Source organism: Labrus mixtus, chromosome 19 (genome assembly GCF_963584025.1).
Source record: "Labrus mixtus chromosome 19, fLabMix1.1, whole genome shotgun sequence".
Taxonomy (NCBI): Eukaryota; Metazoa; Chordata; class Actinopteri; order Labriformes; family Labridae; genus Labrus; species Labrus mixtus.
Window position 1 is genome coordinate 21,683,985 of NC_083630.1, and position 264,571 is coordinate 21,948,555.

Consider the following 264,571-nt stretch of genomic DNA (forward strand, 5'->3'; position numbering starts at 1 on the left):
ATCACAGCCACTATATTGGTTTATTATTGATTTACACCCCTCTTCAATCCACACTTGTATCTGTTGCAAAGAAATGCCTATTGGTTGGGGTAAAGTAGCAACAATGGATATGTATACAGAAAACAGCTCCTGCAGCTCAAAGCAGTTTTGAAACACTCAAGGTTTCTGCACAAACTTAATTATTTAAGTGTTTGTGAGGTAGGGCTCACACAGAAAAGCAGAAAACACAGAAAAGCAGTTATCGCGCTTTGCAGAGGTGGTGAACTGTGTTTTCATTAATTGGTGGCAGCGAAGATTTCAGTGGAGGAGTCTGAAATCTCTGGGGCAGCCGTGATGATACCCAAGAGAGTGTTTATGGTGGAAAAAAAACAAGATGAAACGGAGATGGAAAAATAGATGATTAGGAAACAAAATAACAACAAATCGTGATGAAAAAAAGACAAAAGACAAGACAAGGACAAAGAAAACGTGATCAAAACAACATCAGATGCAGCAAAGATGAATTAACACACTCGGCTGCAGAAGCCTCCCTTGAAGATTTTCTTTGCTGCACAGGATTTAGAGAACTATGCAGACTCTTGTTACACTGAACTGAGGTAACATAAATCTTGAAGTGCAAATCTTAAGACTTCCCGGTGACCTTCTTGGACTATGAAGGTCAAAGAGATATCAAAATCCAGCAGTATTAAGATGGAATCATGCAGATCAAAATCTGCAGCACTCTCGCCTCAAGACTGGATCATCCAGAGTAGTGGAAAGATCTGTTTTCATTCACTTCGCTGCACAGATTCCAGCAATTCACATGCTGAGGATACCCAAAAAAAAATCCTAAGAGGTCGTTAAACAAGACAATACTAAATGAATAGAAATGTTTATTATGAACAAAAAGGACAAATTCCTTAAGATAAGATACACGATAGTTCGAATATCAGCCTCAAGTTTCTATTTAGTTTTAATGAATTTAAAAGAGATATTTACAAAATGTTAAATTACCCAAGTGTGGTGGAAAAATAGACACATGCATAACACATGTTCATAACACATACAGCTCAAATGTTGAGGGCTTAATTACTATCATCAAAGTGTCTGAAAGACAACTTCAGCATGATTCATCATTAGGCCATAGTCATACTGTCATACTTGACAAGGCAGACTTAAGCAGCAAAATGTTACAGGCCTGAATTGGCATCACTTACTTTCTTTCCATTTATGTTTCATAATATATTTCATTATTGCTTGTAGAGGAAATATAGATGTGGCTTGTTCTGGTTTTGCAAAGTTCATACCAGTTTTGGATATAGGGGCAAAGGAAAGGGAACAAATTAAAACACAAGATCCTAAATATGTGGATTGTCTTTTAGTTCTGAACTCAAATTTGATCACATAAGAGTCTGTGAGATCTCGCGTCTGTGAGATCTCGTGTCTGTGAGATCTCGCGTCTGTGAGATCTCGCGTCTGTGAGATCTCGCGCCCTGGGGATCTTGACTCAAAAAATGGCGGGTGCTGGTTCTCTCAGCCCGGCTGAATTCATCTTGTAGTGTGCGTTCCGAGGAGCTCTTTCATGCACGGGGGAGAACCATGCAAACTCCACATTAGAAGTGCCCCTGCAATGATTCAAACCAGGGATCATAAACTGAATACGGTGACAGTGCTAACCCCTGCACCATCATGCAACACTGCACTAAAACAATCCTTGAGAGTTTAAAAAAAAAAAATGAATTGAGGTAGAAATTTTTAATTAAGTGCACTACTGGGAAAAAAAAAGGTTCTATTTTCAAGCCAGATACATCAAACAAGAGCAGAAGTAGGCCACAGAACTTTTATAACTGAACATTTACATAATGAAAATTAGAGCTATGGCGAAGAAATGAAAACGGTGACAACTACCAAACAGAGACATTTAAATGCATATGATCTCCTGTTGCTTGATCTTCCTACCTGCCTTTTTCCCCAGTGATACACACATGAGCTTAAGCCACACGCAGTCCTACAAGCTTCTATTTATACCCGACTGGGCTCTATAAACACACACTGTAAGCTCGGACCGAGGAAGTGTGTGTGTGTGTGTTTCACCCCAGAGTTGACTAGAGGTTTGCCAAGGTGCCATTTCACAGAATGCAGTGATAATCACAGCCTTCATTACACTGTATTATATGTTTGAGACATTATTTGGGTTGCCTTTCAATGGAAAGTCGCCCTATTCAATATTGTACGAGGGCCTCAGTGGATGCAGCGTGTAATTAGCAAATTGCTTGCTTTTTACGACAAGCATTCGTTACTCTAAAAGGTTAGCCTGATTATACCTGTTGTCTTTCATTTCATTACAGCCCGTGTATAAAGCTTTCTAAATAGACGTTTCTCTGATTTGACTCAATCAGTGTCTGTCACCTTTTTTCTTTCCCCCAGCAGCCTCACCTGCATGTCAGCCGCGCATTAAATCTACTCGAGGTGTTGTTACTTTACGACATTTTGTGTCTGACAACGTAGCAGCTCATCAACGCTAGAATCACCTTGACATACCACAGGTGAATTATTTCCAACATGTTTAAAATATTTGCAATATAAGTTCAGCTATGTTGTGCAGAAGCTTGCAGTTAATTTGGATTTTGGAAAATCTTTACTGTCCCCGAGGGGCAATTTGGTTTGCAACAGAGGTCCATACAGTCAATACATCATAAAAAACAGCACAATGACATAAATACATACATATAAAACATAACTATCATGATATCACCATGATGGACGTGAGTGAGTTAAGGGACAAAAGACCAACAGTCCATAGTAAAAGTGTCCAGGCAACAATGCCTACAGCTTATTTAAAAACCCAGCAGCTGATGGAACAAACGACCTCAGGTATCTGTTTGATTTCGACCTCCTTACATAAGTGAACCTCCGCCCTGTCGGCAGAAGTCTAAACTCTGCATGCAGCATGCAGGGGGTGCTTAGGGTCTTCCAAGACGGCCCTTTGCCTTTCGAGTGGCTCTTACTTAAAAAAACATGGCCAAGATCATTCAAGTCAACTCCAACTATCTTTCGACAAAGTTTAACAATTTTTCCCAGTCAGTTTTTGTTAACGATGCTGAGGTTACTGAGGTTGTGTATTGATTTGAGCAGGACATTTTTTTGCGAAGTTAACCACTGACACAGGGAAAAAAAACTAACTTTTTTTTTGTTTTGTCTGTGTAAGAACTCTCAGAAGAGTACAGTATATCTTCAAGGTGTTTTTTTTTTTTTTTGAGTATAGAGAGGGATGCTTCTGAAAGCTAAAGTTTACTAAATTGTTCTACTACAGAGTGAGCACACAAACTGGAGAAGAGTGTGGATTTAGGGTTCCCTGACAAGCAGTAGGACTAGTCCTCACTGATTTACATAAAATACTGAATGAGAAATATTTTTTTATGAAGCTCTAGCATAAGTAAGGAAGACTATGACCTTCACAGTCAAAGTCTATTTCACATTCATCCCTCTACCACATGCTCACACGCATTGTTAACTGTCATTGCCTGGGGGGCTGTCATTTGGTAATCAGCTGTCTGGTCAGGTGGTCTCACCTAACCAACTCTGCTCATCTGTATTTATATAGCACCTTAAAAATGCAGCCTAAAGGGCGTCACAAAAGAACGCAGAAAAGAACAGAAATTGAAAGAAAGAAATTCAAATGAGAATGAAGGTGATAAAAAATAATGTAATTAAACGGATGAAATAATTAAAGGAAGAGTCAGAAGCTTTTTCCTAAAAAATAAAATATAGACTTTTACCAAAGTAATGCTGAACTCATTGCTGTCTAATGCGCCTCCATACACCTTTTTTTTAAATAAGACTCTTTCTTTGCCTTTAGTTCCTTCAGTTGACATTTCTTCTTCAGTTGGCATTTCTTGCGCCCCTCCACCTCCCCGTCACCGCCCGTCAGAATCTTTAGCCATCCGTTCTTCACCCATCCCGTCTCATCAAGTCTCATGTCTGGACTCCATGGATGATTTATTCTATTGCCCCTCAGAACAGACCCCCATAGGGTCCACATGTGACAAAGACCTTTAGTCAAGACACATTTACATGATATCTATTTGAATATGTCTTTATTTGCTTGGCTCTCCTTATTAAATTACCCTAATGAAGTGAAATGTAATTAACAAAATACCTCCCAAAGAGTCCTGAAGCCGCCTTTTATTATTGCTCTTAAGTAGTAAACTCCAGGGTCCTCCTCAAAGAGAAACTGATTTTATGCTTCAGTGCATCTTTTGCTGTTATAAACATTGACTCCTTATAATATTAGTGTTTGCCAAAAAATGGTAGTATTGATGAGATGGGGAACTGATTAATTTATGAATCACAGAAGACACAAGACAACAAGTTACTTTAAGAACATTTGACAAACATAGAAGAAGACATCGAGAGGCACAGTGGTGAGCTAATAACGAACGAAGCTGCGCACAGCGTAAGGGTTGGTCCAGCTTTTAAAGAGTGTGTTGGCAGGTGCTGTCTTCTGATTGGTTAGTTGCTCCTGTGCTCCTGTGCATCGATCAAGCTTCACGGGCAGCAGCGGCACAGGTGGACGAAGTCAGGCCTGGAGGTTGCACTCATCAACACACACAAATACGGAGGTCAGTCACACAAGCATGCAAGCAAGGATTGAAAGAACTTAGCTTTTTGTCCTCGTAAAGACAGACTTTACACCACATGTCATGTAGCACTTTCAAAAACAATCTTAACAAAGAGGGGCTAATCATTTGGTGTATGATCCTATTATAACTTATTGAGACAAATTAAGCAAGTAATACAAGTCATGCATTTTTCATTTCCTTCCATTAATATTAAAAATAAAGCACTGGCCATTAACATTTCATTTAGTAAATCTTAATTTATATTTGTTTTCTGTCAAATATTTAACCGATGTTCATGGTTTATGTAATTACATTACTTCACATCGTGTTATTTTATTAAGTTTTTCTTTTCAAAATACTTTTCCACTGTGGTTACAGACCAGCATGTTGCTTTCTGTTGTCATGTCCTACTGTTTGTTTGGTTTTCCTAAGAATCCACGGGATGTAAATGCTGCAAATGTCTGATTGATTGTTTGATATGTCAGCATTACACTAAACCTAATTTATTCAGACAGTTTTTATTGAAATAACGGATCAGAAGGATTCCGCAGCCTCAGACATGGCAAGCACTCCGTGAGAGCTGTCTACTGTTAATCAGTAATTTGTTCAATTTCACAGATCTGTGGTCAGATCTTTTCCAGGAATCAGGGTCTTCCGCGCTGAATCATTTACTGTAGCGGCGGTGCATGGAGGGAAAGCTGCAGGCGGGGATGCTCTGAGAAATCCAATACTCCTGAAGCTCTCACTCTCCAAATTGGGTGCCACGGTAACAAGGTGAGCCCAGACACAGATAATAAAACAAACTGGTTTTCACAGCGGTTAAAGCTGTTTGCCCTTGGTTCATTTTGCAAGCATGAGCAAGTGCTGCCTACTGGATATCAACATCCACCTTTTAAAGCCATTCAACATTGTATTTGGGCTTTTTTGGGGGCTTCACTTTTTATTAAATGTGTTTAGAAACTCATAAATATAATGAGCTTTAGAAGGTGATGATAGCAGATAAAAACTCACTTCATGATATCTTAGTAAAAGGTGTCAGCTTTGTAATAGCACTCGTTTAAATCTCACCAGGCAGCTCCACCTGCCTCGTATTGACTTTAAAAATAGCACTCACTAACACACTCTCCTGGGATCATCCCTGCGTAGGAAATGGTCTGTGTCTGTGGCTGTTAGGAAAGCACACAAGCAGCCGATGGGATGAGTAAGAGGAACGAGTTCAAGCGCTCGTGTACTTTACATGTTAAGCCTAAAAAAGAACACAGAGCATATGGCCCTTAACTGATTCAGCGGCGAACATAGAACTAATGAACTGGCATAAACAGCCGTGTTTGAAGGCCTTTTTGGGGATTTCCTGTCTACATTTCCTGCCTTGGAGAAATACAAAGCAAGTAATAGAGTTGTAAAGTATCCGTCTTTATATTTTGCTTTATATTTCGCCCTCGAAAAACCTGGTTATTCTGTAGCAAATGGATAAAGAACTGCAAGAACAGAATCGTACAGAGTCACTATTATGAATTAATGGATGTGCAATCAGATTAATAATAACCATTTGTGTGTTTGTTTATGTGTTTATAAGGTTCATATAGAGTTTTATACCACATACATCGTATTATCTCGCACTGTCGCCAGTTAGTTTGTTTAATTACCGCGGGAATTCCTTTGTCTCGGCACTCCAGCTGACTGCTGTGCTCTCCGTGGTGCAGACGGAGAACACAGCCGGTGGGTGTTGACGGACGAGGGTGCACGTAGCCGAAACGGACCGGAGCGGACACACAATGCACACGTATCTGGTGGAAGTTCGTTGTTAGGCTTCCCCCAACTTAAGTGCATCGTGATTGGATATTAACTTGAGGGGAGGAGTCTCCTCATATCAGCACATGGACTCACATCACACACAGACTTAGAGAGAAACACTTTGCATGGAAGCAATAAGCATAAGCACGTACTGAACCATGGAGGCCTCTTAACAGCAGTCATTGAACTTCCATAACTGTGAATTTCTGCTTCAAACCAACACAAGAATCTCTTCTGCTGGGGACTCTACTGACCTAAGGTATCTTTGCATTTTTAAGAGTATGTTAAAAGTGTGTTTTCATTTGCAGAAGCAGCATGACGTCAATATTGTGGCTCTTCTAGAGGATCACTACCATGCAGGCCCAAAATGTGCAGTTGTTCAGTGGGATAATTTGGCTTCATCTTTGTACAATGGGTTGTTGTTTTTTTTTGGTGTGTTGGCCAACTTCATATGCAATCTTCATGTACAGGTTGTGGTATGGACCAATCTGCTGTGTTTGAAGTTAGGAGTAAGAATGTGGTTATTTGTATTTAAAGAGGCACACATGACTTAAAAAATCCATCAATTCCAGAAGGTGTTATCACATTCACCTGCAGAAGAAAAGGTTGCAATCATTTCAGTTAATGTTGTGTGTCATTGCTATATTAAAACACGAGAGAACGAGTTGCGGGCTGCAGTGTGGTACAGACTGCATGCTGAGTTACTGTGGCGTTTAATGTTTAATGTGTCTGTTTCCACTCCTGCAGTTTATCGCCTGGAGCTTTAACATCCAGGACCTTCTAATCTGCAGCTGTAACATCCAGGACCTTCTAAACTGCAGCGAGTCATCGAGGATTGATGTGAAGCTCAAAATTAGAATGCATGGGACTTGCTTTACTTCTCTGCGCCCCTCAAATTCCATAATTTAGCTTTTTATTTTACTCTTTCATGTTGATTCTTTCCTGATGTAAATCAATTTGTCTTGCCTGTGGTTTTAAAAGGTCTAGTCTTGCAATACTCATATCTATATTTTCCCAAGACAAGATCTAAGAGAGGAGGGTTGAGGTGCTCAGTTTTGGTCTGGGGTTTCATGTCTTTGTTGATTTTCTCCATAGTCCTTTTGCAATTCTTGCCAAGTGGAAAAGAAATGCAAAAGAGGGAATTTATTGTATTTTCTTGTCTTGTTAGTGATCACAGCGTGACAGGAGAACAGCGGCAAGTTGGAGGGGGAAAAAAGAGAACACTACATGAAAGAAGATTTTTGAATTTTTCACACATGCTTCTGAAATTTGATTCCTGGATTTAAAAAGTTACTTTGCAGCTTAATTTCAATGTAATACCTTCAAAGGGAAAAAAGAACAATGTGTTTTATTCACTGGCTGACTTTTTCACCCTGCTCTATTCAAACCTGTCTCCAGTGTGATGCCAGGGCCAAGGTTGTATTTGGTTCTTTAGTATAGCCAAGAAGATGAGCTGTACTTGTACCAAGATGTCATCAATGTATGCATGACATCAACAAAGACTACGTTTGACACCAAGATAATACCACTATGACACTATGCACCAATCTTGGTTGATATACTAACAATTCTTGGACTCAATTTTAACACAAATTCAGTCTTTCAAGCTTCCCAATGATATAAGATGTTGCAGGATATTAAGATGCATTAGATTCACAATACAGAGCAGTACCTATTAAACTGGCAACACTGTGTAAATTGCCTATACAAATCAATTTTAACGTCTTAATTATTACTTAACACTTAATAAACATGTTCTTTGAGTGTGATAATCACTGCTGTGTTTTCTTACATGCCACTGTCTCAAGGTTATAATAATTAAAAGGGTTAGTTGGCACATATGTATTCACACTAAGATCAGCACATTCCTGCAAAGCAAACCTGTCAGCTTAGCGAGCGCGTGCGGCAGCTGCGGTGACAGTTTTATTTCCATATGCATAAACACGCTCAGGAAATACACTTAGATGCAGAATAACACAAAAGTGACTGGTATTAATTAAAACACACATATGCATGAGCACTATAATCCCTAACAGCAGCAGTGTGCAATACAGTGGTTCATTGCAAGCTAAAGGCATACTTCCATGGCAAACTGAGAAGGGATAACAGAGAAGTGAGTTTTTGGTGATGCCGTGGATTCATTTGTTTCAGTCGAAGCACATTGTTTTGTGTTCTGCAACAATAGAGGAGTTTATTCAAAAAGCACTCTGACAACTGGTCTTTGTTGAATCATGACAGCTATAGTTGCCTCTGACTCAGAAATTGGATGCTGTAAACACCTGGGTTCACAACAAAATAATGTTCCCTTAATTTGAATGCCATTTAAATGCAAAATGATGTTTCAATACATTGGAAATTAACTTACCTCCTGTGGCGAATAAACCACTTTTTGATGGGAAAATGAAGGAAGTGGACTTTACTGTTTGTAATAATTTCCCTCACATGTTCTTCCTTCCAGCTCATCGAATACAACAGCTTGTTCCGTGGCCTCAAGCTTCAATTAATGACTCTCTAGGTATCCCAAGGTGATGGTTAGAGCTGGTCTAATGCGCAGAGCCAAGCCCTCCCTTTTTTACAATAAAGATAAGAAAAATAATTATTTTGGTGAAACTTAATGTAGCAACAGAACCCAATAGTTACAACAACAAATAATGCACAATATGCCCAAATGAGCTTTTTTTGTCTACTCAAGCAGAGTAGCATCTTCTTCCATTCACTTCTGTAGTGTAAATGAGTGACAGGTGTCATGGCACGCCCCCTTGATTTGCTGATTGGGCTAAATTCACTCAGCACACAGACCAATGACAGAACGTGTAGCTTTATAGTCTGTAGAGATGCTAGGAACCTGACTGAGCATCTCTGAACTGTAAAATCAATCAATCCTCTCTGGATCCTTGCTTGTGTTGTACTTAGTCTCTGATGTACGTCACCTTGGATTACAGCGTCTGCTAAATGAATTGTAGAAATCAATCTTTTATACTAGACATTAAGTAAAATAGTAGATTTTATCTTTGGTTACATTTTGAGAAATCATGATGCTGAATCTGTAAACAATGTATGTTAACTTGTAACTTTCAGTCTTGTAAATGTAGTATTACTGCGCTACCAAATAGCAACACGAGGTGGTGCCTCCTCTTTGCATTGGTTTTGTGATACAGAAGTGCTGGTTATATTCAGAGAACTATCTTACATGCTCCAACCAAGAAATTACTCTAATCAGAGACTAGTTGGTGGTTGGTTGGTAACACCAGCCACATCTCAAACTTACATGCATTATGTTTCTTAAAAGGAAGTTAAATACTTAAAAGAAGTATTTGTATCACACAAGAACCAACCACATTATCTTTAATGAAAGTCCTTGAAAGTGACCCATTCATCACCCTTTTACCTCTAACCTGAAAGGACTTCTGCACTCTTTATACACTATATTATCCAACTTCAACACCACATCAAATCAAAAAGCTAGAAAACAGCATTACGAAGTGACGCTAAAGGGGGACCTTCAGCATCAGATGTTGAGGCATTGTGCCACTAAACAAGTTCCTTTAAAAGAAAAACAGACCAACTCTATTCATGTTGCAGTACTGGCAGTAAAAGCTGGAAATGGAACTGAACAATCGAAATGGACAGTGCTGCTCTCGAGGCCACAGTGACTTGAACCTGGTCCAACATAAACAGTTTAAATGGAATCACTTCTTTTTCCTTTGGCGTGTGTTAATGGTTGCTCTCCCCTGAGCTGAGGGTAGAGTATTGTAGTTGTCTATGTTTATGCAAAGGATGGAAGCCCCTTCACTCCTACACCCACCACTTCTGCAACTTTTCTCTGATGTCTTTGTTTGGTCTGTCAATGCTGCCTTGTGCCACTAGTCAGGATGAGTCATAAGTGGTAAGAAAAATGATTAAATTGTTCGTTTAAGGATCTGCCATTCTGTGACAGGGAGGACACGGTGTTCAGTTATCACAACAACCTGCTGAATTTGTTCAGTACAATTCCTTTTTTTACCAAAATAAACGTTTTCCCTTAAAATGAAGTTGAAACCTCCATGATGCGGTGATACACACAGACATACACACATACAGAAGGTACTAAGTGCAGAGCCCCTGCTCCTTTGCATTGGCTCAGCATAGATATCTGGATGCCTCTTAGGCGATTCGCTGAGAGGTTTTCAGGGCATGTCCAACTGGAGGTAGACCCAAGGGTTATAACCGGAGCAGGTTGGACATATTACACATCTCATCTGCCCCAGGAATGCCTCAAACCCCCAAGGAGGACAAGTAAAAACGTCCCTGGAGGGAAGGGACGTCTTGAATAACTTGCTAAGTGCTTCGCCCTTATACTGGATAAATGGTAGAAAATGGTTGGATGGAAAGATGGATGTTTTATTTATTCCAGAGCGCAATGAGCTGTCATGTAATTGCCTCCATTCTCTGAACAAGTTAATTCAACACCAATCTTGGAACTGTTTGGCTATAGTCTGATAACAATATAGCTCCTGGTAGAAAATGGCAAAGTTTGTGGGTCTTCCACTGTAACCAATGGTTAACGATAACCATTGACTACAGTGGAACCAGTTCATCCGGTAGATTATCTCCCAACCATATGGACTCACTTTTACTGGAGCTCAGCAACGAGGTATCACTGCTGGATGTGATAGAGAGGGGACTCATCACTTCAATTCCATTGGTAGAGGGTCTGCATTTTATGTCACTGACGGCTCTGGCTTTCATCCAGACCTTCCATTATGTCGTCACCAGACCATGGCAAGAATGGTCTGAGCCACTTGAATCAATGACTGGGGAAATAGGGCCTTTTTCGATTCCATACTGAAGCTTCAGTGTGGTTTGTAATTCTTGCAACGTGATTGCCTTTCCCTGGCGTTTGGGATGTTAAGCCAATTCCGGAAACACTCTCTTATAAAGCACTTATTTGTTGATTTGTCAGAAGGAACCTAATCAACTGTGTTGTAATTTTGCACTTCTAGAAAGGTTGTGGAGTGCATATGAGACAGAAGTCCACATATGCTATTGAAATAGTATATCAAATGGTGGGTAATATGAACAATCGGTTTTAGGTCAATGTATGAAGGTTTGATTTTCTAAATATCTTACAAAGACTTAGACTTTGTTGCCAGCACCAAACACAACGTATGAAGAGAGAGCATGATTACCTAAGGTTACACTGTGACTGTGGTTCTCTGAGTGAAGATATTTTCTCCCCAGTCAGCCACATATTCTATAAAATCTGGAGAGACTCTCAGAATGAAAAAGGAAAAAAAGGTTGGAGAACTACTGGTTTGTGAAAATATGGCCTTGGTTTATAAATACCAACACTTTATTTTGAGTTATTTTATAAGTAGAAATACGAGCAACTGACGTTTCCATTTGTGGGCCCATTCAAACCACTCACCTGCTGCCTTAACATTTTTTATTCAGCAGTGGTTGAGCATAAATCATAAATAGATCTATTTTAATGGGAGCCCAATAAGAAAACACAAAAAAGGGATTTTGTCCAAGTGCTGTTTATTTAAGAAAACTGTGTTTATTACATGACTGAACTGCAGTATTTAGCCCTAAATTCTTTTTTTTTTTTTTACAACTCTAGTACAAGTCTATTCACAGGACCCACCTAACAGAAACTTACATTTTCATGTGGGTCATGATAATAATTACAAAAATCCTTGTGTGTCTCAAAAAATAAAAAATACAGATTGATGACTGAGAGATAAATAGATAAATACACAAAAATTGAATCCAACTCAATCAGCCAATAAATAAATAAAACAATAAATAACATTCAAAACATCTTTGGCCAAACTCGGGCCACTTCATTGTCCCCACAGAGTTGACATTGGTCTTGGTAGATACCTAATCCAGTCGGCGCACGGTTTGTCGACTGAACTAGCTAAACTATGGGTTCTAAGAAACAACACTGGAGATGTGGCATGAAATAGCAAGTGAAATAACAATTATATTGAGGCACTTTTAAGGATGTTCTAGGAAATGACAACATTTCCGTGTTTATGTGTATTCCCCAAGAGGAAACAAAATGTAAGACAAGAAACAACATTCAATTGAGAGGTCATTGAATGGCTGTTTTGCTCATCTAATCATGTCACCAAATGTTCCCTCTTTTTTTTTTTTTTTTTTTTACAATTTTGGGACCGAGCATGGTAAAAAGTACCACAGAAAATAGAAATAGAAAACAGCGAGCTGGAAAAACATGAGAACAGATAACATTGGAGGAAAACGATGGTAAAACATTGTGTGTCGCCGAGCAAAAGAACATTGTTACATATTTGCCTGTAGAGTCTGTGAATAACATCAATGTGTGTTCTCCGTTGTGGTTGAGTCCGACTGAGTTTCTGATTGCTCACTGAATATCCCCGCAAGTGTCTTAAAGCGGGGCCCCCAGTCATTGAGGTAATCGTAGTCCTCCTCGTGGTCTACCGCGAGGGACTCGATGGAGCTGAGCGACTCGGCCACAGAGCCGTTGCCCTCGTAGGCGTACGTGGCCAGAGAGTCGTAGGGCGGGGCCGAGTTGTCAATGTCGTGCTCCTGCAGACGCTGGTTGATAAAATCTCGAATGTCGGCGCTGTCCTGAGAGACGGGCGGCCTGGGACCGTGCTTCAACTCAGGCTTGACGTCCCTGCGGAACAGGTTCTCTTTGACGACCTTGGGATTGCGAAGCGTTCCCATGTCAAACGCGTGCGTGTCCTCCTCACCGCCTCCTTCGTCGTCGTAGTGGATCACGTTGTCTCGGATGTCTTCTTTGGATGACATGAGGGTTTCTTTTTTCTTCTGCCGTCTCAAGCCCACATAGAGGACCACGATAACTGGGGGGACAAATGGAGAGATGTCATGTTGGACGACTAGTGACTAACCCACATTACTCTGCCTTCAACACATTTCCTGTGAGACAAAAAACGAGATTATATAACTGTACCCTAGTGTGCCATGCTTTCTAAAACTTGTACTTTAAAAGAAGTGCAGGTACATCATTTGAAAATTGACTGTATTTGTTTGATCATTTTTGAATTCCAACGTGGGTAAGAGTAACTCTTTCTTTGGACATTCGTTCTGCTTTACCTCTTTTGTGCTAACATTTTACAAGCAACATTCTGTTAAGTTTTTAACTGAGATGACTTCGAGTTAAATCCTCCTGAGGTATTGGGGAAAGATCAGACTATGAGAAAAGAGGCTTTTGGAGTAAATTGGCTATTTTGGGAACATAGTGTCATAGTTTAAAGACAAACAGAATAAGAATACCTCTCACCTGTTAGTTATAATGATTCGCAGAACAATTACACTTAATTGCCAGTTCATTAGGCACACAGACTGATTCATTTTAACATGTCAGAATATTAATCAACAGAATAAGCATTAGCCTTGGATTAAATGTTGGCCACTGCTGTTAGAACCTCCTTTGCTTTGAAGTACATAGAAAGTGATCCCATTGAAACCATGGCTGAAAGAAGCCCAGACACCTAAAACACTTTTTTTCCCATCAAAATATGGAGGAATTTCAAGTGCAACCTAACAGTCTAGACATAATCTGACCTGCAAATCAATTTCTACTTGCAGCTGAATAGGTTTAGTGCGTCACAGCAAATAATGTATTCTGGCAGCATTACATACGTTTGAAAGATGGCAGAAGAACCGTAAACACTGTTGGGTATAATTGTTCCACTGAGAATATACCCAAAGCCATTCTTTGCTGCTTGCTGCAACCCTTCAGAGTTCACTTGAGGTTTTCGGCACATTTTAGACACCGGAGTCCCACAGTGCGATTCACTCTACACATAATGTTACAATAAATTTCCTTTCCTCTCTTTCTCCTGTCAGAGCAATCCCTCTCCCTGTGCATCCCCCTCTCGCTGTCTCCTCAGTGAAAATTGCAGTAAAATATGTGTTTTCCCTCTGTTGCATATGGAAGGAAGAGCGATGACCAGGATGAAACTGAAATCAGTCACGTGAAGGAGTTCAATAAATACATTCAGGCTGAAAAAAAATAAAATGCCTTAAGTAGGTCTCTTCCTTTCATCCGTGCTTTATCTCACTCCCTCACTGCTTCCCCTCACTCTATGGTGATGTTATCCGCCTGTGTATAGTGTGCCAGCTCCCCCTAGTGGTTCCAGCATAGACTTCAACAACAGTAAGTTATTCAAAGGCACACTGGTTGAACATAGTTGTCACTGGGTGCAGCCATTCCACATCACTTTTCTTTTTGGAAGAAACAGCGATTGCGGATGAAAGCCTCAGTGCCGGTCTTTTTAATTTCTCTCGTCATTCCTCCTTACAGGACATCTGGGTCATCCTGACAAATCCTGCACAAGAGCTAAGTGGCTTCTATGGAAATGTTCTCAGTGTGAGTTCTGATTTTCTCCGCCACAGTATGACAGTTCGGCGCCAGCCGCAGCCTCGGGGGTGAGTCGACTCGCAGCTTTGAAGACATTCTCCTCAGATGAAGTGAACACACCGGCACGAGCTCGACAGCACGCCGCTACAATCACACCGCGTGCTTTTTATGTTCCCTCTCTTATAAAACAATGAAACTGCAGCTGATGTTTCACATGAATACATTCATGAAGGTAATGGAAAAAGGTGGAGTTATGATGAGGAATTTAACCGTGTCTTTTTTTTTCTAGGACTATATATTGAAATGTAAATACAGCTCAGTACAAAGGTCACAGCTAGCCTTGACTTCCACTATCACACAGGAACTTCTTTTACAACCAGCCATCCCATATTCATAACTCAGAAAATGACGCCATAAACCTACATTTACTTCCTCCCCGCTATGTAGATGAGTTTGGACATTAATAGCAGGGAATTAAGGAGGAGTTTTACAGCCGTGACCTTGGGTGAAGTGCAAAAGCTGTAGCCTGGGAAGCAGCCACAGAGCGGCAAGATTGGATTTAGTTTATAGAGCTAAGCGTACCTCCCTCCAATCTTTAACGTCTCATTGAATGTCCAAAGTCATATGCGTTACATAATTAACTGCCGACACTGCTGGACAGATGCCAGACCAGGTCTGACCATCAGCTCAGCATGTTAGGAGTCAGATATGGTAAAAAAAAAAAAAAAAGAAAAAGGCTAAAAATGGATATAGATCTGGCTGTTAACATTCTCATTTACACATTTACAGATTTTAAAATGATCGCCTGACAATGATCTGATTGAAGTCAGTTGATTAGAATAAAAAAAAAAACAGCACTGTGGGTGATAGTAAGGAAAAATGAACCTGTCCTGTTATATTAACCCTATGATGTGTCTGTCCCATCTCTGCGCTGCATTATCATAAACCTGCATATCTCATCTGATGACTGAGTCAATCACAAGATGTGGATATGTAGTTTACTCATTACACGATGCGATCTGACTTCAAAACTGTCACTAGAAGAAGATAATGAACATCTATGCCAGCTAAAAAAAGAGTCTCCTCCTGTATCAACTTGGCAGGCTGTTCATTGTTGTCTATTCTCTTGCAGTAATGGTCAGCTAAACATACTGTTTCCGGCTCAGGTTGGTGGTGAGGCAACATTTGGCTAGAATTATGCAAAGTGCAAATGTAGTTGGCTAAATGGTCTAGTCTCTGCGCCCATAATGCTCCATGTGCATCGCAGTGAGCTGGGTGGCTCGGGTAGTTTTTATGCTGGGTGGACGGGACGGATGGAGGTGATGGCGTAGGTGACCTGGGTCCTGGTCCAGGCCATCACTGATGCCAACCAAAAATTCTAAATCAAGGATTTGGGTTTTGTTGCAAAAGGCTGCTGGTTGCTTTCTTTTCATTTCAATGTGATACCTTTTTACTATTTCAAAACTTTTTTTAAAAATAACAATGATTAACCACAGCCTCTACTGGGATTTAACATTTCTCTGTCCTTATTTGAAGTGTTAAAGATCAGGGGCTGTAGCATCAATGCAATACATAAACGACCCCCCATTTCTTCAATGATTATGAATGACACTGGTGCTGAAACTGAAGAATGTTCACAAGGCAGAAGACAACAAGTCTCACCTAACAGGATGATGATACATAGAAGGATGGCGATCAGAGCTCCTGTGCTGAGGCCCACGGGGAGAAAGATGGCCTCGGCGCTGCACGTTAGCAGGGAGCCGTCAGATTCACATCCACACACACGGATGGTCAGCGTGCCCGTGCTGCTTTTGGGTGGGTAGCCATTGTCGTCAATCACCACGGGGAGGAGGTAGATCTCCTGCAAGCGCCGCCGAAAACCGCCGCGCTTTGTCACGATCCCGGCTGTGTTGTCTAAAAAGAGGGGAGGAAAACCAAGCAATCAGCCATCAAAAAAAACAAACAATATCAAAGAGGAAGCTTCAAAGCAGCGTTTTTTTTGAAGCGGCATGTGGTCTTACTTTTAAAAGAATCTTTTAAATCTGAATTAAAAGACCTGAAGTAGAGCAGAGAGTGCTTATCCCTTGATCTCTACAGGTTTGATGGTGTTCTGACCAAAGTGAAAAGAAAGTATTCTAGTAAGTATAACCTCACATCAATCAGAAACTCTGTGAACTTCAGAACACGTGTGGAGGTCCAAGAATCAGAAGATAGATACAACTTTTCAACGTCTGATAACTCTTTACGTTTGATATCCAATCCTCCCCGCGTGTGACGAGAATCTGCAATGTATCAAAGTTGTGTTATCAAAGCGTTCGCCCGCTTACACCGCGTACTTACCACACCCAGTACATCATTCCCCCTAAAACACCACAAAGGATCCTCTGTCTCCCTGCACTGAGAGAACTGTTGGGATCTGTTGTTAGTTTGTTATCTCTTTGTGCAGGCAGCGTCACTCAGGAGAAAAAAAACACAGCAGCTTAGCAACGGGAGATAATGGATCAAAAAAATACAAAAAAGGGAACAAGTTTGGGGGGTTAGCCGGAGGTGCGATGATGGAGAGAGAAATAGAAGACGACAATGTATAGGAGAGAGAGAGAGAGAGAGAGAGAGAGAGCGAGAGAGAGCGAGAGAGAGAGAGCATGTCAGATTGGACCTGCCCGCTTCTGTCTGTTTCAGCTAGACCGTCTGACCCCCTGTCGAGCCGGGTTTGTTCCATTGACGAGGCCTGGCACTTTTTCTTGACAGGAGGTCAGGCGTTTTAGCACACCTTGCATGTTGTGCACAACTGCGATTTTGTATGTGCTCCCTCTCTCTCTCTTGCCCAACCTGTCCGCAGTGCCCATGGTGTTTGTATTTTCTGTCCCCAGCTATCAGATCTGCACTCTGTATATACGGAGAGTGTGCTTGCAGAGGCCTCTGGCAAGACGGTGTGTCCAAGAAGGAAAAAAAAAAACCCGATCAGAGGTTTCTGACCTGGGCTTGTCAAGGATGGTGAATGCATTCGTTTTCCCCCCAGTTCCTCATCCCTGCCATGTCCCACTTCTCATTACCCGTCTTTCTGGTGAGACTTCAAAGGGTTTCGGCCACAGCCCGCTGCAGAGTGTCATATATACGCCTGATCACAAGACACATCTGACTGCATGTGTTAGGGCTATTTTTAGTCCTGAGACGTGCCTGTCTTATGAGATTTGAGCTACAAACTTTTCAAGTGGCTGATAATTTGTCTTAAAGTGACAGCAGCTGAAATTATCCGTTTCAGTCAGGGGCCTACATGAGGCGTTTTACTGATGCCAGTTGAAGATATATAAGGAGGTTTGTGAGCTATAAATCTTGCAGAGCTACTCAATCAATGTCCCAGACTGACATAATTAACGTGGAAGTGAGAATAGATCTCCTTATTAGATTGTATTTCTCTGTCAAAATGATGCGACTGTTACGTTACACAATTTCACCCGAGGATCAATACAGAACTTCTGATTCTCAATTTTCTCCCAGTTTCAACAGCTATCATTCACATACTTAACGTACATAATAACACAAATTGGTGCCATCTTATTTCATGAAAACTCATTAATTCACCATCTGCTCCTTTACGGAGAAACTGCAATTGATTGCAAGCACCATATCCGTATCATCCATAATGCTTAATGGTACTCATTTGTCAGGTTTTAAAGAACTGCATTTTGTCGCTGTGAAGGATCTTGTCTCCGTTGTTAAGAAGCTTCAGCTGCAAGGATTATGATAGTGTGTCTAGGCCAAAGCAGCTCAGAGTATGTAATGAAAAAGAACGAGATATACCCAGTGTGTTTATCTGCCATGTCAACAAACAGAGGTGAACACTTACTTCCAAAGTCTCGGATGGTGAAATTCTTGTTTTTTACATCTTCCTTTGGTAATTTGAAGGAGAACTGTTGTCCTGCACTCGGTAGATCCTGGTCCTTTGCGCTGAAAGTTTGAATCACCTGTTCAGAAAAAAAAAAGAATAGAAAAACTGTATTCACTGATTATAAAAAGAGCGGCGGTTTGAGTGCATTTACTTATATTTGCTGGGGCACCAACAGTTATGATGCACGCCCCATGTACAGAGGCTATAATCCTCGTCGCAGCAGCTGCAAGTTTGGAAACGGAAATCTGCCATGTAGAGCGCACCTGGATCTTAAAGTCTTTATATGTGATTTTTCACACTTAAATGTAGAAATCAAGTATATCCTCTGAAAATAACTCTGTGAGTCATAACTGTCTACAATGGGTGTAACACCCGAGTCCCACTGTCTGTGATGTTTTCAGAGTTTTCAGAGTCCTATCTTCACTTTGTTTACATCGCCAGGACGGCTGGCTGACTCCTCCCCTCGTGTATAAAAGTTGTTTAATTGAGGGACTAGAGAAAAGAAGAATAACATACTGTACTCACTGCTTAACTGTGTTTCTAGATCACGCTCATTTCAGGTAAATTTACATGCAGTGTGAAGATACGAGCATAATAAAGATTGCTAGCATTAGCATGCTAACACAACAATGCAGCGCGAGTTGTTTTGGTTTCATGCTGGTGCTCAAGGGTGACATCTGCTGGATGAAAAAAATTGCATATAAAGCCTTTAAAGGGAATGGGATGTGACACTCTTATTGGTTTTATTAATGTTACACCCAAAACACACCTTCGTATAATAAAGGGGACTTCATCCAACCTCTTTGCGCTCCAAGCCTGGCTCTGCAGGTTGATAGTACGGTGGCCGGTAGGGGTCAAACGATCAGCAACTACGCTGCTCCGGTGAGAGGAGTCTTGTTGCTCCGGTGGTGTTTAATTAAAATCACCTCTCCGTCTCCCTCCCGCACCTGTGAGCGACCTGAGCGGGGATTCAACGAGAGCAGCCCCGGTACGCTCGGAGACGAGCAGTGCATTTGCTTTTGAATGTGCAGCGTTTCTATATATGCTGCGCTTTTTTCTAAATGTATGTCGTTTCGTCAGTTGCTGATCGTTTGACCCCTACCGGCCACCGTATGATAGCCTTGAAATACCAAAAATGTTTTGAGTGAGCTGCATGTGTGAAAACAAACAGTCAAAGTTTTCACCCAGACACTGTGATCATTGATACCGCGAATGAGCAAGTCAGAGAGATTTCTGTGCAGGCGTAAAAAGAAAAAAAGAAAAACAGCTTTACTGACAGAGACCTGTGTGAGGATTTCTACAACTTGAAAGTTTTGTTGGAGTAGTTGTTTCCGTAAGATATTTTTTTCAATTTTAATGGAAAATCAAACTCTCCACCTCAAACCCAAGGTCAATTCTTTCTGGCGGAAAAAAAAATAGTTGAATTATAAAACATTGAACAGAAAGTGTCAACTTGTCCTGAACTTGACTGCATGTCGGAGCTGTCAGTGCTGAAACAAGGCAGTGAATTGTTCTCTGGGTACTTTCGGATACAGCTGCTGAGCTCTTGATTGATAACTCGTGGAAAATTCCAGATCACCTCAACACAGAGTGTGATGGATTTAGTTCATTTAAAGACTGCTGGAGCTTTTCCAAGGGTCATGAACCAAAACCATTTTTTATTTTTTTTTACTGCACTTATATGATAGTAAATCTTGTAAGAGCCCAGGGGATAATCCAACTGTCCTTCCAAAAATTATACAAAAAAGATAATTTGATGAATCCAACAATCTTCTCGCACTTCCTGCAGAACTTTAATAAGAAAATGTGTAAGAGTCTACAAAAACAACCCATCACCAACCAACTGTTTTACTCATCTGTCCTTCCACCCTGCCTCTCACAGATTGCTGATTCAGCGTCTTTTGTACAACAGGACCAAAAGTGAAAAAGCCTCCTCTGTACCAGACGACTGACGTCTTTTTTTCTTTCCACTATTCCCCAAACCGTCTCAGAGCTTTGTCTGAAAGCGGCTGCCCTGCCAGCCCAGCTGCACAGCCTGTCTGCTCCTGGCTTTGACCCGACCTCAGACCCGAAGCCTCGGCACCAGATCCCCCACATGCAGGAGCCGCTAACTAGCCCTGCTGCTCTGTTATATCACCCTGATTATGTCGCTGTCCCTCTTCCTCCTGAATAGAATTCCCTGCAGGGGAGTAAAGCTGACACTAGGTGTGATGAGGGCTCTGTTGTGCTCCCCACAGCAGCTGTACACTTCACACAATTAATATTGATATCAAGCATCCAAACTGGCATAGTGATGAGTAAATCTAGCAACAAAACACATACACTTGCCTCCTTTATTTTCTGCGTCTGAAATAGTAATTTATTTTGATTTGTAAGCTGAGCAGTCAGTCTGGAAGTTTTTTTTCAAAGTAATGAGACATTTAAAGGCACAGCGGGGTCGTTCTTTTCCATCACTGTGCCTACAGGGAGACGTTGCGGTCAGTGTGGTGGCTTTGGCTATGGTGCGCCTAAAGGGACAAAATAGCATGTGATCATTGCGATTTAAAAAAAAAAAGAATGTGTTCATTTCAGACCTTAGTGAATTTGTAGCAGCTGCAGAGATTATCATTTCACAGTGTATACAACGGAACTCAGTTTTTAAATACACATTTAATGTTTTTTTTTTTTTTACATTCCTATCATTAAGTGAAGCCTCATTGTGATGTAAAGTATTGAGGGTTCGATGTGTGGTGGATGGATCGCTCTACTTAAGAAGAACAGCAGGATAGAGGCAGATAACTTCCTCAGTAGCACTTTACTGTCAGCCGCATTGATTCTGCTTCCCTACAACACTTCCTTGTTACCCCTCAGTTAGCCAATCAGAGGCTGGGATGATTAAACTCAAGGCAAATGTTAAGACAACCACAGAGGTGGATTTAATATGCTTAGGTCACAGTTACTAGATGCTACTGAAAATACTAAAACATCTAAATGTAGAAATATGAATCGGTGGCACACTGGAAATAACCTCACTGTATTTTGCGTTTCGCTTGTAGCTTCCTCCGGTTCTCCCAGCACAATCTACATCATACGCAGGCATGTTAAATAAGAATGGGCACATGAATCATCACAATATTAGTCCGGGTCACAGCCTCAAATGAAAACTATAACATGCAAACATAACATATTCATCCACATAGTCCAAAGTTTATCAAAAAGTACATAGTGTATCAAAGATTGCAATCATGAATACAAAGCATAAACGCATTATCTTTATTTACAAGAGAATCAAGAAAAGTACAGATTCATGTAAATTTGAATATTGTGATCAAGGTCTTTTCCACTACTGCTAATTTAATATAATGAGCTGAATGCAAAAAATATAGAGGAAGTCAATACTGTAGCTGTCCCTCTCCAACTAAACGTGAAGGTTCCGCCTTCCTGTTTGACCATTCATATTTAACACACCTGTGTATGCACGGTGATTGTGTTTAGCGAACCGGAGGAAGATACAGGCAAAACGCAAAACACAGGGAAGTTATTTTCAGTGTGCCACGGATTATTGATTTATTTTTTATGGATTTTTTCCTGCAACCGTGCCCACCTGAGAACGTATAGGCTGTGCACATACCCTGTTGGTTATTTAGATATCAACTGTGTAAACTCAAATATGTCAAAAGTACACTGTATAAATGTTGTGAACTTATTTTAACTTAAATACATGAATTAAAAGAATAAATGAACTAAAATACAAATTTACTTTAACGCTTACAATAATATTATCTGTCTAATGGTTTCCTTTTCCAGGAAAACTGTTTCTCTATGAGACTTTCCATCTTCAGCTTTAGAGCACAAATATCACTATTTGCCATTTAAAAGCAATTCAGTTGATTTTCTTCGTACAACAGTAATAATTATAATCAGCCGTGTACAAAAATAAAAAGCTTCCTTTATGTGCTCAGAAGTGTTTGCCACCTATTCTCTATCATAAGTCTGGTCATGGTGACTGCAGCTGCTCATTACAGGAGCTATTGTATATGTTAAATGGCTTTAAGTGTACACTGCGTTTTGCACTCAGCTGCATTGTGCATTTAGCTAGATAAGAGTGTTTGCTAAATGCTGTACGTATAAATGTAATAATGCAAGCGTGACCAACTGATAAAGTGGGATAGGATGTGAGTGTGGCATTAGAAAAAGCAAAGGGGGGAAACATTAAAGAGTAAGAACACATTATGGCCCTTTCGTTATTAAGTTTATTTAATACACAGAGCTCTACTCTGGTGAATATTCTTGTTTTATGAGTCTTTTGTGGTTGCCTTTTCTCATTTCACACTTGACCAGTTGACCAAGTCAGGACTCCGATTGCAGTAAATATTAAAATAAGGAAATATTTGACTATATTACTTTGCCACAACCCGGATCATTCTTATTTGCAAATCTCAGTTTGAGGTTTGAGTTTACACAAAAATAGTCTGCAGCATCTCTCGCTCGGCTTCATCCTGTTTACAAATTAATTCCATGGGAAGTTGTGCTGCAGGGTGAGACACTCCAAAAAAAACAAGTGGTTTGTATGTTTTTTTTCCAGCAGTGCGAGTGCAGATAATCACAAAGAGAGACGCGTGATGGATTTTACACGAGAGGATCTGCAATTCTTTATCGTCCACCAGCTGTGTGCAACACCTGCTGGAATCACGCTGTGGAAACCCTGTAGGAGAGTGCAGATTCTGAACTCTGGGGGCTAAGTGAGAAGAGGGGGAGAGAGAGAGAGAGGGAGGGAATGGAAGGGGGAACAGGATGGAAGTGAGAGAGAGAGTACAGAAAAGGAGGGGAAGAGAATAGGGCGAGAGGAGTGAAGGTGATGACCTTCAAATTAAGCTGATGATCTGAATATATGACTATAGACGTCAAGTCTTGTGAAAGCAATGTACTTAAAGTTTAACTTACTGTCTCTAGGTGTTTCTAATTATGTTGGAAGCTGGAATAGCATGCTATAGACACTTTTATAGATGCATTTTAGGGCTTTTAGTGCCTTTATTGTATAGATAGGACAGTGGATAGAGTTGGAGTTGTTTGTTTTTTGTCTCATTAGGTTTTATTTAGGAAAGATCTGAACTGCGCAGAGTGCAGGGTAGATGTGAATTGAAAGATTGCTTAATCATTAAAACTCCTTCAAACGATTTTTTTTTAGAAATACAAATACTCATTCTTGTATATAAATACAATTCCTTAATGTTTCCAAATAAGCCTGCACGTCGTGAAAAATGTGAGTTGTGTGATATCATTGGGCAGTAATGCAATAATGACATCGATTGGGTTAAAAAAAAAAAAAGTGAAAGAGTGCATAACAGCAATAACTCAAAGTGTCTTTTTGTGTTGGCTGCTCTTTAAGTTTTCATGAGTTTGCAGCATGTCTCTCCTCATTAAAAGGAAAAACCTAACTACTAAATTGGCACCGGCTTATCTGAGAGTAGTTGATAGCTAGCTTAAGATTTATCTGACTGCATCAAAATGCTGTGAAGGCATCATCATTATACCAAGAGCTCCATCGGACTCTTAAAATGTACTCATACTGATTCAGAAAGCTTTGCCAGTCCGTGTAAAATATTTGTTACTATTTATTGCCATAAAAATTCCAGCTATTCCAAATTGTATTGAGAACCCCCACATTGCAAAATTAGGATTGCATTTAATTGTGGTCAACAGACTTCTTCCAAGTGGTATCTTGTTGGCCTTGTTTTAAGAAGATGATAGAGGAAAGCTTTCAGTCCTCTTAAAGTTACTCTCCCTCTTGGTATTTTTTTTCTTATGATTTCAGCATCAAACCTCTCGTCTCGGTTTTGAAGGCCAAAGACATGTGCAAAAACCTCATCCGACCTTCATATGTTAGGAAGACAGTGATGCCTTCAAATGCAGGGCACAGCCGTTGTTTTGATTGCAACAGGGCCTGAGGAACGGCAAAACATCCTCAATGTGATGAGGAGTCTGCAGCAATTTGATAGACTGCCAAAGAAGCTGTTCCCGCCGCACGCTAACTGCATATAGATGCTGGTTAATGGGCTAATTTACAGGCACAGGTGGTTTACAATGCGCACAGGCAAATTCTCCACTGCATCTCAAATACATCATCTGAAATGTACTCGAGGATGCTGATATGCAAAGTATCGCTGCGCTTTATGATTGCTTCTCCTGCCGGATCGAACTCTATGACACAATCAGTTGAAGATTTAGATTCATTTTTCTGCACTGGAGGGTTCTCTGCAAATCCCCTTGAAATGAAAAAGGTTTGATTCAAGTGACCTTGAGTGAAACACAGGAAACAAATCTTCTGTTAGATATCAATTTGAAGGCTAAATGTGTGTTTTCACTACTCGCAAGATGGTGCTCCAAAAAAAGCAGGAAAGCACCTCTAAATTTTATCTCCGCACGACACAAAATTGGCTTTTATTTTCTGCCTGAAGGTATAAGCAGTGACTCTGAATACACACCTTTCAGATTCAATTCACCACCTTTAGATAGTATTCAATTACCAGCTTAAGGACGCTTAAGCTCCATGGGAGGAAAACAACACTGCAATCAACAGTTGTCAACTCGGATATACATCACACATCTTAACCATGAGCAAAGGAGGCAGTAAAGAAAGTAAACGTGAACCCTACCTGTCCCACTTTGGCATTTTCACACACAAAGGTCTCATACGGGCTGGCAAGTTCAGGTGGGAACTCGTTGATGTCGAGCACGTGGACAGTGACGGCCACACGGCTGGTCAGAACTGGACTATCTGAAGAAGAAAACACAACAAAGAGGTGTTGAAACTATGGAACAAATGTGCACTCAGTACTGGAAAGTGTTGATTAAATACAGAGACAATTACAAAAAGAGATGTTGGTTTTTTTTTTACAGCACTGACATCATGTGGATTTCTTAAGTACTGCCATCACATGATGAGCCAAAGCATAAAGGGTTGCTGCAGTAGCATAGCCAAGTGCTTAAAAGAGGCAGCCCAGGTGTCCAGTCAGAGTGTCCTTCAGCAGATGCTTAAGCGCCTAACCGCTCGCCCACTGTCGGTCAGGCTGCTTAAATGCGTCTGCTTGGAAAATCATTGATGTGTCTGGAACACGTTGACGCATAAATTGAACTTGGACACTGCTGTTTTATGGTGCTTTTGATTGATGATGAAAAGGAGAATAACATTACAAAAAGACAGGAAATGTGTCCCAAGTGCAGCCTGCAAATAAGGTAAGCCACACAATATGGCTCTGCAGAGAGGATATTTTCATTTTTTTGCTAACGGTTCTGTTAGCCATGTGATGTGCAACCCATATTAATTATAATGTGAAAGTCGCCTTGAGAGGGTCTACCGTAAATCTGGCCGTTGTTTGTTACATGTTTTCTCACTGCAGAGGCACAACTGGGGAAATGTTCTTTTTGGTGTGAAAGCCAAAGTAAGGTAAACTTCATGGATTTGATTTGGGAATAGGCTTCACTCTGCCAGTGGAGGTATGTGTGTGTGTGTGTAGGTGGGTGGTTTAGGGGGATGCGGGGGGTAGTGGGGAGATCTGTAGAGTAGTCTAAAGGGGATTGGAGAAGCAGCCACAGCTCGGTTAGTAACCTGTCTCTGACCTTGATGGAAAAAGCAATCTCCCCACTGAGGTAAAAATGACACCGGCCATGGGATTTTCTGCTTTGCACCGACTGAACTACTAACATTGATGCTCACCCAGCGAAAATACTGATCTTTTCTGGCACAGAGGGGCCGAGTTCATTGGCCTTTTTAAAAAGTTACTTCAAATCCTCTAAAAGAATGAAAATTTGTCCTGAAAGTCCCAGGCTTCTGAATGCAAGGGGGTTTATCGTTTCTGGCTCAAATCATCCAGAAAACTAATCTTCATAACTGCTGACTGCCTCTCGGTATGTCATCAGTGATATATCTTACAGCCCACTAGATGGAGCAATGGTATAATGGTTCTTTTCAAATCTGACTAGTGTCAGCATTTCAGCCCCATAACAAATGCTCTATTTATTTTATTGAAACAGAATCCTGTCTTGCCACAGAATGCTTGGCTGGTTGGCCATAAAGTCGCCTGCTTTATAGTGCTTTTCTACTAGATATTACTTTTTTAATTAAGCCCATTTTAATAAAAATAAAAAAACTCCATCTTTGAAAGCAATCAACCACAAAACTATAAAATGTGCTCCAGAACAGGACAGACAGACAACAATCTGTTAAAAGTGCCACTGTAGACGGAATAAGTAAGCAAACCAACAACACCAAACTCCACACAAGTGTGAAACTTGACTCAGCCGCTGTAAAAAAGATAAGAAGTGTGCTATCCTATTGCCTTCTGCCAAGGTTATTATTGCATTTAATAGATCTTCCCCTCTCTTTGACTTCTAAAAATTGCCACTGGGCTTAAATGCCAAAAAGCAAACCGTTAATCTAGCCCTGGCTCTTATTTAGCACGCCTTCTGCTGTGTGCTGTGTCCCAGGGGAGCCGCAGACACTGCTCTCATTTTGCTGCATGACTGCAGTGTCTCGCAATGACCGGACAAATCTCTTGAGGCTTCGTCAAGTGAAAAGTCTCCAACTCAAGGTGTGGGAATGCAAATCATTTCCGAAGAAAAGGGTTCCTCTTTATTCGAGTGAAAATGTCATCCGACAACTTGTATTGTTGGATATTTCCCTTCACTGAAATCGAGAATAAAAGGTGTGGGTGGATGAATGTTTGAAAGCATTAGCTGCAAGGACACACAGATGCAGTTAGCGGGTCAAATACGGAGGTCTGCAATAATTTTCTGTTGATGTAAAAATCGCTGTGCGCGTCCAAGTGAAGGTGAAGATTGTTGAAAAGTCAGGGAGTTTTATTTCTGTATATGACCTCTCCTCATACATTGAATTACTTCTATCGGCACTGAAGGTCTCTGGCTACAGTACTTACTGACGCTCTTCATGGTTTAAAAGCCGAATAACAGACAGAAACCATCCCGACAATGATAATAGAATGCATCACAGAGGAGCCATAACAGCTTTCCAGTACCCAGAACACCAAGTTCTGCCAAATATCACTCAAGGTCAGGAACAGATTTGAACTCACAAGTTGGGACGCACACTCCGGGGTGCTGGGTTTATCTCTATCCCTGCTGCAGCAGCCCAGCCATTATTTTTTTAACACTAGCTTTGGATGGGAATTTGTCTCTTTTCTCTGGTGGTTAAAGTAGTCTCCAGAGAAATACCAGTCCCAGCGAGGGCAGAGGGCTGGATCAGAGTCGGACTTGGGGGAAAGAAAAGAGAAAAAAAATAGCCAACTAAGGTGGGCAAGGGCACGATGCCGCTTGATTCCTTCTTCATATACATGATAGACTGAACGTCTAACACTTGAAAAACTCTGACATCCTCCTCCGACAACCTCCTCCCACAACCATATACCCTTTTCACTCTTCTTCATCCTGCAGTTCCTCAGCACAAAAGAGCCACACAAAGAACCACTCACACATATTGAGAGCAGAATTAGCATGTCAGTGCCATGACCTTGAGGGGAAGTGAGTAATATCAGTTTCCAAGGCGACAATGATTCAAGTTTTAACAGCCCATATTTCACAGTCTGTCCTAATGAATATACAGCGTGGGTAATTTTGATTGAGCACCCGCCTGCCTCTGGGATAATGACTTTGACGGTTCTTAGCAGATTTGATGACTTGATGACGATGGATTTGCTTATTTATCCGGAAATTTGCCCCACTTCCCTTCATAAAAAACATAATTAGCTTGAAGACATGTCTTAAAGCAACAGCTCGGCTCCTCTCAACATGCTCAGATGCGGCTGCATCTGCTCGTTGTAAAAAAACTCTGGAGGGTTCACGGTTTTTTATTGGTGTAAGTAAAAGTTGACTCCAGCAGGGAGTGCTCCCCTTCCAATGCCAATGTCATCAAACGTGTAAAAAAATAAATAAAATGAGAGACACTTAAAAATGAAAACAGAAGTGAGGTATGCCGGAGGAGACAATGTCCTAAAGATACATTCCTCCGGGGGAGCCATCATGGTTTATAGTCAACAATAAACCTTTCCAGCAAAAATGGGATTGAGTATTGACTTGAGTTAGAGCGTGTTAAATCCTTCACACAGATTATGGCGGGGGAAGGACAGCGCCACCTGCGTGGATGAGCATCGATCTTGTCGTCATACTCACTAAGTTTGGTCGCCACGATGGAGATATTATGCTGGGCGATGCTTTCCCTGTCAAGGAGTTCGTTGGTGGAAATCGTCCCCTCCACTGGATCAATGTCAAAGTAGCTGTCCAAGTCACTCTTCCAGTCGATGGAATACCTGAAAGAAAATGTTTGTTTAATGGCACTCATTTCCAACATAAACTAGAGAATTAAAGCACACTGATTCCCCCTCCGGTCTCATGTATATGAGTTAGGTGTAATATAATGTTGGCGCAGCCTTCATTACTCATTCTGAATGGTCATTTCCAGTAAATGTGCTGAGGATCGCACATACATTCCAATCCAGTAATGGGGCACGTGTACTTCGGCCATGCTGAGCAGACGGTTTTTCTTGGGAACATAAATGAATTTTAGGCACTGCTGAGACCGTATCAATCTCTCGCGGCCGGCGAACTACAAGAGGCATAAAATGTTGGTTGGGTGTCTGAGAACAGAGGGTGCGGCGTCCTCTCTGAGAAATGCATCTTTGGTCTCGGCCAGTCCGCTCTGAATGCAAACTACCAAACACAAAAGAGATCTGAAAGTGAACCGCATGCCGCTGACAGCGCCATTCATCATGCCATGCTTTTTGATCTTTAAAGGCTATTTTTCATTAATAATTTTGCGTTGAGTTCCCGCTGGAGAAAATATGTTGTCTGTCTTTTTTTTTTTGCTCCTTCACAAGGAGGTCAGGGGTTGGGGGGGGGTCTCAGTGCCTTGCTCACAAGCACTTCCAAAGGACAGATGCTTGATTTCTCCTGGGTTTGAGACACATGAAGGACAACCTCTCATGGCCACAGTGCTGCCATGTTTTTTTTCTTTGTATTTCATCCTAATAAGGATATTTGCCAGTCATATTTATCATTTCTTGTATAATACCATAGAGCCTCAAACTGGATTTGACTCACTCAGTCGTAGCATACGTTCAAACCGCTGAATCTTTTAATGTAATTAGAATGACAACAAAACAAATTGAGTAGAATCCTCTTCTGTTTTGCAAGCTTTGCTTCCATCAAATTTTCTCTTTCAATTTTGATTTGTCTACGTCCTGCCTTTAACACTGTGATGCACGCAGCCTTGAAGAGAACATGAACGTGTCAGAAAAGTTTAGTGTGAGTCTCTTTGATAAATATTACAGCAAAAAAACTCCCATCAAGAGTTCAAAAGATCAATGGTTTGCAATTTTCCCTCAGGGCAATATGCTTTTTTTTGGGGGGGGGGGGGGGGGGGTTAGTATCGTAGTCAAGCTGCTACTCAAGCATATGTTTCACTGTCAGTGTGGCCTCATGATAGAATATTACAGATAAAATCAAAGGGCGTGAATGTTTTGAAACGTACTCGAGCATGACAACGAACCCACCCAAAGACTAACGATTAATGGGAGAAACGTTGCATTTCAGCGAGATAGGGAACATCAGAAAAGTTTCCCTTTCTTTTTCCAATTGGATCAATCAGAACTTATCTGAAAGGACAATAGGAGCTCATCAACAGCTGTGAAAAAATGAATCACAGATCTAAAGAGTATCCTTAAGCTCAACTCGGTACTGAGAGGTGTAGATATGAAAATTAATTACAGCGTTATCTTTTCACTTTGAACCATGAGTTTAATTCAGTCCAGAGGAAATCACTTACAATATGCAAGGTAAAGTAAAAGTAGAAGCACATGTGTTTATAATCCATGGTCATGGATCTTTAGACTCTATAGTTTTGCTGCAGTAAACATTTCAAAGTTAATAACCAAACTGGCTCTTCAGTGAATCATGATCTGTGGAATAACCATTTAAGACTGGGGCCATAGGTTGAGTCGTGAAAACTCATTCAAACTTCGGGAAGCTCTTTAGAATCGACCAACAATGCAGTATTCATGATGCCCTTCTGTGTTTCCTGCAGCTACAGATAACTCAGCACTATACTGCTAAATAGCAGAATCAGTTAAGTCTGGAGTCTAAAAGCATAATTTCCTATGCATGATGGGTCACCGGGTCTATTGTTTTTGAAGTGAAGAGTGCAGGGCCGTCCTCTGAAGGCACACAAATGAACAATGTCAGCTGTGGTATTGATGAATATTTAAAGTGCCGGAGACAAAGTGGAGATCCACAGAATAGAGGACATTCGCTTTTTTTTCTTTTTGTTTTGTTTTCTTGAACAAATCTCAGCTTCTTCCATTGTTTTGCTGTCTTGTGGAATAAAATATTCATAATAAAACAACATCAGTCCATGCAACAGGTATTTTTACCATTCCTGGAGGTACGTCTTCAAAGTGCCATTACTCCTAACGCAAAGTGGACGAGCAAAAATAACATCTGGGATAGATCGTGACTAAATGGATCTAATGCATTTTTCAAGAATGAATGCACTTCTTTTGTCTTTGTCAATAGCGGTCTATTGTTATCTACCACTCCTGTTTCATGATACAATATAGGATAGAGTGTGTGTGTGTGTGTGTGTGTGTGTGTGTGTGTGTGTGTGTGTGTGTGTGTGTGTGTGTGTGTGTGTGTGAGGTAGTGTGTTCAGCGAGATTGAGAAATAAAAGGAATGACTCGCCCCGAGTATATATCAGAAGTTGAGTCAAGCAGTTCAGACTATAAAACAGAAAAGTGATGTTTGAATGTCCAACGTGGTAATAACAGAGGACAGACCACTGGTCTACAGTGCAGCGCCTCGTAAGATGATTTAGAATCTCACTTTATGGACATTTTGATATGCTATGAATCGAGTTTTATTTGATGAGTCCGGTAGAAATCAATTCAATAGAGATGAAAGCACAGTGGATTCATTTCATGTATGCATGGATAGAAGTTTCTTTTAATCATTCTGTGAAGCTACACTGCTGTTAAAGTTTTTATAAGCTGTTCTCTTCAATTAAGTTTGAATAAAAACAATGTTTTCAATATTTTATGGCCATTTTTTTAAAGTGCCAGAAACCTCCTCTGTTTCTCTAATCTAACCCCAAAATTGATGAATAGTGCAGTCTTGGCATAAACACACACACACACACACAAAAGAAAGCTGTAGAGCTATTTCAGGATGTGGGCAAAAAAAAAAAAAAAAGGACATGGGGTGTAACTTTAGTCCACTTTAATTACAGCCGCAAATGCTGCACAAAAGAATTGTGACAGAAACATAATACATCCATTTTGCCGTCCTCTCAATTACATCCCCTGCTAAGCCAAACAGCACCAACAGGCAGGGTGTGTACTGCTCCGGAGTTCATCTAATAAGGACTTATGTCAGATTATAACATTACAATGAAGTAAGTTCATTTAGTTATCCTAATTATCCTGTGTAAAAACAAAAACTCTGCATAAGTACGTCATTAATAACAGCTTTAAATAACTGTTTCATCGAAAAAATACCCTTGAGCACTCTGACCACATATTCCCTATTTACTAGTTATTTATAAGTATGAGAAATAGTTTGATATTTGCTCTTAATAAAGTCAATGAAAAGCACTTCTTTATTCATTATTATGCATGACTACATACTAAAACTAACTAACAGTAACTCACACTTTACCTTTAACGGTACAATATGTAGATTTTATTAGAATTTGACATTAAAATATATAAAATAATATTGATTTATTTTAGATTAGGACCAGCTCAGTGACTTTTGTCTGTTCTTTTGGACACTGCTTTGCTCTGAAGACACTGCTGTGTTATTTCTGACTTGAACTGTGCTGCTATAGCTTTCTTGGGAGTGGGACGAGTGTGGGTCACATATCATGGTGTGTCAAGGTTCCCCTTGAGAGGGACACAACAACTGTTGTTTTTGTTTTTTTCTGATTGAGTGTTTGAACAGAGCTGTTCTTCTCTACGGTGAGTTACAGAAAAATCCTATTGAGCCTCATTCACCAATTTCTTCTTAAGAATTTTTTCTTAAGTTGTTCATAAGAAGAATTCTCCGTCAGATTCACCAACGTGTTCTTAAATGACTGAATTGTTCGCAGCTTTTTTCTTATCTCCTTGAGTTTGTAAGATGAAAGCACGTTGTTTCTAATTAGCGTAGGTAACCGCCCACTAATGCCCATATAAGGACATGAGAGAAGTGCCCTGCAGACACACAGACACACATGCTGGTAGCAAAAAAAATAAATGTATACATTTTAAAATTAAATATTGTAATGTAACCCTATAGTAATGTACGGCTGTAGTTTTAAACTAAATGCAATAACCAATCATTTTGCCCGAGTCGTGTGTGTGCTCTTGAGTGTTCATAATTTCTGTTCTTACATAAGAACAAATCCCACATTGGAATATATTGGTGAATCCCAGAATCTAATTTTAAAGTTCATAAGTCAGATCAAAAAACAAATTTGTTCTTAAGAATGGTTGGTGAATGAGGCCCAATGTCTTTTCAATACATTTAAGTTGGTATATATTGGCTAACAATCAACATCATCAAAACTGAACATACTGTAAGCTTCATTATAAATACCAGTCGCTTGGGCAGGAATTGAATTAATTGATGATGTAAGTTCAGTCATTGTCAAACTAAAAGTAAGATATCATATGCTATCTAATAACGAGGGTTCAGATATCTCTCTCGTTTCCAGGGCGCAGATAGCAGCTTAAGATATGCAAATCCAGAGCCACTAATAACGTTATAATATTGTCTCCTCCGCATAACGACGCCAACACGTCCAGGCCCCGCCAAGAGATGACGCCAGCAGGATTTTACATGACAATGTCAAATGTTCTACATAGATTGATTAGTCCTCAAACTGATGAGCAAAACTGACAATACTCTCCAGATTAAAGCCACGATGACATTGATGAATGTAGACTGCAGACATTGATGAATGGATTAGGGTTCTAAAACCTTCAATCAGCGGCTGCGCTATCACAGTACTTCTCCCTTCAGCTCTTTTATCCGTGCAGGATATTTGGTTCAATAGAAAATCCTCTCAAGATGAAGATGGGGGGGGGGGTTCAGATCCAGGCCTACTTCTTTTACTATCAGTATTTATTTCAGGGTAAAGCAGTCATTTTGGATGATATCAAGAGGAGTGTTAAGTTGAAAGAAAAACAATGTTAGAAAAATCAACTGAAATCATAAAAACTGTTTGATTACAAATGATTGTAAAAGGGATGAAATGAAAATGAGGACTCGACTCTAAATAAACCAAAGACATTTCAGTACAACACCAAAGTGTAAGACAATGTACTGAAACATACTTGTAAAGTGTATGAATTCCAGACACAGGAGTTTAACTTTACCTGACCGGACTGCTGCTGGCATCTAAATCCTGGGCCGTCACCGCTCCAATGATGGTGCCCGCGGGTGTGTCCTCGTACACATCCATCACATAGGAGGGCTTATTGAACACCGGGGGCTCATCCACATCCAAAACATTAATCTTCACCGTGGCCGTGTCTTTGAAGGCCCCAAAGCTTTGGAATCGTGGATCCAGGTGAGCATTGGAGGCATCTACCTTGAAGGTGTACGCCTTCTTGGTTTCAAAGTCCAATGGCTGAAGGGGGGGAGAAAAAAAAAACAGGAAGAAAGAAAAAGATATAGTTACTACTTATTGCTAGGGTTCATTTTCAAGTCATGGTTTAGAACACGTCAGCACGACCTGCTGCAATTTACTGTCTCTGTACAGTGTCGATCCTGTGCCAGCTGAGAGCACTTGAAGGATGAAATAACTGTGCATGAGCAACGGCGTTGACGACAAGTTTGCCCTCAGTTCACTTTTGTTATTCTAACATTTTCAAGGATGAGTAACTGCTATTAGTTGTCATCATCAGCCTCAACAAATGTCAGTATTTGTGTGATATGAAATGCTTGTGCTGTCGTTCATCAGAAACACATTCAAATGGCATTGTTTGGTACTGCTTGGAAGGCAGAACTAAAGGAGTAAATACACTACCTTCAACATGATATCACATGTGATATTTGTTGTGAAAATAGCAGCTCAAATTGCAGTCAATATCACAGTGGTACTTCTTACTTAAGAGACATAGAGTAGGTCCTGGCCGGGTTAATACTGCCTCCCCTGAGTGTGAGGAAGTCAAGCTGCAGTCACTTGGATCAGCAGAAATACGGCCCGTTACAGGAGTTCTCCCATCAACAGCTCAGGGGTTCATATGTTCTACCTCCTCGAGCCCCTGACACATCGGCTCAGGGTCAATTAGTGAAAAAGGCGAGAGGAGGAATCTGCATCCTCGCTGTGTCTGAAGCTGAGGTGTAAACATCCGACAGCAGTGACACCCATGCTCGTACTTCTGCCTGTCTCCTGCCCTCTCATGTGTGACGGGCCGTGCTTGGCGAGCTTGCAGTTGTTCACGCTCTGCTGGCCCTGCAGTCACATGAGAGACATTCCTTTCAGTGTATTTCAAATTGACTAACATGTTAGCACTATGGCAGGAATGCTATCTTCCTGCCCCAGGACTTGGGCTTCTCTGGCGCGCTGTTGCAGAGAGCCACCAAGTGAAAACAGCTGGTAATAGCGCTGCATAATGTGCTTATGTAAAGCGACAGTGAATATGAGGGGGCGGTGAACTGTTGGAAATAGAAAGTGATTTATTTTTTTGTGATACAACAGAAATACGACCAGTCATCTGTCCAAAATTAAATGCCCATGAATTAGCGGTTTCTATAATCAGAGTCCAACCACCAGAAATGACCGGGGGCCGTGTGATCGTGATTTCACAGCGATGGCAGATGCTTCCCAAGCCCGCCGCCTCGCCTCCATCTCCATGGTTTCACAGTCTTGCAGCTACAGCAGGTGTCCGTAAAAAGATAAAAAAGAGAGAGAGAGCGCTATGTGAAGGCGAGCCAATCTGAAAGCAATCATTGACCATCAACCACCATGATTGGTTTGATTACAGTGCGCCAGATGCAACTGGCTGGGCACAGCTATAAGATCCTTCAACAGGAAATACACTCTGTCCCTTTCAATCTCTTTCAAGAAGTGACAACACCGAGAGCAGTTCAGGCTCCCGAAAGAAACAGCGGCAAATACAAAAAAAAATTAGAAAAAAATTCACTGCAGGTGTCATTCAAATGCTGATATCTACAATCACTCTAAAAGACACTCCGCCGAGATGCACTTATAAGTTGGCAAAAAATTTACAGCAGTCATTATTTCGGTTTACTGAGCTTCCTGCTGGTTTCCACGAATTACTTGGAATCAGCCGCAAAAGGAAATGCGAGTTTGAGACTCAGATTAAATGCAGGGAAATAAAAAATGTAATCAAAACATTCCCATTATGTGGCGTTCATGTAAACAAAACCAGTATGAGAAAAGTGAAGCCAATTGCTTGCAAAAAAACGGAAGACCTTATAAGAGGCCAATTTGTACACCATATAGTGCCTGAACCATAACGTGTAGACAAGCATGCATTCATCAGCTGAAATCTGTGCACAGGTGGAGGAGGAAGAAGGAAGGTGTTGCTGGAGAGGTGGACAGCAGGAGGTGTACACCAGGCCTCATTAGCCAGAGTCTCACTGGGGACGAGCAGAAGCGCTGCTTTCCATCTCGACATGCTGCGTCACCACAATTAGGATAGAGGCCCAAACTCGCACCCTTTATAACTGTCTAATTTTCATGTAATCCTCAGTCAGCCTGAGACAGGGACTTTTGGAGTGTGATGGGGATATGCTCTCTTCACACACAGGCTTTAAACGTCTGACATAAATCAGGATGCGCAGCTGGTATCCTGGAGTTCAATTTGACAAATTACTTAGCGCAGATAATTTCTAAATTTAAAACAGTCAAGTGTGAGGAATTTTTACTTTGATGCAGTTTGATTCAGCAATGTTAGAAAAAGGCTGGTTTAATGACACTTCAAGATTTAGGGGCTATTCATGAAGCGAACTTGTTTTCTAGCCTTGTCCCTCTGGCTCAAGAAGAAGTTAAGACATTCAAAAGCTCTGCCAAAGACTCCGAAAGTTTGAGTGTTATTGCTCTAAATTACTATGTTTTTGGACCAGCCTTGTTTCCTTGGAGCCCCCCCATACTTGTATCTTAGAAAGCTGAGCCCCCCCTAAAGACCATCACAAGGAAAAAGCTCAACATTGCTATCTGCATCTATTTTAATTGTTTTCATGGATAACCACCAAGAGAAAAAGCCCAAACACACTTGTTCTTACAAAAATACATTAGTATTAACAATCCAGATGGTGTGCTATCATGAATTTAATCCACAGTGCTAATCCAATTGCGACACCCTCAGAAAAGACAAAGTCTTGTCCCCCCTGAGATCTTTGACATCACCCTAGTGGGGCTTGGACCCCAGGTTTGGAACCAAAGTTTAAGACAGATACAACTAGTTCAATCAGGAAAGACTTAAGTAAGAGTGAACAATTATTAATTTAACACCTTTAGGAAGGATACATGTGCAATGTCTTTGGCAGTAAGACTCCACTGTGATGCCTTCATGTACTCAAAGGGGTAGTGAGACTTACAGCAGGATAGGGTACCCCCCCTTGATGGAGTCTAAACTCTGGTAGTGGTGGTGATGGAGTTATGCAGGATGTGTTGAAGAGTGGACTTCGGAGGAGCTCCTCATGAATACCATTGAGATGGAATGGAGGGGACTGCAGTGTGCTGTACATTTCATGTGATTTTCTTGATTATTTATTGCAATATGTAACTCATTACACTTCATTTGGTCAATTTGACTAAGCTATTCTTATTGTGGTGTTCTAGTTGTATCTAATCAAGGTTAAGTTATAAAAAAAGATGCAAGGAACAAAGAAGAAACATGGCTGATTTTCTCAACAGATGGCTGAGTGAGAAGTCTTTTTGACACCCATGGAACGATGCATGCACAGCCATATGATTAACGGTTATGTAAATCTTACAGATTAATTAACACATTCCTATGGGTCCAACACTACGTTAAGAGCTTCACAGCCTCTTAAATGTGTGCGAGACACACGATGGTCCAAGTATTTTCTGGGGTATCTGTTGTTAAACAGGAATAAAATGGGGCCAGGAGGGGGTAATGAGAAACTCTGAGTTAATGAGAAGACGTGCTAATGTGTCGACGCCTGACTTGGGGAGAATCAAATCAGATCAGGAGGCCATAGGGGAAATTTCCTGGAAAGGGAAAAAAAAAAGAAAAGTCCATTCATTCTCTGACTGCATGTTTCATTTTAGTTTTTTTTTTCCTGCTTCCTAGCAGATGACCTACTTATGAGCCCCGAACTAGTACTGTATGAGTAAGTGTTACCCATATCCACACGTATATTATGCTTTAACAAGTTGCATGCACCTATGCATGTTCAATTACACGTTTGAAGTGTCTCATTATCGCTCCAGTTGTTATGCACCTTTTTATGGCTTCCCGTGGACACAACAAGGAAGTGTATCAGCGGAGGAATTTGTAAGGAGGACAGACCGAGTTCCTCTCATGTCAGTGCTGCTGCTCTTCAACATCACAACAGAACACACTTGAAATTCTAGACATGGTGCTGCGCCCTTTGATATGTAAATGTGCACCTTCATTGCACTGGCAGTGATACTGAATGAAGGAACTTTTTTTTTTTTTTTCTCCTCAATTGAACGCGTTATGTTCCAAGGGAATTTGTTTAATTTAGAACGGGGGACTAATCAAGGCATCACAGTCCCTCGGGTATACTTTTATACTTCACACGCGTTGAAAAGTCCTTACATCATCAGATTCACATGTGTAAATGCTGAACAATGGGTGTGCTTGTTGATGATTGATGGTGAGATATAATAAGAACAACCCCAAGAAGAGGAAATCTGTCTTTCACTTGATACTTTCTGGTCCCTCCCCCACAGCTTCTTCCCTGCATGGTATAAAGTGTTAGTCGCAGCTGTATTTTTTTTTTCCCAGTAGCTGGTTATTTTTGGGGACGGGAGATGCCGGATGATATGCATATTGAACAGGTTCTCAGTTTGTTTGAGTGTTCAGTTCGGTGTTACAATACAAGAGTTCAATACTACTTCTCAAATCTCAGCTACACTCAACCACTAATATGTGAGATGGTTTTTCCTGCTAACAGATGAGAGTGAATCTAGCCTTTCCCCTTTGAAGAATTCATTATCTCAGCACTGCAAGCCATTAGCAGACTCCACGCCTTTGTTTGCGCTGAACACAAGTGTTACCTGAAGAGACTGGAGATTAAAAAGGGTGAAAAATACTGTAAATGTTTAATCTGCAATAAGCAGAACAGCCTCAAAGCCATTTAGCCACAGTGTTTTGTGTTTACAATAATACTTATGAAGCATTAAATAATTTCACATGATTCATCCTCTGAGCGTAAAGGCAGGAAATATGTGTTTTTTTACTGTAATTAAGGAGGCCTTTTTTAAGGTATCTGTTTTTCTTTCCAAAACAGGGATGTTACTTAAAGCTCATGTGAGGAACCTTAAATTTGCATAGATTGTGGCGCCCCTTGTGGACAAAGCAGAGGTCTTATCTCTACAATTCTACAATTCACTTATCAGATGCTTTTATCCAAAGGGCGGTACATCAGAGAGTAGACACACGCAAGGATCTAGAAAGGAAGAAACAAAGTCAGTAAGTGCACACAGACAGCTTTAAGTCTGATGGGACACACAGGCGCCGACAGGCAAAGCACAACATCAACAGCTGTTCTTGAGAGGCCTAATCAGCATCAAAACCAACCTTAATATCATCATTGTTATTATCAAACAAAACCATCATTGCCATCATCAATATCATGAAGTGTGTAGGTGTTCATGAAAGAGCTGGGTCTTTAGCTTTTTCTTAAAGGTGCAAAGGGACTCTGCAGATCGAATGGAGTTTGGAAGTTTGTTCCACCACTGGAGGCTGACAGAGGAGAAAAGTATAGTTAGAGACTCATGGGCCTGATGTGAAGGTTGGATCAGGCGCCTTTCATTGGCTGAGTGTAGTGTGTAGAGCAGTGTGCTGTCATTTCCCTTGTCTGACACCTACCCATCGGCAATGGTTGTAGGCATAAAAAAAAGCTATTTAGAAATACTCAGTCTTGTTGCTGATGGTCTTTTTTTCTTTTGTAGGTCATATAGAGGCAGCAGTATTCATTTCCAATGCTTTCATAACTATGTAAAAACTCCTAACAGCAGCTTTAAACTTTAACACATTCAAGGGGCATTATTGAACATTTTCATTATTCATCATTGTGCGTCACCTTCTGAAAATCACAAGCCAGTCATGGGTGCTAGATAGCCTAGCAGTTATGCTGTGAGCCCCATGTATGGAGGCTATTAAGTCCAGTGGTCATGGGTTGGATTACGACCTTGGTCCTTTGCTGCATGTCATCCTCCACTCTCTCCTCCAAACATTTCCTGTCTCTGTTTAAATGTCCTTTCCATCAAAGGCAAAAAAAAAGTCTGAAAAACAACAGAACAACTTTTAAAAAAATATAGCCACTCTAAATGGATGAACACAAAACAGACAATGGGGGAAAAGTCAATGTCTGAGAAAAGGTATTTGTGCAATGCCCTGTCAAAACCTGCAGAAAACATTCACGCAAAACTCGACTAACTAGTTGAAAGAGGCCTAGAGATCATTTCACCTCCCAAATGTGACGAGAGTTTCAGTAAGTTTTGCACAGAAACAGCCTGAAGTAACAACTCTTTACATATTTTGTATACATATTCCTCCTCCTAGTACTCTTTACACATGTATGCAAGCTTCTACTTCAGTAAAAATGTAGGTGTGCTTTTGCCACACCTGTCTGAGATCAAATCAAAGCTACCCAAAATGCCTAAAATATCACACTATTGCTAATTATAGTGAGCAATCATGTCACTCTAAATAACATTTTTTATCCAATGCCAGGAGGTTTCATTCAAGTGAGGTGACACCTCTTGATCCTGCATGACAAGGGCCTGTCAACAGAAAGATTTGCCCGTTGAAGAAGTAGTATAATGCCCAGCAAGCTTAGCTCTTTATATCTGGGATGCAAAAAAAATCCACTGAGATTCTGAGATTAACAAGTATGACTCAGTGGTTTGAGTCTTGCCTGATATCTCTGTTGTGAATAAGAGAATTTGTTATAAGGTCACTGGGCCTCATTGACTGACAGTTTAGTAAGATTCGCCCATGCAGGAGAATGCTAAAGACCTCAAGCCAGCATTGTGCCATAAGCGGACAACTGGCCACAGAACACAATGAGCTTATCATCAGTCGAGAAAGGCTGACATGCCCCAGAGAGCCATTTGATGTCCCTCTGAATACCGGGGGTCCTAACACTGTAGAGAGGGGATGCTCACTTTATTGTGCTGCCATCAGTCACAACGGTTTGTGTCCTTGGCTGCCTCGGAGCATCTCCATCCTCCCCCCCCTCCCTGTGCTCACAACAGTGGAGTGCCATCTGAGAGCCAGCAGCCCTGTTCACACTGCAGTGGAGTGGAGTGACTGTGAAAGGCGCATGATGCCGCTCTTAATAGGACGGAGTTAGCCGTGGGATGAGCCCCGAGACACTAGTTTAATCTATTACACCCACGCCTCCCCAGGCCACCAGAGAGAAGGCACTTCATCGACTTCAAGCACCACCTCAGCTGCCTCTTTGTCACGCCACGTCTTTTTTTTTTCTTTAAAACCCTTTGCACTCTTTCCCTCACGAGAAACACATGCTAAACCAGACAAACACAAAGCATGCGCGCACACACACACACACGCATACACTGCTCCCTGCTTGGTGAGATGTTGTTACTCTGCTTTGGACACATGGATCTCCTGTTGTTCTGAGGTAATGTCTCCGTTGTTCCTCCTTCTTTTGACTCCTTTCACACCGAAGGCTGAAAATAACTCATTTCACCTCCTACTGGAACATTCAGCACTATAATCAATAGATTAGCTTCAACCCCTGTCTGATAGGGAGCCTCAGTTGGTATCAAGCTGCTCTTGGATATCAATGCCTTCGGTTTAAAGCTATGCTATAGTGCTTTTAATGCCCAATGCTAATATACAGTAGCAATTACAAATATGTCTCCAACTGTTTTTGTTGTTTAAACATGCATGGATGCTTCCTCATGAAAGCTGTCAACTATATAACTACCTGGTGTTGAGTAATTCATTCTGATTGGTCAAGGAGAAATAGGTCAAGAAATCTGCATTCTACAGTTATTAGAATAAACGTTACAGTTATTTCTGTCTAGCAGACCACTTGTGTAAAGATCAGACCACGATACAAACGCAGTTTTGACAACAACGGACACAGACTAACTCTGTTTTATTAATCCACATTAACAATTCCTGTAAATTGAATTCAGCCCATTCACTGTGCCAAAGAGAAATTAGAATAGCAAAGAAAAAAGCAAAAAAGTGCAAAGACACAAAAAGGCTTGGATGACAGAAAAGTTAACAACCAATGAAAACCAGTATGGGCTCACTGAAACAAAACAACCTGCTTTCCATCAAACCCTTCATATGCACAATTATACTTTAAATAATCAACTAATTATTCTCAATTTGGACATCAGAATCCCCAAAGTGATACCTTGACATATACTGTATATGACCACCCATATTCTGACTGAAGTATGACCCGCTTTACCTCTGAGCCCCAGCCTCCACCTGCACGGGTCAGAAGATTATAATCAGATGCTGTTGTTATGTTCACCGTCTTCCACTTCACTACCACATGAACTGTTAAGTATTATAGGAATATTGGCAGCAAAGAAGAGATATTTTATTAAGGCTGACAGTGTATCTTTGCTATGGATGTAACTGCAATCGTAGAACTTGATAATATTAATTTAGTTGAAGAAATACTTTATTATAATCAATGAAATAAATCTTAATTTAAATGTTATAATTTCTGTAGGAGGTAATTGTGTAAAAATCAGGTTGACCTTGGGTTTTCTTTAACAACCTGTTCCCTGTTTATTATCCTGCATTCAAACCATAGCTTACTGTGTTACTCTAATAGTCAACAAACATTCATAAGCGTTTTCTGGCCCTCAGTCCAGTTAGCAGTTTGTTCATTACTTTTGTCATCCGACCAATTGTGATTCTTTATACTGCCTGGTAGTATCTCATTAGGACTGAAAGGCAGTAACAGCTTCAATTCTGTGAAATGATTTACTGTTCAAACAGGCCAGTAATGACATTTGTGATAGAGAAATTAGACTGCAGTCAGTGTCTGGCTTTAGTCAAATTAAGTCCTAAATTGATGGCAGGAAGGATGAAAAAGGCTTCTTGCCTCAATACCGCCAGTAGCTCTGACTTTAGTCTAAATGAGGCCACATCTTCGGTAAGGCAATCCAGACAATTAGAGACATTTTCTGTGTATGCAGATATTTATGCACTCTATTGGTGACAAGCTCGTTTTCTTAAATGTCATGGAACACATAACATTCATCGCTTAAATGCGTTGCTCTATGGAAGAGGGAAAAAATGTCACGTAATGCAAGCTGGATGAATCATTGAAGCCTTTTCTTAGAGTGTTACTTGATTAGAACCCCAAACAAATTGGTTTGTAGTGGTAAATCAATTTCAAACTTGCAATTTATCTCAAAACATCCAGCTGCTTTGAAATCAATAACAGATTTCATAAATTTGCTGTCTCTGCTTATTGCTAAGCTCTTTGAAACCAGTTTCTTTCCGTCGCTGTCCATGGTGCTGAACCATCTCAGTGTATTATCTGACTGTTAGTAACCAATTTCTCGTCCACTCGTTTCCCTGTCTCTATATTTCAAAATGAGGGAAACCGCAATGTCCTTTCGAGAATGAAATGGAATAGAATAAAAATAAAGGACAGTCAATAATTTACTTCATAGTGATAAATGAAGACGGTTTCTGAAAATGATTTTTAGTCATCACTGGCAGGCATCATGTTGGGCTCTTGTTATTTTTGCATTCTGGGGCCAATTTTTTTGCACTGCAAGTACATTGAAAAGTGGGACACCTTATTTTTTCTTCATTCTGAGGGAAATATGTGGAGCATAAAAATCGACTCTCTAAATTTAGGCAAAAAAAAAGGGTTGAAATGATTGAGGTGTACTTTATGCAAAGGGGGTAAGATTTAGGAAAACAGGTACCTGCCAACATCATTACAACTCAACAACGAGCAATCACCTCGCAAGTGATCACTTCTAAAACTGTAGCACCACAGAATCTGGTAAATAGGCTGCATTTAGGGCATTTTTCATCCTCAGTTGGACAAAGAGCATTACAACATGCCTCCCAATTCCTCAGGGCTGGCCATTCGGAGCAATCTGGGTTCAGTGGGGGTTTTTTGCTCAAGGACGGGACAAAAAGGAGAAGGCAGGATCTATCCACCACCCGTGCGAATAATTTGCTCTTGTTCCAGATCAAAGGCTTCCCCGCCACCATGAGCAAAGCAAAAAATGTAGAAACCATGCAGATCACCCAGGTAGACTAGAGCTTCATTAGCAGAACACCAAATGAAAATCACCTAATTCACATAGAACATGGAAACAACTGTGTGGCTCTCACTGAGTTAAAAAGTGCACACATATTTTTTCTTTATTTTGTGGTTTGAATATTTTCACAAACATAATGTCCCAACCTTTTTTGAAATAGGATTGTGATAGAAATGTGTAGTAGTAGGATTAGAGCACTGATATAATGAGCTAGATTTGACTAAGATAAAATATATCAAATGGTATTAAGACTATGACACATTTTATAATCTTGTATGTATACTATTTTACTTTTCAGACATATGGAGAACAATTTTAATGTCTAAAAGTAGATTTAAATAACAACATAATACAGTACCAGTGGTTTAGTTGTATTCACAGCAGTCTGCAGTAAACAAGTCACCTGGTCTCGTCTACACGGTTTTTTACTCGACACCCTCTGACACTCTGGGGCAGAGGATTTAGAGTCGGAGCCAGAAGTCTCCAGGAGGTGCTCTTTATTCAATGCACTGTGGCTGCAGGAGGCGTTCAGTTTGCACTGTGAGTAGATAGTCCTGTATTAAAAAAAAGGATTCTCTGAATGTGTGCCAGCAAATATTATGCCACACATGCTGTCATTAAACAACGCCGCTCCTCTAGGCTTAGAACAGCAGATTTCAATTACGCATATCTCCCATCTCTTCGTCTCCCAGGAGGAGGTAAATAAAACACGCAAATGGACAAACGACATTTTAATCTGTCTAAAAATATGTGATTTTACAGAGACAAACCTAGGTTATAATGCTAGCTCTCCATATGTGTGGGAGTTTTACCGCTCTCTGGGTACTGTCAGGTATGGCAGTGTTTGAATGCAGATGTGTCCGTCCACATGCTTTTTCATGTACAGTATGTCGCTCTGTGTGCACACATTTGTCTGCGCAATTCCCTGGGAAGTCAGTGGTGGATTTATCTATTGTCTCCCATAATCCTATGTTTTGCAGATGGGATGTGCAAACCCCCTCGGTGCCTCTGTGCCTCTTTTTTTTCCTCTTCCCCCTGTATCGGCAGTCTGGGAAACAGATGATCATCCTTTGAACCCATTACTCAGCCTGATCCTCTTATCATAACCAACCTTCCCGAGTCTCTAATTTGGGGTCTGCCAAACTCTGCTCTGTGCACAATGTGGCTTTCGTTTCTGTCCTGCTGTGGGTTTTTTCAGCGTTAGTGCGAGGGAGGGAAGTCAAAGGAGAAGGAGAAAAGGAAGGGAGATGAGGAAGAGGGAGAGAGAGGGATTGTCTGCACGCATTTGCACACCTGTCTCTGGGGATATACCACCAATCGGAAATAAGACAAGTCTGTGGGCGGGTCAGTATTCTGGGAACACAGTGAACAACTCATAAAGCCTTCATCTCCAGCTACCTACTCCCTACACCTTTCCAAAACACAGTCTCTCCCTCCCCTTTCTCTCCCTGGCTCTGTCACTGTCCTTCTAATATCACAACCCCACACGGGTAGAAGCACATGTTGTTTTCGTGAATTATCCTGTGAATTATCCTGTGGGCGGGCTTGGCCAGTTAAAGGCGCTCAGGATGTCCCTCATCAACACTGCCATTGTGTGGTAGTCGACCACTGTAGGGAATTCATCACACTGCTTCACTGTGGCATGGCAGCAAATCAAACACCGCAAGTAAAACAATGGCAGACAAGAAGCATCCTCACCGTCCATCGAGGGTATACACGATGTAAACAAACAACCATCTTCATTTACATCATAATTGCCTCCTGTCTCGTTCTGCTTTTTCATTACTGTCAATGAGAAGGTCGCTATACAATGATCTATAGCAGCGATGACTGTGTGTGTAAATGTTCATACAGAAAGTACAGAGCAAACTGAGGGAGCTCTTACACTGAGCACAGAATCAATTACTCACTCAGCTGCATATTTTTTTGGGGGGATCAAAGGATCGCACACCTTTGTGCAGATTGTGCGCCGGGGGAAGTGCTAAAAATGTACTAGCTAAAGACTACCTCAGTCTGATGCAGCAGAAAGAAGAAAAAAAACAAATGCTAGATTTGCATTCTAGCCCCAAAGAACATTTTAGACACTTACATCAGAAATGCCCTGAAAGCCAGAGAACAGAGTGAAAAAGGGCTCCACATTAATTTTGCAATAAGATGAAATGTGTGATGGATCCTTGAAATGAAACAATGCGGTGGCAAAATTAGATGTTTTACTGTTCCTTGAAGGTGTTTTGGGTAAGGGGAATTTTGCACGGAAAAGACAGGATCTAAATATAATCCCTGTTTTTAATCGTCTAGATGAATTTATGTTTAAAGCTTCTAAGTTTCAGAGAGTTACTTATTTTTTACTACTTTTTTAAAGTTTGAGATTTATCGGTAAGAGAAATTGATGCTGTTTGTGACTAACACTGAAAATGACTTCTTTTGTATGAAATTAGTGTGATATCACTATTCTTTCTGCCTCAGAATGATGCCTTATCTGACAGTGTCATTTACAATTGTTTGTCACTATATTGACATTTTTTAATAAAAAGAGATGGGGGAAAAAAATGAATGTGATAGGACGTAAAATGCTGATAAAGCCTTATAAAGCATACTGAGTTGTTTCTAAAGTTGTAGCTCGTTTGTTCCCCTTTCTTTAAAAATCGATAAGCAAAGTGTTTTTACATGTTTAGAAATGATGACTCATATCTCAGGTGCCAATATTTACCTAAACAAACAGGGAACTACTTTGAGGAAATAAGACGAGAACTCCTTCAGGAAATGGAAACTGTTTCATCCTTGCAAAAACTTTACACAATTTCCTTTTTTATGAGATGTTATGCAAACCAAGCATTGCTCTGCATTACTCCCCCCCCCCCCCCCCCCCCAACAGCACTGACAACAAATGACATTTAAACTCACCACAGGGATTGAGTGCATCCTGCCAAAGGGAATTACAGCAGAGAGTATGAAGGAATCAATGTGTGAGCGAGTGTCGGAAAATAGCAGTTTGACAACGTATACGTGTGTGCATGTTCGCCCATGTGTGTGTGTGTAACAGTAAATTGCATGTTTGTGGGTGTGGGCGAGACTAACTTCAACACATTCATATAATACACTCCTTAACTGCTACATTCAGAGACTCTGAGCCAAAACATTTGCCAGCTGTTCAAGTGATACTGACATTATGTATTTTAATAGCATGCTGGCAGAAGTGTTGAATCGTGAGCAGTTCTGTGATTCGGTGTTGCCTCTTAACTGGCAGCTAGAAGTAACAGTTTGTAAACTGTTACAATCTGCACATTGCACAGTCCTGTTTGCTAACCTGGCCAGTTTGCAACGCTTGATGCTGCAGCATAGCAGTCGAGATTAGAGAAGCAAACAAACCAACATCTGTGAGCCCAGATTCCTCCAACAGAGCTGTTACAATCTGATTGATATGCCTAAATGTTGGCAATGATTCAGTCTAATGATGATTTTATTACAGCCTCTAAAAACTGAAAGCCACCACAGCCTTCTAACGCTGAAATTTACGGTCTTGTAAGCATGATAGTAAGTGTCGATTAGTTTCAATCAAAATCAAATTGTTGTCATTGAAGTTTATGTAAACTTTCATCACATTAGTTTTGAATTGAGTGTGGCTAAGCCTGGATATTTATAATATAATTAATTCTATGACTGTGTCATAAAAAAGTCACACTGCAGCTTTCGGGCTGTTTACACCCACAGCAAGTGTCACCCAGGGCCAGATTATAAAATGCAGTGGGTGTGTTTCAACTGTTGCTGTCTTTCTCCAGCTGCTGAAGTTTAGTAGGAGTCCCTGATGTTGTTTTTTATTATAAGGTGTTCTGCATTCGGGTGGGGTATAGTTCAGTCCAAATAAAGAAGAGGCTAATGCTGCAGAGCTATGCATTCATAGCTTTGGAAAAAAAAATAGGGGCATATGTCCAACATTGCATGACAATGCTTACTGCTAACAATATCAAGGACAGCATAGCTTTTCTTTACTCACCATGTAGTTAATATAAGGAGTTATATTCATATGGAGAGGGTCCTGATTCAGATTTTCTTTTTTTTTTTACTTCATTAAAAGGAAGAACGTGCGACATTTAACACGTAAATATAGCATAAATCAGGTATATCTTGTGTAAATTCGCCCGCTGTGGGCCGCTCCGTCACTCTGGCTTCTCTCCATTAATGCATGTCCATAGGATCCTGTTTCTGCATGTGTGTGTTCATGACTTACAGAGTGTAAAAACTGAAATTTCAATAAAAGTAAATCTTAATCTTAATCTTAATCTTAAATGTCTCTCTGAGTCATGACTGTCTACAATGAGTGGGAAGCACGAGTCCCGCCAGCTGTACAGTTGTAGGAGGCGTGTTTACATCATGTTTACATCATGTTTACATCATGTTTACATGGACCGGATGGCCTTGCGTATAAGACTGTTTTAGTCAAAAACTAGAGAAAAGAAGAATAACATAGTCTACTCACTGCTTATTTGGATGTCAATTTAAGTGTGTTTAGATCTCGGTCATTGTGTGTCAATATATGTGCAATGTGAAACTATGAGCTAACCAAAGTGTGCAAACATTAGCATGCTAACACAACAATGCAGGCCACAGGCAATCATCTCGAGCAAAAGACAATTTTGCGATATATGGCGCTTGATTATGGTGCGTGCTAATTGATTACTCCTTCGTGCGAACGCGAGTGGAGAGGGGTTGGAGGTGTGTCGCTGCAGGAGAGCGGAGGCTTCAGAATAGCGGAGGTGTCGCCAAAACAGCAGCTTGTTTTGGTGTCATGCTGCTGCCCAAGTGCGACATCTAGCCGCACATTCATCACTTAAATGAAGATCCTGAATCAGTTAATACGAATTCAGGACAAACTATTACATACCATAAGGTTAGATGATAGTAAAAGCATGTGTATGTTTTAGAAAAGGCCTCTGCAAACTTAATGAAGCTAACTGATCCTCTATAAGTCTCTGCTTTGGCTACACCCATAATACCATATTAGCCACCCACTGTCACAGAGCAGAATGCTTTTAATGTCCAAAGAGAAATAATATCATGCTCTCGCTCTCTACAGTCAAGCCTGTGGGTATAAAGATTATTTCTATTTAGCGTCTTCTGACATGATGGATCTGCAAGTCTTTAACCAGGCATACCCTTAGGAGGGCGTCACAACAGAGCCGAGAATGGAGGGAGGACTTTTAATGGGGACACTTTGAGTTTCGAAAACAAACCGACGTGAATGCATCATCAAAGTTGACATTAAGATTGATGGAAGGCTTCACTGTCTTTTGTTCGAAGCTATTGTGAAGCTCTTAGTCTGAAATTGGCAAGGGTTATTAATGGAATCATGTTGAGAGACCTACAATGTGGTTTATTAGAAATAAAACTCCTATCATTTATTAATCCACTCCCAGGGTCCGAAGGACATAAGGTCATGATATTGCTTTAAATATGTATGAACTAAATCTTGGAGAAGAATCTTTTAAATTTCTTTTTATATAGGCTAAAGTTAATAATTGATTGCATAATATGTCCCATTATAGCCTCTCCTTTTTTTTTTTTGCGGCTTAGCACTCGTTGCACTGGCTGGATCAGTCTATTTCTCTCTCTCTCTCTAATTTAAGTCTGCAGCTCTAATGTCCTTTTTTTCTTTCACCTCTGGCCATCATGGGTCTCCCTTGAAAATGAGATGATAGATCTCAAAGGGGTTTATCCCCGGAGTAATACATTTCTTTCATATCACTCCAGCATTTGTGCCACTCGCTATTTGCAGGAGTGATATCACGGCCCCTACAAATGCTATATGTGGTGAAAGTCGCTGTTAAATTGAGATACTTTTGCTGTGTGGTTCAAAGAAAGTCCAACCGGAGATCACAACCGTTTTGCTGTGGGTCACTATACACTGGATATATTAGTGCATTTAGGCAAAAAAAAAAAAAAAAAGAACATATGGCATATTAAATGAGCCCTGACATGCTGAGTGAATTCTTTATATAGCACAGGCGCTCCGGGAGAGCTCTGATTTTGCTCTGAGCTGTGCTTTAAGGCATGGACAGCAAGTAAGGCGACAAACTGTAACGAAGCACATCATCACACAACTGAAAGATCGCAGGTTCAGCCCTAACAAGTGTCGTGATGGAACAGCAAAATGCAACAAAATGAGGTACTACTTGCATCCTGATCATTTATGTTATTTAATTTCTAATCTATTTCTTTCAATATCAACTTCTCTTTTTAAATTTCCACTGTCCTTTATTGTTAGTGTTTATTTTTGTAACTTCAATGTGAAACACACTGCAAGGGTAATGTTCAGCAGAGCTTTTTAAAAAAAGGAGTTATACAACTGGAAAAGCAGCATTGGGAGGTGGAAATATTACATCCAGAGATGCCTACCTGAGGGGAGAAGAGGTGCTGAGGGTGCTGCACCATCCCCTCACCCAGGTGCAGCTCCAACAACTGCAGGTGTCTGAGGTAGGCTATTTATATACATATATATGATCAGGATGCTCTCCCCTCTGCTGCTCTCAGTATATCTTCTCTGATGATAGCACTGTTTTCATTAAAAATGGATTCTAGTTGATTTATGTTAAACTATTTACATATTTTGAATGCATGGCGTGCAAACCTTGCTCTTATTAGTAAGATATGAACAGCTGCTAGAAATGTTGACATTAACTGATGGCCAACCAATTTTGTCCACAAGCCACCTGAGCTTCCCACCCTGAGCATGATGTCAGAGGAAAATGGCCATTGTGTAAATTCATAATTCAAAGAATATGGTAACATTTTGTAGTAACATCAGAGATTGCATACCCTTTTGAGAATGATGATCCCCTCCTGGTTGTGTTCATTGGTGGTGATATCAAACATGGCGCCTCCATCGCCTGGCACAATGGTGTACTCTACTTCTGCATTTTTCCCAATGTCCAAGTCATGGGCTTTGATTCTACCAACAGCAGAGCCCACTGAAGAAGACTCAGGGACTCTTAGATGAAAGAAACCTGTCGACAAACACAAATCAAAACTGGACTTAGATCATTTTATTATTACCTCCTGACATCGGGAGATGATGAGTGAATTCAACACACTTTTAGAATCAAAGGTCAGTGTTTTACATCCTTACGTTGATTTTAATTCAAACAGCTTCCTATTAAATCCCTTTATTTGCTTAAATACTTACTTTACATACTTCTTTGTATGTACATTTGATTGCTGTGATCTATTTGACACTCAAAGTCTTTGAACTTAAACTTCAGTCCAGAAACATGAGAGAGATGATGTGCCAGAGAGGACGGAATGTATGAGTGTGGATAGTGCCACTTCAGAAAGACAACTCTTGGAACTACAAAGGTGCATAGGATGCTTCATGGAAGGAAGTACATTTCTTTTTTTCCTTGGTGGAGGACATCAATGGACGAACTGAACCAAAACTTATGTTATTGGAATATGTTGCATTAAATTCTGTTTTTTTTTATCAAAACTTGGCTCTGCACCATGCTACACCCTGAGATACTGCTACTGCTGTGATGTATACGTCATTGCACTCCTTCTATTTTGTTATTCCCAAACTTCTTTTGTAGATCTTAGCTATTTCCCTCAGTGTTGATCCGAGGATTGAGTGAAACAAGGGATATGGAAGAATTTGGTGACGTTCATTTCAATAAATAATCAAAGACATGCATGGGCACAGATTCATTTCTAAAGTCTTTTTGTTGATCATGTCCTTTCAAGGACAGAACGAGAACTTTTCTCACTGGGTCCAACTCCGAAAAAAGAAAGCTTTTTCTTTTTCTATGACTTGTGTCCAGTGTACTCTAATGTTTTACAACCAATAACAAAGAGTCCTTTGGAGATGCTTCCGACACTGTTTTAGTCTAAAATGTCCTGGCTTGTGTTACGTTTTGTATGAGCAGAAAGAGGATCTTTGAAAGCTACAGTAGAGGTAAACTCCTGATCACTTACTGATTGGGTTTTTATTGGTCAGAACATGCACTTCAATGATTTGTTACGTCCCTATTGTGTGACCTTTATCCAGGTGGGGACAATACATACTGTACCCCAGCCAGTGCTTGCAACAGTTAACTTAAAATAAACAAGTAATTACAAACCCTGCTGACCTTTTCGTCTATGCTAGACGCTGCTGTGCAGTTCATTTATGCATTTTATAATGCCATTACTTCCTACGTGAGCAATAAGAAAGCTATAGTTGAAGATATTTCCATGTAAATGGCTTTATAGGCCCTATTCTTACAGACAAGAAAGTGAGGTGTGCAATTGTACATTGGAATGCAAATGCACAGGGTATGATAAGCATTTCCAGGTCTTGTATGGACAGAGATTTCTCTTCTGTTCGAAAATACTGTTGCCTGAGTTGCAGGTCAAGAGATGATAACTAATGCTTGTTATATTGCACTGTCAGTGGGTTAACAAGCTTCGAGGATTATCCCACAAAGCCATGTGCAGGTATAGGAACTGCTATTAGTGATGCATGTTGCAACCACATCTGGTCCCATCACAGAGGCTCATTCGAGGGATTTATGGTTTACTAATACTTAATCCATAATGACTGAAGGATGTGGGGGGATTTCTGGAAAAGACAGATGTGTGGTTGATCCATGCAGCAATGTAATAGGTAACTGAATCATCTATTCCATTTTACCTGTGACCCCTTTTACACATGAGAAGGACAGGAAGACACAGGCAGGGATTTGGGACGGGACATAGAAGCAGCCATACTAGGTCTAAACCTGTGTGCTGTGACAGCATTATGGAAATATCATCTTTTCCTCGCAGCCAAAGGAGCTTGACCGGATGACTGCCCGTATTTACATTCAGAGGAGACCTCTCGATGTCGCCACAAAATACCTGAAGAGGCTGCGGCAATGCAGGACATCATTTTTTAGCTTTCCTGTCATACACTCGCTGTGGTGGAACAGTATACAATCTGCACTCAGTTTAATAATAAAGTGTAAAAGAAGCTTCCGCAGATCAATGTGTTTAAAGCATTAGCTTATTTTTTTTTCCAACTTGGCCTTTTTTTACATGACCTGCTGAACGGCACAATCAAATTAATCTGGTTTAGCAGCTTATAGGAAATACCAGATAAAAAATGCAGTGGTAAATACACTGACTCAATCCCCCCATGCAGCACAATGATGCTCAACCAGGATCTAAATATAGACGGATGCCCCATGAGCGAAATAACACCAATCCTGGTTTATTTGCCGAGAGTAGAAGCTGGAGATGCAATCATGCTAAATAAACTGGCCTTTGCTAAGACTGCACATAATGACAAATAAGGAAAAGCAATTACAAAGAGCAAGGCATGATGAATACCCTCTGCCCTCTTGTAATTTCCACAGGGTTGATTTGTTATTATCACATATGTAACCTGTGTATATTTACCTGCATTATTATTGTTTAACAGGCATGCCAGTCAATGTTAAAGAGCCATTAAATCTAACGTATTATCCTTAAAGGGCACTTACTTTTGGAGAACCTGGGTGGATTATCGTTGACGTCGCTGAGGGTGATGTTGATGGTGGTGGTTCCTGCCAGGCCCCCCAGCTGGCCCCCCATGTCCTTGGCCTGGATTAGTACCTGGTACTGTTCCTTCACCTCTCTGTCCATATTGGGCAAGGCTGTCTTTATAACACCTGGTGTGCAGGAAGATTGATGAGAAATAGAGACGATAAAGAGAGTTGAGGAACGGGGGGGAAGGAGAAACGACTGTGAGATATAAAAGAAGACACAGGGGAAAAGTGGTAAACATCAAATCCCTTGAAATATCTTCCATGTCAAATACACAATTTACTCCAAAATGCACAATTTATTCCCACCTAAAGGAGCTCCCGCCCGAGCAAGACGCTGCTCGTGTTGCTCCGACCGAGGCTGAAATAGAGGTCATTTTACAAACTGGAGACACTTGACATTCAATAGGGAACTCGGGTGAAGCCATATAATGATTCACTTGAGGATCAGAGGCCCTGAGATCAGAGAGCGTTTGTACTGCAGATTAATAGCTAGGTCAGTGGGAGGTTGGCAGGCTAAAAGGATGCAGGAGGCACATAGGTAGGTCTTCACTTTTCTCACTCCTCTTATTCCAATTTTTACGGTGGCCGTGTGAGGATTGATCCACAAACATCATCTTTGATTTCAGATTCACACATGTCAGGGGTCTATTTCTTTTGAAAGTCCTCTCAACTCGCAGAGGAAGGATGTCCGTCTCTGAGAGAGATAATGTTTGTGACACGCATGCCTATGTTGATGTTGCCACCCACCCCACCCCCCCCCACCCCTCACATCTCCCTCCCAGTGTTTGTTCCCATCGTTAATGTGCGTTTAGAGATAGACGCAGCACCCAACAGGGCAAACATTTACTTCAACAGTTGGATTTTTTTTCCCCCCCACCAGCAGAAAGCAGTTTGAAAATAAACTCACAGTGTGTCCTCTGTAAAGATCTGGGTTGAGCGGAATAATCAGCTACATATTCTGCCGTATCTGTCTGTGTGATATGTATGAACCTATTTTCATACGCTTTGAACTGTCCCAGATGGTGAGCCAACAGCAGCCCACTACCGGCAAGCGCTGGTGGTATGAAGGTGTTTCAGATTTAGAGCAGCCGTCTGCCTTGCTCTACCTTGCTGACAATCTGCAACCCTTTCTACTGCCATTTTCCTCCTCTGACATCAGCCGCCTACACCAGAGAAATAGCAAACAATGCTGAACAAAAATGAAATAAGAATTGTAAACATCAAATGCTAATGTGTTGTTTGTCTTTTTTGTGGTTTCAGATTATGCTTTGCACTATCCTGGCTTGTTGTCTAAATGCACACAACCCTGACTACATAGTGTCAGTGCACTAACGATCTAAGGATCCTGGTTTGTTTACTAATAGTGAGGCTGTCAGTTTGTGAGTTCACCTGTCATTATGATGTGTTGCAAACAGTGAAGGCATTCCTTCACCCCAGCCACTCGGCAGCTACCATATTTTACCCACTATACTTAAAAAAAAAACTGTATCTTTGAATATTTTTATACTATTAGTACCCACATTAGGACCATTGTGCAAATTCCAGCATGATAAAATCAATGAGTTTGATGACATAATGAATAATATGTACGGTCCTCATTCAATAAATTCAATAAATGAGTAAATAAAACATGTGTTCATTAATGTATATGTACTGTTTTCAATGTATAAACTTGTATTAAGCTCTTCTACCCCCCTCATAATACACAATATGGCTACATACTTCTGTCATTACAACTGCCACTATAAAGTAAGCCTTGCAATCTTGCGCAATGTCTCATGTCACTTCTTTGTCTTTACTGTCTTCTCCTCGTTGGCCTCAGTTTTAATAAAAGTAACTTTGATCAGAGTTTAATTGTGTATTTGTGTCCTGTTTTTCAACTTTTGATGTTACTGGTGCTACAACAAACCCATTTTTAGTCTTGTAGATATTAGTCTTTCCTTAAATTGTGTATTTAATGTTCATATTTAATGTTGTACTTTTTTTTTTACATAGGGAGCACAGTTCACCAAAGTCAAAGTCCTTGTGTGTGTGGGCATACATGACCAATAAAGCTGATTCTGACTTCCCTCCAGAGATCAATCAATCAATCAATCAATCAATCAATCAATCAATCAATCAATCAATCAATCAATCAATCAATCAATCAATCAATCATTCAGGGCTGCTTGTCATAAATACAGTGTCAAGGACATAAACCATTTCATATCTGTCAAATGAATCATTTTTTGGACAGCATGAGTCTTTTTTGTGGGCCAAAGATTTGTGAAGTGAACCGTGGATCAATCCTGAAGCAACTTTTATTCTCATGAGTGACTGTACACGTTGTGCACAATCTGTTAGGCTTAATAGTGCATGAAGTATATGACGGAGTGTCTCTGAACTCTAGAGGACACTCGATCACATCATCATCATCATAGTTTGGACTTCAGACTGTTCTGCTATTGTAGTGCTTCACCAATTTAAAAAAAAAAAAAAGGTTTTTATGTGATTTATGCATATACTGGTGACTTGGCGATTATCACTGACAGAGTGAGGATTTATTTTTTCCCCCCACCAGAGATAGAAAATAATGCAGCAGACGCAGGGATAAATAAGACCAGAGGATGGAAATAGCTAAGCTTATCTGTAAGACTAAACAATCAGATAACCTTATTTCATTGCCTCTCTGTAAATCAAAGACACAGAAACATATTTTTGGATATTTTGTAAAGCTGTGTATGAACTTTACATTCACTCATATGTAAAGTAAGTCGGTAAGACAAAGTACTCTACCTGTTTTGGGGTCAACAGAGAAGTATGGCTGGCCATGGAGGATGCTGTACACCACTCTAGCACTGTTTCCGTAGGTGGGGTCGTCTGCATCTGTGGCTGTGACTTGCGTCACGTACGTCCCTGTGGAAAAGAGTGGGAAGACTTATTGACTTTGACTTCATCTCTCTCCACATGAGACTGAAATCCAAACTCTTTGAAGTCCATCCGTTTACTGAAAGATCTCACCTGACACTAATGAATGGTGAATCACAAATGAGAAAGGCTGCAGATAATGCCGACCAGTCAGAGCACCTGATGGAGCGCAGTGAGGAGGAGTGTGTAGGAGAATGGATGTCGTTCAATTTTCCTGTTGCGTGTTTTGATTTGCACATTTGTTGCATTACGAAGTGGCCATTATTTAAAAAAAAAAAAAAAAAAAAAAACTTAAGCTCTTGTGCAGCAATTCATTAAACAATGCCACCATTAAGAAAAACAAAGGGGCTGTAGCAAGAACAGAATTAGGATGGCAGTCTTCCAACCTCCTGCAGTAAGAGGGACAGGATAATTACTTGTTTGGCTCATCCTCCTTAACTAGTTGGCATTGAAATCACCATTTCATTAACATCGGCCTTATTTGCCATGTATTTGAATAAAAAGATTCAATCCAAAGTTTTTAAGCTATCAGCAAAAAACGCCTTATCAGCCTGACTACTTTATAACTCCAAGACACACGCCTGCCATGGCGTTCCTCTTAACAGATGGGAAAGACTTCTTGCAGACAGTTTGACGTGACTTCCTTCACAGACAGGCAGCTCGGTGCACATGCTGCAAGTTCGTGTATCAATCACATACCTACATCTGGCTACAGATGTGGAAACCTACCAAGTGCAGATTCTTTATAAGAGTTCTAATGAAGAGTTTTTAGGTATCTTTGCTTAACTTAAAAAGCACATACATATAGCAGAAATCAAATATATCCTCTGTAAACGTTTCTCTGAGAAGAATAACATAGCCTAGGCCTACTCACTGCTTATTTATATTTAACGTTAAGCATTTTTAGATCATTATCATTCTGTGTCAATTTACATGCAATGTGAAACAAGAGCTAACTAAAGTGTGTTAACATTAGCCTGCTAACAAAACAACGTATAGGCCACAGGAAATTGCAGCTTGATCCAAGGACATTTTTTTTCTGCTGCTTACACTTATTGGTGTTTAATAATGATTTAAGTTCCATTTGCTAACTCCTTCGTGAAAACGCGAGGGTAAGGGGGTTGGAGGTGTGTCACTGTAGGAGAGCGGAGGCTTCAGTATGACAAAGGTATCGTCAAACAGCAGTTTGTTTTGGGTTCATGCCGCTGCTCAACGGCGACATCTACTGGATCACAAAGTTGCACATTCAAGTATTTATGTTCTCACAACATTTCACTTCCTCCCCTAAATGTTAAGACTACATATCTGTACTTTCAGGTCCTTCATTTTCGGGCATGTATTTCCAAATGTGACACGAGGTTTATTCAGCTTTGCTCAGAAACACCCAGAAGAAATGTCCTTCAGATACCTACTATCTACTTTATTTTGTTAGTACATCTAAAAGCCTTTATTTCACTTCTCTACTTCAGAAAAGAAGTTGAAAAGTACTTCCATTTTATAAGAGTCTCTTTTACACAATGATCTGTTCTTCTTATTGAGTTAAAAAATGGAAGTACATTTGACATCCTGCCTACCTAGCTTAAAAAACAGTCTAAAAAACAGCAGCAAGACTTACTTTGAACGGACACTGACCAGACAGGGACAACAATTCCATGGTCATTTCAAATTCTGCTAAGCTCCTGGTAAAGAACTCGCTGTATATTAAACAGGCTTTGCAGTCAAAGCAGATGGCAACAATGGCATTAAAACATTAGGTGAGACAGATTAGTGTCTCAATCCTCCGTAACAAAGCCACACATGGCTGATTAGAGATGCCAGAGAAGGACAGCATCGTGTCTGACACAAATATACCGCAGATGAGATAAAACGTTAACAGCCTTTGCAGTTCAGCTTAAGGAGAGGAGGGCCGCGGCTCCGCCAGCTCAGAGGCAGTGAAAGTTTAAAAGCCCTTAAGCATGGCTGACACCTACGTGTTTCCAGGCGACAGAGGAAGCAGCCCTTACTCCAGGTGTGAGACAATACACACCAGGAATACATTTTGTTCATGCAATTATGGAAATGCAGGTGTGTGATTAAGACCTGGGTGGAAGGAATGTCTTCAAAGGTCATTGCTGGTAAACACGTGAGAAGCATGCAGACGGTTTTCATTTCTCAAGTCACAACATATTCCTTCATACAATATTCAACCTACTGGTGTAAGGCAACAGAATGTTAGAAAACCAATTAACAGAGATATATGTAGTCAGATATAAAGGACAAGACAACAGAATCAGTGCAATCTGAAGAATAGTCCAATTGGAAAAGCACTTCTGTGGATTTACATGTTAAAGATTTACACTTGTCTCTAAATGATAAAGGGATAAGCTAATTGCTAACAACTCCAACATAGTCTCCATATTAGTGCCATGAGTGATTTTATAATGTTTAGCCTAAGATTAGCCTTCATTACCAACCATCATTGCATATTTATGTACAGCACTTCTTCCTTTGAGTTTGTGTTTTGCCTTGCTAACAGGAAAAACACCCACAGGGGGATTCTAACCAAAGACAAGAGGGATGTAACAGTTAATGAACCCATTGATCACACCAGTCTGCTGCTGTAAATATTGATAAAAACGTTAGTGTGTTTGATGTTAAGACAATGGTTGCAGCAGTATAAACATCTTTCGGATACATAAGGTTAATGAATACATTTTTCTATGGTTTGACCTGAATTTACATAAAGGGATGATTATTTCTAAACAAACAGGAGTTCATTCTTTATGGTAACTTGGAATGTTCATTTGGTCTATTACAAGTGCACGTGTTAGGGGTTTACTTGATTTTCAGTACTGTGGCATTTCCTTTTCCATCACACTAAAGCGATGAAAAATGTTTGCAGTCGAAAGTAGGGCTGGTGGAGATATCCGGTGAATTTACACCAAACCATTTTGCAATTCTGTTTGGCACAGTCCACAGACTCAGCTTTGTGCCTCCATTGTATCTGTATAACCAACTTGAATTATGGAGTTTTTAAGATGTGGATATTTGATAGGTACTGCACATTAATGGGAAGTGTAGGATGAGTTTTGAGAGTATGAATGATACAAGAGGGGTCATCCTTTTTTAATTATTTTTTTCACAAGTTAAACATGCTATTTGCATATGGTGAAGTGTGGCTTTGAAGGGGTTAATAATTATGGCAGGTAAAACTGATAAACATCAAATTTGTATTCTCAAATTAATTTTTGGGATGTGTAGCATAAAGTACAATAACAATAGTAGGTTAGTATTTTAGTCTGGAGGTTGTCTCTTGAGAATTAATGTTAAATTTATTGAATATTAAAATAATGACGTTGCATTGATCCTCAGAGTCAGATATATCATCTTTGAACTACTTCATTCATCCTGTGTGTGTGTGTGTGTGTGTGTGTGTGTGTGTGTGTGTGTGTGTGTGTTGTTTAACTAAACCTCTGTGCTCTGCTTTTGTTGTTACATTAATTGGGCTTTAGGTAAACTTCAAAGTTCCTATGACTCTACATCAGTCGGTTAACAGAGAAGATTATGATTTAGAGTGTCAACTGGAGTTGGGCTGTGTTGTCCCTACTTTCTACCTACACTCCAGTGAGTGCTGATTCTGGACTTTCCAGGGCTTCATTGCCATTCAGATCAAGAAGAACCACTCTTCCAAGGAGTTACAAAGCTGTGAAGTGTACTCAGGGCACACCAAGAATAGCTGGTTTTCTAAAATGTCAAAACCTCTTTTGGGGGAACAGCAAGTCCCTCTGGGTGTACCTGTGATGCTCCTGAAACTTTTGTTTTCTGTAGTTCAAGCCAGGTAAACATAGCTTTCAGTGCAAAGACTTACTGTCAATTAAGGGAAGGGGTAACTTTTCTACCTTTTAGAGGATAGTCTCTTTAGATTGACACTTACCCACTGGGGACATCTCAGGGACACTGGCTGTGTATGGTCCCTCCAGGAACTTTGGCTCATTGTCGTTGATGTCTTGAACCTTGATTACGAATTCAGATTCTGGTTCTAGGGGCCTGTTGCTGTTAAGGTCCACAGCCTGGGCGCGCAGGGTGTAGTAAGGCTTCTCCTCCCTGTCAAGACTCCTTAAGGCATGGATGTCCCCCGTTGTTTGGTCAATTGTGAAAATGGAGCCGGCCCCGTCCCCCGAGAGAGTGTACTTCACCACGCTGTCCCCTTTATCGAGGTCAGTGTGCAGCTGAAAGACAAAAGAGGGGGGAAAAGACAGGTTGAGTGCAAACATTGGCACAGATAATGATTCATTGGAAGCACTGGGGAAGAGCTGTCAAAGAACACCATTTCACAAAGACAGTCGAGGAAACTGACGGCACATCAAAGAGCAGATTCATGTCTTCGCAGAGATCTGCAAAACACTAAGTCATGAGAAAAAATAAAATGATAGTACTTTCGGAGCGTTTCACAGATTAATGAGGCTAAATCTCTCATAAATAATGGATTCTCTCTGTGCAATTACATTGCAGGGGAAAACTCTTCAACATCACAGAGTTATTTCTATTCAAGCATGACTCAAAAAAAATCTTCTCTTATGTGAGTTAGATGAGACTGTGCAAACTGGAGGTGAATATTTGTTTTCTACAAGAGCAGTTTTGAATGCTTTCACTCAGATAGTGAAGGTCTGTGACCAGATGACACAGTGCACATTTGCAAAACATCACTACTCCATCCAGGAGAAGATACATCTGTTCTAATAAAGATCCACTTCAGCAGCCGGTCTCTTTGTACAAGACACACACTCTGGGCTGGTGGCAAAAAGCTTATTGACATAGTTATGTTCCCATCCCTTGGGAGACCAGTCATACAATACAAACCCTTTTAAATATTTAACGGCCGTAGCCATGCAAGGATATAGATTTTCCTTTTCTTATCAATGACATGGAATATCCACCAACATGGAAGAACAGATACTCAACCAGTGAAGCAGAGAAATACAGTTTATCCATTTTTGTCTGACAGAAAAGTCCCATAACTTGGACTGAGATAATTCTAATGCTACAGTTAATGATATGCTTCGGGCCTTTTTCTAGTACTTTTGCAACAGAATGGACAATGGACATTTTGGGGGTTTCTTTTGGACTGGAACTCTTTCTGTTAAACTCTCATAGTATAAGGCTATAAAATAAGTCTAGCCAGCATTACTTTTCCTGTAACCGCTGTCAGATTTTTCCACCCAGTATTATGAATAATGTCCATAATGAGTGACGTAAGATTCATAAATGATGTCCAACGTCAACGTTCAGTGCCAATGCAGAAAATGTGGTGCTTTGAAAGTGGTTCAAAACCTGTTTTCGTTGACGTACCGTCTGTACCCCTGAACTGCAGACTATTTACTTTTGCAGAAAATAAAAGAGTCTTTTGAAAGATTTTAAAGTCCTATGCCTTTCCCTAACAACAACCTTGTTACTAAATAACACAGGTTATTGGCTGATTTCTCCCAGCTAGTGGTGAGGGTCATTGAGTTTCATCCCTTTAAAACATAGTCTTTCCTGACAGTTATATAAACGCAGGCTTTTTCCTATCTCAATCACATTTATGTTCTTAGTTCACACACATTTTTCACAATCCTGACCGGGTTTGTTGTTATGGAAGTTGACATGTTCTATGTTTACAATGAAAATAGCAATATTAAGTAGTTTATTGACCTAACAATAAATTGTTATTGAACCTCACCCACCTGAAATTATATTTACATTTTTATTAACCGTGGCATTTCAGATAAATATTGAAAAGTTTCCATTGCTGAACCACATTAATTGAACCACAGCCAATGTTTTTTTTAAACACTATTGGTGAATATGAAGGTGTCTGTTACATAGTTTTCAGTGAACAAACATGGTGGCAGCAGCAGCAGTGGAGAGGGAATAAGAACTGCAGCTATACACTTCAAGAAACCCAACTCAGGCAGACATGCACCAAACAAACGACACTAGCCACATAAAGAGTTATTAAAGATTCAGTGCAAACTGCCAGTTTCTCACAAGCCGTTCAACATATGGAATGACATTTCTCACCCGGGCTGCATTATTCATTGCAAATTAAGCACAATTATTTTTAGTGCATCACACTTTTTGGGTGGCGTAAATGATCCATTGCATTTTTTTTACAACAAAAAATGTGAAATGCAAATTAGGAAGCGTTGTCATATAATAGTGTGAGCAATACATTACTATCATTTTTTAAACCTGCACAAGATAAGGTTGAAGTGGAGGTATACATAAAGCTTACTTTGGGGGAAATAATCACATTTGGTGAATGAGATATTTATAATTTGCCTCTATTATCCCTCTACAATTTCCCTTTTTAGTAGGTTTAATCTTAGAGCTACACGTTTCCATATTCACAAGAATCAGTTTTAGGAAGTACCCCATTAAATGCCCACTGTTAGTAGCCTAACGTGCAAACTATAGCACCTGAATGTTATCTTCATACATTTTTTTACAGTACTGTAAGGTTAAAATGGTCAGTCTTGTATTATGTCCCCAGGCTTTTAACCTCATTTTCAAGTCTCTTGCCAAACAGAACCACCTTGCTGCTTGAGGACAAAACGAGGTGTTGAGAGAGGATATTACCTTCCTTCTTTTAAAACTGAAACATGAAATTGCAACCAAGTTGTGTCGGACAACTTTTTTTTAAACCTTTACTCAGCATTTCCAACTAACAAACAGGCATTGAAACTGTTGGAGGTTACACAAATTGCTAAAAGAAGAATATTTAGCCTATATAACAAAATAAAATATAACCAAAAAGAAACAATAGCTTACAGTTATTTATAGCAACTTAAATAAATCTGCACATAAATAAATAAATAATTATCTTGCACATTTACATTTAATCTTTCATATTTAAGACTAGTAATGCTAAGTTAAATCCTGGTTGTATATATTCCCATTCTTAGTTTTGATATTTTTAGTGCTTATTTACTTTGTATTTAATATTATATTGTGTTTAAATTAGCTAATATTGTGTTTTTTGCTCATATTGTGTGTTTGGACAACCTGCTGCTGTAACGCCACAATTTCCCAGTTTGGGATCAATAAAGTAATTATATTCTATTTTATAAAACAATGTACATAAAATACATACAATTTTAAATGAAAACAATATAATTTGTGTGTTTAATAAATGTAAATCCCAAGTTATTCAGACAGTCATTCTTGCCTTATGACTTATTTTTTCCAACTGTTTTAAAGACTGAAATCGTTTTCAAATCATTTTTAAATGCTAAAAAATAAAAACAAATATACATTTTGGAATAAAAAAATTAACTTTACGTAAAAAAAAAAAAAAATAGATTACACAACAATTAAATGTCCTTCTTCCGCATAAACACGCCAAACTTTATGATTTAATACTCATGTTGTGTCGGACAATTTGAAAGGTCCCTATCACTTCCTGAGTAAGGAGACGTCTGAGAGGAAGCCTTGATATGAGACACAGGTACTCAGCTTGACTATGACGAAGACAACTGCCAATACACGGTTACAAAGTAACGTAAACGTATGTTTTGAGTCTTCTCAGTCGGCACTTTAAGGTGGAAGAAATTAGAAAAGCTAATTGAGTTTTTACCTGCGTAGGAGAGTCTCCACCCACACACGTTGCCAGGTGTTAGCATGAGAACAGGTGGATACAAAAAGTTAATAACGAAGCCTGGAAACAAATAAAGAGTCCTGGACGACGTTGGAAGTACCTGTAAATAATGTTGCCTATATACTAGCTTACTGTGAAGTCAAGGCCTTTCTTCGAGAAGAGTTTTCTGAACAAATAAAAAAAAAAAGGAGATGACGCAGTTGGAGCTTCAGTCGCCTTGGATACGCAGGTAGCTTAAGGTTACAATGTCAAGCTGCCCACAGGGACAGGTCAGACTAATTTGGGATGAATAACCTTACCTGTGGTGTTGCTACAACCAAGATACAAGGAACAAAAAGCCTTGTTCCTTTTAAAGGACTAAAGCTGACATCTGCAGGTGTGTCTGAAGTCAACCTGGAAAAATGAAATCATGAGGATTAGGGACAGAGATGGAGCTAGCCATGGCTTTCTTACCTGAGGAGTGACTTCAAAAGGTAGGATATGGCTCTGTTTAGTTCGGTTTGGTGTTGCTCGGAGACAGCCTTAGCTTGTCCTGTTTTTTATTTTGTGCTTAAGAAAAAATTCTCTAAAAAAAAAAGTAACATTTTATAAATAGGATATGCCTTATGCTGTATAATTTTGGTGTTCATTGGTGCATTAAGGGCAGGACAGGAGTGCAGACTATATTGACTGCAGTATTATTTTTTGTAGATTATATGGTCCACATAGAGTTATATGTTACCAAATTATCATACCATAATTTCAGTTCTTACAGAAGATTTTGGGGTATTGGATTTTTTACTTTGCATAAAAGCTAGTTGGGTTAAAAACAAATTGGCAACTTTGTATTCCTGGTTCTCAACTGGTGGGTAGGGACCCAAAAGTGGGTTGCAGAGTTGTTTTCAGTGGGTCGCATATGTGTGCCTGGAAAAAAAAAAGTTTGAATAAGTCTGTGAAGGGGTCCTTTTTTTTTGCTGTTATTGGACAGGATAGCTGAAGAGAGAGAGAGGAAATATGGATAGGACATACTGGAGGGGTATGACACGCAGCAAAGGTCAGAGGTCAGATTCAAACCCATGGCTGCTGTGATGAGGACTATATAGCCTCCTACATGGGGCGCGTTTCATAACTGTTGGCTATCTGGCGCCGGTTCCAAATATTCTCTCAAAATGTCCAATTGTCTGATGTGATTTCTTTGTAAATAATATTTTGCATATCATGCTGTGAGCATCGAAGAGGCCGTGTTGTGAAAGCACAGACACTCTGTATGTCTGAAACTTTATGTTTGAAAGAAGTATTTTGATGCACACAGATGTCATTACGGACTGGGTGGCGGATTTGACACACTTCTGCAGAGGCCAAGACTTCAGAAGGTAGGATACAACTCTATTTTCTGCTGTTTTGATTTGCTTGAAGGCAGCCTTGCCTTGTACTGTTTTTACTCAGTGCTGCTGGGTGAAAAGACTGTGCCATTCATGAGTCTGACAGTGGCAGCTATAGTGTGTTTGTAGGTGAATGTAGCTGGATTGTATGGTCTAATTCTTCAGTATTTCTTTTTCACTTTGAGTTCTATTCCATTCTATCATCCTTGTGGTTGCTGGATGCTCTTTGTTTCCGGTGTGACGGATGCTGTGCTGTGACTCTGTGGAGCTTTTGTGTTTCAGTTGAAACTTTTTTTTGGTGTGTAACACAAAAATGTGATCTTATGTTTTGGGATTATGTTTTGCAAACAGAAATATTCGGATAGTATAAAACTTTATACATAAAGCAAATATTGTGATGCACACGGATGGCGTTATGACGTGGAAGGAAGGTTTGACACACATCTGAGATGCCAAACTTCAAATTGCAGGATACACCTCGGTGTTATTCTATTTCAGGTTTGCTTGAAGGCAGCCTCGCTTTTCCTGTTTTTTTTATTTTGTGCTGCTTGGTGAAAACCGTGCCATTCATGATTCTGCTGTCAGCTCTTATGTTGTTGTCTGTTTGGAAGTAAAGATAGGTTTGGGTTTACTCTAATTCTTGACCATATTTTGACTTTCAATGCAAATTCTCTTACATTTTCTTTTCTTATTATGGTTGTGCATTCGGTTGCTGGCTGCAGAGTCATTCTGGTTTTGTTTGCTGTTCTGCTACTCGTTTGAATCCATGCGCTTTTGTGTGTTTGCTGGGCTCAAATCTTGTATCAAAATGTATGAGGGTATGCTAAGATTTTTTATTTTTTTTCACAACACAAAACATCTGCTATAGCATTCTGTGATCCCTTGAAGAGATCATGTTTTGCAAACACAAACACTTGGTATATGTCTGAAACTGTATACTTTTATACCGATTTGAAGCAGCTGTGAGATGCCAAACCTTTATTTTGTTCTCCTTTGGTTTGCTTGAAGGCAGCCTTACGTTGTACTGTTTTTACTCAGTGCTGCTGGGTGAAAAGACTGTGCCATGCATGAGTCTGATGTTGGCTGCTATAATAGTAGTGTGCTTTAGGTGAATGTAACTCGCTTTGTCTAATTCTTGACTTTCTATTCTATTCTATTCTGTTTTCTTTGTTGTGCTCCTCGCTTGCTGCCCGCTGAATTAACCAGATGTTGTGGCTGCTGTGCTACTCTGTTCTCCTTGAACTCTTGTGTCTGTTTGCTTGTCTCACTTCTCATTTCAGAATGTATGATTGCATGATATGACTTCTTTTTTTTATATATACTGAACAAAACAGCTGTTGAAGCATGATGTGACTGTTGAAGGGATCATGTTTTGCAAACACATTCATTTTGTATGTATGACACTGTGTATTTGAAAATGTATTTTGACGCACGCAGATGGACTGGATGGCGGATTTGACACACTTCTGAGAGGCCTGACTTCAAAAGGTAGGATGTTATTCAATCTTTTTCTTTTCCGTGCCATTATGTTTGTGCTGGTCAGGTCGCTGTGCCCACGAGTTGCCTTTTATGTATGTGTGCAAGGAAGCAAGCATGTGTCTCATGTTATGTTCCTTTCTGCTGTAGGGCTGCTGGTGAAGGTTGCTTTTTGTGTATCATTTGTCTCTTGCTATCGGCATTTATTTGTAACAAATTGTGGAATTTCTTTTGGTTGTAATATATCAAAGTGAGTCATGGCATGCATTTTACACTTTTATTATTAATTATCACAAAGCCAGGGGCTGGTTTGGTTATTTTGTTCTTTTTTAGTGCTGCTCTGGTTTGGGCTGCTCTGCCAAGTTGTACCAGCAGCTTCTTCCCCGTGTGGATGTGAGTCATACTTTTTGTGTAACTGCAGCAGTGTTGTTGGCATTGTGAGCTTTCCTTGTGTGTGTTTGGTTATCTGGTTTTGCTGGAAAATGGTTATTGATTACACAGTCTCCGGTAATATAAACTGGGCAAAGAGTCCCCCTTTTAATTAAAGTACCCCCATCAGAAAACTGTGAAGTACTTATTTGAGCCGTAATCATTGTGGCTATCAATCATTTTCTGATTGTGTGAAATAGCATCTTAATGTAGGCGTGTCTTCAGGTGAAGCTGCAGCAACTGCTGAACAGACCACTAGATTTTCACTTGTTTAATTTATTTTAGCTCCTAACAACAAATTAGTTTTATATTTAAAGACTTTAACTTGTAAAACGTAGATATACAGCGCTAATTATTGTTTTTTGTAGCCATGGATGAAACAAACAAACCAGTGCTGCACTATCAGTTAAGCCAAATGTATTTCTTGCGGGCCTTTTGGCTGTCAGCAGTGTGGTTTGTGTTTTGAGTGTTGTTGCCCTCAGGTGCTCCCCAGCAACTTGTGCTTCCAGGTTTGCCAGTCTTTTAATAAAACACTGTGCATTGCAGCACCCCATGTTTTAGACAGATAGTGAAAAGAGGGATTCTGCAACAAGAGGAGTTTTTTTTTTGTTTTGTTTGAGTGTTCATTTATAATCCATCTTGTTTGCTGTTGTCTCTAAATCCTGTAATCTTTTGCAATCCATTCTAAAAATCTGCAGCATCACTTTGTAACAGATTTTTCTCAAGAGTTTAAAGTGTATCAGGCGTATTCAAACCGTTTAAAGGCATGATGAAAGTTGTTCGTCTCTTTGTTGTGGCACATCAGAGTGACTGTTATAACGCTGGCATCATAACAGGGTACACAATCTATTACTAGAACCCACACTGACACACACACACACACACACACACACACTGCTTCAGTGATGCACACAGCGATAAAATAACAACCACCTGACTGTGAAGTCTATACCTTGTAGAGCTGAATCAACATATTTGTGACACTCATTGTCAGCTGCTGTGCTGTTTCAGTTGCAGGGCATCTGTTTAGGATTGCATAATGTTGTTCAGTTAGTTATAAAAGCTGATGATAGTTTCCATCATTAGTCATGTTATTGCTGTGAATGGGTCCTGTCTCACTGACACATTGATATCAGAAAGGACACAGTGAAACCATTAAGGACGTTTCCCAAGCATGCACATTACTTTTTGTCAACTCTTTGTCGGCTCCAGTACTTCATGTGCACATCGCATTCAATCACACTGTCAATCTGTCTGCTAGCTCCTTACAAGATTCCTACAATGCCATTTTCTAATAAGGGCAGTATTATGAGGGTATGAGTCCACATTCACTACTGCTTTTTCTTATTATTCTCGTGTGCGACTTGATTGTATGCGCTGTAGTCATGGTGACTTGCATGATGCGCTAGCTGCTGAAATGTAGCATTGAATGGATGTAGCTGCAGGCTAAAGTAGAGGTCTAATCATCAAATAGTTTTAAGTGCATGTACAAGCTTCCTCTGCAGCAATACACTCATTTCAACGAGTCATGCCCTACTGAATTTATTTACAAATTTTCGCCATTTTCTTTCTTACTCGATAAGCCAATTTCAGCATAGTTTATTGCATATTCATAAGAAGTGACTGTTTTACAAGCATTTCCTTAAAGATGATCTAATTTACTTGAACTAATCATAAAATAGATCATCGTGGCTTGATCTTTTGTTCGTTGTTGAGCAACAGAAATCCATGATTCTCACTGCATTCAGTCATGCACTGAATCATTATGATTCATGCATTAGTTAAGCATTGTTGCATTTGTATCCTTATATGTGTGCTACACTCCTAAAAGGCCTTTGAATGGAGAACGTGACACTCTGTACTATGGGAAAACAATTTTGATGAACTGGCTGGTGAGTGGAACAGCCTGTTCAGTCCTGCTCGGTTTCTTTTGTCAAAAGGATCTGAATGGGGAATTAGCATTCTCTGTAATGTGGGCAGACTCATACATTTGTGTCCTACTGAATACATTATGACTTTGTATTTGTGATTAATAGGGTGTTTACAGTTGGTCGTCCTTTGACAGGAGAAATAAATAAATAAACTTGGACCGTATTTTTCACATTTGCAGTTCATTCAATACGAGCGGTACCCAAGAGACAAACCTGCGAAATTGATTCACAACTGCACAATTAAAGATGAGAAAGAAATGCAAATATGAAAAGAATAGGAACGTTGCCTCATTAATTAGAAGTGAAAATGGATTGAAATTAATTAAAAATTCCATTACTCTAACAATGATAATCAATTGTGTGAAAAAAATAAAAAAGGGCTTGCTTTTATCGACAAAACAACCATCAGGGCTCGGTATAGAGAAGAGGCAGAATCCTAGGTGCAACCTGTTTAACAGTGTCAAAAAGAAAATAAGCGATTTACTAATGAGATGAAAAATGGTCCATTCCTTTCTTGTAACAGTTGTTTTCAATTTACACCACACAAACCAATACACCGGATTGTATGCATGCAGAATTCAAATGAACAAGTAACTGATTATGTAAATCCAAACACAGCAAACATACATTTGGTTACCATGATGCATCGTGCACAATTGACTGAGATGGAGCCGGCTCTGGGAGACAGCATGATGATATGCGCCCATATTACAGTGAGAATGTCTAAACACTCCATTTTTCATGACTGAAGCATAATTAGCAAGATGCTCTGCTTGGGGTAGCAGCTAAAAGACCCAGGTAGTGCAAGGAACTGATATAAGATCCCTGCTACAATGCCAGCTCTTACCATCTGTTTGAGTAATCATGTTTGCATTCAGTCTTTTCCCGCTCTCCCAAATGATTGCTCTATGTTCACAACTTCTCAAGGCGCCAGAAATGACTGTTGAACATTTCACATTAACATTTTCAGACAGGTAGAATGCTTATGTTGCAGTAATCATGAAACACTTCAGTCTTTCGTTGTCGAATGCGTTCAATGTTGATGACTTTTTAGGCATGTGAAAAAAAAAAAAAGAAACTCTGAAGGTTGACTTTAAATTTCCACACTTGTCCCTCTAACGCCATCTTTCCCATGTCTGGAACAATTCAGGCGATGCAGATGGCTAGCAAGTGCATCAGCAGTGCTGTCAAAACGAATATCTGCAAGCCCATTACTCATCGCCTATCAGTGCAAAAAATGCTGCTCAACTACTGGGGCAAAATGTGGAAAATCTGTCCTGTACGTTGACTGGTCACATACAGAGGATATGAATTGAGCTTCACATGGAAATTCTTGGCTCTGAGGGAGGATGTGCGTCTCCTGTTACTGTCGGGATACAGAGCACATGGTTCCTCATTGGCCATGCAGTAAACCCGCATATTGATTAATTTGAGTGATTTCAGAGGAGAATGTAACCAACCTCTGTAGAAAATGCTGTAATTGGATTTCTACGACCAGGATTATGTGGAGCTCCTCTCAGGGATGCATATGGAAGCAGCGACTCTTTGCTGATAGTGAGCCAACATTGTTCCTTGTTTGGCCCGGCAACAAACCACAAGCACGTACATTTTACAAGTCAGTAAACATTCTGAAAAGGGGAAACTTGTTCGTCTCGTGTTTAAATACAATTAAGTGAATCACTGGATAATATGATTCAAGGTCTGGTTGAAAATTAACATCTCCACCATAGGCTTGCTGCAGTAGTCTATGCTATTGCTGTAACATAGTGGTGAAGAAAACACAAATTCCTGCTTTTGTTGCTACACTATTTAAAGCTTCCACTGACTTCTTATGAATGTGTTGTCCATTGAGATAAGTGGGAGCACAGGGTAGCAGGAGGTAGAGGAAGGAAAGTTGACTCGGAGCCATGTGAAGAGGCTGTTAGCAAACAAGAGGTCGGAGAATCTAGTGTTTGAGGTCACAGTAAGGGCTCTACAGACATTGTCAGTCAAAAAGTCTCTTTCCTTGTAAAGGGTCAACTATCAGTTTAATTTGTGGAAATGTTCACTTACTGTGAGAGCCACATTGCTCTGTATATCATCTGACATAGTGTTCTCCATTCAGAAATCACTGAAACAAAAAGGATAGAATGCTCTTCTTTCAATAGTGTTTTCTTTAATGAATCAGCGGAGTATTGACATGCCATCTGCCTATGTTAAGGATTTAGTCCTCTGGGTTCAACATTAGCCTCCATCATAGCGTTCATTAAAGCAGCTCGGTGCTGTAGTTATTCAAAAAAGATCAACCACATCTTTAATTGGCTTCTACATTCTTCGGCTCATAGAATAAACACACTCTTGTTCCTTTACCCACCCCCCCCCCCATCCCCCGTCAAAACTGAGTTACCCCCTGTGGGTCACATGCCCCCTTCTTTGGGAATTAAGTCTCCTTCTTATCTAACCTACAAACATGAACACACATCTCACATCTTTTCTTGAACCATAGCTTGTTAATAGAGCAATGTTTCCAATTTGCATTATATTCATGTCCCGTTACTGGTGCCTTGAGACCATTTATTGTAGATTTATTATTCTATAAGAAGAAATGGATTGTGATCCATATAACACAGCGGGTAATGCTTTATTCAAGGCCAGGGAACACATCTCCCATATGGATCCATTCTACATGCTGATAATTAGTGCCAATAATTCTTTGTAGACTGGTGCTTTGTATGCATCCACAACGTAGAGCCGTCTTGACTTTATTTCTATGCTGCTCTTCATTTTTTCATACCTGCATCTACCCTTCAATCCAACAACCATGCTCTCCCATGAAACCCAGCAGCGTTATGATGGCAACATATCACAGCATGTTGTTGTGTTGTAGGTGGCTCAAAGGCTTTGCATTGTCAGGCCAGTGCCATGCACCATATCTACTGCTCCTGCTTTGCTAGTGGGTTTGCAGGTAGTCATACTGGTGAGTTGTTGAAGGGAAAAAAAAACAAAAAACACTGTGTCAAACGCTGCAAGCTTATTATAGCTGATCGATATTGGCTTGCGAACCATTTCTTTGCTGCTGACAGCCCAGAGCTCGCTATCTGGGGTTGTGTCACGCCTCAGTCAGGTAATAGGGACGGAGGGAAAAAATGCACACATATACACAGGAGACTATATACTGGAAGATATGCAACAACAGGAAATGTGTAGGGGTATGTGTGTGTGAGAGAGAGAGAGAGAGAGAAAAGGCGGGGGACAGCAAAATGGGATAGATTGACAGATATAGTCTTGGGTGTGTGACAACAGACAGACGCCGTTGAGTTGTATTCACCTCTGAAACTGTATTGGCACTATTCAGTACCTCTTACATCTCACCTTCAGCTGTAAACAGACATTTATCTGAAAATAGACCGCCGCATTTACTCTTTATAGATGAATCAAGTTTGAAACCGCGGTTGATTTAATTTAACCGACGTGAACAATATGGGAAAGTAAGCGTATTCAGAAAGCTGCTGCTTCTTCACACACCACTAAAAATATATCTGCTTTGTGTTCACGTGTGGTTTTCTTTTTGCATATGATTTAACATGCTGTAAGAATGATTTTTGACATATCACATTAATGTACATGATTGTTATTGATCTTAGAGCCTGGGGTTAAGGCTTGATTCCCTTTTCTCATATCACACTTGATTAAGCAATATATTGATATTGCTACAACATACAGATTGCAATTTTCTCCCCAGAAACCGCAGCAGTATTGGCCATCAATGTCAAGGAGCAAATGAAAAATGTTGACCACGGTCATAAGTGATAAAGATTGGGACATTAGCACACCGTTTGGAAATATGATCCATGCAATCGAGGAGAAAAGTCCATTACCCATGATGACAAAATATATGAAACATATTACTTCGGCAGAACAGATGAATGGCATCATTAGCATTTTATTTCAGCTGTTCCTCTTCGGGATTTGTCGCAACATTCATCATCAACATACATTACAATTGTAAATGCCCTCAACCTCTTAATATGTTCTAACGAGCAGCTGAATCACCAGCAGCCCTCATGCATTACCTCCAAGAGGGCAATCATTTCCAATTTGACATTTGACAGTGAATTACGTCGGCAACACTTTTCCAAATGAACTTAGGGATAGGGCCATCTAGGAACAAGAATCATTTTTAAACATTTCCTTAACTTAAAACCTAAATACTCATTTTGTTATGGGTGTCATGACGTTGGTGCTTCATGAATAAATCAAAATAGATTAAATTAAAATTTTCATCATCATGAAAGATCTAAGATTTTCTCCAAATTGCACACAGAGAACACAAAAGTACAGACAGAAAGTCCAAGATGGACTGAAACATCTGCAGCAATTCCCTTTGTCTGTTCACCCAACTGTGCTCTAACAAGAACAACCTAAACATGCTTCCTATCAGAGAAGAAGATACAGTTTAGCAAGGTGCAGCTCAACATCTGTGAACTCTTTCTCTCCAGTTTTGTGCACATCCAAAGGGGGGAAAACCCCTTCAACGACAACCCAGCATACCTTACAGGAAGCCTTCTGCTTCCATTTTGGAAAACCATGGTCATATTTGATAAAGAAACATTAGAAACCAGTTAAAAAATATATATTCCTGCGTCCCTAACGCTCCCAGAGACAGAATAGTCTATGCATGCACATACTGCATTTTACATCAAGGGAACACACTGTTGACTTTTTGGTTTGTTTAAAACACATAAAACTGACCATGAATTGGCAAGTTACCATGTGTTTTCAGAAACTGCTGTGTTTCAAATTCTTTGATTTTGCTCTAAACCCTATTAGGAGTGCACATAAAACCTGAAAGGTATCCATACCTTAAGTGTCTAAATTGGAAAATGATAAATTTTATACAACCTTACTGGGGCTGTTACACTTCACGGCTTTCCAAATATTGTTTTACTTGCTGTAACAGACATTGAGCTACCAAATCAATCCCGTGAAAGGTTTAACAGGATCAAAGCTATATGCTATCACATCTGTATTGTAAATCTGATGCACATGTAACTCTAATGATCAGTCCTTAATGTTTAAGAAAGTGTTTTGAGAAATTGATTTGAATTGTGGATTTTGAGAGATGTGTTAAAAAACATAATATCTCTAAGTATGATTCCTTTTATTAAATAATTGCATGAACACTCAAGTTCAGGGTCGATTGATTGCTGATAGGTACCTGAGTGCTAGGGTCCCCGTCTCAGTGATTGCACTATTGTTGCGTCAAACAATCGGTTATTGTATTAGACATGCTTTATGGATGTCATGGACCGATCAACCAGATTATTGTGTGCCACTTTCCTTTGGCCTTGTATGTGTAGGAGCTTTGCTAAGCGACAGGTCACTGAATAGATCTCCGGCATAGAACAGCGTGAAGCAATCAAGTTATCAAGCCGGTGATTTTGGAGTCGATGGTAATTAAGTGCCTGCTTGCAATAAATCCCGCTTCAGTATTATACAACGGTGGCTATCATCATCACGGCGTATAAATAGGTTTGCTGCTTTTATACGACCCCTTCAGGTTTTCAGGCGTTTTACAGCTAAATTTCCAAGCATTTAAACCGAACCATATTTAACGACGTGGAACGCGCTATCCACTAGCAAGGCTGGTAAATTTCATATTGTCAGATGATGGAATCTCTCTTTGTAGGGGCCTGGTGCGTACGTCTTGTTGGAAAGGTTTTTATGTCCTTCTTATGGGTCCTCATTGAAAGATTAAATTGCTGGGCTTCACATCAGTAATAAATCTCAGCCAGGTGTGGGGTGGGACCAGGAGGAAGAGCCATCAATAAAAAGAGGGATGGTCATTTCTTGTCAGGCAGGAAGCGGGGGGAATAAACAAGTTGTAGGAGAAAACAGGGCTGCCCTTTCCAGAGAAAGTGGTTTATTGACTTGTATTTAAATGAGCAACCTTTTGTCTGCGAGTGTGAGAAAAGGGGCATTCAAGCATGCCACTGCATGCCATCACATGCTCTGTATTGCATTAAAAGGTCCTGAGAGACCTTTTTTACCTTTCATTTTCACAGGCCCTAAGTGTGACGCTACCTAAATTGATTGGATATATCATTAACCTTCAGTGCATGCGCTGTTATGCTCATAATGTTTGCTTTCTGAACTTAATGGCTGCAGTCTTGGTAGGTGTTTTTGTTTTATTAGGACTTCTTCCCTCAATGCATTTTCCTCACATGTGTAATTGTTTTCTATTCTCTTTTAGACAGTCTCACACATTTCCTAGCTGTCATGTACCCATGACTTATACAAAAAGAAAACACACTTGGGTCTGGTGACGCTCTCTGTAGGAGGTAACAGCGGAGTCTTTCTGACGTGCAGAGATGTATCTTTAGATGCATCAAGAATATTGACAACAGGTCATCTTTAATTGAGTCCACCCCTACTGATGGAATTGCAGAGGATATAACTATGTTCAAGTGTTCTGTGCATTCTCTTCTAGATTCTTTGCTATGTGTCCAATACCTCTACCTCACTTCTCAAACTGACTTTTTTTCTTACTTTTATAAAAGGGATAAAGAGATTGCTTTTGCCCCCCATCCCAGAGGCAAGCACCAAAGAAAATAACCATCAGAAATGATAGCAATTCAGAATAGACACCATTTATATCTACTCTCAAAATCTAATCAAACAGCTGTTGAAGAAGTATGACCTATTCTTAAATACCACATCTTCAAGATTCAGTAGTCAACCCAGCTATCAACCACAATCAGCGTTTTTATACGCACAGCTGAGACCGCTGCATTTCTTTAACGTCCAGTCAACCATTGTTGTTGTAGTCCACCTACTTGCACATGGCTATTGACTGGAAGTGTTATGTGATTGTGCGAAATGTCTTCATTTTCAGAGGAGCTGCCTATTACCAGTTCAGATGATGACGGAGATGGTGACATTTTCAAAAGTTTACACTCTTGACACCTGTTTTCAATACCTTGCATTTTCGAGTAAACAAAAAAGCTGTTGTCCTGAAACAAAAAGCCAAAAAGCAACAAAAGGCTGAAATGGTGCTGTGTAAATAGGGCCTGAAATGCTTTACTGCTTATTTATGGATATATCATTAACCTTCAGTGCATGTGCTGTGTAGTTGCAGGTTTTTGCACAGCAATTCTAAGCAGAAGATTCAGCAGATATGATAAAGTCAATGTAAAAGGACATATCTTTTAAAAACAAAAATGAAAAATGTACGAGTTTATTGGCTCCACGAAGCAATTAAAAAGGAAATATAGGCTATAATGAACCTGAATAAGTTAAAATAATGTCATGCCTTCTCAAAATGATTAGTACCTTCATAAGAATGTATGAATTAACAATAGCTGCAAATATATCTATCATAAGAAGTTATGCAAAAAGAGGACTTACAGTCTCTCTTAGGCCCCTTCGTGCAATGAAAACCACAATTCGAGGCTTGTACATGCATTGTGCTCAGGATATGATCTGTATAAATTATAATTATATGAGGCATCCTATCTTCTTTTTTTTTGCTGTGCTGTAAAGTTCATCCATCCAATGTAAGTGATGGAAAGCCTGAGACATGTTTTTTGTTTGATTATACCTCTACTGCTAGAAAACCAGTCATTATATTTCTCATCCTTCAAAACGACAAGCAGTTTCTTTTTTAGTGGATTCTGAATTGCCACATTACAATTATTGGAGCGAAAATATGTCAAACAGCGATTCATGACCATTACACACAAATGGAGAATGTCATGATGCTCAACAGAAAACGCTGCAGAAATAGCTGCTGAACTCAGCGGAGAGTCTAATAGAGAGTGAGAGGAAGCAGCCTCGCTTGATATACAGCCACACCACTAATGGCAGATTTTTTCTGCAGATAATCAGTGCTCAGCACTGGAAAGGCCTCGGCATTATCTAATTGTGAGTGCAAGGGGTTGTTACATCAACCCCCTTAAGCCCTTTGGGCTTTAATTGCTAATCTGCAATAATGCTGTTGTTGTCTAAGGAAGATTTTCTGAAGTTTTTCAACATGAGAGCTTGTATTAAATATGAAATGTCGGCTTCCAAAGTGATTTCTATTCAATATGTTGTTGTTGTTTCTTTGTTTCTCAAGTGACAGAATAATTATGCATCTCTTTTTAAAACTGTGGAGGAAGACAGTAAACAAAAAATAATGGTGTGTTATTCATCCCTGTTTATTTTGTGTATGGCAATGGGACTTCCAAAGGCCTGATTCTCACTCTGAACAGTTTGATACATTACTTTTGCTATCACTTCTCTTTCAAAAGTACATTTTAGTCATCTACGGGCAAGTGCAATTCTCCCACGGAGAATTCTAAGTGGAGAGATTTAAGACATTTCAACTCAACACCCAAAAAGGAAATTCACACTTTTCTGAAAAAAAAAAAAAAAAAAAAGGAGAAGTTCAGTTTCTCTTTAGCAAGGACCTCAGAGCAGCTGCTTACATATTAATGCTGACAGTAGGGACCAGTCGTAGTGCTAAAGACTCTGCTGAGCCTGGCCATGACCCTGTTCTCACCTCAGGGAGCAAAGTGGATAAAAAGTAAGTAGTGTAGTTGCATCTGCTGGTTGTGACTGCAGGGTTTCTCACATGTTTGTTTATCTACCACCTTAGCTTGTCTCACCAAGAAACCGTTAGCAAGGATACATCCTGGTATGAATATTAAGATGTAGTGCTGTGTGTTTGTGTGTGTATGTGTGTAAAATCAATATGAATATATTTCTGGATTGTTTTCTTCTTGTTGTTTTTCATAGTTAGACACTGTTTTATCCTCAAATTAGGTCGCATATATTAAATGATACAAAAGGCGCAATATAAATTCTTCTAACATCTTCTCTTTGCAGTCATACAATACCACCAAAACAAGTGGAAATGCAGACATGGCATATTTTTCTACTTGTGTCATAGCACAAAACAAATGTTGCTTTGCTTGCAGTCATTAATTTGAAGTGGAGCAGAGAGCATGCAAACAATCACAAGTTATTTTAAGTCTTAGCTCTACAATCCCCCTCCAATGATACTAATTAAATGGGCCTCATATGATTGCTAAATGACAAGGACAGTTATGACTAAAAATAGAAAGAGACGTTTGTCAGCTCTTTGAAAAGAGCACAAGTTTTTTGTTTTAAAACTAATGAAATAGACATAAAAGAAGCCGGCTGTGCATTTGTACAGGTTCCATTCGCCTTACTCTGCCAAAAAGCTGTGTCTGGGGTTAGATGTTGAGTTAGGTAACTGATTTTTGATGTCTTAGATTATTTTAGGTCCTTCAATGAAATAAAAAAATGGAAAGTAACCACAAAAAAAAGTTAGAAAATGTCAGAGACAAGATGATATGTTAAATGTTGCCCAAACTTGGGAAATGTTTAGTCTATTGCTTAAGATTTAAAGATACAGAAAAAGTAACAATGAAATGCCTAGAAAAAAAAACATTCCGATGTATTGATTCTAATTAAGAGCTGGGCTGATTTATCAGTCCGATATAGTTACAAATAATGGCTTAACAAAGATTTGTAATTGCTCTATATATCAGCAGTTTTTTTTTACTTACAGTGAAAAATACCCCCCTAGGTTCAAGCTAATTAAGGAAATGAAAAACTATCAAAGTGACTGACCAACAGGGTGCACTCACAAGATGATTTTTCAATCTCACAATCATCAATATTAGTTCTTGACTCAAACATCTAGTTCCAAGTTCCTTTATAAGAATAAAAAATAAACCGCTATTAAAGTAACCACTTATTTTTTGATGCCTTTTTTTTCTCTGGGTCAGAAAAGTGAGGTAGTTTTGAAGTATGTGAAGTATGTGAAGTAGTGTCTTGTTGGATTGAACTGCACTGAAATTTGTCTTGGATATTTTGTCTACCGTGCACAACATATTATGATTTATTAAGAGGTTGGATTGCGCTGAGATTACCAAAAAATGACGTGTTGTGGTGGGCACAAGGATAAAGTGTTTTGATGCGATTCACTTCAGGACTTTCTACACACAGTGGTTTAATAGTGAAAAAGTGTCACAGTACCTGCTCCATGACTTCAGTTTGCATGAGGTGTGCTTTGTTTTTATTGAATTTCTGAGTAGTTGTGTGCGAGTGCTGAGTGCTTTGTGTGATTTTGTTTTCCCCTTCTCCCTTCCACTCTGTCCTCTTCCCTTTGCTCACCTGCATTGGGTCTGCAATCAACACACTTGCCCGCAATCAACTTCACCTACAAGAACCCTGCACCAACACTCAGTGTCTGCCGGATTGTTGTGCCAATCATTGTTTGTTTAGTCACATGTCCAGCTCCCGTTTAGCCCTGTTAACTACCATTAAGACTTAAGACTTCTTCTGCCAAATTCCACCTCACTGCCAACAAAGCCTGCCAGCCAGCCAGACACCTTCAGCTCACTGCCTCAACCCCAGCCCTGGACACCTCACCCCTGCAAGTTCTAAATAAAGTTATTTTTGACACCTTACCTGTTGGTCTGCATTTGGATTCAGCTGCATTTGTGACAAATAGATTAGAATCAGGTAGCAAAGGCTTATTATTTATGTAGTATGGTGATTCATCATATCATTGTGCCTGAATTCTTCCTTAAGTTAAAAAAAAAAAAGAAGACTGAGACTCACGCAATCATGTCTAGAACATTTTAATGAAAAATAAACAATTGGGCAAATCAATGTAATTCTGTTCCCCTTGTCACAAGTACCCGTCTGCTTTTCAGGTGGACGCCACCATTTAGTGGGGGAACTAGTTGATTTGTAACTCAAGCGCTATGATTCTTCACTCCATCATAACTGGTTGCCCCCCCTCCTCCCTTCCAGGATTGGTCTTGCATTCTTTATGCTGTCAAAACTTAACAAAATTACTGCATCTTGTTAGAAATGTGAGTTATGTGAATTTTAATCGCCAGCACTAATTAGTAGGGATTTAACTGTGGCAATTATAGTTGGCAGTGATGCATTAAATACAACACTGTTTAAATATAATACATTTTGTCATCAAAGTCAGGATTTGGATACAAAACTGGTATGGATTTTTTTCTTTTGAAGGCGCTCATGATGTTTAGAGAATAACATTCTTAATAATACTGTCTTCCTTTGTTAGCGAATTTGCACTGGGAATAAAAAAGAAAGAGATACCAACTTGAGAGCTTGACAAAACAGTTTGGACCCAGAGACTTCAGGGTTGAAACAATGCTCACAAGATCTCGAATGTACTGGTAATGAGGGCTGACTTTTTGCAAAAGTTTGGCAAAATGTTCTCCGTCATACATTTACATCTGTTAAATTGATGCAACATTTAGTTCTCTGAGCTGTTTTAATAGAAATGTACAACAGCTTCAAAATAAAAAGTCAACTCATCACAACTCAAATAGCATTTCCAAAAATGAAACCAATGTCAATGGAGGGGTGGAGGTAAATCAGTCATGTTGGTCAGATTTTGAACATCAGTTTGTTTGAAGCCTGCTGTGCCCGCTATTCTCTTGTGTTGCTCTGTTTAAAATAATGCAGACACAATACAATTCAATGATATGACTGACAGAATCTAAATCCACACAGGAGCTTACCGATTGATCATTTAAATCGTCAATGTTTGGCAGAAGCCCTAAGGATGAGAGGATTGTATTTGTATTATAAAAATACATTAAATTGAATAGAATAATGTCTCTGTGAATATAAATGTACAGAGCCAAGGAACTCTGGAGGCTTAAATGTGCTCATTCATAATTAAAGCCTTCTACAATGGAACCCAAGCTGCAATAGTCTTGGCTGAGGGACCTATGCATGACCTTTTAACATAAAAAGACAGTGCCTCCAATATAAGCAGATCAATTATACCTTTAAATATAAAGTATATCTTAATCTCTCAATGTTTTACATTTGGAGAGGTGGGGTAGAAAACAAAAAATGGAACTCAATGAACTCTGCTAGCAATGAAAAGTTGTATTTAGCTACTTTTAAATGGTTGTTGCATCGACAAGTTTCTCAAATGCTACCGCAAAAGTGTTAGATGATAAACACCAGAACAGACCATGAGAAGAAGCATTACTGCTTTTATATCATGTTTGTGTTGCTTAGTGATTTTTTAATTATATCTGGATCCGCAGATAATACAACTTTTTACTAACTTTAGTTTGACTGAAACATGCAAACCAATCAAACCTGCTGAAAACTCCCAATCTTCATTGGTGCTAAATGAATAGAAGGGTACAGTAAAGAGCTGGGTGATGAAAAAACATTTAAGTTACCATTTTGGCTTAGAATAATTTTGAAAGAAAAAGCTGTTGGGCTGTGTTTTTCTTCTCTTACGAATATTGGGAAATCCTTTCCTTGATAGTGGTACATTTTTTTGCACTGCATTCAGGCAGATGGTTAAAAACACCCTCTGGACAGCAAACAAATGGAATGGTAGGATAGCAAAATGATTCACTACTGGAGGACCTGACGGCCTGTGTTTTTCTCCTTGTGTGCTGAAGCTAGATAATATGCAATTCGTAATTTATGTCACAGCAGCGGGGCAAAAAGTTAAAGTAGGTTAACTTTGGATGGTAATGTGGTCTACCATTTCCGCTGCTGGTATTCTCGGCTGGCCTCACCTAATTTTACCTTCCTGCTCTCTCGTTCACTAATATTACTTTGGGTTTTGCCGACTAACGTCTGAAACCTCTAAGCCATGCTGTGCCATGTTTAATTGAGCTCCAGCCAAGACGGCGTGTGAAATAATCATGATTTTAATATGGACCGGGCTTGAGCTCATGATTTTTGTCATTATTGAGCAGCCCTGGCACCTCTGCCGCTCAAGTCACGGAAAGACAAAAATCCTTGCAACTAAGAAGTGATATTAGTAATCATTTTGAAAATGACTTCCTCAATTGCTCCAAACCAGACTCCTGCCACTGTCAGGGAAAGAGGCAGTGACTTGAGGCACTATAGCTCTGAGACTCTGCAGGTCAATGAATGGAAATCATGTTTACACTCTAGGGTGAATAAATTACCACAATTAGACGTTGATGTATTAAAGGACAAGCGGTTCATTAGAGTTCATTTATGTGCCTTGAAAATAAAACTATCCTTAACAGGCCTCTGTGATACATAAGACATGTCACTCACATCCTGCCCGCCCAGTCTCCATTATCCATTTAACTTTCCTCCTGTTAGAGCTACCATCCTTTTGAGATTGTCCTGACAAAGGTCCGCGGATCTCATCTCCAAATGCTTTTCATACGGCAAAGAATCAGTCAATTATTTTGAAGCGGAGCAGCCGCCCAGGATTAAGTGACTTAGGAGTGCAGCAGGCAGCCGCCTCCCTCCCCCTGCTTTTAGCCTCTGAGACTTCCACAAACAGCACGGCTTGTCAGGGCTGATTGCGGCGGCACTGGGGCAGATAAGTCAGTCTTACTATTATCCTATGTGAGCTAGGAGTGCCAAATTACAAGTTTAGCCTTAAAACCCCACAGAGTTTACTTACGAATGTCTTAAGCCACAGCAGAGAATACAAAATCCGGCACTAAAAAGGCAGATGGACAAGGTTTGAGAGAGGACAAAAAAGAAGCGTGTCTGATGGGATGTGTGCATATGTCTCAGTCTGGACTCAGTACAGGCCATGGGTTTTTTTTTTTTTCCTCTGCTGCCTTTCATCGTTGTCAGCATCTTTTCCGGCTCATAACCGTGATGCTTTGACAGCTTTACAAGGGCTGTAATTTAAATTTATCTCTACCATGCCATCGATTCTCCCACCACTTCAATGTCATGTGTGTCTGGCTGCTCTAACATAGAAATGGTGGCACAGCTCAATTAGCATGTATGGATTTTCTTTCCATGCCTGAGACCATTTGTATCTTAAAGCGCTAACAGGCAGGGACACTTTTACAACAAGGGCATTATGAGATAAAGGCTTAAATCCAGGGGCAAAATGCTGCAAGTGCAATCAAATCAGTTGATTAAAAGATTGGAAATATATTTGAGCAGTTTTATCCAATTACAAAAAAAAGTTCCAAACAGAATTTCCCATCAGAAAGTAGCAGAACAAAACTCTAAACTTACTCCATATTAGTGTTCTTACTGTTCCCTTTCTCATCTTTTATCTCCCTCATGTTCTACCGCTCCCTCCATTTACCACCAATTCAATTTCTCCCGAGCTCCTTACTACGTGATTTATGTCCTCTCTCGCACCATAAAAATATCAGAGAAAAATGAGCCTTTTTACCTTGCCCACATACTGTGGGTCTGACCCCATGTACTCCTCCAGCACGAAGAACTGGTTCCACACCCAGCCCCTTTTGACCCGCTGAAATCCAGCCGCCCCATTCCTCATCGGGCCCACCAAGCTCCTGGCGTGCTCCCTGCCCGTCCTGCTCCGTCCCAGGGGCGTTGAAGGTGCACGAAAAGAAGAGACTGAGCCTTCGTCCACGAGAATCCAAAGGAACAGCAGCAGGCAGTTCCTTGTTAGCATTGGCGATCTGTGAGGTTCAGGTCCCCAAGTTAAAGTCCAGTGACGGGAGCTGAGCCACGCTGAAACTTGCTTGTGAAGGTGGTTTATGGGAAAAGGGGGCCGTCCCAACAAAAGCAGTTTTCCTGGGCCTGTCAGGATCCCACTCAGAGATGTTTGGAGGTCATCACCTACAGGAAGACAAAACAAAATGCAAAGTTCAAAAAGTTTGCTCTTTACTGGATACCTTAAATCATTTAGCAAAGTTATTGGTCTCACTGTATACTTAGTCAAAGTTTAAGACAGGTATGTGGTATTTGTACATCACAGACGGTGGGACTCAGGTGTTACACCCATTGTAGACAGTCATGACTCACAGAGTCATTTTCAGAGGATAAACTTGATTTCTATTATAGTTAAGTGTGAAAAATCGCATATAAAGACTTTAAATTACCAAAAGGTTTGAAAACTCTCAATAAATTGCCTCAGCTTGCGACCAATCTTTAAGGACTGCACCTCATTCTTTCAGAACAAATGGTCCTCGTCAATGTACTTTTCAAAGTGGACTGGCCTTCTCAGATTGTTATTAAGATTGTCTGTCAACGGGGCACTGGTAGTCCTGCGGTTGGTACCACCCAATGTACGGAGGCTGTAGTCATACAGGTTTGTGGCCCAAGTCGGAGCCCTAGCTCCATTCCATCAAGTCATTCCCCACTCTCTCTCCCTGATTTCCTACTCTATCACTGTCCTGACAATCTTACAATAAGACAAGCATTCTTTCTGTTAAAGCCACCAGACTCACATTGAACGGCACAGTCATTTTACATAGCAACATTTTAGTTACTGTCTATTGCTGCCTTAGCTGTTTAGTTTGAACACTTTAAACACAAAATCATAAAATAGTAAAGTTCAACTGGTCGAGGCAGAAGTAGACTGGACATCCCTGTGTTCTCTGTGGTTTAGTTATGGTTTTTGTCAATGAAGTCTGGTAGGATTGGAGAGAGCGTTTGACGTCTCTGGTTTCAAGAAATCATCCTACCTCGAGAGATTTCTCATTAAAGGTAATTTCCGTTACCTTGATAGACAGTCTGAGCCTCTGAGTGGTGAAAATAAGTACTTGTTGATGTACTTTGATCAGCAGATTTTCCTCTAAAGCTTACATTGCAGCCACAACAAAGCAGTTTTGAAGCAGCCAGCTGAAGCCATTTACTGAAACAAATCCAAACCTTTTTATACCCATATGTCATTTATCTGCCAAAATATATACCCAAAAAAATCACCCATGTTTAATTCCCTTTTCACAATTTTGTTTTTTATAACTTGGTGACCCATTCTTTACCCCCACCCAAATCCTTGCTTTAGTTTTTAACAGCCCAGCGACAAATCACACTGGCATTCTCAAACATATAATTAAATCTCTTAATTACTTGCCTGGTGATGTATTACTTCAAAAGTAGACATTTCTCTTGGATGTATGCTCTAATTAGCTAGATTACTTGTCTCCATAGTGAACGCTGGGACTTTATTTTCGCTGTCAATTATAGGCCACCGCACACTGTGCCACAGACCTGTCAGCATTACTGCAGCTCCTTGATTGCCCATAGAGGTTGAAAGTCATGTATTATTTAATGACAGTCTAATGAGAGGGTGCTGATGAGCTTTTTATGTTCGCTTCAAAACCCTAGTGTTAGACATTTTCATAAAAACCTCTCAGAAAGCTGCTGGAAGACTGTGCAGTTGTTGCGTCAGCTGCAGGTTACCATGTGGAGATATAACATGATGTGCTGGCAGTTCATATATCAATTTGACATGCCTGCTGTATGAAATGTGAGTGCAAAGCAGCACGCTCACAATCATTTCTTTAAGATACTTTGCTCCGTCTCAGACATCATCCCGGTGAGCAGCACAACAGATTTGACAACCGGCGGCCACAGGAGATTGTTCCGCCTGCCGCAGCCTGTCATTTGACAGACGTGCATTCTATGAGAGAGGCAACTCATACAGAAGATTACTAATATATAATCCCGCTAGCAGACATGCAATTGAATATTTAATCTTTCCTACAATATGTTTTTTTATGTCTTTACATATCAGTAAGAGTACGAATGAGCTGTGAGCATGGGAATGATGTAGCATGTCATTGTCATGTTTGATAACATGTGTAATTTGAGGTAAAAAAAAATAATATTTTCAAGGCCAGTTTCCAACACATCTTTGACACTATAAAACACATAAGTAAGAAATATATGTTTACTTTTTAAAACTAAGTCAAATATCCTTCCTAAGTGGTTTTCCCCCCAACAAATTATTCAGACCAGACGCCATGCATCAACAGAATGGAAGCCATGTATATTTTTTCTGAAGGCATTTCAATCAAATATGACGTCATACATGTTTGATCATTTCAAATAATGCATGTCAATGTCTCCCAGAGAATTACACTGTACCTGGGAGGTGGAGTCTGTGGGGGTGGGGGTCTGCATTTGAACAGTGTGTGTGGAGGCTGAACAGCTGCAGAAAAATCTTCAAACAAAGGCAGAAGAAGCTTCAGTTTTAACATGTGATGTCACGCCTCAGTCAGTGCATGTGTAGGAGGTATGTATCAGCTTCTATCTCTATCTCTCTCTCTCTCTCTCTGCGCAGACATGATTAACAGATTTTTTTTAAAAGTCACCAATTATTATACTTTGGCAGCTGTGAATATACCTGCGCGGAGTATTGTGTGGGAAACACTCTTTGATGTCAGGTTGTAAAATTTGGTAATTGCTGCATTTTGTTTCACTCCGCAATTTTGTAATTATGATATAATTTATCAAATGGCGATACAATAGGAATCGTTTGAAATGCTTGTTAAATATTCCGCCTCAGCTTCCTGTGGTTTGGGCCGTAGTACTAGACGGCCTCCAATACTACTGAAAGTGATAAACAATTAAATCACATAATGTCATGTAAAACACCATTTGTTTGCTCAATATTTGTAGTCTTTAAAGGAGTGATTAATGCTGCTTATACATAGAGCTTGAGCAGCCAAAACAACATGTGGGTACAGAATGATTTGTCATTAATAGTATGTGTAATTGCTTCACTAAACGCGCAAAAAATGCCAAACAGCTTTACATTACCTGGGTAATAAGAGTCCAAGTCCCTCAGTAAGAGAACTCTTTATGTTGTGACCTATCTCAGCATAGACTGGAACAGGAAGTTTAAAATCCATAAAATGAACTATTTTGTTCTGTATCAGTTGTGCCAGTTGGTTTATGTTTGGACAAATACCCCCTTTTATAATTAATAGGACTTTAAATGCGATTGTGTAATTTACCAGTCATCCATTACTCAGCCCAAAGCATACAAGAACAATAAATAACACAGAACCAACCTAATTTGTTAAGCCTCATTCATTATTGAGCAAACAGCTATTTCACTGGTTCTGTTCACACCTTGTTTGCAGTCCTGACTGCCATATCAACACACAGGCATTCAGCCCTGGCCTTGTTTGGAGACACTTAATTGTGCCGAAAAACAAGAGACGGGAACCACAAATGGTTGGATTGACGAATGGAGCTAATGGTTTCCACACCTGGTTTATTGTTCCTCTCTTCCCATCCTAATGCACTTATAAGCTGTACAGTAATGGAAGACAGCGTGCCTCTAATTTCATAAGCGGAGCCCTCATTGACATCATTGTCTTTGATTAATTATACAGACTTGGAACACCGGCTTCAGAGAGAGATTACTCCAACAAGGTTATGCCGTGCACCCAGATCCATTTATTCTCTCTGTCACCGCAGTATCTTAAAAGTCAGAACTGATCTGCAAAGTTCTCCGTGCAAAATTGGCAGGAACTGTCTTGACACGGGTCAGACATGCTTCTCCCGCGGGTCACTCCTCATTTAGCGTTGACATAATAGAAAATGACTGTTCCCATAATTCCTGCAAAATCACGCCTCTGCCACTGTACGGCCCTGGGAGGGCTTGATGCATATTTTATGAGATAAGTTCATTAGCATGTGTCGGGCTTCGGTTGCGAGCCTTGACCCGTGTGTCTACTTCAGATAACACGACGCAGTGGGCTGACAGCATTCTCACACATCACCTTCAATAATCAAAGAGCATATGGCTAGCCGATCTGCCGCTGCAGATTACCACCCACAAGAGACTCCCACAGAAAGTTATTACTCGTCAAGGCTGCCATAAACATGACAAGCAAATAAGAAGGCATTAACTCCTGGAATAGAGGGGAGAAATTAGTCATCCAGATCAAGTTCTTGTTTTGCATACACTTCATTTCTTGCTATATATGTGTGCAGAGATATGCTCTGTTTTTCCACTTATTTAACTACAGTGTCTGCAGCATTGCATACTGACTGTCACTCGGAGACATGAAGAACTAACAGTTGGTTTGATAAGGTTAGAAACCTGCTTACATTTATACAAGAATAAATAAACCATCAAGGACTTATCAAGAAGGCTTTTGAAATGTAAAAAAAAAAAGATGTGTCTCACATTCCAAGCAGAACCATATAAATAGATTCCCTGAAGATAGAAGTTTAAGTACCTGTATTTTGATTCAATCAATTCAGTCTGTCAAAATCAATTGTAAGGCTTTGTTTGACATCGAAGTCAACAAAACCAGTTCACTATGAAAAAGGAAATGCATCAGTGTAGGAAAACTACAAAAATATGATGTACTTTAAATTTCTGAATATAAACCAGACCAGCATATGAGAAGCCGTCTGTTTGCGAGGGTCTTCCATAGGAAAAAAAGAAAACTGTCTTCCTACAACATGCAGTTCCTGTGCAGCTGTGTAGCTCTTCATCTGTTTTCTCCATGTGGAGTTTGCACTCCTGCTACCTACAGCTACAGTAGTCAAGCTCTCAGCCTATGCTGAAGTACGGGCCTGCAGCACGACCAGTATGCCTAGAGTCACGCTGCCCATCTCTGCTGGTCTTTTTTTAAAATTGAGTAGTCTCTTATATCAAACCAGCACTTCACAAGTTTACTAAACAGTATACCACTGCTTTCTTTAGATACATGATTATGACCTGATGAAGGAGAAAAGCTGTTCAACAGAGGCGCCTTCAGCCTGGTCTGCACCATTATCCCAGTAAGAGGCCACTTGAAAAAAACACAATTATTGGGAGCCAGTTTTCAATCGTGTCAGGAAGCGTGCAGAATGTGATGGTGGCAGCCGCACTGCGGTCATGCCATTGCAAGTGTCTGCGTTTTATACTGGTTAATTGGTCACAACAGTTTATAGGACGAAGCCAACTATTTTAGACAAAAGTGAGGTATGGACTGTATGTAAACTGGTGCTCCGGTGTCATTAGAATGTGATAAGCAAGACGAGATTCAAAGGCAATATAGTGAGATTTTGTGACTTTGTTTGCAGTTAAATTTGCCAAATATGTTTGTCTAATTTATCTGAACAGGATGGATCTTTTGTGGTTTCTTCCTTGAGTTATACAGATGAATTAAAATGAATATAGACACACTTTTGCAGGGAAAATATTTTGAATGTGAGTGTGGCTGTCATAAATATTAGATGTGTAAGGCCAGCAATTTCTTCCAATTAAAATAAAGTAAAACAACAGACTGTCAAAATACCAGAGAGCTCTTGTTTTTTTATGTGTCTCTGCACCAGTAGAATATAATAGAATAGAATACTAGCAGTGATCACTGAACCCACGTCCCTGACTGATGAGTAAAGAGATGTGCACTCAGGCTCAGAAGATGAAGAAAAACAGTGTTAGTCATTCAGGGAAATCACTGTGAAGGCATTGTTTTTTTGTGTGTGTTTTTTGCACCGCTAAGGCCAAAGAAGAGTGTAATATCATTGAAAGCCTTCAGGGGAAGTGTGGGAGGAGAGGTGTGTAGGTGGAAGCAATGTAATGAAAATGGGAGTAGCAACACAGCTGGCCAGTCAAGCTAAATTATCAAAAAAACACCTCATGTAGGTTATAGCACGACCAAATGAACAGTGAATAAAACGGCCCTGTGAGTTACTCAGATACATTTACAACTAAAAAAAACCAAAATGCTTTATTCACATCTAGGTGGTAAAAAAAAAAAAAATTTTTAGACGCAAGGCATCACATTAAATATGTTGCTGTGTGAGGAAGAGATAGACGCTGTGATTTGCAGAGATCTTTAATTTTTATTTTATGTGTTATTTATTTGAAGGCAACTTGCATGCGAGTCTTGTCCACAAAGCAGTTAGGAGAACAAACCTCGGTCCCCTGAACAATGGGAACATTAATGTGATCTGATGAGTCGTCTTCCCCACTTTCTCTTACATCCCACGCACATTATGTCTGGAGAAAGCCAAGGGATGCCTTCCACTCACATTAAGTCTGGGCAGTTGTTAAACTTGGTGGCAGATATGAAATGCTGTCGGCAATCATAACACAATTATGATGAGTTATTTGTCAGAGAAGAAAGTCACCCCCCAGTGTTCCAGTGATACTCTTTCTCAGCAATAACTTATAATAATCATGTTCTTATTCATGGTTTATTCTAGGGCCAGACCGATATGGAATTTTTGGGGCCAATACCGATACCGATATTAGGAAGAGAAAAAATCAGATACCGACAAATTGGCCGATTTCCCTCTTTAATCTATGTCCGTTCTTTAGAGACAGGTGGATAAAGGTATACATTTATTGCATTGATCACTCAAATGCAGTTTTCAAACACTTGAAAATGGTGTAACCAAGACAAGATGGGCACTTCATTGGAAAGTAACTGAGCATGTGCAGTACGTGCATCACCGCTTCACACTCTGGAGAGTGATAATGCTTGTTGTAATCTGAAAAGCACACTGGTGAAAGAGAACTGCTAGTGTAATAAAATGAAACTCACATCAAATGATATTTGACTGTCGCATATAATAATTTTATCGCATATCTGCGATAAAATTATCCAATACTGATAGTCACTTGATATGCTAAGATCGGCTGATATTATCGGCCATATTATTGTTATATGGTAATAACAAATTTAAGTAATTTGTCTTGAGAGCGATAAATATCCTCAATCTTACAACGTGATTAATTAGATCTGAACCAATACAAAGCCTTAACTAAGAGACATTTCTGTTATTGTCCAACCTTGATAATACTAACAGCTTGAATGTATATAAGGCCTTTCAAGGGACCCAAGGACGCTCTTCGGCAGAACAGAACAAGCAACACAAACAAAAGACATCAGAATGAATCAATAAGTAAATAAGTATAAATAGGATAGCAGTGTTTGCTGTGATAACAGGATTTAATCAAGTACATAAGCTGAGTTGAACAGAGTTCTTATCTGGGTTAACACATTGCACAGGTTTCGACCACCAGTGAAGCACTTTGAATTTGCAACCCTGCAGAAACACTACTTCATCCTTTAAAATAAGATGATAACCTTATTGAATGTAGCACTTAGACTTTTTTGGACCCCAGATTTTGTCCTGCTGAAGAACTTTTCTTTATGAGTTCATTAGAACAATAGGACCGTAAGACAAAACACACTCTTTTAATGGTGACAAATGGCAACCAACGTGGCTGCCAAGGCCATTGCTGTGATGAATGTGCCTTGATGCTTACTTTTCCAAAGTGCTCTGTCTGCAGAACAAAGAGTGAAAAGAGGTTTTGCAGAGGGTTTTCGACATGTTGAGTGGGCTGCCTTGGAAATGTAGTTTTACATGCTGCAAGTACGTAATATTAGAGAATCCTGGAAATGTAACCCACAAGAAAAGTATTTGGTTAAAGGAGTATAGACATGATATGGATCTTAATTTATTTAAAATAGATTACTAAACATTAAAAATGTGCTTTAGTGATTAAGGTTACATCATCTTCATCACATGAAATCCAAAATACAGTTATTTAAGTTCCTATTTCTTGCACTGTTTATAATCTTACCGCATAAAAATAGCTCAGAACAAAAGCCACAAGCTAGCAGCAGGTATGGACATCAGTGTTTTCTGTATTTTGGCTTTCTTACAGTTTGCACTAGTGGCTTGATTATAATACTAACAACAAGTAATTCCCATTTAAAAAAAAAAAAAAAAAAAAAAAAAAAAAAAAAGATCTGTCATATAAGACTATGCTATTTAAGGAGAATTTAAAGAAAGGCATTCAGGCTGATCTCGGCATGAGGATCAGCATAGACTAAATGAAAAAAGCAATCAAACTTCTTTCTTTCATGATTTAGCTCTACTTTCAGTAACTATAGCCTGGCTCTACAGTAGATCATTTTGCTGAATGCCAGTGAAACCTAATGTACATAGATATGGTTACATTTGTGTGAATGCATTATATATTTAAGCCTTGCACACAACTCTTGATAAACTCTAGAAGTTTTTGGGATGAGCTGCATGTGTGAACACAAACAGCCTGATTTATTTTTTTTACTGGGACTTCTTCCGGAGTTTCTCCTGCCAGCCCCCTTGTACATTTTACTCGCATAAAGTCCGAGTGAAGTGATGTGAGTGAATCAGGAGTGAGAGGGCGTGGTGACGTTCAATCCCTAATGATCATTAATGGGGGGATTACACATAATTTTTGTAACACCATCAAACCTAAGATAATTGTTATACACTCAGCGATGCTAATCAAGACGGTTTAGGAGTAGCATTCAAAATGAACTATATTTTATAAACTTTGTTTTTGAAACTACTATTTATATCAAGAAGCTTTTGAAATGTAACGTCTCCCAAGACTGCATGGCTTTAGCATTAGTCGATGCATCAGGTCCATTTGAATTAACATTTAGGCAGATATAACTCTATTTAAATATAAGTTGCAGTATCTATTTTTGTGTCTACTTTGGTCCAAGTAGAATCTGCTGCATGCCCAATATTAAAGCTCTCGGATCTGTTTTGGGCAGTCCCTAGTTTAAGGAATGTTCCACATGTTTATATTGGAAACATGGTGACAAGTGACTGTCAGAAAGCGGAGTGTGGCAATAAAAGCAAACGAGACAAGGTCAGGTTTGTCACAGCCAGAAGCACAACAGATGTCAACATGTATTTTTGTTAGACGACATGTCTGTCACCCTGTCACTCCTTCATTTTCACTTTGACACCTATAATATTTTTGCTTGAAAGGGCAAAAAAGAAAGAAATACCTGGTTAGGTAACACACCCAGTTTTTACCCCCAAATGTTTTAAATTTAACGTTTATTCAGGAGGAGTAATCATCCTGTGCCACTCCAGATCTGACAGGTTCTTTTTCCATTTCAAAACAACACACTGTAAAGAATCAAATCATGAAATATTTTCCCCTTTAAATGTTCTACATCCTGATAACCTGGTGCTCAGCTATCTTTTATCAAGTCTTGACATCTGGAGCTTTGACACACACAAATAGAGAGTCGGGAGAAACGCCTGATCTTATTCTGGAGCAGTGAAAGACAGGCAGCTACAGAGATGAAATGAAGCAGCTCTGCCGCCCCAAGGCAGCTGTAGAGCACCAGTGGTGCACAGGCAAACTGCTGTCATCCAGGCAGACAGTTCACAAGCATGGAGGCTACAGCTAGTTCTTGACCCCATGACTTGTGCTGCTTGAAAAACAGTTTTGAGGGGGGCTCTCCTCTCTGTGCGGGACTGTCACTTCCTCGCAGCCAAATACATAATTATTGTGTCTATGTGTGTAAGTCTGAGCTAAATAGGCTTCCAAAAATATGCCCGAGGTTGCTGCCATGCATGTTAAGTGGGAGTGAAACACAACTTGTGTGTATGAGCAGTGCTGACAGCTGCATTGATTAAGAAGAGGCGTATCAGTGTAATCAACATAACACTTGTGTCTGATGGACAACTGGAAAACAACTCTGAAATGTGTCTGCTGTAAATGTAGTGTTAGAGGAGCCTGCCAAAGCACCTGATGGACAATGACGTGTTGTTTGAGGAATAAAACACTTCACTTTAGTCATAAACGTTAAAGTTATTTTTGATATCTTTTAGTACTTATTTACTTTGTAGTTAATATTATATTGTGTTTAGATTGCTAACATTGTGTTTTTTACTCACATTGTGTGTTGGATAACCTGCTGCTGTAACGCCACAATTTCCCAGTTTGGGATCAATAAAGTAATTCTATTCTATTCTATAAACAGTCTGTGATCATGAAAATCTTCCAGAGGTTTCAGAACATCAAGTTATGGTTATGAACACCGCATGCCACACCTAACCCTTCACATCCATGCATGCATTGATGGCAGTGGTTAACTAATCCCATTTATACACATTCATACGCAGCCAACGAAGCAGCGGGAGCAACTTGGGGTTAAGTGTCTTGCCCAAGGACACATCGACATGTGGCTGCAGGAGCTGGGGATCGAACCCCCGATCTTCCTGTTGAGAGACGACCGACTCTACCAACTGAGCCACGGCTGCCCCAAGTACAGGGTTATCTTAGAGCTTTTCTCTATCTTTGCCCATTTGTGCATCCATCCATCCAACAGGGTAAAAGGACCGCCTCAAAGACAACACAGCAGACAGACTTTGGGACACAATGGTGCTGCTGGACTCCAATATGACATATCTTATTCATATCTTTTATAAACGACACGTGTTATCCATAGTTAGTGCCTCGTTGACCTGACTGAACCCTCTTCAGCTCCAGCTCTTAGCCTGTCATGAGCGTTAGGCTGAGACAGGATTTCCAGCATGGCGCCCCCCTGCTGTGACAGATGGCTGACGTCACTCAGGCTTCGTCCATTAATATTTACAGTCTATGGTCTTACTGCTTCTCTGAACACGCAGAAGGGGCAGCAATTTGGCCTTTCTAGTGAGACTCGATTGTCAAACAGTAATACGAAAATGAATATGTTTTCCATAATGAAATGTTATTGTAACCCTACTTCTGTATGGAGACAATATTTATTCTTATAAATAAAAATGAGTCTTCCACTGTTATTACTTTTGCAGCTTCATATCCTCAAATTATCTCCAGGTTTGCAAACTGTTGGATTGTTGGTTTGTCGAAAGAAAACACACAGAAGGCTGTAAAGAGGCAAACATCTGTGTTGCAAACTGCTTTTAATACCCCCACTTAAGATGCATATTTCAAATTTGCCAAGTGTTATGCTTCAAATGCCATTTATATCCAAGTGATCCCACATTTCATATTCAAAAAATGCTAAAAAAAACAATAATTATTTTAACTTCATGCCTTTTTTAGAAAGCTATTTGCAATAATAGTGGGGCATTAGTTTGCAATTAAATAGGAATATTAGCAATTAAAAAGGTTTCACAGTGAAAACCCGTCCAATCCAATCGTGACCCTGACTTTTAAGGTCAAACCAAATTTGTGATTTTACACAAGCATGACACCCAAATCTTTTCAGAGTAATATGAAGCTAAAAATGACTAACAGCCTGTTCTGTTAGTTCTTTCTGTTGTTGCCTGAAAGGGGAATGAAAAGAGAAAATCCTTCCTGGAATGATGTAGTAACCCTGAATTACCTCCTCCTACAATATTTTCCATCCTTCAAGAAACAGGCAAACATTATAAAGTGACAGAAAATAGTTTCATCTAATTTACTTTTATCCATTTAAGGCACCTTCATATCACCGAGTGTGTGCACTCCCCGAGACTCTGTACCACCTTGAATTTAGTCCAGTGATGATGAAAAATAAATTAGATGCATGTCCTACTGAACGAAAGGTTGCCGCTTCGGAGAAACTGAACTTTTCCCCCCTGAAGATATGGCAGGTTTAACAGTAGAGACAAAACTGGCCTGAGGCAATAAAGAGGCACCACACTGACTCAGCTCTCCCCAGCGTGAGCACGTCTCGATCCCCTGCCAACAAAGTCTATGATGCAACAGATATGGCTCCAATGAAAGGTTATGATTAAAAAAGAAATGTGGAGGGGGGGAAAAAAGAAAACTTCAGATGGGCTCCAAGGATTTAAATTATGGATTTTTTTTCCTTCTATCTCTTAGAAGCAATGGATAATAGGTGACATATTGCACACACACACACACAAATGCACACACATAAAAAAGACACATTACCAAGAAGGTGGAACAGCCCAAAACTGATGCTGGGTTCCTGCTGTTTTGAGTCAGAGCTGCCGCTGTTCTCTGATCTGAACCAAATGATTGTACATTAAAATAAGAAAAGGTGGAAGAAGGTGGAACTGTCAGCACTCAGCTTGACAACGAGCCCACAAGTTAAATTGACAGTAGGGGGAATCTCGCTTCACCTGCTACTGAAGGGGTGTGCGCAGTGCAAACTCAGAAAGCGCTTCGCTCCCCCCTGCTGCTTCAGCCTGAACTATAAGAAAAGGCAAACTCCGAGGCTGAAATTTGAACCCTGTTGTTGTGTTACAGCGTGTGTCATTAAATCCAGCCAAAGGCGATGCCAAGTATTGACAGAGGAGGTTTGAGAAGGCCAGTTAGATTATAACAAGACAGACAGCATCGGGCCAGTGGTCAAGCACCTGTTCAGTTTTAGCTCAAGGGGAAAGCAAACACTACCAAAACACATGTAGTGAAACTATATGTTTATGTAATAATGATTAAAAAAAAAACATTTACCTTCTTTATACTGGGTGTCCATCAATTAGTAGTGCTACATTGTGTATTACAGACCCTCATGCAAAAAACAATATTATTTATAAAAACATAAGACTAAACAGAAAAAAATAAAAGCTGATTGGTTCCGAGTGCAAGACATTACAACAACAACTCCAACAAACTTAAGAAAAGCCACAAGGAAAACTCAGCAAGATGAACGTCACAAAGAAACAGGAACGTATACAATGCAACGTAAGATGTAATGAACTGACACAGAAGGGAAGAAACACAGCGACTAAATACAAACTGGGGGAATCTGCCACAAGTGAAGACATTCAGGGTAGAGCGCATAATCCCGAAGGTGGGAAAACACACAAAGACAGGAAGCTAAACTAGACATGAAACATGGGGGCAAGAACTACAAAATAAAACCGGAAGCACTAAAGACTAAACTTTGAAATATAACAATATAAATACACACAAGAGTGGAAACACGGAGGGAGAAACTCAAGGATACTAAAACATAATGAAACAGGAAATAATAATGTTAAAACACTGAAATGAACAAAATACAAAACTAACAAAAAGAGAGTGATTCATATTAAACTATGGACATACTTACAACAGTGTGAGACATTTAGGTGAAAACATTTCTAATTTATGTTTGATTTAAGTCCCAACTGCAAAATGTAACACCTTTTTTCCTCTCAGGGCTACTTCAGGTTATAAATGGCTATTTCATAGTTCAGGTAGCATGTCCAGAGTGGGGAAAGAAATCATGAAAATTCTTTGAAATGGTCTTGTTCAAACTTTATTTTTCTCAAGCCACAAAAATGGTGCCCTAGTTTCTTTTTTGCCGTTTTGAGAATGTTTGTACATGGCTGGTCTTGTGAGCATGCCAGACAGTCAGATAACATAATCATTCTGTGTTCCTCTGAACCCAAGTGTCGCAGACACTAGAAAGATTGCCAATGCTGTCGGTGTAACCACAAATCTCCTTCTATCATCATGTGTCCTTTAATGGTTCTGAAGTTCACTAGACATTGCAGTTGATAGGGGACTGAGGCCACTTTAAAAAGCCTCCCTAATGCAATATAAATCTAGCCCCTCTGATTGCATAATTTAATGCATCAATTGTCCCCCAACTCTATACAACATTAAACTTAATCATGGGTTAAACCTCTTAAAGAAGAGATAAAATGAGTAGCAGGAGCATCGTTAAGGTGTCGCCTTTGGGCTGGTAACTGTCCTTTAGCTTGTTTTCCCCTTGAATAATCAGTATTTCACCTCAATCATGGGACAGGCTCAATGGAGTTTTATAGTATGGAACTCATCGTCTTTCCTGCAAATTTGGCAGAAAAGAAAAAAAAAAGAGCAATCAGCGAAGTTATTATTTTCTTGAGTAGTTTTCATAACAATCACTTGTGCCTGTTCACGACTGCATTATTTTTTTTACAACCATTATTTAGGAGACAACTCGTGCCTTGGTTGTGTATCATGGACACATGAGTGTGTCATTGCTATTCAATGTAGGTGTCATCCTGACGCTATACAACATGCGCTTGAATCTGAGGTCTTAAAATTGACATTTTTAGCAGTTTCAGGATTTTAAATGTACAGATATGCAGCTTGGTAATTCTGTGGATGATAATAGTTTGTTAGAACTGTAGGTTTTGTTTAAATTTGGTTGGTTGGTATATTTTTCAATTATGAACCTAATCATTTTTTGCAGCCTCAGAATTGTTTTTCTGAGTTTAAAAATCACAAGACGTAGTCTTTGTTTTCACCAGATTTCAACACCAGTTAGATTTTGATGGTTTTCTATCCATTCAGTAGAGTTCAGAGATTTTCAGCACGAGTGCTCTGGTGCATTGGTGCTATTCTGGCAACACATGGTGGCCCACCAATTTAGTATCATGCCATGTTGTCCCTTACTTGAAGATTCTCTCATTTGCAAGTGTCAGAAGACAAAAAAAAACATATTCAATCCAAAAGCACAAGAAGAGCAATCAGCGATTCAGCAGCTGTTTCTCAATTCTCTCAGCTGGTCGATGTAACGCACCTTAAAGCCTTGTATCGAGCAAACTAAGTTGTGATTCAATATTCTGGAGCTGATCCAGAGCAGTTAATTAGTGTTTATCAGTCTTTTATCAGATTATACAAAAGAGAATTTTCACTATTTCTAGGTTCTTATCACAGCCTCGGTGGGTGTGGCGAATCTTTAGGTGCTTTGTCTTGTGTGACCTTCATTAGTCATTTACAGAGCAGAAAACAAGTTGATGTGCTCAGTTTAAACCTCTTTAATCAAAGTTGAACAGCTTTTGCCCATTACAGCTGTTGTCTTCCACTAATTACCCTGATCTAATAAGTGCATTTACTTGCTGTGACAGATATATATCCCAAACTGTTATGACTGTCATTACCCGGTCGCAAGCCTTTTTTCTCTCTTTTTCTTTCAGCCAACGCAGTTCCCGTTTTTTTGTTTAATTAGACGTTGCTAAATGTTAAACAGATAAAGCTTGGGCGAGCAAGTCAGTCTGCGTTCAGATTTACACCCGGCACAGCAGATGGTAATAAATTAGATATGAGAGAGGAAGAACAAAAGGGAGACAAAAAGAGGTAGAGAGGGAGAGAATGAAAAGCGGCCAAAACCCGTCCTGAGTTCCTGTTAAAAGGTAGCTGAAAAAAGAATCTGCCATGTTCGCTTTAGTGTCCCTTTTGGAGATGCCAGTCTCTATTCTAATCCTCTATAGTGGAAAATATTCTCCCTTTTCTCTCCAACTGTTTTTCTTCATGCATTGTAATCACACACTTAAAAGCATTTATGTTATGCATTGCTTCTTAAATCTCCACTATAGTCGTTATTCAGATTAAAAGGTTTTTACCCAGTAACAGCCTTGATATCGAACACAGCCTGATGTTGATATAGTGGACAAATAACTCTCCTGAGGTTGTTGAAGGGGAACAAAAAAATTGAAAGCGAGATCTGTAAATTGAACTGCTCTACTGTGCAGTGGTGTATTGACTAAACTTTGAATAGTTAGCACGGAAAATTGTTGTTTACTGAAGCTTAACCCTGTAAACCCTTTACAGAAATGGCATCAATTGCCTACACTGTTATTTGTGTTCATTGTCATGTCATTTCTTGATTATTTTCCAATGTTTTATATCCCAGAAATCTTTACATCCTATGAGAGTCACCATAAAAAAGCCAATTTCAATTTCCTATGTGTTTCAAGGTCTCACCTGACTTTTTTTTTTAGATTGTGTCAGGTTCAGATTTGTGTGTGTGTGTGCATGGCATAGAATTGGCAGCTTGTGTGCAAATCTGAAGTTGCCACATAATCTGATATATTTGAGAGGACCAGCTGGTCACTGTTCATGGCCGAATAGAGTTAAAAAAAAATGCTGATTCAACTCACCAGCCGGACAATCAGTGCACCTCTAATCATCATTCAAGAAGGTTGTAAAATTGTGTCATATATTTGAATTGGGGAAAAAAAAAAAAACAGGTTTCTTCATTCAAACTTGCTTAATTTTCCACAGAAAACATATTCATCAGTGCACATAGCTGATCTTCCACTAAGAGATCACAGTCACCACCTGTTGTTTTAGCACTTTGTATATACAGCTTGAAAACCAATGATTATGTCAACAACACATGTGTAACATGATGACAAAAAGGAAGTAACCCTGGCATTCTTTGCTAAAGAGACTGAATGCTATTTTTTGTGTGGATCAAATTAATTAGGGTTATGCTAATTATGATCTCTTGCTGCTAGGTTTTGAGCACCAGTGCATTGACGAAATGGATGCAAGTCTGAGCCTTTTGCAACAAAAAGTATTGAGGCTTTGGCTGTTTCTATTTAATATCAATCCAAACAGGATTATGCTAACAACAATATCCTGTAGCCGCCTGGAGGCTACTCCTTTCAGTGATTAAATGAAGCTAACACCTTCACCTCAGTCTGCAAAACTGAATGTTAACATCACCAACAGCTCAAGGTTTGCTACTTTACAAGAGCTCCATTGAGGCACAGGTCTGTCTTATTTCCCATGCAAAGAAAAGAAAGAACTCTTCATACTTGTTTATTGCATCTCCACAGACAATAATGCAGGTAGTGTGGGGTAACAGCCGGCTTGTTGCCATGCTGTGTTGCAATAGGAAGATCTCTTTCAGCTTGAAAGGTAAGCACAGAATTAAAAAAAGTGCACAATAAACCTTCTCCAAGTTGTTTTTCAATTGTGTTCCTTTCCTTTTGTTTTTATTTTCCCCACCATGGTAATGACTACAGTCGACGGGGGAATTCTCTCCCGATGAACGCCTTTATTATTTGATTGTTTGAGACAGCTCTTAAAAGTGTGCATGCGTAGGCTTGGTGATGCTTAATTAAGTAGCCCTGATGCTGTGGAGCCGTCACTTTAGTGATGGGAGGACGGGGGAGAAGTGAAAACAAATTAAGCCCTTTTGGTATGCACTATTGACAAACAATGTGGCGCTCATGAATATGAAAATGAGCAATTGATGTGGCTTTTGTTGAAAGCCTGAGTGAAATACAGACAATTAACCATTCTCCATATTAGTGTGCGATTTGGTACACGTATGGTGATCTTCTGTCTTATGTGGAAGTTTACATGTGAAGTTAAAGTAAGTACTCATAGTTCCAGATGTATAGAAACACAATGTTATAGAAATGACACTATAAATGAATTCTTAAGCTTTTCCTTAAATATCGCACACTTTAAATGATGTCATCTTCAGTTTGGACATATCCAGCCTGAAGTCCGTTGTTTTTTTTTTTGTGGACTACAGCCTCGAGTTCGGCATGTTGACCTTTGCCATCTTGTTGTTTGCTGGCTAGAAGTGACCACATTTGGAAGACAGGATGAAGCTTTTAGAAAGGAAAAAAAAAAAAAGTCATCAATGTTGTATCGGCTGTATGCCAGGAAAATTCATTAGCTAGCTCATTGGATAGTTAACAACAGTGTTTCCTACTGAATGAGACTCTAATTGTGGTGGTTGCTGACCGGAATTTTTTATTTATTGGACTAAAAAGCCAAGACAGCTTGTGAGATGTAATGAAGCAGCTTCTCGGATACACACAGCTCAGATGGAAGAATAAGCAGCTGGTAAACAAAACAAAACCGGTACGAAAACAAGCATTCCTTTTGTCACAACTTCATTGCAGTCCTGACACTGATGAATAAGTGGCCCCTGCTAAAGAAAGAAAATGTTTAAGATAAAACTGAACAAGCCAGGTGTAGTGGGCACACACACATTACCTGCTAAAAATTACAGATGTGTCTGTATTGAAAATTCAAGTGTATTACAAACTTTTCTGATATCTCACAGCCGTCTTTACTTGACAGAACCCTGGAAGTACATTCATGTAGTTCAATCAGAACTTCAAAGTTAAGAGGTGGTTTGCTCTTAGCCAGATTGTCTGAGTTCCATCTTACCATGTAAAGGTGGGATTTGGATGTTTAAGGAAACCAAATTGAACGTAATTAAAAGGTTCAATAATATTTTTTTCAAATTAACGCCCACATTATTATTTTTTTTTTCAAGTTAGCGCTGATAATTAATGAAAAATGGAGCACACCCCTTGAATGGTGTTTAATTACAACTAACCAAAAAGCAATCCGTGTTCTTCATTTGCATTAAACACCCCCCCCCCCCCCCCCAAGACACCAACACCACAAACATGTTACGAGGTCAAATTCAGTGGCGTGTAGTCCCTTAAAATTATAACTTAACATTCTAACACTAATTCAATGGGGGAGTTACATTAAAAAATCGATATACAGTGTCCATGAATGAGCTTTAAAGACTAAAACCATTTTTTTGTACCAGGTTAAAGACACTTTCAACTATATTTAACTGTTACGTTACACATTTTATCATGGCACACTGAGGGGATTGACTTGCTTATGGAGCAAAAGCCTCAAGTCGCCTGTTGAGGTTCTGCAGTTTCACTATTGGCTTTATTTTCGCCCTGATATTTTCTGCTTGTTCATCACCAGACAGCAACCTCCGGTGTTGAACAATGAGGCCAGTGCAGGTGCAGAGTGGGGTTACTCAAGTGTCCACTCTTGCAGCAAGCCAAACAATCCCCATTAGTTCTCGTGATAAAATGCCCATTTTTTACAGCAGGTTGCCCATCGGTCAACACAGAGTGGCACTGACGAGCTATTCAGCTGAAGATGTTATGCACCCAGTGACAGTGACTTTACAGTATTCCGAGTGAGTGTTTGTACACGTTTACTCATTATCATAATATGTGAAGTTTTCCACATCACAGCCAAAGATAATCTTATATTGTTAAGGTTTGATGGATTGGACTTCATGACACGTCTTTTCATACACATTCATCGGGAGTGTTTAACTTTTCAGTTTTTTATTCAAAATACAACATTAGTCTCTTTTTCAGAGCAAGATTCATCGCCATGGTTTTTCTATTACCACAGTAATCTAAATGCAAATTTTATCTGTCCCTTTTTCCACCAAGATGATGCTCTTGGCACATCATGTGCACTAGAATTGAGATGTGCTTTCCCCCTTCTGTTTCTTTACCTCTCCTACCTAATCGTGAATGAAGACTGCTTATCATGTTGACATACTGTAAGAAGGAAAGTAAGGTCTTAATCGGACAAAAAAAATAAAGAATTCATTCTCACACTTTTTTCCACATTGGGTGGAGATAGCTGTATGAAACTAAAAAGCTTTCTAAGGAGAATAACTTTAAAGAAGCCCACAGGGATGGCTGAAAAGGGGAATATTTTACTAAAATATATCATCTCATTACGTGGAGCACTCAGTGGCTGAGTAATGCATGATAGCGGTTCTCTTCAATGATCCAGATGTTAATTTTGAATCTAAGAAAATCGCAGTTTTTACATATATTACTTTTAAATAAAATGTTCAAATGTAATCCTTGAGGACATGCTGCATTTACCATCTGGACTTAATGGAAGCCTGGCAGAGTTTTTCCTCACTGAACGTGTTAGCTCAGTTTCTTTTATTGTGGTGGAAATGAGAAAATGCACGCTGTCTACACACAGTGTGATGCCACAGCTATCCTGGATGCACTGATATGAATTGGTGGCAGTGAAAGGCTTCATCATTCCTGCCTTCCGTCGTGCCCCTGCCATCAATTTTCCCAGCCTGTGTACCGTCCTGAGTGACACCTGGTGAGTTGCTTGCTCCTCTCTGGGCTCTCCCACAGCACTGTAAATACATCCACGGTGTGTCTGTAGAACGTGACTGACCTCGTCTAACTTTAAACCAACGTGTGGGTGGTCCGATAGCAATATTCTTTGTCTGCGCGTTGACACTTTGGCACCGCCACTCAATTTTACTCTATCATTGTGGGCAGGGACGCCTGCTGTGGCCTTTTTTTTATCATTTCTAATTCATTAGATGAGGGAAGGCTGTGAAAGATCATTAATTTCTTCACTTCCCCCTATAGCTGGGCAACATTTATCTGCAGTGTAATGTATCTACCACTAAATCTGTAAGTAACCTTGCTGACATAGAAATAGTGCACAATCCGTCCAATAGGCGCCAGCAATTAAACGTTAATATATGGAAAATTACAAAATGCCAAGTATAAGTAAAAGTCTGACAAAAGGAAGCTGTTACTGGACGAAAAAAAACATAGGATGAATATAAGATTTTTCCTTTATGGGCAACCAAATCCCTGGAACTTTAGTTTCCTCTTGTTTGCTACAGATTGAAAAGGTTTAGGGTGTCTAAACGAGACAGCAGATTGTATCCCTTTTACAATCTTTCTTTTTAACAAGGCGGCTTTCAGACATGATTTTTCAAATGGATTTCAACCATCTCTTCCAAAAACTCCCACAGTGCATAGTTGTTGAAAGATTATCAATGTTTTGTGTGTGTTGTCTGCCAGTGGGAAGCCACTTTTGCTCGTCATTGCACACTCAATTCGGTTTGCTCTCCAAAGAAAGTAATTGGACTATTTTATTCACAGTGTTAGATGATTTATACTGTCAAGCAAAGTTACACCATATAAATGCGAAACCAAAACAGACATTTTTATAATCCAGACAAGAGCGTTTAAATTGGACAGCGTTCAAAACAAGTTGACATTTCGCTTAAAAGCAAAGAGTCAAAGAGCTGAGTAATATCAGCATGGTGGGTGCTATCAGTGCTTGTAGACAGACCTGATAAGAGACTGATGAGGACTGCAAGAAGGCACTCTCAATAGAGGCTAATTTTAAATTTTTCAGTGTTTGCTCACAAACTGAGATGTCGTGTTTGTTGTTGGAGCGTAAAGGTGGATTTAATGTTTTAATAACCGTTTTGGCATTTTGCAAATCAGAACAGCTCGAGAATAATTCAGATATTGAGGAAACAAGAAAATTGATCTCATGTTTAAAAAATGAACACAACCTCATACCACTGCATCACGTGTGGTTGGCATTTAATTTGATAGAATTGAATGTCAACACCACAGAAACAATGTCAATACAAATTACACATATGAGAAGAAAAACACTCATCCATAACAAGGGATGAAAAGCTCCACATCGTCGCCAGAGTCCTATAAACCAATCAATCAATCATTATTTGTATAGCGCCAATATATAACAAGTGTTATCTTGAGACACTTTTCAAAAGAGCATATGGGATAATGCTATGACACATCGATCAGCCCTTAGCTACCACAAAAATCAAACTTTAATTCCCCTTTGTACGTCATCTGACTTTAGATATACTTTTTTAGTGTTGCTTGAAAAAGTAGCTTTTGCAATGCAATTCATGTGTTGGAAATTTCTGCTGACTAACAACAAAACTGTACTTTTTTCTCAATGAATTAAGTTATGTAAATAATAGTTTTTATCTATGTAACAACTGTTGAGAGACTGGTTCAGACATGAAATAATTTGTCCTTGAAGCATCCATTTATCGAGAAATACTTACTCCTTACACTCATAACACAAGAGAAACACTTGTAGTAACTAATTTTATTTCTTACAGTGGGTCTAGTTCACTGTTATAGTTTGAACCGTTCTTGGTAGCACGTTGATTTTGAACACAAACAGTGAATCCCAAACATACGTTTTCAACCTTTGAACCGCATAAAAAAAAAAAATACCTCGTTGACTTTCCTCTGGCATTCATTTCAGTTTCCCACACATACTTATAACACTTCACTGTGTTAAGAAGTCATGGTCATTTCACGAACTGAATATTACCAATAAGAACTACGAGTATAAAAAAAACAGGCATTTTAGAGACCCGAGAATGTGATGATGTAGGAGTGCGGAAAAGTGACCCAAGGGCAGGTTCTGAAATTAAAAATGTACCTGCCACTGAGCCAGGTCACTGAACATTTTCATATAGCAATTTTCTTTTGTCTGGGATTTCTTAAATATATGTTGAGGGATTTACAGTTGCAAAGAACTAAACCAGTGGTTTTTGACAGCATAAATATGGTCAATGTCATATAATTAGTTCCTAAGTTTAACAATTTCTATAAAAATAACAGATGTATTCATGTGAAAAAAAAACCTCTGTCATGGTGGCAGGTGACCTTAAATTGCGTGCCTGCCACCGCCAACATTTACCACCATAATACAGGTGGCAGGGGCTAATTTCTTTCCCCGCCTGAGGGTATGTGGGTTATGTTCTAGCAGGTTACCTCAGTCTAAATTGAATTCACTTGAAAACACAATTACTAATGATGGGACTCCATTGCACCACATGAATGATATAACACGCTTAGAGGTGAACTGGCAATTACCTTTTAGCTGAACCCTAATGAACTCATGATTTGTCAGAAAGGCAGAAAGATACAGGCTGAATTGAGTCTTGTGTAAGTTGTGCATTAATGTAACTATGCAATTCTTAATTATAAAAAGTAGTTTTATGGCATTGGTGTTCTGTTGCAGCATGGATTAGCTAGTTTTGTCTTTCACTGTCCATGGTGCTGATTTGTCATTCTAGTAGAATAGGCATACCAGATAGAAATATACAGACGTAAAATACACTGACATTTTTTGAACATGCTATAACTGCTGTCAAATGTCCACTTTGGTTTTTCTCATTAGTTAAGCATAGACACAAATAGTAATACAGTTTGAACAAGATTAAGTCATTTTAAATATTTAAACAACATGAAGTTTTGCAGACATTTGAATAATTTTCTCTAATCTATATTGGCATACCCATGTTGATGATTCTTTACCGGGCAAAATGAGGTTTGTATAAACATTTTTTCATCAGCCTTGACGATAATTATGTGTGAGAGCTCCGTCTGCCGCAGTCCAATGAGCATTTAGAATAAATAATGAGACATTTTTTAACTCGGAAAAGGTCTGCTTAATAATTAAACGCCTCAAATGGATTCAGTCGTAGTCTACATCAAATGGATCAACATCAAAAGGAGGATAAGGAGATCACAATTATTCCACCAAAGAACTTCCCAGCCGTTCTTAATTACGCTCCGCTGAACCTGCTGAGAGTCACAGGTAGAAAACACCTCTCTTTTTCAAACATCCCTCATCAATCATTTGTTCTTTCTGTAAAATCTATGTAAGTGGAAAAACTAGAAAAATAGTTACGTAGTCAAACACAGGACCGCATGCAGTGTAAACACCTCATAATGAGTGTTATTCAGTGTGTAATGAAAGTAGTTTTCTGACCAAAGGACCACAAAATTACACATGCAGAAACAACAAAAGGTAAACTGTGATACGCTCTGATTACGTTTGAGTCTATCCATATGTTGACAAATCCACACACCACAGGTATTGTCATTGTTGGACAACATCTGTTGCAGCAAATAATGACAGGGATGCTGAATGACTGCAGGGAGTCCTCTACTATCCTGGCACAGTGAGGAACACATTAACATTTAGATTTATTACACAGGACCCTTAATCAGCGTGAAGGCAGGTTCGGTGTGTCTTTTAATTACGCTGTGGGCCAGAGGACTAAACATTCGCTGGGTGTTGTATTGATCAAATGTTCAATATTTGATTGCAGAACAAACTGAGAGACCTGACACTGACCTCATATCCCAATACAAAGGTTTGCCAAGATGGATTACTGTTCTTAAAGATGAGAATGGATCGAACGGGTATACGAGCTGTTGTTGTTGCATTCCTTTCCTGTTGATCTATCATGTTGGAACTTAGATTACAAACGAGTAGTTGAAGCCATTGTATCTACTGTTCAACTTTAATGACTTTTGTAATGGGCTAGTGAAGACAGTGATTGGTGTTTGTGTCGATAAGGGATATGTGTGATTAGCCGACTAAAAGATTAACGTTGTCAGCCCCGATACTTGGCACCGTAATTACTAGTTTGTTGAACTAATTATTGATATTTTTATTAATTGAAGGCTGCAGTGTCGGTCGGCTGTAGTTCCAGTTAATGGCCATTGCCATACTGCCATAATGCTCTACTACCCAGATGTAAACCAGCACAGTGAACAGATGACATCTAGTACTGCGGAGAGCGGTATGGCAATATTTGGATCTAGAAAATGCAGATAAAGTTTAACGAAGGCTGTTCTAGGTTAAATTCATTGACAGGAGCAATGCTCAACCTGCAGAGGCATGTGGACTTTAACCTGCCAAAGGTTGGTGGTGCTAGCACTGCTAATGTTAGCAAAACTCAGAACCAGTCTGACATTGATTATTCATAGAGGCTATGATGCCGTGTTTAGCGGGGTTCAATAAATTGGACGACATTTTGACTGTTTTGAGTGTTTTATTTTAGACTAGTTGACTAGTCTGAAAGTCAGAATTACAATTTAATTTGACAGGGAAATTAGTTGTTAGGAACATCCCTAGTGTTAATGCACTTTTTTAATGACGTAAAAAATGTCCTTTTTAAACCCTTTTGGTTTAGTGTAGAAGGGAAATGATTACTATCATATAGGCCAACAATAAATCCTACAGTCACGACTCTCAGGTACTCCTGGCTCTGTTTTAGCAGGTTAGAAAACAAAAACTCTATCTGAAAACGTGTCTTTGGGTCAATGTTGAGCACTCCTAAATAGTAAAAACGACACAATAGTGCATCACAATGCTAACTCAAATTGGACAGTTCAATACATATATTTACAGTGTCTGCTGTTAGCAGGGTTTTTTTAATTAAAAAATAATTTTTAAGCTTTGCATAAAATCTTTCTGGTTATATTAGCACTCCTGTTGCTCTGTCTACATGCTGCTAGGCAAGAATGCAATGGCTAAATCTGAGCAAATGACATGCTGAGAAAATTGCTTTTATACAGAGAGGGCACATATAGCTGGTGTACATAAGACAGCACAGGAATGCATTATGGGCAGTAATGAACACTTGATGAAACTTTGCCAGTAATAAAGAAAATTATAGTGTGCACAGGTTGAGTAGGTAGTCTGTAAAGAGCTTCAGGCAGGTAGGATTAGACTCTTATTGAATATAAGGTGGATGGTGAGCGATAAAGGGCCAATACCAGCCGGAAACACGTGGCTCTCCTGGTGCTGCTCGAATTAAGGGATTGAGAAATAAGATGCATTTTTTCCGCCTTAAATGTGGATAGATTTTAGTTACTGTGTTGTTCTGTGGTTTTTAAAACTCCTTAGAAAGCTCATCGATATTTTCCTCGACTGTGTCAGAGCAAGCAAATTTGCGTCTGCGAGAATTCAAATGAAATCCAGTGAAGTGACCCGCGTGCCACAGTGTTAATAATTCCACAAGTGTCAACAGGTTCTTTGTACCAATTTGCACTTGTTCTCTCACAACCTCCACCCTTCATACAGAGTGCAGCTCTTATTTGAAATCCCAGTCAAAGGTAACTAATCTATTTAAGGGCAGTTTACGTTGAGAAGAATAAGTCCCCCTTGCATGGGTTAGATCAGGGCTAAGATCAGAGCGGAGACTTGAAAGGGCTCCACATATGAAAATTGCCAGGAGCCTGATTTGTTGTTTTCACTTTCTTAAGTGCGGAAACCATTGTGCATCCGCTCTCTTTGCTTTGTTGTTTTTTTTTTTTTTCTTTCAGCTGTCTGCTCCTGTTAATCAGCCTCACTTTACCTCCCTATTCAGGATGCATTTTTTTTATGCCTTTTGTTGTCTTATTTTGCTGTCAAATTATCAGTAAGGCGGTCTCCTTATTTATCTTACTGGGGGAGTCTACCAAGGACAACACAATAAATTGTTTCAATAGAACAGAAAACGTGTCTGCCAGCAGATTCTCCCACACCACACACATCGTTGTTGATATTGATTCACATCAGTTTGTTTGGGTCAGCTGGGCATCTGTTTTTCTGTGAACCTATGGACTCCGTGTTGTGTAACAATCTCATATTTATCCCTCTAAATGTCTTTAAATGCCAAAACAGATGGAGCTGCTTGCAGTAAGCGGCATGAAACACAGCTGGGTCCCCCACTTGGGCTGATAAATGTAGACAGAAAAATATATTTAATGAGAAGTCATGTGTTTTTCTGTTTGTTTGTTTTAGTTACAACAGTTGATGACGACAGAAAGTGCCCTAAAAAATGCCTCTTTTTTTAAGTTTCTATTATAATGTTTAGAATACTCATTAGTTGTTACTACAACAACCACAGACACATTCAGCTGCAAGACAAGTAAACACAGTGACCGTTTAAACTGTAACATTGAGAAAAGGTACTGCTACACACACACACACACACACACACACACACACACACCCCTGCGCGCACATATGTACCAACGATTTGAAACAATATTTCATATATATTTCCATCTGAGGGAAGTCAACATTCTGGATATCTCAATTATTCTCATTACCACATGTTTTGAAACAATCCACTTTGATATTTTAGTGATTGATTGTATTAAAAAGTACCAAACCTTTCAAAAAACATCATATTTTCATCAATCCAATATTTTGATCCAACAGCTGCAAGTTAAAGACAGAGCACCGTCTCAACCTGTGTGCAGGAGTTGTCCAGCATTTTTGGTAATTCAAAACAAGAATTTTCCCCGTGTTGGGTGCCAAGGACATAATTTTGTTGCTTTGGTATCACAACAGACATCAATATCAAAATCACTATCAATATCACTAGATTTCTACTAGAATAGTTTTGAATTTTAAAAACAAGATATTGTGACAACCCTTTTTTTTTAACATCCACTTTTTGTTGTTTACAGCTGTGAGTCACGTCTCATCTGGATGCAGAAAACCCCTACACGGCCAAAATATATTTCATTTATAAAAATGGAAAAATAAGTGCCAAAAGTGGAAGCATGAACAAGAATATCATATCAGGAATAGAGCCGGGCGAATTTCTCCTTTATTGCCTTTATGTCCTTGAAATGAAACCTACCGACAAAGCACACTGGACCTAATTTCATTAAACGGTAGATTTTGCCAAGTCAGTGAACCTCAAATGATGCCGCTGAACTCTCTGGTCTCCGGTGTCTGTCGAAAAAGAGATGGGGAGGGGGGGAGAGGTAGGAGTGGGAGTGAATCAACCTCAGACAGGTTAGCATGCTGTGGCCTCCAGTCAACCTCCACTCCACCTCCACTTGCTCTATTTTAACCTTGCATTTAATGGCTCCTCCATTTTCTCCTACGTTCTGACCATTTTTCTGCTCAACTATGCCACAAAAGAAACTCAGAAAGAGGGAGGACAAAAGCCTTTTTTTTTTTTCTCACGATGTTCCGGATTATTAGGCACACAGTCACATTGAGCTGAGCCTCATTATCAGTGCAAAGATAAACTCGAAATGCATTACGGGTTTGGGATCACTCATGTATAGCTATGATCATCAAGTTGGTTATGCTAATGGCGTCAGTGTTTTCCATGTGTGCGTGGGTTATGGCCTAACGGTCATGTTTGTAAAGATGTGCATCTGTGAACATATCTTTGCGTGTTTGTATTCATCTTTGAGAAAATGAGTATCTCAGGGTGCAGAGTTTTAATGCGAGACGACTGATAAACAAAGCGGTACACTTTTCCTCATCAACATTGCAAGTGTTAGAAACTCAGCGGTCCGATCTTACATTACATCTCAAACTAATGGGCTATTATGCACATTGCACACACTGGAACTTAAGTGCAATAATGATCTAATTAATTAATGCAGATCAAAGGAATGAAGGCAGAATAGTGTGTGTTGAATTTAGCCTGAGGCAGCCCTCGGTGACCACAGCATGTGATAAAACCGATACGCCTCGTGGAATCTAATCTTCCTCCCTTTTAGCAATCGGCACCGCGAGCTATTGATGTTTGCAGCATTGCACTTTGCTGCTGGCTGATATTACTCTAAGATAAGTGCCAGCCCCCCCCCCCCCCCCAAAAAAAAGGTCTACCTTAACCTGTGATACCTTTTTGTGCAAATAGGAGGGGACTCTGTGACTTTGAGGAGGATGTTCTTTGGGATTGTAGCTTTGAAAGCGGTTGTGATCTCATTTTATTTTCCCACTACCCACTGCCTGTTGTCATCTGGCTCTGATTACTGAAAACAGTACAAGGCACAAAGCTGACAGAGAGCATTAGAACAAAAAGGGATCATGCTCTTTCAATTAAAAGGGATGTTTTTTTTTACTCTTAGTACAATGGAGTAACGTTCCCATAAATCTGATACTTGTGTGCAATTTAAATCAGCTTTAGAAGTAAATAACCTGAAAACAGCTCTCTATATTTATTGTCCTATAACCTATTTCTTTGAGAGTTCCCCTCCTTGAACACAGTTTGACTCCCCCCTCTCTTGGGTTCATTTTTTTCTTCTTCTAGCTGTCAAGCCTTCCATCTCAAATCACAGATAATCTAATGGACTCTCAACTGAGCCTCACTATTAAAGTGGAGTGCACCGACCTCAGAGGCATTCAGAAATCTGCTTAAGCACTAGTGTTTTTCAGCACTTAATTAAAGTGACACGAGTAGTGGTCCCAGAGCGTTTAATCAAAGCATGAAGGTATGACAGTCTCCTTATTTCACCCGAGTACACTACTCCTTATCCTGTCCTCCACGTCACAGTTTTGGGTGCAGGAGCATATTGCAAGATGTGACTTTCAGTTTGGACAGGCAGCAGTAGGGCTGTACGAAAAGTTAAAAATAAAATAATAATTAGGTATTTATTTCTGTATTGATTAATATCAATACTTTTTATCTTTATATAATTATTGTAAAAATAATGTAATTTCAGGAGCAATCTGATTTGAATGAGGTCTGATGGAACCACATGACTCAGTACTTAATTATCATTTTATGCATTTACACAATAAAAATTTGTTTCCATGAGGTGCTGCTCGTCAACAGGATAGGCAGGCGACTGCTTGGGTCCCAAGGCCAGTAGTTGGCCCCTGAGGGCTCACAAACTTAAACCAAAGCAGTGGCCCAAAACTTTGCAATGACAGTAGAAAGAACCCCCCTAAGGGGCCCCCCGACTGACAGCACTCACTCTCGTTGCCCTGCTAATCGTCGCATGCATTATTGCCATGACAACCAAAGTTTGTCGATGAAAGTCAGCGAAGAAAAATGAAGTGGAATTTAGCTGTCTAGAGGAGGGGAAAAGAAACTGAGGAGTAAGCATCGGCTGGCAGACATAATGGTGATGAACACTGGTTGGAAAAAAAAATGAATAAAGCATTTTGACATTAACTACGCGTAGAAACGATGCAGACCCTAAGCCCTGGGATTGGTCTGCTGGGTAGCATCGTATTTCCTGCATTTACAACATTCTTCGTCCTCTGTCTCAACTGATTCAGCGGCTCTACGTTCCATCTCCTCCAATGTCTCAATAATCAACTGCTTCTGCTTCTGCTTCCAACAGAATAAACTCGGATTCAGTCGCCATGGCATCTGTACATAAACTAGCAGAGAATGTGGAGGAACTGGTAACTGGCAATATTACTGGCAGAGCTATGCAGACAATGCACAAGAATGTTGTGCTCAAGATGGCGTTACCTAAATAGAAAACACACAATAAGATAAGTGGATGGAGTCAAAATAAGTTCTTACCACGAGAAAGGGTTTGCTTCGAGATCTACTTTTTGCGGTGTGGGGTAAAATGTACTTGGAATTATTATTGACTAATATTTCAGTTCTCTGAAGGCCACTTTTTCACAGAGGGCCCATCAGCATTTGTAATCAAGCATCACAGTTCGACATTATGAGCCTCAAGCAGTGCTGCTATAATCAGTCAGCAAGGTAATATTAAAAGGTGGGCTCTCTCTCAGCCTCTCAAGTGACATAACTGCCTTAATCAAACAGTTATCACGCAGGAGGCCAGAGGGAGGGAGAATAATGAGAAAGCAATATCCTAGATTAAGAATTAGTCTTTTCTGTGATGGCTCTGTCTCACTGGGTCAATGGTGCAGAGTGGTACGGCATGCAAAAGTGGGGTAAGGACGATTTCAGGAGGGTGCACTGTGGTTTCATGACTCAGTGACGGGTGCAAAATGGAACCTATTTGTCCTGTGCGCCAAGTAGAAAATAAAGAGTACAGGAGTTAATGCATGCCTGAGTAAAAAAAGCAGCTGCTTCCTTTCTTTCTTGCTCGTCAGTCTGAGCCACTTTGTTTCCTCAGCGATAAAAGCTTTATTTGTCACACAGCCTCAGTGTGCGTGTGGATGTGGTTTTTTGCATGGCTAAGTTTAGATGAATTGAAAGCCACTTGTTAAAGAGTCATTGCCGTCTACTGTAGGAGCTCCTAAATTTAACAGTCAAAAATATTCACTGTTGCATGTAAGATAGTAAAATATTTATAGGAATGCCTTTATTACATTTTGGAAATGGAAACACCTCTTCTATATTGCACTGGTTGACTTTTAGAAAGGATTATTCTGTTTTTCAGATGTGCAATATCTTTGGTCTGTGTGGAAACAACGCCGGCCCTAAAAGTCCCACAGGGAGGAACTTTCTCGCTCGCTCTCGCCTCCATTTGTACTTTATTCTTTTCAAGCTGTATTGAAATATTGAATAGATGGAGTCTAATGCTGACAATGGCTATAAAAGGCTTATGAATAACTTCACATTCTGCCTTTTTTTCCCCCTCCCTCTTCTACATTATTCAGTTCCAGTTAGCAAGTAAACTTTGAAAAAGCTTTTTTGCCATGTATTTAAACTGGAGCAGGTTAATGTGAATTCCTTGAAAAGAGGAAAATCTTCCCCAGAACATAGGAGTTGTTTATCCATAATGTTGTGAGCTAAAGTGAATATAAAACCAATTCCATTATGTTCTCTTTTTTTTTTCTTCCCAAAGCCGCCCCATATTGTTGGCTGTAAATGATTCACAGGTAATCTGATCCTGTGATGAAATCGGAAAAAAAACATCCTTTTCTGCTTCTGTTCCAAGTAATAAGAGCCGCCGCACTCCTCTCCGTTAACCCCCATCCACAATGTGAAATGAAAGTTGAAATATAGCTTAATGGTAATCATGGTTATAGGTGTAGGATTTAAACCCCGAGAAGTCTGCTTTTAAAATGCTGTGCAAGCACCTACAGTGGTATTTATGCTGTTAATGATATGTCGTTTATCGAATATCTTTAATTCTGTCTTATGGGGATTCATTTGGTGAGCGGCTGTGGCTCAGTTGGAAGAGTCGTCATCTCTCAACCGGAGGGTCGAGGGTTTGATCCCCAGCTCCTGCAGCAACATGTCCGATGTGTCCTTGGTCAAGACAATTAACCCAGAATTGCTCCCGCTGCTTCGTCTGCAGCGTATGAATGGATTAGTTACTTCTGACGGTCTCACTACATAGCAACCACTGCCATCAGTGTGTGAATGTGTAGGTGTGACTTACGGTGTAAAAGCGCTTTGAGGAGCCAGAAGACTAAAAAAGCGCTATACACGCTCAGCTTTTAAACTACATACATTTTCCTTCATTTGAGATATGAACTTTTTTCTTAGCAGGTAGCTAAGTCATTGGGAAATCTTAATAAGCATGAAGTACAGGTCTACATTTCGTATTTTGGTTAATTGTGATTAGATTTTTTCTTTGAGCATGATCAAATGCTTCATATCCTCGAGATCTGAAATCCTAAATGTCATGAAAGTTGTATCAGCTATGCTCAATAGTTATTTTAGATCAATTCAAAATGATTATGTAGGGGTACCGGTAGCTTATCGCCATGTATAAGTCGGCTGAGGTCTTTCAAGCAGGCGGCCTGGGTTTGAATCTGACCTGTGACTCCTTTCTGCATGTCATTCCCCACCAACCCCTTTCCCCGATTTCTGACTCTATCCACTTTCCCATCTCTAAATAAAACAAAAATAAACAAATAATGCAAACAATATCCCTCAACAACTTTGCATCCTCTCGAAGCGTTCTGCTGTTTGTGTCGCGTTAAACATGTTCATCAATAATGTGACACCAGCAGTTCATTGTTTCAAAAACAAACATGTTATAGTTCCTATTTCAACAGAATTAGGTCTTGGCTGTTTTTATTTTAAACAGAATTTTGAACACAACTCAGCCAGTTCACAGCCGCCCACATGCTCTCACCATGAGTTTAGTCATACAAAAAAAAAAGATTGTGAAGAAGTTCCCACAAGTGTAAAACATTACGACTTGAAAGTCTTAACTTTCTGCTGAAAAAAAGTTTGAAAATTTTTTCCAGCTCTGACATTCGTTTGTCAGATTAACTTTTGCGAGACTATGCACACCTCAGTATTCTGTTTATGTTTTCACAGGGTTATTCACAGTGAAATATAGCTTTTGTAAATTGGCCCTATATATATGTAGGGGAGGGATATCAGACTCTCTTAGACTCTGCTACATAAATGTGTGAATTTAGAAAGTGCGAAACAAAAAAGATGAAGTGTTGATGAGCAGCTTCTGTGAGACATCATCTGTCTAAAGTGACGACATAACGCTGTTTTTTTTTTCTCCCCCTCAAGAAGCTTCAAGCCTCAAATCATGATTTCCCCAGAGCAACTGTTAATTATCTAATTCATGCTCAAATAAAATACCAGATCCTACACGTGTTCTGCGGATGAGTCATGTGTCCTAGTTCTTTTCACGTTTGTTTTCCTTTTCTCAGTGAACACACGTTTGTGAATCAACGCAAAAAATGTCACGTTGTAACATGTATTAACATACGGAGACATAATCATCACACACACAAACATCTGCAGGTTGTTTTCATTGTGACTCTCTGAGGTGAAAGGTAAATTGTTTCCCGCCGCAGTGCAGTAAACAGAGTAAATCATTCAATCATCTGGATGTAAAAATGCCTGTTGGATGATCAGCTACATACTCTGTGGTTTGTTGTAATTGCAATACATGAGATCTTCAAAGTTTATAGAGTACACCACCACCAACATCACACTGGCTGCATTAGCTAGATTTCAAAATATCCGCACAGCCCAGAGCTGGAGTAGTGTTCTGTGCATACAGTGAATGCATTATGAATTAAGAGCAAATGTGCCACATGGCAGAATGCATTAGCCACCAGACGAGTTCTGCATAATGAAACAGGAAACATTGCTTCCTTCAGACAGATTTAGTTAGAGGCAAAACTATAACCTTCCACAACAGTAATCAAGGAATTGTGTGCAACAATTTGGTCCTGAGTGAATTCAAAATACATTTCTCTGACGTCTGGTTGGAAGTTTTGAAGAACTATGTAACATATGTACAACCACAGTTCCATTAATACGTTGTAATTTGAATCTATCCAATTTAAATATACCCCATATCTTAAAGGTACGTCATGCCACTTTCAGAGTAGATGTCCAGTTGATGTCCCACTGTCAGTACTGTCTCTTAAAGTGGAACAAAGCACACCGCTTTCCCTCCTCCCCCAACCCTCACTGGGCGTTCTGACCAAGTGCAGCCATTTCTACGACAGATCTCCATTTAGACATGCAATGCAGAGTTGATTTGGTTCTGTTCTAAGTGTGTTAGGCCAAACGGAGTCCCCCGTGGCAAAAACTCTGCCATTGTGCCTCCACATACAGCGTACCTGAGTGGGTGTGGCTGTCTCTGTTTGCCCATGTGGTGGCAGGTCTAGGGGTGGTAGAGGGAAGGGTTGAACATGTTTGAGCCTCTGAGTGAATCATAAAGTGAAGGAAGCACCATCCCGTCAGTGTGAACACAGAACTGAGAACAACAAAATTTGAGGGAGTTTGACTTCCTTCTTTTTTTTTTTTTTTTTAGAAAAACATTATGCAAGATTTATTTATATTTGAAATGTTGCATGTGAAACATTAAAGGAAAGATTACTTCTCAACTTCATAAATATATACAGTAGATTATGTGACCACTCTGTGTGTGAGTCTGTAGGAGTGGCTTAACACATTAGTTTGGTTCTTAATACAGTTACAGTTTTGAGATCTCAAATAAAATACGTCTATATGCTGTCTTTCTCTTGTGCATACACAGGTGCAGGATCAAACCCCTTGCAGATACCAGTCATTATGGTGAGAAAACGCTCCTTTTAAACTTTCTTAAATACCCCCATGCAGCTTACATCTCAGCAAGTTATTGAGTCCCAAAAACTTTTCCAATTTAAAGTTGTTTCCCAAAACAGAGCCCCAGTGATTTATTGCTCTATCTAAGAAAGATGATAGATCTGTCACTCCGGTGGATTGTGTAGACAATCGGAGATGCGGCTGGCCAAGGCCGTGCTCGCACAAGGGTACCACGCGTTGCATGGCAATACAGGACACTTTGTTGTTTATACTCTCCACAATGAAGTCAAAAGAGGCTAGCTCATCAGCAAAACTCAGCAGGCGGGGGTCACAGCTGTCAAAACACAGAGCCCCCTTGCCCCCCTGGGTTCGTCTTGAATTGTGCTCCTTGTGACACATTGTTCTGCTCGGCTGAAGAAGAGCAAAACTAAACCGGTTGGAAAACGACGACAACTGCTGTAACGATGTGTCCACTTAGTGTTCGTATTTAATATTCATGATATTTAAACCTGGGGAAACCAAGCAACACTACAACATTCAGCCTTCACAACATGTGCATTAACACTAGACGCAGATGTTTACATGGGTCAGTGCACGGACATCTGTGCAGGCTAATTTACTCTCTGCCAAGCAAAAACAGCACACATTGCACTATTATTAAATTCAAAAGTGGACATAGCAGCAGCCATCCATCATGTAGCAAACATTTCAGTGTAAGCTGTTTTTCATTTTTCCCGTCAGTGCTGGATTCAGCACCACTTAAAGGTATTTTTCTAAGATATTATATAGCCTTCATGACTTTTCATGAGCTCAAGCACTGTAGGGAAGGATGATTCTGTAAGAAGCAAAATGCTGGCTGATACTGTGGAAGCCTAGTATTGAACCTTAAGTACACTTCAAAACAAGAGACATAAAATGGTAAAATGATGAATGGACTTGAGCTTTCATAACCCTTTTTTTTTGGTCTTCTTACTACTCAAAGCGATTTTACACTGCAGGTCACAACTACCCATTCATACCCATCTACACACTGATGACAGTGTCCATCATATTAACCAATCCCATCCATTCACATTTATATGTCACCGACATAGCAGTGTGAGCAACTTGGGGTTAAGTGTCTTGCCCAAGGACACACCGGACATGTGGCTGCAGGAACTGGGGATTGAACCCCCGATGTTTCGGTTGAGAGACGACGTACTCTAGCAGCTGAGTCCCAGCCGCCTATATTAGTTTACATGACATGCACAACAATGCATTTTAATTGTTCAAAAAGCAGCGCAGTGGGATTTTTTCGGGGATTTTCAACACCTCAGAAATGGTTTGTAGATTCTCAGTCTCAGGTACAGGAAAGAGAAGCAGCTCACCTTAGCAAGCATCGCCATCTCCACAGGCGAACACTTGCAAGCCGATCCACGAGGTTAAAACACACCACAGCACACAAAGTCAACCTCACATAGACCACTTGTCTTTGAAAAAATACAAATCCACTATTGTATCATTGCCAACATCAAAAACAGGATTTGAAAGTGTTTGTCCACTGACTAAAACAAATTGGAGCCACCCGTTGTCTTGGTTCTTGTAAATTCAGTATGCAGGCTTTGGCATCATTTAGTCAATGATTTTAATTTAGTTCAAGGCAAAAAGGGAGAGTTTGATGCTGTTGCCACATTTTCATCCCTCTGCTACACCGACCAAACCATTTGATTCTCCAAATCCAGACTCTCTCTAGTCCAGTCCTCTCTCTTTCAAATACAGTCTGTCCTTCTCACTTCTCTTTGAAGCGCACTAGAAACATATTTCTGCACTCTGTGGTGAGCCTGCCTTCTTTCTAAGTGTAATATTTTCCACCAACTCACTTCAGGTGAGGAGGAATAGACTCTCACGGTAACCTCTAAAACTGAATGGAAAAAAAAAAAAAAAATCACCAGAGGAGAGGTGTCCTCAGGAGGCAATAAACTAGGATGCAGACCATAAAAAAACACAAACTACCTTTGACATTTCTCGGCTCTATTCACACTTTCATGTTATTTGTACAGAACAAGTTTGAGCTTATGCCAAACAGCATGTTATTTCATCTTAAAATAATTTGCATTGTCCCTTAGATGAACTTGAGTAATACATGATAATACATCTTTTATATTCTTATTTTTTTCATTTTACATCACAGTATTACACTTGCAGACTTTTGCAAATATTCTTATCTACAAATCTTTCAGAATTAATTTTCAGATTACTTTAAAATAGGACTCGGTGGGCGATGAGTATCTTCTTCTGTGGAACTTGTTTTTGATATTAACAATCAAAAAAATCACTTGTTTGTTGACTCTTCAATCTAAGTCACAAGTGAGAAACGGAACTCTCTTACAGGTAAACATCATGCATTAACCCCCGTCTGAATCTTCCCTCCACCCTCCATCTTTTGGCAACCCGCTTCCTCTCCCCCTTTCCACCGTGTCCTATTCATCACAGGGCGCTGCACACACTGAGGAAAGTACGATCGCACTGACCTTGAGGAAGTCTCGCTCATAAGAAGACTCAGCCAGGCCAAGATCTAGGGTCTGTCAAGATGATTTCTTATTCTATTTAATGGAAGAAGTGCAATGCTTTATCACTCCCCAGGTTCATGGTTTATATAAAGCAGAAGGGCCAGCCCTGTTTGAATGGTAAGCTGTTAAGTGAAAAACCCAGTACACAAAAAAAGATGTCCTTATGAGTCACGATGATTTAGTTGCAGGGGGGGTGATGGGTAATTTTATGTTAAAATGGCACTCCCCTGAATAGTAAACTAAAAAACAGATGACAATGTCAACCCTATCTTTTCAATGACATTTTCCTCTAAGGCATTTGTTGGGAGATAAGCATGAATGAACACAGGAGGGAAGTGTTTCTTTGTCCTTATGCTCTCATCTGCGACCACCGTTCAGATTGTTTGTCTGCACCAAAAGTTTTCCATTGGTTGAACAGTTTTGGAAATTTCTACTTACACCATACCTGTGCTTGTACCTGAAAAAAAATAAATCATTTCATTCTGCTACATAATCAAATTCTTACTTCAGCCTGTTGTGATTCATAAGCAAATTTCCACTGATAATAGGATGATTCATCCATCTCTCATAATACCAAACCTGCTGTTCCAACCACAGTTTAATGTTATCATCACTCTGTCTTTGTTTCCCATAGTTAAAAGAGGTTTTTATTTTAGGCATTCAACACGATGAAAATAGAAAGTGCTGTTTGCATAATCCTGTTCTCAAACAAAAACTATACCACTTTTCCTCTCGACGACAAAGCTTACTTCTTCTGTGCAATCATGTTCTATGTTGATGATGCCATTATATTTATTAAGCATGGAGATGAAAGGAATGCAGTTGTTTGCATAGTCCTTTTCAAATCAGTCAAAGAAAAACACAAATATGCCGTGTTTTTTGTTGCAGGTAAAATCACAATGCTTGTATATTAATTGCTTTCTTATTCTTGGGATATGAACAGTTGAGGATAATTATATAAATAACATCACAATCAGAAACATACCAATGTAGGCCAATGTAAAAACTTGCCTCGGCACTGGGAGAGAGTGGAGTACGTTTTTTAGTAGGGCTGCACTGATGTCTGGTTTAACACCGGTTTCAGCCCCGTTGACAGACTTTGGCCCATCGGCAAATGATCTGGCATGAACTGATGTCATTAGCAGATGTTTATCTGATGTGTTGTGTCGATTTAACGATGGCATTTAGTACACTAAACTACTGATTGATAGAAGAGGGTTTTTATCAGGCAGAAGATGTCACCAGTTGGACAAACTCTGATCTGTTTTCATGGTCAAACATGAGAAAATGTGGGCTTTGTGGGAATCCTACACCAAGCGAGTAAATTAAAAGCAATGATAAAAGAAAATCTGAATCGGCTGAATTGTTATTTTAAACATCAAATTAGTATCGGCCATGATTTGCACAATCGGTTGTGTTTGTCGCAAAAATCCCCAAGAATGAGAAATGAATCAGTAATAAAAGTATCTTGTGACGTTAAAGCGACTTTAATGTTTCTGTGTTCACAGAGGGAAACCTCCATCGTAACAGCGGTTGGTAACAATCCTCGCAGTCTCATCTAATATACACAGACCCAGAATTTTGATAATTACACAAATAGGCAGTCTGATATTTCATGGGTAAGAGCAGCTGAGTTTTGCAGTTAGCTCCCGTCCTCCCATATAAAACATCTCCCTACTGCTGTGCTAGCTCAGCCTGACTTCTACTCCAGTAAGTTATGATGTAATTTTCCTCTCTGGCATGTTAAGAGGAGATACCAAAGGGAGAGATATTCATGGGTAAATACTTAAAACTAAAGTTCGGCACCTTCACAAGCCTTTTTCTGCACACCGGCTCTAAATTAAAACTTACATACAGAGCAGTTTGTTCAGTAGAGTATCCTTTTTCTTTCATGTTGTAGTCAAATATAATTTTGAGGAGTTCTCCATCCACTTGACATTTTCTTTTATAGACTAGGTTACCTACTATGGTATGCACCACAGTATCCAGGTCTGACCTGCTACATGAATTTGGTGTGAGATTCTGTGATAAGATTACTGAACAGCTGGGAAATAGACTAAAACATTAATGCAGCTCGGGTTGAATTTAAAGCAGTCTATATGCTGGGGAGGATAACTTGCTCAAGTGTGTTAAGCAAAATGTGAAATGTTATACTTTTTGAGAGGTACTTCGCAGGAAGGTGGTGTCTGCCGTGCTGGGAGATGATGTGATTTAAGGAGCACATTTTTCTTTAAATGAAACCGAGATGAGTTCTGACATGGATGGATAAAAGTGAAAATGTGATGTGACATACAGTAGAGGACAGAAATAATTGCAGGAGGATATTTTAAAGAGAGGGACATGGAAAGGCTGCATATTTCCAATAAAGACCTCTTTCATAAGGGCAACACAACCATTGCTTATCAGAGACTTAATACAATTCAATAGATAGCTGTAACACGATGATAAACCATGCTGCATTGTTAAGCCTTACCTTACTTTCTCCATGTCATTTCCAAATGCTACACATTACATTTTCCACTGGACTTGACAATGACATTTTACATTTTAAGCCCAATAAATGAACAACTAAAATAGCTTATTTTGAAACTACCAACATTTTGAAAAGTATCCCAACAGAGAGACCTCTTTGTTATGAAGGGAAGTTTTTTTATTAAAACAAGAAACATCTGCTACGTTGGTCTCTTCGACTACTGCTGCTCTGATCCATTTGTTTGTTTGTGCTATTGTCTCGGAACGAACCATTAAAAAAAAAAACAAATTCACACAACAGTTTGTTCAAAACTAACACAACATTGGTGGAACAAATAGAATCACAATGAAATTTCTCTTTTTTTTCTGTCAAAGTTGTACAGAAGCTTTGAAGAGAGCAATGTAGCTGTCATGTCTGGTTAACGAACAACAACACCCTGCTCTGAACAAAAAAGGTCAAACTCTTCAGGGACCCATTCCTTAAAGTTGTTACACACCAAGGATAACAATCTGTGCCTATAGGTGGAAAAAAACTAACAAAAAAAAAAAAAAACATTTTTAGTGGATGCATTTTGATTGGGTACATTCGCCCCAAAGGATCAGTTGTTACCCGTCACCTCCATTTCTGGGGCTTTCTGATCGCAAGTTCATGCCACTTGTCAGCATTTTAAAGACTACACAACTCAAAAGCTAATCGAGGCAATACGTAGAAAGCCACAATGCCAACATCTAGAAGTAGTTGTTCATCTAAGTGATGGTTATATCATTTCATAATGGAGGTGGGTCAACGGACTGCAACCACACCGCCCAAATTAAGTTAAAATAAGCATTGAGGAACTTCATTGATCCCCTTAAGCCATTATCTTTTAAAATATGACATGCTAATAGCGTTGAAGTCATCAGCAGGATTGAATCAATTCAACAGAATGGAGTATTCCATATCTATTCCTACCTCATACTTTTCCTGCAGGAGCGCTCCAGTGCTGCTCATAATGAAAGGCCCCCAAGCACCCTCTCTAAAAATCATTACAATCTCCCTCTACCTCTAGGGTCAGTAAACTAATAGTCATTCACCTGTGTGACAGGAAATCTTTCCCAAGTTGCCATGGGGTGCCGGCGGGGTTGTGTTTAAGGTTCTGGAGTGGAGTCCAGCCAGAGATGATTGTTTGTTGTTTGGATGGATGGATCCACGATGATTGAGTGCGTGTCACATCCAAAGCATTTCATCTCAAATGCAAAGGACCGGGATTGTGTGTATAACCCGCTAATTGCCTCTCTTTCTGATACTGGCAAGCAAATAAAAAAAACAGATTTTCCGCTGTTGCCAACTGCGTAGACAACAAAGAACAACTTTATAAATAGAGGCGCAAAGGCATTGGCAAAGAGGCACCCTCCATCATCTGCTTGTACTTGTGCCTGCGCTTGGCCTCCAGTGATTTTTCTCACCAAGACCGTCCCCGCCTGCTGTTGACTGAGAATCTGTGGTGGATGTCTCAAAGGGATGGCCCAAATGTATTCAAAGGCACCGAGGCCACAGGGTCTCTCTTGGCTATTTTTAGACTTTGCTCCGCAGTGCTGAAAACACACATGAAAGACAATTTGTCAATAAAGTGACGGAAGGAGAGACAATGGACCAACCTCAATCTGGAGTTTTCCTTTAAAAATCTTAAAAGGAAAAGAAAAGTGGAATTGTTTAAAGGCTAATGAAGTTGGTCCAAGTGTCAGACAATTCTCCAGCACCGCCTTAAATGATGTTCTGTGATGGAGAAACACTGCTCCGATATTACACTCTAACTTTTTCACCTGTTTGCTCGACCCTATCCGTCTCTCTCACTCTCTCTCTCTTCCTCTCCCTTTATCCCGTCTCAACCCCAACACAGTTATGGCAGATGCTTGTTCAACATCAGTCTGGTTCTGCTCGAGGTTTCCGCCTGTTAAAAAGCATTTTTGTCCCCTGCCACTGTAACTTTGCTACATGTTGCTTAGTGCTGCGCTCATGGTGGATGAATGTTGGGTCCTTATAAATAATACAACACAGAGTACGATGTAGCCCTGCTCTTTTTGTAAAGTGTTTTGAGTTAACATTTGTTCTGAACTGGCAGAAAACAAATACACATTGATGGATTGATTGATAGCCCTCGGAAAAAAAAGCAAAAAACACACAAATGCACTTCTACTATTCATCGTTATGTCTTTGCTGCTCTTAAACAGTAGCCTTCGCTGATACCTCAGCTTAACTGGCAATACTATTAGCAGAGCTTTACTCTGTTCAAACTGTTTCTTAATCATGTAGTGTTTATCACACAGTGTGTTCATACATGCACCTCACTGATTTTTCATACAAATACCATTCACAATACTCTGTGATTATCCTTTTTTTTTACATTTACATGTTTTGTATTTTCACAGAATAATTTATTTCTTCTATTGTTCCCTTTTTTACATATGCATGTATTTTTTTATTTGTTGAGTGTCTTGAACCAATCAAATTTCCTTCTACTGTTAACCTGTCTGGTATAGAGTCTGAATGAAAATAAAGCAATATTAAATCTCAATGGGTTAATTACCTTGTTGAATAATGTTTGAATAGAAATAAAATAAATCTCAGAATTCAGGTCGTTTGTATGTCAGCACTTCTTCAGTATTCATTCATAAATAGGTTTTTAAAAGGAGCCAAATTAATGTCCAATGCCTCATTATCACTGAAACTAATTACTGTAAATTAATAACACTGTAAAAGCAATTGAACATTAAAAATCTGTCACTCAAATACACTTCGGCAGACATGAGAGGGAAGATGTTGCTTTGATTGATACATTTGAATTCCCCTTTTAGTTATAACAGTTTTTTAAATAGAAAGAAAAAATGGTAAAAATAGAAAGCCAAAAGTAACTGTCCAAGGTTTTTCACTTGAACCAGGCGATGTGATTGCCATGTGTCAATCATGACAAAATGTTATTGGGAAATCTGTACTGTGGCCATTCTAAGACAAGCTAAAGCCGTGCTCATATACAAGTTCTTATCTGTGTTCAAACTGTGTCCAAAGACAGTGTCTGTAGTGTGTTCATGGGGCCAAAGCGTCTTGTCCTCTTCAGGTAACTGCATCCTTTCCACTCCTATTTCTACCACTACTTCAAACAACACGGATATACCACAGGGAAAGTTATATTTGCTTCCTTTCCAGAAAAGACGCCTAAGCATCAGTCGGCTGCAGACACTGTGGTGGGTTTTCTTTTTTTTTTTTTCCCCCTCTGTGGAGTATTTCTACCCACAGACAGGAAGAAACAGCATGTCCAAAAAAGCTGACAAGTGAACAGAGACAAATCTATATAAATAATTGCTAAGTGAAGTGAAGAGGAGTCGCCCATCATTCAGAGAAGAAGCGTGTGCACAATATCTCCTGGAGATTGAGAGTCATCCATCACGGCAAGACTTTAATCCGAGATGTTTAGGACTGTTGCTGATGATTGTGTGAGAGCCAGGGAGAGCCCTGTTGTATGGGTCTGCAGGGGTCTTGGCAAGAGTGCAGCTTGTTGTGGGAGAAATTGCCGCCTGCCACAAAAGCACATTTATCCAAGTACAATAGTTTCATCTGAGATCGTTCTTGAGACTGCAGACAGCCGAATCCGCTCTCTGATTAGCATTCAGATGCCTTAAACTGTGCACGCAAGTTTCTGACAGTTAGCTTATTACATCTTATGGTGCTGCAGAGATGCACACAGACAGACACACTCTGCTCTCCCTGAAATACACACACTCATAGATCCAAATATGCACACTCAGACACACCTCATTTAGAGCGGGATGATGTCAAAATGAGTCCATCGAGTAGAGGAGGAGATTGAAGAGCCCAAGGTAAAGAGAGTCTGGAGACTCCAAATAATCTCAAGTATTGATTCTATTTAAGACCAAGGCCCTTGATGGACACTTGCTTCAAAACCCAGTGATAGGTGGCATATCCGCATGACTGATCGCCGTACTTCTGCTTACGGAAAAAAAAAAGCTGCAGTCGGTCCATAAATAACAGCTCGGCCTAATCAAACGGTGCAGCGGATTCCAGAGAGATGACGACAGCTTAGTGGACATGTACTGTAATTTACCGTGAAGCACTCAGTCTTTCCATTAAATTTACATGGACACAGTCAGAGGAGAGAAAGGCATTGAGAGTGGGTAGACTTTAGATTCAACCTGACAAGTGGACTTGCTGTCTAGCTGTGGCTGATCTGTATCTGTCAGGCAATGAAGGAAATCGCTAACAGAACATTTTGCCTTGGCTTTTGAATTCACCACTGGTCCCACATGAACATTTCAAACTTTGTGACCGATACTTTGGAGTATTTTGGTCAGACACAGTGCCCCAGACTCCATCAGTTCATACAAGAATATGTATGAGCTTGGATGAAACAATTCTAGCATTAGAGCTACAATGATAATGGATTTTCTAGACAAATTAAAGAGAAATGAATCACCAGTTACCAAAGATGCAGGAGTGGGAGGGAGGTACATGTTGTTTAGCTCATGATTCTCCGTTGTTGTGACTATCAAGGTGAGTGTGAGAAATAAAAAATCACTCACTTTTAAAATTCCTGCAGATATTAGATACATAAATGTATGTATACGCTTGTTTGCAAATACACCTTTCCACATGATTTATAGGCCAAACCTGATACTGTCTAACTAGCAGATTTCTTAAAGTGAAAGAAAACCAACATTATTAAATGGTCAGTTAGAGTGTAAACCACATCTGATCAGCTACATACACTGCAGACATTGCCAAGAGTCTTAAAAACAACAGTGTCAGAAGACAATTCCCTCCACAAAGTACACGATAATGCCATTTTTATAACCGCACTTTCATTGTTCTCTCTATTATATGATCTGTACATTTTTATTTTTATTTAGCACCTATCAGGATAAAATGGCTGATATTAAAACACATGTAATGGACTGATATTCCCAGATAACATCTGATATCGGCACCCCAATGTGTCCCCCGAGCTGCAGCAGTTGCAGGTTTTGAATTGCCCTGTATGAGTATTCAATTTTTTTAATGATACATTGGTTCGTTAATTATGGTGAAAATGAGCCAACGTATTTAATTATTATTTTTAGCCCATGCAATGAATCATAATCCATCACTAAGTGCAAAACAATGTATGAGCATGGATCTTAAAGGTCTTGTCTCCTGAAGTAAAGTGCTGCTATCTTTTTGTTTGAGATAAATTAATCACAAATTGTCAAAAAATAAAAGTGTATCAATTGTATGACTCACGAGTCAAGTTACTAAATGCATTAGAGGAAAACTGCACACGCTCGAGTAATTTCATTGGCCAGCGAGAAATGAGACTTGATAAAATCTGTGAATCGAAGGCAGCGTTGCCCAGTGTGAAACAAGGCAATCTCATGTAACACAATAACACAATATGACAGGATGCTGCTTCCTGCTGTCCTTGCAGACAAGTTCCACCCATCAAGGGTAGCACATAAAGTGTGCAGCTTTTGTACGAGTGAGAAGAGAAAAGAAAACCTCACATATTTGATTGGAAAAGTCAGTTTTCTCCTCAAACCGGTCGACAACATGACAAAAAATACTTTCTACAGCTTCACTTTGTCGCTGGATAGATGATAGTTTTTCTGGCATGGTGTGCACCTGAGCCAGGCAGTATCACTGTCCTCACCTAATATACCACAAGTATATTGCGTGTCTCCTCATTTATCCCCTCTAATGCAGTTATAATACCTGAGTGGTTGGTGGCTGCATGCCCTGAATGCTCATTTTCTGCACAGTAGCCTCTGTGTACTCAAAGGGTCCAGCCACTCTTTTTCCTCTGGAAGTGGACTCCTTGCAGCATAATTTGATTATTCCAAAGCAGGTGTTTGCGGCTGAACGCTGATAAGAAGGACTCGGTTCCCTCTGACACTAAAGTGAGTTACATTAGATGTGCTTAAAGTAGTGGAAGGCTAAGGCTTACTTTTCTTCTTTTTTTTTTGATTTAATCTGCTGGAGAAGATGGGATTGACTTTGTCCTAGAATTCACAAGGCAGCTCTGAAATAATGTTCCACAAATACTAAGAAAGGTTAGGGAGTATTCTGCATTATTTCTGGTGGTGCACGTTGGTTTTAAAGTCCATAAAGTGGGCAAAGAGGCTTTGGATTATGTCTGTTTCTGTCCATGTGGCTGCCAGTTGCTCTAGATGGATTTGATGCAACACAGCACTTGAGATAATTGTGCCTGAGAATTGAAAAAAGATGCAAACTTGATGCTATAACAACTTGCAGTGGGACTGCTGATGTAACAATCAGATGCATACATCACTGCAGATGAAGCTCAGCATCGCTCGAGGGCACATTTCCATACTTTGTTGTCCTTATACTTCCCCTTTTTTCTGCCTCATCCGTATGAGCATCTGCCACTGCAGAACGGGGGCAAGGTTGCATTCATGATCCCATGTTTCTCAGCGAATCAGACTCCGTCAAGCCTCTGATATCCCCTCAGATTGTTCCCTCTAATCCCCCCTTCTACAGCACAAGAATGGCTTTACCAACTAATAATCTCGCTGATATACACTGTGTGCAAACAAAAGGAATAATCCCAAGCCTGCGATTGAGCCATCAGACTCTGTGTGCTCGGACTAAAAACCGATTTGTTAGCAGGGTGCTGTGTAAACAGATGCTCCACTATCTGTTACATCTACTGAGCAGACACAGTTATCTGAGAGGTAGAATAGACTATCAATTTAGTTAAAGCAAAGAGAACATATATGAAATGCGGTCAAAAGGTTTATAGTTTGCTGGCAGTTCAGAACCAAACTTGCCAAAACCACTTGCCATTCCATGGTGTGATAATCAGTGTTGATCGCTCTCCAACACACAGCTGGAAAAAAAACGAAGCTACACAGCCTCTTTATATGCAGATGAATTAAAATAAATCAGACTTACAAATGGGGTCAGCCCATCCAGAGTGAAGTGTCGCCTGACATGTGAACCAATCTGCTTTAATTGACACTTAACTCAATTCTCATTTCATTCTGAGAGCCATGTCGGGGTAAAAAGGCACAAGAGACCCTTGGCGTCTGCGCTCCTTCTGACTTCAACGGGCAGTCTTGCTGCTCGCAACTTCTTTTTCGCTTTGAAACGTTGTCAAGGACACAACTGAAGCACATTTCATCACACTTAACCAGCTGTTAGACCGACCCGTGTTTGTCGAGGGAATGACACTAATAAAAGAAACCAGACGGAGAAGCTTCTGTGATCTGTCAACAAGCTATTCAAATGTGTATCGACTGCTCAAAGCAAGAAAAGCAGCAGAGTTTGAAAAAATTCTCATGTGAAAACTTGCCATGTGAAATGCCCACAGGCGGAATAGAAGAGAGAAGAGGGCAGGCTTACCTTTAGTGGGACACTTTGGAGCAGAGCCGGAGCCAGTTTAATCCACTGAATCAAACTGTCCTCGCACCTTTGTCGCAAGAGCAGACTCTCTCTCTCTCTCCTTTGCTTCTTATTTTACTCCTCTTTTTAATTCCCTCTCTCACCCTGCTTTCCTCTTTGGTGCCTTTCTGTCATTATCCCCGCTCGCTGTGCGCAGTTTGAGCCCACACGCTGGAAACAGAAACGGATGCTCGAGTGAGTGTATGCGCTCTGCGCTTTGAGTTGCAGAGAGAGAAAGAGAGAGAGAGAGAGAGAGAGAGAGAGAGTGACAACAGCTTCAGAAATAGCTGGAGAAATAACACTGGAGCCAAAGTGGAGCGTGTCCGCGCGGCAACAGAATGACGACTGAGTGAGGGAGAGAGAGAGAGAGAGCGAGAGTAGCAAGAGAGTGAGTAGAGAGCGCTGAAGTGAGAGAAAGAAGCTTGTGTGTGTGTGTGTGTGGGGTTGTGTGTGTGCATGTATGAGAGAGTGAGAGAGAAGTATGTTCAGGGGAGCGAGAGAGGGTTTGTGAGCGCTGCCGGCTCAGTGGCGAGCGACGGACGTGATTGCATTGGCGTAAAGCAGTAGCGCAAACCTCCCCGCTCATCCCCCTCCTCCCTCTCCTCCCTCTCCCCCTCCCCTCCCCTCCCCTCTCTCTCTCGTCAGGTCCCCTGAGCGCTGGGGGATCTTCATCATCAAGCAGATTACAGCCAACTAGCAAGCACCCCAGCTCCCAATCTCCCCCCCAATGACACACACACACTCACACACACACAGAAAGAGCCAGTGGTGCACGCTGTGGTCAGTGGGGATATTTTAATCAGAGAGACACTTTGCTATGCTTCTTTTGGTCAGAGCTGCATGTTCTTGCAGGTCCCGCTGAAATTAGAGAACTTCTCCCTCCCTGCAGTAAAAAAAATAAAATAAAGTGAATTGATCTTATTATAAGACGTGTAAAGTTTCGGGGGTTCCTCCAGAGTATGTTGTGTGGAAGGTTTGTTTGTGAGGCATGGAAGTCAAGGGTGCGCTGCTGTCAGGTTCCATTACTTTTAGTTTGACTGACAGCTGAGCCAGCAGGGGAAAGGTGACATACATGTAAACAAGGTTGTTCCTTTAAGGATGAATTGGGGTACTTTCAAACCATGGGCTCGTACTTACTTATTTCAGGGGTCTAAGTGACGTATGAGGAGAACAAGTTTTGGAAGTGCTCCAGTAGATTGCTTAAGCTGGCTTTTTTGGCTGCAGCGTCATCACTTAGGGCAGACGTGCCCCATCAAATTATGTACCAAGTATATAAGTATATTTAAGCCTCTACATTGACTATTTACTACCAATACCCGACTAAATGCAGAGGTGGGCACAGTTAATAAAAATATTTTACTCTGTTAACCTCTGACAAAGTTGTTCACTTCGATAGCAGTTAATTACTTTATGCTTTTTATAATGAACTCAAATGAACATAAATTCTAACGCTAACGGGTATAACCTCAAAAAGCAACAAAACAAAATAGTTTTGCATTGACAAAAGATTTGAATTTTTAAGTGGCCATGATGACTGAGAAAGCTCAAAATTACACACGGATCTGTTTGAAAATCTACAAATATCAGCATTTTTTAAAAATATATATATCATCTTCGTCTTCACTCTAGAGGCGTTCCGGATGTACTGTCATGCAGAGGCAAGAAGCTTTTCACAATAAAAGCCCCCAGGGCAGAGGTGGCCATTTATCACTTTATTTACTAAACTCTCTAAATAGGATGTCTGTGATCCATCTTAACGTGTAAGAGCAGGAGTTTGGACGTTAGCGTTAACTGAATTGACCACAAATTCAAGGTTTCAGTATTTTCTTTTTCAAACAAATGTTCACGTTAAAATGTATTCATAAATAAGTGGAGGTAATTAACTTTTTTTTTTGATAAACGGACATGCGTCCAGCTCTGACCATGATGCGATAAAATTGTAGGCTTTTACAGGATGGTTATTTGTGGAACTCATTGGCTTTCTGTAAATATTGTAAAATAGAAAATACTATTGATCTGCTTTATGGGAAAGTTGAAATATGTAATTTTTACTTTAGGCCCTTAATATCAAAAAGGCATGATTTAAAGTTAGATAGTTTGTTTCCATACTTTAAGACAAATAGTCACATTTGAGAAGGGAAGCTAATGCTCAGCTATCTCTTCTTTTAATGTCATAAGCTGCGGAACAGCTGGCTGCTATTGTTAGCGTTACACCACACCAAGCAAATGACGTTTATTACTTTATGCTAATGCCGTTTAAGATAAATTATTTTGATTGGCCTCTCTTTATGCAAATTGACTCTCCAGCTATGTAGGTAAATACCCAATGGCAACACTACTGGCAGATAAACACAGACGTCGCCGTCCTTAGAAACAAAATAAGAATAATTTGTGTCTTTTTGGTGCAGATTTTCTTCATTTTTTTTCTTCTTTAAGGCAAGCCACGGGGCACGCCAATCAAACAGCGAAATATGTCAGACTGGCAAAGAAACCTTTTCAGTTTCAGCCTTGACTTATGATGTATGAGTGCATTCAATCATTTCTATTTTCAGTGTGAGACATAATCAAGGAAAACCTTCCCTGGAGGGAAGTTATTTTTTTGTGTGTGAGTGTGGGTGTGTTTGAATGCTTCAGAAATATTTCAAAAAGTCACAATTTTAGATTGTTAGGAGGAAAATAGTCAGTGATTATTTTTTAAGGCTATATTTGTAAAACATACATATCAAGAACAATCCATCCATTATCTTTTACCGCTTTGTCCCGGTCTGGGTCGCAGCGGTGGGGCTGGAGCCGATCTCCGCTGTCATTGGGCGACTGTTCACCAGTCAATCACAGAGATATAGAGACAGACAACCAGCCACACTCATATTCACACCTACAGGCTATTTAGAGTCACCAATTCACCTATCGAGCCTCCTATGGGAGGAAGCCGGTATTGAAACGATGTTAAGAGAGAAGCGTCTTTTGTGTTATGTTTTTACATTTTTCTGCAGTAGCTTGCTATGGATGTCACTATGTTCCTTCACTTCTTTGTTTCTGAGACTTCTCTCTGCTGACTCCTCTGTGTGTTGGTGCATCAGCTCTAATAGTTCACTCGCAGTACCTGGTCTGAGTAAAAGATTTGATTTACTTTGTAGCATCACACTTGATCATTTTGGGGTCTCTGACCTCCCTGGCAGTATTATACAGCTGAAGCTGCTTCGGTAAAGGCATTTTTTTGTGTGTTTTTTTTAACGATAGTGAAACTGATTTAATTACTGCAAGATACCGTATTACCTTATACCCAAGCCTAGACATGTCCATCGCCCCCCCCCCCCCCCCCCCCCCCCCTGACTTTTCAACTCAATCAAAGCAATATGCTCTTTTTTTACACATTTGACCTCTGGCCTGATTTCTTGTTCCCTTACAGCGGTGAACCAAAATACAGGTGAACATGTGCACAGTAACAGGTTTTATGACGCTGTATCAATTCTCAAAAACATTTTATATTAAATGATAGTTTACATACCACAATAGTTTGTTTACTGATTTCCATGTAGCAATAATTGTGAAGGTTCAAATCAAATCCTGTTAATCTGTTTGCAGTCTACCTGTTTACTCAGATCATTTAAACATACTTTATGGGTGTGTTTTCTTAATAATATGAGATCACTCTAAGTATCCCACTATAATCATTTATGGAAATACAACAGCTGTATTGTATATTTTGGTGGTTGCAAACTGTTTTTCCTTGGAGCCCCCCAAAGCTCAGCTCCCCCAGGACCCCCAGAAATAAAAGTGATAGTCAAAAATGAAGACAGATTTTAATTGATTTCATTGTAACCTGAAATACAAGTGTGTCTGACTAAGCAGTCTGATGATTTAAAAAAATAATAATAATTAAACGATTTAATCCCCAGACCTTTGCACAAACACCGAGCACCAGAGCCCTCCTGTTGGTTGTATTATTTTAGGGTTACAGTGCTACCTTGTGTGCTGGTGCACATTGTTGAGGTTGTGTAATGCCCCTTTAAAAATGCTGGTTATAAAAGAGTAGATATATCACAGGGGTAAGAAGGGGGGCACTGCCTGGATTGCAGGATTTAGGGGGGCGGGGTGATCCAGTTGGAAGAGGAGGCATCAGCTGGATCCTGCTAATACCCATAACCTCTCAAAGAGAAAGCGCTCATAAAAGAACCCCGACACCTCCCCCGCAATTCCCAACAGAGATCACCACGGAGAGAGAATTACATCATCCCAACATCAAAACTTTAAGGGGTTTCTCTGAAGTCTGGCAGTTGTCGCTGACGGTGACCTAAATTCTTTTATTTTCATGTTTTGCATGATTTAATGCACGGCGTCTTGCAGCACGGAACACAGATGTCATCTTTCTTCTCTCTGGCATATTGAGGAGAAAACCACCGACTTTAACCTTTAAAATTAGACCATGATATGGCAGAGGGAATCAAAGGTGGCACACATCACTCTATGGAAAAGGTTATTGAGGCATTAGCATTTAGTCCTCTCTATATTTCATTTTGACTGTCTTGGAGATAGACAGGAGTCATGCTGGAACAATATTCTCTTTTTTTCCCTCCTTTTCAAGGCAAAAAAGTTTCTCCACTTTCATTCCAGTAAGGATGATGAATATTTACAAATTGTCTCCTACAGTATCACCTGTAAAAATAGCTTCATATCTCCTCATGTGAACCATTAAATCTGAAGATGAGAAGCAACACATTTGAAACTATGATGCAATTTCACTTTCAAAGCTTCTCTTTTCACTCCAATTGGCCAATTATCTAATTTTTGTTCTCGTTTGATTTGACAGCAGTCTGTACGTATCAAATAGTGCGGGGGGAAAAAAGTAAAATAAAAATAGTCTGTTTCAGGTCTTCAGAGGAAGCAAAATAAAAGCAGCGCAGTGTGGATAAAAAAAGAAACCCTGAATTGAGTCTAAATGACCTGCATTTTTTTTTTTTTTATACACTGTGATTCTCTAAAGCTGTGGAGCTGTGTTTGACTGGAGTTGTGCAGCGTTTTATACACTCAGCAGTCCTGGCTGACAACCGTGCTCCCAGATCAACCCTGTCCAGATGGCATGGCGTGGCCCTAGAGGACTCCATTTTTAATCCTCTTGGCACAGGCTGCGCTAAGCGAGAGGTGGAACGGATGCTCCGAGTCAGACGTCAATCAGGGCATTTCATACTGCCCCACTGCTGCGTGTGACACAAAAGTGTCCTGCACAGGCGTGCATGCAAAGGATAGAAAGGGAGAGAGAGAGAGAGAGAGAGAGAGAGAGCAAAAAGGCACGTGCAAATACATTTAATCAGCAAAACAAAGATGTAGAAGAAGAGAAAATAGGCTGACAAGCACCCAAAGTTGTCCTGACAACAGCTGAAAGAAAAACAAAACAACCTTTTTCTTTTTTAATTCAAAATAAAGGCTAATGTGGTGTTAAAGGTGTGGGTGTTAAAACAGGTAACTAGGTAACTATAGCAGTGAAGGCGCAACACATAGGCTCGATTTCCTTTTGTGTTTTTAAGGGCTAAAGCAGCGTCCACATATCAGATTCACATATTGAAATAAAACGTACCAAATATCAAAAGACACTGCAGTGAATTATGTCTGTGAATAGTTAATAAGCTGAGGGAGTATTTACACTGTAAAACTAATGCACAGTAATAATTCAGAATTAATTGCATTGGATTTATCTGTTAACTTTAATTGGCCACCAGAGGAGTGCAAACGTTCATTTTTCTTTGCTTTAAAATGTCTCTGCTTGGCAAATTAAAGAAGAGATTGGAGTGCAAACTTGCTGTTTTTCTTTTTTTTTGGCAAGGTACATAGAAAAAAAAGGGACTGGAAATGGGAGGGAAGGTGTGTGCTTTGTTCATCTGAATGTTGTACCAAGAAACTGCAAGGATCTCTAAATTCCATCCTCAACCCCCCTACCTGAAACATTTAAACTGCAATAGGTTTTGTTGCCCACAAGGGTTGTGTTAAAGATCCATTTTACCTCCAGTATATATGCAAGGATATAAATGAGTAGTGAATGTCAAGGCACTCTGTGAAGGTGTGTGTGGAAGACAAACCTGGATCAGCTGTTCTGTATATCAAGCTAGGTCCAAATATTATTTAAAAAAAACTAATTTGGGGTGGATTTATTGAGGCTTGTCAAAAGAAATATATTTATGGAGATTCTTTTTTTCCCCTTTCTGCTCTCTATTTCCTGGAGCGTGACGGCGGTGAGGGAGGAGGAGTGGGGAGGGCCGTTGGGTGAATGGATGGGGATGTGTTGCAGGACAACAAGGACCCAGGTGTACTTCTTATTAGCGGCTAAGCTAATGGAATCACCAGACTGCCTCTCACCGGATCATGCAGCTCAAGACCAGACCGGCCTGTCCTGAGGGAGGTCTGGCCCAGAAGAGGGCATCTGGAGCCTCGGTCCGCCTACTCCTCCTCTGACTTACAGCAATTACCAGCAGGAGGGACACAGGCTCCAATCCTGAAACAGATAACAGGATACAGAAGCTGAGGCTCTTGGGGTCTGGTTGTCGTTTCATTTAGATCAAAAATACTGGACTGATATGGTTTGTTATGATAAAATAATCAATTGGCAAGAACCTGATTATCATTCGATACACTTCACTTCATTTTTATATGTATAGCACATTTCATACTGAGGCAAATTAAATCAGCTGCACTCACTTTGCCCTACAGTAAACACCTGAGGTTGAAAACACGGATAAATGTAACCTTGCACAAACCAAAACAGCACACACACAGATACTCAAGATACACGTTTCCTTAGTAGTCCCTTTCCTGGTCTTCATACAACATTTGTACAGGACAATTGCAGGCACACACAAACTGCCAAAGCGATGTTTAAGAATCCTTCTTAAAGATCTTACAGTTTCAGCTGATCCAAAGCAACATTATGTAAGAATTGGGTTTCAATAAAACACAACACAAGACTTTATTGTCCCCCAGGGGGAAATTTGTTGCCACAGCCTTGCACAGTTGGTACACGAGTATACACAAAATATAAAACAAGCAACACAGGAAGAAACACAAACAGTAGAACAGTAATCAGAGGGTAAGCTTGTTAAGAGCTTCAATACCCGAGGGTACAAAGCGCTGGTGTGCCACTGGAAGTTTATCAAGCAGGAATGAATGGGCATATCTATATCCATCCATCTCTACAGATCGAACATGGATTTAAGAAAGATATACTGAATCTGTATCTGAGGGTTTTTCTCCCAGATATCGCAGTCAGTATTGGCCCCAGGATTTCTGTATCTGGCGGGCGCTTATTTTTGATGTTTAACATTCTTTCTATTCTTGTTTTTTTTCTGTCTTACAGCCTTTTAGATTTTTTGGTATTTCCAGTACATCTTCACACTCATATTTCATCTCTTATTATGAAGGGACGGTATATTTGTACTGCATTATAAAAGGCTCCATGTGAATGTTGCATTGATTTTAAAAAGGGAACATTCAAAACGCGCACATAGAAAAACAACCTTTGTTTCAGGAGCAGAAATCAGAACCTCCCGACAACATTTAGATTCTCTTGGAGCAGCGCTTCAACTCGTGAACACAATCTTATTTGATTCTGAGAACTCATCCACATCCAAAGTGTTAAATCAGAGCAGAAGAACCTTTGATTAAGCCTCCTCACATAAACAGGCTCTTCACAATCAAGACCAGAGGCACAACGAGGAGAGTTTTTTTTTTTTTTTTTTTTTTTTTTTTTTTTATAAATGGAAAACTCGAATGCAGAATGCTGATCACAGTATCCACGCCGCATTGATCTGAAAGCAGGGGTAATTAAAACAACCATGTGTTTCAGAAAGACTTGCTTGAGCAGAGCGTGCCAAACACTCGGTCTGACAATGCCCCTGCAATACAGGTTGCCATTAACAACGATCAGCGCAGCCACTAGGATTGAGACGTCTAATCAGTTTCTCCGAGCTGTAATGCCAACCTAATGAAAGAGATTAAAAACGCTTATTTGAGAGAGGCCGGCGCCCGTTTCCCTGATGACGTCTTTTTCTTCCTCCGGCTGGAGATAAAAGCAGAGTAATAATGCAGGGAGAATATTCTCCATTGGGGTTTAAAATATTGAACATGGGTGGAAAATATTGGTTTTACAGGGTAAAATAATCCACCTGCAATTTAATTTCATCGGGCTAAGTTTTGCAAAAATGGTTTGGTCACAGGAATTGCCCCACAAAACAGGGTCGCACATTTACTGTATTATGATATTTTGCAGGTTGGAGTAGAAACTGCCTGAAAAGTTTGGATGGTGTGACAATTTGATCAGCAATTTTCCCAAGTAATCAGTCCTGGCAGACACAAGCCCACTCCTGTCAGTGCCCTGGGCGTGTTGCAAAATGAGCCCATATTGCTTGTCTGCTGCAAAGGCTGAGGGATGTGTTGTCAGGCCAGTATTTGGCAAAAGGTTGGGAGTGGGTAGTGGGGAGGAAGAACCGCATTTAATGCTGTGGAGAGATGAAGCGGCCGCTATATGGGCTCTAGCCTGCAGAGGTGGAGGTATATTGAACGAGTGAACGAGGACGGGGCTGAACAGCCAAGGGTGGGGCTGTGGTGCAGAAACTGCCTCAACTCACCGCAGGCTCTGAATTGTGCTCTGCAGCTACAGTATATTACCTCTTCCTGCTGTCCACCTGAATGCAGCCCACAGCCCACAGCCTCGCACTTGAGCCTTTTGAGAGTATGCCCGCTCAGGCTGCATAATTTTTTTTTTTAGCTCCAGCCTGCAGCTGTGGAATAATTTTCAAGTTGTATCCTTATTCAAAAAACAAGCATATCATTTGAATATCTTAAAAGTATATTTTAATTTACCATGTTTGCTTTCATTTCTGAACCCTCAGTACTGTGCAGATGACACAGCTGCTCCGCTGTGGTCTGTTTTTCTGGCCGCTGCAATGTGATGGGATAAGTACTGAGGGCTGTCCTATTAATGGTAGCAAGCCAACTTGGATGTTATGATGAAAACGAGAGACATGTAATCTCCGAGGGAGGGACCGTGCCAGGGAAATGGCTTTCCTGTTCGTCCACTGCACGGATTTAGGTCCCCTTCATCCCAGGCTCTCTCTCTCTCTCCCACTGCCTTCACGGGGTTATTATTGTCTGAATTCCCACGGTGCGGCCAATCAACAGATGTGTTTAAAACAGAATCTGTCTCCTCTCCCACAAAGCCTCCCACGTAAACCACTGATATTCTATCATGAAACAGAATGTGGTAAATTCCTCAGGATTGCCAAGCTATTGTTTGCAAATGAGGTTTGTGTTGAGCTGACATTGAGAAAAATGTTTCGTCCTTCAACTTAATATCAAACCACAACATTTAGCTTGAGGCTATGTCTAGTTTGGGGGTTGTACTTTAATGCGGTTCCTCTATTCAGATTAAATCAAAAACATATTTCAAAATTACAGCTTGTTGGTGGCATGAATTTATTTTAATGATAAAACTCCTGACAAAAGGAGTAACATTTTCATAATTTTACCACAATGAATATATTGAGTATAAAAAATGGCATAACGATGAGGCTCCCAAAAGTCGAGGAGAGGCATGTCAGTGGAGAAAGTATGTAAAATATTTATATTTTTGTGAATCTGCATAGAACAGGGTTGTAGGAAACAAGATTTTGGGACATTGTATCCCTTTTTAAAGTGAAGGCAGCCATCATCTCTCCTTCAAGAAACCATAAAGGGAAGTAACACCTCCCTAATGGGTGACACTCCCACAGCTAGGTGTTTGTTCTGCCCTCTGAGTCTGCCTTTCCACTGTAAACAATAGGACATGGAGCGAGAAAGCCCACTCCAGAGAGGGGGCGTGGTCAGATACAGCTCATTTACATATTTAAAGCTACAGACACAGAAACAGCCTGTTCTGAGCAGGGCTGAAATAGCAGGTTTAAAGGCATTATCAAAAACAGGATCAGGGTGGATTTTTGGCAAGAAACTTCAGAGACATGTTTTGTGGAGTGCTGAGACTTATTTACACTTCTTGATAAGGAGTATAAAATGTGAGCTTTAATTTCTTTGTTGTCCTTTTTATTATTAATTTTCAAAGCATCCAAAATATGTACTTGCCTGCATTAATACAGCCATAGAAACATATTGTGTTTTTATTTAATTAAGCGTATGTTCTTTATTTTAAATCACTTTAAGGGAGTATTTAGTTACTTCCTGTATCCTGTATTGAGAGGCAGGTTAGTTGACAGATTCTCAGACACTTTTGAAGAAGAATTTCCCTGGCTACATTTCATGCCCGTCAGACTGCTTTTCAACTTATTTAATCATTCGCCAAAGGAAAAAAAAAAAGTGAAAAGAAGAAAATCTGAAAATAATGAGCACTGCACATGATCCATGAGAAGCTGAGATATTACACCTATCCAAGGTAGCTCTGAAGCAGTTACCATCCAAAGCATAATTTGTTACTGCAGAAGATGATTCCAGCAATTCTGTTTCAAAAAACAAAAAAAAATTGGGTCAATAAATTGCTGTCAGTTTAATTTATTTGGCACTGAGTCATTAAAGCCAGAGTGATGCTGTTGTAGCACCGCTGCACCCGCCATTCTTGGCAAACGGGGCTTAAATTAATATTCAGCAGGATTGGTTTGCAAGCACAAACATGCGTGCACACACAGTGAGAGGCAGATAAAGCGAGCGGGAGACACAGATTATTTAAAAATGATGCTACGAGTACAGCGCAATGACCCCATTCACCTTCTCCTTCAGGAGCTGTTTCCATCAGGAGTAATAAAGCACCCTAAAGTTTTGGGAATCCATACTGAGCTTCATAAACTCGTATCACCCGCTGTATTTCATTAGTACAACTCATAAACACATCAGAGTACATGCAGCTCGTTCTTTCACTCACTGAATCTGCCAGCTGTTACGCTGCTTTATATTGAGTCACGTCTTGTGTCCATAAAAAAGCCTGTGGTCGTTTTGGCCCAAAAACAGATTTTTCCATAAATCCATCAAAACCGTAATGTCATGTGGTGCACTTTTTTTGCACTTTGCAATTCACCAGATAGGCTTAATATGCAAAATCAATTTTGCATACATTGTTTATCAGTGGTCAACACGTGTGGTAAATTAAATTAAGGGGAATTCCTCATTTGTGTAATTTCTGCAGGGAAATCAGAAAAGGAAGTGCTAAAAATGGAGTGGGCGCCTGCTAAAAATGCCACCTCGCTGCTTTCTGTAATCTCCACCAGGGGCTACTGGGACTGGATGCTGCCTCTGAATGTGTTTAAGCTAATAGTGGAATATCATTTGATATGCTCCTTGGCTGTGAACATAATTCATGGTGCCTTTTTCTTCTTCTTCCTCTGACACACATTTGTGTATCGTAGTAACACAGAAACAAGCTTTGGATATTTCAGGCTCTTTGAGGAAACACACTGTGTGATCTTCTTACATGCAAGGGCATTTTCAATTTTCTCTCTTTACCAAAGGAAATCAAGTTTTTCTGATGTTCTGTATTTTTTATGGTTTGGTTGGCGAGGGAAATCACAGGCTTCCTTCACTGTCGTCAACAGGCTGGTGCGGGACACATTATGCTGCTGCTGCTTGAGCGATTTTAATCTGCATGTCTTTCCCCCGTTTAGGCAAATCCAAAAACACATACCCAGTCCTTCTGAAGCAGGCAACATAAATAGCCTCTGCTGTGAATGCTACCATCCTCTGCTGGTGGCTTTTATGTGGCATTGCAACTTGATACGGTACTTTAAAAAAAGGTTTTCACTGTACACTTTTTCCAGCGACTACTTTTCTTAGGCCTGTCAAAACAGGTCCAACCTGCCCAGTAAGGGGTCTCATCATTATTGGACCTCTCTTATGGTCATGTTGAGTGAGGCATCGTTATCAAATGGTTTCCTCCAACAGCCACTAAAGAGTAGAGTTGGCAGCCGCAGGCCTCAAGCTGTTCAACCTTACGCTCACTAATTGCTCTCTGTCAGGAGGGGCCAGAATGTGTCAGTTCAACAGTGTTCAAGGCTCAGGGAGAGACTCTGCTAATGAAACAAATTGGAAAAGGGAAAAGCAGTTGTGCCATGAGTGAAGAGATTCTATACAGATTATGAATGACCTTTAGTAGACAAGAGCGACAACAACATACTCTATTTGTAGTAGATTTACTGACCAAATACTGGCATTTGTTCCCATCACAACTTTATGAATCATCAGATAATCTGCTGATTATTTCTGTGTTTGATTTTAAAAATATTTTGTTCTATAAAACGTCAGAAAAAGTGCAAATTTCTTCACATTTTTGTCCATTGCTTGTTATTTAGGTTTGGGGTTTTTTGTTAAGATATAAAAATTTGGAAAACATCAAATATTTTAGCTTTTAAAAAGAAGCATAGTATTGGCCGGAAAGAGATCGGTATAGAACTGTATTGGTAACTCTTTAAACTAAGGTCCCAATAATAACTAGTTGCTTATTAGCATGCTAATTAGTAGCATACTGACTGCTGATGTGTCATTGTTGAGCACTTATTAATATCTTATTCTACATGACCAGCAGCTAATAGGCCATTAGCTAATAGTTTGCCCTCAATTCTTAATGTGCTAGTATGCCCCTAAGGTAGACGTTATGTCCACCCTCTTGATTCCAAATAGTTTTTTTTTGTGGCCTGGTACGAAACAAAACAAGGCCGGGTACCTGTCCATGGCCTGGCGGTTGGAGACCCCTGGAGTAGTCGACTAGTCCTAATTAAAAATATGTTTTTAATCGACAAAGAAATTGGTTGGTCAACCTGTTCATCTTTGAGGTAACAAGACTGGAAATTTGACTATACTAGATTTGTTTTTAAAAAAATGTTTGTTTGTGGACTTTACAGTCACAATACTCAGCGGTCAGTGAGTGACAAAGGTCAGTTCGAGTTTCACGGCAACTGTGGAATATACTTTGCATTAAAGTTGCAAGAAGAAGAAAAGAGAAAGCAGCAAGTTATACCCATTACTTTTTAAAAAGCAAAAACAAACAAAACAACATTGGAAATGTCATAATGGAAACGCTAATGCTATTATAATGACCTTCTAAATAGGCAATTTCAAACTTCAGGCATATACAGTAATGCTGTATATTTGCACTTCATTCCTTCCTCGCTGCAACTCACACAAACATTTCAGAGGCAGAACATGATGCTTTTTTCTTGTCTGTTTTAGTGGAGGTTCCCAGAGCCTTTTCCTGAACTTGAGAGCACTTCACTCCTTTTTGTAATCTACTCTGCTCCACTTACAGTTGGGACTGTAGTTCAGTGTAAGGTGATAGGGTAACTTCTCCTGACTTCTGTGCAGCTGATCGCTTTTCTCCTTGGCAGAATACGTGTCTCCTCTCATCAGAGACAAATCCACACATGGTTAATTTACGCCCTGCTTCTGAGTGGAAGCTGCAAACTGGGGATTCTTTACTTCTACCTCAGGCTAAAAGAGACAGCAAATAATCAGATGAAAATAAATCAATAGTGCAAAAGTCCAGTTGTAGAAAAACGAAGGAGGAATCTTGAACCTGCCTTTGGAGAACATCCATGTACCACATTCCAAAAAGTATTATGAAAATACAACCTTTTATTGTGTCAAAAAGACTACAGGGCTGAAGGCCAATTTGTAATAAAATAACCAATCCTCTACAACAGCTAAGAAATGCAAATGCTAAGTACCTCTTTAATTATTTTTTTTCATTACAGATATGTCAGATATTTGTATCCCATCCCTTTGTGTTTGTTGTACTGTTGCTGTATGTAATGCAACTGTAACCAGGTTGAAAACCCCAGGTGGATATAAAATAAATAGATAAATAAATAAATGGCAGGGTCAGAGGTCACATTCGAGATCCTAATCTGGGAAAGTGGGCTGCAAATGGGGATAATAGTATTAAATTTGAGGTGAAACTTTAGCCTCGTTTAACCCCTTTGAATGACGTATAGAAATCACAGACCTTGGGTGCAATTTTGCAATCACAGGAGATCTCCTGGATTATCTCCTGTGAGTGGGGCTAAATGTGTGGGGGCTAAATGGAAAGTTCAGATTTGTTATAATGAAATGAAAACATATTGGAGATTGTAGGTGCTGGAAGCCTGACACACGAGAACAACTATGTGCAGACAAATGGCCGAATTGCTTTAAATTGATCACCATTACTGCCCTTTCGCCTGACCCCCCCTTTCATAGTGGACAAATGCATTACACCTCTTATGGCACCCAGCAGAGAAAGCTTTTAAAGAATAAAGAAGGCCAGTTTTTGCCGTTTTGACAGCTTCCTCTTTACAACGCCCTGTGTTTCCTTCTAAGTGTTCCAACTGCTCGCACGTAAAGATGATGAAAAGGAAACGGTATTCGAAGGGAGACAACCATTCTTTTTTAAATAATAAAAATCACACCATCCATTATTAATGTGCCAAATGTCCAGCTTGGGATATCAAATGCACTTTTGAAGTCTGGAAGGGTGCTTCTTTTCACCTTGTTTGAAGCCGGTCCCAACAATATGAAAGGAAGGTGGGTGTGTGCAGGCGGAGAATATAAAGATGAGTGTGTGTTCACTTATTTATCTGTTTCATGCGTTTGCTCTTTTAGGGCTCAGTTCACAGGAAGTGCAGGATGGACATCTGAGCCTTTTGGGTGGGAATGTTTCATAAGCCACAATAAGTGCTTTGTGCCAGCGGTAACTTCCTTCTCTTTGAATACCATTCAAACCTCCTTTGAGAATTCAATGTTACTTTTTCTATCATATTGCAGACAGTTTATATTTCTGGAGAAATAAAAAAGTACTCTCTGCACCCGCAGTGAAATAATTCAGAAATCGTCTTGAGTATGTTTATATACTTCCTCCAAATATCCGACGGTCTTGGGAATTTAGGGATCAAGACTTGAGTCTAGACCAAGACCAAGGCAGGGCGAGACCAACATGGAAGTACAAGACCATAAATATCACAATAAAAGCATCATCTTTTGTGCAGAGGGCGTGTCACTCACTTAGACTGTAACACTGGGAAGGTTGTTGGTCTTTACTGGTCTTCATTTAAAATCCGGAGTCTGCACAGTCCAAGACCAAACAAGGCTGAGTAAAATGCTTTTCTTTCAGAGACGAGACCAAGACCTTCAAAAAGTGGTCTCGAGACAAGTCTTGAGTACAAGACTGACTTCAAGTACTTCAACAATAAGATGAACTTCAACAACCTACATTTAAACAGAGAGGCGCGTACCCACTTGAATTACAGACAACATATATTGAACATTATCCATATGCACAATATACATGTACAAAATGCTATAATGCCACAATATATGTCGCCAAGCCACGTCACACTACGCCATCCTCTGCCATCCTCTGCCATGCCACAGCACAGATATGAAACAATTTGATATGATACCATTTGAATCAATGTGATTCGATATAATACTAAACAATACAATGCAGTAAATCAGTCCACATGTACACAGAGAGGCATACCAACTTAAATCACAAACAACATGTATTGCACATTACCTATAGGTATAAAATACACATAAAAAGCAACAAAGCAAACAATTGATGGGCTTTGTCTTACTGCAACTTTTAGTTTTTTATTATCATTACTTATAGTTCAAGTACTGTATTCATATTTGCATACATTAAATAATAGTGTGGAGTGAATTTTTACAGCGGGTACAAGTGCCAAAGCTAACTCAGATCTTGCCGTGTAATTACAACATTCTAGGTGTGTTGGTTTTGTTTCCCTTGGTTTGAAAAATTGAAGCTGCGGTGAATGAAATGTAGAGTTTGAATATATTTGCAATAAAAATGTGACATTTTGTTCTTTTGAATTGCACAGTGACAATTGTGTAGAATTAGAATTGTATCCAGGCCACCATAGCTCCAGTGAATTTGTATTGTCTCACCGTGTAATTCTCAAAGCACAGAGGTTGTTGATAGTTCATTAATTACCTGCGGTCCCCACATAATGAAGGTCTCGTGAGAGGGGGGCTTGAGGCTTTCTTCTGTTTATACAGAGTGTGGCGTACTTATGCATGCAATAATAGACACATGCAAACCTAATGAAAATATACAACATTTGTAACAGTGGGGGTTCTTCTCTCATTCACGACCACCACTGATTAGGAAGTATTGTGTTTATAGATGAATGTTTTATTACTGCATATTTTGGGGTCTAAATACCTAACACCAATATTTTTCGACTGACAGGATCCAATTAAAATGAGCACTGTTGATAACCGTTTTAATCTGGTAAAGTCTTGTTCTTTTACACATGAACAAGCTGCTGCATTGCTCTCTTCAAACACACCAGACTCCATACACTCAAACTTAAAATTTACCTCACACAATAAAAGGTTTAGTTAACTGCAGATACCGAAACTGCTCAATTTGTTTTTATTGTTGTGTGACTTTAATTTCAATATGTTCATGCACAAACAGTGTGTTTAAAAGCACATGGAAACAAGCAAGTCTTATTAAAGGCACGGTTCATATTGCAGTTACACATCAGAAGAATTCACACACAAGGGTAAAGTGTGGCGTATAGACATTCACTGACAAAGTGCTCTTACTTGAATACCCAATTTCCTCAAAAGGTTGACTAAAGCAGGCGTTTTCTTAAACACTGTCTCTGGTGATAAATCCCAACACCAGCACCTCTTACTCATGCTGAAATACGTCTGTGTTCTTCACCATTGAGGGATTGAATCGACTCTGCTTTCAAGACAGACCGGTACTGAGGTAATAAAAGAAATGTGAAAAAAAAAAATGAAGTTGCAAATTAAAGCCCTCACTTCCTCTCTGGCAGGTTCTTTTCAGGAGGAGCTGTCGGGGGCTCTACTGGAGAACTGATCTCACTTAAGAGAAAGATAATTAAATAATGGAGGCCCACGCCTCACAGGTTCCTCGGTATGGATTTAGGATTTCTCAGCCGTTTCACCTTCTCCTACTGTGCCACAGAATCAATATTTGATCAAGGTCCCAGTCATCAGAGCCTCTGCATCTCACTTTTAACTTTGAATTCCCTCCACACACGTGTAATTTCCTTAAACTGGGAAGGCAGCTTTTGCCAATATTTGATTTTCTAAGTGTGCAACCACAATCAGTGCCCTTTGACTTGTATAATTTCAGGCACGAGTAGCTTCCGTGTTCTTCCAATTGAACAATGAGTGTGGTCTGCAGATGCTTTCCAGGCGGAGCTGCCCACACATCTGGCACAGGAAGAAGAAGGTTGATAATTGATTGGACAGTCGCATTGTGGCTAATTACAATACCAGGTAAAAATGCAACGATTCAAAGCCAAATTTACATGTAAATGGACTTGAGATTGTATAGCGCTTTGCTAGACTTCACACTACTCAAAGCGTTTTTACACCACATGTCACACCTACCCATTCACACACTGATGGCAGAGGCTGAAAAGTTAAGTGTCAATCAGAAGTAACTAATTCAATTCACACACATTCATACGCAGCTGATGAAGCAGAGGGAGCAACGTGGTTAAGTGTTTTGCGCAAGGACACATTGGACATGTGGCTGCAGGAGCTGGGGATCGATCACCCGACCTTCCGATTGAAAGACAACTGACTCTACCAACTGTGCCAAACGCTCCATGTAAGCTGGCCAACCATTCATCCATTCATTCTTTATCATATGAAAATATGCTACAGGGTTGCAATGCCTTACAGGGGGGTAAAACATTTGTTTTGTGACTCTGAGACGCACCTTAGATGTTTTTAGAAATGTATGTTCACAAAATTATTGTCAAAGTTCCAAAGAACCAATCAAAAATGGTTGAATCTCTTTACAGTTTAATGAAGCAGTGGGTATTAAAGTAATGCAAAGTTGTTTCCATTAGACAATCTGTGGGGGAAAAAGTTTCTGCAGTAGGGATGAACTGGAACTTATTCAATTCATATTTTTTTTTTAAATGTTCCTTTATTAATAGAGGGATTGGGCTGGGGGAAATCAGAAGACCAGTGAGGGCATTATTTTCCCTTTTAGACATGCACTTTGATGACTTTTGGAATGGGCAATAATTAAAATCTTATTTGCATAATGTTCCTCAAAAACGTTATGGACAGCAAATTTAATTAAACCACCATGACCTTGCATTAACTCTAAAAAAACAGAGATGCTTTCATCCCTTTCAAAAGGTATGCTAATTATATCATATGAAAGCATTTTTCACCCCTTCCTCAATTTCTCAGCGCTCAGCCTATATCTCTCCAGTGGTCTCATAAGATACCAATATGGCACTTAAAGTTTGAACGAGTAAGCAGGACAATTAGAAACCTCGGCGGTAAATATTAAGCGGATGCTGTGCATTTGAGTGAAAATGAGGGATTAACGACTTAAAATGTTCGTCTTGATCCCTTGACTGGACTTCAAAGTGAAGTTATATTGGGAGAGCAGTGTTGGAGAAGACAGGGCATTATCTGTGGCCTTGTTTTGTAACTGACACTTCCAAGTTACAAAATCCTTCCAAGAAAGTTTGAACCTCTTGGAAAGCACACTGTGACAGCAGTGGACGACTGGCATGGCCTGTAAGCTGCAAGGCTCATTTAGTTATCGATGACGTGCTAGGGAAAATATCAAATATTGTGATGAAATATAATTCTCATTGATTGTTTAATCCATTCAAAATACATAACAATGTATGCAAAATGCATTTGCAAGTAGGGCTGTGTACTGTTATGAGTTTGGTGATGCAGTACAATAAGATAAAAGCTGCGGACAAAATTGGCCTGCAATTGCCTGAGGCCTGCATTGTTGTGTTAGTGGGCTATTATTAGCAGTTAGCCTCTAGCTTGACATTGCATGTAAATTTACACGGAATGAGGGTGATCTAAAAACACTTATGTGACATTCTAATAAGCAGTGAGTAGGCTGTGTTATTGTTCTGTTCTCTAGTCCTTGACTTAAAAGCATTTACAAGCTTATGTAAACACAGCTCTGACAACAACACAGCCAGGGGGACTCGTGCTTCTTGCTCATTGTAGACTTTCATGAATCAGAGAGACATTTAGATTTTAGGATATATTTGTACAAAATGTTGCACATTCTTCCTTTAAAACTCAGTAAAATAAAGTTTACTTTATTCACACTTTGTGGGATGTCCATCAGCAGATGTGTATTCATCACGTCCTTTGTTAAATTTTGAGATCATCAATTGCTATGCTTTATGGAACGACAAAATGAAGGAAAAAAATATTAATCTGCATATTGGATTTCACCTTTTGCAACTTATTAAAAAAAAATGTATAGATACCTTGTTTGTGAATACCCAGAAGTCCTGCTTTGTATGATAGCACTCTGTCTGTGTGCCTGCATAGAGGCTATAAATATCAGCACTATTTTCCACTCTAACAAGCACAGGTTAGTTTCTCTATTGCTCTAAAGCTGCTCTCTGCTTATTGTGCTGTAAGCCTACCTGGTTTCCTCTGTATAAATGGTATTCTGCTCAAGCTGTCAATTTTGCTGCTTATTTGCAGTCAGTGTATGAGACAGGCATGCTAGTAGTGTAGCATCCTCTGTACTGGCAAAGATCCAGAGGCCGCTGGCTGCAGTACACAGCTAATAATTGCTTCTTTCTTGGCTAAGCACAAATCAAAAAGCGGTGAAAGTTTTCTTTGTTTTTCACACATTTCAGGGTCTCTTCCACAGATGCATTTTTGAGCCTTGTTAGTTCGAATACACACCTGACTTACCAGGGGTGGAATATATATTTATATCCTCTTTACAGTTAATTCAGAGAGCACATGGATGCTAATTGTTGTGAAAAGCTGAACATAATTGTGATTCATGTAATATATTTGATATAATTAAAAAATGCAGTTTCTTAATTGTGCAACAACTTTATGTTACTGCATAAGTGCATTGCAGTGGCTGAGACACACACTTCAATGACTTCAATATAGTCATCTGTCACCATAACTAGTGTGTGCTTTTGCATAATTTGTGCTGTGATTGACTTAAAGAAACCCTGTCCTATTTTGAAACGATTTTCACACATTTAATGATGTTGTAGGAAACATTAAGCATCAACAACTAGAGCAAGAACAAATAGATGAAGGTAGGATTGACACCTTCAATGAGACATACTGTATGTCTACATCCATTGTTGAAGTTCAACATTTTTTTTGACAAAATTCTAGGTGCTAATTGTGTTTTCTGAAAAAGTTCATGGCAGTCGAGAAAACTTAAATGACTTAATGAATTGCAATCAGTTACTTTGTCTGTTGCCATAGATGTGAGCACCCAATCAGATGACTTTATTTTTGGTTGTACCATGCATCTTTTGAAACCCATTTTTATGCCTGTTGGTGTTGAACCCAACGTCTTCATTGCAACTAAAATGTCTGTGCAGCTGTGGTGAATTTTAACTAAATAAAACTAAAATGACATATGCCAACAATAAATTCCTCTCTAAATACAAAAAAATGCTACATTTTATGCAGAGCCTTTGTCAAACCACTCGCTACTACACCCTCTCCCTCCACACTCCCACTTCGTTTGTGTGCTTGGAAGGTAAGTGTCGTCCAAAAACCTTTTTTGGTTGGAGTGAGAGTAGGTTGTTAAACTTTGAAACATGGAGTCTGCACAGATGCTGACTTACTGAACAGGTGTCGCCATGCCAGATGCTCCATACTAAAAAGTTCCACGGTGACTCATGAGGGAACGTCCACCATAACTGATGTGGTGGCCTGTATAGTGGATTTATGAGCTGTAATGAAATCAGACCGTTTCTAATGTTGAGTTTGCATTGAATACTGTTGATAACTTATAATGAACATTATTGTCAGAGGAACCCATCCGCTTTGCTGTTGTGCTCTGTATTGTATTGTATACTGTAGTTTCTGAGCCCTTCTTACCTCAGATTTCTTGATCATCCTACGCATAGTTTTAATATGTTCTGTCACAAATAAAGTTTTCAGATCAGACATGTTGATTTGATGGTGTCTTAATAGGCCAGTATCAGCCTAATACATCCATACAGGTATCTGTGCTAAACTCTTGGTTGGCTTGTGAAAACTTTTTGAGAGCATGCTCCATTGATTCTTCGAACATGTCGACAGCAAACCCAAACAACTTATTTAATCTCTGTTCTATGTGGACCAATACCTTTCACCAAAAGCTCTCAGACACGATGGTGTCATGGAGGTCACAGGTGTTTGGACACGCTGGCAGAGAAAGCTGAAAGGAGACACTGCCTTGAGGAATAACTTAGCTCCATTTGAAGTAAGAGACATTTCATTCTCACTGATACCTCTTCAGCAGGGACACTTTAATTTCATACCTACAGTGTTTGCTCAGGAGAGAATAGTATTGACTCAATCCCAAAGGAAAAGAGAAAAAAAAGATGTCTAATACTGATACCATCCATTTTCAGTGTTGTGGTCTGTATGCTATTGGCTTCAAGAATGGCAAATCTGTAAATTGATAAAAACACAAGTCTTGTTTTTCATTTTATTTTCCCATGCTCAGTGAATAACAGAGATACTAAGACTGTGTTGTGTTGGAAAGAAAAATGATTGATGAATAATCCCTGGTTGTATATTTACTCCGTCTTCACTAGACTCGTGTCAAGTGTCAAATTGTAGTAGATTGCAACCGTAAAGGAAGGATTTTCTTATATTCTAATATGAGCATATTTCAATCTGTTGTGCAAAGTCCAAACAGAAGAACACACCATACAAACAGTATATTATTAAACGTCACTTTTTGGACAATTATCTTAACCATGTCTGGTTATCTTCTTAGCTCCTTAATGAACCACAATCACGTCTCCTAGTAAAGGACTAAGATTAACATTTACTGGGAACACGTTGTCTAATCGTTGTTTTTGTATACATTTTTTAACTTTCTAATGTAGCCCAAAAAAGCCGAAGTTGGAAAAAAAAACATGATTTCCCTCAAACATACCTTAAAACCATACAATTATATCAAATAAAATGGCATTCAATCAAACTTCAGACCAACATTGAGTGTTGAAAAGTTTTGAAATCTATGAATAATGAGCTGTGTCTAACAATGTGATGAACCAGTGAGCAGCATTCAATCAATTATCAAAAATAGAGTTGTTGTTTTGCCTGGTTTTGGAAATAAATTTGATTCTTTGAAGTTTGTCCACCATTTTAAATGAACTCTAATGATGTAACGTTTTATGCATTTTAGAACCGGACAATATGTGTATCCCACATCATGAAATACATGTGCTTTGTCTCATTGATATCCTAATAGATTCACACACTTGATATTCACGTGAGGTAACTTTTAAGTCTTTTAATGTATTATACCATTCAGTGTCTTATTGTTTAGGTACCCTAAAGTATCTGTTCGCCAAAGGTCGGACTTGAGCCAGGTGCCGCCGCTTGGAGGACTATAGCCTCCTTACATTGGGGGTGACCTAACAGTTAGGCCATCTGCCTAACGTGTGATTTATTTTAAAGTATACTTTAGCATGCCTTTTAAGGAATCTGTTGCATACTTACTGTGTACTTACTTACACTACTTTTTTTTTTCATCCCTTTGCGGTACTGTACCATTAAGCTTCTGCTGAGAGGTACCCTTAAGTGTCTTTAATGATAAAGCATGACACATTCTATTTGAGGGTACCAGGGTTCGGTTAGTTCTTAAGCACATGTTAGCATCTATTGAAAATGACTCATAAGCACAGCATCTGTTTTAATATGCATTCAAATATCTGCTTGAGGTGCCCCTTCGTCTGTGTTTTCAGTTACACATTAGTGCCTGTTTTCTCACATGTAAGGTGTATCATGGCACACACTATGCTGACTTTCTCACTCTTTCTATCACATCACATGACTCCCCCCCCCCCCCGTCATTGACACCCAGGGTAGATGCTCTGACAAAATTTAATTGGAGTTTGCACTTTGCCAGGGGGCAACCATTTACTTTTCTTAGTGCACCTCTTTGTTATCCACCATCCCATTTGCATTGCTAGAGTCTTTGCAATTAGGAACTGTCCTCAAAGAAAACAGAAAAGTACCTCTCATAGCTTTTCCAAATTTGTTTGACAAATTGTAGAGTTGGCCAGTGGCAAAGCTGGTAGCTGTTTTCTCAAATGCCTGTGGTAAATTTCGTTTGAAATTCTAATCAATTAGCCCTTGATTCAGCTTATGCAAAACAAGATAGAAATCTTCCTATGTGCCATTTTAATTGCAAAGGTTTATTCGAGACTTCCTTCATCACTTAAATGCATCAAACCCCAGCTAGAATGTAGACTTGTTCAAAGCACAATGATGGATTAAACTTGTTATTTTGATTATGTATAGATAGTAAGTTAAATCACTATATTTTCGGATAGCCCTGTACCATGCAATGTGGTGGTTGGTTAGCTAATACAGAGATTATTTCAAACACAAATGGATGGCAGATAAGGAGCCCAAAAATTACGTCTTGAAATTAGGTGTTTGTATTGGGGAAAAAAAAAAAAAAAAAAAAGGCCACTCAAATAAGAGCCAACAGAGAGCAAGCCCCTGATTGGCCCTCTGACTATCTTATTAAATTATTACACCTCCAAGGCTGAACCTGTTCAGAAGCAGGAGTTTGTCGAGTTTTAATTATGTATCTTCTAGATAACGAGACCCAATGATTGAGCTCATGGCAAGGTTTTGCTACCTTGGGTCAAGGACTAGTACAGCCATACACATCCGAGTGCTAGACCTCCTCCTTATTATTCATCCTCGAAAGTAGGACAGAGTGAGACCAGTGAGGAACAGAAAAGTGACTCACTGGCAGAGCATCAATAATAGAATAAAAGAAAAATAAGAAAAATAACACATTTCTCAAATGTGAGTCATCATTTAGCATTTTGTCCTACAACTCAGGATCAGCCAATCGTACGTCTTGAGAAATGGGTGATTTCTCAAGAAGAAATGACGCCTTGTAACCAAGAACAAAGAGACTTGGCTACAGTTACAGAGATAAAGGGCTTGCATATCTCAGCCTTTTACAGTAGTCTTCTCTGCTGGAGATCTTATTTCAATAATTAGAGCCATAAAGGAAGTTAAATCTCATCACAGTGAGAAGATCAGATCGGACACATCTAAGGCTGCTTTAGATCTTCTATTGAACTTCTCTAGACAAAGAGAGCTCGGGTAATTAAGTCTGGGAACCCCAATGGCTTTGGCTGATTCACTGTTATTAGTTAGGCCTGAAAGAGAACAATGACCAGAATGATAAGTCTGCCCTGATTATTTAGCTATATTTTAGATCATCACAAAGAAAATGAACCAGAGGGCTTCACACACCAGAATGCATCAGCTTTCAAATGTATTATTAGTCACAGCCTGTGGCTAAGCTACATTTCATGGTATGCTTGCATACATTTAAAAGCTGTTAAATCAATAACATAGCTGACAATGAGTGTATGATTTGTTTTTATTGGAAATTCAGCTATATTGTAGAGAAATGAAAGGATTTTTTTTCTTCCAAAGTCTTGTTGCCAAAGAACCCTCTGTGCATTCTAATAGCGGTATGACTTTCTGTTGCTCTCAGAGCACGGCTCTCTCTCCTCTTATCCCCCACAAATATATTACTGCAGCACGTTCAAGTTTTCAGACATTCATAATTGAGTAGCATATGATGAATAGCACAAGGGTGTTCCATTTTAGGCCGGCTGGAAAACAGTGGCAGCAACTGCAATGAGCCAATGCTTTCTTCCAGCTATCAAGCTCCATACATCTCAATACAGAAGACAATTTGTACCAGCTGGCGCCTGGGAAGGAATACGGATTTATGGTAACAGGACACTTTTACCATTTGCACTCGATTGTCACATAGAAGCTGAATGATTTCTCCTATCTTTTGTCCAGTAATTTGTTTGTTTGAATCCAACCCCCAACAGAAATACATTCATAATATCTTTGGTTGTTGTGGATGCACTCTGGTTCATTTAAACTCTTTTTATTGTAAAGTCCATACAAATATATATTTAAACAGTGGATACAAGTTAAAGATATCCAAATATGATATTAAATATGTAGTGGTATGTGACTTAGCAGCATGGTGAACACACTGCATATTTCAAATGTTCTTTGGTCTTAACTGATTTGCAAAATGTTTGTTTCTCCGTTGACCATGCCGGGGCATACGCCGCGATTGGCATGTGCCACGGCACGAGTGGCACATGCGGCAGCATATGCCTGTCTGGTCCACTCATGTGCCCCGGCATATGTTGTGGCAGATGAGTGGCGCAGTATATGAGTGGCATATGCCGTGGCAAATCAGAATCAGAACCAGCAATACTTTATTAATCCCAGAGGGAAATTCGGTCGTTACAGTTGCTCCAAAATATACAATATAGAAGTAGAAATATAGTAATACAAATATTAATCAAATAAAAGTAAGATTTCAATAATAGGTAAAATAAATATTTACACAAATAAGAGTCAGTGAGTGGCATGAGTGGACCAGACCGGCATATGCCACTCATATGCGTACACAATTCGCACAATTAGATGACACATGAATTGATTTGAATTACATATTTGTATTCACTTCATTCACAGTTGTATATTGACTGATGTGTTTAACATCCAGCCTTGTAATAATGTAATAATTGAACCTAGGGTCCAGGAGTGATGCAACATTTCTGCTTTCTTCCTCTAACTGTGGGAGAAGTGCTCCACCAGCTTCTTGCACAGTCCTGTTGCTCTTGAACCTCTGTCATCTTTGAGTGCATTTCCTGAAAGAAATCAAAATAGTTCATTTGAGTTGTGTGAAAAAAACTCCCTCCACTCACAAATATAGTCACACACACACACTCTCCCTCCTTTTTTCTCTCTCTCACTCTCCCTATTTCTCTCTCACCCTGTCACACAAAGACACATACACAATCTACTTACCAATCGTCAGATGTAATCGGTGCCCGAAACACTGTCCACTCATTAAGCTGTGCTGCCAACACCATTTTTGATGCGCTGTCCATCGTTATGCAGACATGGTTCTCTTTATGGAGATCCCAGCTAGCAAGCACCTCTCTCAGGCCGGCATCAATGTTTCGCCCGTTGGGTCGTCTGGGAAGTAGGCAGTTTGAAGGCAGTGAGCTTTGAGGTTAAAGTCTTCATCAATGAAACACAGCGTAAGACTCTTGACCACCGCTCTGTTGTAGTAGCGAAGAACTCTGCTGTTTTCAGCTCCACTGCAACTCTCTGCTTACATTTTTTATATAGCTCCGGTATGTCAACCTGGCTGAAATACGCGCAGGACGGCTTGCTGTACCGCTTATCAAGTGGAGCAGTAAATCTAGGCTTGGTCTCCACGCTGAGAGGCATCGTATCTTTCCCATTAAACTCTGTTATTCCCAGAGTGATTTTACCGTGCTGTTTTTAATTACGTTCATACGGAGTTATGCTTTCAAACACGCAGGTCAGTGTACGGCTTACACAACACACTGTTTGTCGGCATTTATCCATGCAACTATCATACATCACTTTTTGATTTTTGAAACAGGTGTTCCCCCATCAGGTAGCACGGCAGTTTCTGCACAATACCTGACGCTGTGCATCGTCTTCTTTGAAACAAAAAAAATTCAAAATAGCTCCACACAACCGACGTACTGCTCCTCTTGGACACAAACGTTTCTGCTGTGCCAGGTTCTGTTGAGCCTGAGGCCATTGTTCAACAGGTCGAAGCTTGACGTGCCAAATTACTGCCTCCATTATTAGACAAGTCCTCACTCTGGCTTGCATGTCACGTGACAGCAGCCTTTGCGATTCGAAAATCTCTTTTTATCATGTTGCAATATTATCGCGCATGCAATTAATCGTTCAGTCTTACTCTGTGTCTTCTTTTTTTTTAAAGATTTATTTTTAGGTTTTTGTGGAAAGAGTAGAGAATCAGGAGACTGTGGGGAATGACATGTGGGAATAGAGCCGCAGGTCTGACTTGAACCTGGTCCACTCGCTTCGAGGACTACAGCCTGTGTACATTGAGCGTGACCTCACTGCTAGGCTATCAGTGCCCCAGACTCTAGGTCTTCTTGAATGATAATCCAAACCTTGGATTTTTTTGGTTGCATCCCTAGCTTTTTTTTTTTCTCATCAAGTTTTGAACTTTAAATATTGGCCTTAGGAAATGAAAAAGACAAGCCTGTGTCCAAAGAAACTTGTCCTGGCATGAGCTACGATTTGTCCACACTCATGACATTTGCTCAAGTAATCAGAAAAACAGCATGTCTCGTTATTTCTATTTGAAATGCTCTTCACCAAACATCAAAAGTCTAATGCTTCTAGCTCTGACACCCAGGCATTTAGTATCACACATTTATGAAAAACTATTGATTTATATTTGTCTTGCAGCTCTTGCCTTTGGGTGAGCCCTAATGGCCATATTGATGCATCCTCCTCGATCAGCCAGAGAGTTAATGAGGGGATATTTTATACGGTTTTGTTCCTCAAACTTGTAAAGTCTTCTATCCCCTGTCAGGTGATGTTTTAGTCTTTTGAGAGCCTCTAAAATGTGAACCAGGATTTATTAGTGTGTGATCATTAGATGGCTGCATAAATAAAAGCCTTGGCGGCGGCATCACCACCCAAGGTCACACACAATGTACCACTCCTTAGTGCTGGTGTTTATTAGGGAGGGCACTCGCTTGATTAAAAAATGATTTAGCTCTGGATCTGGGGCATTTAGCTCGGTTCATTATTTCTATAGAACATAATGGGAGGTATTAAAACATTAAGGTCCTATAGGGGGTGGATGGATTATGACTGGCTGTACATGCCATACATTAACTGCACGACCTGTGAGTCACACTCATTGTAATCAGATTTGATTAATTCAATTCATCTTTTGTGGATGTCAGCATCCTGACACAGTCAAAATCTACTTTTCTGCTTGCGGATGCAGCTTCCATATCACAGTAGAATGTCTTCTAAATATGCCTACTGGAGTAGAGAGAGTGTTGTTGTTCACTGTAGGACTGTCAGCTTCCATTTTCTGGAACATATATCCTTCTCGAAGTTACCCCGTGTCTTATTTTGACATTAAATCAACAGAAGCCTTTTCCTATCAGCAGTTTGACACATGATACACAAACAGTATTTGGCCTGAGTCTCAAGTTTCTGGAGGTCGTAGCTAAAGCACAGAGTTTAAAATTCGACCAAGCGGTTTGTTCAACATGCACGGCTTAAATGCAGGAGGGATTTCACACCAGAAGGCAGGAGAACGAACTCTTGAGGTCGCTTTGATCGCGAGTTCAAAATCTATTACTTTGGCTCAGCGGAGACAAGGAGATCCAGCAGTATAAATTAACATCAAAGGTAGATCAGTTAATGGGGGAAAGGTCTTCTAGGCCCGAACCCATAAACGTCAAATGACTATACCAATGCATACCTGTTTTAATTACGCTACAGAAATAGGAAAAAAAAAGTCTGGAAGGAAATTACTCTTTCTTTCCATGTTAATAATATGCAGCATGAATAATATTCAGAGGTTGAATGATACCAATGGGGCCAATAAGCAACTGTACATGATCAATTAATCAAAGTAAGGTTCCTTGTTGTGTCTGTAAAGGTCCAATATTAGAGTTGTAAGCACATATTCAAATTTAATTACCATAACCAGGCCATGGTTGCTTCCTGTGTAGTGCTTATTTTATTCAACCTTAGACTTTTCTGCAGTATTCAGGATGAAGCTTATAGGGGGATGTCAATGGGATAATTTTACAGTGTTATACCCCTACAGTGCTGCAACATCAACATATTTTATCAAGGAATTTAAACCTGTAAAAAAGGAAGATAAAGTAAAAATACAACAACAAAACAATTGTATTATTGCCCTGAATTACAAAAGCAGGTGTTCAGGTTTTGTTTTTTTGCATCCTCTTGCACCCAAAGCTTTGATTTTTATTTAATCATTTCAGGGGCAGATTTTTTTTTTTTATTTCTCCGGCTTTGAGTTTGAGTTGGTTGTACACAAAGTGCTGCTCAAGGACACAGAACATCTTCAGTAGACTTGTTTTTTTTTTCTTCCAAAAGAGCCATCTGTTGATTCCGACTAGACAACTTTAGCTTCCAATTAAAATGTTTGCTTTTCCTTCTAAGCTCATGAAAGCAATTGTTTTTGTCTTTGCCACATCCAAAAGATGCATAAGGGGAATTTTGTATTGCACTATTCCATGGCCAATATCAGAGACAATGATCTCAAGTGATTTTTTTTCGCTCCCTTTACTATCAGCAGCAAACAATGATGGACAATTTTCTCAGAGTTTTCCGGTGCAATCACCATCTTTGTGCCGCAGTATTCAGCTAATCAAGACATACAAACCGCCGCTTGCTTTTAGAATTCCTTCTCCCCTTGCAAGGCTGTGATTGGTTCAGTAAACGTGATGATGGATACATTTCCCACAAGTCAAGACCTTTAATTAACTGTCTCTTGTCATTAACAAGAGCAGCCAGCAATCTTGATGCCTTGTGAGGACACCAAAAACTATAGCCCGCATCGGTCACTACAATACTATATCATCACTTTGGTAAATGTGAAAACAATTGAGATCATTGAGGGGAAGAAAACTAGAGTGATGCTGTTGCTATGAATATTAAACAATCCAGCTTGGCGCTACATGCTGTCCTCTCTTTTCACTCAGTAGTAATGAGTAAGCCTTGGAAGTAATTGATATATCACTGTCATTAACACAGGGGCTGTTCCTTACATTTGCCAACCGAACTGTTTTGGACTCCAACAACCACTCTAAAGCAGGTAAGTGGGTTCATATAGCAGTATTAATTAGGGCTGCAGCACGGCAATTATGGCAAATTGGCGGTCACTGTAGAAGATGGCAAGCCACTGGCACGACTATGATTTTGACTTTAATGTTTAGGGCATATCCTTCGTCTGCACTTCAGTGTTCTGTACTGAATATTGAAAGTCTTATTTCCCTGCCAAATATCTGTTAGACTGTGCTGCAGCAGTCTAGTCGTTGGTTCTTAAGAGAAAGCAATAGCTGGTCACTGAAGAAAAGTTTGAAACACTTTCGATTTCAACCAAATTAAAGACAGACCAAGCAATTCTAGATAAGACAGCATGGAAAATATAGAAGAGTAGATAGTGTAAAATATGGATATACAGTAAAATATGTTGCATGAGACAAAAATGTAATACGTTCTTCTTCATCTGAAAAGTGGGCTTCGTCATATATACCAGTGCGACCATTATACCAGCATAAAATGATGATACGTGCTCCATTATTACTGCTGCAAAGGCAGCTGCCACCATTACACATTGCACGCAACCTGGTGCTAATGAAAATTTGCCCACATCCAAACTGCTGCTTCACTGCTCCAAAGGTGCTGGGAAATACAATACCACGACATAATAGGCTGGCGGGGGCAGTGCCACTTTTTAACAGCTTTTCTCCCTCATCAGGTCATAATTATGCATTTAAAAAAATAGTTGTATACTGTAAGGAAATAAACCTTGTGGAGTGCTGGTTTGATTTAAAAGACTCTTTGATTAAAAAAACAACTAATGACCAACAGAGATGGGCAGCACGACTCGCGGGCTGTGGGTCTGTACTTCACAACTATCATCGTAGGCTGAGAGCTCATCTGTCAAACAGGTAGCAAGTAGCATAGTACACTCTGGACGATGTGGACTTTGCTCAATGCATTGGAAATCCTCACACAGGAAAAAAAAAAGTTTAAACCTCTTATCCCTCTGGGACACCCCACCAAGAAAAGAAACTCCCTCAAAAGTAGAGCTTAAACCAAAACCCTGACATTGCTGATTCCTAAAACACCAGTGAAAGACACAGGCATCAATGCCTTACAGATGCTTTTAGGTATCCCCTGACAGGATCTTTCTCTTTAGCTTTATTATTTAGTTGTAAAATTTAGGATTTTGTAACTTCAAACTTTACTCCCAAGCACTGTTTTGCTACTATAGCTCACTGCAGAGAAAAAACCTTCAACGTGAATGGCCTCCAAACTGTTTGTGTGACACAATTAAACAGGTTTACATTGATATACTGGGTCACAATTGGTACAAACAAATACATAATAGGCAATACATTTTATTAACTGCAATAGATTTTTTTTGTTGTATTGTAAAACGCTGTTGGTGCCACAATAGGCTAGAGTTCCTTTTTCAAACAAACCATGGCTTAAGTGGATGTGGCACTTTATTTTGCTAAACACAAATGGTTTCCACACCCAGGTTAATCTTGTATCACCTGTGGTTTCAGCACAGCACACCTTGGCTACAATCTCCACCACTACAGCCAACATGTCACTCCCCCTTTACATTTCTAATGAAGGCAAACGGGAGTGTTGGGGAGGGGTAAGTATAGGCACAGAGGAGGAAATCATGTTCCGGTTGTTTCATGTCAGCGTGAGCATCTTCCTGGGTCTGACAGATCGGCCAATTAACCTTATTTACCACGTCTTCCCTCATCGTCTAACGAGCTCCACTGGGCTTCTTTTTCTAATAACGAGCTGCTGAGATCGGGGACCGTCGTTGTGTTGATTCCACTTGCGTTTGTCCTGCAGTTATTAAGGTGACAAGACAGCAGCTCATGTGCTTCTGTACAGACTGAGCATGCGGTAGTTCATGTTGTTTTCTTATGATTGGTAAGCCTCATAAGTAGCGATTTAATTAATGCACTATTTATTTGCTGAATTGCCTCCTGGTTTTGGTTCACAGGGAATGCATTATTACTGAGACAATTTATCTGACATGTTCTTTACATGATCTTCCTGCACAAGCTTGATTAATCAACTGGGAATCTGATAGCGCTTGCCAGTAACAGTGAGATGACAGCGCTTATATTTATCCTACAAATTTAATTTAATCAAACAAGTATCAAACTAAGAATCAGAAATTCTTAACAACAGGCCATTGTTATCACTGATCTTGTTATCTAGTATTAGCCTGAAAAAGATTTTTGTTTGCTGATGTGATTTGACTGACATTGGCTTATCCCAGATGAAGTATTGTCTTAATAATTTGGCTGTGATGTAAACAGATATGGAAAGTTAATTACCAACAGGTCACCCCGTGCACAGCCAACCTACGTTCTCAGGTGCCGGTCGGTTGCAGGAACATAAAAAAATAAAGAAACCGTGGAACACTTGACTATTACATTTATGCCACTTTATTGTGAGCCAACAATACATTTTTCCTGCTGGGCGAACCTGAGGAGGCTCCTCCCAATAAAGTGAAAGTAAAGATATAGAAGCGTTTTCCTTTTTATTGACTGGACTTATGCAGAAAGCGATGCTCAAGAAAATTTTAAATGATATTGTCATTTAGTTTGTCCAGGAGAGATCACTCAAAATCCATCATTACTGTCATCAGCACATGCGGGAGAGCTAATGGCGGGCTACACAAGAACTGTTTGTCAACATTTGTGATTTATTGAACATGTGAAATTTTTTTTTTTGTTATATTGTGATTTAAATCGAATAGTCACATTGGTGCAAAAATATCTGTTGGCATCCCAGAATAAAATAAATAATAATAATAAAGAAGGATTACATAATTAGCACATCAGTGAGCAAATTTCTCTCTCTCTCTCTCTCTCTAGTTGGTATCAGTGTAGATCTTAACAATACAACATCATGTGGGATTTAAATGTACTATCTAACTCAGGTTTCATTCTAAATGTTGCATGCAAGTTTAAAGATGTGTGAATACAAACAAAAATGCCTACACTTGACACTAAATGTTTAGTACTTGAAAAAAAAGTTATGAGATTATTTTGTCTTTATTTCAGCCGGCCTTTGTCAGAAACAGTATTACATTTAGAAAAAAAGAATTAAACACTGTGAAATGTGTTGGTGATTTCCAAATGACTGAGCACTTTGCAGGTTACTTAGCAATCATAAAAACCCCTGTGACTCGACATTTGTGTTTATTTTGTATTGAGAAAAGTATGTTCTCAATTACACAGATACAGTCCATTCGTCTGAAGTCACCTCAAACCAAATGCCCACAGTTTTCAGAAAGAAAAGTTCAAAAAGATCTGGTCAAAGTCTCTTCCCATAACTTTATCCATAGTAGTGTTTTTCTCTGTTTTTATGACAAAAGTTTCACCTTAGAAAGCAAAGGGGGGAAAGAAAAAAAAAAAGCTTTGCTCTGGTCATTTGTGATTCATCTATTCAAGTAAGCCTGCCTTTGGAGCTGAAATAGTCTCCGCTCCATGACCTTCACTGGACAAGCATTGGTTTCAGGGCTGTGATTTTCAGGTCCCCACTGTGTTTGCTGTGGATGCCTGTGGAGACACTAATGCAGCCCACAGTGCAGGGCTTTAATATGGTATCCTGAGCAGGTGCTAAGAATCCTCTTCTATTCAACCTTCAGCGATATAGAGGCACTTGAACAATCTTCAAGTTGCAATTTTTATAAAGCACAGGTCTCTCTTGTAAAACAAGAGGCACAGACATTGTGATCCATGATCCATTACTAAAATAGAGGACTGCCTTGTGTTTTGTGTTTTGTATTTTGTGTGTGTGTGTGTGTGTGTGTGTGTGTGTGTGTGTGTGTGTGTGTGTGTGTGTGTGTGTGTGTGTGTGTGTGTGTGTGTGTGTGTGTGTGTGTGTGTGTGTGTGTGTGTGTGTGTGTGTGTGTGTGTGTGTGTGTGTGTGTGTGTGTGTGTGTGTGTGTGTGTGTGTGAAACTATTATTTGTCTTCATACCTTTAGCCCTGTTTATGGCCCTTAATGCCTCCCGGGCCTTTTTACCCACGTATAGGCAGACATTTACAAAGTCAATATACCCAGTTAATGTTCAGTCACAATAGCTAATATATGGCAGTGATCCAAACTAAGTGATGTGCTTAAGGATCTCGTTATGGTCTCATGTCAAGTTTATGTTTGTGTGTCTCAGTAAGTGCCGTCACTGCAACCAGCCGGCCTCGCTGCTGCAGCAGAGCTGACGCAAAGTGTGATTTTTAAATAGGACATCTATTTGCCTCGTGTCCATTTAGCCACATTCATCTGACTCTTCAGGTTGTGTCGTTCACAGTTGGTAAAAAGCTTCTAAAGATGCAGTGCAGTGCAGACTTAAGTGGGGCTGGTCTTTCTCTGTGTTTTTATGTTTCCCTCCTAGGTCTGCATGCTATTATTGAAAGATGCAATACGCTATACCGTTGTTCAATATCACAATAACGATATTAATTGCAATAAATACACAACAATAAAGAGTGCATATTAGCTATTACTCTCAGTTTATCTTTCTGTCTTCTAATGTTCTTGTTTTATAGAACACCTCTGTTTGCAACATTTCCCTTCTTAATCCAATTTTTTTTTTTCATCTAAAAAAGTGACACAAAAGATTGACAATTTAAATCCATATAAAAAAAAAACATCATAATGCCGTACTCTTTAATTAACCAGAAGGGGCGCTATCTGTTTTTTGGCCATTTTTGGTTTGACATCAGTACCTGAAGAAGAGACTCCAAAATTAAGAAGTATTATTTGTATTTATAAGGAAAAAAATACGAACAAGGGATGTTTAGCTTCTAAAGCGTATTGCATTCAGATGAGAAAATACAAATCAGATTTTTTTATTTCTAAATTAAAGAGGTCTATCCCATTTTTATTGTCAGACAATTTAAATCATATCAATAATTGGTCTTCAGCCTTATCTTTTCATACATTATAGAAACTCAAACAACAGTCTAATAAAATTGTACATTGAACCCAGTATTGTAACACACATAATTTTGCAGGATTTGTGTATCGTAACATCCCTAAATGTAGGTTTCCTAATACAATAAGTTTGTATTGGGGTTATTGGTGCATTTTGACATGTATACAAATAGAATAAAAACAAGAAAACGCAGTAATTTTACTGTCAAGAGCATTTAATAGAAATAAAAGACATGAAACAAAACTTTAAAAACAAAAAAAAAGCATACAGTATGTATTTAGTGTTTGCAAAGAGCTGTATGTTTTTATTACAGAGATGTGCGAGGTGTTGCCTAGGTAACGTACAAAAGTTTACTGAACTTCAGAGACTTATTTGAATATTAATAGAATATTTGCATGTTGTTATGTGTACCTTAGAGACAGCATGCACAATGTATTGTTGTATCTATTTTAACACCTATTTCAACCCCTTGAACAGACAGTGGAGTTTTTAAAAATACAATCCAAAGTACCTGCAATTTCTATGAGATTACCATGGGAAACACAGAGCCAAGTATATATGGCACAGAATAAGCATGTGCTATGTAGTTTCAAAGTAAGACCCTGCCACAGTCTGATTCCTGATTCCTTGTTTCTGAAGAATCAATCAATGCAATAATACAGGCAGCAGCCAAACCTTTCTTTAGAATTGCTGCCTTTAATGCATGCATTCTTGCATCCATACACATCATCAGTAAAAATAATACTGCAATATATTGCTGTGATATTCCTTTTTTTCTGCACAATGTCCACAGCTGCCCTGGAACTAAGGTTCCTGACACACTCTCAAGAAGCTCTTAAAAACAAAAGAGCAAAAAGTACTTTGGATCAAATCAAGAGCCTGTGGAAAATTGCCCTCCACTTTCAGGTTAATAGTTATATATTTGCAAACCGTGACAGAAAGTGCACTATAATCCTCGTAGCTCCCCATCTTTAAGAAAGAAAAAAAAAAGTGCCACCCAGGCACTGCAGAGACATAAGAGAAAATGTAGCATGTCATCTTCTCTAATGCAGCAGGAGCCATCTGATAATCAAGCTGGCAAGCTGCACTCACTTGTGTTTGAACTGTGAAAGTTGATGAATCAGACTTGGCTGCACACTTACGACCCCTCCAGCCCTCGCTCCTTTTTTGTCTGTTGCTTGGCCAGGATTCGGGAGCCTCATCCGTCCTATTAGGGCATAGTGCCCTCCAAGATGGTTGCCTCCCAAATGAGCATGCAGGGATCAATTCCACCCATTTGAATTACAAAGAATGGAAACTGCTCTGGATTTCTATAGCACATCTGCATAGCACAATTTTTCATTCTTATGACGGATGAATGAGAGGCTACTGTAACTACAATCAAAGCAAGCTTAGAGCAACATATCAGTTGAATATTTCTGCTCCTTGATATACAAATAGTTGAATTGAAGTATTCATTAAGCTACCATTTATTTTTACTTTTACTTTATCTTTTCTGCTTGAATCTCAGTTGCTCCTTTTTTTCTATGCTCCGTTTTTTGGCCTTCCATGCCCCCGTTGTAGAGATAGGACAGTGCATAGAGTTGGAAATAAGGGATAGAGAGTGTGTGGAACGACATGCAGGAAATGAGCCACAGGTCGGACCCGAACCCAGGCTGCCCGCCCGGAGGACCGCCACCTCCGCTCATGGGGCGCGCACACCAACCATGACAGCACCAGCACCCTGCTCCCAAAGTTTCTGAGATGTTCAAAACTCCAAAATATGAAAAGAAACCTGCGTCTCACCTTAACTTAAATAGATTCCAAAACCTTAACATTTCCCTTTCTTTAATTTATAACTTTTGTCAAGTGTATTAAACCAAACCAGCCTTTATACTAGTTCAATTAGTCATGGTAACGTTCAGTACCATATAGTATAACTTCCAGCTTTCTAACACTTCTTTTAAATGATCAGCAAAGGGATGAGTCCACAGGGAAATAAATATGACTGCACTGAAATTTAATTAGGATATTTATACATGCTGCATCACTTGATTGTGTTTTCAAAAGCTCATATTGATGCTCTTTCCATCCAAATCCACTAACGTTTCCTTTAAAGCACAGAACTCTGTGTGTTTGGAGATCCCCAAGGCTCTCGGGGACTAAGAGACTAAACCGTCCCTGGAAGGCATAATAGCAATCATTAAACCAGTCCAGGTCCTCAATTCCTATGTGTATTTCCAGCTCAATTCAACTCATTTATAGTTTTTCTCTTTGGTTATATGACTGAAAAATATTGATATTTTGAGACTGAGATGAGGCCTCAACTGTGCAGGGAATTTTGTCCACATAATTATGGCATATAGAACGCTAACAAGCCTCAATATATGACATTGTTTTCATGCTGTGCACCATTGTTTTGTTTAATTGTTGTAGCATAACAATAAGGTTCTGGCTAAATAACTTCATGGCATTACACAATATTTCACATAAGCATCTGACCAACCATAGTATTTTTTTAGGAAAGCTTTCAAAAACTTGAGTTTGTTTTCTTACTTTCTCACAAACATTTTAAGAATGGTACTAATCATCCTCATGTGATAAGCAAAGGGTGAGACACTGCCTCTATTGAAGCCCGGATAAAATGAACCAGATTGTTATTGGTCCCAGGTTATCAGATACTAACACCTTGTTACACTGCTTGACATCTCATGAAGGCACACAACAAATATTTTAGCCCGGTGGTTCTAAAGGGGGGGGGGGGGGTCCAGGAATCCCAGGTCCTTGAGGAGGTTCCATGGGGTATACCATGTTATTTATTTTTACATTGCCATCCATAGGAGTCACAGTAAGAGCAAGTAACCATTCTGGTTTCATACAATCTGTTAATGAAGTTGGGAATTCCTCCGTGTGAAGAAAAGAAAAGGGAGAAACCATATTTATTGTCTGTTTCAGAAACCTTCCAATACCACTTTTGTAAAGTCAATGGAAGAAAAGTGAAGTTTAACACAGACCAGGAAAGTCATCTTATGGAGGAGGTTTGGGTGGGTGGATGGGTCAAACATCGATGTATCTTCAATTTAACCAAAAGTGAACAAACAAATTGTACTGTATCTTCAACCTAAAGAGCACTCCAGGACACAATATTTATGTCCCTGTGACGTATCGCCTTCAAAATAAAAGTTGTGTAGGTGTAACTGGGGAACGGAGTGATCCCCGCATTGTACCGTCTTCGGAGGTAGTACAGCGGCGTTGCAGGGGCGAGATTGCATCGGTTAAGCAAGTGATGAAGCTCAGCGCTGTGTGTGTGTGTGCATGTCTGAATGTGTGTGTATGTGGAGCTCCCGCTGTGTCATGCTCGCTTGCACTTCAGCAAAGTTTTGAGGCAATGTGTATTCGCAGACTGGGGCACTAATATTATGCCGCTGCGGAATCAATATGAATGTCTTCAGGAATAATGACGTCCGATTTCCGTTTTGGCACTGTTGCAGAATTGCAGTATAAGGGCTAGTGATCCTTAGACTCACCAAGTAGTTTTAGTGCTTAGCCTTTACCAAACTGGCACATTTGAAAACGTGTTTGAGAGACTTTCTGTCGGAAAGTTGCAGAAAAACAACACAATGACACTACTCAGTATGAGATGCTGAGAGGCTTCAAATAAGAGATTGTATTTTACAACTAGCAGGTTATAAATCAAGGACAGCAGTTACCAATTATTAAACATATCTTGGCCATACTGGTTCTAAATATGTTACTCTTCATCCTAGCTTACTGTACTGCCAGGCTTTGAACATAGTGGCCTTTCATTTGAATAAGAGAAATACCAAAATAGCTTCTAAAACATGTGTTTCACAGCATGGTAAGCTATTTCACAAGTCAGACTTACTATTACAGTATTTTGCATCATGATATGACTTTGCCATAAAACATTTTTTTGGAGCTCATGTCTAATTAGCTATCTTACTCATCCCTTTCGTGGAAAAAAAATGTGATTTTGTGTCAATTACAGGGTACCATAGCTCAAGGGATTGGATGAGGGGGGTAGTAGTAGAGTTATGTATTGAATGAGACACATTTTTTGCTCATGTTGTTGCAATTACTACTGTTTCTGGGTAAATATGTATTGAAGATACTGACCTTTTAAACTGATGCTCCATTGAAAGTTCCCGTTATGTAACATTATTCACAGCACACGTCATGAAAGGAAGGCGTATCTTTTCTATATCTGTAGATGCCTGAATATGTAACTCAACTTATGTGTCACAATTGTAAAAAAAAAAGCCTTGGATTCATATTGTCTGTACACATTTAATTTACCAGGCATGCCTTAAAGTACATCTAGTGTTAAGACAAATCCGGTGAAACATGTCAGACTGTTACCATGGAAACGGCTCTGTTTTCTGTATCTGTAATAATAAAATTCCACAAAAAGGTCATGGGAAATTGCAAACGTATAGGTGGACATGTGAAAAGCATTAACGGCAGGCTACAAGCACTCCACCCATCAGAAGAGCTGGGTACATAAGCCATCAGCTACCCTCAGATTAGGAGGTGCCAAAGCGGTGGCCACTGCGAGGCAATCTTTATGTTGGCTGAGAATAGAACGATAATGTGGTTTCTGAAGAACTTGTGTCGGTGAAGAACTGCTGCTGCCACCGTTTTCTTGTTAGATTTATTCTTTGCGCTTTCTTGCTTTTATTTGATAGGACTATGGATAGAGTGGGAATTTGGGGAAGTGAGAGTGAGGATTGATATGCTGAAAATGAGCCATAAGTCGTACTTTAACCTGGGCCGAACGCTTGGAGGACTATCATGACATCATTCCCCCGGTGCTATTCAAAATTATTATAGATTCAGGAATACATCCCCAGAAATATTGGAATAAGAGCCAAAATCATTTCCGGCTGGTTGAATTTAAAGGAGGCTCCATGAAGTCTAGCAACTTGGAAGTCATTCAAAATGTTGATATCGAACTTGCGGGGTTGAAAGGATGTCTTTCCGAGCAGAAATACATTTAAAAAAAACGCTGGCTTGATAGTAATACACTTTATTATGATTTCACATATTACATGTACATTTTTAAAATACTTTTATGGCAATAGTAGTAACTCCTACTGAGCAGTGAAATACACCACACTTTCTTTGGAGCATCCATGTTGTTTCCACATTCAAAATGTTGAACAACCCAGTGTCATACTTGTAACATAGTAGGACGACACAGGGACTGTTTGGCCTCTATACACATTTGAATGTTTATTTTTCCATCGCAAGTGAAACCATTGTTGACAGACCACTTTTCTTACACAGTCTTGAAATCTGAATTGCTAATACTGCAAAATACTATACATGTTTTTATATCAGTCACCATGTTTTGCAGACAGCGTGATGGCTTTTACAGCCGGCCATTTACACAATGACATCAGCCAGACAGACAGACAGCGAGTGAAAGAAAAGGGTGCTCATATTATATTGTCATAGTTCCCCTCCTGGTGTATGGGCAACCTCAGACAGCCTCATGTGCTCTGCCTTCATTTCCTTTGTTCTAATTTCTATTTCTATCCTCTGGACATGATCCCTATTGTCACTCGTCAGCCTCTACGATTGAATGGCCTCGTCAAGTCTCCCCAGAGTCCCCTGCTGCAGAGCCATCTTGGCAGAAGGAGGGGACAGTTGAGGATGCCTATCCGTGCCTTTCCCTTAGAGACACTGGCACTTCTGCCTTCTGCATTACTGTGATTGATTTCCTAGTAGATGGTTTGATTTGTTTGAGCACTTTCGGGGGCCATGATGGTTTAGTCAGTGTCACAATATTGTCACCCCTGCTGTTTGGCCTGCTGTGATCCTCCATATTTAGATGACAGAGTTGTTCTTTGTCCGTTGTTTTGTTGATTGCCACTCAAGTGAGATGCGTCTGTTTTCTACATTTTGTCAAGACGAAGTGCAACCGATTGCATTTGTGCAACAACATGTGCACATCCAACATTGTCATTATTTGGACAGACTGTGTTTGTGTTTAAACAGTAAAGTATTCTAATAGGTCTATTCTGGCTGGCTGAAACCACGTGACAACTTCCACTGTTGAACAATTTAACCTTTGTGAAAAAGCAAACAACTACAGTTCCTCTAGTGTCCACTCGTATAAAAATTCCCATTTTTACCGCAGAAATAGACAGAACATGTTCACAGCCTTCTTGAAAAAAAACTAAATTTGTATTAATAGCTCATGGTTCACACTGTCTGTTTTTTGGGGATAAATCAACAGTTTTTATTTTATTTTGCCCAAGAGTAATCCATTTGCAAACATTTCCATAATAATGGTGGTGAAGTTGATTGTCAGGTGGGCATGTTGGTACTCTTTGTTAGAAGGCTAAAGGCCCACCTCAACTCCACCGTTTTGTCTCTAACAAGATTGACAAAATGTTCCCAATATGGTGGCCACCATCTTTCTGCCTCAAAACTCTTATTCAAAAACCAATGTGTGACAACACTGAGATTATGTATGTTTTATCGTCTATGACTGAAACTTGGCAAAAAACAAACGTCAAAGGGGTCCAAGGAACAGTGTACTTGAAATAAATGTCAGTTTAGTTCAGTCTTTCTACTATCTATTATGTAGAAATGTAATATAGAGGAAATATAAAAAAGACAATTATCTGCTTTCCATTAAATTACCCATTTCATATTCAGATGAAAGTCTTTCTAGGACAAGTCTTACAGCTGGTATCATCACCTCAGGCGTGTTCGCTTTGCCTTTGTGTCTATCTTTAAAAAGGGTTTCTATATTTTGTCTTAAGCTCTGAATTCCTTTCTTAATATTCCTCTAGCATACTAAGAAGGGACACAATAATTATTCTCTACTGTCTGTTTTCTACTGTTGTAAGGTCTTTGACTTTTACCCTTTTTTTCATCACTCACTACCCTCTCGATACTATGCTGTGACCGATGCTGTGGGCAGGGGGTTTTTGTGCCAGCGCCTGTGTATCTCTTCATTCTTTAGAAAACATGAACCCTGCTCTGCTTGTCACTGTTGTCTTCTTGTGTAAGTGCACAGGTGGACAGATTGCGGCCCAGCCTCGCGTGCCCATGGCCTTTTGTTTTGAGTCCCTCTGGACCTCCCTCTCGTGACAGGACCTGTGTTCAGGTGGATACCCAGCCGAGCACCCTGCTGTCAGGTTAAGTGCTCTTGCACATCACCATGGGGGCTGCAGAACAGATAGGCAAATAAGGTGTTTTTTTCTAGGCTTGCCTTTAATGGGGTCTCTGTTCATGCAGAAGGCTTTCATATCAGATTTAGTTTTATGTTAATTTAATTCCATTTTTTTTTTGTTTAATGCTGTTTGAAGTGTATCCCCATAGGTTTTGGTGAAATTGAGCTATCTTTCCAACTGTTTTACTATCCATTCATTGCTGTTGCTCGGAGAGTCTTTTGGGGCGACTGTGGCTCAGTGGTGGAGTCAGTCGTCTCTCAACCTGGAGGTCGGGGGTTTGATCCCCAGCTCCTGCAGCCACATGTCCGATGTGTACTTGGGAAAGACTTAACCCCAAGTTGTGTGACTATCACTTTACATAACAGTCTCTGCCATTAGTGTGTGAATGGTTAGGTGTGACTTGCTGTGTTAAAACCAATTCCATTCATCATTTTTCAAATGTCCATCCAAGAATATAATGCAACCATGTCCCTCTAGTAGGTACCCCTATTCGAAGGCCAAAGTATCGCTTTCTCTCTTTCAATTATTAATTCGAATGGATTTTTAATGTGATGTTTTTGACAGTAAAACAAAAGGAGATATTGTCAAATATATAATGTGTCCTTATTTTGAATAGTTCACACTTCTTGGAAAGCAGCGTGCATGTTGAAGATAAAGATACATTTAGGAAAGACTTTGAGCTGCTTTGTGAACGTTGCCACAGACAAGCTGTAAATCAAGTGCCCACTTTGCCATTTGGTCTGCTTCTTCCTCTATTGTCTGCCGTTTGCTCTGTTCCTTTTGCTCCAGGCGTTTGCTGAACAAGCAGCTTTCCCTCTGCCAATTTCTTGACTGTTGAAAGCTGCAACGCTTCAACACAAATGTTTTCATGAGATAATTCCCAGAGAGCAAAGATTTAATTAAGTGTGCTCGGTTTGTTTTCTGGATCTTCAGTTCATCAGCGCAGTACAATCGGAGAACTAAACGTCCGTGTTTGAAACACTCATTCCAATCAACTGACACAGGCATTGTCTCTTCACTGTTTGTTTCTCCTCTGGCTCTGGATGTCTTAAGCATTTAATGAGGGTTTTTTTTATCCATGAGCATTTTGTTTGATTTTGTACATGACAGGGGTAAACTTGCTGAGTGCAGTGCTGGTAGACAGTCAAAAGTAATTGGCCTAAAATTGAGCCTCTGCAAACAGCAAAGCCAAAAGGTGTACTACATGAAAGTGACCCTCTCCCAGAGGATGTTCTTCATTTACTATTCCATCTCAGTTTGTACGTTGTTTGCAGTTCTTCACCACTGTCATTTCGAGTTCAACTTGCTGTGATTATTATGGGTTTTCAGACGCTGAAACCTTGAACCCATACCCAACTTTCTCCCAACACTTTATTCCAATAAACTCCTAACTGTAGCAAGAATACAGCTTGGCAATGTGGCAAAAAAACAAGACACATTTAGTTTTTATTATAATATTTGATAGAGCTGCCAGTAGGAAGAGACTTTTGATAATGACAGAACACCTACAGAAACTAGAGGGCAAAATAAGCATGGTCTAAAGCTGTTATACATTTATAAATGTCCCTTTTGAATGAAAGATCATTAAAATCAGAATAAGAAAAAAAAGTTGTTCTTCCTCAGACACTCTTACACTAACAGAGTGTCAGAAGGGGCTGAGAGCTGAGCTACTACTAATAGCAGCCCAGCTTGTTTTTAGGTTTCTGCATTGGGTTTTTTGTTTGTTTCCCTCTGCTCGTTACTCACATTGATGCTATCCTGAGCTAAGCCTTTTAATTTGGGGTAAAAGACACTTTACCCCAAATTGCTCCCACTGCTTAGTCGGCGGTGTATGAATGAGTATGAATGGGATTAGTTAATTCTGATGGTAACTTTACATAGCAACCTCTGCAATTAGTGTTTGAGTGGGTGTGAATGGGTAGGTTTCACATGCGATGTAAAGCACTTTGAGTCAGAAGACTAAAACAAGCGCTATACAAGCTCAAGTCTATTTACCATATGGGTAGTGGGTACATGGTCTGTTTCCGGTGTTAGCTCAGGAGGTGGCTTTCCAAAAGTATTTTATATAGTGTCAATTTGTTTTATTCGTATCAGATATTGTGATAATTGTCATTATGTCTGGATAACACTGTCTTCACTACCACATTTCCTACTGGGAACCAATTTCCCTCAGGGATTAGTACTGATTCTGATGACAGAGTGCTAAAATGAATTTAAAAGTGAGAAGGTGTGTGATTAGGTTGCCTTTATTTTGCCACACTTTCTCCAGTAGTCTGAGTTCACTGATGTGTTCAATTTTGAATGAATGTCGGGAGTGACGAAGAATCTTGTGTATAATTTTCTATGCAAACTATCTCCAATATTTAGAGTTTGTTGTTTGTTATGAATATCTGTGCACACTTGGTTGGTTCTTCAATCAGTTCAACTCCTATTCGAGAAGTCCATTTTCGTTTAATGCATTTTTGGTTACCCTTTTAATCTCGACAATCTTTATTTTGAGTGACTTTTTGATTACTTCATGATTTTTAGTCAAAAGACGAATGAGTGGGTGCACTTCTTCAGAGGTTTGATTTCTCAAGACATTTTTAAAGATAGGTTCTTATCTGTAGATATTTATAAAAGCAGCTTTGTGGTGGATTGTATTTTAAGATTAATGTCTGAAATTAAATTTTAGTGTTGTTAATTAGCATTTGTGAGAAACTTTTTAACCATTTTGAAGTTCACAGTTTCTGTATGTTATCAGTTCAGTTTGGTTAAAATTTGGGTTCCCAATCCATTTCCCTGCAAAAAAAAAACATAAAAACCACATCTTCACCTGTTTGTTGAATTTTGCCAGCTGTTTTTTTTTTAATAATGAGAATCAAGCTACAACCCGCTTTCTACCTCCCCATCTATTATGCAGCTCACAGGATGAAATGGGCCCATGCATGCTAGCGGTCCACTTCATTGATTGAGCATGGCTGTGTTCACATCTCCCTCTGACCATACTCTACTATACATAAATAGACTACCTCTTGAAGCAAACTCGGGGACAGAACCCGAGTACGGTACGTTTGTGTTCACACTGAACATCAAATGAACCAGACTTGAGGGTCAGGTGTACTCGGATCCGGGCCCGGGTCCCTAGTGTGAAACCACCCTTAGTATCAAGCATTGACATCCAGCCAAGCCCTAAGCCAAGCCAGTCTTACAAACAGCATTATTTATTAACAATGTCATTCTCTATTTTTACCAAAGAGGATCCAGAAATGTCTGAGTGACAGACAAACTGTGATTAGCTTCTTAGTAAGAAAGATAAAAACAACATGATATACCCCAGGGGGGCGAGCAGTCGGTTATAAAATGCCTATTGAGCCGCGGACAGACGACAACACTCACATTCTGCTGTCTGATGGAAATAGAGGTTTTATTGAACTTTTGCTAGAAAACAATGACGCACATACCAATAAACTCATACAAATAAACAACAGATTTTATGACTATTCTAAAAAAAAACACACAGCCATCAGAATCCTCTGACATTTCCACCCAACCCCTTCCCACCACCCCCAGACTCCCCCCCTTCCACCTCCTTATCGACCCCTCATCTTCCCGTTCAGTCCTTCTAAACGTGCCTGGAGGGATCTGTGGGAATTTTCATACACCTGAAACTCAAACATGTACGTACCTTCTTTTTTCCCCCCTGAATAGATGTCTGTATGATTGCATCCCCACTGACCTTGTTATAAAGGGTTAGAGTCATAGTGCGTGGGAGAGATGGAATGGGGTAGCGGGAAGAAATGGGTCGGCTGTGTTCTTCTCTGCAGGTTTTCTGTCAGGCAGACAGAAGACCAGCGATGTGACTAATGCTGTAAATGTGCTGGCGTGCTTACAATATGGGCTGCCTGAGCGAGCCAAGCCAGTCGGTGCTTTTCTGCCTGTCTTTTCTCCTACACATCTGGAATACGCATCCAAAGAAGCAATTTCAACTTTTGTCTTACTTGGTTTTTCATCCTCACTTAGAGGTGATCTAAATGGTTTGATACAGTGCTATTCTACTTTGGAGTTAAGAGACACAAAGACACTTTAAAAACGTAAACAAAAACATGTACAGTTTATAAAATACCTTCTCCCTATAATGCCCCAAGTGCCCTTTATATAATTTCACCAATGTGCCCTGGAGTGTCTCAGTTCAAAATGATTTCAATCAATATTTTTTAAAATTTTTCATATATCATAACTTTTTATTGTTGAGGTTTATGGACATTTCTTTGATATTCTTAAAATCCAGCATTACATGTGAGGGATTGGTTTTGTTGACTCTGAACATGGACTCATAGAGAGTGATGTTATAGATTACAGACTAGATTACAGACTGATTTGGATGTTTTTTGTTTTTTATAAACTAACATCCTCCTCTGGTGTAGCTTCACGTGTGTGTATGTGTGTCTTTTGACTTTGTGATATGAAAGTTCATTCAGATTTCCAATTTTAATTTATATTAACTCGTGTCATTTTGAGATGGAGCTTTTTGTTGGATTGAGTAAAAAAAAAAAATAACATTGAATTGCAGCAACAAAATCACACTCTATATGAGTCTAGAGGGTTAATTCCATTATTGTTTAATTTACCAAGAATGAACTCAGTTAAGAACTCAAACAAAAACACATTCCTCATTGTTAGAGCTGTAAATGGGGCCAGCGGTTACAGCTGTTGTCGCGGGTAATACACAGCAGGCGACCTAACACCCTTCAAATATCCTCTCGGTGGTGTAGTGGCAATTTTAAGCCCGCGCCTCCAGTTTGACTTGTTCCTGCTGTCAGATTAACTCTCGTCAACCTGTCCAGGCAGAGTGAAAGTTACCGATCTGGAAAATGTTTGTGCCATTGTCCCGCAGACTGGATCTTCTATTTCAGGAATAACACAGAATGAAAAGTTCAGCTTGCCAAGAGAAAGAGAAAACCCATCCTATCCATTTCATCTTAAGAAGTCAATTGAGCTCTGATTTTGACATTTGTATGACATAAACCATTTTTTGTAAATTTTCACCCTATTTAACTCATAATTATTACTTTAAGTTGACAGAACAGGCCTGTTGTATTCTCGTAGCTTTTGTCCTTTATGACTTTAGGTTCGCCTGGGTTGCTATGCTTATTTTACCCCTTTCTTTGCATTTAATATTCTCCTCTCGAGACATGTCCATGGCATGTTTTTAGAGTGAAAAGGGGTTGAAATGCATTAACTGTATTAAGTGTTCATTTAATTCCGCTCCCCCTTTTAACTGGGCAACTCGTACCATCTGTCTCTGTCCAAAAAAAAACATTTATTATTTATTCTTCTTTGAGAGCACAAAAGTGTTTCCAGTGACAGAGGGCAATATCAAAATGGGTTCTTTAAGTGCCTCCATCCCCCCCCACCCCACTCATTTTCCCTTTGCACACTTCAGGGCATCCTGTCACTGCAGATTTGTTTTAAGGAAAAATTGGTCCCTTTGTGACAGTTATTGCTTTCTTCATTTAGCCCTTGTTAGTCTATTAGGATGACAAAGCACAGTTTCCACTTATTCCCTCAAGCTTTAATAGCATCTAACCATTTATACGGGAGAAAGAAACACTGCTTAAATCATGGACCTCTAATAGAGTAACTGAATATTGCATAAATATACATCTCACCGAAATAATATCAACGTCCAGCCACAAAACAAAATAAGTTAAAATGTATTTTTCTGCAGCTGAACAGAGAAAAAAATGCATGACCATTAATATGTATTTAAAGCTACTTATAATAAATCCAGTGCCTTTGTTTAGTGTGTGATGTGTAGCACTAGAGACAAACAGCATAAATGATTACACATTAGCAAGCAGCAGTTAGGTGTTGAAATAAAGGTCTTTAAATCTGCTGTATGGCACAGAAAGTTAGTAACTGTTTGGTAAATGTAAGACTGAAGCCAGAGCCCTTTTCACATGGGATTGGTATTATCTGAGGACCTCATGCCATTTCAATATTGACCCCCCTATGTCTGTGTTGCATTCACGTGGAATAAGGAAGTCTACTCGAGTTTGCTGACATTATCCCCTGGACATGATGGCCAAAGTTCTGTGGAGTGTTTGCTTCAGAATTTGAGTATTACTAGGAAATCTGTTGAGCCTGTTCAAATACCACAAAAAAACTTCTTTACTGCATTGATTGATTTGATCTTACCATTTCTGAAACTGTCTCCATGTTTTAAGGCAAAATGAACTCTTGAACTTCAGTAATAATTTTTAATCACAGTCTGCACAACCTTTGACCAGGAAAGAGCCAGAACACATAAAAGAAGATTTAGATTTAGATCACAGTCATTCTGTGTCAATTTCCATGCAATGTGAAGCTACGGGCTAACTAAAGTGTGCTAACATTAGCCTGATAACACAACAATGCAGGCCACAGGCATTTGCAGCTTGAGCCATGGACAACTTTGTCCCCAACTTGCTCTTAATGGTGCTTGATTATGGTGCCTGCTAATTGATAACTCCTTTGTATGAACGCGAGGAGAGGGGGGGTTGGTGATGTGTCGCTTGGGGAGAGCGGAGGCTTCACTATGAAGGAGGTGTCGCCAAACAGCAGTTTGTTTTGGTTTCATGCTGGTGCTCAAGGGCGACATCTACTGGATCAAAAAGATGCACATTCTCTCTTAAACCTAACCTCACTTTTAGAATTTAATATACCTTTTCTTCTTTTCTTTTTCATAAAGTGAGGTAGAGAATACCTAACAGAAATGAATTATGAGGTCACATCAGCATGCACAATATGACATTTCCTTTGTGTTTTGTTTCCTATAGTTGAGGACACATCATCTCACTTTGTTTCTGCCTGTACACATACAGATCCACATCCACGGCACATCTCTCTCAAAAGTGACAAATTACAGCAATTACCCTGATGAAGTTCAAGGATGACACCATTATGATGATGTAATAATGAGCCCAGCCCACCTGACAGCTTCTAATAGGAAAATGCCGAAGGACATTTCCGTGATGAATGAGTGTACTTCCTTGTGTATTGGCCTTTTTTTTTTTAATATGACTCAACTATAACTTGAGTCTCAGTAAACCATCCCTTTGGGCTGCAAAAGTTCAAAAAGCTCAGGTCGGGTATGAAAAAGTTGTTCAATGCAAAATAAAGAAGTAATATCCTGTCAGGGGCTATCTTTAGATTTCTAGATGAGATTGATAAAGCATTATGTACTAAATTGGATTTGAAGAGGGTAAACTGTATAAACAGTGTCTTTCAAACAGATTAAGTTATAGAGAGGCGATAGCAAGCTGCAATATTACTCAGATTTAATAACATCTAGGCACATACTATCATCTTTTTATTCCAGAAAAGTCACAGTTTAATACTAATACAACTTCCCAGGGTTATCTGATTAAGTGTTCTGTCAGACAACACGCAACAGGAACCTATTAACAATCATAAGGGTCCTGGGAAATGTAGCCCAAAACAGCAAAAAAGACATTCATAACGACGCTGAGTCTTAAAGCATTTGATAAAATCTGCCTACAAAGTAAAACATCATTGCTATTAGAAAACCTATTTCATAAAACAGCTAATTTTGCTGAGCATTTCTCCAGACTCTGAAGGTCATCAATGATTTGACACCTACCTGGTTCATCTGCAAATGAAGGGCTAGTGTTAGAGTGTAGTGCCGTCGTTAATAGCATCTTTGAGCCGTCTGAGTCAGAAGCAGAGGAAGAAGTATAAGCCCTGATATCTTAGACATTCACTTTAACTGGTCACTAAGGTGAGTCACAAAATGCGTTGCTATCCATATCAAAGTTAGCATTTAGCATAATATCTATTTGTTCCTCGAGCTGCTCTCTGGAGTTTGTAACTGGTTATGAAATAGTTTCAATGCTGATGCGTGTTATTGATTTACAAAAACAAAGAGCATTAGTCAGAAAGTTGATGATTTATTTATAGTAATATTTATTCCCTGTTACCACTGCTGCTGTGCCAAAGCAGCCCTTGTTGACGTCTTTCAAAACAAGAATTCACATTGAGAGATTGAACTGGCAGTCAAAATAAACAGTACAGGATTTTACACATTGTCATGACTGTGAGTCATATTCAAATGTTTTCTTATTATCGGGTCTGTCTTTGTGCTGCGCTACAGGTACCCGCTCGATGACTGGAAAACGTCGGCGGTCGTTTTGTGCGCGCCGGTCAGTGATTGGACCGAGGCTGGTGCTGCGAGCGTATTGGAGGAGAGCCGAGGGCGCCCGATTCAAAAGGGAGCTGCGAAAGGAGAACGCTCCTCTCCTTCTTCCTCACCTCCAACGAGAGGCGAGAACTTTGTGTGTTTGTTAGATTAAGATTTTGATTATGCAAACAATGCTAAAGTTCTGAATAGTCATAAACAGCTGACTGTGTGACTTTTCTACGATTGGTTAGTGGAATCAATTTATTAATAATGTCTCTCCTAGGCATGCCCAATCAAAACCTGAAACCAGTTGAGTTCACAGACAAATATTTCCTTTTGAAACGTGCTTCTAATACTATAAGATGCTTACTATCATAGACATAAGACCCTGACTTACATACTTAAAGGTTTTTGTGGATTTGGGCTTCGAGTGGCTTTCACATATGCTCGACAAAGTAACAATTTTATTTTCTCTTTAGAGATTATTGCTGCCAGGAAATTTACTCAGCGCATCACTGCTTTGACCTACATACACCCGCTTAATACTCTTTTCTTTTTTTGTTTTTTTTCATGGATCTCTTTTCATCTTGCCTGATTTGTTTTGTTTTTCATCGTTCTCTTTATCCAAACATTACCGTGCAATGTCAATACTCAAATGGGCTTGTGCCGCGGTACTCGCCGGCTGCCAGGAAATTTCTGATACGACTGTGAAACCTCTAAAGTGTTTGCCTTTTACAGAATTTCCTCCGACTTCACAATGATATCTCAAGTCCATTAGCCTTAGAGGTTTGCTTCAGTTTTATTAGGAACACTTGAGAGCCCCCCCTGCTGTGGAGAGGCCTGCAGGACCAGCTGAGAGTGTGGGCTCAGGCAGCTGGCGGCCAAACCTCCAGACCCCCATGCTGCTCCTCTAATGGCCCCGACGGCCGCCTCGCTGTCACGGCTTTCATAAAACAATCTCCCGGGGGAGAGGAGGCCCCAGCCATAATACTGAAATGTGTGTACATATTCAGCAAAAGGGGAGCGCCAGTGACAGCACATCAAATATGAATGACCTGTCTGCTGGTCCACTAATGTGTTTGTTCATAAGTGAGCACATTAAGATCCGGGATGGAGGAGTGTGCGGGTGAACTGCCCTGAGGATTTCTGTTTTCATAGAGTGAGTGATGATTGTACAATGAAGACATTATGATGCTGTACTGCATTAGAAGCCTGTGTCAGTCTAAACTTGTATTTAAGATCTCTACAGTTTTAACCAAATCATTTACCAACTTACTATTGCTACGGCTGTATGTTTCCCTGTGCTGTTTGTCCCTGCTCCCCTTCTGTTGCCTCCAGCCGCCCAGGTGAAGCTACTAATGACTCAACAAGGTGCACCTGGCCTCGGCACTTAAAGGACCAGTGCTGGTTTGAGGAGAGAGGCTTTTGGAGATGGGACTGCTGTGCCTCTCAGTCAGGGATCGGCTGATGTGTTTTGTGAAATGAGTTTCTCAGTTGTTCTTTGTCGTCATTTGGTCTGTCTACTTATAATAAATCTTTTGATTTTGACTTTGGTAAGGTGTATACTGTCTTTTATTGGGTCTACTTGTGGGTTCTTGATAGCCCCATAGAACACTATTCTAACTCAAAGTCGTTCACATACCATTCATTTAGTCAGTAAAGGCATTATTTTGGATTGGTTATTCAGGCCTAAGCAGATCCTTTATCCATAGATTCTTTCCACACTTTCTTCATCTAACATGATATATGTCCGTGTAGGAATACAATTAAATTGCAATTGTTATAACAAGAATTGTAGATATGGTACGGTACTTTTTCTATTCTGTTCTTAGGTCGTGCCTATTTATTTATAGTTTGTTTTGTTTTACTAATTAATGACACTTTGCACTGCTTATCAGAGGTAAACGAACTTGTAGTCCGCCATTGTTGTTGCTGCTTTTTCAGGTACATGCACACTACACAAGCTCAGTTTTTTCCTTTCTAAGCGTCGTAACTTTTTTGTTCACTTCTAACAGTACTGTTTTTAAAAGGGGTTGATATAGGAACATTTTTAGATGGAATTTGAATAGACCTTGTTTTGGTGTATGGTATCAATTTTGCAGCAATATTGACACTTTGCACGTTCAGTCAAAAACATACAGATCAGTGCATCTCAGAGAACATGTACACTGATACAGGTATTGGCAAAATGCCTTCCTCTGGTAGATATTATGGTCAGGGTGGACTTTGTCAATGTTCTAAAGAGCAGTTTACTTAAAAAAAAAAAAAAAAGCTGTGGTTCAAATGTTTCCATGTATGTGTGGACAAGGCCTGGATTACAAGCATGCGATATGGAGTCCTTGTGGTACTGAAGTGCTGGTGGGGATGTCTCACATGCAGGACTGGGCTGACCCTGACATTGACGCTGATTTAAGACCTTCCTGTCGGCACTTGAATGCACCGCACTAAACACAAGAACAAACAATCAATACTCCCAACTGCATTACTACCAGAGAATGATGTAACCAATGGCTGCTATTCATCAATGCTAAAATGTGGTCCATTGAACGATGGGAACAGACAAAATAAGATCACCTCCCGGCTTCATTGCTCAATTATTCCTGAATATACTGAACAGTGAGAACGTGTGCTTCCATTTTCTCTCTCACTTTTAGTAATAGAGTCATGTTGGCATGGTTACAATGTGACCGCCTTTGCATACACAGTAAAGATGATTGCACAGCTGTGTACCAGCTGGTTCTGGGTCAATATGTGCGAGACTCAATGATTTAAGTGGTTATGTTGGAATACTTAAAATTGTGTTTTCTTGGTCTTTAAGTCTGCATTCTATATCAATGTTTTGTGTGTCTTTTGTCCTTGCCTCCTTGTTTGATTTGTTATTAAATGGAGTAAAAGTGAGATTTTGTCAGGTGCTGTGGGTCGTCCCGTCAGACCCGCAGCTACACTGTCACAAAACAGACGGACCTTTCAAATCCACAGGTCTGCAAAAAACAACAGTAATAAAGTCATTTAAGTTTACGTTAGTGCCTGTTACAGACCGAGACAGGCAAGCCTGTATGTTTTCATTTGGTCCTGAGAAGTGTTTGCTGTCAGCTCTATAAGTACTGCACAACGACCAACACACATAAATGTCCCAAACACAGCAACATAATGAGAAAATCTAAAAATACATTACAATACAATTTTTTGGGGAGAAAATCCTCCTCATGCCTTGTTTATGAGTTAGTCGGCCTGTGTTTAGCGACATTTCATACTCCACCATCACTGTGTTCAGGCTGGTAAATACAAGAAAAATAATAATGTGGGTGCCCAGGGCTTGTTTTTTTGTAAACATGATATCATAAAGGTTTTTTTTACCTATCACATTGTAGTTTACATTTCTGGTATTGTTAACTCCCTATGTGCTGAAAAACATGTGGACTGTAAATTCTCAATAGCTTAGACTCAAAAACTCAGGAACATTTATCCTCAGCTTTACTTTTAATCTTTAAGTAAATGTTGTGGAGCATTGTGAAGTATCGTGATGTGTACCGTATCGTGGGGTGCTTGACCAAACCCAGGCCTAAAAATATAAAGATATAAATAAAACAAAAGATTCCTAGACTCAATCACATATGCAGCCTAGTAGCAGTCCACTAGAATATTCTATATATTGCACCTCACATTAAACCACTACTGCCCACATGCCAACTATTGTGCTTTCAGCAGAAATGCTCCTCACACCTCATTGCTTCCATCTGTACAGAAACGCCGGCAGTTTGCACAACATGCACATGCCAGATGCAGGCATTACTGCTGGACTGATACTCCACCTGTTCAAACAATTGTTTGGAAGTTTCTCTCATTAGACTTCTTCACACTTTTTAAAAGTTTAGTAACAGTTTTCTATATGCAGCACAGATCAAAAGGGAAAGTGGCGTCCCACCGGGTGATGTCTAGGAATATTTTAATGACTGAATAAAACTTCAGAACATTTTTCTTTTAAATATGAGTTATATTTACGACCATGTTTATGTTGGCATTATTCAGAGCTATTATTTGATGAAGTGTTTATCCGTTTTATATGCATTTAAAAATAACCTTTACTTAAAAGGAAGTTTGCCTAAAGGGAGAGAACAATACAAAGTTTTATTTATTTATGAACGTTTGTGTGTTTCGCTGAAATAAAAAAGGAGGTTATATGCTGGTTGTGAATTTAATACTAAAAACAATGCATAAAAACAATGGCAAACATTAATAAGGGTATACAGTGTAATGAAGGGATAAGTATTGGATGTGAACACAGGAGAGTGGGATTTGTGTTTTGCTAAATATATTTTGACCAGGGACCTTGCCCAAAGAACTATTGCAAACTTTGAGACTGCTAGCACCTAGCATATAGCTTCACTTTGTGCACACAATATGGACTTTAAGGCTGTTACATTAGAACCCACAATGGGTGGTTATGCACAAAGCTGTTAATATTTTTGTGAAATATGTCCCTGACATATTTGAGATGATTATGAAAAACAACTGAGAAATGTTTCCGGCTGACCAATGTCTTTGTTGGTTAATAGGAAGTTAGTTTCAGACTAATTGACGAAGGAAACACAAATTTGAGCACAACTGGGGCGTCGCTGGCGTAGCAGTTAGTGTCCGCCCCTTGTTCGGAGGCTATTGTCCTCCAGGCTAGCGCCGCAGGTTTGAATCCGACCTGTGGCTCCCTTCCCCTATGTCATTCCGCAGTCTCTCTCCCCGATTTCTTACACTATTCACTGTCCTATCTCTAAATAAAGGTAAGTTATTTTGAATCATACAAAGGGTAACTGTTGCACATGATTATTATCAACCAACCACACTCTCCCATAATGTCACATGAAAAGATAAGTGTGATGCATCATAATTTGAAGCTTTTACATTTTTCATATCTGTTCACTCCCCATACAAGTCAAATATTTTGATACATGCTGGACTCACAGTATGCCTACAAAGTACAGTACATAGAAAAACAGCCCACAGCCTCATCTGTATTTGTCTGTGTCTGTGTGTTTGTGTCAAAATGTATGTTTAAATAGCATCAGTGAAAATAGAAAATGTGTGTTTCAGGTCGTCTTTCGCACAGTTTGAGTCGACGCTGGTAGCAATAAGAAGAGACGCCGTCCCCTGAGTGAGTGCTGCACCGTGGGGATTTCACGAGATAACACAGGGATTTTATCTTAGCGTGCGATATGAATCAACTGCTCAGACATGATAAACCACATGTATTTGTTATGCAACGCTGGTTCTTGTTTTTCTTTTTGTCAGGCTGCATACAGTGCGTGCTCACACACTGAGTGTGTTTGGGGGAATTATAAACTGACAGATCAACAACAAGGATTCTTGTTAAATTCCTTAAACTGCATTCACACCTGTTTAACATTCAGCTAAAAACTGCTCACGGATTGGGGCTGCCTTTATTTTTTTTTAAAATGGCACCATATCCTTAAATGAAACAACCCCATTATTTGTAAATCTTAACTCCTGAATACAAATGCTATGATAAATGTCTGACAGGTAGTATATCTCCTCTAATTGGAGGTATTTGAAGATGTGACTTTTTTTTTTTATCTCCTACTAGTGATTACAAGCATGTTCTGCCCTAATCCATTGACTTTTAAATATCGCTCGAAGAGGCAAAGAAGATGAATGTTTATTGCCTGTAATCCCTGACTGTGATAGATGAGCGCTGCCATTTCCTGTTTCCTCCCCAAAAAAAAAACAAAAAAAAACCTTGTATGCAAAACGCTGTTTGATATTCTGGTGGGATCACGCTGTCCTCTAGAAATTAATCTTTTTTTTTTTTTTCTTCTTCCACCAATAGGTGTCAAGTCATGTTTTCACCTTCATAAAGTATCCCTCATGTCGACATTGACACCTTCTTAGAGGAGCATCAAGGCTGTGTCCGGGTGAGCTGTCACCAAAGTGTAAAGGATGTTGTTGTAATCGCTTTATAGCCGGAGTAGCCACATGGCTCTGTTAGAGGAAAATGGCTGAGTGTACTGTACGTATTTCACTCCTGTACAAATGAGATGTTCTGATTTATTGCGGCCTATGAGGAACCGTTGTGTATATCACTGCACTTCACATCTTGTTCCAGCGTATATAGCAAGAATTTCCAACTGCTCAGCTCTATGTAAACCATAAAGCACTGCTTCTGATTTGCGAGTGTGGTCATGAAAGGATATGTTTGCATTACACACAACTATGCAATTAATTAAGCCTCAAGAAACCTTTAAATACAAGAAAACATTTTTACACGTTTTTCCAATATCATTCAGTCCTAATGTCTGTTCAGGGCTTCTGTATAAAACAATCATTACCTCAGTACTTTTTAAAGATATAAACAATGCAGTGTTGTTTTTATCGAGGTAGTATCAGCAGCACACAAGTTAATCAAAAATAGATAGTCTAACCCTGCTAAGCCAGCAGGTAAAAACATCATTTGCCAAGTGAAAGGAGGATCAAAAAGAGGCTGAATCAAACAGATAAAGAAATATTTTACTGATTTTTTTCACTTTTGTCGAGTTTCAAAACACATGAAAACAGACACACACACCTCAACACTTCCCCACAGGAAGGTCGCCGGATTGAGCTTGAACGCACCACCGTGCCCCGCTGTATGTGGCCTCTCCGCTCTGCCCTCTGTAAAACACACACACAGCTCTTTCCACGTCACAGTGGACCGATCTCATTCCCAGGAGGTACCGTTTAGCATCTGTTGAAGACAAACAAAGAGGATAGTAAAGAAGAAGACCTGGTTGCCATGCTTTTCTCTTAGTCCAGATTGCCCCGAGGTGGAAACCCATAAATGCCCACCACTAAATAGAAAACAAATGAGACACGGCAGAGAGGCACTTCTAATGGGTGATAAGTTCTAAATGAGGTGTCATGTTTGCACCATTCTCGAATCAGCATGTTGAATGTCTTTAAAGGTGTAATATGCAACTTTATGACCATTAATAGAGCAGATAATATAGCCTTAATTGGGCTCGGCAATATGGCCTAACATTCATATCTGGGTACCTTCTCTCTCTATAGATCTTGTGACACGGCCTCCTCTAAGCATTAGGTCATGTTTTTGTGTTTGTGCATTTTTTTCTGTTTTTTTTTTTTGATTTAGTGATTTGTTCTTACCCTCGTCTCTGCCTTTCAGATCTTGCTCCTCATGTTCCTGCCTTGTGTGTCAGCCCCGCCCTGATAACCCTGACCTGTGTCTGCTTATCCCCTGATTCTCTGTGTATTCAATCCCAGAGTGTTCTTCCTCCTCTTTGCCAGTTCATTGTGTTTCCTTCATGTACCTCGTTCCAGCATTTTTTGTATTCATCTCTCCCGTGTATGATCTTCTTGACCCCTGCTTTTTTTTGCCTCACCCCTTTTATATTTGATTGTTTTCGCCGACCTATGTGCTGTACTCTGCCTGGATTAAAGGACTGTCTTTTGAACGTTGAACCTCTGCGTCTGCGATTGTTTCCATTATCTGTCTGTCATTGTGTCATCTTGATTTTTTTTTTTTTTTCCTCTAAAGATTTAACAAAAAAAAATCTGACGGACTTAATCTTCCTTCTGTCTTTGAATAGTTTTTGTCCAGCACCCTGTACTCAACGATTCGGATGTGTGTGCTGTTTGATATTTTTGAATGAAATAAATATTCCCTATAGACAGGAAGAGGCGGAGGTGGTGTTTACCTTTTGTACCTGATGCTTTTTTTTTTTCTGATCGGGGGTTTCAATCGGTCAAGGACGCTGTGGACACTTTGTACTGTCAAGACGTTGATGAACACGTTGACTGCAGCTTTAACCTACGACCTTTCTCGTCTTTTTTTTTTATGGCATACATGTCTTCATGTATAAGTTTACTGCAGTTTCAATAATTGAATAATTATTCAATTCAATAAATGAATAATTAGAACTTAAATTACTGCAATGTTTATTACATGCACTCTTTATTGAGACTATTAAACAGATGCCGGTTTAATAATGTGGCTGTTGTAAAGGTGATTGAGGTGTTTAGTTGCTCCGTTAGCTCATAGCTTTGTCATTATTTTCCTCTTCTGTGATTAAGTCCCTGTCAGTTTTGACTTAATTTAGGCCCTCTGCTGTGTCTACAGCACATTTAAACGTCAGGTGGTGAGGCGTTTGAATCTATGGCAAATTACTTAGGATCATTTTGTTAAATTACACATCTGTGAAGGTGTGTTGCTTCGTCGGGAAGTTCAAGCTCAAACATCATGTTGACAAAATTCAGTAGAACTGGACGGCCAGATTTTCATCCGGTTCTGACAGAATAATATTCTCTTTTACCTTCTGCATTTCTAAAAGAGGGCTTACACACGTTATATTTCATGGCTTTGCTTCTTCATAAGATAAAAAAAAAAACCTTTATAAGTCAAATGTGAAAATGATTTTCACTCAAAGTTAAAAGCTGAATGTGTTAACCCGGAATCTCAATGTTATACATGTGCAATATATTTTCTTTTCAATTAAATGCAGGGCCTTCATTATTCAGGATGTGTGCACGTGTTCGCTCAAGGTCATTGAGAGTACAAAGTTTCCTTTTTAAGTCATGTTCAGAATTGACTGGGGCCGGAGCAGGCGGGGAGTTGGGGCTCTGCATGATCCGTGGACCCCCTCGAGAGCCCATACCAGTCATCTTCCAGATTGCTAAGGGCATTTTAATCAAACCCTCCAAAACTAAAACCTCAATCGCACACATGCACTTACTCTCTCTCTCTCTCTCACACACACAGGCACAGAAAGAGAAGGGGCAGAAAACACGAGGATCAGCATAGTGACTGGCTCTTTTTAATCATTTGAAAGGACCAATGCATGATGCAAGCAAGTACATGCAAATTAAATCCAGTGAATTAATTGCTGTGCTAGTTTACAGTACACTCCTAAAATTAGGATAGTTCTCCAAAATTAATGAGGTGGCAGTTTAGGTGGTAAAAGTAACACCCTGCATGAGGCTTTGCTATTGCGACATTCACTTCCTACTATGGTGTTATAAAGTCGACAAACATGCAAACTCCACGTGACACATTCACCACTTTGATTCATTTCTTATCCGACTTGACACCATTTCTACTGCCGGCACCTTTATTTGAATTTCAACCAATTTCATTTTGACATCAGATAAGAATAAACAAGGCTCATTAGCATCACTCTAATTAGATCTCTGGCATGACTCTGTAATTAGTTCTAAAAAAGCACTTCTCAGATCTCCCAAGTTACATCAAAAGGAAAGCTTTCTCAATTAAAAGTCAGAGTACTAGGCAATTTTCCCTTTCTTTACCTTTTTTTGGAGTAATAGTCTCCCTCGATATAAAGTAGTTGACAGCCAACATCCGTAAGATTTCCATATTACCCCGCCCACTAACTGGTGGGTTATTTGTTTTGCCATTTTTTGGAGGCTTGACACACTTCAACATAATACAAAAATCACAAACCTAATGGATTAAGTTAGTTTTTTTTGGCAGATGTTTCTAATCAAGGAAAGATCAGGACGCACCCCAATGAAATGGACTGAATCGGTCCATGTCATATTTAATGGTGTGGCCGTCATTATGTTCAAAGACACTTTGTTAGGGACCATACTGAAGGGCAATCAGAATTGGGATATGCTGAGGACATAGACAGCAGGCCAGAGGACAAAGACTGGCCAGCTGTATGATCATTTAAATTATAATGTTTCCCTCTGTCTGATTTAATTGTAACACTCTCTTAATGTGTGACTTTTTTACGTTTAATGATGACATTCAAATTATACTGTTTGTTGGTAAAGTAATACAGAAAATGACCCCAGGTCTACCATTTCAGATCCAGTCCAATGGCTTTCTTGGTGTGTTAATGAAGAGGCTTCGTTTGATGTATTTTTGGTTCAATCACAATTATCTTTCTGAATATTTTAACCAAATGATCCAAAATATACTCTATCCAACCTTGAAGTCTGTTTTAGTGTCAGTCTCCTAAAAATAACATTCAGGCTCTTTTACAGGATCAGTCTTAGTTAGATTTTTGCAACAGTTGCGTTTGATTGTCAGTTATTCATGAGCCTTTTCTTTTGTTGTTCATGATGACATTGTGACAGAGTAACTGACTTCACAATCATAAGGCCTGTATCAGTCATGGTAGTAAAAGAAAAGACAAGGTTATCAATTGACTCTTAAAAGTGCTGCCACACAGTCAGATGGATTTATTATAAAGACATTTAGCGTAAACCACAATCATCACTTCGGCCTGCTTCAAAGAATATAAATACAGCTTTAATGAATAAACTGCTTTATAGGCTTTTGTTTCAATAGATCTGTTTTCCTCACAAGTTGCTGCTGTTTTGTATCTTTAGTCCACATTGATTGAAACGTGAGGCCAAGAGGAATAAAGGATCTTTGAGTGAGCCTTTCTATTAATGGGAGAATTATTCTGTCAGTCAAGCCCTTTGCCTTGCCCTAGACATGTCATGGTTTTCAGATGTTGCTCCCAGGGCATACACACCAAAGCTGTCATAAATATGATTTGTTGAGAGAGGCCTTTTAAATATGAAGTGCCCGGCAATATTTAAGGGGAGGGCAGCACATCATTCAATGACATATCGCACCAAAGTGGAGGGTTGCGAGACTTGACATTTGTCAGCAGGCTACTCTATTATTACTTTCCTTCTGAAAGAGCCATCAGGAAGGGAACATGTTCAAGAGAGTGGTCAGAGTGTGTTTACCCTGAAGTATCCTTATGCCCTCTGTAGGCATTTACCTTGACAAAATTCACGGTCGGCCTGAAACGTCTTACAGTCACTGTTTACACTGAAACCTCTGTTGACCTGCATTTGTGAAGTGTCCTTTTGACTATTGGCAAAATATTTTTCCAGTATTTTTTGCATTCTGAGGTCTTTTTTCCCTCCCAGGTTTAATTTTGGGCATTTTGCCTTTATTAAAACAGGACTGTAGCGGGTAAGCCTAAAACTGTGTCCTGGGCTAATCTAGCCTATTATTTGACGCGCTTGCCGGCTTCGCTCCTGAGCGTAAGAATTCGAAATAAGACAGTCCAATGTCACTTCCCACCCGTGGCTTCTTTCCCGCATGTCATTCCCCACTCTCTCTCTCCCTGATTTCGGACTCTATCCACTGTCCTGTCTCTCCATGAAAGGCACAAAAAGCCCAAAAATAAATCTTAAAAAAAAAAAAAGAAAGTGTAATTGCTCCCCGTCTAGCAACACCTCTCACCCCAGTGATAGTTTCTACCTATATAGAGTTTCACCTTAACCTAAATGGGACACCTGCTGGAACAATTTGTGTTTGCACTTCATAAACATGGCTCCTACAAGGACAGAATATCCGCGGGCAAGACTTGAACCCGAGCCGCCCGATTGGAGGACTATTACCTCTGTACATGGGACATGACCTAACCGTTAGGCCATTAGCATAATAGAAGAAAAAGTATCAGAAGGAAACAACTTACAAAACCAAAATACTAACTACCTATAATAATAGATGGAGCATTGGCTGACGGATACAAATCAGATATGGGAAATCGGTTGGTAGCATTGCACAAGGATACTACATGATTAAAACATATATTATCACTGCTTTGATCACTTGACTTAGGAAATATATTGCATCAAATCAAATGAACAGCCTGCTTTGCATAGTGCACAATACAAATAAAATTCCAGCAAGACAAATGTGTGTGCTGCAGGTAAATAATATTTTGAATGATGAGGAATTATGTGGCGTACACATTCTTTCCAATTCCAGTTGGAATATCCAATCTCATTTAATTGTGAGGATAACAGTGTGATTCATATCTCTTAGCAACCTCTCGCTCTCTCTCCATTTTTCAAGGGTTTTGGTCGGGTTGAAAACAATATTTCATTGGATACCAAAACCCCCCAGTTTCAGGTCTTCTGTCCCAAAACACAAAGTACCATGAGGCCTGGTGTTTGGAAAGGCTGAGTGTCCTGGGCAGAGCAAATTGGTTCATGCTGACTTAAAACCAACATCCACATGGAAAACAAAAAACGTTACATCTATTGCATATGAATAAGGTTATGTGAATGATTCAGGCATTCAAAAAATAAATAAACAGAATATTGCTTTCACTTACAAAAAAACACTGAGGAGAAAGAATGTGTACTTGAGATGTAACAAATGGTTTCAGGTTAAGATGACATTCATTGCTCTGCCAGAAAAATACAAAAGAAGCTAACTAACAAAAAAAAACCAGAACAATCCTAATCAAGCTTCATCTGACATTTAGACTGGGGTGTTTACCAAAAAGCCTGAGAGGGACAAAATTAAGTGGAGATGGGCTTTTGTTTGATGGGACCATCGCTGAGTTTTTGGCCATCATTTTAAATGTCATGTTTGGTGTAAATCAATACGTCAAGACAGGCCTGAATCCCAATAAACACAAGTCATTGAATCCTGAAGAATAAGATCAGGATGGAGTCGTTGAATCCTGGAATACATCTATCATCAGACAGTAGATCTGTTCTACTAGAGTTAGAATAACGTATTAAACATGTCATTTATTCTTAAAGCTCTCATAGGCAAAAATGTATTTAGACAATCAAAGCAAATAATCCAGAGCCAAACCGAACCGAATTTAAAAAAGCATATTAAGACAATCACAACAAGACAGTTATGGCATTAGAATGCATGATTACAGCTAATTTCGCAGCTGTCAATTAATGAGTGAATGATAAAAGCAGAGATGCCCCCAAAAGCGATTGTGTATTAATTGATAGGCCAAAATTGTTTTTTTCTGTATGCAATTAGGATCCCCCTTGTGTGTCAGAAGAGAGGAATGGGGAAAGAGCAATGTATGTCAGACAAAAAGAAAAGTAATTACACGCCAAAGGTTTAAAATAGCTGCACCTCAGGCTGTCATATGCAAACCTTTTAGAACCGCAATTTGGTTTGATTTCAAGCTATAGGCTTAAAAACATCAAACAAGTACAAAACGTGACTGATTTATTCAACATTTAAGCAAATCCAATTTCAAGCAGAATAGTGCACATTTTATGTAAAGCCTATAATGTGTGTTTTTTTATTTTTTTGTGAGGCTTTGAGATACAGGAGATTTGTAACAAACAAACCATGAAATACTAAGACTCATAAATCTGTCAGAAAACAGCAAACATGGAAAGAATGTTCAACAATGAGCAAATAGATTGTAATTTCTGTTTGGCAAGTGGAAAGAAGACCAGTATTAAAGGATTTCCTGAGCATTTTATTATTCCAAATCTCACCAAAAGTACAGAATGCAGCAGTCAATACAAGATACGAACAAAGTAAAGTGTGACTATTACTTTAAGCTGTTTCCTTTTTATGATTATAACAAATAAAACTGGATGGATGGTAGATGGATGGATGGGTGGGTGATAGATGGATGGATGGGTGGTGGATGGGTGATAGATGGATGGATGGGTGAGTGATAGATGGGTGGTGGATGGGTGATAGATAGTTGGATGGATGGGTGGTGGATGGGTGATGGATGGATGGGTGGTGGTTGGGTGATGGATGGATGGATGGATGGGTGGGTGATAGATGGATGGATGGGTGGTGGATGGGTGATAGATGGATGGATGGGTGAGTGATAGATGGGTGGTGGATGGGTGATAGATAGTTGGATGGATGGGTGGTGGATGGGTGATGGATGGATGGGTGGTGGTTGGGTGATGGATGGATGGGTGGTGGTGGATGGGTGATAGATGGATGGGTGGTGGATAGATGGATGGATGAATGGATGATAGATAGATGGGTGATAGATGGATGGATGGGTGGGTAATGGATGGATGGATGGGTGGTGGATGGATGGATGGGTGGTGGATGGGTGATCCAAAGGTGTAACTTTACAATATAGTTTTGCTTAGTTTCTTCATGATTTCTGGATGTCTCCTGTCTTTAAATGGAAAAGTACAACCATGCCCCACGTTATCTTGGACAAACCATATTTCTAACAAGAATTATTCATGACATGTATTTTGTTATTTTTTTTAATATCTACATGCGAGTAAAGAAATATATGTTAAAGGTATAAATCACAATAGTGTAATAGTTTAGAAAGCATCTTTTACATGTGATAAGAAGCCTTTAGCATCCTCTATTAAATATAAGGTTAATAGAAGAGGAATACAGTTTGTCTGAAAAAAGGCATAAAAACAAGAGCTGCTAAATTAATTTTGAATGTTAGAGCATTCTCAGTTAACACATTTCAAACGTTTTAATGTATCACATTGAAGTAGAAAAACTGCTTTAGATGAACAATGTTCTTTCACGATATGCTGTGGTTATTTGGTGTAGAATACGTGCAGATAGAGATGATCTCCTCGTGCCATTTGGTCAAATGTGCCTCTATCATTCTCAATGTGATGCTTTTATAATGCACTCAAAATAATAATTCATTGGATTAACATGATTTTATCATGCCACCTATATTCCATCTAAACAAATCATGTTAAGTGAGCCAAACTTTATCATGCTATTTGAACACAATATACATGTGTGGGTTGAACATCATATTAATATTTGCACACAACTAATTTGCATCTTGTTGAATTTAAATGGTTGTTCTTAGTTATTTTGGTTAAATCAAATTGAATGTACTCTACATTGGTCAAACACCTAAGTCGAACAAAATTCAACCGTGTTGTATCAATACATACAGGGTTTGTCGGTTATAGTAATGTCAGTGTTATTGAATGAACTAATGTCAATCTTGCTGGTTTAATTAGTGTTGCGTTCATTCCTAGGACAAGAATGTATTGTATATGACCAAATGTGCATAAAAATGACAACATTCAAATTTATTTGACATTTTATTTAACATTTGGCATTAATAAACCTTTTGCCTGCATTACCCACAATGCAATTGTAGCAATTTGCTACTGAATAACATTTTTAGCATATAACATACAGCTTCTTCTGGAGCCCCAAAAGTACATGTTTTCTTCACATAAGCAGAAATACCTTAGACATGTTAAAACATTTTAACTTGTAAAATTGGTGGGTTTTCATATACATTTTTCCCCCAAATGCATCTAAAACATTTTCTCATCAAAACATTTAACACTACTAAACAGCATTATAAAATCTTTCAGTAAGTTCATGACTGTCATTTCAAGTTCTTACAGTCTTACTGCAGAAAGTAACCAGGAACAAACAGCTACACTAGACTGCTTACAAACACATTTCAACCTGAGACAACATTCTTGGTCTCTGTCTGTTGAGCATACTAAATGCAAGTCCTTCTGAACATTTTCATGAATTCTAATTTTAAACTAAAGCAAAAAAAATAAATAATAATCTACATTGTTGACGTCTACTGAGAGCAAATTTACTCCATGAGCTTATTTTTTTTAGGAATTGTGCCTTGGACGACAACCTCTGCTCATCCAGATTCAGAAGAATCTTCTGCATCACTTCAAAAGTGCATTTGAGGTCTGGTGGGTAGCTCAGGTTCAGACAGTATATGAGTCCAAATAACAAAGCACAGGCGATCCCAATGTTGCCCAACTCATTGAGGATCTTCACACCTTCAATCAGGATACCGATGTCCTCTGGGTCATCTCCAGGCTCCACACCCTCCTTCTGTATGACATACACTCCCAACACAGTCTGGTTCATGGAAGCGCTGACCTCGCTGTCTGTGTTCTGTGGGATATAATAAGTACATTTTGTTTTATGTTTGCTTGAATTTATGACTTCAACCCAGCTCTGCACAAAATAGATGATGATAAATAAATGGTTGTTTAAAACTGAGAACACTAAATTTGATGTCTCTAGTTTTCAAACTCAAAGAAATTTCATAATTAGATAAAATAATAGGCAGAATGTGTATTAGGCCTAAAAGGTGCAGTGTGTTATAACATGTATTTTGCCCTTTAGGGAGAATTTACAGAAGCTACAGTGGCCTTCAAGGACAATAAGCTAGGGATTAAAGATGACATCATCCACCACTGCCCCAAGTCTTTCTACAATATCAAGTGATGAGGTGAAGATGTATGGAGTTATTTATTCTATAGTAATTATTCTTATTCTAACAGGTGCATTTCCCCAGAACACCCACTATATATAAAACACCCTGTAAGGCCGTTAACTTTGTCCCTTCTGTGCTACTGCAGAAACATGGCGGCGCTCCTCGCTCCTGTGTAGATATAAAATGCTCATTCTAAGGCCATAAAAGAAATAACTTATTTTCAAGAGATTATACCAATAAAAAAATACTTATGAATATTATATTCAGAGTGTGTTCTGGAAAAACACTGGAGCTTTAATACATACGTTTCACCGTTAATTTCTACTGTGAATTTATCATACCAAGCAAGTAAAGATTTTACAGCTACTTTGTCAAACATCGTGTACGTAACTCACCATATAATCCTCAACAAGTTTCTCTGGGTCTTCGTTCAAGTAGATGCACAAGGACTTGAGGACACATGCACGTCTTGTATGAATTGTGTCGTCCTGAGGGAAAAAAAGGGAACTCGTTTAGACAGTATTCTTTATTGTTGGCAGCAGTTTGAAAAGGTAACTGTACAAATGTAAACTTTTATGCTTTTCATCACTCTCCCAATCACTCCTTTTCTCTCATGTTACGTCTCTGTAGCTTCCTTTCATTGTGGTCAATTTACTTATATTCTTTGTGTCTTTACTAACTTCTGGTACAACAGGAAACATTGAAAAAAGCACTATAAAAATTACAATACAAACTTTACACATTGAAAAATACTGTGTATTGGCATCATTTATAGGCGCTAAAATCAAAAGTCAGACACCAGTCTTGCAGATACAGCTGACAGTGTATTAGGGCTGCTTGATTTTGGCACAAATCATGGTTCAAATCATGATTATTAAAGACATTGTTTGAGATCATCATGCATTTATTTAACTTTGAACACAGGGGTTTCTTTTAACACAATTAATTTGAACTTTAAATATAGGCCTAATTGAACTGAAGAACAAGAAAACTGTAAATAAGTTGCTAATGGTGTTGATAGGGCACGTCTTTTGCTAACAGGAATGTGAGGGCATCCGTTATTTCTTTATGTAAAAACATTGTATAAGCAGAAATCAACTCTTTAATACAAACCTTGGAAATATCCACCATGACGTGTCTTATTCTTCTTCCAGGTGCTCCGCCTTTGCACCGAAATATCCCCATCAGGCACGGAGAGAACCGGTCGAGAGCAGCAAAGAATGTAGAAAGTAGAGGTACAGTTGATATGCGATGGAACTCCTTATCGATCTGGAAAACAATAAAACAAATGTCACTAACCCTGTAAGAACATCACAAGCCAAGAAGAATGAGCAATGAACTATTAGTTGTTTAATCATTATCAGTAGAGAGAAAAATAACTGGTAATAATTAAACCTGAGCACACATAGGACACGCACCTCTTTCGCATTGAACAGAGCTGGCCATCTGCTCTTGAAGTCTGCAACCAAAGGCTCTCCTGTAAGGATTTCTTGCCTCCTGTATGAGAAAGTCTTCTCCATTGTCAATGTCACAACATGGTCGTTGTTGTTCTTCTTAATTTCTGAAAGCAGTGCGACTCGTTCCTTCTCCAGACTCTCAGCGGTTTCTCCTTTTGGATGCTGAGGACAGTAATTGACTTCTGCCCTCCTGGGCTTTTTCACATTCAATGCTGCCAAACGCTTGTCTTGGTTCTTGTTCTTTAGTGAATTTATCGTCACCTCAGGACAGCCCAGGCCCCTCAGTTTGGACCGGAAGTTGGCCATTTTGTATTTGAGGCTAATCTTCCACCCATAACAGCCATTGAAGGATCCTCGCTCCCTCAGACAAGGATGCTTTTTCACAAGTGCTTCTGCAACGTCAGTAAGATCATTGTCAGTTGGATAGGCTTTGGATTTAAGAATTTCTTCAGACAGTCGTTCCAGAATGTGAGATTTCAGCTTCGGTGGCGGGCTCAAATAAGTTCCGTTCGCACTGCATTCAGCATTGGCCGTTTCAAGTTGCAGTTCAGACTCATAGTTGAAGGCAGGCACTGTGAAAACACTTGGCCAACTGAACAGCCGTGCAGATGGCGATGACCCTGATGATTAAGCAGGCTCTGCATTATCTGTGTCAGCCGAGGAGACTGATGAGGAATCAGTAAGGCTTTGGACTGGTAGAGGTTGAAGCATCGAGTCATCTTCTGTAGAATTTTGCAAGTAGACTGCCACAACGTAGACCACCTTTAAAGTCGCTTTGTCATCAATGTCAGAGATCTCTGACAGATTTATGAACTCATTTCCAAAATCAGCATCTTGATATTGAAGACGGAAATCTTGCTCTAATCCATTTCCTCCATGGAGCCTGGTCTACCTGCCGGCAGGATTAGCTTTCTGGCATCATCGTCACCCAGGATAGCCCTCAGTCTCAGTCAACTAAAATAGCCAACTTTAGCTCAGCACTTGACTTCAATAAATCTTCCAAGCTAGAGAATGTTTCATGTGCCTGTACATTAGGAGTACTGTAAGGGTTCTGTCCATTGAAATGCCAAAGGAATTTTAATGTTAATGCTTTAATATTGATGCAGGTGATGATGAGTTTGTATTAACAATGCAGTATCAAACGTTGAAAACAGAAAACTGGAGGAAATCTGCTAAAAAGGAGGCTTCATACAAAATATGAACAAATATACCGGTACTTATCAGGCCTCGTACAGCAGGAATTAAAGCAAATTCAGTTTGCAAAAATAATTTAACACTACATTTAAGCTAAATCACTAATCCTCAATTTTAGATGTGTGCACAACGCACATTTGGCACTGGATAATCAATATGATAAAAATATTAACTTACCATGTACTGCATGAGGTACATAAACATCTCAAGGCATGGGGACCGCTGAATTTCTGATGTATTTCTGGTTAATAAAAGAGAAACCGTTTTAAAATGTTAAAAACTCAAACAATATTTAGGCATATGTTGTGAATAAACATTTCAGTATTTGTAGGTAGACACACAGACTGTTTCACTTAATGTAGAGGAGCATATATTTAATAAAACAAAAATGCAATATTATATTAACCTAAATACAGGTAGTGAATTATTTTAAGAATGGCACGACTGACCAGTGAAAATCCAAGGAAACGAGCATACTCGACATGTTCTAATGTTGTTAGGTTAGAGACAGAACTATCTAATTCATTCAACTTGCTTCTTGTTGTTACCTTAACACAACTGCTGCGACAGACCCGCTGTCCTCCATCTTAACTTATCTCAGTTAATGTATTTAGCCAGCCCGCTTAACTGAAATACACGCAGCTAGAGAAGCGCGGGAGTCGTCAGTCACCCATGAAGCCCCGGCTAAAAACAAAAGCGAGTCTGTTGATTTAAGCCGAAGCCTTGCGCTAAAGTTTGTGCTTCCTCTGACATTCAAACAACAATGCCCACGATACAGTCACGCTAGATGAACATTAACCGCTCAAAACACATTTGACTGCGGTGGCTACGGCTACGTGCTGGCACTGTGGCTACGGACACGTACTGGCACCATAGATAGTACAGTGGCTAGGGCTACGGCTACGTGCTGAAACCCCCACTCCCTTCTCCACGCACAACGTGTCCCTCTAATTGCAGAACTACTTACAAACTTTGTTGTATGTTAATCTATCGCCATTTGAATGGCACAAGAAGTACACAAAAAAAAAACCAATAATGACAAATACTGTAGCTACTCGGGGTGTAAATGATAGAAACCTAGCAAGGCGGAGTTGAGCTACCTAGAGCTAACTGAGAAACCATTGATACAAATTATAAACTTTTCAAATGAGAAATGTCTAATGACAAATTCCTAGTTTGCTAATCAAACACATGCCCTAGTTCATTTCTTTGAGTGTGTGCTCCACTAGTTTAATGCTACAAAATAGTGCGAGCCCCAACCCAAATAAATAAGCCAAAACACAGAGAGTATAAAATTAAGTCATTTGCAGCTGTCACTGACGAGAAGCCAATGTCCAAATCTCCTTGCACTATAATGTATGAGTAGCCAGCAGGGAGCACGGGGGTGTTAGTGATGGCTTGTGACTTGCTTTCAATCTACGGCCACCCCCCGCTGTCAGAGAACACAGAGAACTGTTGGCAAGAGCATGTAGTCTCATATGCACGACTGTCAAAACGCTAACAGGCCTGGCTCAGTGTTCTGCCTGCGAGGCACAGTTATTCATATTCTGCAGTTACAACATGAACATGTGAGCCTGACGCCACCAAAGCAGAGTGGAAACTCAAGCTTAAAGTAGGACTAAGACTATAAATATACATGTAACAACTGTGGCTTAATCATCTTGAGATGGAGACATGGGGAAAAAATTACTGCAGTGTACATGGAAAACACTGTTTTGCTGATGAACCACACTATGCCTATATGTTTTTTTGACGACTACGAGCTAAATCACTATGATAATATTTTACTGCCATCAAGTGTTGCAATACGCTCTTGACTTTTTAAAAGGGGTCATCACCCATAGAGCTGTTTGGATAATCACTCATTTCTGACACCAGGGTCTTCAATCTGTTTAATCACGTTTTTATTCTGAATATTTATGTTTTTAAGTAGGGGCAAAGGCAAATGTCAATCCAAACGTTGAAGGCTTAAGCTCATGTTTTTTTTTTGTTGTTAAGAGCTGTATTTAGGGACGACTGTTAAATGCAGAGGCGGATCTGTTCTGCTTTGATTTTGTGAAATTGCTTTACCAAAAGTGTCGTAAGTGTTTAATTTCCCAATGTTAAGCCATAAAACACTGTGCAGGCAAAAATCAATAGTGCATTATTTATTTCCTTTCTCTAATTCAACTGAGAATTCAAAAATCAATATGTAACTACTGATTGCAGTAAGTGGGGCTTCCATTTAACTTAATTTCTACTTAATTTAATACAGAATTGTACATAAAAATGTATAGTGACTGCATGGATAAAGTTTTTGCTACACCCATTATTATTAATTGTAAGCACTTTCCCCTGACATTACAAACCTTTTAATGGTAGCCTAATTTTTAAGGAATACTAATTAGTTGTTTAAACTACTATCTGGCTATGGTTGTTGAATTTGTTTCTATATAATTGTATTTCCAGGAGATGTAAATAATGTGATAAAACCACCAAAGTACCCCCTGTAGATATGTTTTTATCATTGGCATTTACTTGTAAATACTGTAAACATATTGTGGAGATTGCAATCAAAGACATACATGTTTGAATAAATATGGACAGACCAAATTTCTAGTTTGCATCATACAGTGTGTGCCAGTGTGTGGTTGGTGAAAGAGAAGGAAGTGGAAGTTGTTGTAGGATATAAGAAAGTTGATACAATCGTAGATGTATGGATGGATACAATAATGTGCTGCACTGATGATCTGTACCAAAACCTAAAAAAAAACATTTGTTTAAAGTACTTAATGCTCATTTATGCTAAATTATCATAAAACCCTAATAGAAAACATTCCATGCTGAAAGTTTGTTTTTCCTTGTAATTTGTTGCTTAGCAACAATTGAACTCTTTTTTTTTTCTTCTTGAAATGAATTGCCAAGCAACAGGAGATCAAAGCATCATAACATTCTAAACTGTCATCACATAATAGAACCCCTGTCTGTGACATCATTCACCTTTAGAATTGCCAGCACAGTAGTATGTGTTTACATTTTCAGTTAGTCAAATCAAATTGTTGAGACAGCTGATCAAGGAAACATTTCTACAAAGATTTAAACAGCGTTTTTTCTCTACATACAAAAATAATTGAAAAGTAAGTAATATGAACTTGTTACAAATCCCTGTTTGTCATCACACATTTTTGAGACTAAAATGTAATTAAGTGATTTAAGCCTCATGAAAGACTCTATTAAGTGTTGTATATTTATTTATTTGCTGAGTATGGGTAGCCTATCTTTAATGACATGTATTTTTTTTTAAAGTGATAATACATCATTTCTACTTTAGAGTGTCACTAATGATTTTACCTCCATGTCTTTGTCCTTTTTTCAGTGATGCCAAGGAGAAGTATTCGTCTACAGGAAGCAGGTTATTACACCGAACAGGGAACTCCATTCTTCAACTACAAAGAAATGTTGTTTAGGTATGTAGCTTTAGTGTTTCTCTTCATATGCTTAGTAGGCTACATATTATTAAGTAAATTCACTACAAATGTGCACTTTGAACAGTCAGTTCTAACTTGTGTTTCATCTTGCAGGGTCTTTCGGAGGAGGAAACGCTTTCCTACACACATTCCTATCAACCCTACCTACACAGAGGGACTTAACCACATGGACGACATCGCCTTTGACCTCCTCTTCCAGCAAGACATAAACAGCACTATGAACAGGAATTATCAGGCTTCTGCTTTGTTAATTGAAGTTACAGATGCTGATACTAACACTACCCTGACTTTGAACCCTGATGACAGGACATTTGCCAATCAGAGCACACAGGCATTGATTGGGGAGGCTAAGGAAACTCAGGAAAATGAAAATCAGACCACTGAATTAGGACCTATGACAAAAACTAGTGAGATCCAGACTATCAAGTCCAAAGAGGACAATGGTAAGTAGGCTACCCCCTCTGACCCTTAATCACATCAGTTGATAAATAAAAGACTAGTTTCATGTATGTGTCTATGTATATGTATTTTAAAGCTCTAAACATTCGGTTTGTATTCGTCTGCAGCTAAAACATCGAGCAGCTCATTTTGGAACCTTATCGGTGCTATTCTGCTGCTGCTCCTGCTCCTTCTAACTTTTGGTAAGTGACCTTCAAGTGTTTTGAAAAAATGTTCGAGTACATAAAAAAAACCTTGGGAAATGCTCTATGGTTATCAAAATAAAGTTTCTAACATTCGTGCTTTGTATCCTTCAGGAAACTCAGGAATCATAGCCGACAACAGCTTGCACTTACAAGAAATCCAAGAGAATTTGAGGTCACTTCAACAGAGGATATACCAGGCCATTCCTCTGGCAGACACGATGTCAAACTTCGCCCTGGAATCGCAAGGCAAGTTATCTACTTCGACCATCTTTCTAACCGGCGGCCATTTTACCCCTGACATTTTTGCCTCAGAGCTGAAATATGGTTGTAGTATTAGATCATTAGATTAATCTTAATTAATGGACTTCTTCCTGATTGATCAGCAACTTAAAACACACAGGAAATGGTAAATGCTGACAGGCAATGCACAGAGGCAAAGCACCGTCTTAACTTGTGGTATGGGCCAATGTTCCCACAAATGTTTAATATCCGTTGTCAATTCATTTTTTGAGAAATCAAGAAGTGGTGACATGATAACATTTCTGTCCCGATTGCCTCAATAATAAAGCACTACATCATTTTTACATATATTTGAGCTTACTCATCTGAGTGTGATCTCAGAGGGAAATGGCTGCCATCAGAATAATAAAAAAAAAATCATACTTTGTAGCATTATTGTGGAACTTGTTTGGAAGTTGACTTCTAACTTTCAATCTTTTTTTCTTGCGTTGTGTTTGTTTAGGTTCCAGGACATTGCAGCATTTGTCTACAGATACTTATTGGCCTCAAGAAAACATCAACTTCCTATGGGATAAAATATTCCGCTGGTGGTATTCACCCCAAAAACTGAGAAGTGTGATCCAGGTAAGAATCGATCAGCCACATCAACAGATGGTTTATCAGTCATATGAAATAACATTGTGAACAGTGGAAGGTATAATGTATGAACTGTCGAGACTAAGATATTGAACTTTAATCTTTCAGGGACATTCAACGCTGAAACCAGGAAAATGCTGGCCTTTTTCAGGCGGTCGAGGACATTTATTCATCTCGCTGTCCCACCCGGTCTCCATCACCCATGTGACACTGAGCCACATCACGAAGAGCCAGTCACCCCACGGATACGTTGCAAGTGCACCGAGGGAATTTTCCGTCTATGTAAGCCAGATCTTTTTCCGTCCCTATCAGAGATATGTGTAACATGTACATGTTGGATATCCATGCCTTATGTGTAATACATGTACTTGTTTGATATTCACGCCTTGCAAAACAACAGAATTAGCTAATCTGTGTTTGTTTTCTTCTTCATCAGGGAATGACGACAACAGACGAGGAAGGCACCCTCTTAGGAAGAATGGTTTATGATCAAGATGGAACTCCACATCAGACCTTTGCTCTGCCTGTAAGCATGATCTAAGAGACACTTTGATACTTCATGAACATGCATTTTGAATAAGTTTGTGACAATAGGGACTACATAGATGTCAAGTTCTTTAAAATCTCATCCACAGCTCTGCGGAATTTTCCTTCCATTTGTTTCTCTATTTCAATGCCTGACTCTTTTTTTTTTTTGTCTCTTTTGACCCCAAACAGAATCCAGACAAAGGCATCTTCAGATATGTCAAGTTGCAAATAGAAAACAACTGGGGCAACATTGACAACACCTGCCTCTACAGCTTCAGGGTGCACGGTAAAACCCAACCCCCTGCCAGCGAAGTCCAATAGGGGAATACTGGAGGAGCAAGGTAAGTGAGCAGTATCAGGGCCCATATTCATCAAGTCCCATTTTGGTTTAATAAGTGTTTGTCCTGATCTGTGAAGGTAAATCAATCTCAATACCCCCAGAATTAGGTTCAATTTGGCCACTAGATAATTAAGAGTAAAAAAAAAAAAAAAATGAAAAAACAGTATTAATTTAAATTTTGAAATCAAAAACTAAAATGATTGCTTTCAATTGATCATCTTACCTTAGTTGTAGGGGTTTCCCCTGGCTGCTCCAGATTCCCCCCACAGTAACACGACACTATATAAAAAAAAAGAAATATGATGAAAATAATTATTTTAAAAAAACATTTTATTATCAACAATAAAAAACAACAATAATTAGGTTCAATTTGGCCACTAGAGTAAAAAAAAAATTGAAAAACCAGTATTAATTTAAATTTCAAAATCAAAAACTAAAATGATTGCTTTCAATTGATCATCTTATGAAAAAAATAGAATGGGATTGATTTACCTTAGTTGTTGGGGTTTCCTCCGTGTGCTCCGGTTTCCCCCAACAGTCACATGACACAATATATTAAAAAAAAATTGAAAAATTCATTATGAATTCAAAATAATTTGAACTGCTTTAAATTTGTATTAATCCTATTTTTATGACTGGTAACAGTTTTTACAAGTTATAGGCAAGTTCCCCCACCCCCTTGCTCCCTATCCCTCTTCCTGCATCTTATCCCATCTCTCCCCCTATCCCCTTCCAAGCCCGGTGCAGTCTAGGCCTGTGAAGACTGTTTCGTCATGAGCCGGGGATCCGGCCGAAGATTTCTGCCTTTTAATAAGGCAGTTTTTTCTTACCACTGTAACTTTTGCTGCTTTGCTAAAGTGCTCATGATGGATAGGCCGGATCTTTGTAACATAGCAATAAGTAAGGTCCTTTACCTGCTTTTTGTAACATAACAATGAGTAAGGTCTTTTTACCTGCTCTTTTGTAATGTTAACAGACAAAGAGTAAGGTATTTTACCTGCTTTTTGTAAAGTGTCTCGAGATGAGTTGAGTTGAATTAGTATACAAATAAAGATTGATTTATTGATTGATTGATTGATTCTTTATCCAAAGTCAGTCACAGAGTTTCAATAGTTAGGAAATATAACTAGAAAACACACCATACATTCCCATTGTTATGTTGATGATTTTCATTTCTATCTATATATTTAGATGACATGATCTGTCAGGAAAGTTTGATATTTATTTAAATAAATGTGTAAGAACCCTGATGAAGGCCACGAGCAGAAACGCGTCGGTCTAAATTTTTAATAAAGTTGATCTTCTTGCTACAAGTGTTGCTGGAGCATTTTTGACCTCTTCTAAGCCTTTCACTCTTCATGCACCTTGTCAGTTGGTGAAGTTTGTGCCAGAAATCCTCTTTTTCTCCAATAAATGTATAAGAGACATTGAAACACATTCTGGCTTCATTTCATCACCCATGTCACCAATTTCCCCTGCCTCCAAAATGGATGTACGGCTGGGTCAGAGTTTGCTGACCTGTGCGCACATTTTACCGTCAGGTTTGTTTTTATAGATCACAAATTTTGCATTGGAAATGGAGTTCACCAGTTTCAGGCTCTGTTTTGTGCGTGAACAACTGAGAATATATCATATAACAACTGAGTCATAAATGGGACCCCAGATCGTTGTGAGTTTGCTCAGTGCCAGGTTTCCAATCTGAGCCTGACGGTATTAAATCATTTTTTTCCCTGCAAGTTATTCCGCTGACTTTCATGTCATTAGCTGGACAACTTTCATCAAGGGCAGCGCCTCAGTCACACCATTAAGTGAACTGGTTTTAATTGAATTACCTTCGACTATGAGTCCTGCGCGGGCAGTGGTTTCTCTGGAGAGTATACGATGAGTGAATTATAAATCACCCTGTATAAGAAGAGGTCCAGTGGCAATATAACATTTCACTTTAAGTCTTTGGGATAATGAGCTTAGGTTTCAAGAGCAGCGAGCCCAGGCAGTACTGGAGTGACAGTACTGGAAGCAGCAGAGGAACTCCAGGGATACAACTTCTTAAACCCTCATCGCTTTTATGTCAGAACTTTACTCACACTTGAAGTGGATACAAGCGTGGAAGCAGAAAGACAGTTAAATGGAACATTAGCAATTTATCACACTTCTCTTCAGTTAAACTAGCTGAAGTTTTAAATAAGTAATGACAGCTGCACAGGGCAGGGTGTCCCGAAGGTACGTCGTTTTAAATACTTATTTTGGATCCAGCTTAAACATCTTGTGTTCGGTGTCTGGCCAGATGAACTAGCAGGCTAATGAAACTTTAGTCTTTGTCAACAAAGTTTGCCAGTCAATGTTTGAGAAGGAAAAGTCAAAGAAAAAAGTTTGAACCCTTGGTGTTAGATATACATGTATAATACCTTTCAGTTCCTATTATAAATACTTTAAACACCCACACTGTCGATCTGCTCGCTCTTATGAAAACGCAATTGTCTGACTCTTTAACCCTGGTACTAAATGTACATTATGAACAAATGCACATTGTTTCGTAACAACAAAAAGTATTGCACAGCTCCTCAAAAAGAATCCTCTCCCAGAAACCCCAAATGTATTAGATCAGGGAAAGTGTAGTGCCTAAACTAACTGTACCTATGTGCTATCAGCCATCTTTTCTTTTTTTACTTATCCCAAACACTGCACCTTTCCTAAATCTGATAAAAAATAAAAACTATTAATTCACTACAAAACATCTTTGTCTCTTATTGATCTGTTTATATTGGAATTTCCAAACTGCCAGTGAGGCAAACTACTCCAAACAGTGTGTTTAATTTACAGAATATTCAGACTCAAACATGTCATTACAGCTTGAATATCAACTCCCCCTCCCCTGTCTATATTAGTGTTTGAAATATAAGTGACGGCTTTAATACACCATAACCATTCCGCCTCTGATCCTAAATCCCTTTTAATGAAATGGAAAGACAAATGTGATGCACATATGCACAATCATCCCTCTATCAACTCCATCAGCCACTGGCATCACTTTAAAGACATCCATGTGTAACCTTCAGCATCACTGCTCCTCTAAAATGCTCCACTGAAAGTCTTTTACAGGATATATATTGGAGAAATTGATTTCCCTCTCCCTCTGCACGGAGAAAAATAAAATCCACCTTGGTCCTCAAACTGACAATGTAATCTGCTACTAAATCAGCAGATGATGAGAGATACTGCTATGAGTATTAAACTTTTTGAGGACATCTGTCGCTTTCTATAAACAGATGTTTCCTCTAATCTGCTTCTTTTTCTCCCTTTTTTTTGCTAAATTATTTTCCACCCAGGCTCTTTTAGTCCTGACTGAACCCAGAGTTTTGCTTCACCCATTGTACTGCCACTTATTTAGTAGACATAGCTGATTTTAATTCCACAAAAAATTGTCATTTTTTAAAATAATTTTCAGATAGCTTGACTGAGGGCTGGAATAGTGGGCTGACAATAGAGTAGAAGCTTTCATGAAACAGTTGAATGCAGAATGATTTTTATCACTTAAATGGCCAAAAAGGCCAAAAAGAAATATCCCTTCTTCCAAAAATGCAATTATTTCTCTCAAAATAATTCTCTCGCAACATCAAGAGACAAAAGGTTTTGTAGATATCTAAGGCCGTGGTAGAGTATTTACACAGTCGCAGGCAACTCTTGCTCCCACTGACATAGTCAGTCCCTGGAGGGAAAACGCAGGGATAAAAACACAGCATTTCATCTCCTAACCTTATCCAGCAACTAATGGTATTCTAATTCTGTTTAACACCAGAAGAGGAACAGCATCAACAAGAACCATGGGAGCTCAGAGGAACGTACCTATGTTAATGAAGCAACTTCAGAGTTTTTTCAATAGAGACCACTAATGAGACATGGATTGGCAGAGGGGATTGTTATGCGTTTGAAATGCTAATTACATTGAGAAGTGAAATTACAGTTGGGTCACATGGCAATACCAAGATAGTACAGTGAAGACTGCAATAATAAAAAGTGGAGTCACAAGAGGAAGGCAACGTTAAAGAATCAAAACAAAATGAGAACTATATTATTATTATTATTATTATTCTTTTCTGCTCTGATTAAGAGGTTTGTGAATGATTCAAGAAGAAAGAGAGACAGAGTTCAAATGGGTGGCCGATAAGCTGCCTCTCAAAGGGAGCAGATCTTACGTTTAAATTGGGTGGTTTATAGGTCACTCACTAAAAAGTAATTAATGTTCTCACTGCAAAGAGATAAACACAAAGAGAGATCACAGCAGCCAAAGATATCCCTTTAAAAGTGAATTTATTATGCTGTTGGAAAACACTATGTATAAAGCCAGAACGTGTCCATCTGTGCTCTTTGTGTGTCTCTGTGACCGCCTTTCCATGGTAAACATTTGAGCATGAAGCAAGAAAGCCCCCCCCCCCCCCCCCCCCCCCCGTGGTCAAACACAGCTCATTTGCATTTAAAGGTACAGACACAGAAACAGCCTGTTCTGAGCAGGGCTGAAATAGAGGGGTTCATAGGCAGTATCTAATACAGGAGCAGAGTGGGTTTTTGGCAAGAAACTTCACACACATGTTTTTGGGGACACATGAGACTTATTAAAACTTGTTGAAAAGGAGGATAAAATGTGACCTTTAATTCCTGAAAGGGCAAACAAAAAGGGAGAAGCAGAGATGACAGACACAAATACAATGTTTCCTGTGCCCTTTTTTTCACAAAAGGTAAAACGTGTATAGTCACGAAACCTATCACGAAAAAACAAGAAACTCATCATGATATATCTTCATTGACTGAAAATGTGAAAAGTTGCAATTATTAATTTCAGAAATGAAAACAAAAAAAAAACTTTTTTCATGTGCTCATTGTTTTATTTCCAGGTTCAATTTTCTGATTAAAACTCAACTTTTCTTGATTGTTTCACATAACAATTACTGTTGGAGACAATTTAAAATCACAGTGTGAAGCTGCTCTTGGAAAAGGTTGCACAGTGTAATGAGCTCCCAAAGCAATTTCTTTGCTTTTGTGTTTGTCATTTTCCCCGACAGTAAAATAAAGCGTCTCTGAAGTGTATTGTAGTGAAGAGGAGGACATGGTCAGACGATTGTGTTTAAAAAAAAAAAAAAGGTTCTTTAATAGATATGGGAGGACAAGATGAAGTATTGATCCCTGTGGTAAAATATCAGGGTGCAGAGGCTGAGGTTTGGAAACCCACCATAATGAGTGAGATGGAATGGAATCAAATAACATGTGAACTATGAAAAGGTTTATCTCTAATAAATTGACTCTGCCCGATAATTACAAATAAATCACAATAAATAATTAAAACTGCGTCGTGTTTATCTTTAATTATCATCCAATGTGTCTGCATCACAGATTATGTGCACACATGAGAAGTGTGGCGGCAGGTTTGTTTAGAGCTCAGCCAGAACCGAACAGACTCGTGTGAAGTGCTTCATTGTTTACTGGCAAGACTTTCAAAAGCAATATATTCTGCGACGCTAACTGTATAGGATCCAGAGGTCAAGCCACCTCTGCTGCGGCTTCCCCAGTAAGAAGCACTCTGTGAATTAGCCTAATAAATCGTCTGCAGAGGCATCCTCCATCACTGCGAGCAAAAAAAAAAAGAAAAGGGTGCAGGAGACGGAGACAGTATGCATGCGTGTGTGAAACAGTGCTTGAAGTCGAAAAAGGCTGAGAGGTTTTTCCTGCTAATGCACTCTACCTTAAAGAATACATAGGCGGGTGGAAAGGTTGAGCGATTTAATAGATGACAACAGCATCCTGATAAGAAATGACAGCCTCGCATGCTTATAAATATTAGACCCCCGAGTGCAGCTCTGTCGAACAGAACATCATTTACCCCGCTCGGAGAGATCGTCCGCATTGATTGAGCTCGCCATTGACAGTGTGTTCAAACATCGCTGTGTGTCATGTTGTCCGTCTGAATTTGACGGAAGGTTATGATGACTGATGCGGGCCGTCTTGTCAAATTAACATGACGCGGAGTCTCATCCAACACGTGCACGTGTGACAGCTGATGTTCATGATTCTGTTTGTGGTTGTTGTTTTTCATTGATTTCAGATGTGTATGTGCAATAAATTCACCATGTATGATCCAGTTGAGACTTGAGGGGTCAAATGGAAACAGCATTTTTTTTTTTTTTTTTTTTAACGAGACGATGTAACCAATCTCCTAATTGGTATTACTCCAGTTATCCTAGCCTCGCAAAACTAAAAGGAAAGCTTCATTCTATGCCAAAAAAGAACTCATAGTAAAACTTGAGGATAACATGCTACTGGCTAAAGAGCGATTCATCTCACTTTCATTTGCTATCTTTGGACAAGGTTACCATTACCCCTCCTGCTTCCATGTGTCATGTTAATCTGAGCTACATGGCCCCTGGCTGTATAGGTTCATATTTAATTTTAATGCATTACCTTCCCACAAAGTTAGCTGTGTCCCTCTGTTTCAAGGCCCTCTCTAATTCAAGCTAACCCGCTCATGGCTGCCTCCCACAGTCCAAAGACACACTCATTAGGTCAGTTGGAGACTCTTAAATTGCCCGTAGGTGTGAATGTGAGTGCTGCTGGTTTGTCTATGTATGTCAGCCCTGTGATTGACAGTCCAGGGTGTACCCTGCTTCCCGTCCGATGACAGCTAGGATTGCCTCCAGCCCCCCCGCGACCCCCCAACGGGAAAAGCGGTATAGAGAATGGTTGGATAGATGGTTGCTCCTGGCTATACTGCAGCTTCAGATTTAATATAGAGATATGAGCGTGCATATTGAGTTTATAATTCTCCTTTTTTTTAAATGGAAGTGTGAAATGATTACTTTGTATAACGTGCAGTAAACAGGCCTTTCCAACACAGGTCTTAAAACTAGGTTTCATTTAAAAATTAAATAGGACAGTTGAAAGAACATCAACAATGCTCATGCAATAAAGATGAGATGTTTATGTTTGTGCTAAATGCCACTTGGATTGAAACTGCACGGCAGAAAATGACACCGCAGTCATTAGCTGGATTGTATGTGCACTTGGGTTCGTGATGATGAGAACTGATCAGACTCCGACTGTGCCATCTTCCATCAATACTCGGTGAACTCCAGAAAACCTCATCGTTTCTGAATTTTAACTTTTCAGTTGACTTGCAGATTAAATAACAAGGAAATCACATTCCCAATTGGGGATAAACACAGTTAAGTCCTCCAGAAGTACTGCTCGTCCTCTCAGGAGAGAGAGAGAGAGAGAGAGAGAGAGAGAGAGAGAGAGAGAGGGAGAGAGACTGTGAGGCGGAGGATGTGCCAGAGCTGCTGTGACACCACACATCTCTTTTCAGTTGTCGTAACAAGAAGAAGCAGCTACCTGCCATTTTAATTGCATTTCTCACTTTTGACTAATCACAGAAGACACTGAGGCCCTCTGGGCTGCCAGCCAGCTGGAGCAGAAGGACACTGTGTGTGTCAAATGTGTATTCCCTGGCAACAAAAACCACAGAATCGGCAGAGAAAGTGCCCCTCCCTGCCTAAATGTGTCAATTTTATCTCTGGAGTTTATGATGATTTGATTTCAGATGTGTCCTGTGGTACACATTTAAAAAGTACGAGTGGAACAGGGGAATGTTATTCTGGGGATACATATTCAGAGTTGCACACGACAACACTGTGTCTGCGCCCTCATTACATTTATTTTTTTTTGGTTAGTGATTAAAAAAAAAATCTAAGCTAAAACTAAGCCAGGGACCAGTCAGTAAATAAGATAGTTAAAAAGAGATGCTACTTCAACATGCAACTGTGAGCTTTAATATTTTTGTAGGATTCCATTTTTCTTCTTATAAATTAGACTAAATAAGAAGTCAAAAAGTACCATAAACCATAAACTTGAAGAAACACCCTGAAACAAGCCCCTCCATAAGCTCTTACATGATACCAAACTTTTGAGAAATCTATGATCGTGCACCCTGAGGTGCTTTGTCAATCTATACTATGTTCCTGGTCTGGAACTGGATGTACTATGCCCTGTCAGCTGTCAATACAGCCTTACACTGGTGTAACCCAGGGATAAATCCCAGAGTTAACATCAAGTAAACTAAAGTTAAAATATACATAGTTTAGTAGAAACACTACTGTTACTCTAATATAAGTTCTGTCACTTTAAGAAAGTCACGTTGTCATAGTTTAGTAGAAACACTAATGTTACTCTAATATAAGCTCTGTCACTTTAAGAAAGTCACGGTTGGATAGTTTGTTTGAAACGTCCGTCCCTCAACACGAGGCAAGACAGACTATCTTGTATGTTTTATGTGGGTGTTCTTGTTACCTTCCTCTAATGGGTCAATTTAGAGACACCTCACGTTTCTTTAATTATGATTGGTCGAGGGGCGGGACAGAAGACGAGAGCGGGAGAGAGTATCGCGAGAGAAGCGGAGTGACCGTGAGCTCTCCTCACACCGCTGCGTGTGTGTTTCCTATCTGAGCTAAATCACTGAGTAAGTGTTGGATAAAGTGAACGTTAGCAAGGTGCTAAACAGCTACCAGCTTTATTTAGTATATGTTTGTTTGAAAGCTAACTGTAACCTCCTCGGCTACTGCTGGTTAGCCCGAATGCTAATTCTGTGCTAGGGAATGTACGGACAGTGGAGCCGCCGCTTAGCAGTTAGCTGTTTCCCTCCTGCTTTGCCTTTCTGCTTTGTTCCTGGACTGTTCTTCATTGCCACGGCTGAGAGCGAGTGGTGACATTGCTTCATGGCCGCTGAGATGAGCTGCAGACTTTCCGTCCTCCACTGACGGAGAGTGGAGCAGCGCGGATGAACCGGGTTCGGACCAGTCTTCTTCTTTATCGCCCTTTTCTGGATTAACGTTGAACTGACTGTTCGACGTGCTGCCAACGTTCATTGCATCGAACTCAATTCAGGCCTGCAACGGGGGTTTTGTTTATTTTAATGCCGGCTTTTGTTATTTTTGTGTGGGCCCACATTAAAGTGTTAAGAGTGTATTAATGTGTTCTAACAGATTTAAGCACTTAAAGTGAACGAGTAATAGCTGGTTATTTCTTCTGGTTAGTTTAAATAGTTTCATGGTATTTTGATGACCAACTAGATAAGTATCATAAGAGTGTTGGTATGGTGGCTCAAGAGTGCCATTAGTCAGGTTTAAAGGGTACTTGCCTATCATTTCATTTACCTCGTGGTAGTTTTTCTGATACTCTAAATGAGAGCTGAGAGTGTGTTTTGTTTGTTTTCATTTACTAAAAAGTAAATACATCGATAATTGTCAGTAAATACTTTAAAATGCATATTCACCTCTTGCTCGGTTTAATAAATAAGCATATTTAAAAACCGAACGTTTACAGTGTTTAAAGGTAAAACATGTCATCACACTCGAGTCATTTAATTCATTTTGTGTACGAGGAAGCAAGGTAAGGTAGGTTCAATTCCAGGAAATATAAACTTAAAGGAGCAATAATAGTAATAAGATTAACGTGAGTTCTAAGAGAAGAACCCAGGGCGCTGTATCTCCGACTAGTTGATACATAGGAAGCGCTACACTAGCTATGAACAACTTTAATGTGTGTCCATGTTGGCACCTCCTGTGGGAAAAAAAAACATACTCACTGAGTCACAAAGAAATGGATCTGACTCGTGCGTGCATTTCTTTCCCGAAAACGTTAATGAAACACCCAACTTCTTCTTGCAGGATGAATGGATCTGGAGCTCTGAGACTTACTTAAACATGTTGATAAAGATTATAATATGTGACCTTTAAAGTACAATGTCAAAAGGCTCAATCAGAATTTTGTAGAGGCCGAAAGTGACGTCCTTAAACCAACTATTCAAACTCAAAAGACTTTTCATTTATAAATTAGCACAAACCGGCACATCCTCATATTTCAAAAGCTGGGACCTGCAGTTTTTTTTGACATATTTACTTGAGAAATATGAAATATAAATACGTGGGGACATTTCTTTTGATCAAATATTGATTCCTTGTAGCAGCTCTTTTCTCAATGCAAATCCTGGGAATCTTTTAATATATGCTATTCTCTGCTTGTGTGCTTTCAGATGCTTCCTTTAAATGGAAGCAGATAACAGACTCAACAAATAACCATACAGATAAAAGTCCATCATCCCTCTGATTGTCTGGTTTTCTTTTTTAGGTCATACAAAGGGTGATTAAAAGGTCATTAAATGCTATCCACAGTAGGTTTTTTAACTGTGTTTATTTTCATCTTTCATTTCTTTATTTGTTTGTTTGTGTTCATGTATTCTCTGTCCATGATTAGGTCCAAAAAAATTCAATGGAAGACTGTATTGTGACTGATATTTCTCTCCCAGAGACCATAACAGCCAAGAGGAAAGTTGGTTTTACTTTGGTCAGTAGCCAATAATCAACGAAATGATTCAATTTAGCAAAGCCATTGTCTTTCACAGTGAATTAGCCCGGGGAGAGACATTTCTTTTCTCTATAAAAGCCAATCTAAAGTCCCCAAGCCATGACATTAGAGAAAAAAAAAGAACCCAAACGGCCATCTGAATCAATGTTTTCTGACGTCTGTGTCCATCGAGTGTGCCACGCCGCTATATGTATTAATGGAGTTTGTTTGCCTCACAGCACTTTTCATTTTCCAGCTGTGATTGTCACACACTGGTGTTGCTGTCTGTTTGCGATGTGCTGATAGGACAGATCTGAGATAGATACCCCCCCTCCCTACACACAAACACACACACAACACACACAACACTGCACGCCTCAGAGACGGACCCACACAGCAGCGAGGAAAGGCCTCACCCCTGGCGCCTCATAAATGCTGGCCTTGCAGAGGCATCATGGAGGGAGTAATCTCTGCACTGAGGATATCGTTCAAAAGGAAAGCTCATACTGTGGTGGCAAGTTAGCGCCACTCTTTAGGGTGTAATTACACTCTGTTCTGTTCTGGGCTATCTATAGAGCAATTATGTTCCCAAAGAAAACCCTGTTATTGCATTATTGTGGGCAGATTGCTATCCTCAGAGATGATACAGCAGCTTACACTAAATTAATTGGATGGACGGACCATGGAAGAGGAGGCGTGTCTGATGTGGCTAAAAACACTATGTGTATATATATTTTTTTTGTTTTCTTAATTAATCTTCCAGGAATATTCTTGCCAGTCTCCTCATTATTCTGCCAACCTAAGGTCACGCTAACGAACCACTAAGTGACTCACGGTTAGCCACTGTCTTCACTTAACAGTCAACTTATCATGAGCTCCAATTTCCTAATTATGGTTTCCATTAGTATTCCACGACTGAGTCTTAATCAGGTGGGCGGTCCTCTTATTTTCCTCCTGCAGTCGCCAAGCAGCACCTTCTGGCCTCAAGTGATGTTCTTCGTTTGACATATTTTGAAAGCCAGACAAAGGAACAGGTGTTTAATTACAGTGTGGTTTGGTTGAATTGAGTATCTTATAAGAAAATGTTGTTGTATTCATTTTGAAAAAGTTGTAGTAGGAGTTGAAGCCAACAATATCTAATCCTACAAATCTGATTAAAAAAGCAGTCCAACTTGGGCCTTTTTATGCTTTATATCCTCTGTGAAAATGAAAGCTGCAGGGTTGTGAAAGTCTATTAACCAGAATTAATATCACAGTTTATCACAGTTTTACAACCAAAAAGAGGCAGGGGACCCACGAACAGAACCAAGATGCTTTGTGTGAAAAAATCTGAAGAAAATTAAAACAGAGAATGAATAGACACCGGGGTAATCATTACAGGTGTGACTACACAGGTGAAGGCAATCAGGGTGGGGAAGACACATCACAGTGGAGGTAAACACACAATCACAAAATTACAATAGACAAGAAACACCAGGGTAAGAACTACAAAATAAAACAAGAAATACTAATGACTAGACTCGCGAATAAAACACTACGAGGGGAAGAGGTGTAACAAGAGATGACACACAGAAAGAAAGAATTACAAAATTAAAACAGGAAACACAAGACAAGGGGAAAGAACAAATGCACACGGGGAAGTGTAGAACAACAAGGAAGGAAAATACAAAATAAAAGATGTAACTAAAAATTAATTTATAGCTTTCAGATGTAAAATGAATTATTGCTTTTGTTGTTTTTCTGTTGATATGAAATCAATGTGAACAGGATTATGCTCGCAAAGATCTCACCGGTAATCCAATTTAACATTGACTATTACAAAATGTAACGTGGCCATGAAGAAACATAAAACAATACAATGACACCAAAGACGTCTTGGCTTTCTCCAACAAGAATAAGAAAGGCTCTACCTTTAATTCAATTCAATTCAATTCAAAAAACTTCATTTGTCCCCGGGGGGCAATTCAAAGGCACACAGAGCAGTAAATTAACAACAGTGCAAGTAAATGAAACATTTTAACCTAAATATAAAGTGTCAATTTAAATACAACTTAAAGCTTAAACTTAACTTAAAAATACAAAATATAAAGGAGTAGATATAAGTGGACAGTGATCGGACTAACAGATGTAAACAGAACTATGTGCAGTAAACGAGAAATGAATATATATATACAGAGCTATGTGCAAGTAGGCTAAATACTAAATGATAAGTTATAAGGTGCATGGTGAATAATGGAACAACAGAACTAATATAAACAATATAACTGTAAAGGTAAAAATGAGATAAATAAAGTGACTGTAGTGCAATGATGGATAAGAACAACAGGAATAAATTAACCAGAACTGTATGAATACTGATATAAAATGGATAGAATAAAGTGAAGTAGTGCATGAGAGTGCACGTTCTTTGGTGTTACATTGATTTAAACAGGATGATGCCAAAAAGCATGGGCTGATTTTCATAGTTAAAAACAGTCTGATTCTTAAACAAAGGAAGTGCTTGCTCCAGTGTTTTCACATATCCAGGAGTGTCGGTGGGTCTTGAATTCACTTTGATCTTGTTGAGAACTTCAGTGTACAGACTGGCAGCATTTTCATAATTAAAAGCTCAGATTCAAGCGCACCTACATTTCACAGGAGCACAAGAAGTAATACATGCAGCAGAATATGCAAATACATTGTTTCCCTTTTGATATAGCTGCTTCAACTTTCTAGTACAAGAGCCTGCTCCTTGAAGTAATATCTTATTCAGTAATTCTTCATTAAGAACTTTTTTTGCCCTACGTGCAATATTTATCTCTTTGAGTTTTTCCTCCATGTTTGATATGCGTGGTATAAATAGACTTTCCTTACTCGGCCTAATGAGTGTTCTCGTGGTTACACATGTTGGATTGTTCACATTTGCATTTCAGGCATCTAGCTGGTGTGTGTTTTTTTTCCTGAGTGTCTAACATGTGTGGTCAAAACAGCTGCTCAATTACGGACACTCTGATGACTCACTCATTGGACCTTTTCTCATCGAAATGAGCGTGAGTCATGCAACAGTGCTGTATAAATGTCCTAAACAGACTTGGAAAAGAAGCAAATCCATGGGAAACATACACTGTACAGTTTTCACAAACACAAAGGCCTCATTGAGGTCCAAACCTAATGTCCTAACAGCGTGCGACGCCACACAATCAGCTTTTATCCAATGATTCATATTTCAGTATCCTAAGATGCAGCGCAACGGACCCGAAGCCCCTCTTTCTGTTTTCATTCCTGTAGCTCGCGTAGAAATGGACGAGGAAGCAGAGAGCACTGGCAGAGTCTAACAGGAAACGTTTCTTTCATTTTCTTCAACTCTTCTCACTCAACAAAACTTGTTAGCTTGTTTTCAAAAAGTTGAGATAGTGCCGCATTAGTAACATCCATGTCCATGATTGGCGGCAGGTGTGAATGTGAGTGTAGCTGATTGGCTGTCTCTATTTGTCGTCCCTGTGAATGACTGGCTAAAAGTCTAGTGTTTACCCAGCTGGGATCGGCTCCAGCTGCCGGTCAGCCCAAACAGTTAAAGTGGTATAGAAAATGAATGGATGGATCTATCATCGGCTAGCTGCATATTTTAATTGCGACAGTAATGACGTCATTGTTGGCGGCGTGTGAGTCGTGTCTGAAATGGTTTTTTTTTATTGCTGAATGAGTGCACTTTAAAGTCCAAGACAGACAATTCCAATGAGGAGTCAGGAGTAGGGAATGCATGTGTGATTATGGACACAACCAACAACATACTCTGTTGGGATCTGTTGTATTAATGTTTCAAATGTCACATATCATACATTTAAGAACCAGCAGGCTCTGAAGATACAATGGTCTCTTTCAAACCAGACTTTTTTTTTTTTCTGGTTTGAAAAGTAAGCCTGAGAGTTACTGTGTGATTGTGTCGTGGGCTGGAAGCTCTGTCATGGAGTTCAAATCATTACTGTGTCTGAACTATAGTGTGAACTGATCCAGTGTCGACTCCGACAGAGGACTGCTGCTGCTGTGCTGCTGCTGACATGCTGCTTTCACATCAACAACAGCAAGCTACCCCAAGGTTTTAATTCTCTTTCCAAGAACATGGGGGCAGTAAGTTCATAGAACTAGCTTTAAAATAAATAGAATTTACCGTTTTTCCAGGAATTGATTTGTCCAGCAAATGTTCTTTGCAAATTCTAATGAGCAACAGCCCAGACTATTTGAAACTGTTTTTTTAGAATATGAGTCCTGCAGATTTTTTTTTTGTTTCTGCAATCTATGCTAAAAAGGATAAAGGTTCTTTTGAAATTACAATGGCTTATACAACAATTTTATGAGTGGCCTAGCATGAAATTAGATCCTAGTCAAGCCCTAAAACTGCATTATTGAATTTCATCTGTGCAGGTCCTGATGCCGGAGCAGGGCCAGATGTGATAGGAATGTAACTGATACGGTACGAGACCGCAGACAGAGATTAACAAATTTAATCTAGATAATCGAATAACGTAAAATAAAGCCAGCGCTGTAAAGCCGAATAAGTTGATGTAGAATGATACTGGACCGAGCCTCCCTCTCTTTTTTTTCTTTTTCCCAGTGTTGTTCTCACCTTTGACTCTCTGCCAGTATCACTCTGGTGCTGATATTTTGTTAGTTCCATCAGTATGCCGGGTCATGCACCACTCCCGCTCTCCACCATCTGCCATAACATCCCAGTTTTAAACCGGATGAGCAGAGCAGTCGTATTTTGTCCTTTCAATTGGTCACTTTACTGTGGTGAGGTGTGGAGGGTAAGTGGTGAGGGCTTGGTGGAGGGAGCACGGGGGGTACGGGGGGGCGGTAATGGGTGCAGATTGATGCACGATGCGAGTCCATATTATGCTAATGAGCTGCAACAGCCTCTTTCATATGTTCCGCAGAATGAATTGTGGTTAGCGCTAATGGCTAAATTTTGCATAGGGTAATGGGAAATTCCACAACAGTTATCCCACCGAAGCAAACTAACACCGGATCGAGCTGTGAGTTCATAAGAAGGGACATTTCTTCCATAATGCTGATGCAGGACTTTATTACAGTGGGTGACGTGCCTCGTGATCGTACATTGAATGGTTAAATGCACACATTAGCATTTTATCATGGGTAATCATTTTCAGAATTGATTATATTTAAATAACCTGCAACCTCATATCAATAAGGTTAGGCTGCCATTTTGTCGATTCTGACCCAGTGTTTGCACTTATTCAGGATGTTTTGAGATCAATCCTAGAATGATTATAAGAAGTATATTCATGTTTTCCTCCTTATTACAAACTTAAAAAATTCTCAATTTGTCTCTCAAAACTTTTTTTTACTCTGGTTTTTATTTGTTGATACTCAGGTAGTCAATACTAATGAGTGTTAAGTATTATAAGTGGAACTTTCAAAAGTAATACAATCATATGACAGATTTTATTATTGTCTTCTTTTTTTGTCTTCATCTTCTTTTGCGGCAATGATTCCCATCAGAAAACAATACCATGAAACACGCTTACTGTGCTGTACATGAAAGAACAAATCAAACAATTTGTTATGGATATTTGTACTTTAAGTTAGAAACCGTGACTCCCTTTGTAAAGTGAACAGGAAGCCAACTCTGAAATAATCCTTTCCTCGCTTTGATTCCTATAAAACACACGTCACATATGTTTACAAGTTTCACCTCACTTTCATTTGATTCCCTCCTGTTGCTTTCTCTGCTTAATGTTTTTACTTTCTTCTTTCACTGCCTCCATCTACCATCTGCTGCCCGCCGCTGCAGAGCACAACAAAGATAGCCCAGCAGGCTCCATAGTGAAGGCTGTGAACTTTTGCACCACTTTTCCCTGTTGTTAGCATGTGGATGTGCTATCTGGAGCAAATCAGGTGAAACCGTAATGAGGATGCTGATTTATTCTCCAAGTCTCATGCATACAGCTACAGAACAGAAAGGTATATGGCCCCCTGCTCCTTGCAGAAAAAAGGTATTTCCTTTGCTTGTGGCATGTTCATTCAATCTGATCGACCATAACAGAGATTAAAGACGGAAACCAATTACCAACATTCCCCTGCTTTATGCGAGTAATCAAAACTCCACAGGGTTTGGTATACCTGTAGACAAAATCAAAAGGTGCAATTTGAACTACTGCAGAGTTATCTCACTTGAAAAAAAAATGCACAACAGACTTTGCTCTGTTAAAACCTTGAGGTTTTTTTATGCTGCTTCTATTGAGAATGCCATACTGAATTTTGTTGTAGACTACTACAGTGACAATAAACTTCCTTATGTCCTTATATATTAGGTATTTAAAGTAAAGCTTGCATTTAAAGGTTTTCATACGTTGAGGCTATAGTAAAACAGGGGCTCTCAATTTGCTGTTCAGAAACTCCAGAAAGACTCTGATGGACAATCAGACAATTCAAGGACTGCAAAGACAATCGCTAAAAAGTCATTAAATTGCAGGAGGAGAGAGTGATATTGATGTGAACCATCAAGAACAAATGCTACCAGGCTTATATATTTTAAAAGCAATACTGCTTATAGTGTATGCATTGAATTTAATTAAAACCAATACCCTATGTTCTCTTCCTCCAACCCCTGGGTATATATTTGATCATATCTGAAAGACCAATGAAAGACAGACTGGCTAAAACATTCAATTGAGTCACAGAAGCGAATCAATTTCCGGGTAGACAGCCTGGATGATACCTATTTTCATAAGGAGCTTCTAACCCAATTGAAAATGGTCCCCCGCATTCTAAAGCTGGACATCTTTAACATAATGCCGTCTTAATCTCAAAACTCCTCAATTTCTTGGATTGGAAAGTCTCCTGCATGGTCCCACTGTACAGTCGTCATGTTGTCATTTGCTTCCTTTACATTCTGTTGAGTGAAAAGCCAGACGTGATCTAGATGTGGAAGATCAGTTCATACCTAATCCTGTTTAACTGACCTAAATAAATAACCATAATACCTGGAGCATTATTTCCTAAACTTACATAAGCATTGGGTCATACGGATTTTAGGGTTATAAAAGGATATGAGGATACTACAAGAAATTACATCATCATCGGAATGAAGGAAACTAGATATTATTATTTTGCAGATGAAACTATCAAATCATATCAAAGAGATTATCTCAAAAATTTACAAATTAAACTTGCGTTGTAGCTCAGATTCTACACTGATTCTTGCTGATTTAAAACATTTCAAAATGCTGACAGAAATGTCACAAAAAGCAAAACCAGCAATTACACACTGGTGGATATTTTCCATTGCAGAGTTTTACAATGCCATACACCAACGCTTAACTTGTCTTTTGTAAGAATAGTGGCAAATTTCAAGATTACGGCTATGTTTTATAAAGTTCTCTTCAACAGTTTAATAACCAGTGACATGGACATAGATTCACCAAATCAACTAAAACAGCTGTAGTGTACCTGGCCAGTAGTTGGCAATGTGAGTGTGTAATGAAACAACCCATGCATGCAGCAAACTCGTCCTTCTACAGAGTGGTGAGGTGTAAACATACAAAAATGGCTAACGGCTAATTGCCTCTTGGCTGCCCTTCATCAGCTTATTGGTGAATTCAATATTTGATCAGTTGCAGTAAAACTACTCTTTTGTGGTGAAGTATTGTTAAATTCTATACACTGAGATGCACACACAAATCGGGAGTCTTCCATTGTCGTTGTAGTCCACCTACTCCCCCGTTGATAGTGACTGGAGAGGTTGTGTACATACAAATGTTATCTCAAGACACTTGACATAAAGAGCAGGTTGAGACTGTACTCTGTTATTTAATTTACAATGACCTAACAATAATCCATCATGAGCACTAAGCAACATTTAGCAAAACTGCAGTGGCAAGGAAAAGCTTCCATTTAACAGGCAGAAACATTGAGCAGAACCGGACTCAGAGCTGCATATTTCCAGTTCAAACGTCGCTGAGATAGTGCCATTTTCAAAAGTTTTCTTGCACTCTAAAACCCATTTTTGAAACCAGTTGTCATGTTAATGAAAAGTGCCAAAACGCATCCAAAGCACTTTCAGCAAAGAATCGTTGTTGTGTCAACAGAGCCTAAAAGCGGTAAAAGAAAGTCATAAAATCCTCATATATCTCCTTGAAATCTTCTTTTCAAACTATGACATCTCCAAAGCTTCACCTGACCACAAAGAATACCTTTCATTTTACAATATAGTCAATATAAGTTCTATTAAGTATCATCATTAAATACAATAGGTCAGATTTCACTGGTTACACAGCTGGGGTCAAAATGAACACAGTGGTGGAAAATGGTAACATTCTTCATGTCAAAAACTGATTAAAAAAACCTTCAAAATAGTTATAGAGTTATTTCTGTTTCTCCATGCACTAACCGTCTTCTCTTTCTCTGATTTAAGACGCGGTAGCGTGAACCAGCAGCTTTAAAGCCCTGAGGTAGTAACTCTCAGAGTTATCATGGGACTCTCATCTGTGCTGCTTGACTTGTTTGGCTCAGGGGAACATAATCTCTCTCTCTCTCTCTCTCTCTCTCTCTCTCTCTCTCTCTCTCTCTCTCTCGCTCTCTCTCTCTCTCTCTCTCTCTCTCCCTCTCTCTCTCTCTCTCTCTCTCTCTCCATCTCCTTTTCTTTCCCTTCTTACAGTATATCAAGCAGATATGAATATATGCATGAATCATGAATGTGATGGTTTAGTGAATGAAGCAAATAACTTGACGCCGGAGGGGGCTTTTTCATGTCTTTTGCTCGTGTGCACGATCACTCGCTGAGATACACGGCTGATAAAAGAAAAAAAACCTCTTTAAGGTTGATTGGTTCACACGCAGCATCGTTGCCAGATGATTTGATAAAAGCAACATTTGGTGCATCTTGACAACAAAAGTCAAGACATTTCATTCTGGCAGCGCCGTGCCCTGCGTGAAAGAACTGCATCTGCTGCCTTCTATTACTTTTCACATTTCTCACAACTTTTGCCAGCATTTCACCCGTTGCTCTCGCGCTCTGAACAGAATGTCTTTCCCATTGACATTCAGCACCATTGCAGCATATAACTCCTATCCTGCATGTTAAACAGATATGACATGGAGCTTTGATTGTAAATAATTTGGCTCAAGCTTTGGGGTCAGCCAACCGAGGAGCATCCACTTTCTCTTCGTATGAAGGCCTTCTGTTCCTCCAGCTGCCGCGCTGCCTTTATTTGAGACAGGTGTCATTGAGGCCACGTGCAACACCTTCATTCTTGATACAATTATCCCCCCGGCTCGGTAACTTAACCTACAACATGGCTGGGAGGCATCCCGGAGCTTCCAGGAATACTCCCTGTCGGTGCCGGAATACTATGACATGAATGATTATCGAGATGTAATGATGGGTTGACCTGCTGTAATGTAGTTCTGTATGAAAAGTGCACCGTCGACTGCAGCTCCACAGTGATAAATCAATGTGCTAAACAGCTCCCATATCTTTTTGCAGAAAGGATTTTTCCAGACAATATATCATTTTCATACACAGCAGCTGCTCCAGCCATCTCAAAACAAGCATTCATTTTCATATTGTGCTAATTATTAAAAGTTTCCTTTCCATTTCCTAATTTTAGCACAGCGTTCGACATAGATCTTCCCTGTCCTTGTGGCACCTGGATATTCAAACTTAGCCACAAAATATATCTTGAGCTGGTTGAAACCTGAGCCTTTGAGCGGTTACTACTACACACCTGCAACCAATTCCTTCAGCATTACCAAGAGTTTCATATTTGGACGGCTCCAGCAGCACAGCTTATCCAGTTGATTGAGATGCAGATTGCAATAAAAAAATACTGTAAACAAACTATGGCAGGTTGAATTAACAATATGCTTCCAAAGCTTGATCAAGACTTATGTTCACTCTGAGAAGGAAAGCTGTGTTCAGTTGTGTAACTTTTCCCTGGTTGCTTCATTTTTAATGCAAGATTACATTTGGGTATTTAATAAAATCTTCTAAGCTATGCTCATCATGGGTACAATGGCCCTTTTGGCCAGTTCTTAAAATGATAAGCAAAAATGAAAACCTTGAAGTCCTTAATGACCTAAGCAATACAACAAAGCTTTTTAAGTTATGCCAAACTCCCCAAACCCTTGAGTTTTGCCAGAGATATGCAGGCTGTTGCATCAGCGCTTTCTAAATTAGTTGAGCTCCAACAACGGGTGGAATTTACAATATGCCCCGTTTAAAACAGGTTATGTGGCAGACCATGTATATTCAACGGTGATGACTCTGGCATGCACAGCCTTGAATTTGCTGAACAGTTGCTCTTACTGGGAATAGAAAAGTGCACGTGTGTGATTTTATACTGCATGTGCACTAAATGGGTCGCCCATGGCAAACTGTGTTGCTTGTAAAAGAAAAAAGAAAAGTTCACATTTGGCTTGGCAGAGCATTTTTTGGAGTATTTTTTTCTTTCTTCCTGCAATGGAAATGGAAGTAGAGATGATGTGCTGCTGTTCCCTTTATAGACCTTCTGTGAGGAGTTTTAGCTGGTTACTAATTTTGCTCAACTCAATACTGATGCCTCTAAATGACCTACAAATGCAAACCAGACCATCAGCAAGAAGATTAAACATTTCTATAAATGTATTCTTCATTCTTTGTCACCATTCCCACAGGGGGGGAGGGTTACAACAAAGCCATTTGCAGCATCCAGACGAGTTTTGTCCCCCTGCAGAGTGTCACATTGAGTGGTGCGTTTATCAGTTAAAAGGGTTTTTACCTCCGAGAATACTACAGCTATACATACAGGGCAGGATCAGCCAACAGACACAAAGCAGACAATTGACTGAAGCATTACAAAGCTAAAACGCACACTGACAGAGCACAAACCAAACCATGAGCTCACCAGTGATTCAACAGATGGGAGAGAATTAAAAGTTTGAACTGAATCAGTTGCTAAATGTGTCCTTCTCTTCCAAACAGGTCTGTTCTGTGTCCGCTTTGTTTCTAATGTTAATTGCAAGATGTGACTGGTGATCATGGCGCACATAACTGTAAAACTAAGAACTAATCATGTACATTTCCTGTTGGCAATGCTAGCTGATTATATTTCGCCATTGACGTTTTGGTAAGAAAAAAAGTGTTCTAAACAAGTTTCATCTTCCTTTATCTCTGTCCAAAACAAATGCTAGGCAAATAACGATCTTTACAACACCTGTGGTTCATTTTTTTGTCCACAGGAGCCGCTAGAATCAACTGAAAATGAGCCTTATTGCTGCTGATGTTAAAATCCATTTTTTTTTAAATACATTTTTAATAGGGTCACACACTGATGAACTTGTAAATAATTCAATGGGATTTTAAAGGCCCTTCCTGGTCTTAACATTGGTCTCAGTCCAGTATAACAGATTACAGTCAAAGAGCTGCACCAGTCAGATCATAAATATTGCAAAGGCTGTGACAGTCCGGCTCCGACCGGTCCTTTCCCTTCTCCCTGAAGACGGGGCGAGAACATGTGTTTTACCGTTAATTAAAAATCAGGTCTGGGCCCGTGTTGCATGATTAATTACCTCGTACCTTGCAGTTGCCCGCAAACATTGATGACTCTCTGCTTGTATGTCATGGATAGGACTTGCACCATTCATCACCTCTGTAAGGTCAAGCTCAAAGCTACATTGTGTTCTGTAATTACAGATCCCTGCTTCCACCCGCCATGTTCTCTTATTGCCTTTGATTTTGACAAATACACCCTTGTAGGCGTTGCTTGGTTGGTTGTCGATTAGTGTTCCTATTCAAGATTTTAAATCAATGTTTGCATACAGTACAACACTATTAACTATGAGACTAACACCCATTTAGTGCAAGGGAGTTGAAGCGAGGTCGACGATTGTAGAAAGCTTACTGTTAGCCATCCCTGCCAGTTTAAAAAAAGAAATGAGACGAGCTACAACGCCGTCCTCTCAAGGTTGAAACAAAACTTAAAAGGTTGGATCAGAAAAATTCAGCATGGGTACATCAGAAGTAGAGCATCTTTTGTTGTGACTTCCTCTGGAGGAAAAGCATTACATACCTTTTTGGCTTTGGAGAATGCCACTGAGCAAATGTGTGCCTCCTGACACCTTGAGTTAATGATCAGCCAGCTTCCAGAGAGGCAATGTATTTTGAGTCACTAGCGAAGCATGACAATAACCTTTAACATTATCATTTACACACATATTATACCACGGGACAGATTGTCTATAGGCTGCCTCGCAGCAATAAGTCATCCTCCTCTGATAGGGGACCATTCTCATTTTTTCACGTTAAGGTATGTGACTTTGAGGTGGTTTGCAGGCCAAAATCGTCCATCTTGTGAAATTTCATTCTTGTCTTTTCCAGAATGCCTCTCTCAAGGTGAAATATTGTGATATTGCCACGGGCATAATGTGCTGAGATTAAAAAGTGGGGGGGGAGAAAAGTAGGAAAATGAAATAAAGTGAATCTTATCGTATGGCTTGTCAAACAACATTAGTTTGTGCAGAGATTTGAATTACAGCGTGCATTCTGACTGCGGGCTAACAGTTTCAAGGCCATATCTTTGCCGTGCCATGAAAGGAATGAAATATTTTTGAGGAAATGCAGATTGACAGGCACCTAGAGAATCAAAGCTGTCGGAATACAATGATTTGTGATGAATCATCCAGGGGAGGCTTTAACAGCAGCACTCAGCGGGGGCGTCTGTTTTCTGTCTGTTTTATTAGGACAGACTGTCACGAGTTTAACATTGAAATGATAGAGACATTGTACAACCTGTGAATTAACACAGTTACAGATAGAAACAGATGGAGAACGTGCCATGTCGTTAAAGGATAGGGCTGCAGAATGGAAATCATTTGTGTCTTGATAAGATTACATAACGCATGTTTTCACTCAGCTTGGTCCTGAAGCTCCAAAAGTTGATGATGGTGGAAAGGTGTAATATGCTACATTCTGAATATTAATATAGCACAAAAATCAAATATATGCTATGCAAATACGTTGTGGAGTAATGACTTTCTAAAAACAGAGTGAAGTCAAACTCCCTCTGGGTATGTTCTCGGCTCTGTGTACACATGGACAGCATGTGAACACAGTGTTTCCTTCACTTTGTTTCTCTTTCTCTCAGAGGCTCAAACATTCTCCGTACTTTTTTTTTTTCTTTCTCAGATGAACCCCTCACCACATGTGGAAATAGAGATGGCCCCGCCCACTCAGGAACTATCGTCTAGGTTAGGGGCATAATGTAGGACAGGATGGGCGGAGCGGGGGGGGGGGAGTGTGGAGACAGGAGTGGAGGCGGAGCTGAGGGATGACGGAGGTGTGTCTGCTCTAAAAGTTGAATACTAGCCTTTAAGTTGGCTTTGATAGGAATGCACAACCGTGAAGGTGACGATGCTTAACAAGGAACATCCAGTAAGGTTTCCTGGATTAAGTTTTCTAACAAATGTTTCACATTTTATGATTTAGGTCTATGAGGCCCTCCGATAACCGGAAGATCAGCAGTTCTTTCATTGGTTACTTTGGTCTTTGTTGAAGTGTCCTTGTGGATAATAAATACATAAAAAAAAATAACTTAAAAGGTTTGCTCCCAAAGGCTTGTGTGAGATGAGATTCTGATTCCTCCACCATGAATGTATATCTGTTTGAATGCAGAGAGAGAGGCGTCTAATGCAAAGCGCTTCGATTGAAAGGCTCTCTATAAGTGCAGTCCCTTTACCACATTATATTTTACACACCTGCTCAAATTGCCTTTGAAGCCTGTCCGTCTTGTTGATCTGTGCTTGGCTGTCCGTGTGAGAAATGTAAATTCTCAACTTTCTGAATATATTCAGCCACTCTGCTTCGTTTGCGTGTGTCAAACTGAACAGAATAGAACGACCGGGACGAGGAAGCGCACAGAGCATCCGGTCAATTTCAAAATAAAACACAATATATACAGACCCCCGATCGTAATTTCCCTCACATTATCAACACAAGTCAAAACAGGCACTGAATGGACAGTGAATAATCCTCTGAAAGACAAAGCGACACGTTGTTTGTACGTTTTTCTCTTTATTCCCGCGTTATCTTCTGAACCTGTGTGTGGCTGCGCTGTGGGATGGAGCAAAACAGTGTCACTGACAGAATGCAGCCTGCATGGACTAAGTGGGAATTTTGGGTTATTTTCCCTTCAAATATACCTTGCCTTAAGTTATTCAAAGCTTGCAAAACAAACAAAGAAAGTTAGCTATCAACATTGAACTAAGGCACAGTCATTCTTAAAAGAAAGTTGCCATCATTTTGTCAGCAGCACAGCTATGCAGCCCTTTCCCCCGCCGGAGTCTCAAGACCCATCACAGATAATCACTGACTGCTTGCACAGTCAACTCTGCCTGGTGTAGATGTACTTAATTAATCCCTTCCCTTCCAACAACAGGCTAGGGGGGAAAAAAGCAGTCCAGGGAGCTTTATTTTGTCTACAATTAAAGATGCCCTTCCCTCCAATGTCCTCCTCAATCAATTGCACAGGAGGACGAGGGAGACAAAGTTGATGCAATGCATTGAGACCACTGGGAGAGAAAGGCAAAAGTTTGGATTTATTGGATGACCTTCAGAGGCCTTTTGGAGCCTGTTAAGTCTAGCTTGTTCAGTGTGGAAGTCGTAAATGCCTTATGAAGAACATTGTGCTAAGGTTAATGCAGGTGTGTGTTCAGCTCTCTGGGGACTTCAAGTCACTCATTTTAAAACCAGTATGGGACAAAATTTGAATATTTTGCACACAAAAAAAAGAGGTTAGAAAAACAAAGACACCTTTTGCTGGCAGTCAGAGGGAGTTTTAATATTGAAATTATACACAACCTTATTCCTCACATAACTGTTCAAAGTGGACAACTGCAGTTCAAAAACATTTATGCAACTAATACTTCATCAAGAATATCACATGTAAGTGAGAAGGGTCCCGCTGGCTGTGTTGTTGTCAGTCGTGTTTACGTCAGGTTTTCATGGATGGGATGGCTGCCTCTCCTACTTGCGATTTAAAAGCCGTTTTAGTCAAGGACCAGATAAAACAAAATATGCTTAAAGGCTTTATGTGATTTTTCACACTTAAATGTAACAGAAATCAAGTACATCCTCTGAAAATAACTCTGTGAGTCATGACTGTCTACAATGAGTGTAACACCCGAGTCCCACTGTCTGTGATGTTTTCAGAGTTTTCAGAGTCCTATCTTCAGTGTATAAAAGTTGTTTAATTGAGGGACTAGAGAAAAGAAGAATAACATACTGTACTCACTGCTTAACTGTGTTTCTAGATCACGCTCATTTCAGGTAAATTTACATGCAGTGTGAAGATACGAGCATAATAAAGATCGCTAGCATTAGCATGCTAACACAACAATCAATCAATCAATCAATCAACTTTTATTTGTATAGCGTCAACTCATAACAAGTGTTATCTCGAGACACTTTACAAGAAGCAGGTAAAATACCTTACTTATTGTTATGTTACAAAAAGCAGGTAAAAGACCTTACTTATCGCTATGTTACAAAGATCCGGCCTATCCATCATGAGCACTTTAGCAAAGCAGCAAAAGTTACAGTGGTAAGAAAAAACTGCCTTATTAAAAGGCAGAAATCTTCGGCCGGATCTCCGGCTCATGACGAAACAGTCTTCACAGGCCTAGACTGCACCGGGCTTGGAAAGGGATAGGGGGAGAGATGGGATAAGATGCAGGAAGAGGGATAGAGAGCAAGGGGTGGGGGGAGGTAGACCGTCCATCAGCAATCCGGTGGGGAGGGGAGGGGGTGTGGGGGGGTTGTTCTGGCAGGCCGCCAACCCACGATCCGGTGGGGAGGGGGTAGTGGTGGGGTAGTGGTTGTTCTGGCAAGCCGTCAACCGACGATCTTGAGGAGCCTAGGAGAGCTCAAGAGCTCCCAGGAAAGTAAGTGGTTAGTGACTGAGATTTATAGATAGATACATGCAGTAATATGATGTACTGTATATGCAGAGAGAGAGAGAGAGAGAGAGGAGCTCAGGGTGCCAGTTCCCCCGGTAGTCTAAGCCTATAGCAGCATAACTAAGAGCTGGTCTACACCAGCACCAGCCCTAACTATAAGATTTATCAAAAAGGAAAGTTTTAAGTCTAATCTTAAAAATACAGACTGTGTCTGCTTCCCGGACCCCGGCTGGAAGGCGGTTCCAGAGGAGAGGAGCCCGATAACTGAAGGCTTTACCTCCCATAGTACACTTAGAGACTGTAGGTACCACCAGCAGGCCTGCACTCCGGGACCGCAACGCTCTCGAGGGACAGTACGGCACTAGTAGCTCCTTCAGGTAAGATGGTGCCTGGCCATTTAGAGCTTTGTAGGTGAGAAGAAGGATCTTGAATTCTATTCTAGACTGTATAGGGAGCCAGTGCAGAGAAGCCAGGACAGGAGTAATGTGGTCCCATTTCCTGGTTCTGGTCAGTACAACAACAATGCACCGCAAGTTGTTTTGGTTTCATGCTGGTGCTTTAGGGCGACATCTGCTGGATCAAAAAAAAATTGCATATAAAGCCTTTAAAGATTGTGTGTACACTGAACGACAATACTTTCTGTTTGGATATTTGGAGCCATATACTGCCAAAATAACAAGACACCCCATGTACAGCAAAACAATCTGCCATTTCCTCCCAAATTATTTCATATTAAATTAAGTATGTAGTATAATTATGTTCTTACCTTACAAAATAAAACGTTGTTAATAGTACTATTCCTTCAGAATTCGCATATAAAGCCTTTAATGCTTATTTTAATGTCACGTAAGCGTTTTCAGATCAAGGTCATTCTGTCAATTTACATGCAGCGTGAAGCTACATGCTAACCAAAGTGCGCTAATATTAGTCTGCTAACACAACAATGCAGGCCACAGGTAATTGCAGCTCTAGCAATATTGTCCAAAGATTGAGCTTGACTCCTTTGTGCAAACGTAATAGGAGGGGAGTTTGCGGTGTGTCGCTGGAGGATAGCGGAGGCTTCAGTATGACGGAAGTGCGGCCAAAACAAAGTTTGTTTTGGTTTCATCTACTGGATCAAAAAGTTGCACATTCTTCCTTTAAGAAGAACCTGCAAGACTATTCGACCAATTGTAAATGATTCTCACCTTGCAGCTCCAAATGCCAAATTTCACTACATCTCTTTACTAATAATTTGTTAACTCAAAGTCCTGTGCAGAATCCAACCTTTAGTTATTATGACAACAAGAACCTTTTATTTGAATTTCAATGTGTTCATATTATGTGAATCATGATTATTAAGATAACCTTACAGGCCCACATATGAGATTGAAATACTCCCCATCCCAGGATCTTTGAAGAACTACCGAATGAGGCGTCTCATACAGACCCACAGGGTGTCATTTGACATCTGTATAAGAGGTACTAGGCTCTCGGCTAACTCAAATGTAAACCCCAAAGCTGCAATATTGGACACTCCGAGCAACTTATCCAGCTGCTGCTTCCTGTAAGTGTTAAGTAAGGGGAATAGCATCTAAACTCGTGAAATACATTGAAAGGGAATATTTTGCTGAAGGTGATAGAAAGTGGAGGTTAACAACAAACAAGAAGGCTTTTAGATGGTTTATTATTTCCCCCGCTGAAATGTTGAAATAAAAACCTGAAAGTGGAACGTCAGTGTGGATGGATTGGTGAAACCCAGTAGATATTTCTGCCAAATTGCTGTATGTGTCCCCGTTGAAACTTAAAGGCAAAGTTGAAGACGTAATGGATCTTTTTTTTGGAAGGTTTCCTGACAGAAAGAGCAGAAAAAAACATTAAATTGTACCATTTGTGCCTGTTTCTCCAAGCTGGGTGAAAAACTGTTGGTATATATTTTGGGAAGGGGAACCACTTGATTCATTACACACGCCTTCAAGGCTGAATGGGGATAGCCGGATGGATTTGACTGGCGTTTCTTCAGTGGGATTGATTTGTAAAATATTCCCTTTTTTCCACAGATTCTAGGTGTCCACTCTCAGGTTTAGCGATGACCAATAGCTCCATCTGATTGATGTCAAACCCAGCCTATCATGAACTTCCTCTGCACTACAAAAAAAAAAAGTGACAGCCCTTGTTTGGCTATATACCTGTCCCCCTGAAAGAGAGCACATCATTTCACACTGTAGGGTGATGTCGGAGCATTCAAGGTGTCAACTGTGACATGCTTTTCATACACTGTGACAGATGTTGCTCAGACATCCCACCCACAAAAGTGAGTTAAAGGCGGCACAGTCTACAGAACAACTGGGACACTTTTGACTAATTCAACCGGGTGGAAAACATTTTTCTGCCAAAATACTGAATTAATACGGAAAGGGAATGATTGTTGTAGACTGAATGAATTCACAGGCTGAACTGAAACAGGGGGTCAGCTGGTATTAGTTTTTCCATATTTTACTGAATTTGGCAAGAGTCGAAGTATCATAATTATGCTACAACTGGCCGACTGGTGTCAAGAGGGGAAAAAAAAGGACTGGTATGGTAAGTTGCCCCGAGGATAGATTCAGATCCATCCAGTTGATATTGTGAAACCAAGTGAGCAGACTGTAGCTGCAAAAAGTTTAGGAGAATAGTCATCTACAATAACCCGTGCCAGATGGGTTGGTGCAGTGGGAGGGATTAATAATTAAAGAGACTGTTCTAAAATGGAAAGGTCACAGGTTTAAGTCTTTATACAGGCGCTCAGAGACTGTTTTCAAACGCTCTCTGGATGCCCTTCAACAAAACTCTCAGTAGTTATATACAGGTGTTATCTCAGGTAGGAAATTTCACCATGATTGATTAAAACAAAGACCATCAAAAATAACTGGAACAGAGATTCAGCTGAGACAAGCCTTCAAGATGTAATACCTCAGTATTCAAAATACCAACACAAACTCTGTCAGACTTGTCTATTGGCATTCTCCATTATGAGTGTTGCGATGAATGCTGCAGAGTTATAGATGTCTGGATCATGTTTCATGTCCCCGATCCATTTCTTTTAATACTGAGTTCCTGCTGATACAAAGTCACATATGATATCAAATGTTATCTTTTTTTCCCACCTAAAATTATTAAAGCGACTTTGAACGTTTGATACGTTTTCCTGAATGATGTTTTAACTCATTTAACATTTTTCTGAGGAGATTATACTCTCAAGGGGTCGTTTAAAGTCTTCTTTAATACAACATGATGTTAATTTAGTAAATAAGAGTCCCTTTTTTTGTTGAATTACACAATCTTTGATAGGAAATCAGTGGGCCAATAATATAATGCCAATGAAGTAGGAGTGTGTGATAAGCTGGTATCAACATGGGCATCGGTTAATGTGTTGTACCACAACATGGATTTTTGCCAGACTGTCATCAGGGGCAAGTGGAGTCAAAAGTCTTGCCAATAGAAACTTTGGCTTATGTGCTGGGAAACAAACCACCAACACCAGTGATAAGTTCTCAACCCCCTCATTAAAAAGTCTCTTTAAATAGACACACACACACATGAAATTAACTTTCATTTTTTGAAACAAGTTGTATTTGTGGTTGATTGGATAGAATCGACTAGCACATCACGTAGCCCATCGCACTGCATTCCCCGTGGAACAAATTAAGGCAGCTGATCAACGAGGGAGCACGAGAGATGCAATCACCTTCAAATAAACGGCTAATTAATTATTATCATGAGGAATGGGAATGCCTGAGTTTCTAACAATGAATACCCATCGCTGGCTGTCAGTTACAAAAGTAAGAAAAGGTTAACTTCATGCTGTAATTAGAATCTTAAATCAGAAACTGGAGGAAATGGAGTCCTTTGTTCTTTTTTTTTTAATGGTCACACGGGCTGTTACTTTGGCAGTTGATTTAATCGTTTTATTCAATTTTGTTGCCTTCGTGCAGATATAGAAACGTGTCAAATATCTTTTGAAGTGAGTAGGTAAAATACTGAAGTGTCAAACGACAGAGACGTTGTATTTTTCCACTTGGAAGAGATTTCTATTATCTGACAGCAGAGCCCGTATTTACTGAATGACCAGAGCTCTGGAAATAGATGATTAAATGATGTATCTTATTCTACATATCACATTGAAAAAAAAAAAAACACACCAGTGGAATTTATTTGCAGCGGTGTGATGGTGCAACAAAGGAGCAAAAATACGACAGGTTGAAAACTTTATAAAACGATTTCCCCAAGAGCTATAATTACCCATAAAGATATTCTCTTCTCTAAGACGAATGAACCCATTTCTTTAATTCTTTAAAGCACTATGGTTTTCAACATATTTGATTCTTCTCAATGTTTCAATATTGTGTTTTTAGACTAAACAATTTCCGTTATTTTAATGAATGGTATTACAGAAGATGCTGAAGCTTTAAAAAAAAGAAAAAAAAATGCGAAGGAAATAAATTGCAAGCAAACGCCTTCACACTGTCTCACTTGAGTGGATATTTTGGCAATGTTTCAGGAAAAGTTGCCAATGTATTTGTGCAATTTAGACACAGTGTAGGAGTTTGAATGCAATTTGGCAATTGGAAACAAGAAGGTTCCCACTATTGGGTGCCAAGGACCTCAATGTTTTAATGTGGTGACAAAACAGGTATCATTATTTCATTTTTACAAGTAAAACGAAGTTAAAAATGTGGGTATCAATCCTAAACATCAACCTAGAGTTTGCAAGTGTAGCTGAAACTTTACCTTAGGGGAGGCCATGACCCGATCTGCAGCAAACCAAAACATCTGCAAGGTTCTTCCCCTCTCCACAACAAACTGACCTGGAGGTTTAGATCTGGAAAATCTCTGAATCAAACTCTTTAGAGCCCCAAAGATGTTTTTTTTCCTGCCATGACTAATAAAGTAGTTGGCTTGAAATGTTACAATCTCTGGCAACCCAGCTGGCACTTTCAATAAATGTGTGTCTTAATGTAAAAAAAACAAGACTTTTGTAGACTGATATTGGAGTTTATTATGGCACTTAACTCCATAAAAAAATGTAATAAAGTCAAGGCTTCCTACAATATATTGAAGTGCTAAATCTGGTTCTATTGACAAACCTTTGTGGTAGAAACAGCCTTAGAAAGTGCATCATACTTGAGTTAATACGCATCTCCCTTCTTATTTACTCAATGTGTGATTTAATTAAATTGACTGCATGTCTTTAACCACAGTGCGTATTACCCCCTGAAAACATCAATTACCCATGGACAATCAAATCATACTGAGGTTCTTTTATGGCTCTAAAAACACTTAAGGAGCAATAGATTATACCTTTCCTTGGTTATCCTTTTCCATTTGATTACCAGCACCTCATAATTTGTTTGTTGTGACATTCCAAAGGTCCCATTTTCATAATCGTACCGCTACTGTAGGCTGTGTAATGGTAATGGAAGTTTACAAATGCAATCATGGATGAAATATGTAAGGGCCTTTGAGCCATATATTTTTAGCTAGCAAAGAAGATAATGAAGAAGATATATATAGTGAGAACTCTGACTCCTTTCCTCCACTTTTCGGCCTAAAGCTGTTTGCATCTTCCACAGTAATAACATGCTGTCATGCCGGCAAATTAAGATACAATGTGACCTGGGGTTTGCTGAATGGCTTGTTGCAGAACTGATTAGAAAAACATTATTTGATGCTTCCTAGGGCAGATTAAAGTTTAGATTAGCATACTGCTAGTGCATTAACATTTAAAATCAGCAATGGTATTAATCTGGTTTTAACTTTTAAAATCATTCGTAATGCATTGCATCATTTTTGCAATGCACAAACTAAACTAAGTTCAGTGCTTATCTTTCATTTAATTGGCTTTTTTGGTCATTAAACTGTGTACCGGTGGTGTTATCTCGTAAAATAAAGACATAAAGGGAGTCTTTGAAGCACACACCTTTAGTACCCCCCTTTTGGTAGCTGATAATAAAAATGAATTATTCCCCGATGCTTGCCTGCCCACTTGGGCCTGCGTGTCTGCACGTCAGTGGATTCAGAATGGAGGAGCTGAAGTCCCCTAAGAGCCTTTCATTATTATAATTGCCGTGTCTGTCCATCACAAGGGCACTCCCCCAAGAACATTATCTCACATCGCACAACTATATGAGACTTAATATGGGAAGTATGCACATTTCAATTTGAAGCACTTGCCACATTATGCCGGAAATGTAATCATTTCAAATTTTACATCCAGCATTGGTGCAGTACATGTTAGTTTAACTGACAAGAAACTGCATAATTTGCATCAAGACTTGTATTTCCTTCAGCCCAGGTACCTGGACAATGAAGAGGAAATGGAGATTATCACCATACAGTCAGTGTGATAACACTTATATTTAGAACAAATTATTGAGTATTTGCTACAGTAATATTTCCATGTGATGATCTGATCAATGGGCTGTCGACATTACTGAGAATGCAAAGCTGCGGGGCTTCTAGACAAGCAGTGTTAGGACACCATTTTTTAACTGGTATGCATTTATTTTTTATTTGTGGTTTATATTTAGATATGCAATGATTGCAATTTCTTGGCCAATTCAGATTTCCGTTTTTTAAAGATATGACCACACAATTACTATTCGGGCAAAATTGTTTTAGTATTAGTATTATAAATAACAACAACTTCTATTTAAAGTTGCAGATGAATGGTCTTTGTTTATCCCCTAGTAGGTCAGTGCTTCAAGAACAAGCAATACATATATTATGCCAGAACAGGCTCATCATGGCCGATTTTTGGTCACCAGCCAGTCGATTTTTGCACCTCAAATTAAATGTTCTATAAAAATGTATATCTTTACATATTGGAATACATACATCACGACAGATATTTTTCTTTTGAGGCAAATATCGGTCCAGTCATATTGGCTGACTGACCCATACCGGTTGAGCTCTAGTTAGATATTTTGTGGAAATGTTGGTCCCAATGATCCAATTACAACTGTGCTTGTGAAATGTATGCCACTAAATCCCCAACTTTTGATGAGGTCACCAATGTCCACAAGCACACCAGTAAAACCCAGTTAAAAGCCTTGTTTTGCCTTTTTAATGCTTTTAATTTAAAGCAGCAGCCGGTCAATGTGCACTTTTTCTTAGCATTAACTTAACGCAGCTCGGATAGTGGAAAGGTTGTATCTGTGGGCATCACTCCTGTGAGATTTAGTCCCTGCACTTCTAAAAGGCATACCCATTCAGACGCAAAAAACAAACAGAAGGACCCACATTTCTCTGGGCCAATAATTCGATATAATACGGTATATTGTCAATGAAGAGTAACCTCTTTCTCCTTGATGGGATGGCCTAATTAATGGCCAGGATAATTAACTGAGTCCCATTTCATTGGGCACAAAGTGCAAGGCAGCAGCCCCATTATCCTGTTGATAACTGGAGTGTCCTTCCTTTCATCTCCACTCTTAATGCCATCAAATACCATTACTGATTGTCCAATTTACAGAGTGCTCTGGGATCTCACCGCATCACAAATACGAGGTGAATGCTCAGTGGTGTGCAATCAGTAGTGGGATTCACAGCACACTGATATCTTCCACCTTACGGTTTTTTTTTCTTCTTCTTCTTCATGGTATTCAGAGGATGTTGCAGAATGCCAGTATTGAATGTCATATCATATCGGTGTCCTAGAATATTTCACACTTAGCAGGGCGGTATGGAAAAGGTGGGTTTATCAGAGATTAGTTTTTCCCGGGTTTCTCCGCACATTTAATGATATCACTGCTGAACATAGATGACAATGAATTCGAAAGAAAGCTATTTAGGGCCTGATAGTGTCAGGGGCCAAATCCAAATGCTTTGGAGATTGCAGAAATGGAGGTCAGAGTCCAGTAACCTTGGTCGCTCTGGTAACTGAACCAAGATTGAGCCAGAGAACAACTTTCCTGATGCAGTCTGATAGCACACATGCAGTATTTACTCAAAGAAGTAGACACCAATGAATACTGACACACGAGGCGTAGCATACCGTTTAAAAAATGCTAGGCTGATGTTTGGTTTAGATTCAATTTAACAGGGGCTTTAATGTAAATATTTTAAGATCAAGATTTAAATCTGTAGAAGCAATTTGTGTAATAAAAGAGTCGCTCGGTAGAAAATGCTTTCTAGATTAATTCTCCAGGGTTTCCTTCTTTACACTTGCAAGTGGGCGCCAGTGCAATCAACAGTTGCAGGGAGCTGTCTCAGGCAAGGAGCAAACAACACATCTCGGCTGTCAGCTCGTATACGATCAACAGGTAATGGAGCTCCAGCTCGAGTCACGCAATGTGGGAACCAGGGTGCCGGACTCTGTGTGTGGTCTGACAGCTGCATAGGGTGTAAGAAAATATGAATGCACTTAACCAGCAGGTTTTCAAGATATTATGTAGATTATATAGATATAGAACAACCTTTGATTATTCTGCCTGTCTGTAATGGTGTGTCCCACCACCACTCACACACACACACACACACACACACACACACACACACACACACACACACACACACACACACACACACACACACACAAAAGAAAAAGAAATGCTAAGCTTTCTTGTCCCTTATTTTGTTGTTTTGAGGTAGAAACATCATTTATATCAGAATCAATATCATAATTTCTAACAATGTCCTAACAGTGTTTATTTACCCAGAATTCTGAAGGAATAGTACTATTAACAACGTTTTATTTTGTAAGGTAAGAACATAATTATACTACATACTTAATTTAATATGAAATAATTTGGGTGGAAATGGCAGATTGTTTTGCTGTACATGGGGTGTCTTGTTATTTTGGCAGTATATGGCTCCAAATATCCAAACAGAAAGTATTGTCGTTCAGTGTACACACAATCTTTAAAGGCTTTATATGCAATTTTTTTTTGATCCAGCAGATGTCGCCCTTGAGCACCAGCATGAAACCAAAACAACTCGCGCTGCATTGTTGTGTTAGCATGCTAATGCTAGCGATCTTTATTATGCTCGTATCTTCACACTGCATATAAATTTACCTGAAATGAGCGTGATCCAGAAACACAGTTAAGCAGTGAGTACAGTATGTTATTCTTCTTTTCTCTAGTCCCTCAATTAAACAACTTTTATACACGAGGGGAGGAGTCAGCCGGCCGTCCGGGCGATGTAAACAAAGTGAAGATAGGACTCTGAAAACTCTGAAAACATCACAGACAGTGGGACTCGGGTGTTACACCCATTGTAGACAGTCATGACTCACAGAGTTATTTTCAGAGGAGATACTTGATTTCTACATTTAAGTGTGAAAAATCACAAAGACTTTAAAGAGGGGCGTGATACAATTAAATGCCTTCACTGATGTCCAATGGAGGATTTACAGTAAGAATCCTTACTGCCATTTATCTTGCTGTGTCCCAAACTTGTGGTGACTGTATTTACGATCTTGACCATCGCACGTGTCAGAACATAAGTCCCAGATGAGCTGTTATCATTCGATTCACCATCACGCTTTCAGAACTGTCTGACACCTTCGATGATTTATTGAATGCAACCCTGACCGAGTAAAAGGTGATCCACAAACCAAAATGGACGTGTTTGTTTGACATCAACCGTTCCCTTTGCATTATTTATGTCCCTCCACATATTGGAGACACTTTGTCGCTGTAGTATAGATTAGACTTTCGGTCTGCCGCTGTGACTGTCAGGCGTCCTGAACAACAACAGCTGCATGAAACATTTTCACAACACTGCGAGAGTTTGGAAAGGGAAAGTAACTTGTCGCCACATTGTCGACTTACCAGCAATATTTGACTCTATTAGTACTAGAAAAGGATTTTCTGAGTGCAAACAAATGATGATGAAACCGTTGTGACAGTTGTGGGTTTATATTCTTGGGGGATTATGAGGAGCCAACACAGCTGCAGAGACGCTGGTGTTAACATGGGCAGATGTTATTTGTTTTAATACTTACTGAGGAGGAGGAGGAGGCGGGGGGTGTCGCTGCTTCAGGCGTCTATGCCTCCAACCCAATGTTTTATTCCAGCGCAGCCTTTATAGCTCCATTATTAAACCGAGGTAAACACATGCTTCTGAGGCACACTGTTGAAATATTTTGAAATATGGGTAATCGTTTACATAAATGCTTCTCTTAAAGGTTGCCATATTCTGATTTCATCTGTTTTTATTTGTTTTGCGGCTAAATAAGTAAACATGTATTTATTGAATCAACCCCCCCTCGGGCAACAGACACAATATTGGATTCTGAACGCCTCATAACACAAACGGCTGTTCTCAAATGAGACATATCTGCTAAGTGAAGGCCTTCACAAAAATATTCCCAAACGTCTTCTGTGTGCGATTGAAGCCATTCAACATCATCTCTGCATGTGTGGAGGAATGCATGTACATGGAGTCTCTATAATCCTCACTCCAAAAGTTTTGTATCTATTAGTCATTAGGACCCAAAATATGTAAAATAGGGCCCAGACTGGAATCAGGACTCCAGGTACTTTACAATACATTTCAGCACTCACACATTTGCAACATATGTAAGTGCAATGCATGGTGATTTTTACAGCTAATACATCCAAACAAACTCATACACCAAGAGGCATTTTCGGACCGCAGGAACTTCTTGATAGTTCCAGGAACTGTCTAGTCTTTACTATATAAACACACGTTTTATATATATATATATATCTACATATTTTATGGTTATTGTTAATCTATTTTTTGAATCCAGCAAAATACAAAGTGTGGAGCTTGTAAATCTTTTTGGAAAGTATAATGTGAGCACACCAATCAATACTTTTCTCCTTGTGGTTGGTCAAGAAGCATTTAAAAAAGACCCAAACAAAGTGCATCCTTATCTTCACATTCATCACAGGCAGGAACGCAGGAGCCACCTTCATAAATCTTCAGACACTTTGTGTGCACATAAATATTGTTAGATTTCCATCTCGGGCATTCTGTACTTGCTCCAAACAAGATATTTTAAGATTGATAGAGGCCAACAAAAAAAAAAAGAAAAACACAGTGCAGACCTTCGCATGGGAGACCGTTAAGCATTCCTAATCCATTCACGTGTGTGTCACTCGCTGCTGAAATGAATACACCGGTCCAGCTCGGGTACTTCTCATCTCCGTGAATATAAAGGTGACCCATGTTCTGATTACTTTAGCAGATAAGATATGCATTAAAGGGAACATGCATGAAACTTAATCAAGGTCAAACTTTAAATATGTACCAAAGGGACGCTCCTGAAATTAGATGTGGAGTTTAATATCTAACATGCAATTCTGTGTGGTTAAAGATACCCGAGATATGATATAAAGCATTCACCAGGTTCCATCATGAGACTTATTTACTGCACTGTATTTGATATCCTGTTTGGACTAAATCTTATATTGACATAACCTTATCATGCCAAAGCTGCAACACGCACACTATTCTTAAAAGAGACATTTAAAAAAAAGGCGTCGCATCAGGGGCGACTACAACCTCCTGCGTGTAAACATTCAAACGAGGACATCTTCTTTCACCTCCCAGCAGCAGAGATCCAGGTGGGGAGGCTCTGTGCTGTTACAAAAAGTGCTGATCCTGATGTAATATTGACAGGCGCTGAGCCAGCCGAGGTCTCTAGGTCTGACACATTAAGGTCATATTACTTCCCTCCAACCTCTCTCCAGCCTCTCCGACGGAGCGCGGCGCTAAAGATAGCATTTGGCCTATACAGGAGTCCAACTGTTACCTTGTTGTTGATTAAAGATTCATGGAGCTTTAATGTTAAACATGACAAAGGACAGTAAGACATGCCTCTTTCAAACCTTTGTAAAGGAATCTAAAACTGTGAGATCTCAATGGAGTTTTATTACAATAATTCTTAACATAAATCAAAATAATTAATTGTACATAATATCAGACGCTGTGGTTTGCCCTCTGAAGTCGGACAGTCTGTATCTTATTGAAGTGTCAGAGCAAAATTCAATATATCGTCTTTGTAGCATAAATAATGCATCATAGGCTCTTAGGGTAAAAAGGAGAGGGGGTTATAAATATGAAACATATGAGTTGTATTGACAAGCCCGAGCCAAGCTGGCACCCATCAGGAGCGGGAGAGCTTCCAGTGAAACAACAGACAAGTGTCCTTTATCATCTCTGCCCTTTAATGGACCTCTGGAGGTCTTGTTTGTACACATATCTTGGGAAGGTGAAATCTGCTGTTTTTTGGGTTTTTTTCTGCTCATGTTTAGCAGCTTTACCCCGTGCAGAAAGTCATCTTATCCAAGTTATGTGTCATGCTTGAATACAAATGAATAAAATAAATCCATCTTACTCCAAATATTGTCTCCACAATGGACTGTAGCAGAGTCATACTGTCGTGGAGCAAAATCTGTTCATATGACTGTACCCTGTCGGTCCAAATGGTTCTTCTTTGGTTTCTAACAACATCACCCCTCTGCTTGTCAACGTTGTTTGTGATGGTGGTCTTTAAAGTATTGTGTTTAACAACAGTACACTCAGTGCCAAAGTGCACCAAGTTGAATTATAATAATGTATCCTTTATTAGTCCTGCTTTTACACTCTGTCTAATGGACATGAACACACACATATGCACAAATAGGACATGCATTAATGGAGAGGTCTCAGGGTGAGGGGGCTGCCCACGGCATCATCCGGGCTTGGTCCGTGTCGGGACTTGAACCGGCGACCCTCCGATTTCCAACCCAGGTCCCTACAGACTGAGCTACTGCTTCCTACCTACTGCTTTAACAACAGCAGCAATCTAACCCAGTCCAATTATTTTGTCTTATGACTTCCAAAATAAAGACCTGATAATAACCACTGTGATGTTTGTCCTATATATTGTTTCATCTGCATTTAATTTCAAGGTCCCTTGTGATAATATTCTCTCTTAAAGACAACGTTGACTAGCTTTGCGCGCTCAACAAAGACACTTGGGAATACATTTGCAAAAAAAACAATCAAATTAATGACTTGTCAACACAGATTTGACTTGTGATTTTCCCACCTACCTATCATTAGATTCTTAATAACAGCAGCGATGTAATGCAGTCTACTGTTTTTGTCTCCTGACTTGCAGACATAAATAATAGGGGTGTTTGCCCTATATATTTTAATTGGAAAGGGAATAAGAGTCTGTATTTGAATTCAAAGAGCTGTCATAATTTTTGAGCTACCTTCAAAAGCTGATTGTGTTCTGGAATCGATGGTATTTCATTCCTCAGACCAGTCGGAGTGGCGAAGACTGGCTTTTCTCAGGGGGGGTTAAATGTAAAAGACAGATTTAATGGTCCACAAACCTACTCCAGTTCCAGTTCGGTGCATGCAACTCTTGAGAGAAACCAACTGCCAGTGCCATGAATCATCAGAGATAATTACAAGTTGTGTAACAAATTTAAAACAACAATCTAAAATAAGGAATTAAATTAAGATGCCACTGAATTTTAAATAAATGAATCCAACCATTAAGCTCCAACTACCCAAAACACAGACATTTTGGAGCTAATTATGTGACAGTGTACATTTTAATTAAAAAGGCATCTTTTTGCAGATGGTGGATTTGGCCGTTAATGGGCCATCGAGAAAGTGTTTGGCAAACTGTCACACGGGAGGTAGGAGGTCAACATCGAGCCGAGGCAGCATGCAATTTCCACTCTTTCAGTAGGCATCAGTTGTTACTGTAATTTTGAGCTTTTAGATGTCAGAGCCAACTTGAAGGGGTTTGTTTTGTTTTCATGTCCAACAGACCATACAGATGGACATGCAGCACTAAAAAGAACAACTGATGTTATTATCAATCTGGGGCTGACACATAATCAATGTCATCCATCCTAGAAAACCTCTGAGACATATATTTAAGCCAGAAAGTCCTCTCAATAAAATGGCAATAGACATGACTTGTACCTGCTCTCATGAGTGACACATGGCAGCGTCTTCTGATTTGACATCTCTTCTGATGGGACAACATCATTTCAGTGTGCACTGTAACCACTATTTACTATTTACTTTGATTATTCAGGTATTCAACAGACAGAGAAAAACATGTGATACTGTTTCATGATGTGAAAATGTTGTGACTGCAGTTCGGTTTTGTACAAATCAAGTTTAGGACAAGCAGGTTTGAGCCCGGGGTAATAATAGTGCTTCACTTCTTACAGGGGAGCGTCACCAAGACAACTGTTGCTACACACGACCAGTTATGTGTTAGAAAATAAATATGTATGTGTGGGGGGAAAAAAAGACAAGAATAAACATCACTTCTCTTGGGTATGATAGTGTATGGTATCATATCATATTGAAAAGTCTGTTTTGAAATGGGGAAAAGGAGTTTCAGGTGCACTGCTCACGCGTCCTTGAATCTCCTGCGGGATGATCTGTGTCTCTTTAAGTATTTTTTAAAGTAGATTATAGGTGTTTGAGGAAGATGCGTCAGGTTGTAGATGCTTTGAATGATGACGTTTCTGCTCTGTGACTCACGAAACGCTGATCTGTGTCTGTGATTTATGTCTGTAACTTGGCCAGGACATTCTTTTAAATGAGCTTCATAGTTGTAATTGTATTGTCTCATGTCGTATTACAATGTGCGTCACATATCCTATCATATGGTATCGTATAGCATTGCTTTGTATCCAGTGGCATCATATTGTACAACATCATATCTTAACCCATGGTAACAAATTGCATTGTATCACATCACATTGCATCGTATGAAAGCGGCAACCTCTGGTCTTGAAAAAAGAAGCCAATGGGGGCAAAATCCTGCAGTTTGTCGAGTATCCGCTTGGGGCTGGCTCCAGGAACCTGGAAGTCACAAAAACAGCCCAAAAAAAGCATTTTTTAGAGCAGACATTACCACCATGCAGCCCCATATTTGCTCCCAAGTGAGTTAACAAATATCAGGCTTGAAGCTGACTGACTAAATGTTGTCAATAAATAAACATATTCCTTGTCATCAGATCTTTGCCAGTGACATTTTAATTTGTTTTATTTTTAGGGTACTTGCTAAAAAGGATGCTGTATATTCCTTGCACACATTTTATTGGTGTAATTACCAGTATGTGGATTTACGAGTGAGATGCCACCGCAATGAAGGCAGCCTGCCTTCTTCCGCCCACTCAAACAAATCCTTACAGTGTTTAACATGATAAACTGAAGGACATGGCATACAAGATATCCAAGTGCACATCTGGTGCAGTGATTATCCCTTCATGTGGAATTCCTCTCCGAGTATAAGGTAAGACTGAGTTTTTTTTTTAAACTAAATAAATGCATGAAAGACTTTGAAAAGAGAAGACTAAAACAAGCTGGTGCTAACACCTCAGCTAACTTTCCAGGATTCTACTGAGCTCAGCGTTCACCTGTTTCCAGTCACATCACCTCTTCATAATCGTATCAGAGTGAGAAAAGGTGCAGCTCTCACTTTGCGAACATCTACCCTACCTTTTTGAGGAAACCGGCCTCATAAGCAGTAAATGATGGTTGTGTACTTTTAAAGAAAAAAAAAGAAAAGAAGAAGAAAGGATGTTTCCTCCGGTCTTTTCCCAGTTCTGACACCCCGCTGCGTAGCTTTTGTCGCCTTTCTGCCGTTCCCAATTTTGTCATTACACCCTCCTGCTGCTCTCCGGCAATCTTCCAGCTGGTTTTCTCACATCATCTTTTGCACTCGTCTTCCACCTTCTTCTCACATCAAAAAGCAAACGCACAAAAAAGACAATTCTCTTCAGTAAATGTCCTCTCTAAATATTCTGGTTGAGTCAATAAAGCAGCAAGCAGTACAAAATGTTAGAGTGAGGAAGAGCTGATTGATCTTGACCTTATAGACTTCATTTTTCTTCTTTATTCCGTTCTGTTTCTGTAAGTCTTGGGAGTCAAAGTTGGGGACAAATTGTTTTTTTTTAAAATGTAACAAACACTAACCCCCGGTTTCCACATACTCCATCAGCACAGCACACTACAACGCCATCCGCTGCCACTCTAGTCTGATGATTGTGTTTCCACAGCGAGCGCCGCGGTCTGTCCCCGGAGCGTGCCAGCAGCGCCACTACGCTGTGCTCCGTTTCAAAATACACTGGAAATCTATTTACACCGGAGGACGCTGCAGGCCCGCGTCAACCTGAACAGAATATGACAACCCAGACAGGAAGTCAGACAAGGAAACGCACTGAGCATCCGGTCAATTTCAAAATAAAACACAATATTCGATCTTATTTTCCATCACTTTTATTAACATTACATCAAAACAGGAACCAAACAAACAACCCATCATCATCAGAAAGACACGTTTTTCTCTATTCCCGCGTGATCTTGTTGTTCTTCTGTGAAGTGTGTACAGCTGATCATGGCTCAGTCACGTTCCAGAAACAGGTCCAGTGGGAGCCAAACCGTGGCCCTGACGGACAGCGGTGCGCACAGAGTTTGGGTATATAGGGGGTAATGGACCTGTTCAGAATCTTTCCTGTAAGACTTCATAGTATTGTTACCACCAGCCTTTGGTAAAACCAGCCGTAGCATAAAAAGTGACCCTCTCCTTCCTCGCTCCCAATGGTGAGCCGTAATCAAACACATTCTCAGTCCACAATCTGTGATTTATGAACACTAAACACAAAATTAACCAAACTACAGGCACGCAGAGCATCCGTCCAATCAGTGGCCGGCGTGCACTGTCAGCCTTTTCCCAGTCATGGAGTGGGTACCTGCAGCGCAGCACAAAGACAGACAGACAGACAAGAAAGGAGCACAAAGCCCCACAAAGGCAGATCTAATAAGAACACCCACTTAAATATACAAATGACTCGAGAGTCACAACAAAATGAGAAAGGGCAGACCCTTCAGAAATGATAAAATACTTCATGTTTGAAAATCCTTTCAGCGAGTTTATCAGATTAAAATCCTTGACAAAATGCGAACACTGCTTCAATCATAATGAAGCTCAGCCTCTATTAACTGTTGACCTTGCATGTCAAGAATCGCAATGTGGTTACAAGGTATTACAACATTTACTGTGGCTTCATTTGTTTTCTTAAAAGCCACTGACATTTAAAGTTTTATTCCAAACAACTCAATTAGCTGAACAACGCCTGCATAACACTATTTAGCCCTCAGAAATGTAAAATACTGACACTGTCATGGAAGAATTTGGCTTCATAAAACCGGCCTCTACCTCAACCTGGAGGAATGCTGAGAAAAAACAGAACTCGCCTCCCCTCGTACTCTGTAGTCGTCTTGAACCTTGAGGACACCTGAGAGGTTTTTTTTCCAAAGTGTTCCATCCATCTCTAAACGGTATCTCTCCTACCTACTCAATCTTTTGAAGACACAGTAACTGAACACCCCAAGGAACTTTTTGTTCAGAGGCTTTAGAGCAAAGCCCGACAACAGAAAAGTCTCTGCATCGACTCCTGCCTTTTGTCTTTAAACAAAGCTTTTGTATCTTGTCTCTCCTTTTCTACCCAACCGTTTGGCTATACACTCCAACTTATTTTTACACCTGGATGGAGTTTGTCTCAAGCTCTTGTGTTTTTTTCGATTTCTGTTTCCTTTCCAATGATAGCCCGTGTCCATTGGCTGTGGAAAGAAGCTAGTTAGCAAGAAGAGAAGAGAGTGTTTTATTATGGGATTTTCTGTGAGCTAAGGGCAACCCGCGGAGCTTTTTTATCTGGCTGTGCAACCTGGCCGGATGGCATTCTCTTGGCACGCCATCCTTGTGACTGGCCACTTGGCTCGTGGCCCGGGGATATTTGGCTTGCTGTGCATAGCCGAGTCACCCCATCCCCCTAATTCCCTACTTTACTCTCTCTCTCTTTCTCTCTTTCTTTCTCTTACTGGCCACATGCCTAAGGACAACTGCAGTGCTTTGTGTGGCCTAGCGGCTCCCTTTATGCCGGCTTCATGGCCATGGCTGCTAGGAAGACAGTGCCATGATAGCTCCAGACAACCGCACAATTATACGAGCCCAGTCACTCACTGCAAGGTGGCTCTTTGCAATGCATGAGGCCCTATCAGCTGTGACTTACCAAGGCACCGGTGTAATTCAATTGTGGGGATGGCCTTGGGTGGTGCAGAATCAGGGGACATACAACAGCTTATTATCCGGCTTCTCTGACTGTCTATCAAATTGATAGCTCACTCTTAGTGGCATCTCATTGACATTGTGTTGAATGTCCTGTGTCTGCCCTGCTTAATTGAACACAGAATTACCCTATTTGGACACGCTTAGCAGAATGGAGCTTAACGAACGTTAGAAAATAGGAGATGAGATTCGGGTTGACCTCTGGAACACACTCCATATACAAAACCAGAGGCAGCAGTCTCTGAGATGCTCTAAAGGGGGCGGGTATGGACAATTTGTAATCTGTCAACTGCTGGCACCGCAAAACACATGAATAAAATAATCCTAATAGCTGTTATTTAGTGTATTATTTGATGTATACCCGCTGGATTTGTCATGATTGTGTTGATTTAGAAGTTCTGGTTCTGTCGTTTTTGGTTTGAAATGATCCCTCTTGCGAGCTCTTTTTTTTCAAATGAAGGGGTTAAATATGAGGCTGAAGGGATTTGTTTCCTGTCAGAGACACTCAATGAAAGTTGTCACATCTTACAGAGACGCCGCGCGGATATTCTCGGTGGAAAGTTGGCATCACATCCTCTTTTTTTTGTTCGTTTTCACTGCGAGCAGGGTGAAAGCAAGGACAAGATCTAAATCAGGAAATGTAATCACCCGTGCGAAGGATGTATGGTTTTTGGCGTCATTTCATCTGTGAAAGCATGAAAATGAAACGCCACATGATCATAAAGGCTGAGTGGTTCAATGCACTAATGAGTGAGCAGCCAAAAGTGTTGCCGTTATTTCAAACCCTTGTGTTGTAAGGATAGGCTTTCATCATAATTTGGTACCAAAAACATTTTGTTAATGAAGCGCAAATTCATGGAGGTGTCGGTTAGATCACTGCCAGTAACACAACTGGAAAATATAGCCTTATTATATAACTGATTCTTAAACGCAATTGGAGCACTACATGTTGCATAAAAGCATGAATCCATCGGAAGTGGTAACTTCTTCTTTACATTTAAAGGCACTACTTTTTTTTCAAAAGTTTTTATTCGGCAATTTTTGCCTTTATTGGATAGGACAGCGGAAGAGAGGGCAGAGGTCGGATTCAAACCCAAGGTCGCTGCGACAAGGACTATAGCCTCTGTACAGGGAGCATGAGACACAACCACGAGGCTACCGGCGCCCCCTCAAGGCACTTTCTAAAACAAAAACAAAATGGAAATATGGTCGTCAATCCTGGATTCAGTCTCTATCGGAAAGTTGCCACAGAGGTTTGGACTCAATGTATAGTGAATGTAACATTTCATATCAACTATTATCCTTATTCCACAACATAGAAATACATTAGGATGTATAAATGAACCTCTAATAAATAGCATGCTCTTAAAAGAAGAAATCCCTTTAGGACTTAATGCACCTTGACATAATAAGAACATTAATAAATGAATGAGGACAAACACAATTATATTATTTAGTAACGGATTAATCATTTCATTCTTTACATATTAAATGAATGTATGACTTACCTGCAGCAACATACGAGGTCTTTAAATAGAGAAGACCTTAAGAAGAGATAAACGCATTCGTAGCAGGAACGCCTCACGGGAACACGGTGTTAAAGAAGTGGGTAAAACTTTGAAGTTAATCAGCAAAAATCACTTAAGCAGCGAGGAGAGACGCGATGAGTCACAGGAGAATATCTGAATTTTTAACACACAGAATTTTTTTTTTTTTTTTGCAGGGGACATAAAAAAAAACTTCTGAATACATATTTCAAACTGAATGGAGACACCAAAACCCTGATCACAGAAATCAGTACTCACCTTGGTTTCACTTGGCATGGGAACAAAGTTTCTGGACTGGAGTCGGGCGCAGCAGGGTCACACTTAATGGACCAGAACTTGCAAATCAGTTCCCGATTTGCAAGTTCTGGTATTTGATTTTTCATATGAAAGAACTAATCTGCATCATCATCAACTGTAAGCAGTTAGAAAAACATTCACCGTCCCTCCGTTGCTATGGAAACCGACCTTTAATCTGACACTCACAGTCAATCACTGTCTGTGAAACTTTCACTCTCAGGTGTTGAGGTTAAAAGTTTCTGAAGGAAAAAGTTATTTTTATCCTTTGTGTTGCCATAGAGCGTGGATGGCAGTCTGTTTGTAGCAGCTGAAACATTTCAGCAAAGCCTGTCCCCCGTCTGCCTGTTCAAAGATCTCTGCTGCCCTCTGTTGACGTCAGAGGAATCAAACCAAAATGCAGTTTTCTATATTGCATAATTTCAAACACAGTTGATTTCAAAGAGCTTTACATAGGCAATAACATTTGCAAAGAAATGCATTACACTTGAATCAGACTAAATCATGAGGAACAACAAGCCTTTCATCCGGTCCAGAGGACAGGAAGCAGGCGGGCGACATCACTGCAGATCTCCTCACACCCCGGACACAAACTGTTTTAAACTCCTCCCCTCTGGTAAGCGATACAGAGCACTGTCCTTCAAAAACAACCAGACACGGGGACAGGTTACATCCCTCTGATGAACGTGGGGATATCAGACCAATCACTGAGCAATGACCTTGTGACACAACGCCCACACACATCATGTAAATGTCACCGCCTCATCTGTCATCATACCATGCACAATGTTTCTAATGTAAACATCTCTCTACATTGTGTAAAATATTCCATCTGATACGCATTCTTTGCACTCCATACCATCACACTATTGTCCGGTAAATGCTCGTATATATTAGCTTAATTATTACAGTTGAGTGCTTGTAAATACAGAGTCAAACTGCTTAAACAGAGTCAAATTGCTCGTATGTGCACACATACCCGACCCAGCCAATAAAGCTGTTTCTGATTCAGGAATAACAGCAACAACAACACACATGAAGTAATAACCAGGCGCAATAAAGTTCAAAATATTTCCAGTGCAAGTTTAACAAAGTGTGACAGAGCAAATACAAATGCAGTAGAGTGAACACTACACTCTAGATGTGTCAAACAGAGACTTGTGTTTAACATTCTGTGTAACTGTAACACTGATGAAAAAGTCTACTGTGAAACTAAACGGATAAACACCGAACAGACTCGGAGCAGCTGTGGCTCAGTGTGTAGAGTCGTTCGTCTCTCAACCGGAGGGTCGAGGGTCCCCAGCTCCTGCAGTTACATTTCTGATCTGTTCTTGGGCAAGACCTTGAACCCCAAGTTGCTTCCGCTGATTCGTCAGCTGCATATGAGTGTGTGTGAATGGGATTAGTTACTTCTGATGGACACTTTACAGCCTCTGCTCATCAGTGTGTGAATGTGTAGGCGAGACCTGCGGTGTGAAAAGCACTTTGAGTAGTCAGAAGGCGCTACAAAAGCTCAAGTCCATTTACCATTTACTTTCTTGGACTTTGTTTCCATCATATAAAAACACAATATGTCAAGTTTGCGGTTGTGTGAAACTAAAAATCACAAGTTCTCATCTGGCAATGTAAATCTTTTTGAAATTATCTTTTATATTTTACCGTCCAAGAACCATTTATCTCTTGGTGGAGAAATCATCTGTGGTAATAATGACTAAAAAAAAAAAAATGCAGCATTTACATGTTATAGTTTTAAGCTTCCAGTAGATGGCGCCAGATACTAACTAAATAAACATTATCCTCTGAGGAAGTGAGGCACTATTTTCAAACATTTTACAAGAAGGTATAGCTATCCCCAAGTTTAAAGTTGTGACATTGTGACACTATACCTGTTAATACTTGTTTCTAGATATGACATCATCAGCTGTGAAGATTAAATATACCTACACATGTTAAAAATAATTCTCAAACCAGCTTTACTGAACCGCTACAGGACTAATAGAGAGACATGCAAGAGGCAGGAACATGTGTACCTGCATTGCATAAAGTAACATTCCTTTGGCAGCAAAAAAAACAAAAACAAATCCCCATTATGCATCATCTCAGGTGTTGTGTATGTGATGGTGCGTGCATACACTCACCACAACAAAGATAGCATTCACCATGTCTGAACAGCAATTACATTTCCCCTAAGAAAATTATCCAGATGGGTTTGAAATATGCAACAATTTGTTTGGTCATTAAGATGCCTATTCAGAACTGCTTTTGCTTGTAATTATAACAAACTAGGCAGTATGCCACACCACTGATGCATTCCCTTTGTGCTCAGAAGTAATTTTCTTTTCCTGAGGGGGGGGAAGAAAAAAAAAGAAAAGCTGCCTTGTGTTTTTTTTTTTAATGTTCAACCCACGTCCGTAACTGCTAGTTGGTATAGAGCGCTGAAAAGCTTTCAAACAGGAAGAGAGGCTCAGATATTACAGCTGCAACAAAGACCTATCAGAGCAGGATTATTATTGTTGTTGTGAGATTCCTGTGATGTTCTGATTGTTATCACAAATTCAATAAAACCACTGGTTCTATCTATTATGTAAAGGAATGGTTGAAATCATCGCAAATAAATCAATGATAAAAAGTGTGTTTTTTTAAAAGAGATTTTGCTCTTAAATGGTTTTGAAATATTCTGTTTAGAATTTTACAAGAATCTATCCTTCAAGGAACTCTTTTTTTTTTCTTTTACTGGTGCACAAACAGTATGAAGTCTTTGATATTTCTGTGAAATAGTGCTGGAGGAATGTTTCATTTGTTAAACTATGTTTTTTTCCAATTCTCCACAAGGCCGCCAATAAAAGAGATTTCACATGACAAATATGTGATTCAAGTTTGAATGAAAGGAGAAACAACTTTGAAATAAATGAGAGTCCTAACGTCAGGCTTGAAATAGAAATCTGACTTGAAAACTAACACTTTTCATAATGCCCCATCTTGTAAAAAATATGTTAGCATTGAAGACAGAAGCAGATTATTAACATTTATTCTAATGCAATAGGGAATTTTGTTAATCAACATACAGTACCTGGCAAATAAAAAGTACAAACTAAACAGTTATTAAAAATGGCTATTGGCATAATTGACTTGTTTTGCTATCAAAAAGGACTAACATGCAATACGACATTCACTCATAGTGAACGAGCATTATACTTCCTTTATGGTAACGTTTATCAGAGTCAGCAGTGATTTGATACATATTCAAATTCATTTTTCTAACTTCCAATTAAAATCTCTGTTATCTTTAGTGTTGCACCAATCGTTAAAATCAGAGCCTAAAGCGATGTTCAAAATATCACTTATCTGATTCCATTTCCAATTCCGATGTTTTTTTCATTACAACGCTAGGTGTTAAACTTCCACACTGATGTCAAATTCTCTCAAGTTTGAGCATGAAAACAGATCACACTTTGTCCAACAGCCCAATCAAAAAACCTCGTATATCAGCCAGCAATAAGGAATAAAAGCTTATTGGCATAAAATTGGGAAGACACGACAGATAAACATCGGGAACTGACTTCGGTTCATGCCGCATTATTTGCAAATGGGCTGGTGTGTGCCAACAGGGGCCGATATTGGCCAATACAGATGTTAAAATTGATGCATCGTTGCATCCTTAATATTTTTCAAGGAGGTGCTGCCTTTACTTCACCTAAACGTCTCCACTGACTTTTGAGTGGAACTCTGGACTTTTTTGTGACACATCTGAACTTTAAAGTCTTTATGTGATTTTTCTCACTTAAATGTAGAAATCAAGTATATCCTCTGAAAATAACTCTGTGAGTCATGACTGTCTACAATGGGTGTAACACCCGAGTCCCACTGTCTGTGATGTTTTCAGAGTTTTCAGAGTCCTATCTTCAGTTTGTTTACATCGCCAGGACGGCCGGCTGACTCCTCCCCTCGTGTATAAAAGTTGTTTAATTGAGGGACTAGAGAAAAGAAGAATAACATACTGTACTCACTGCTTAACTGTGTTTCTAGATCACGCTCATTTCAGGTAAATTTACATGCAGTGTGAAGATACGAGCAGAATAAAGATCGCTAGCATTAGCATGCTAACACAACAATGCCACCATCCACTCCAACCACCTTCTTGTGACTCTAAGTTTTGAATAGTTCCAATTGAAAATGTCTGCCAGTTTGTCCACAATGTTAAAGAGACCTTCTCATCCATCATGGGCTTGAATGATGAAACATGCATCCTCAGAGATATTTTGGTGTCAACATAGCCACAGGTCATCATGTATTCTTATGGTTTTAAGTGGTTGTAAGATAAGAAAAACAAAAGATAAGATATCCGTTATCCTCCAGCGGCCGTAATGCTGCAGTGACATGCAGCATTAGGGCTGCATATCGCTGCATTAACTTCATGTGATAGCACACCGAGACACAATGACAAATTACCTACAACAAAACAAAAAAGGATATCGTATAATCCTGCATAATCCATTTGCAATGAAAATATAACGGAACAAAGGTAATACAACATTAGAAATACTGCATGAATAAATGCTAAGAAGACAGGGCGGGAAAGCAAAAGTCGTGTTTCAGGAGGTGTACGAGTCCAAGCAGGTGTCACCACATGTCAAGGCCCCAGGATTCAACTAAGCCTCGCAGTCTTCTGTTCTCTTCACTGAACCTCACACGAGCCACGCTGTGAGCTGTCTGGCTCAGGAAACATGTGAAAATCTGTCCTAAGGTGAACAACCTGTCCAGGCTCATGCATCACCCCTAAGATCAGCCCAGGAAGCAGACTGATGGACGAACAGGAAGAGCTCATAAACAAACAACCAAAACAACATCGATATCCATGTAGATGTCCGCCTCTCATAGCTTCAGCAACAAGTTCCCAGCAGAAGCTTTAAATAACATGATGGAGCATGCGCCGTACTGAGTGGCAGCACGTCCTTGTAGCTCTTGCAGTTTGTTTGTATCAAGTGTGTTTTCGCGTGTTTTCGTTTGTGCTTTTTTTTGACCGACAATGACTACAGCTCCGGTGAAAGTTGTATTCACAAGGGAAGCACTCCTTGCGCTGCAATGGACCAGGCGTGGAGTTAAACACACTATCCCGGCTGAGCTGAAGGAGCCGTATCGTGGATGCAGAGCTGGTGCTAAGCTAAGGGCTAAGCTAACATCTAGGAGAAGGAGATACAAGCCGGTTTTACCATCGATTATCATGGGGAATGTCAACTCTCTGTCTAACAAATGTGATGAGCTGGAGGCACTGGTGAAGAACCAGCGGGCATACCGGGAATGTAGTCTTATGTGTTTTACGGAGAGCTGGCTGAATAACAACATCCCGGACTCCTGTGTTGAGCTACCCGGCTTCACTGCTGTACGGGCGGACAGAGACACCAGGATGAGTGGAAAGAGCAAAGGTGGGGGACTGATTCTGTATGTGAACACTAAATGGTGCAACCCTGGTCACATCACTGTAAAAGAGAAGATCTGCTGTCAGGATGTTGAACTGTTGGCGGTCGGTATCAGACCATACTATGTACCGAGGGAGTTTTCTCACATCGTCGCCATTGTTGTTTACGTTCCACCGCGCGCTGGGCCGGCAGTAGCCTGTGACGTCATTCACGAGACTGTCGCGAGAGTACAGACCCAGCACCCTGAAGCATTCATCGTGATATCAGGAGATTTTAATCATGTCAGCCTCACCTCCCATCTGACCGGCTTTGCACAGTACGTTGACTGTCCTACAAGAGAAAACAGGACACTTGATCTGCTGTATGCAAATGCCAAGGAGGCATACAGTGTCTCATCCTTTCCACCACTTGGCAGATCAGATCACAACCTGGTCTTTCTTCAGCCTTCCTATAAACCCTGCGTACGAAGGCAGCCTGCAACTACCCGCACATTCAGGAAGTGGTCACCAGAGGCCGGTGAGTCTTTGAGGGCCTGCTTTGAGTGCACGGATTGGGATGTACTGCTGGAGTCACAGGTAAATGATAATAACTCGGACACTGACATTGATAGAATGGTTGACTGTACTACAGACTACATTATCTTTTGTAGGGACACTGTCATGCCAACGAGGACTGTACATTGTTTTTCAAACAATAAACCCTGGATCACCAGTGACATTAAGACACTCCTAAACCAGAAAAAGGAGGCCTTCAGGAATGGAGACAGGGAGAAGCGCAAGGAAGTGCAACATGAACTAAAGAGGAGTTTAAAGCAGGCCAAGATGGACTACAAAAGGAAAGTGGAGAGAAAGCTGCAGCATAACAACACTAGAGAGGTGTGGAGGGGTATGAAGATCATCACCGGCTACAAGCAGAAGAACTGTCAGGCAACAGCGGGTGGTGTGGACAGGGCTGATGCGTTCAATCACTTCTACAACAGGTTTGACACGGCAGCTGGTGTCGACCCTGCACCTGCCAGCACAGCCTTGCCCATCTCCTCCCCCATCGCTTTAGCTGCGGTTTCCCCCCCTCCACCTTCTCCCCCACACCAACACCGTGGCAGTCCCATCACTGTGGCTGCACCTCCTCTCACACCTGGGCCCCCCCTCTCCTTCACAGCAGACGAGGTGAGGAACGAGCTAGGGAGGCTGCGCCCAGGGAAAGCTGCTGGCCCGGATGGTGTGTGTCCGAGACTGTTAAAGGTCTGTGCAGCTCAACTGGCTGAGCCCCTCCGGAGGATCTTCAATCTGAGCCTGCAGACAGGGAGGGTCCCGGTTCTGTGGAAAACATCATGTCTTGTTCCGGTACCCAAGGCCGGGCGCCCGGCTGAGCTGAATGACTACAGACCGGTGGCCCTCACATCGCACATCATGAAGACACTGGAGAGGCTGGTTCTCCGCCACCTGAGACCACAGACTGTACATGCACTTGACCCCCTACAGTTTGGTTACCAGCAAAACATTGGAGTGGACGATGCTGTCCTTTTCTTGCTCCACCGGGCTTATTCTCACTTGGATGAGCCGGGGGGTTATATGAGGATTATGTTCTTCGACTTCTCGAGCGCTTTTAACACCATTCAACCATCAGCACTCAGAGGAAAGCTCGAAAAGATGGGTGTTGAGCCCTCCTTTACCTCATGGATCACGGATTACCTGACAGGAAGACCACAGTTCGTCCGACTGGGGAAATGTGTCTCCGGAACAGTGGTGAGCAACACAGGCGCTCCACAGGGGACTGTTCTTGCTCCATTCCTCTTTACTCTGTACACAGCGGACTTCAAACACAACACTGAGTCCTGCCACATTCAAAAATACTCTGACGACACAGCTATTGTGGCGTGTGTGAGGAAGGGTCAGGAGGGGGAGTACAGGGATCTGGTTAAAGCTTTCACTGATTGGAGCGAGAAGAACGGTCTCCTTTTGAATACCTCCAAAACCAAGGAGATGGTGGTCGACTTTTGCAGGTCGAAGCCCCCACCTAACCCAGTCAACATCCAGGGGAATGACATCGAGATTGTGGAAACCTACAAATACTTAGGGGTGCACCTAGACAATAAACTGGACTGGTCCGTGAACACAGATGCCCTCTACAGGAAGGGACAGAGCCGACTATTTTTCCTTAGGAGGCTCAGGTCCTTCGATGTCTGCAGTGAGATGCTGCAGATGTTTTACCACTCAGTTGTGGCGAGTGTCCTCTTCTACGCTGCCGTCTGCTGGGGAGGCAACATAGCAGACAAGAACATCAGACGGCTGGACAAACTGGTCAAAAAGGCTGCTTCGGTGCTCGGGAGGAGTCTGGATCAGCTGAAGGTGGTGGTGGAGAGACGCACACAAAGTAAACTGCAGGCCATCACGGACAATGCCAGCCATCCTCTACACCTCACACTGGCAGAACAGAGGAGCGGCCGCAGCAGACGACACATCTCGCTGCGCTGTAGGACTGAGCGGTACAGAGCATCCTTTGTCCCCACAGCCATCAGACTACACAACACCTCAGTCGAGGGCAGGGGCTTATTGTGACTCTCTCCCACTCTCTCTCTCTCTCTCTCTGCCCCCCCTCACATGCACACATACACACATACGCTCAATGGACAATAGTGCAATACTTATTTATTTAATATCTACCTCCGGCTCTTCTTTTTTTATATACAATTTTAATTATGTGCAATATTGCTCACTATTTTATTTATTGACTTTTATTGACTTTTATTGTTTGTCCAATTTTTTGTTTGTTTGGTTTGTTTTATTTGTCTGACTACGTGAGCTACTGGATACCTGAATTTCCCCAAGGGGATGAATAAAGTATCTATCTATCTATCTATCTATCTAACAACGTTCCTCCTGATTTATTTTAAAGCACTTTTTTATGTTGTAGCACATTTCTGAAGTCTGCTTTTATGGCACATGGGGGTTTTCTATTTCGAAAGGTCAGTTAATGGAAAAATCAATTCTGCACTCAAGCTGGGTCGCAGAGGCTTTAAAAGTAGCCAAATGGACAGTTATGTAATCGATACGTGTTAAAAATAACGCCCTTTCGGTTACATTTTAGCCACATTAAGCTGATACGCAGGGCGTGATCTGCAAAATGGATCCCTCAGGGATCGCTTGTAGCCTGTTTTTGGTGGAGATGATGTGCTATAGGAAATGACTGTTTTAAACAGTCCAAGCACAAGAAAAGAAAAAAGCCTCGGGTGGCCTGCCAGCACTGTCACATCCTGTCTGCATACCAATATTTCACCTGCATTATTGATTGAAGTGGCGTTCATCTTTTAGTCTTTTCCAGCCACAATGGGCCCTTACAAAACATCATGCATTATGAATCCTGACACAAAGCATGTCTTCTTACAAGCCTTGCAGGGGGCACAAAAACATCCTAAAAAAAATTAGAGGCACAAGAATAAGCAGAACACTTAAAAAGGTATAATACGCAACATTTTCATGGTTAATATTGCAGATATCCTGATTTCCTGATATCAAATATGTCCGAAATAATGAAGTGAAGTCAAACTCCCTCTGGGTTTGTTGTTCTCTGCACTGTGTTTACACTGACTGGGTTCACTCAGAGGCTCAAACATGCTTCTTAGATGTTGTTTTTTTTCTTCACCTGAACCTCTTTCTCTCTCCAACCGTTAGAGAGATGACCCCATCCACTCAGGGACGCTGTAAGTAGAGACACAATGGTGGAGTTGTTTTAAGAGTACAATCCTCTAGGAGAACCAACTGTGACTCAGGAAACTGTCGAAAATACTTTGTTTGGTCGGAAAAACTTATAAGAAGCACATCATCGTCATGCAGCATGTCTGAATGGAGATCAGTCCTGTAAACGGCTGCACTCTGTCAGAAGACTGAGGGAGGGTTGGGGGTGGAGGGGAAGCAGAGTGCTGGGATTTTGGTTTGTTGAAACACTGGTACTAAAGTGCGACATCTGAACTGGGAGTGCCAATAACGTCCTCGTCGCAGTGGCTGTGGGTTCCAATTCAACCTTAGCCCGTTTCTGCATGTCATCCCCTATTTTTTCCTCCCAATATTTCCTGTCTCTCTGCAGGTGTCCTATCTAACAAATGCAATATGGCCGATAGATAACTTCAGCTGAGCTAACTTTAGAGACAGCTCAGCTGGCAGCCTCTCCTGTTGTTGACACTTTCACTGTTACATTCAGCGTCGCTCTGGCTTTAATTCCATATTTTCCTGCACAATTAATGTTTTCAAAAACTACGGAACATCACCAGAAATAAATATGTCTTCGCTGTCTTAACACAGTATCACTTCTGGCAGCCATGATACTTCTACGGTGCCAGCATGGTGAAGCTCGCTGTGCAGGAACACCGTTTTGAAGCGATATGGGGAATTCATTTTAGATTAAACAAATTCATTTTATTCTGGGCTAAAACATGTTTATACTCGATTGGTGGTTAGATTATCATTCTCACCGTTTGGACATTTACTGTAAGGTTGTATTAGGGGGCATTTTTAATACTGGTAGGCACTAGTGATGGGAAAAGCAGTTCTTTTCAGTGTACTGAATCAGTAGAATCAGTTGAGTAAAGTGATTTGTTCAAAAGATTCGTTCAGTACTTCTCCGCAGCTCTGTCTGTGAATCAGAATTTAATAAGTTGAAACACGGCCGAACGTTTAGTTCTGCTCGCGATCGTACTGAGAACAGCCGGTGGTGAATAATAAACCAATGAGAATTTAGTTGGATAAAGTAAACAATCACATTTATTTTCCCCGACCGTTCTGTTCAGTACGTTCAGTACACGTTCAGTGATTCACGTCGGAGCTGTCGTTCAGTTCGTTCAGTGAACGAACTGAACGACAGCTCCGCCTTCGAGTCACTCTCTTCCTCTCAGCACGTTCAGTGAACGAAACACTGACTGAACGTGAACGAGCGAGACTGCGAGTCACCAGCCTCAGTCACACACACACACACACACACACACACACACTGTACTGACTGAGGAGAGGAGGGAGGGCGGGCTTTGAGTGACTCTTACGGTCTAGAGCAGGGGTGGGCAAACTTTTTGACTCGCGGGCCACAATGGGTTCTAAAATTTGACAGAGGGGCCGGGCCAGGAACAGATGGATGGAGTGTTTGTGTGAACTAATATAAATGACATGTAAAAGCCATTACATGAAAGGATTTGGCCTTTAACAGGTAGCAAAGCATGAATATGCAAGGCTCATTGTACAAATTGATTTCCAAATGCATTCATTTAATTACACTCATTCATGTGTGAAAATATGTCCACAGCAAATGCAAAGTCACAAAGCCAGTTCTTGTCGCTTAGCTCAGGAAATTTGTCGGATTTCCCCATTAACTCCAAAAATGCGCTGATCTCCTCTTTCAGCTCCCACGCTCGTTGAAACACTTTGCCCAAACTTCACCAGCGGACACGAGAGTGGTACAGTAAGTCCTGATGATCCGCATCAGTTTCCTCCAGGAACATAATAAACTGACGATGCTGAAGTCCCCTTGCTCGTATCAAGTTAACAAGTTTTACAACTGGATTCACGACATGATTAAGCTGCAATACAGACTTACACAGAGATTCCTGATGGATGATGCAGTGAAGGAAAATAACATCCTGGTCAGGGTTTTCCTCTTTCACTTTATCCTGGATTCTTTTCAGCAGCCCAACATGTTTTCCAGTTAAATTTGGCGATTCATCCGTTGTGACATTGGCAAGTTTACTCCAAGGTAGCTTCATTCTCTCGATGACAGCAGACACCTGGTTATACAAGTCCTCTCCTCGCGTTTTTCCTTTCGGGGACTCCATGGTCAAAAACTCCTCCGTTATCTCAAAACTGTCATTAATCCCTCGGATAAAAATGAGGAGCTGAGCAGTGTCTTTCACGGCATTACTTTCATCCAGCGCTAGTGAATATAACTTAAAGGACTCAGCCTTTTTGTTTAATTCTCTGGCTATATCTTCATCAATCAGTTCCACACGGCGAGTCACAGTCCTGCGTGATAAACTGATTTTTTCAAACTGGCCTTGGCTCTCCGGACACCATGCATTCTTTTAAAAACTCGCCTTCGGAGAAAGGCTTGCTAGCCTTTGCTAATTTGAATGCCAGCAAAAAACTTGCGTTGGTCGTTGACTCTTGAATCGCAGTTTGTTGGTGAAATTTTTTTTGCTGAGTCTGTAAATTAGCCTTCAACCTCTGAGCCGCAGCCGCCCGTTCTTGCGTGGACTGCTTGCTAGCGCAGTTAGCATGCTTCGTAGCAAAGTGACGGCTGATATTGTACTCTTTGAAAACTGCGACAGTTTCTTGGCATATCAGGCATACAGCCTTTGATCGGACTTCAGTGAAAAAATATTTAGTTGTCCACTCCGTATTAAACACTCGGCATTCACTGTCCACTTTTCTTTTCTTTGATCCGCTCATTTTTACAGAAGGGCTCATACGGGTTCATAGGGCAAAGCGAAAAAGGGAATAATACACCACACTCTGAAGTGCGCCATCTATTGGGGAGACGCAGGTATTATAGGGGAAAACGAACGAGGTTTAATTATAATAAAATTTTATTTAATAATAATATAATTTGGACAAGTTCGGCGGGCCGGATTAAAAAGCCAAACGGCCGTATATGGCCCGCGGGCCGTAGTTTGCCCATGCCTGGTCTAGAGAGAGAGACACGAGACGGGAGAGAGGAGAGCGCAACTGAAGTTGAGAAATGAATCTTTTCAGTAAGTGATTCTGTTCAGTTCGTTCACCCGGATGATATGTTCGTTTTGAACGAATCATCTAGTAGGCACAATTTATTCTTTTGAGCAATGAAAAAAGTAATCACATTAAATTAAAATATGTCGGACCATTGAGCCAGTTGCATCCTGCAGATGTCCACCCAAGACAATAATCAGCCGTTTTTGTTTTCTTTTACGGCCCTCACTTGATATGATAAAGCATCAGTATCCCTAAGTTGATTTAGCATCAGGAGTTATCTGTCATGTGTTATTCCATGTGGCATGCTAATGCCTTTGTAACATCAGACAGGATCTGTTCTACTAAAGCTCTAATCATGCAGTCACATGTGAGGGAGGGAGAGCGGGAGAAACATCCTCTCTTTCTGCCAACAGAGACCCTGAAGAGAACAGAAGCCCCTCTCACCATGTTCTCTCCACTCAGCACGGGGTCACTGTGGTCAAATTAGTGGCAAGACATGAAACATAACGGGGACGCACCATTAATGAAGAGATGGAATAATAATCACTTCTCGCTGGGCTCATGTGTCCCGGCGTAGCGGGTCGGATTCGGAGCATTTCCTTTGATTCATCCCACCGGACAGAAAAGTGAATAATTGTATGACAAGCGAAATTATTCCACAGGAGTGTTACATGTGAATTACTGCTTTTTTTTAGTATGTATGACTCTTCGCTCATGTACGTTTAGAAATGTCTTTTTGCCGCTCAAACTCTGTAAATTCAGTGTTAGTGTTTACAGATTAGCTCTTATGAGAGGATATTTATCATCATCCTCGTGTTTTTGTACAAATGTTGTGATATATTAAAGTGTATTTGCGGTTTATGAAGATTAATGCTTCATTTTACCCACAATCAATTCAATAATAGAGCAAATTTAGTGGCCTGTTATTCCAATGATTGTTTATGTGCTACCTCAAGCTTAACAACATCAACAAGCTGATGAGAATAAAGAAATAAAAATGGTACATTTCTAAGAAGATTGTGCTGTTGCTACTTAACGTAATTAGTGCTTGATAATAGTGGGAAAAGAGACAAATTAAAACAAAACATTTAAAAAGGAATGAATTAGCATCTGCTCATTTGTCGATCACACAACCTGAAAGTCCCCAATCACCGTCTTCAGAGCTGTTAAGGAGCTGGCTGATATATAATGAGATAAAAAAGATGTTGATGTATTTACAGTAGGTTACACTTTTGTCATCCTCATTAAAAGCTGAAAGACGATCAATATGTGAAACACAATTTCCTCTCCTGTGTTAAGCAGTGTGCCCGGTGGAATCTGCAGCTGTGGCAGGAAGGTGACATGAAGCAGGTTAGTCAATAATAACTGTGTGACGGTGAAGATCCGTGGTTAAGGTGCAGCAGGGTCAACAGACTGAGGCGCTTTAGCAGGATTTTTTAGGGCCAGCCTTTTCTGCTAGCTCTAACTTTTAGATTTTTTTTCTACAATCTGATCAGCTGCAAGCAATTCAAACTAATTGTCTTTGGTTGTACACAACATTTCAGAAAGGTTTTGACTGAACTCTCTTTAAAGCCTTGGTGAGGGTTCATATAATGGAGTGAATCATTTTGGGGGAGTGGA

The 264,571-nt window shown here is 39.8% G+C and overlaps 2 protein-coding genes across 2 annotated transcripts; both read right to left on the bottom strand.

Moving 5' to 3' along the window:
* Positions 1-11,898: 11,898 nt before the first annotated feature.
* On the bottom strand, positions 11,899-130,583 carry LOC132994603 (cadherin-12-like). The gene is made up of 12 exons (XM_061065081.1): positions 130,090-130,583; positions 83,586-83,998; positions 60,493-60,787; positions 56,448-56,567; positions 53,628-53,795; positions 50,953-51,140; positions 34,043-34,296; positions 28,805-28,941; positions 25,276-25,397; positions 18,599-18,716; positions 16,414-16,665; positions 11,899-13,228 (listed from the first exon to the last, which is right to left on the bottom strand). The coding sequence occupies exons 2-12, from the start codon at positions 83,829-83,831 to the stop codon at positions 12,717-12,719; spliced, it is 2,412 nt and encodes an 803-aa protein (XP_060921064.1). The 5' UTR covers positions 83,832-83,998; positions 130,090-130,583; the 3' UTR covers positions 11,899-12,716.
* Positions 130,584-195,376: 64,793 nt separating this feature from the next.
* LOC132994664 (uncharacterized) lies at positions 195,377-198,399 on the bottom strand. The gene is made up of 4 exons (XM_061065151.1): positions 197,498-198,399; positions 197,193-197,348; positions 196,475-196,567; positions 195,377-195,754 (listed from the first exon to the last, which is right to left on the bottom strand). Exons 1-4 carry the CDS (start codon positions 197,840-197,842, stop codon positions 195,377-195,379), a joined length of 972 nt encoding a protein of 323 aa, XP_060921134.1. The 5' UTR covers positions 197,843-198,399.
* Positions 198,400-264,571: the final 66,172 nt, after the last annotated feature.

Coding starts and splice junctions, on each gene's coding strand:
- LOC132994664 (XM_061065151.1), bottom strand. CDS start 197,842: ATGGCCAACTTCCGGTCCAAACTGAGGGGCCTGGGCTGTCCTGAGGTG. Junction 197,349..197,497: donor CTCTGTTCAATGCGAAAGAG/GTGCGTGTCCTA, acceptor ATTGTTTTCCAG/ATCGATAAGGAGTTCCATCG. Junction 196,568..197,192: donor TCATGGTGGATATTTCCAAG/GTTTGTATTAAA, acceptor TTTTTCCCTCAG/GACGACACAATTCATACAAG.
- LOC132994603 (XM_061065081.1), bottom strand. CDS start 83,831: ATGCTAACAAGGAACTGCCTGCTGCTGTTCCTTTGGATTCTCGTGGAC. Junction 53,796..56,447: donor CTCTGTTGACCCCAAAACAG/GTAGAGTACTTT, acceptor CCTGCACACCAG/GTGTTATAAAGACAGCCTTG. Junction 25,398..28,804: donor CATCGTGGCGACCAAACTTA/GTGAGTATGACG, acceptor TTTCTTCTTCAG/ATAGTCCAGTTCTGACCAGC.